General features: G+C 40.2%; 6 protein-coding genes across 11 annotated transcripts; 2 read left to right on the forward strand and 4 right to left on the reverse strand.

Annotated features, from left to right (window-relative positions):
- Positions 1-32,259: 32,259 nt before the first annotated feature.
- On the reverse strand, positions 32,260-112,580 carry ap3b1a (adaptor related protein complex 3 subunit beta 1a). Of its 3 annotated transcripts, XR_007039351.1 has the most exons (29): positions 112,257-112,580; positions 99,866-99,941; positions 99,700-99,774; positions 93,650-93,745; positions 92,922-93,082; positions 91,364-91,430; positions 85,567-85,749; positions 84,381-84,536; positions 82,214-82,311; positions 82,027-82,081; positions 81,878-81,949; positions 81,352-81,414; positions 81,128-81,260; positions 80,944-81,053; positions 80,671-80,847; positions 79,717-79,903; positions 79,439-79,480; positions 78,869-78,999; positions 76,939-77,071; positions 75,991-76,168; positions 73,777-73,927; positions 70,949-70,997; positions 70,144-70,244; positions 60,648-60,876; positions 57,299-57,383; positions 55,951-56,048; positions 55,243-55,244; positions 44,877-45,015; positions 33,447-33,584 (listed from the first exon to the last, which is right to left on the reverse strand). XR_007039351.1 is itself a non-coding variant. In XM_047373001.1 (28 exons), exons 1-28 carry the CDS (start codon positions 112,385-112,387, stop codon positions 33,431-33,433), a joined length of 3,330 nt encoding a protein of 1,109 aa, XP_047228957.1. In that variant the 5' UTR covers positions 112,388-112,578; the 3' UTR covers positions 32,260-33,430. The 3 variants fall into 3 exon arrangements, 2 of the variants coding, with proteins under 2 accessions (XP_047228957.1, XP_047228959.1); XM_047373001.1 differs by lacking the exon at positions 55,243-55,244 and having other exon boundaries at positions 32,260-33,584; positions 112,257-112,578; XM_047373003.1 differs by lacking the exons at positions 55,243-55,244; positions 79,439-79,480 and having other exon boundaries at positions 32,260-33,584; positions 112,257-112,577.
- A 1,835-nt stretch (positions 112,581-114,415) lies between these two features.
- LOC124873089 (secretory carrier-associated membrane protein 1-like) lies at positions 114,416-128,373 on the forward strand. 3 transcript variants are annotated; one of them, XM_047373599.1, is made up of 9 exons: positions 114,416-114,714; positions 117,995-118,072; positions 119,558-119,665; positions 120,235-120,346; positions 120,633-120,761; positions 124,239-124,398; positions 124,491-124,592; positions 126,775-126,892; positions 126,982-128,373. In XM_047373599.1, the coding sequence occupies exons 1-9, from the start codon at positions 114,676-114,678 to the stop codon at positions 127,129-127,131; spliced, it is 996 nt and encodes a 331-aa protein (XP_047229555.1). In that variant the 5' UTR covers positions 114,416-114,675; the 3' UTR covers positions 127,132-128,373. The 3 variants fall into 3 exon arrangements, with proteins under 3 accessions (XP_047229555.1, XP_047229554.1, XP_047229556.1); XM_047373598.1 differs by having other exon boundaries at positions 114,417-114,729; XM_047373600.1 differs by lacking the exon at positions 114,416-114,714 and adding an exon at positions 117,320-117,454.
- Positions 128,374-133,944: 5,571 nt separating this feature from the next.
- lhfpl2a (LHFPL tetraspan subfamily member 2a) lies at positions 133,945-204,222 on the reverse strand. Of its 2 annotated transcripts, XM_047373687.1 has the most exons (4): positions 203,978-204,222; positions 176,455-176,542; positions 147,083-147,885; positions 133,945-135,088 (listed from the first exon to the last, which is right to left on the reverse strand). In XM_047373687.1, exons 3-4 carry the CDS (start codon positions 147,501-147,503, stop codon positions 134,832-134,834), a joined length of 678 nt encoding a protein of 225 aa, XP_047229643.1. In that variant the 5' UTR covers positions 147,504-147,885; positions 176,455-176,542; positions 203,978-204,222; the 3' UTR covers positions 133,945-134,831. The 2 variants fall into 2 exon arrangements, with proteins under 2 accessions (XP_047229643.1, XP_047229644.1); XM_047373688.1 differs by lacking the exon at positions 176,455-176,542.
- Positions 204,223-212,388: 8,166 nt separating this feature from the next.
- Positions 212,389-245,437, reverse strand: arsb (arylsulfatase B). Its single transcript, XM_047371674.1, has 8 exons — positions 244,944-245,437; positions 243,835-244,021; positions 240,918-241,108; positions 240,600-240,807; positions 234,461-234,704; positions 231,092-231,162; positions 216,903-217,034; positions 212,389-213,634 (listed from the first exon to the last, which is right to left on the reverse strand). The coding sequence occupies exons 1-8, from the start codon at positions 245,214-245,216 to the stop codon at positions 213,369-213,371; spliced, it is 1,572 nt and encodes a 523-aa protein (XP_047227630.1). The 5' UTR covers positions 245,217-245,437; the 3' UTR covers positions 212,389-213,368.
- Positions 245,438-245,967: 530 nt separating this feature from the next.
- Positions 245,968-270,345, reverse strand: dmgdh (dimethylglycine dehydrogenase). The gene is made up of 16 exons (XM_047371711.1): positions 270,114-270,345; positions 269,755-269,923; positions 266,299-266,397; positions 266,054-266,218; positions 261,957-262,161; positions 255,139-255,387; positions 254,817-255,015; positions 253,200-253,369; positions 252,970-253,123; positions 252,100-252,265; positions 251,848-251,978; positions 249,939-250,156; positions 248,928-249,085; positions 247,649-247,708; positions 247,425-247,559; positions 245,968-247,350 (listed from the first exon to the last, which is right to left on the reverse strand). The coding sequence occupies exons 1-16, from the start codon at positions 270,233-270,235 to the stop codon at positions 247,144-247,146; spliced, it is 2,607 nt and encodes an 868-aa protein (XP_047227667.1). The 5' UTR covers positions 270,236-270,345; the 3' UTR covers positions 245,968-247,143.
- Positions 270,346-276,333: 5,988 nt separating this feature from the next.
- Positions 276,334-286,116, forward strand: bhmt (betaine-homocysteine methyltransferase). Its single transcript, XM_047373607.1, has 8 exons — positions 276,334-276,494; positions 276,632-276,764; positions 276,838-276,950; positions 278,824-279,015; positions 280,608-280,755; positions 285,008-285,190; positions 285,284-285,512; positions 285,615-286,116. The coding sequence occupies exons 1-8, from the start codon at positions 276,471-276,473 to the stop codon at positions 285,793-285,795; spliced, it is 1,203 nt and encodes a 400-aa protein (XP_047229563.1). The 5' UTR covers positions 276,334-276,470; the 3' UTR covers positions 285,796-286,116.
- Positions 286,117-287,563: the final 1,447 nt, after the last annotated feature.

Genomic DNA, 287,563 nt, shown 5'->3' on the forward strand with positions numbered 1-287,563 from the left:
ATTATTATATTGTAAAAATGTTAATTATTGGAAACCTGAGGTGTCACAATCTAACCAACTAATTAACTCAAAAAATTAACTCAAAGCCCTCTTTTCATATGGCAGTAAAGTTACATTTGCAAGGCAAGGTTCCAGAGTTGGAGGAAGTCCAGTATGATATTTCCACAGTCCATGTCATCTGGTGTGTTGATCCACTGTGTTTCCTAAAGTCAAAAATCAACGAAGCCATCTACCAGGACATTTTAGAGTACTTCATGATTCCTTCTGCTGACAAGTTTTATGGAGATGCTGATTGTATTTTCCAGCAGAACTTGGCACCAGCCCACACTGGCAAATGCACCAGAAGTTGGTTTAATAACCCTGGTGTTAGTGTGCTTGATTGGCCAATAAACTGGCCTGACCTGAACACAACAGAGAATCTATGGGCCCTCTATCAAAGCAAGTTGGGCTTCCATTAGACCTCAGCAGTGCCACAGGCTGATCGCCTCCATGCCACGCCACACTGATGCAGTAATTTAAGCAAAAGGAGGCCAAACCAAGTATTCAGTGCAAAGATACATACTTTACAGACATTTGTGTTTAAAATTTCCTTTTTTTATTGATCTTATGTAATATTCAAATTTTCTGGGTTTCATTATCTGTCAGCCATAATCATTAAAATAAAAATAAATAAAGGCTTGAAATATTTCACTCTGTGTAATGAATCTTTTGGTATATGAGTTTCACTTTATAAAATGAGTGACAGAAGAATATTGAACTTACGAAAATTGATGAAATTCACATTTTTTACCTGTAATGTCAGTTAGTGAATATGTGTAAGAAGCCCAGCCGATTGCACAGGGACATTGACTTTACAGCAATCCTTCATCCTAAGACAGCACATGGTGATACTGAAAAACGTATTTGTTACTGTATGTAAAAGTATTGCTGCAGTAGAATAAAAACTGTCCATATCACGTTTCATTGACATCAGTTATTTTAAGCATATTTTTCCTTTGTACTGTCATTTCACCAGATTAATTAGTTGTATTATTTTTCTGATGCCCTGAGGTGCCAACAGCAGCTTATGGCTGAAAGTATTAAGAATTAAAATTTGCACATTTACTTGTGAAAGTTGTATCAGAAGTAGCTTCTCATGAAAACAGCTAGAGTTCACATGTAACTGAAATACTCATGTTGTATATATACCTTGTCCCTTTTAAATGAATTACACTCAGTTCTGTATTCCTGTGGTGGACATTGTTTGCAGGCAGAAGAGGGACGCCGATCTTGGCTGATTAAAGAACAGCGCTCATTCTTGTCTAGTTCAGCTTTGAAAGTGTGTCTAATCGACTGAGAGGGCGCAAATGAGCGACTTACCAGGAGCGCTGATTCTATTTGTAGGGCTAAATGAACATTTGGGGCTTTTTAAATGGCTGAAAATGGCAGTGGTAAAACTGAACCATGAGCTGCCTTCACACGAAAACATCCCAAATAGGAGCAAAAATATGCAAGAAAAACAGGATAGAGGACACATGGGGGCATGTGCGGCTGCGAGCGCCTCCTTCATCGTCACTTTCGCTCCAACTCCCGCCCCTCTCCCCTCCTCCTCACTGATGTATATTTCGTTGTCCGATGGCTTAATTTTGATTTATAGTCCGCCCATAAATTAGAAAAATATGCGTTAGAATTCCAGAAAAAAGAGGGGGCCCGTGATGTCAGGGGACTGGCTGATATTTGGGATGTCAGAAATACATATTGGATTAGCGCGCTTTGTTCCCCCAGCAAAAGCAGGTGTTTAATCACGGCTGATGGCCCGAGCGAAATGCGTTGGGACAGGCCGGGCGCCGCAGAACCAGCAGCCGCTGCAGCTCCCGTCGCGATAAATCACTCCGCATCCTCTTTCCTTCCTTCCTCCCTTCCTTTGCCTCATGCAGCCTGTACTCCTCCTCCTCTCATTTTCCCGTGCGAGCGCGCGCACACTCCCAGGTATGTTTACCTCGTCACGTGACGGCCACGCGCTTTTCTTCACCCCTGCCCCGCAGGGTTAAATCTGCTGATCAGCAGAGTAATTGAAGCAACAGTCCTTAATGTGAGCCTGATGCGACGATAGTAAACCAATTACTGACTGATATTAATTTAATTCTTTGGACTAATCATGATTTGCGCAGCTTTAGATAATGTGCTTAAAAATGTTCTTCTCTCTCTCCAACCCTGCAGGTAAGATCCGCTGTCATTTCCGCACATTAGCACGGATGAGCAGCTGTGAACAAACCTGACTGCAGGCCTTTTTGGGTTTATTTAATCCCTAAATGACACAAATTAATATCATCCATCATTTATAACAAAATGCGCAATTACGGTCCTTTGCAAAAGTAACAATACCCCAACCCCCTCAATTCAAGATAATGGGATTTTATGAGACCAATACCAAACAGTGCATAATTGCAATTTGAAAGGAAAATGATATTTTTATTCTTGTTAAATAAACATTTGTTTTATACCATCTACAAAGTTCAGAGCACAAACTGCATTCAGAAGTAATCTATTCAACTGTTTGTAATTTAATATCACTTTGAATACAATAGTTTCGTGTAGGCCTCAGAGTCGAGAAAGGGGACATAAGTGAACCAACATCTTAAAAACAAATGCTAAAGAAAAGCCATAAGAAGAAATGTAGCAGCCTAGGAGATATAGTGAGGATGTAGAAGACAGTGCTTTGGTTGGATGAGACTAGAACTGAACTTTTTGACCCATGCATAATGCTTCATGTGGAAGAAAATTACCGCAGCAGGTTTTGCATGCATGTGGTGGTGGTACTATCATCATGTGTCAACGCTTTTCTTCAGCAGGAATGGAGAACCTGGTTAGAGTTGATCAGAAGATGGATGGAGACAAAAAAAAAAACAGGGCAATCCTGAAGGAAAGTCTTAGAACCTGCAAAAGATCTTAGACTGGGGTGGAGGTTGAAGCTTATAGGACAACAATCTTAAACATACCTTCCAAATAAGATTCTGTAAGAATTAAGAATAGATGTTCACATAAACTCTCAGTCTAATTTGGAACTATTTTGCAAACAAGAATGGGTCAAAATTTGAGCTTGTAGAGGCATATGGTAAAACTCTTGCAGCTGCAATTGCAGCAAGCTCTACAATGTATTGATGGGGTCTGAAAACATGTGCACGCTACACTTTCCAGATTTTTACTTGGAAACAAATAACAAACACCATTTTTTTCCACTTCACAATTAAATGCTACCTGGTGCTGAACTGTCACATGAAACCTCAATAAAAAAAACATCCAAGGTTGTGTTGGTAATGTAAAAAAATGTGGAAAGGGTTAAGGGCGACTGACAGGCAGTTCTTACATGAAGGACTTCTAGGCCGAGGCCCCCTTCCTACACAAATGTAAACACACAACCTTTCTTTCCCCTTGCGGCACCCCTCGGGCTGTGCCACCCTGGGAAAAAAGCCATAACTTTCCTCTAATGGTTGCACCTTTCATGACTCCAACTCCTTCCACCCGTCACATCATTATGAACACCCTCATAGGGATGATCGCGGCCAGTAAAGCTGGAGGATCAGCGGGAAATGGAGGAGGGCTGCTTGGAGCTCTGAAGGCTGAGTTTCCGCGCATTGGTGGTGGTGGTGTGTGTGTGTGTGGGGGGGGGGGGGGGGTAAGTTTAGGAGAGCAAACATTCCCAAGGTCACCCGGTGAACTGGAACCATGGGCGGAGAGACGCATGGAGAAAATAGTGCGTTTTGACATGAGCGCACCGTTTGATTAAAAGCCAAAGTAATGGGTTTAAACACACGCAGCGAGAATGCCTTCAGACTGTGCGTTTTGGCTCTCCGCCCTCCTCCACCTGCAAATTACTTAACGGTGCAGTGATGGAAATAAGGTTGTAATGTTTGGTAATGGGAAAAAAAGCCTATAAGGGCTGTTCTTCTCTTTTTCTGCTCTTCTTGTTTTCTGACATACACAAAATAAATTACCCAAGCTAATAACCATGGCGCATGAGTTGTTTTTGGGTTGTTTTTTTTTTTTAGTTCCTCGGGTGAATTGGACTTTCTTCTTCTCTGAGCATTTTCCATTCACAGTAATGGTGAAAATGATGAGGCATCAGTCTTGTAATGTAACATTAGCGGCTAAAGCTCGTGGGATAATAAAAAACGCTCACGTGGTCTGGAAATTAATGAAGAATTTGAAGAAAATGCAGTGCTTTTTGTTAAAAGAAAAAGGCACCTGCAGAATGAAGGAACCTGCAAAGCAGAACAAAGACCGTTGCAATGAAATCCACTGGAAGATGATTTAATGGGAGGTGCGTGGGGAAAACAAGCTCGAGCATATTAGTTTCCAGAGAAAGAAGTGCTAATCTGGCTTTATTGGAAATGAAAACTCAACAATTAAGAGCAGATATCCACCAAAGGCAACGAGTCTTTCTCTCTGTCTGACTGGCTGCTGCGTGTCTTGCAGCACCTCCTCAATAAGTCTCTTAATTCCTCTCTAATTCCGCATGTCAGGGCCCCGTGTCCCCGCCGTCCCGCCCACTGGCCCCTCTGTCGCCCCGTTTTCAGCACTCCCCAGCATTAGTCAGCTCAATGACACACGGCAAATTGCATTTAATAAATTAGCTTAATGGATCCGACGATCGGTTAGCGGGTACAGTGTTTCCTCTGGTTAAGCAAAACATTTATATCCTGCCTCTCTCTCTCTCTCTCTCTCTCTCTCTCTCTCTCTCTCTCACAGTGCCTTGCAAAAGTTTTCACACCCCGTGAACATTCCCACATTTCTCTCATGGTACAATCACAGACTTCCATGTATTTTATTTGGGATTTTACACACATTTATTTTCCATAGGAAAATGTGAAAAAGCATTTATATTCATCCCCCTTTACACCCATGAATATAATCCAATGTGATCAATTGCAATAACCTAATTAGTAGAGTCCACCTGTGTGAAATTTAATCTCATTAATAATCCAGCTGTTCTGTGAAGGCCTCAGAGTTTTGTTAGAGGACGCTGAATAGCTCACAGAACTGTGTTTGATTCTTGACATGAACAGCCAGGAGGTCCCTGGTAGTTCTGGAGGAGCTGCAGAGATCTATCCAAGTTGGGAAAGTCTGTGACAGGACAGCTAGTGATGGGCCAGACAATACTGAGGCTTGGGAGATGTGCCAAAGTGAAGTGCTTGGGAATATCTAACTGGAGCTCAATACGTTTAGTAAAAGTTATGTCAATGATTACATACCACACCCTCTAGATTATGTGACGCATAGATGTGTTGACATGATTCAAAGTCAAATTATTTTTATAAAACCTCAACACAGGCATCAGCGCATTGTGCAGAACACACCTCCAAGGAAAACTATCAGTCACACACTCCACAAATCTGGCCTTTATTTAAGATTAGCAAGAAGTAAGCCATTATTGAAAGAAAGCCATAAAATAAATCCTGTTTGTGCACCCGGCAAATCTGGCCTTCATTAAATAAAGTTGTTGTTTAAGAATGCCTTAGCGTGTTTTGCCGCTAGCAGCGTAGTGTGGGGCACAGCAAGCATGTGGAAGAAGGTCCTTTGGTTAGATGAGACCAATATTAACATTTTTGGCCGACATGCATAACACTCTCTGAGATGAAAAAACTAACACTGCATATCGCCTTGAACACATCAGCCTGGTGAAATATGGTGGTGGTAGCTCCAGGGAAGCTGGTCAGAGTTCATAAGAAGCTAGATGGAGCTGAATACAGGTCAATACCTGAAACAGTTAGAGGCTGCAAAAGACTTAAGACTATCTTCCAGCAGGACGACAGCTCCAAACATACAGCCAGAGCTATGAATGGAATGGTTTAGATCAAAACACATTCATGAGGTAGAACGGTCCAGTCAAAGTTCAAACCTAAGTCTAAATGAGAATCTTCATTTAAAAATTGATGTTCACAGATGCTCTGGATTTTGGTCACTTTTGCAAAGATTTACCATAAATTGAATTGCTAGATGTGCAAAGCTGGTGGATAACATGCAGAATTTTCTTTTCCCATCACAATCATTTGCTACTTTGTGTTGGTCTGTCACATAAAGACCAAATAAGTCACTGGGAAGTGTGTGGTTGTTCAAGGGGTATGAATACTTTTGCAAGGCACAGTATGTAGTTAAAAGAAGGGCAAGTGGAGTCCTTGAGTGGACCGGTTCCACAGACCCGTGTCCTTTCACCTCTCTGCTGATGTTCATACCTAGGGAATAAAAAGGAGAATCTAAAAACCTTTTCAGACCATAAATCACTATCATCAGCATCAATGCCAGCATCATCCTCCACTCTAGAAGCCACGCTGGCTGCACGCGGTTAAATGTCACTACATCCCTTTATGGCCCCTGCATGTTTGGTTGCGCAAAACAATCTCATCTGACATTATTGATGTTACAGATGTTATAGTAATCAAATTATCAGCCTGTGAAGGGCCCCTGTGTCACAGCGCTGTGTGATGAATTATAGTAAAGGTCACTGGCTGCTGGTGCTGCCGCTACTGGAGCTCAGGTGAACGCTCTAAAAGGATGCTGCTTCCTCTCAACTGCAAAAAAAAAAGATTTCTTTGCTCGGGTTGGGTGTGGGCTATGCTCCATCTCCGGGGAGGGAGTTGGAGCTGAGGGTCCTCACACCTGTCACACATAACGTAGAAGAAGCTGCTAATTTCGACAGCTAACACAAAGCCATTGTTGAAAGTAATTCATAAGAAGTCCCATTTAATACTAATACTAATTCAATACTCATAGGAAGCACAGGAAACATGTGGAAGGAGGTGTTCTGGTCAGAAGAGAGCAAAATGTTACATTTTTGGCTTAATGGCAGTTAAGCAGAAAATTAACACTGTAGATCACCCTGAATACACCTTTTTCAGATAGCAAAACATGGTGGTGGCAGTATCAGGTTGTGGGCATGCTTTTCTTCAGCAGAGACAAGACAGCTGGTTGGGGTTAATAAGGAGATGGATGGAACTAAAAGCAGGGGGATCCTGGAAGAAAACTTGTTAGAGGCTGCAAAAGAGTTGAAACATGGGCAAACGTTCACCTTCCAGCAGGACAACGGCCCTAAATATACAGCGAGAGCTACTTTGGAATGGTTTAGATCAAAGTTAGGTCTGGTAAAAGTCCAGACCTAACTTCAATTGAGAATCTGTGGGTAAATGTGGATTAATGATGTTCACAAAAGCTCTCCATCCCAGTTTGCTGAGTTTAGAAAATTTTGCAAAGATGAATGGGTAGATGAATGCAACAATGTTACAATTTTGTGTATATTAAATGTTATCGAATAAACATACAAAAATGTACCAAAAGGAACAAAATAAAACAAATATATTTGGTTTATTTTGTTTTCCTGCTTTGGTAAATTTTTTCTAAAGATTTTCTTGAAAAATTTAGAGTTGTACCTTATGTGCAAAATATAATAAAAAGTTTCAAACAAAGCTACTATATTGTATTATTATATTTAGTCAGTCAACATGTGTCTATTATTATTTCAGACATGCAATGGTTTATATGCCCTGCAGGGTTTACCTTTCAATTACCATTCAGGCAGGTTTATATGACTTATCTATAATAATTCTCTTGAGATACGTGTGACATTTGAATTTAATCTAAACTATGGAGACAAATAACAGTAACATACCAACAATAAAATACTGTAATTCAAAAAAACAAGCTGTTAGCAGAAATCTGCTCTAATATATTTCTGATTGGCATTTAGACTGTATTCACAGCACTAATCTATGTTTCATCTTTGATAAATAAAGGGTAAGATAAGTTAGATGATCCTTATAGAGGCGGTAACCCGCTTGTTTAGGAGGGAAGCTCTGCTGTCACTTCAGGCCACATTGATCCAGGCACAATTAGATGTCAAAGCTCCGCTGCTCTCTGGTTGATGATAGCCTTGGGCAGAGCACGGCGGAGAGGGCCCTAATCAGGAGAGTAAACTCCGCTATATTTCAATTTGGGAGGGCGCTCTTCCGCTCCGGGGGGCCGTGGCACCGGTGATAAATAAAACGCCTATTTACTCCCCATTTCGCCTGCACCACAGACATCCAAACTGCGCTGCGCCACCGGCCCCGTAATCATCGCCGCGCATTTTGGACGCCGTACATAAATCACCCAATTGGAAACGCCATGATTAGATGGTGCCAAATTCAAACAAATGCAGCGTGTAACCTTGTCAGCTCCTGAAATCATCTCCAATGAGAAATGAAACAAAATGGAACAATTGACTCAAATCCAAACAGCGGATCGTGTGTGAAGTTGGAGCGCAAGCGAAGCGCAGGAGAGAAAAAAAGCTCAAGATAACAAGATTACAACCTCCTCTGGTGTAATCCCTCTGTGTTATGACACATCTGTTATTAAGAAATGTGACAAAGGTGGCTGCCCGAGTGGACTGGGCCTTAAACCCCTTTCAAATGTTAACCAGCATGTTCCTGAAGCCGCTCAGAGTGCTAATTGGCTGATTGAGTCCATTTATGTAATCCATGAGTTCCCCCGGTACCCTCAAACCCTCCACACCGCCAGTGGATTTGGGTGAAGTGCTGCACACGGTCTCTATTCAAATACTTCCATATGACAACTGCTCACAGAGCACTCCAATTAAAGGCCAGTCACTTTCCATTTAGACCGCGTCAATGGATGTGCGCCGTGTGCGTGGCGCAAACAAAAGGATCCTTCCAAAGCATTTAACTCCCCAAAAGTGACCGCATGGGGGCCGAGCGGGGTCCCGCCCCCTCAAAGGCCCTCTCAAGGGGATTAGATGCTGGATTGGGGAGGAGAGTTGGGGTTACAGCGCTCGCTGTTTTTTTCTCTTTGCGCTAAAGAGCACCGTGAAAATGAGATGCGCATTTAAATTTGGGAGCAGTGTCCACCGCCTGTGTCCACGCGCTGCCAGGGAAGGCGCCCGCCCCACCGGCCGGCCTGCCTGCCTGCCTGCCTGCCTGCCTGCCTGCCCGGGGTTAATTAAAAGGCCTTCGGAGCTGCAGAAGCAGGAGAGAAGAGGCCAGACTCGATCCCCCCTTTACATCTGTGATTTTAAATTCATCCGGTGGAAGAGGGGAGGATTTTAAATGGTAAATTAGCATTCAGATGAGAGGTGGCTGCAGATTACACATTCTTCAGTGCAGGCATAGACACCGATGATAAACAGCCTTCAAGTAGCAGGAGGTTCATCCAGCCAGAGGAGCCCACTCCAGCTCAATCCAAACCAACCTAGTATTTCCCCCACTAAGTGGATCACTTAAAAAACTATTTCTGAAAACATACTGACCATGTTTCTGATGTTAGAAAATGATATAACCATTGCATCATCAGGGTGGGATTGGGGGACAAAGAATGATCCTACTATAGGCGATCTGTGTGTAATTAATCTATATAATTTGTTTTACTTAGTGAATTAAGTTACTGAAAAAAGATGTTTTCAATAATATTCTAATTTATTGAATATGACTGTATATAAAAACATCATAACATGTATCATATGCACATAACATTCTCTTCCCATTAGATCCAGTTGCTAAATGTATATTAAATTAATGATAGTTTAACTAGAAACTGAAACTCCCACAAAAGATTGCCGTTTCCGGATGCTCCAGTAACAATTCCCATCTAAAATATACTTTTTTTCCAAAAAGAAAACAGCAACTGATAAGACATTTTAGGACAAGATGTTTTATTGTCATGCTTGTCAGGCCATGGAGAGATTTAGAAAAATAACAAACTGAAGAGTCAAAGGTTTTATAGTTTTATTGTAGCCTCACCAAAACCATTAACTGGAAAATGAATGACATTAGAACAGCATGAAAACAAGTCTGATATTTTTTAACCTGTTTAAATTATTATTACCCAGTTTTGTTCGGGGGAGGGGTATTTTTCTAAAATTTTACAATTTGCGGCATGTCAGTAATGAAGCAGAAGCTCAATATTTCTGTTAATGTCATTTAATTGTTTACAGATTAGAAAACCAGTGGGATTTGCTCATTACTGTGTCAAGTACCCAGGTTTACCATTAGAAGCATCATAAACTGATAATGATGTTGTCATCGTTTTTCTAGCTGCTTTGACCCACATGCAGAAATATACTCAGGAAAACAGGAAAGGTTTTAAGAAGTTTATTAAGAAATATTTTGTTTGCTGGAGAAACAGGAACTTGCCGCTGTATGGAGAAGGGATCAATGGTAAGTGACGGGTAATATTCTGGGTTGTTGATCTTGATATATTTTTGCTTACAGAGGGTGATTAGGAGAGCCGCCAGGGGGGAGGAGAAGTGAGATGATAGAAAACTCCAGGAGTATGTCGGGTAAGTGAAAGGTCCAGGTAATTCTGTTTTACTTTCACTTGAGGGGAATGTGGCACCAGATGGATGATCTTGGAGGGGAGCACGGAGGAGGTGAGCCAGGTTCGTTCACAGGAAGCCCGAGGAGACTTGAAACCCGAATGCAGCCAACTGAGAAGATAATCCATGAAGTTCTCTTGCGGAGAAAGAATCTGGATCTTCTGCATACGCAAACTGGATAAGAAGCTCGGAACTGGAGGTAACCTGGGAAGGAGGACACGAGAAGGTAAGTACTCAGAAAATAATCACAAGGAGACTTGTCTTGGCCAGCTAGAGTTACCACTGCAAGTTAACACTCAGGCGCCGGAGTGTTGGCAACGTTGGGTACTTAAGCTCCTCTCCTGATGAGGCTGATGGAGAACATCTCTGGACTCAGCTCCTACCGTGCGTCTGGTGCCATCTAGAAGTTGGATGGGGTTAGTAGCAGGTAAAACAGGTGGACAGAAAGAAACTCCCAGAACTCCGACAGTATTTCCCCTCAACGGCCGCCGCCTGGCGGCCCAGAAGGGGAGAGGTAGTTGGAGATGAGAGACGGGTCGAAGATAAAAGACCGGGGCACCCAGGTGCGGTGCTCAGGACCATAGCCTTCCCAGTCGACGAGATACTGCCAACCGCGACCCTGCCAACTGGAATCCACAATACGTCGGACCGCATAGACTGGGTGCCCCAATCCATCCCGGGTGAGCGGACGGGGTTCGGCCGAAGGCCAAGAAGGTCTTGTGATGATGGGTTTGATCGGGGAGACGTGGAACGTTTAATGAATGCGAAGACTCGAAGGAAGCTTCAGGTGGACAGCTGAAGGACTGATAACTGTCTCAATCTCATACGGGCCAATGAACCTGGGGGCGAGTTTATTGGACATTGATTTTAGAGGGCTGTCACGTGACAAGAGCCAAACCTTCTGACCAGGCTGGTACTGTGGAGCTGGAACCCTTTTCCTGTCTGCATACCTTTTGTTCTGCTCAGCAGTGCGTTGAAAGGCTTGTGCGGTGGCTGTCCTGATGTGTTTGCATCTACGGATGTGATGACATACAGAAGTGACTGAGATCTCTTTCTTGTCAGCAGAAAACAATGGTGGTTGGTAGCCCAGAGAAGCTTCGAAAGAAGAAACCTATGGCAGCAGAAGTGTGAGAATTATGAGTGTACTCGAACCATGGCAGGAATTGGATCCAGTCTGTGGGGTTGGTTGATGTTAAACAACAGAGGATGGATTCCAGCTATTGATTCATTTGACCATTAGACTGAGGGTGATGTCCTGAGGTCAGAGATACTTTAGCTCATAATGCTAAGCAGAATTGTTTCCAAACCTTAGCTGTGAAATAAGGTCCGCGGTCGGAGAGAATCTTCAGAGGTATACCATCGAGTCTGAAAACATGCTTTACCAGAAGTTGAGCTGTCTGAAGGGCAGAGGGTAGTTTTATGAGGGGAATGAGATGACAGGTCTTAGAGAAACGGTCGATTAATAGTGCGTATGGTGGTCATACCTCTTGAAGTGGGAAGGCCGGTGACGAAGTCGAGGGCTATATATGACCAGGGCCACTTAGGAACACAAAGGGGTTGCAATAGTCCTGCGGGTGGTTGGTTAGAGGATTTATTTCTAGCACAGATAGTACAGGCTTGTACATACTCTTTGACACCCCTATGAAGGGACGGCCACCAAAACCTTCTGGAGATGAGGGCGATGGTTCGACTAGAGCCAGGATGGGCCGAGAACTTGGATAAATGGAAACAGTGGATCAGGCGGGACCGGATAGTTGATGGGACGTAAGTCTGACTTGGGGGTCCAGTTCCAGGATCTGGTTCATTTCTGAGGGCCTGGGATACCAAAATTTTCACATCCCACGTGAGGGCTCCAACAGCACAACTTTGCGGTAGGATGGGAGCAGGCTCCTTGTCAGAGTCGTCCAGGGAGAACTGTCGAGAGAGGGCATCAGGTTTGATATTCTTGGAACCAGGTCTGTATGAGATCGAGAGGTTAAGACGTGAAACAAAAAGGGACCAACAAGACTGGCGAGGGTTAATGCGTTTGGCTGCTTGAAGGTAGGCTAGGTTTTTATGATCTGTCCATACCACTACTGGGTGTTCAGCACCCTCCAGCCAATGACACAACTCCTCCAGGGCAAGTTTTATTGCCAGGAGTTCTCGGTCTTCCACATCATAATTTCTCTCGGCTGGATTGAATCTGCGGGAGAAAAAGGCGCAAGGGTGAAGCTTGTCATCAGAATCAGAAACTTGGGATAGCACAGCCACTGCTCCAATATCAGATGTATCAGCTTCTAGTGTGAATTGTTTTGACAGATTTGGATGAATGAGAATGGGGGCTTGAGAAAAACTGTCCTTGAGCTTATGAAAAGCAGCATCTGCCTGTGGAGTCCACTCAAAAGGGTGTTTTGTGGAAGTCAGAGTGGTTAATGGGGCTGCAGTTTGACTGTAGTTTCTGATGAATCTTCTATAAAAATTGCCAAACCCCAAAAACCGTTTACGTATTTAAGTGAGTCAGGAGTGGGCCATTTGAGTACAGCCTTAATCTTGTCTGGATCTGAACGAACCTGCCCACCCTCTAGGATGAATCCGAGGAAGGTAACAGAGGTCTTGTGAAATTCACACTTTTCAGCTTTTACATATAGAAGGTTCTCTAGGAGGCATTGAAGGCACCAGGTGGATGATCTTGGAGGGGAGCACGGAGGTGGTGAGCCAGGTTCGTTCACAGGAAGCCTGAGGAGACTTGAAACCCGAATGCAGCCAACTGAGAAAATAATCCATGAAGTTCTCTTGCGGAGAGAGACTCTGGATCTTCTGCATACACAGACTGAATAAGAAGCTCGGAACTGGAGATAACCTGGGAAGGAGGACACGAGAAGGTAAGTACTCAGAAAATAATCACAAGGAGACTTGTCTTGGCCAGCTAGAGTTACCACTGCAAGTTAACACTCAGGCGCCGGAGTGTTGGCAACGTTGGGTACTTAAGCTCCTCTCCTGATGAGGCTGATGGAGAACATCTCTGGGCTCAGCTCCTACCGTGCGTCTGGTGCCATCTAGAGGTTGGATGGGGTTAGTAGCAGGTGAACAGAAAGAAACTCCCAGAACTCCGACAGATGTATTTCCCTGCATCTGAAAAAAACAACATGCTGACTAACAAAAGTGGGAGAATACTGTGTGTGCTACTAATTTCATTGAATGCAAAATGAGAGAAGCACAAAAGAAAAATGGCATAGCTCCACAGCTAGACTGTTTCATGAATTAGGTAGCCATGTTAGATTTTGGCTGGTTAGAAACCTTTGATTTTGCTAGTCAGAATAGAAGTTGAGGAGCAATCTAGCTGCTTTTACTACTGGAAGAATGGAATTGTCAACATCTGAGATTTAAAGGAATGCACCACCATCTTCTCAAAACCTGCTTTCTCATAATAAACGGCCTGTTTTTAGAGCACAGGAGTTGCCCTCTGCCATTAGGTATAAAGCAGGACTGAGGAACTGAGGAATATCCAAATTTTGCTTATTTTTAAGAAGGGAAAATTACCCATATCTAATAGTTTAAATGGGTGTCAAAGCAAAGTGAAAAGGCCAAGTCAAAGAAAAGTTTTCCCTCATAAAGTGTAATCCAGTTGCCACTAAGCATGTGGTGCTACCCGGTAAAGTAACTCTAATAGTGCATTCAGACCGAACGCGATTCCAGCAAATGTTTCACCTCATTCATGCTGTCGCTTGCCTGACATTTTGTCCCTGGGTTCACCAGATTCTCCAGAGATGGAACCAGTTTAGAAAGTACCACCACCTACTCCAGCAGCTGCGTTTGGATGACTGTCGCTTTCAGCGGTACTTCCGCCTATCCAGGACCCAGGTTGAGGACCTGCTGTCCAGCCTTGGGGGACGAATCAGCCTCCAGGACACCAACTACAGGCGCTGCATCCCTGCTGCAGAACACCTGCCCATCTGTCTTCAGTGAGTAAGTAAATCTGAACTCAATAGAAAAACAGCAAAATTGGACAGTCCACATCTTCTAAATATAATAAGCATTTTTGTGCCTAAACATATGGACGAGAACCAGCGAAATACACTAGGCAAGAGCTGATATGACAACAGAAGCATGGTAGCCATAAGTATTAAATAATTATGTAGTTTAAAGAACCGCTGATAGGCAACTTTGAAATCAGGCTTGCTGACACATGCATCAATACTTATGAATAAAATATAATTTCCTACATGAACATAGATGTACCTTGAGCAACTGCTGTGAGTTTCATACTTGTATGACAACTTTTGTGCTGGAAAGAGGGCTATGGACGGGACGCGAATTGACAGTAAAGTTCAGATTCTTCAACTCCAGTGAAATTTGCTTCGCGTCCATCACGGGTTTTGCTTCGCTCTATTAGCCCCTCTACATAGGGATAACATGTAAATCACTCGCTCCAGTCGTGTCATTCGCGTTCAGTCTGTATGCACCATAAGCTATTATTATGAGCCCTGGATATAAATCCTTTAAGCGCTGTGAGTGAGTGCTTTAAGCTTGACACCCCAAATCTTATTTTGAAGTAAGAAAGAAAGAGGTTTTTGTGTTTTCTTGTAGTGTTGATAGAGTTGACTAACAAAGATGTCTTTTCAGGTTCACTTACAAAACCATTAAAGAAGTCACGTCCACTGGGCGGAATTTGGGTAAAAATAGAAACGGTGACAGAGGAAACCGCACCCGGCTAACTGTTAGCTGATAACAAAGCATCTGTTTCAGAGCCCTCTTCATTCATTCACAGCAAATTTTAATAATTTTAGCCTTAGTTATAATCTGTTTTGCCTTTTAGTCATCTGTAGCCAGTTCAGTTTTGGAATATGAAGTCCAAGAGTCCAAGCTGCAGCAGCCTACATGAGGAAAATCTCCACCGGAAATGCATGATCTCCACCTTGTGCCTTCATTCACTTCCACTTCCTTCCCGGTCTTGGCTATTATTCCAGTTGAATCCAACTTTCAACTAAAGTTAGACCTGACTGATTTAATTTCCCACCAACATTTTTGTCATCTTTTCATTTGATGACAAAAAATGTCAAACATAGTTCTTGATTGACATAAGTTTTATGTAGTTTGGGTTTGGTTTTAGTCTGGAAAAATGGTCGTTGATGAAATCTAGGATGAAACGTTTTTTTGTCAACAAAACTAACACTACACCACAGGTTCCTAACAGTGCAAAACTAAAGGACTGTTTTACAGAGTTATATCATACTGATCAAACCTGAACTTTTTAGTTCTAACCCAAACAACATGAGAGGACATTTAAACCTTTATGGGTAATAGAACCACCCTATGATTGTATCATATAGATTGGAAAAACTTGAATTTGGATTGTTGTGCTCTGATTACAAATTCTCTTGGGATTTGTGCAACCTTTACTCTCTTTCTGAAAACATTGCAAATATCTCGCCTTATCCCACTCTCATGAACCTAACATCGTGTACTATCTTGTCTCTGAACTGGATGAATTATTACACCCCCCAGAGAACCCTTCAATAATTTCGTATTTATTGAATCATACATTTTTCATTCCATAAAACAATAAAACTGGTGAAAACATATTGCCTCAAAACCAGGTTGAAAATTCTGAACCACAAATGTTTTATAGTCTGCCGTATAAAAGATTTAGGAAACATTTACCCAGACTACATCTTTGCAGTTATAATTAACAGAAACATTACAGATGTACCAAGGGCTCTGAGGGCAAATGAACCTGTGCAATAAAAAAAGGCGCGCAACAAGAGAAACATGAGAACAAACAAATGTGAGTAGGCAAATCACGACAAAAAGGCAAACTCAATTTTCCACACACAGCTAAATTCCATAAACGAACAATACACTCATTGAAAACAAGACAAACAGGCACGCTGAGGCACTTCTTCCCTGATTTCCAGCCTCCACCTCGGCTTTTATCATCATTGAGAGGCTGATGCAGATGCAAAGTGTTTGCAGGCGCAGAAGCCGGCCAGGCACTCAGCTCCCGGTGCTTTATTGTGCGCTCGCTGTGGCATACAGGTCTTCATTAGGAGCATCCAGAGGCTTGGCGAGGGGCTTTTGTGTGCCTGTATCCCCGGAGTTTATGTGTCTTTTGCACCACTAATATGCCACTATGTCAGATGGAGTCTGTTTTAGTGCGGGCCTTTATGGCGGCAAATTGGTGGCGAATAGGACAGCGGAGCACTTTAACAACACTCACCTTCTCTTCACCCCTTTTAACTTATTAACTTATATTAACTCGTTTGAACCTGTCAACAGGGCTGTGTGTGGATCACAAATAAATCACAGCGGCTGAGCGTGGAAAAGTGTGCAAAATGTGTTTACCTCCGTGTGAAGCCACACGCTTGAGCTTTTTACCTCGCAGTCACTATTAATGAAGCCAATCTTCATTTTGACTGTGTGATCACTTTTTAATGCACTTGAGTGGTTTTTAAAGTGCAATCAAATGCTAATTAAAGGCCAGGGCTGACCATGAATGCTCTTTCTCTGTGTTTTCATTTTTTGTGCATGCTTTCACTTCAGACTGAACACAAGCATGAGTCAATTGTTAAATGCACCTGCAAGGAGGCCTCCTGAACTGTGCTATACATAAAAAGGAGCCCAAAAAATAAAAGCAGGCTTTTAAAGAATTTGTTCTGAATTGGTTTTGTTTGCCCTTTCAGAGGCTGCATGAATACCCCCCACCCCCCCACTACCAACCACCGAGAGCCAAAAATTAAGATTAAAATGGTTTATTAATAGTAATACTACCATCTAAAGATGTGACATGACTATCTTCAAAGGATTTTTTAGTTCAACAATTCTTACAAAAAAAAACAATAACTTCCTGATTATTTCGGACCAATGTAAATGTTTGTCATGTTAAACAACATCAACATCTACGAATTTGATCTAGATTTCTCATATCTGACCAACACAAAGAAGGATATAATTGTGAAGTGGAAGAAACATAACACGTTTTCTTATTTACTGAAAATAAGTATTGAAAGTGTGGTGTTGCCATCAGCTCTGACCAGCTTCCCTGTTCCTGCTGAAGAAAAGCTTCCCCACAGCATGATGCTGCTACCACTATATTGAGATAATGTGTTCATGCCAATAAAGGGAATTAAATACACATGCACATCACACTTTTCAGATTTCTATTTGAAATCTTTGTTTCATTTTGCAGTTATGCATTACTTTTTGTTGTTCTGTCACATTATAAACATTAAACGTTGAGGCTTCAAGGTGTCAAAATGTGAAAAAAGTTCAGTGGGTATGAATACTTTTGCCGGGCACTGCACCCAACAGAAATTCTGAAATATGGACATTTGACAACGGGTGCACACAGTAACCTGTCAGGAGTTGCTTTCTCCTCACCTCCTCTGGACTGCAGACCGATAAATGTGTGTCTCCAAAAAACGAAAAGTGAAAAATCAAATCAGCAGAGTTGAATGTGTCTGTAGCCCTAATGAGCCGTTTATTGAATATTTCAACATGGAGACATGTAGTCATTAGTCTCCACGCTCCAAATAAGCTTCTAAAAGAAACTTGGGTGTGACTAAAAGAGAGAGAAAAAAATCTAATTATGATAAAGGAAGCACGGGAATAGCTGCAAAGCATAATCACTACAATTACTGTTCCCAGGAGTCTGCTGGAGTTCCATTGTGATTGTTTTTTGGAGGTAAAAGATTGTATCTTTGAAAATGTGACACGTCTCCCAATCAGCGCGCATGTCTGTGGTTCTATGACTGTTTAGCACATTACTGGAATATTTCTTTTATATTGCTAAAGGAGAAGCTGCAATATGAGCTTGTAAAAAGATCTGCTGCAGAATGTAGCATCGGTTTATGAGTAAATGTCTTTACTAGTCAGTCCTAAAAACAAATCAAACTGCTTATGCACTGCGCTGCACTGACTGTACGTCCACATCTATTTAATGAAAGTCTGTTTTAGTACACCAGTACATTTCCTCTGACTATAAATGTTCATGATGCTGTACAGTCTGAGAAAACTATGTAAAGTTCATTTCTGTTCTCTGCATATCCTTGATGTGTTTATTATTCTCGCCCTGTTTCAGAGTTTCAGGACAAAACAGAAACTTATTTCATTGGATAGTTTTTCCCTCCGAATCTGGGAGTTGCATCTTGGAATTGTGTCCCGTCTAATGTAACTGTGCTCTAGTTGTCATTAGTGTGGTGTTCCATTAGGACACCACACTAATGACAGACGTTCCTCACCGACCTAAGTCCTAAAATCTAATATGGCTGCAGGATATAGCAAACATAGTGACATCAGCAATAAGAAACTGTTTTTTTTACACTTCTGACTGTTTATGTTTATTTATTTATATACATTGTATTATAAAGCATACTGTATATTTGTGATCGTATTTGTTAATTATTTGAATGCAGATAAAGTGAGAACATTCACCTCCACCAACATCATCACCACCCAATTGAACTTATAATATATTTTATTGTATCTTTTGGAAAAACACCATCCATTCTGGAACCTGGTCGTCTGGCTCTGGACCAGACTGATCTGATACATTGACATCCAGTTTCTCATAGAACCTTCTGCTGTGTCAACATGACCCTTGTCTCTGATCGCTAAAATACTAACAATCTTTTCAGTTTTTTTGAGTCAAAAATATCTCAGCCACATTATTTCTGACTACATCCTGCATAGCCCAGTCAAATATTTATTCATGAACATGTTCCTTTGATATTTGAAGGCAGAAAACCAACTTTAACATTAAAGCCCGCAGCATCACAACCTCCTGAACAATTGTTGCTGTTATCGCCACTGATGTTTCTTGTACTAAACACGGTATGGCAGTTTATTTTCTCCTCAGCTCTTAAACAAACTTGCTGAAAACCTGAGAAAACATTTGTTTGACTAAGGAATTGTTTAAAAAACATTTGTTTGTTTCATATATGAAAAAAGGATGTTTTCTTTTTTTTCTGAGCGCTACTCTGTCCAGCAGAATAGCGCTCAGAAATGTTGTCTGAGTACCAAGAAATTTCCCAACAGATTTACTTTCACAAGCAGAGCATCACAGCTAATGTGTCATGATGTGGTTTGAGGGCGGACCAAAGTGCAGACAAGAGCTGGGCAGCAGCATGTTGTAAAAGGTTTTAGCTTTATTTCCAGAGGTTTTCAAAAGAAACCAAACAAGGCACTGCAGATACAAACAAAGTCCTGATCCAAAAACTTACAAGAGGTTCTGCAGGCACATGAAAAAAAAACTCAGCACAAATACGTGGGTTGAGAACAGGGTATGACAAACACAAGGAACCAGCAACAAACAATGACACAAAACCAACTAAAATACTGAGGGATAACAAAGGGCAGGTAATCAGAGAAAACAGGGAACAGGTGTGACAAGGAGGCAGAAGGAACAGGTGAAACAAATACAAAGGCTGAGGATGGGCAAAATAACTAATAAATAATAAACAGAAACACAGACCAAGCAAACCTATAGACAAAGATAAATAATCAAATGGGGAATAAGAAAACTAGAATAATCATGACTAAAGTAAACAGAGAAACTAGAGGGAACAACAATAACAACCTGAGAACAAACAAAGAACCCATAAAGAAAACCTGAATACAAAAGTAAACAAACCTAACCACACTGACTGAAATAACTGGAAAGGAAACAGAAAATAAACTAGTAAACAAGAAGAGTGCAAAGGAACAAATAATAAAACACCATTAAACATAAAGATACTAAAGAGAAATAAAACTAGAGAATCCAGGGAAGACCAAGAACTATAAAAATTACAATAATAACAATAATACTCAACCATACAAAGTAATAAGAAAAAAAAAGAAATAAAATAACTTAAGAAGAAAACACTAGGAGGCGGAAGTGGGAGAAAAGAAAACATGATACAAAAACCAAAATAGAAACATCTAAACAAAATAAATCGCAAGAAACCATAAAACAAAGTCCAAAATGTCACTCCGTGACATAATGCTTTAAAGCTCTACTTGATATTTATAAAATAAACTTTTTTATAAACTTCGTTGGGAATATTTCAATTGTTATGGGCACGGAGACTGAAATGAAAAGGAAAAAAGAAGCTCGAAAAAGAGAGAGATGGGGGAAAAAGGGGAAAAAATGAGGAAAGAGTGAAGGAGAGAAAGAAGGATAAAGAGAATACAAGATTACTCTGCTTGCTTATATACCTGCAGCTGTTTTTTTTTTTTAACAAAATAGTACACAGTACTTATGAATGTAAAATGTACTTAGTGAGAGGTGCAGCCCAATATAGAACATCTGTGTATCTGTCAACACCTGAAGATTAACACCTGTGAGTATGGGTGTGGACGCGCTTTGGTATACAAGGTTTCTCCACAAAAATATGCAATAGCGAGTGTGAGGACCCACAGGCCTGCCCCATGGTCCCTGGACGGACACTGAGGAGATCCGTGCCACAGACATCTAAAGGCCCCAAAGCACAGGAGAGGGAGCAGTCCAAGACCCAACCTGTCACAAAAAAAAAAAAACAGGCACACACAGTCACAATCACCCACTCCCATCCACATGCATACACATAAAATTACTCGCACCCAGCATAAGACAAACAACAATGGACGTCATACACTCACGCACATGCATACTCTATACTCCCAGGTCCAAGCGCCGGTACCCCCTAGGGGCAACCAGCCCCCGGACCCAGGAGGTGGTCCCCTTCCCTCCTGGGGCAGAGACAGGCAGACAGCGTCGGCACTGCCCAGACCCGGGCAAATGAATTGTTTAAAAAACATTTGTTTGTTTCATATATGAAAAAAGGATGTTTTCACAACATAATAGGTGAGGTTCTGGCAGCTGAAACTGCCTTTAACAGTCTGAAACTTGGTGTCTCCATAGGGAAACCTACTGGTGCTTTGCCTCTCATCTGTTTGGGCAAAAAAAAAAAAACCTCTTATTGCATCAAATTCTGCTCCTGAGTTTTTCCCATGGTGCCTTGCCTTTTGTGTTTTGCTTTGTGCTGCTTTGGCAATCTAACCGTTAGGAGTTTTTTGAGTTTTGAGTCCTGCAAGCATACTGAAACATTTAAAAAGTTTTATTCAGCTAAAGATAATTTTTTCAAAGACTTCTGAAAGCAAATACGATTTTAGTCCTAAACACCGCCACCAAAACCAACCAAAGTGTACCAATTGACATCCCCATTGCCACCAACCCCCCATACCCACCAACATGAACATAACTAAACTCACCACCATTCTTCATATGCACCAATACCACACAAAACAGTCAACAATTCTGTTTTTTTGTTTGTTAATATAATTACATACTCATCACATTGACTTTAATTGAGTATGAGGACTATGAACATCTTTACTATGAAGGTGACCCAATGGTGACAAAAACCCAACAAGGGACCCACGCCACCCTTCATATCTGTGAATCCAATATGGCTGCCGCTTGCACAAAAATGCAAATATTTTGCATTTTCATTTAAGATAAGAATCAACTCATGAAACGCATGGAAGATGAAACGTGTTATTGAGGAGGAGCGGACTTGGTGGAGGGTGACGCTCTTACATTGGCTCATGGAGATGGTGGTACTGCTGAGAATTAGGGGATGATGAAGATGGTGTTGGGATGAATATTAAAGGGAATTGTAATGTTGACAATGACTGCCACAGTTGCTCCAACTGGGAGGTGAACTATTTGCTTTATGTACCATGGCATACAATTATTGTTGACAGATCAGAGCAGTTCGAGTGTAACACCAGTTAACCAAGAAATCAAAACCACGCTGCCACTGACAGAGGAAGCCATTAAATCTAAAAGATGCAGTCTCACAGGTGTCGTGACATATACATAATTTAAAGAAAACACCAGAATGTTGTCTGCAAACAATTATTGTTGCTCTGCAGCTGATTCAGCTGCAGCACCACATATAGAGAGAGGATTTTCTTAGTCGGCTGACAGCTGTGGTCATACACATTGCAGATGGAAAACAAACATATAAAACATATTATATGAGGTAATTCCATCCGGCTTTCTTATAAAACTAATTTAATTGTGGGTTCTTTGCCTCATGCATTGATGACATTATTTTCAAGGCTCCACCTATCTTTTTTCTGCTCGTTAATAGATTTTTGTACCAGCTATTCCCAGAAAACAGATGCTCTCTTTTCTTTGTAGTAAAAACAACTTGAAACAAGTGAATACTTTCTGGGGGGTTTCTTTTGTTTTTGTTCAGAAGTGGCAAATATATATGTGCCTCTCTTTTTCTTTGCTTCTCTGGATGATGACTTTATTTTAAGATTTGAGGATGTTTCCATAAAATGGATGTAAGTCAGTGCAGTGTCCTCTGAAGTGATGATGGAAACACGACTGTGTGTGAGAAAGATCCATTTCCCCAGGGCTGGCACCTGCTGTAATGGGCTCTGGGGTGGAAATGAGAGAACATGGAGCTGCCTCTCCTCCTCGTTCACGGCTCCCTCAACCTGGCTGTGCAGTGACAGCTTGATTTCGATGCCTCTGACGGGGAGCGCACAGACATGATGGGCCTGTTCTGCTGGTCTTATCACTGCTTCTGGTGTAAAAAGAGAACGCAGAGATGGGGAAAGCACCCGCGGGACTGAACCAGTGAAAACAGAAGACTACCTGAGGAACTGTCTGTCTGACCTTACCAGTAAGATTCATTTCTCATTAGCTGGGTCGTCTTGGATCATTCCCTTGCAGACCTGACAGGAAGTCACAGGTATACAGATAAAAATGACAAATAATTATAGGCAAATGGATCAATGCTTTAAATAATTATTTTTGTTACTGCATAAAAATAATACTTCAGTTTGTTCTGAGAACATTTTGCAGGATGTAGCCTAGTTACAGGTTAAATTAGCTGAAACCATCACAGGTGCTCCCTGATTAGAAGGTGTTAAATGAATAAGGATTTTTTTGATTATGAACATTTATTTATTTGTGTATTTATTTATTCCAATCAATACATTAACTCATAACTTAAAAAAAACCATAGAACACACAGAACAAAAACAAGAGTATATTTAATAAATAGCAAAAAATACTAAACGCTAATAATAATAATAATAATAATGCACATGCAAATGTTAACAAAGATAAGAAATCCATCAGGTTATCAATCCTTATTAAATTCAAGTACATCACAAGTTGAGTGTCTCTTCAAGATAATGTAACCTTCATTTCTTATCTGGTATCCTTCTGCAGATCTCTGGGGTGCGTGAAGAGGTGAGCCACAGTTGTACTTCTTACAAACATCTTTATTATTATCTGAATGCCAGGACAGCAAATACTGCCGTGTGAGAAACTTAGGATATTCTGTTATTTTTGCATATTTGGACATGTTAATATTTTGATAACTATTCTAACAAATAAAGGAAAAAAATCTATTGATATAAATGAACAATGCAAACTGACGAAAAGACCACAAAATCATAACATTTTCAGCAAAATGCAATTTCTGGTGAGGAACACATTAGAACACCCCCACATTTATTCCCACTTAAAATGGCTAAACTCTGCATTTTGAGGGAGGTTTGCCCTGTTTAAACCCCAGACATTTAGTTTGGTGCACTCAGCTTTAGAGAAAATAATCTACAAGTGAAGGACATTTATAACAACTGCAAACATGTCCCAGGTCTGGCCATACAGGCAAATTTATCCTGAAGGCAGACCACATGTTAAAAAAGTCTCCAAAACCCTAAAATATCACCACAGGACCTAAGGCAGGCTCTAGCTACTGTTGATGTGAAAGTGCATGCCTGTACAATCAGAAAGAGACTGCGCAAGTTTGAGTCTCATGGCACATGTGCAAAACTAAACCTTTGCCCTCTAAAAGTTCCAGGATAACCAGACAAAGGTTAGCCAAAGACCAGGACTTCTGGGATGTTCTTTGGACAGACAAGTCTAAAACTGAATTAGAACAGAGAATAGGTTTGGCATAAACCAATTACATCTTTTCAGAAAAAAACAACCTAATCCTGACTTTGAAACATAGAGAAGGAAGATTCATTGTTCGGAGATGCTTTCCTCAACAGGAGCTGGTCACCATTGTAGAATCCACCCAGGAACTCCACCATGTATTGCTTAAGGTAAATGTGAGATCATATGAACATAAATTACACCTTAACTAGATGTGGACCCTTGAACATGAAAATGACCCAAAATATGCTGGTGAATCCACCAAGGACCGGCGACAGGTTTGTCCTGTAACCGGTACTAATGGTGGTCAGAGGGCTCGGTGGTGCCGATTGAATGCCAGCCTCACTTCTGTCAGTCCATCCCAGGGCAGCTGTGGCTACAATGTAGCTTACCACTGGCATTCAGTGTGTGAATATGCATGTGAATGGGTATTTGGGGACTTGATAAAGTGCTGCACAAGTGCAGGCCATTTACAATTTACCAATTAAGACAAGGAAAGTATTTATTGTCCTAGTTTTTCATCTGATAAGAAAAAGTAAAGCATTTGGCTAATTCTTTTTCTTGGCCAGCAAGAACTGATATAATTTGTGCTGTGAGACTGGAATTAAATCAGCTGCATCTACTATATCACAAACCTGTGTTATTAAAGACAGTTGCTCATTATGCTGCTATTTGAGGTATTTATAAAATGGAAATGATATTAAACTGCATTGACAAATGACTAATCGGTACTAATTAATCAGGCCTTGCCAACAAACATAGATAAAATGATCTTTTGTTAATCTAAACGTTTCCTCCACCGCCTGCTTTTTGCTTCATCCAATGAATTGATTCAAATTATGTGAATGAAGGACATTGTAGAGATTTCATGAAATCAGTTGTTTTTGCGATGCCGCAAATGAAATTTCAGTTTAGGTTTTGTACGGCATTTTGACAGTACTTTGGTCTACCGAGCAAGTGAAGGAGTGCGCTGTCTTTCTAAAGCTGTCTAGTTTCAAAAGGAATGTACAATTGTCTTTTCTGACTAAAATTCTGGAGAAACTAGTGGCTGGGCAGCTGACTACTTTTTTGGAAAACACCAACATCCTCAATAGGTTTCACTCTGGTTTCTTTATGATGCACTCCACTGAGCCTTGCCTTGTTAAATGTCTCTAATAATATATTGATGGCTGCAGACTCTGGTCAGTGCAGTTTATTGGCTTTATGGGATCTGTCATCAGCTTTTGACGCAGTCAACCATAAAATTCTGTTACATAGACTGCAGAATGAGAGAGGAATTTCTGAAAAGGTTCCTAAGTGATTTTCTTTTTTCTGACTAACAGAACCTTTTCAATGTTTGGAAATAAAATAATGTCCAAAGCCATGGCCTTGTTGCATGGTGCTCCTCAGGGTTCAGTCCTGGGCCCAATTTTGTTCCTTTTATACATCAGCCCCCTTGGTAAGAATATCAATAGCTTTAAAAAGGTGTCTTACAATTTGTACGCTGATGATATCCAACTGTACTGTTCCTTCAATGACTTGGAAAGACACGTTAGCTGACTTATTACATTGTGTTTCCTGTATTAAGGACTGGCTAGCTAAAAACTGCCTTCGGTTAAATTCTACTGAGACTGAAACCCTGATCATTGCTCCTGAACAGAAAGTTCCTTGGATCGAACAACACCGCGGTTTTCTGGGCTCCTCTTCCCGGCCCAGCATCAGAAACCTTGGTGTCCAATTTGACGGATCAATGTCATTGGACAGACATTCAAGATTTCTGGTAAAAAGTTGCATTTATCACATGAGAAATATTTCTTAAATGAGTGCAATGATATCCAAATCTGACCTGGAGATGATTATTCATGTTTTTATTTCTTCTCATTTATATAATCGTAATTCTCTCTTTATTTGTTTTAGCATCTGCTTTAGCATTGTTAACTTTGAAATAAATGCTTTGTATCTTTTTACTTTTTTACTAAATAAAACTGAATTGAAATTGAATTTACTTATACTTGCAAGACTGAAAGGTTGCAGCCAAGAAAATGTTTTTGATTCTTACTCCCAGACTGGTATGTACACTCTGTGATGATTCTTTTACCTCTCACATTACACTATGCAGATGCTTCCCTTACCGCAGCATGCTGGACGCTGGAAACTTGAAGTGAAACTCACAACATGCCTATTAAATGATTTAGCTAATACTTATCTGATCACTTGTTGGAAGTCATTAAGCATTAAAATTGCCTTCTGGAATGGTCAATTATCCTTAAATGAGAAAACATACTAACAAAACAAGAAGGTGAAGTTCCAGCAATAGCAACTCACCCAGCCCTGAGGCAACAGAACAATGTGAATAAGCCACCTTTGATCCCAATATACATTCAGAACAAGGGTGCACCAAAAGTGACACATACCTCAAAGAATTAACAGGACATTGATGTTCCAGACAGGAAGCGGAGAGAGCTTTCATTTCACCTTCATTTCCTCACCTTAAGACATATGTAACAGTGGGGTTTTTTTTCCCAGTAAGACAACATACATGGCACGATAGCGCACAGCACAAGAGCAGCTTGACAATTTTCAAATAAAAAGATACAGTAGCAATTGCTCCTTGTGTAACCTTTTAACAACATATTAATATAAAAATAGCTTTTTCTAAACCTACTGCTTTCCTGTGAATAATCTGGGAAGATTTTTATTACTTTCTACAGCCATTAAAGCATTCTTCTTTTCTTAAAGTAACATGTTAGGAGTGTAGATATGTCTGAAAGTCTTCACTCTAATCGAGTAAAGTGGTACCATGTTGGGGCGAGGGGGTTGGCGTGTGTGTGTGCATAATGGGAACAGCTGGCTGAGGGAATGAGTACAGAGGGAGAGGTGATGGATGCGAGTGGAGCTCCTGTGACAGATGAGCTAACAGGTGTTCACCACGGCCCTCAGAGAGACGCTATTTATGAGCCAGAAAAGACAGCCAGACGCAATGCACACCACGCCACCGGCCTCTTCAATGCCCAAACACATCACAGACATCTGCACAACTTCACTCAACAAGGAGCAACGTGGCAGGCGTCCTCCTCACTCTGCAAAAAGGAAACGAAAACCTTCATATTTCTTTTATCGTGGAATACTTAACATCAAACTAATGTATAGAGCCTGAATACGCTTAACATAACTCAGCATCTTCATATCATAGCTGAGAAAGAATCATTCCACCACTTTATTTTGCTGCTACACCCTGCAGACAAACACTTAAGATTTACGTTACTTTCATTTAAAGAGTTCTGCATCTGGTTTGTTGCAGCAAAGGGAGTACAGGAAATGCCAACGCTGCAGAATCAGACAATCAGACACAACATTAAAACCACTGACAGGTAAATAACCTTCCAGTTCTTCATCCTTCCGTTTATGTGAGTGTTACTCAGATGGAGTTGGTCATCAGTGTTTAGCTGTCCAGACAGAGTTGGCACTGGTGGTACATTAAATGTTTACAGTATGTCTTATTAAAAGGACAGTAAAAGTTTATTGTTCAGTGATGTTTGGGTATGCTGTTCAGAAGTATTTAAAGTAAAAAAAAGAAAAAAGAAACGTATCTTTTTTTTAAATTATTTTTAAGGGAGATTTACAGTATTGTAAATCAATTTTTTATCTGCTCCACCAGGCGCGTAGTTAGACCTGGGCGGAAGCCCCGGATGTTTTCTGAACAGCCCCGGACTTCTTGATAGAAGAAATTTAGAAGTATTAAAAAGATGCAGCCACAAAATGGTATTGGACTTCACATCTTGTTTTAAAAACAATCAGATTATGAGTTAAAAGGAGAAGACATAAGATGGTTATTTGCGCATTGGTGACACCGCGAATGCGCAACTACGCGCACAGCCAGAGACGGACTCCATTCTGGAGAAGTCCAGAACAGCAGTTTACTCCAGGTCGACCTGCCTCCTTCATTGCCTGAAAAGTTACACTGAGCGCCTCGAACAGGACTCATTTCAGAGCAACCGCGGAGCCAACCGAAGAGTGGGAGCCTGGTGGGTGTCTGTGCAGGAACAGGTGGAAGCAGAGCGGTATAACCCAGGAGAAGATAGCGGTAAAACCTGAATGCTGACTCGGAATGGGCTAATTGTAAGTTACAGATAATCACTGATTCACCCAGCATGACATGAGGTCGAGGTTCACTCTAATGAACATCTTCAAGGTCATGATGAGGGACTTTCACCTGAGCTACAGGTGAAGTTAAATGATCTGGCTGTGATAGAAAACAGTAGCAACCTTCTCTGTGAGCTTCTAGCTGGATTCGCACCATAATGTGAAAATATCTGGTCCTTTACTTCAGTCAAAATAAAAGCATTTAATCCTAACATAGCTGAACACTTTAAAAGGTCCTTCAGATCAACACATTACATCTCATGGCTGCAGCCAGTCTTATAGTCTAGTTCTACATGTAGACAGAAAAAAGTGTTGCTCAATAAACCAGGAAAATATCTCCTGGTTCCAGTAAGACGTCATAGAAACTGCAAAAGTAAACCTCCGTCTTCTCTTTCATATCTTCTGTGCTGATTCTAAACATACAGCTCTGGGTTTAAAGATGCAGTATAATTAAGAAATAAATCATAGCAATTAATCATAGGTGGACCATTGATTAGTTAACTATTGTATTTTTCTGAATTACACATGAAATATTATATTTATATTATAAACTAAACTAATTGAACAAGGATACAGTTTTACTGAAGGTGAGACATACATACCATATGTATAGAGTTATAAATAACTGTAATATTAGTACTGATAAGGTCCAGGATGAGGCTCTATGCTATATTTTAAACACCACAACTTAACACCCTTTACTCTCAAAGTGTTTAATAGTAAGAACTGCACTAATGTCTCACATGCTCAGTGCAGAACAAAAGACTGTGTTGTAAAATGTTTCTTTTTATTATTTTTGGCTGGTCAAATTTCTTCAGTAGTGGAATGAAGGGCTGAAAAGATGGCGATAAAAGAGAACAGGTTCATAAAATAACAATTTTAATAAAATGTTTAGAAAGCTCTCGGCATAATAAAATAAATGTGTTTTAGGATTTTACCATTTGACTAAGATTTAGGAAAATCAACTTGATACCACTTTCCTTTTTTGAAATAAAAGAATAAAGACAATAGAGCCTCAGGAGTGAAACACTTTGATGAGAATGTAACGTTTAAAAAAGGTAATTTATGTAGTTGACAAAAGAAGCACATTTATCTGGCCCAAAGTAAACATCTCTGAGTTTAAGAAAAACTTTTGTCACCAAAAATTCAGATTACGTTCTTTTCTAAATACCTCAAAATGTGTCATTATTTGCTTCAGCAAAATGTGTTTTATCAGGCCTAAACTCTGTTTCTCCTTGTCCTTCATTCAGCTTCTAACAAAAATAAAAAGTGAAATTATTGCAAACCTTTTTTGTTTGATTCACAATAATTTACATTCAGTCTAAAACCAGCAGAGACAGAGAACTGGTACAATATGTCCTATATTATTTTAATTTTAAATGACCTATAAATTGTCATTTAAATCTAAATATTTTGGATTTGGGCTAAAGCCCCCAATGTTTTGAGACCCTAAAAACGCCCCTGTGCTCCACCCTTGATGTGGTGTTGTTTGTGCGAATGCTCGGACCACGTCCTATGGCTCCTGGGGATGTGTCGGACTGGTTGTGGAATGCGGGTGCTAAACTGGATTCTGGTATGAATCTCTCCCTCACCAGGTGGCATGGTAATGTGCCTTCCCTCCCTTAGTCCTTCCGAGCTCTGTCTTCCGAGGCGGGTTAGTGGGGCCTCCCCTGCTTGGTGCTGTGTAGTCTTGTTGCCAGGGGCTTGTGTGGGTCCCGGGCTCAGCCTGCGTGGCGGGAGGTGACGGCAGTGCTGAGTTGGGGGGGGAGTTGGGGGGGTTCGTGTTCGTTGCCCTATGTCTCTCCCTGTGCCTCTTCAGCCTGGGGGATCTGTTTCACTGGCAACCTATTTCTGTGTGGGGTGTGCGGCTGCTCGGGGGTGGTGCATATCGTTTGTCTGCCTGGGGCCGCTGTGGCTTTCCGATGACGTGTCCACCTGCCCCTTTGCTGCTCTTAAGTGCTGAGTGTTACCGGATTTCTACCGTTCTCACCATTTTCACAACTTTGCACCTCCAAGTGACAAATTCGCTCACATACATACATACTTACGTGCATATGGTCAATCACCCTCCTACCCACCGACTAGAGATTCAAATGTTTAAAGATCATGCAGAAACAAAATAAACTGAAGTAACATTAAAATCCTATGTTGTGTTTAGCTGTGCATAAGTGTTTCAACAGATACATTTTGCACTTTCAGGCATCTGGAAATTGTACTGAAGAATGAACCAAACTCGTGGAGGTCTACATTTCTTTTCCTATTATCTCAGCTGGTTTCATTTGATTTTCCTATGATGTCACAAAAGGAAACTGGGTGTTTAACTGTTGACTGTGATTTAAACTACCAGAAGCTTACAAAGCTATATCATCTGGGTGTTCCCAAATTGTTTGAAGGCATAGTAATCTTTGAGTGTGTAAACGTCTGGATTTGAAGACAAGGTCTCTGAAAAAAAAATCCTTTCTCTTTGACATTTACCAAATAGTAGCTGACCTAAAAATGAACAGACTTAATCTGATTTAATGTCAGGTGGTGAGAAAAAAGGTTGTCTTTTGTTATGTACAAGTGCATCACAAAAAATAGAATACTGTGCAAAAAGCTTAATATTTTTGTCACTCATTTGAGAAAGTGCAACTCATATTTTATACAGAGTGAAACATTTCAAGCCTTTATTTCTTGGCCTTTTGATCCTGGCTTACAGAGGATAAAAACCCAAAATTGTGTTCAGGTTGTGCCTCCTTTTGCATGAATTACTGCATCAATGCATGGAGGAGATCAGCATGTGGTGTAATAGAAGCCCAAGTTGCTTTGATAGCGGCCTTCAGGTCATCTTCCTCTTGACAATACTCCATAGGTTCTCTATGGTGTTCAGGTCAGGCTGGTTTGCTGGCCCATCAAGAACAGGAACACCATGGTCATTGAACCAGTTTTTGGTATCTTTGGAGTGTGGACAGGTGCCAAGTCCTGGAGGAAAGTAAAATCAGAATCTCTACAAAGCTTGTCAGCAGATTGAACTGACAAAGTATAGAACTTTTTCACAATATTCTAATTTTTTGGCAAGTCTGTAAACATCTAGTTTTTTTTTTATATTAAAAAGCATCTACTTTTAAGTGTAGAAACATGTCTCCTGTAAGTCTGCAAGGACCAAGCAGGTATGGAAAAGGTCAGGACAGATGGCTCGAAAAGTCCTGAAATAACTTTTTATTGCAGAACCACTTTGGCTAAACACAAGTGTTGCATGCATTGTTAGTCAGGAGGGGTCACTGGCCTGACCACAACAGACAGGTTTTGTTTATTTATTTATTAAAGGAAAGTTAACCATGTTAACTTGTGTTGTCTCAAATTCAATTCAATTTTAATGGAAAAACAGAATAAAGACCTTAACATACGGTAGGTCTGTGCAATAAATACGTTTTTGAAACATGTACAACACTGCACTGCTTTGGATCAGGTAAAGTAATTCAAGTTCTTCTGACAGGGCAAAAATGGACTTTAAAAAGGCAAATACCTGACTCCAATTGCCATTAGAGATGTAAATGCTTGGGTATCCATATAATGTCCTTTTGGAATAGAAATATTTCAGTCATAACTTATTCCTGTCAGTGAACTGAAAATGCTGACTGAATTTTCGCTTCATTGATAACTTCATTTTGAAAGCTTATTTCAGTCAACTCCCGGTGTACAGAAAAATGGAAGTTGGGCAAAAAGGAAGAAATGTGAAGAAATATATTCACCAAAATCACGATGTGTTGAAATCACCAAACATGCCTTCTAGGAGTATTCACATTAATAATTTTATTTTACCAGCACCGAAACACCTGCAAATAACTGCAGGGGCTTCAGTCTAAGTGAAAAACATTTTTGGTCACAGGACAAAAAGAGAAAAAAAACTGTCTATTGACAAAGTCACATTTTATTGATCAGAAAAAGCATACAGACAAAAAGACTTCAGAGCCTAATTGATCATTGGTTTTCTACGTAACATTATTACCGACTGAAGGCACTTTGGCCATCAATCAATGAGATCTGTCTACGGGTTGGAATGTAAAGCTACTTTATAGTTTCCTGATGGAAAAGTCAGCTTCTCCCCGTCCTTGGCAAGTAAAAAGGGGATTACAGTGACGATGGCCTGTTTCAGTGTGGCAATTTCAAAACAGGTATATTTAGTCAAATTGATAGGAATAATTTTATATAAGCTTCGAAGTTATGGAATGACAGGAGTGGCATTAGAGGAAAAATAAATTTGTAAAAAATAGGATTAATTATAATAAAAAAATAATAAAATTAAACAAGGATGAGAAAATATACATAAACACGAGAAGACAAAAAAAATATGAAATACAGAATTTAATGAATATGGAAACTCTCCTGTGTTTATCATTCAAATTAAATGTTCCAACTTCTGAGAATTAATGGGCAAAGCTTATTTATGTTTGAATAAATAAGCTTTTGTTCCTTTTTTTTTAACATTTGGTCGATTCGCTTTTACTTGTGTTACATCTAATAATGTGTGTTCGGTTGTCAAATGCTAATTCTTTTCATCTGAAAAATTGTAGGGATAAAAAAAAAAAAAAAGCAAAACGAAAACAACAAAAAAGAAAACAATATTTAAATTTTTAATTAATTGAAAAACTAAAGTTTTTCAATTAATTAATTTACAAATTTATTTGTTTTGTGGCAATTCTATCATTCCATACGTTTCAGATAAACAGCATTTTAGTGAATGGAGTGTTGTCAGTGTTTTGTTTTGGCAATGAGATAAGTGTCATATCTGAAAAGGTGGTATCTGTGATGCCATGTAGGTGAGGGGATGGACAATACTGCCAAGACTTTCACATATTTATTCGGATGCTTCAGGACAATCCTTGCTAAAGACACCAACCTTTTAAATAGGAAATACTGAACAGGGGTTCTTCATTGCTTCCAATCCATTCTGAGTTACGTCTCCCGGATATTGACTAAAAGTGCCATGCACTTATTAACAGATCCAGAACTGCCCCAAAATATGGGAATAAAATATATGAAGTCTTCAGATACGAGTTTTTCCCCATTTTTAGGAATTTGATCTACGCCTGGGAGAGGGCTTGTTTGAGATCTCTGAGCAACATGGACGCCATGACGCTTTTCTCTGTGTTGATGGTGAGGAGGGCAGTGGAGGACTCTCTTAACTCCAGTGTAACCAGGACCAGAGCTCTGCTGCTGATGGTGCGCCCTGCAAACCTGCAAGATGACAGAAGCACTTCAAGACTGATGGCTAAAATCATGGACAACATCTGGTCAGAATCATTTCACAGCTATCTCCATGTACCTTTTAAAGATATTTTTTCAGCACTAATGGCCTTTATTTATTTATTTATTTTTTGACAGTAGGCAGACAGGAAAGGGGGTAGAGAGAGGGGGAGACATTCGGCAAATGTCGCTGGGTCCGGGACTTGAACCCGGGACAGCTGCTTCGAGGACTGTAGCCTCTGCATATGGTCGCACGCTTAGCCCCTACACCACCAGCACTCTCCACGTACCTTTTAAACCAATTTCTGGCCATTTTTTAAAAATGTATTTGTGAACAAAATCTTCTTCGTTTTGGCTACAGTACAACGTCTAACAAAAGGATTCATACCCTTTTGACTTTTTCACATTTCGTCATGTTACAGACAAACTTTAATGTATTTTGTTTGGAATTTATGTGATAGACCAACACAAAGTTTAAATGGCAAAAAAAAAACTACAAAGTTTTGGTGAGCATTTGCATTCAGCCTCATTTACTCTGACACCCCTACATAAAATCCAGTGCAACCAACTGCCTTCAGAAGTCAAGTAAATAGAGTCCACCAGTGTATAATTTAATCTCAGTACAAATATAAGAACTAGAGGGCTGTTAGAGAATGTTACTGAACAAACAGCATCATGAAGACCGAGGTACACAGCAGAAAGGTCAGTGTAAAAGATGTGGAGAAGATTAATGTAGGATTGGATTTTAAAACGTCTCAAGCTGTGGATATCTCACAGAGGCCTGTTCAGCCAATTATCCAAAACTAGAGAGGGTATTGCACAACTACAAACCTACCAGAACTTGACTGTTCACATAAACTAAAAGGCTTGGCAAATAGATCAGACAAGCAGCCAAATTGCCCGTGATAACTCTGAAGGAGCTGCAGAGAGTCATAGCTTACCTGGGACAACCTGTTGGTGGGACAACTAATAGGTATGCATGAGACAAATCTGGTCTTTACCATAGAGCTGCAAGAAGGAGGTCATTATTAAAAGAAACCTACATGCACATTGCTAAGCCAGGGGAAAAACTAACATTGCACATGACTCTGAACACACCATCCCCACAGTAAAACATGGTGGTGGCAGCATCATGCAGTGGAGATGCTTTTTTTAAGCAGGGACAGGGAAACTGGTCAGAGTAGATTGGAAAAAGGATAAGCCAAAAACACGGAGGTCCCTGGAGAAAACCTGCTAGAGGCTGCCAATAGAAACTAGGGTGGAGGTTAACCTTCCAGCAGCTACAGTGAACATTAGTTTAGCTGAAAGCACCGTCTTATGTTTGAATGGCTAACTCAAAGTCTCGACACAAATCCAACGGAAAAATCTGTTCAGAAAATTGATGCTTACAAACACAGGTAATATATTTGTCATGCATTGTAAATAACCCTCAATAAGGAAGGAAACTGCAAACAGTAAAAAGTCTCACTGGAGGGGCAAACCAAATCAGGTTCGAGTAAAACCACAGGTTGTGCAGGAAGAGATCAGTTTGTAACAAAATGTTTAAGTCAATTCATCACTTCTAATAAATGCCCCTTTTATTAGATTTTTTTCAAAACAGGTTCTGCACAGTTCCTTTCAGGAACTGACTCTGAGCCATCAGTGCTGGGACACACCCTTTATGCCCATCAAACAGTACTCAGCCTCTTTTTATGAACTGTGGGAGTCTATGACTGTCTGGGAGCTGTGGGACCATCATGGGGGTTGCCCCCCACCCTATCCCACCAGTTCCCTCTGGGCCATGCGGAGAATTCAGTCCTCCGTTTCCTTGGATACCTTCCCTGCAGACTGGGGGCAAATCTAGGTGCACATGGTCCCCATTGAGACAGCTAACAAGAGGGAGACAGAGGCTATGACCCACCGTGACCCTCTTTGAGCATGACAGTGTCAAACTGGGACCCCCCTCTCCAGCTCTGCTCTGGTCCCTCACGTGACGCATTCCCAGCCATCTGCCTCCATTTAACACTACATCCCCGCAACAAAGACCCCCTGCGGCAGCCCGCTTAGGCCTGACAAACAGCCCACAAAGGGACCTACTTAGGCCTGACTAAAGCCTGTAAAGAGCCCCCACAGGACGGCCTGTGGACAGGCGCCATCACTGAGGGCCCACGGTGCCATGCTGCGCAGCGACAGGGTCTAACGCATCCCTCAATTAGCCCGCACACATTAAAGACGGGGAGCGGAGGGGGGGCTTCGGAGAGACGACACGCACGCACAATGAAACCGTGCTGGCTCACACAAACCAGAGCGTCTGGGTGTGTCCCTAGGGAGCTGCTAAATTACCATCAACAGACAAGAGGGAGTTTATCAGGAAGCTCTCAGTGAGGAAAGAGAGAGTCCTCCTTGGACTTAATTAAAATATTAGCCACTTCAGCAGGAACCGACTCATTCAAGAAGAAGATGGATTTCACCCAAAAATCTCAACCACTTTGTTCTGCTTTAATTTCTTTAAATAATTCACTGATTGTAAATCAGTTCTAATTACTCAACAGGCATCCATGCTGTGATCTTGGCCTTTTCTAACCCCTAACATAATAAACATAAAGGATATATTTCTTTCTTTTTTATGTGACAAATAAACGTACATAGTTGCTTTGTTCCCTAAGCCCCTCTGTTCCCCCACCCCTCTGTCAGTAGCCTGGGGTGTCCATGTGGTCCCTATGGCTTTGCTAATGGATTTAGGATATAAATCTATCATTTATTCAGCCAGTTAACACCACCTTGAGGCTGCTTTCATTTCGTCTCGGGAGATGCTGATGTGTGCTCCTGTTCACGTGTGCTAACAAGAGCTGCCGAAAGCACAAGATCGTGTTTGATTTCTGAGCCCATTTTCATTGAATGCTTTGGAGTTGTGTGCACGTTCGGGTGCACACACAGGAATAAAAAAAAAAAAACGCATCACAACTGGATGTAGCACAACATCAGTGCATCTTCATGGACCAGGAGGGAGCGATTAAGGTCGAGCGTGCCCTTAAACGGGTCATTGGTATTCTGCTCCCTCCGTATAGCGGGCTAAACGCTGGATTAATTGTGGCGTGTGGAAAAGAAAAGCAAAGCATAACCCCTGGACTTAAAGCAGGTGGATTGACATCGATTGCCGGGGCTGCGGCTAAGCATCACTCTCCAATTATCTGTGATTCTCTCCGCAATGAGGAGACCCTGGGAGTGCCATCTGCCTCTCCTCCACCCTGCCACTGCAAACACAAACTGGGCTTCACCTTTACACAGGGTTCCTACAGATTCTTTACATCGAAACTTCATATTTCGAGGTTTTTCTAATTAGACATAGTTTTTAGAACCATATTGGATCCACCAGATATCAAAATCAGCCACTTTTCTTTTGATTGTCTCTGATTGGTGATTGGGAGGTCAAACACTGTAGAAACAGATTTTCTCTACTGTTCAATAAATGCATCAAAACTAAGAACTGCCATCATTTCTTGGAGTACAAACGCATCACCTTACAATATAACTCTGATGCAGCACTTGTACAATGTTGTGGGCAAACGATTTGATGAATAAAAGCTTATAATTATGTAATTCCTTAATTTTCTGTTGTAATCTAAACTAATACCAAGGAATCTGCAGCACCTTTTCTCTTTTCTGTGTTAAAGCCTGAGTCGATTCAAATGACAAACCAGTAAATCAGTAAAATCAACCAGTAAAAGCCTGAGTGGTGCCCCTCTCTTTACATCGTTCTAGATACTGAAAATACTTGTAGAGTGGTCAGGTTTTATTACCTTCATGGTCCACTGATCATGAAATGATGCTGAAGTTGGCTTCTGATTTAACAGTCTAGTTGAAGGCTGTTTTATGGCTTCTTTTTTTAATATCTGAACTAACTTAGCTCAGTTGCATTTTAAAATCCATGATGCCTAAATGTTTAATATCATGGTGAATTCTTTAACAGTGTTTTATCTTTTGCACCTTTTGCACCTTTAGCTGTTTCTATAAAGAACAGGCTGGTATGAGGCTACTAATTATAATAACTTTGAGGAAAAATACCATGGATTCATAATTTACACTATTTTTGTTAAGTAGTCATTTATGAATTGATTTACTTTTATTTAAACAGAAAAGCAATTATTCATAATACTGCTACAATAATAAAACACAAATCATTACAGTTATGTTGGTGAATCCTTTAGTGACCATATTACCAAACAGCCAATTTTGTCTTTCTTGCAAGTGAGAAAAAAATGTAAGTCATATTTTAGCTTGCTGACCGGCAGTGCACAGCAACCGATGATAAATGAGTTAGTTGTGAATAATGTTGCAAGAATATTTTGATTTAATTTGCCTCAATGTGAACTGAATCAGTTTTAAGAGCAGAAATGTGAAGATTATTAAAGAAATACAAATCAACTAAAGGTTATTTAAGATCTAATATGGAAACTCTGAACATACTGAAGACTTTTTAAGGCCAAAAATTGAGATTATGTATTTTAAGAATTTTTACAGACCATTTTAAGAGCCATTGATCCAGTTTAAAATCCGTATTTAAATAGTCTAAAAAGTTAAAGAAATGTGAAATAACATTTTCAATTTGTGCATTTTTCTGTGTTCCCATCCAGAAACTCAAAAATCCAACCCACAGAAGATTCAGCTCAGCAACAAAGAACTGAACTAAACACCCAAACATGTCAGACGCCCTGCAACTGAGCGAGTCAGTGGAGATGATGACTAAACCGCAGCTTTTTGTCCCAATCAGACGCATACAGAAGCTGAAGTCAGTTGCACAGCGCCACAGCTGTGTGGCTGCTCACCGCTGGTTCTTGGCCAGCGCTGGAGCAGACCAGACCTGGCCAGATCAAAGCTGAACACAAGCAAGCCGAGCCCAACCAGGCAGGTGGCCAAAGCTATTAGCTCCAATTCGAACCAGGAACCCTCCACACTTCTTGGCCATACGGCGGGGACGGCCGGGCGAAGGCGAAGGGGACGACGAACAGACAACAGAGGCAAAATTAAAAGAAACAGAGCGAGACGAAAAAAAGGTGAGAAAAACATGAAGCTCAGGGTCCGAAGACTTTCACCTAACAGAGAGAGCCAGCTGTTTAATAAGGCAGGGTATAAAGGACTGCAAATTTAAGACTGAACAGAAACAAAAACACAACAAAGAGGGAAAAAAATCTGTTTAGAGAAACATAATCTAATTGCAATCCAGAGTAAAGACAAAGCACAGTTTATAAATCAAAGGGTTCAGTTTTGGATTTTTCTTTTATTTTGGGGAAAATTAGGCTCTAACCAGTGAGATTGGCAATGCATGCAAAATTCGATCAAATTTGCTTTCAAACGGACTGAAAAATAGAGCACATTTATTCTATTCCGGCTGTTTAGACATAAACAAGAACAGTGTTTTCTACATTTGCTTTCCTGCTTGATTTATTGCCATCCCCCTTTCCAGCAATCAATTTCTCTGTTTCAGTGGCAATCCCCCCCTCTCCACACCCCACCCCACCCGCACGGCTTTCACGCCTGTATGGGAAAAGCAGTGCTGCACCCTGCTGATGAATTGGGGCAGTGCAGGGACGCGACGGAGAAGGAGGCAGCGGCGGCGGGTTGTTGCTTTCTTAAACAAAACCAGAGCTCAATTCCAAGACTCATCGACACCATAGAGTGTCAGGGGCTGCATACACTCATGCTATCTTTTATTTTCATTGTGAATCCAAACTGTTAACCCTCTTTGTGCAGATTTTAGGGGGATCTCCTCTGGATTTGAGGGGGGCTTTCGTTGGAAATGAGGCATCCTTGATGGAGGTCACTTTACACGTCACATTTAATGCTGAGTGACCTCTACATTAAGCTCTCAGTGGGTGTATCCGATCTGAATGATTAATCTAATGCCTGTGGGTGAGTGCCATTTAAAGCAGGAACTGCAGCAATCTATGGGTAATTGTGCCACTTATGTGCAAACTGGACTAATGTTTTGTGTATCAAGCAATGCAAGACCCGATCAGAGTCGAAAGATCACGAACGTCCGTTGCTCTTTTTAGTTTCTCCCAGCAGTTTGGGGAGTCGGACCTATTCTCCGTTTTCAGAACAGTAAAATATTCTAAATCATCACAAAAGCTAATCAGTAACACAAATAAAAGGGTGCTATTAAAGCTCTTGTTCACGAAACATAAAGACACAGAAGCAGTCTGAGAAATGCAAAAATAAAAACATCATGGTTCTCCACTGTCATGTATACTTTAGTTTTGTTTGAGGGGCTCATCCCCAAAGCTCATCATGACCATTACAACCAATAAATAGTAGTTTCTAATTCAGAGCATTACTGGAAAGAATTACTGATATTTCCTTTTCAAAAAGCTTGCCAACCAGCTTATAGCTTCAAAACTGTGCTGTCTTAATAAAAGTCATGGTTTCATTTCTACATCATGACCGTCTGTTTTTCACAACCTGAAATATTTCAAAAACACCCTTATTTATCTCTTTACTGCAAGCATGAACAAGTGTAGTGGCATTCTTCAGTCAGCCAGCTGAAAAGCAGTCCACAGCAAGAGGCAAAAGAGGGGCATTACTACACCACCCTTTGCTCCATACAGTTAGAGAAAACTTTGGTCTCTCCAACATTTTATACTAGAATCTCATTAAAAGGATTTTAAACCATAAGAAAAGTTTACTGGAAAAATGTTGCCTTTGTAGAGCAGCCATTCTTTTAAAACCTTGGTGACTCTTGGTTCCAGTGGCTAACCCATGCCTTGATAGATGCATACCTGAGCAGAACTGGATGATATTTTGATATTAGAACTAGAGATAAACCAATCAATCAGCCAGCGATCGGCTAATTTTCTCCAGATCAGATCTGATCGGTGGTCAATTACTTAAAAAAAAAATCCAATTTTTCTTCTTTGCTATAACTGCAGAAGAACTGAGAGTAGCCACAATTTCTGTCCTCTAAACCATCCACCAACATCATGTACTTTAATGCAATATTTTTTTTTTTCTTCAGTAAAGATTAGGACAAATTTCCTGATGTGTAAATTTGGATAATCTTGTAATTCCTTCATTTTCTGAGTGATTCAAAACTCCTACCTGGACCAAATAGCCTGCATTGTATTTTTCCCTCTTATGTGTTAGTATCCTTTTAATTGGAATTGATCAAAATTGGAATTTTCAAAGAAAACATAGAATCGAAATAGGCCAGAAAAAAGTTTGGTCTATACATTTCTAATTAGAAGTAGATACAGGTCCTTCTCAAAATATTAGCATATTGTGATAAAGTTCATTATTTTCCATAATGTCATGATGAAAATTTAACATTCATATATTTTAGATTCATTGCACACTAACTGAAATATTTCAGGTCTTTTATTGTCTTAATACGGATGATTTTGGCATACAGCTCATGAAAACCCAAAATTCCTATCTCACAAAATTAGCATATCATTAAAAGGGTCTCTAAACGAGCTATGAACCTCATCATCTGAATCAACGAGTTAACTCTAAACACCTGCAAAAGATTCCTGAGGCCTTTAAAACTCCCAGCCTGGTTCATCACTCAAAACCCCAATCATGGGTAAGACTGCCGACCTGACTGCTGTCCAGAAGGCCACTATTGACACCCTCAAGCAAGAGGGTAAGACACAGAAAGAAATTTCTGAACGAATAGGCTGTTCCCAGAGTGCTGTATCAAGGCACCTCAGTAGGAAGTCTGTGGGAAGGAAAAAGTGTGGCAGAAAACGCTGCACAACGAGAAGAGGTGACCGGACCCTGAGGAAGATTGTGGAGAAGGGCCGATTCCAGACCTTGGGGGACCTGCGGAAGCAGTGGACTGAGTCTGGAGTAGAAACATCCAGAGCCACCGTGCACAGGCATGTGCAGGAAATGGGCTACAGAGAAGCAGCACTGGACTGTTGCTCAGTGGTCCAAAGTACTTTTTTCGGATGAAAGCAAATTCTGCATGTCATTCGGAAATCAAGGTGCCAGAGTCTGGAGGAAGACTGGGGAGAAGGAAATGCCAAAATGCCAGAAGTCCAGTGTCAAGTACCCACAGTCAGTGATGGTCTGGGGTGCCGTGTCAGCTGCTGGTGTTGATCCACTGTGTTTTATCAAGGGCAGGGTCAATGCAGCTAGCTATCAGGAGATTTTGGAGCACTTCATGCTTCCATCTGCTGAAAAGCTTTATGGAGATGAAGATTTCATTTTTCAGCACGACCTGGCACCAGCTCACAGTGCCAAAACCACTGGTAAATGGTTTACTGACCATGGTATCACTGTGCTCAATTGGCCTGCCAACTCTCCTGACCTGAACCCCATAGAGAATCTGTGGGATATTGTGAAGAGAACGTTGAGAGACTCAAGACCCAACACTCTGGATGAGCTAAAGGCCGCTATCGAAGCATCCTGGGCCTCCATAAGACCTCAGGAGTGCCACAGGCTGATTGCCTCCATGCCACGCCGCATTGAAGCAGTCATTTCTGCAAAAGGATTCCCGACCAAGTATTGAGTGCATAACTGTACATGATTATTTGAAGGTTGACGTTTTTTGTATTAAAAACACTTTTCTTTTATTGGTCGGATGAAATATGCTAATTTTGTGAGATAGGAATTTTTGGTTTTCATGAGCTGTATGCCAAAATCATCCGTATTAAGACAATAAAAGACCTGAAATATTTCAGTTAGTGTGCAATGAATCTAAAATATATGAATGTTAAATTTTCATCATGATATTATGGAAAATAATTAACTTTATCACAATATGCTAATATTTTGAGAAGGACCTGTACACCCTATAAACCCAGTGCTGTAGGAGGTCTAACAAAGCATATTCCTTTTTGACAGCCAATTGTCTGTGTGCAAAATAAAATAAGAAGGTGAGATTTAGAGGACTACAGGACTGACATATGAAAGAAGAACAGATCCAATCATCCTCCTCTGCAGACACTTCCCAAACACAAGCCTCTGAACCCGGGTGGTTAACTTTATTGGGGATTCTGTCAGCGAGGAACTCCATCATCTCTAACAAATGGAGCTCCAAAGACAGTGTGGAAAAGCTGCTGATCATAAGGACAGCATGGAAGGGTGTCTTCATTACAGTGGGACTTTGTCTTCCTCTTCAGCCGTCACGGAGGCAGAAAAGAGATTGATAGCACAGAGTTGCCTGATCTATTGGTTATTCTGAATGAAGTATGGGCATATTGGTTGCAGGCCTCTCCCACTGGCTATCATTGATTTCCACTCAGTCTTTCAGCTCCCTGTGCCCTTGTGCAAATGTCTCCTCCTTATTTTTTCCACTCCCAACTTCCTTGCTGTCCCTTATTCATCCAGCGTCTCAGATGTTTTGCCGCTATTCTAAATCTATAAAGAAATCATCCCAACTGCAACATCATTTCAAGACGAAGGGACAGGGACACAGCCAGACAGAGTGAGAGAGAAAGGGACAAGGAGGAAGAGGAGGAGGAGGGGAGGGATGGAGTGAAAGACAAAGAGGAAGTGAAAGACAGACAGAAGTGCAAAGGGTGAGACAGATGGGGGTGCAGGGAAGAATTGAAAGCGGGACAGAGCAGGAAACAGAGGGAGAGCGGGAGGTGTAATTATCTATCAGGTGTTCGGGTGTGCGTGACAGAGGAGGAAGCTCATTAGCACACTCTGTGTACACCAGTTACACAGCCAGGCTTCTCAGGGCATTCCCCTGGCATGTGTGTGTGTGTGAGGACACTCAGGCACCTTCACCCTGACAGAAACACAGTTTGGGGCAGAGGCACCCTGAAATATCAGACAGACAACAGAATTGTGTCAAAGTTGGGATTTTCTTCAAAACTTTTAGACAAAAGATGTCAAGTTTTTTTTATTACGGTTGTATGTGATGGATCAACATAAAATACTGCATATCTATGAAGGAAAATGTCCTTCAAAAATCTGAAAAATGTGGGATCTATTTTTATTTGGGCCTCTTTACTCTGGTACCCCTAAATTAAATGTAATGCAACCAATTGTCTTTAGAAGTCACCTAAATAGAAAACAGAGCCAGGTTATAAAACAGCATCTACAGCTCTGAACATCTCCCAACTGCAAACCTGCCCTGACATGGGCGTCCACCACGGGTAAACAGACCCAAGGGAACTCTGTAGGAGATGCAGAGATCCAAGGCTCAGGTGGGAATTTATCAAGTATACCACAAATCTGGCCTTCATGGAAGAGGGACAAGAAGACCACTCCACACTGCTCTCCATCCAAGTTTTTTTTATTTTTTTGCAGAGTAGGGGTAAAAACTACTGTTGTGGTAACAACATTTTTGAGGGGGGGGCATTTTGTTTTATGCAGTTGAAAATCTCGACACTTTCCAGTACTTGTTTGAGTAAGACCTACAAAGTACAGTTAGAAACACAAGGAGATTTGAAGGTTGGCTGGCGGTTGGGGGTCTCCTAATATTTGTGTCCTTATGTTTTTATCGCTGAATATTCTTCTTTCTATTAAGATCAGGTGCACTTACAGAAGTCCTGAAAATATCCTTTCAATAGATTTTATTCAGACAACCCAAATCCCGACACAACCACCTTTCCCTTAGATCTTTACTCAACCAGATTTAACTCAATCATCTCACTGAATGGAAACGCTGTCCTCCGGTTCTTTCCTGATGTTCAGAAGGAAACCTACAGTTTCACACCTTTTTGATAATTTCCCACATATATATCCAAGATGAAGGCAGTTTACCGGTACATGTCAAACGGCAGCCTTCACCACATTTAAACACATTTTAGAAACATTTCTATTAAGGCTGCATTAGTACTGTCAGTAGTTTTCAGATGTGTCTTCAGGCATTCAAAAATAAATCTTTAGGGCCAACATTTTTTTCTATAAATAATTCAGTTCCAAAAAAATTCAAAACCTTTAGAATAGATTTATTTGCACATTTTTGCAAACCACATTTCAATTTCCTGACATTAGCACATTAAATCCTTTTTTCGATTTGTCCAGGTTGTCTGTTTCTATGTTGGATACAGGTTTCCTGCTCTAGGAATTCAGGAAAATTAATTTTACAACAACATGATTTACAGAATACTGAGGAGAATTTAGAAAGTCTTTCCACATTTACACCTGTTATGCCAAATTTAGGAAATAACGTGACAATTAAAATGAGGGATTACAGAGTAGTACCTGAGAAATAAAAGCTGTGTAATTATAACCTGTTGCACAACAGTTATTAAGGTGAAATAAATGAACATATAATGCTGTGTATATAATGATGCTTAAACAGCAGTAGAAACAAGTGAATATAAATAAAACATTGGTGTGTTTTACCTTTGAAGGTTGTTTTGGTCTGATGAAACCACTCCTACGTTAGCCACAGACAGGACCTGCTTGCTGATGTTCTGCTTGGAGGTGTTAGCAGTTGCCATGGTGATGGTTGCTGAAGTCTCATTCATACCCATGAGCTTTTCTGAAAAACATGCAAGAATATTTGTAAAAATCAAGAACCAAACCATAGAAAACTGTGAAGCAACTTCATTTTCATCTGTTTTATCTGTGAAAGATGACAAAGATCTATCAACAAGAGTAGAGATGCACCGAGAAACTAGGCTGGTGACCCGAATCAGCAAATATTCAGTTTCATCGGCCCTGACCACCTGGTCAAAAAAAACCCCCAAAAAAACTACTATCTTTTTCAAATCATTGAATGCTGCATACAAGAGATTAACAGATCGTATTAACAACACCACTCTTCAGTATGGATGTTATTACTGAAGTACGAAGACTTTAAATGAGCCTTTTTTCAGAATCAAAGAGATGTTCAAACAAATTCGGGGGAAGCACAACAGCTAAAAGAAGCCAATTAGGATATAACTGTATTTTCTACGACATGCTGAGACATGTCTGTGGTTCATTTAAGCTGTGAGAGAGCGAGATTTTCTGCAGATAACAGGAAGGCCTAACAGTACTGTAGAGCTGCTCTGTTTTATTCTTTTGAGCTCTTAACCTCTGTTAGGGATCATGCTGGATTTGGAAATGTTGGCAATATTTTGGAAATCACAGAAAAGAATACAGGTCCTTCTCAAAATATTAGCATATTGTGATAAAGTTCATTATTTTCCATAATGTCATGATGAAAATTTAACATTCATATATTTTAGATTCATTTCACACTAACTGAAATATTTCAGGTCTTTTATTGTCTTAATACGGATGATTTTGGCATACAGCTCATGAAAACCCAAAATTCCTATCTCACAAAATTAGCATATCATTAAAAGGGTCTCTAAACGAGCTATGAACCTAATCATCTGAATCAACGAGTTAACTCTAAACACCTGCAAAAGATTCCTGAGGCCTTTAAAACGCCCAGCCTGGTTCATCACTCAAAACCCCAATCATGGGTAAGACTGCCGACCTGACTGCTGTCCAGAAGGCCACTATTGACACCCTCAAGCAAGAGGGTAAGACACAGAAAGAAATTTCTGAACGAATAGGCTGTTCCCAGAGTGCTGTATCAAGGCACCTCAGTAGGAAGTCTGTGGGAAGGAAAAAGTGTGGCAGAAAACGCTGCACAACGAGAAGAGGTGACTGGACCCTGAGGAAGATTGTGGAGAAGGGCCGATTCCAGACCTTGGGGGACCTGCGGAAGCAGTGGACTGAGTCTGGAGTAGAAACATCCAGAGCCACCGTGCACAGGCGTGTGCAGGAAATGGGCTACAGGTGCCGCATTCCCCAGGTCAAGCCACTTTTGAACCAGAAACAGCGGCAGAAGCGCCTGACCTGGGCTACAGAGAAGCAGCACTGGACTGTTGCTCAGTGGTCCAAAGTACTTTTTTCGGATGAAAGCAAATTCTGCATGTCATTCGGAAATCAAGGTGCCAGAGTCTGGAGGAAGACTGGGGAGAAGGAAATGCCAAAATGCCAGAAGTCCAGTGTCAAGTACCTACAGTCAGTGATGGTCTGGGGTGCCGTGTCAGCTGCTGGTGTTGGTCCACTGTGTTTTATCAAGGGCAGGGTCAATGCAGCTAGCTATCAGGAGATTTTGGAGCACTTCATGCTTCCATCTGCTGAAAAGCTTTATGGAGATGAAGATTTCATTTTTCAGCACAACCTGGCACCTGCTCACAGTACCAAAACCACTGGTAAATGGTTTACTGACCATGGTATCACTGTGCTCAATTGGCCTGCCAACTCTCCTGACCTGAACCCCATAGAGAATCTGTGGGATATTGTGAAGAGAACGTTGAGAGACTCAAGACCCAACACTCTGGATGAGCTAAAGGCCGCTATCGAAGCATCCTGGGCCTCCATAAGACCTCAGCAGTGCCACAGGCTGATTGCCTCCATGCCACGCCGCATTGAAGCAGTCATTTCTGCAAAAGGATTCCCGACCAAGTATTGAGTGCATAACTGTACATGATTATTTGAAGGTTGACGTTTTTTGTATTAAAAACACTTTTCTTTTATTGGTCGGATGAAATATGCTAATTTTGTGAGATAGAAATTTTGAGTTTTCATGAGCTGTATGCCAAAATCATCCGTATTAAGACAATAAAAGACCTGAAATATTTCAGTTAGTGTGCAATGAATCTAAAATATATGAATGCTAAATTTTCATCATTACATTATGGAAAATAATGAACTTTATCACAATATGCTAATATTTTGAGAAGGACCTGTAGAGTATAGAGAAAAGTACATTCTCTAGAATATTCAGTTGAAGACTGTGGTTTTAGTAAAGCTAGCCATGCTAACGACAGCAATTGGTGACATAAGCTCCTAAAGACAGTTTAAAATGTGAAGAAAATCTTTTTTTGTAATGGTTTTTAAAATAACAGTCAAACCCTGTTTTACATAGGGCTGATAGTGGAAAAAAATACTGAGCCTGACATTTTTTCCATGACTAGACGATGGACATGAGGTGGGGGTGGGTGTGGCTATGTATTCAACACACTTTAAACACATAACATATCATATTATATGAAAATAACCCTTTGAACCTTTAAATCCTTTAAACCATGGGCGGTTTATGGTCTTGTGGGCTCCTGGGGCCAGATGTAGAAGAAGCCTTTCATGTATAACCCTGGTCATTCATACATTTTCATGAAAGAGGGACGAGAATATGCTTCCCCAGGAGAACATTCTTAAAAATAGACCCTTAAATGACAGATTCTGATGAATTTTGAAGATGTAAATGGACAACATTCAGACTCAATGTGAGCCTATACATTAGATTCTCTGGGCAGAGCCCGAGGCTTCAGGGCCCTCTGAGCTCCTAGTGCCATGGTTCAGCAGTCCATCCGTGCTTTTAACTAGTCACTTCACTGCCTACCTATAGTGTTTTCACAACAACAGCTACTAAAGCTGTAAAATCAGCAGACGTAATTCACTTCTTTGACAAGAGTGGCTAAAATGACAGTAACAGAAACATGAAATCAATCATGAATATGTACCATGAACATTAATGACACTTATAATGGTCATTTGGTTTTTGTATTGTGGGGATCCCAAACAGTGTGAGCTCTTAACTTTTTTTGGAATCCTGGTCATACAATCGGACCACTACATTAAAGTCTATTCACACCATCTGTGGCTTCCTCGACGATGAGTGAAAACATGCCACTCTTTAGCTTTTCAGACAGAGTTATCTTTAAAACTCTGGTGAGGTACCATGTGTGATTTATTTTATATGTTCTGGCTGAGCTGTGGTCCAGGGGCCTCATGTGTGAAAGACTACGCAGCTTTCATACTAAAGGTTTGCGGTAGGGAGAAATTCTCAAACATGCGGCGCACAAAAAAATTCAGATGTGCGAAACGGCGTGGAGACATGTCACCACACACGTAGCCTTCATACATCCCAATTTGCGGTGGATTGGACGTAGCTGCGTGTTGCACTTGGACCGCCCGGTCCCTGCCCCTAAATACAAATGCAAAGTAGTATAAATAGCCAGAAGTCACCCTTCACATGTCAAAATAACCATGGCAATGCTGCTGTGACAGTCAAAGAACCAGTTCCTGTCGGAGGAAAAACAAGAGACTGTGTCTACACACCATGAGGGATGTTTGTAGTGAATTACAGCAAACCAACAACTTCTTGAATGATCAGCGACTCAAACCTGACTTGAAAGAAAAAGGTTGTCGGCTTGAAACCGTTAAATTCTACAATGTCTGCATTAAATCCACACAGCCATCTAGCTGCTGCACTAGGCTCAATTACAACTCAAGCTGATCATTATAATGACGTGAATATTCCTGTCACCACACACACTGTGAAGTACTTTAAATTTGTAAAACTATTCAGGACTTCACATAAAAAAATAGAAAATCACCTATAAGCCACCCATGGCGCACGGAGTCTGCTTGAGGTTTGTTTCCAACCCTTATAATTATTAAAGGACTCATGAGCTGAGGAGGCCAACGTGCCACTGCATTAGTGAGACATTAGCACATCATAAATAGGTTGTACATATATTGAATGAAAATGCTTTCTATTCATAAATTCATATTCATTTACAGATGGGACCCTTATAGCTATATGAATGCAGTCCATAGCTCTGATTACATTCAGAAATTGGCTCCTCGCTGCAAATGAGAGCCGCAGTTTAGGAGAACTTTCTATATCAGAGCAACATACGGATGAGGCTGTCCCATATAGCTGGCATGGCCCGGCTCAGGGATGACTGTTAAATACCCGAGCTATCAGTCAGCTCCCTCTGAAAAGCTCCCGTTGAAAGGACTGCAGCTAAGTGAGAACAGGAACCACAGACGCAAGACTCCTCCTGGTTTCCCACTGTAACACTGAGGCCAGCTCTGTGCCCTGGGCAATCTAAACCGGGTGATAAACGGTGCATCATCATGTGCCAGCAGGTCAGTATGATCTCTGAATAAAATGCTCCCTCCAAGTTCTTCCATCCTCCAGCTGGGCCAAAGCCATCATCCCACAGTTACGCACAACTTTATGCAGCTGTTTATGTACATGTGTGATTGTCTACAACTTGTCCACCTTAGGAAGCATCAAACCTGACTTAGGGAATTAGGAATTAATCTGCTGATCCAACACAGTTTTCTTTTTCTGTGAGAATGAAAGTCCCCCTTAGATGATTTGCATGTGTTTATTGCTCCTCAGCACATAGATCAATGCGCAATTACACGCATAGGTCAAATGTATGGGTGGATTTACGCACACTTTCACACAACGTTCATTTTTGTACATGCCTAGTTGTGCGTAAAACATTGCGCCGCAAGATTTTTGTGCGCAAGTACGCTTCGTACATGAGGCCCCAAATAATTATCCCATTGGATCATTTTATACATGAATAAACATATATAACACATTCTTGGAAATACAATACAAACATTAGTATTTAGTTTATATTTTTATTTTCCAGTTATTCTTTTTATTGTTTCACACAGGTTACTTTAATGTGATAGTGCGCCATAGCTTCTTGTAATACTGCTCCTAATAGCTCTGAATCAGCTAAAACTGACATCTGGAGGTCAAACCTTTACAAAAACCAGAGACCGGCTACAGAATTCTGATTGGTCCATCTCTACAAATGAGCATGATAACTCCATGCTGAAATCCTCCATAACCTTTAGCATGTGAATATTCTCTACCTTGCATAAAAGGATTAAAGTAAACAATATATTGCAAACAAAAAGGAGAGTTTATCAGTACTGAGTAATGGGAAAGAATTTAAATGACAGAATTGAGACAAATGGGAACATTTTGGGAAGAAAAATAAGTGATCCCAACATCAAACATAATAAAAACCTGAAAGAATTAATTGACTTCACTCTAATGGTACACATTAAAGTACATTTGTTTGAGAGAAAATAGCCAGGATGAACAGGCTGTTACTTTGCCTTAAATCTCTCCTTTCTCTTGTCTAAGTGCAGCCGTATCCAGTTGAGCTCAGGCAATCATGAATAAGGTTAATTGATGCAGAAGCAGTGTTTAAGAAGCACTCAGAAGCACACTGATGGGTGGGAGGTGTTCCTCTCAGCTCTCAATGGGCACCACCACATCCAGAGGATATGGACTCATTTGAAGATTTTACACAGGGTATTTTGTTACTGTTACTAAAACATGTGTTTGTCCTGTCTGTATAAAACATTTTAACTGGTCCGGTTAAAGGTTTTATCCAGCATGACATTCCACGAGTGGGACTGCATCAGAGTGCAATTTAAAAAGAACAACAATTACAAACTTTACAAGATTATCATTTTTTATATTTTACACATTATTATCACATTTACTTACTATATTGCTTAATTAATATTTGTTTATCTACCTTATCCTCAGCAGGAAATTACATAATCTGACTAGAAATGCCCAACTAAAATTTGAAGTACCAGATTAGGTCCTGATCAAAGCATTTGATCAGAATCCAGCTCATATGGCAGTCAGCTCCAGATGACTGCCGTTTTATGTGATCTACACCACAATACAAAGACTCTAATGGCTTATATGTAGGAAAACTGGTCTAAAATATCTGCTGGTTGAAAATAAGGCTAAAAAAACCATGATTGATGTCTGCAATTGATGTCTGCAGTCTCAACATTTGGCAAGATAGTGACATTTGTTTGAAAGGGTGTAAGAGTCTGAAAGCATTAAACAGTTGCCTGAATTTTTACCCTGCAATCACTGGCTTAGTCTCAACTGAACAATGTCTCCGAATGTGGTTTCTAAGTCAAATTGGGGGGCTGCAAATTCAAAGTTAATATCAGCGCTGCAGTATGTACTGTAACACAAGTGGGGGCTCCTCTAAGTTCCTGAGCTGAAGACAACCACAGTAATTGAAAAATCTTTGTAAATTGTTTGAAAATGAGCTTTGACTTACAGGAGTTCATTCAGGCTCCTAATGTGTCGTAAACCAGAGTGGTGTTGTAAAGATGACTTGCTGGGCATTGCTGAACAATTTGATATTCCTGTGAAGAAACATGTTGCTAAACATGAAATTAAGAATGTTGTTTTGCAGAAACTAGTTGAGATGAAAGTCTTGGGGGACTCGAGTAGAACTGATCTAGATGTGTGTGATTATGTTTCTTCTGTTGAAGCAGGGATTTCCCCTTTGAAAGAGGAAGACGTTGCTGCCATGGCAACTCCCCCAAAAGAGTTGGCAGAGCCTCAAGTGCCTCCTGGGACTTTACCTCATTTCGATCCGGTGTCACCAGACCTCAGTGGGACCAGTGGTAATGTCAGGTTTAAGGTTCGGCTAGAAGCCCATGAAAGGGAAATGGTGCGTAAAGCTGAGTTTGATCTCAAACTTGAGATTCGAAAGCTGGAAATTGAAGCTGAGAAGGAGATCAAATTAAAACAGCTAGAAGTGGAAGCTATGATTCTTTCGCAAAACAAGTCATTACCAGTTTCAGCTGTTCCTTCTGAATCTGTGGCGATCTTGCCAGGTAAAAGAAAGTTTGATGTCAGCAAAAATATTGCTTAGGTGCCACCATTTAGAGAGTCAGAAGTTGATTCCTACTTCAATGCCTTTGAAAGGCTTGAAACAGCACTAGAATGGCCAAAGGAGATGTGGGCTCTGCTACTGCAATGCAAGCTAATGGGTAAAGCACAAGAGGTTGTATCATCTCTGTCTACAGAGGATGGCATGGATTATGATGTACTGAAAAAGTCCATATTGCGTGCTTACGAGCTTGTGCCGGAGGCCTACAGGCAAAAGGTTAGGAATCATAAGAGGTCTAGTGGTCAAACTTCTGTTGAGTTTGCACGAGAGAAAGGAGTTTTATTTGATAAATGGTGTGCAGCTAAGGAAGTCAAGGGAAACTTTGAATCCCTTCGCCAGTTAATCTTACTGGAAGATTTCATGAATACATTGTCTGATATTGGTAGTTTTCTTGAATGAGCAAAAGGTGGATTCATTGTCAAAAGCAGTAATTTTGGCTGATGAGTTTATGTTGACACATAAAAATGTGTTTATATCTACATCTCGTTCAGATAAGGTTTTAACCACCCATCCACAGAAACCTGAACCTGGTCAGTCAAAGGCTAGGACTAAGCAGCCACTTCCTTCACGTGAGGTACGGGAGTGCTTTTACTGCCATAAAAAATGTCATGTCATTGCTGACTGCCTTTCGTTGAAGAATAAAACTTCGTTGACCCAAACAAAGGGGATGGGTTTGCTTAAAGATGCATCACATCCCAGTTCCCAGATGTCTGAGAATGAAATAAATCCCTGTTTAAGCTCTTTTTTACTCAGGGTTTTGTTTCTTTAATCGGTGATCCAAAAGATAACCAACCAGTCACCAAACTGAGGGACACAGGTGGTTCCCAATCTATTATCCGAGAGGGTATTTTGCCTTTATCTGTCATGTCATCTCAGTCAAGTGTTGTCGTCCAAGGTATTGGAATGTCTTTTGTTTCTGCACCTTTGCATAATATTCATATTAACTCAAAAATTGTGAGTGGTTTTTGCAGAGTTGCTGATCTTCCCACTTTGCCCATAAGTGGGATTGACCTCATTTTGGGGAGGACTTGGCTGGTGGAAAGGTGTTGACTGTGCCTGAGGTTTTGGATACTCCTGATACAAGCCTGGAATTTGAACAACCAATGTCTCCTGACATTGTCCCTGCTTGTGGGCCCAATCACCGAAATACGGTCCTGATTTGTCTGACTCTTTTCTTGCTACAGAAACATCTCCTGAAACTGTCAGTTCTGGGAATAATTGTAACAACAAATCTGAAAATGTGTTCTCTCTTCCAAATCTGGACATAGCAGATTTACCAGCTTCTAGAGAGGAGTTTATTGCTGCGCAGAAACAAGATCTGACCCTAGTAAAATGCTGTTCTTCTCTCCTTACCCAGGAGGAAGCACAAGGAAAGAAGGTGGCATATGTGGTGGATAAGGGTCTCCTGTTGCGTCGCTGGGCTGGTGGTGACTTGGAAGACTGGAACATTGTATCAGGTGGTTGTGCCAACAGTGTACCGCATGCAGGTGCAAACTTTAGCACATGACCATCCACTGTCAGGGGATTTGGGCATAAATAAAACCTACAACAGAATTCTCAAACACTATTTTGGGCCTGGACTCAAGTCAGATGTTTCGCATTTTTGTCGTACCTGTCATGTTTGCCAAGTTGCGGGCAAGCCAAATCAAGCCATTCCTCCAGCTCCTTTATCCCCAATTCCAGTAATGGATGAACCATTTGGGAGGGTAATAGTTGACTGCGCAGGTCCCTTACCAAGGTCTAAGAGTGGAAACCAGTTCATCTTAATCATAATGTGTGCTTCCACCAGGTTTCCTGAGGGCGTGGCCCCGATGAGGATCACTGCTCTGGTTATAACAAAAGCACTGGTGAAGTTCTTTTCAGTGTTTGGTCTTCCCAAGGTTGTCCAAACTGACCAAGGCATCAATTTTAAATCTAGGGCCTTTGCACAAATGTTGAAGGAGTTGGGTGTAGAGCATGTTACATCAAGCTCTTATCATCGTGAAAGTCAGGGTGCACTTGAAAGATTTCACCATACCTTACAATCAATGCTACGTAAATCCTGTATGGATACGGGGAGGGACTAGGATGAAGGTCTCCCATTTATGTTATTTGCTGTACACAGTGATGCCTTTTGGGTTATGTAATACCCCTACTACATTTAAAAGGCTTGTAAATAAAGTACTGGAAGGTGTGCCGAATTGCCGAGAATACCTAGATGATATTGTTATATACTCTGGTGATTGGACTGACCATCTTGCTACCTTGCTTGAAGTTTTCTAACGCCTTGCAGCTGCCTCACTGACTCTCAATCTTTCAAAGTGTGAGTTTGAAAAAGGTACCATTCTCTATCTTGGTGGAGGACAGGTGTGTTCTGTGGATGCAAATGTCAAGGTTATTTTTGACTTTCCAGTTCCTTCTAACAGAAGAGAGCTCCGTCGGTTCCTTGGGATGGCAGAGTTCTACCGTCGCTTTTGTAAGAACTTCTCAACAGTAGCCGCAACTTTAACTGCTTTGAACAGACCTTCTACACCTTTTATTTGGTCTGATGAATGCCTACATACATTTAAGAACCTTAAAGGATTGCTTTCTTGTTCTCCTGTTCTTTCTGCCCCAAATTTCAACCTGCCATTTAAACTGGAGATAGATGCCTGTGCAATTGGGGTAGGAGCTGTCCTTCTACAGGAGGGTGAGGATGGCCTAGACCATCCTGTGCGTTACTTGTAAAGGAAGTTTAATTTTCATCAAAGTAGGTACTCTATGATTGAGAAGGAAACACTTGCATTGCTCTTGGCATTGCAGCACTTTGAGGTTTATCTGGGTTTAAGTGTGGAACCCATAACCATCTTCACAGACCATAATCCACTTGCGTTTTTTTCCAGGATATATAATCAAAATCAGAGACTTATGCGGTGGGCTTTAATCATTCAGGAGTACAACCTCAAGATCTGCCATAAAAAGGGATCGGAGAACATTTTGGCTGATGCTTTGTGTCATGTGCATTTTGACCCTTTGTTTTGGTTAGGGGCGTTCCAAACATTTTGTTTGGACTTGTAAGGGTAGGGGTCTTACATGTCTGTCAGACTGTCTCTTAATGCCTGTAGCACAGACAATAAGAGTGTTCTGCTACATGCCCTACGTCACTGCTCTCTAGACTCACTCCTCATTTAATGAAAGCATTCAGGGCAGCAGGTCCATCAGTTCCTTAGATCTTGTACATGGAAAACTGATCCAATAGCATGTCCACATACTTCTGCCTGACATGAGGAGCATAAAAGCCCCCGTTGGATAACATGAGGGTTCCTAGACTGGGCTGCACAGCACACACTTCAGCTGGCTGTAAGCCAGGGTTGCTCTAACAGCACAGCATCACACACAAGCCTACACAGAGACAATGGTTGTAACTAATCTACACATATAGTGTGTGATTTATAACACACCTGCACAAGATTTCCCGAATATACTGTCATAGCAACATCAATGTGTGCAATATTAATTATATTAATATGTTTGGAGTGCAATAGTTGCTGGCTAATATATTCCAAGTGTTATGAACTATTTTACATGCTAATGTAATATATAGCTAGTTGGACGAAGTTTAATGCTCACACTGGATACAAGTAACTTTACCCAAAATGCTAAAGGTCACAGAGTGATGGAAGCAAAGATGAGAATGAGTGGAAAGAGGAACACAGTCATTAATTACGCCTGATATCATCCATGCAATATTTCCCAATGTTATCAACATTGCCAGATTTTCTCACACCGTGCCTTTCTGCAGCAGTAAAAACCAGATACTAAAACTGAAGGTAAAGGTCAAGAGCAAAAAGTCTTTATTCAGTTAAAACAACAGTGGATCAGGATTATATACAGTGACGGAGATCTTCCAGTCTGTTTCACTGGTTGACACATTCCTTTCCATTATCAAAAAGAAAAATATGATGAATATATGTACTCACTTTGCTCGTTGCAGAAGTCTGATTCTTTCATGGTACTGGGCATCAACAGCTCTCCTACAGCAGGCTGAATGGACACACTGAACTGGTCCTCCTTGGTGCTGAGGAAGGATAAACAGAATTACAGAGGTTACCTTAAGACACTCTCAGACATGGAACACTTTCCTCATTGGACTTTGGATTGTTTTTGTCAACATGATGTTTTGACCAAAATCTTTGATGTTTCCCTGTTTTAGCTTTTGTCTAAAAAGTTGTATATTTTACCAGGGCTTAATTTCTACAGCACCATTAAATGAACCCAAACCGCCGGAGTGGTTGCACCCAATCACAGCTTTCTATTATCGCTAAACTAAAGGGCTATTTCGCTGTTTTTAAAGAATATGGACAGCATATCTAGCTCAAAACCCAAAACAAACCTATAAAAATTGAAGGGAATAACTTTATACTAAACGGAAATTCTTTAAAACACAGATCACAGTAGATGAAACCTTTATTCTACTTGTGCAAACAAACAAGAACAACTTTCAATACATTTTTTGGCGTGCGAACCACACTTAGAAGTGTGAAAACTTAAATGTGGGCCTGTCAAATGTGGAATATTCTATAATAATTATAGATTATTTCAAATGGCGCTTGTGATTTAGGAAAAAAAAAGAAAATTGACCCATTTTTCCAAAACCTTTTGTGAAACCTTATTTTGGGCTCATGAAAAGTACAGGTTAAAGGTGAAAAATTATTGCTTTATGTTAAAATATGAACTATAAAGCTGCATATGGTTTTAATGTTTAATGTTTTTAAGATTATATTAAAACCTTATTTATAAAAAAGGCTTTATCCATTTAAGAGGACAGTCAATTTAAAAAAATGCCTTTTAGTTTAAGTTGATGTTAAACTGAGTGAACCAACAGATTTGTAACGTATTGTGTGTTTTGTGCGGTTGAGTGTCCATCTGCTGTTTTTGTGTATGAAATGATTCAACTCTGACTGCCTAGAAAACCAACGCTCTGTGAAAAGCATTTTGGAGCAAATTGATCCCCCCCTCAGCTCAATCAGATTTTCTGATAAGGTTATTGATTAGCTGAGCAGTGGTGCCAATGGCATTCAGCAGGCTGATTTGGGCTGGCGCTGATTAGTAGGGGAATAATTGTTATCCCAGAGAACCGGGATCAATTGTGGCTGACGTCTCACCTGGGAATGAAGACAGAGTGAGGGTGAAAAAAAAAAAAAAATTAAGAACAGGCAAGAGAGACAACATGACACAAAGCGAGACACGATGCCGACCAGAAGTAGGAATCAAATCGAATCCAACAGTCACACGGCTGATTTTTATGAGGGTTTCCTGTTGTCTTACCATAACTGGAAGTTGGCTGCTTGTGTTGAGTCACTGAAGTCGATACCCATGGACACGGTCACTGAGGCCTCTGACTCCAACCGCTCTGAGAATGGAAATGAGGGGAGGAAACAGGAGAGGAGGGAAGAGAGAGTGAGTTCCAAGGGCACAGTGTGCAGCATGGGGAAGGATGAAGTAAAGGGAGAGTGGATGTGGTGGCGGAGCGGAGACGGAGCGGGCTGCCACAGCAGCAGAGTGGAACAGACAAGCATCTACACAGCATGTGTTTTCTACATCGCAAAGCAAGGCCACCATGTGTGAGAAATCTATCTTTCAATCTCTTTCCCAACAAATTCAGCCTCTGAAGAAAAACAAAAAAAAACACCAAAGAGAAGCATCCTTCCAAAACAACAGAGCCGTCAAGGACTAAATCAGCATCAAGAGAGCGGAGCTGGCAAGGAATTTAAAAATGCTTAGGCGAGAATGAGGACGGCTTAAAGTTACACCTGGAGTTTGGAGCGACTTTACCTAATTTGTGTGATCGCTGTGACCGAATCGTCAGGTAAAGTTTTAACCAGCAGCTGAACATGACCTAGTCAAAAAGCAACCACCCTCCTGGAGCCATCATCTGAAGTAACTCATTTTAAAAAAAAAAAAAAGGGTTTCTGTACCTAATGCACTACAGAACAATAACCCAATAACCACAAATAGCGGTATCGTATCCTTTAATCTAACATATATAGGGACAGGCAGCAGAAAAGAGCAAAATCACGTACTATTACTATACTTTAGCAAACAAACATAAAACAGCTCTACATAAAGCTTTGTCTATATTCATCCCCTGCAGTTTATCCAAACTAAATCCAGCCACTCGCTCACAGTAGCCATACTCAATCGATCCAAATTACCCACCGTTTGGCTGCATGAGTTCCTTCAATGCCCAATCAATCCCCTGCAAAGGGCGGTTTTAACATGCTTCATCACACACCACTCCTGTCTCACTGTGCACTCAGGCACACGTGCAGAAAAAGGTACAGTTTTTAGACTGAAAACTGGATTTTATTTTCCTGATCAATATCAATGAAAATAATTTGGCATTGGCTTTAGGCTGAGGGAATGGGACAGAACTGTTTGCATAGGTGGGGGGTAATCAGGCTTTGATAACTTGATGAGCATTAAAGATCTGTCTGGAAAAAAAAACATCATGAGAAAATAAAAATCTCCATGAGCCGCTAGCGTGGACCAGGGGCGACCTCTAAAAGTAAAACAATACTTTAAATGTGGCTACAAATCTGAAACTAATAAATGTTTTAGCAAAATATGCAAGGAAAAAAAATACAGATTAGAAAGACTCATCGCACAGTGATATATTTCAGCCATTTACTTCTGTTAATATTGATGATTACGGCTGACGTAAAATGAAAGCCCAAAATTAAGTTTCTGACAAAACTATATTTATCCAAGACCATAAAAACAACTTTAACCCAAAATTTATTCAAACATATATCCTTGCACTTTAGTTTATCCAGTCAGTAGTTGGTTAAACATCAATTACTGCATCAACACCGTGTTGTTTGCAGGTGATTGGGCCACGGTCCTGCTGAGGGGCTCAGGAAGCCCAGGTTGCTTTGATAGCGGCCCTCAGCTCGTCTGGAATGTTGGCTCTGGTCTTCCTGTCCACAATACTACATTAATTCTCTGTGGGTTCTGGGTGAAACCAGTTTGCTGGCCAGTAGCACCTTGGTCAATAAAGCGGGTACAGGTCCTTCAGGGAGTGAGTCGACGACAAGTTGCCGGGCAACCGTCAAGTCATCAGTTTACCGCATGAATGAGTAGCTTATAATGTCACATTTCTGTATTATAAATCCATTTCTATCCTATTTTTTTATTGCTTAATGTAATGTTTTAATTTTCTGAAAACTTCATTGTGGATTGTCACTGTAAGCCAAGATCATTAAAATGACAAGAAATAACGATTTTGTGAAATATTTAACATTTCTGTTTTTGACCTAAATTACTGAATTAATTCAAGTTGTATTTTTTTTTTAATATCTTTCAGAAAGTTACCTATAAGAACGAAAGGGAATCGAAAATGTCACATTTTACTACACAATAAAACTAAGAACAGTAAACTGTTTAAACAGTGAAAAAAACAAATGTGAAATTCTCACAGAGAACAACTATAAATCAAAATTATTTAAAAACCTGTAAAATAAAATGTTAATGTTAAAGAGTAATGAGAGATTTGTTTTGTCAGTTATAGATCATCAACAAAAGGCATTAAATTGATCAGTGTTCATTCAGACAGCTAATTCTTATTATGTTTTAGTCAGTCTTTTGACTAAAATGTCATTTAGTTTTCACCATTATTTCTGGTAATTCTTTATTTTGTTTTAGCTACATTTTACTTTATTGTCAACTAAATTGACTGAAAATGTAGTTGAGTAAAATCTGAAGTTTTGGAGGAAGGCTTATTTCTTCACAGAGGTCAAATACTGATCCCTGGATGGAACTGAATTAAACATACATTTAGCTAAGACAAGCATGTCTGTTATTTCAACCAACTGAAGAAAATTTTGCTTTTTTGTTGAAATTAAAAAGGGGGATAGAGGGATAAAAGTAGGGAAAACACTGCATAGGATGTGCATAGTATGCAAAGATTAAGTGTCATCGGTTGTTTTTCACCACTCTCACATTTCCCAACAACTAAAAATGAGTCCAACTGGATTTGATCTCCGTGGTCTTGCTTTTATTCGTTGACGAAAATGACTGTGTTGGACATTATAGCTTGCCATATTTATAGAGGGTGCGTCACGTTGTACATGCTGTGAAGAAAATTTACAGAAGAGGGAAAATTTGACATAAAACATGAAATCCTTCAGCGAATTTAATGTCAAAATAGCTTTAAATAATCGTCAACGTTGCAGCTGTGTGTGTATGAATGTTCCGCACACACACAGATGGACTTTCCCCAGCCCAATAAGGGTGACAGGTAATTAATGGTCTGTTTCTGAGATCTTAAACTTAGAAACGACAATATTAAGAATAAGAATAAAGACATAAAGGCTAAATTTGGCTCAGCTTCAAATTGTAAAGAATTCTCCGAATGTAGGTGCCATTATCAGCTTCCTACAAAATCCTCACTGACTCTAAATGGAGTCATTCTGAGCAGGAATAAGGATTAGAAACCCAATGGGTACCTCTTTGGTTCGCTTGCAAACTAAACGTATATGTTTTGTTCTTTTAAAGTGAAGTAGATCTATTTTATGTGTCTTTAACAAACGTGTACAAAGTATCTAGTAAGAGAATAGCTTTCAGTGTTGTTGCTACATATTAGGTAACAGATGTTTTCTCTGTGTGAGGAACTCACCAACAGTGTTGAAGCAGTGGATATTCAGGCTCGCTGGGCTCCGATCTCCTATATGGATCTCTTCCAGGCTGTGATCTGAGCCGTTCGTCAGTATGACCTGAACTGCAACCATACTGGGCTGGTACAAACATGTTTGCCGGGGGAAATGGTACTTGGCTGACAGCCCTTTTCCTGTCATATGGTGGAGTAGCTCATAGGTTTTCACAGGGCCAAATGACGAAGTAGTGACCTGGAAAGACACAGGAAGAAATCAGAATTTCCGTTTGGTCCGTGTAGTTTTTCAGCTAATGGACCAATGGATCAATTCTTCTAGATAAAAGTAAGGATAAAATAATTTTTCAACTTTTTCACATTTTGTCAACATTTCAAGGAGATTTTAGGCGATAGACCAACAAAAGGTTGTGCTCAGAAAAGAAAAAGGACACATAATTTTCACATTTCTTCTAACAATTAAGGATCTGAAAAGTAGTGGCGCAGTATTATTCAGCAGGCCTTTACTCCGATACTCCTAAATAACATCCAGCCTTCAGGAGTCACCTGATCAGTAAAAAGAGCCCAGCTGTGTGTAACTTGATCTCAGCATAAACGCAGCTGTTCTGTGAAGACCTCAAAAGTTTGTTAGAGACCACTGGTGAATAAACAGCATCATTCAGACCAAGGAACACAGCACACAGGTCCGAAAGAAGATTTTGGAGACGTTTAGCACAACTATGCATTTTATCACCAAGTATGGCATGACTTTAAACCTACATGACATGACTGCACTTAAACTGACAGGCCAGACAGGGTGAGCATTAATCACAGAAGAAGCAAAGAAGAGCTGCAGAGATCCACAGCTCAGGTGGGAGAATCTGGAAAAGAGTTGAGACTGAGCCTGAGGTTTACCGTCCAGGAGGACAATGAGCATAAACATACAGAGGGATGGTTTGAATGATATCCAAAGTCCCGACCTAAATCCAGCTGTGAATTCACAGCAAGACCTGAAAATTGATGGTCACAGACACTCTCCATCCAATCTAGTTGAGCTGGAGCTTTTCTCAAATTGAGAACTTGCAAAAGATTCAGCCTCTAGAGATATACTCCAACAATGACACAAGACTACCATAAAATATTGACTCAGGGAGCAAATACAAATGCACACAACGCCTTAAAGTTTTATTTGTATTTTCTTCCACTTCACAATACTGCATGACCTTGTGAAAAAGTTCATGGGGGTATGAACACTTTTGCAAGGCTGTACAGCAGCTTTCTGCGGGAACACAATATTGTGCATATGCATCCAACCTGAAGGCCAGATTATTACAAGAATGTCCGTTCTTCACATCCTGGATGTTCACACAATTGAACGTATCTAATGAGCAGCTAGCAGGCCCCTCTTTTTAGTGAGGTGGGAGCCGTCCCAACTCTCTCTTCGTTAACTCTGAGGTGAAGAAGAGTGCATTTATGAAACGTCCTCAATCAGCTGAGTTAGATGAAAATGGGCTGGATGCTCAGGCAAAGCAGGCTGAATAAAAACATCTCTAATGAATAGAAACTACAAGGGCCTGCATAGCCAAACCTGCCTCTGGCTGCCTGCTTAAAAAGGAGCTTTTATGCTTTCAGAGGCAGGAAATTGTATTACCCCTGAGAGACACTGAAAAGACAGGAGGTGGAGGCGGCGTTTAAGTTACTATCCTTAAAATTAACATCCTGTTACGCAGATGAACACTTTTCACTCTTGATGGTGTTGAGATGTTCTCCTGATGCTGGCAACTGTTTGCTCTCATTAGAGAGACAAGATGTCTCAGCCCACACAAGGCAACACAATACACTGTTCACACGGTTTTATTTTTTTAAACGCAGAAAATTGTCACATAATGTCCATAAACATCGGCAGTGTCTGTGCTGTCAGTAGGCAAAACAAGGTAATGATAACCACATCAAAAGTATGAGTTTTTTTCTTTAGGCTGCAAGAAAAGTCAGAGATCATTTCTTTCCTGACTGCCAGCAGTAATTAGTATAGAAATAAGCTAGAAGGTTGATACAGCCTGTTAAGACGGATAATAATTATCACCTGAAAGCACTCAATCCAAACCTTGTAACAATAAACAGGAGTTCAAGGAATAAAAATATCTATGTAATTGTTGTATTGTGCTCAAATAATAATTTGGGGCTTTATTCATTCATTTATTCTTTTATCAGAGTGGATTAATAAAACAAAATACAACTTCTAGGATTCTTAGGGGAAAAAAAAAAGAAGTTTAGTGAAGTTCGAATTGGGGATTTTCTCTTATTCACACTGCGAAAATAATATATGCTCTAATAAAATATTTGCATAATTGTTGCAGAACATATGCCTAAATGCACCCAAATATTTTAATAAGTGGTGCTGAAGGTTTTAAAATGTCTTAATCTTACAAGATAAACCCAATTCACTTCTTATTAGGTCTAAGGTTTACAAGCAAAATGACAAGATTTACACATCTTGGGATAGACGCCTAAACAACTGCAGATTCCAAGTTCATCCGATCAAACAACCATATTTAAGTACAAGTTATTCCGATGTGTCAAAACTCTGTTAACGATCTGCACGAACAACTAAACAGTCTCCCTCAGATGAAAGGAAATTAGTTAAGATGTTCAGAAAGAGCCCAGGAATCACCAGTCGGCCATAAACTGGAAACCACTAGAACACCAGTGTCCCTGCCCACGGTGAAGTGAGTTTTATATTGCCGTGGTCACAGCTTCGGCAGAGGAAGAAGTCCCTCTTCCAAGATCAACACCTTCAAGCTAAACTTTGCAGGGAACCAAATTAATGAGCTAGATTCCATGTGGAGAAAAGTTTTATGGTCAGACAGGACAAAGATTGAGTGGTCCCACCTTGATGACAAGACGTATGCTAGGAGGAAATGAGGTGAAAACATCATGTATGGTGGTGGTAGCACCATGCTGTGGGCTGTTTTGCTGCTACTAGTAGTGGTGCGCTGAGCAGAGTGGAGGGAAATGTAAAAAAAAAAAAAAAAAAAAAGCATCAATACCTCCAAATTCCTAAACTTCACCTCAAATCAACAGTACCAGATGGTTGAAACACTGATACAATTAGGAGCTCCACCAGTAGCTCCATCAGGTTAAGGCAGAGTAACAATTCAACTTCTGGAATGACCTTCTCATAGCCAGGGTTTGAGCTGCATGCTTAATAGCAGCTCCAAACCAAGAAAAGGAAAAAAAAAAAATAAATATAAAACACCAAGTCTGCCAGTAGCAGAGGTCAAAAATCCAGCCAGACTGGTGGTGATCCAAAGGTCAACTTAGGCCCTGTCCACACAGAGACAAAAACCCCATCATGTCAAAAACAATAAAAAAAAAAAAAGTTTAGCAGCACCACTTAAAATGTATGCATGCTGACCCAGTTGGTGGTGCTGTGACACTGCCACAGAAACACACCAAAAACAGTGGACAAAAACGGCGACTCGCGCAGACAACTCATGTGAGGTGAAAACAGCAACATGGTGACAAAGAGGCACATGCGGGATGGAGCTACAATGTCTTTGGGGATGGAGCTACGATGTCATCGTTTCAAATACGTTTAGCACAAACGGAAATACAAAACTGGCATTTTGAAACTTTTCCACCCCGGGAACCGGTTTAAAAAATGATCCATCTTCCCAAACTGACGGATCCTTGTGGACGCAACCCCTGAACAACAAACTATCTTTGTGGATACATCTAAGCCAGTCTTTGGTTGGACGGGGCCCTAGTATAACTATGTAAAAACAAACCAAGATCGGGTCCCAAACCACAAAAGGATGTAAAGCCAGACCCCACCTTTAAAAAAGGCCCAGGCTGCTCCGGTTGGTGAAAAATGATGGACAGTGAGCCAATTGATCTTTCTGTGACTACAACATTGTGAAGTGAACGAGAAAAAGAAACAACAGGTAGTAGATATATACTATACTGCCAAAAGTACTGGATCACACCACCAAATCAATGAATTCTGGTGTTCCAATCACTTCCATGGCTGCAGTGTATAAGGTTTGGTGTGGAGAAACCCGACTGGCCTGCACAGAGTCCTGACCTCAACCTTCTTGAACATATTTGGGATGAATCAGTTAATTTGTCACTATATTGAAGGGTATATGAAACTGCCAACTGCTCTACAACTACATCAGTGACACCATCTAAGAACAGCTATCAAAAAGAAATAAAAATCACAATTGAGATACAAAAATATAAACAAGACACGGTCCCTGTAACTCTTGACAGGAACAAGGTGTCTCCTGCGACCGTACCATCCTACCGTCTGTAACAGAGGTCACAAAAACATTTGCCGCAGCGCTGTGAAGCCGCGGCGTCCTCACAAGCACCCGTCACGCCACCGCCAGCCAGCAAATTTATCGGACCACTTTTGGATGTGTCGGAGCAGTCGGTGTCGATAAAGCCTGCCGTAATGTTTGCCACGCCATCACAACAGAGATTTACCTCCCCTGACAGAGACATCCTGCCTCAAGGTCCTTTCTGTTGACTCGCCGTGAGCAGGCGACAGGGACAGGACAGGGCTTCAAACTGCATATTATCACCAATTTGACATGGTGGACAGTTAAAGGCTGACACAAGTGCCCACACAAGCCTCGTTCCATCCACTGTTGTTCTATGCTGCACAGAGCAATCCCATAACACCTCAAGTGTAAATAAGAGAGACGGAGGGATGCAACCTTGACTTCTCTGTCAGTCTCCCTTTCTTTCCTTCATTTTGGGTCGGGCTGAGAGTCTCAGCCCCGGACAGGAAGGAGGGAGGTGACAATAAGCGAGGAAGTTGATTGAGAGGCTCTATTATGCATCAACTTAAAGGAAGCTCCGGTGATGGATGACACAGACACACCAGTCACCTTCAGAGCCCGGACGCACCGTTCCCTGCATCCTCTCTAGCAAATGACCTGAAAATCCCGCTGACGTATTCAAAAGGTGCTAAAAAGGATCCAGGCAGCCTTGTGCCGAACACATAGGACTGCCGATTGAAAAGAAAGAGCTGGGAAGTGCACAGCGATGCATGGGTACATATTGAAAATCCATTTTTGTTTTGCAGATATTGTACGCCTCGGATAGGAGCGACAGGATTTCATTACCTTCTCCAAGAGTTGGGAGGTTTAAGGTAAGGGACGTGTGTTTGACTTTAGGCCCTAACTGGTCCCTTCAGTCTGAAGATGACAAATAATTGAGGCGTCACAAAGACCTTGACTGTAAATTGAATTAAATAAATGTTAGTACAGCCACCTAAAACTACTTTAATTTGACAAGGAGCCTCTCCAGAACATACATACAGAGGTTAGTTAATTCATGTCAATTTTGCAGGAAATTAGATATTCTCAAATGATTAATTTTGAAATTTTTCATTAAGGAACATTAGCAATAATAGAGTATTGTTATTCAGAGGCAGGAGTGTCCTTCATCTAGTTTCACAAGTACTGCACACACTTTTTATTCATCTATTTACTGAACCCAAGCACAGCTTGACATACTACTTTAATTCATAGTTAACTTTTGTCATCTTTTTGACAAATTCTGATGAATAATCCCACCAACAAGAATTGCTCTGAAAATAAATGGTAATTTATCATCCTAAAAAAACCCAAAACATAACAAGACTGTTAACTAAAACATTTTTATTTACCTAACAATGGAAATATTTGTCATTTATATGGGGTACCATTGAAATGAACATCTTTCTCCCAGATGTGGGGACATTTAAATATTTGTAGTTCTTTGACAGTGTTATTGTATTAACTTTTTTAAATTTGATCTTGTTTCAACCACAAGAGGCCATGCATTTTATTGGGATTTTCAATTATAGACAGACAAAAAGTAATAATTGGTCCTTAAGTGGAAAGAGAATTTTTTTTTATCAGAAAAGCCGCGAGCGACATGATCGCGAAGCAGCAAACGGCTTGCCATAATCACAAATGTTGCTTCCATGTCATGATTGCCCGTGTTTTTTATTCAGGAACATATTTCCTCAACAGCCAAAACTTGTCCAGTATACTAGCATTTTCTCTGCCTGCTGACCAGCAGTGTGCAGCAACAGGTAACAGATGAATGATGCTGTGTTGCTAAATGCTCCATACAACCAAAAAGGAACTCTTATCACTCAAGCTGTTTCTCTGCCTTCCCATTAAAATGATGTTAAATGGTGGGAAATGTATAAAGGAACATTTTAGGTTTTTAGCAACCATAACTTTTAAAAAACCTCTATGTACCTTGATAGACATGCCGACTTCCTGATTGAGTCCAAAAACACAGATTTAATTTAGGCAGCGTGAAACTGGTTATATCTAGATATTTAAAGTTTGAATATAACACTTTTCTTAAAAACATTTGAATACGCAGATTATCTTTTTACCTTATATAATGACAAGTTCATCCATTATCATAAGGAAAAACATTCAGAAGTGAAGGAGCTTAATTATTAAAAGACAAATGGAGTCATAATTATATCTATAGTTTATACATTTCAAAAAGACAAGTCAATGAGTTCTGAATGGCAACAAAAACACCAATTATCAGCATTACGAGTTAAACTCTGTCTTAGAAAAAGATAAACACAAGAGAAGCAAACAGAGCAAAGAGAAAAGATAAAAATCCATCTGGAAATGTATACAGCGTGACCAAATCGTATAAATAAGCAGATAAAAGGCCAAAGAGCTGCGTTAAAGCCCATCCATTCTCCAGAGCAACCAGCTGGTTCCCAGGCTGAAACACTGACTGACCATTTCCTCGTGGACATTTCTTCCTATTTAAGAAGCAATCTCTGCAGTTTGAGTGGCAGCGAGAGGTTTGGAGGGCAGGAGCTGCTATATTCGTGGCGCGGGAGGTCCTTCTGCTGATTCATAATTAGACGTGAACCTAGAGCTCCCGCTTACGGGGAGGTCACAGGGTTGAGGAGAGAGACGAGGGAGGAGGAGGGGGCGAGCCAGCGTCCGCCTGATGGACACCAAATGAACAAATTATGATGGCCCCCTCTGGGCGTGATGGGGTCAAACGCCCCGTGCCCCGCCGCTGACAGTTCAATTTCCCCCTAACGCAGCCCCATTCGCTGACTGCTAATTATGAATGAAAAGTTATCAGCCTCAGCCACCCCGCCGCACACACGGACAGCGGTCGGAAGAGGTTCGGGGTGGCGTGGGGAGGGTGGGGGATTTAAGAGGCAATTGTGAGAGATCCTGATGTCAAAATGTTATTAGAGAGAGCGGGAGCATGCAGAAACTGGGGAGAGGAGCAGGAGACAGAAGAGGAGGTGGGTCAAAGACAGTGACCAGGGTTAATCTAAATGCCTTTGATAACCATGCAGTAATTCTCTAAAAGGGCCCGAGCGCTCAGCTGAGACAGACTCGCTGCCTCTGTGGACAGATTGCTGAGAAATACAAATGACACTGAGGCCAGTTGGTGTGAGTGTGTGGGTAAGAATGTGCATATGCACGCAGAGGGGTGTGTGCGTGAATAAAGGTGAGGTTATTTACCCTTGTCTATGAATCCGCAGCCCATCATGTATTTATGCATAGAATTGACTCTAAATCAGATGTTGATGTGCAAAAAGTTCCCTGTTCTAATCTGCATTTCTATTCTCCATTACTCCCTGGCCTTCACCTGAGGAGGGGAGATTGACTAACAAGACTCCGGCTGCAACAATGTTGGCTTGGGAGCAGCTGTCAATCATACTGACAGACAGTCTGGCAGGCAGGCCACATGCAGAATATGTGCTACCTTTCCAAAAACCTAGGTGTATCAGCTGAGCAGAGACAGTGTGAAGGCCATTCAGAACGATAGAAAACCCTGAAATATAGCAACCGCTGTGACAAAAGAGTTTAAAAAACAGTGTTACAGGCCTTTGTTGTAATTAACAGAACGCTTTTTGGGACTGCTAGTCCAGCGCACAAATCAGTCTCAGTCCAGACCGTTTGTGGTCCCTAACGCAGCAGTTTGTCCCTCCCCAGATAAAAAATTTTAAAATCCTGTAAATACTCATTTCTGTAGAATAACTCCTCTAATACCAAAAAAGGCCTAACCAACATGGACTTTGCACTTTTAAAACTGTTGCACTCGTTTAAACAGACTCAGTTAGGTTTTTTTTGGCCCCCAAAGCTGAAACTAAAGTCCCTCCAATGCAATCTGATCACAGTTGGACGGTACAACGTCTACCTAGACTAAAGCTGTTTGTTTTGGTCAGATGAGACTATGTTTGAGGTTTCCAGCAACGTATATTCCAGGTGGATCTGGGGTGAAACAAAGGATAAATGTAAAAAAAAAAAATCTTTAAGTACTGTGGAGGATCTGTAATCCTGTGGGATTGTTTCTCATACAATGTCTCTGGGAACCTTGTTAGAGTGTGTAGCAACAGCTTAAACAAAAATCTGGAGGACACTGAAAATGGGTCATCACTGGGTCTTTCAGCACCAAAATGATTTTAAAAAATGGCCAAATCAGGGCGAAGGACGTGGTGTAGCGGCAGAGCACGTGACCCATATATAGAGGCTTCAGTCCTCGACGCAGCTGTCCCGGGTTTGAATCCTAGCCCTGGCGACCTGTGCTGGATGTCTTAAGAGTTCTCTTATTGACAAGAGGGGGTCCTACATTGTATCATGAGTATTTTAAAGTTTTTTACACATCTTTGCAGGTGCTGTCACAAATGTGGTCGCCACTGAACCTTATATTATACTCATTAAACCCAGATTTGTTGTCTGCAGAGAAGAAACTAGTCAAGAAAGTTGAACACATCAAACACCTTTAACAATGTCATCATTCTAGTAGAAAAAAAGCTCAACTGTTCCTCTATCTGTAAAGCTAATAAACTAACAGGTTTGCAAGCCTGCACATAATATTCTTACATAAGTCACCATTATTACAGTAGTATTATATCTTTATGACTCATCGCAATTTAAAAATTCTCAAACTGTGATGTTTCCAAACATCTAACATTGTTGTAGCAAAATAGACACAGCAGCACCTGAAAGGGTGGCTTGGACATTCCCCTCCCAGGAGGAGACGAGATACAAAATACACAGATGCGAAGAGCTGCTCACATACTGTGGAGAGAAAGGAGCCGTCACACGAGGAAAGGTCAACCATCAGATATACACAACAGGAGACACAAGGGACGCAACATCTGACAGAGAGAGATGGAGTGTGACAGAGAGGAGGAGAGAGAAAATCAGAGCGATTGGACTTATAGATGAGACGCAGAAATAGAGTTCAAGGGTGTGAAAGAACAAAAAGACAGCGATGGTGAAAAAGACAGAATATTAGAGGTACAGGAAACGGGGAGAGCTGTTGCACCGTCCTGGCTGGCTATAAATATAACAAGGCAGAAAAGGTCAATAGTTGGCGTCTGGAGCAGAAATGTTCCACAAGGGAGAGAGGCTCATTTCGCCATCGGTTATGATGCTGTGGTGTACTGTCAGTGTCGGGAAGAAAGGAACTATCGAGTACCGGCGCGGTCAAACATAAATTTATAATAGCGTGCACTAACCTGCATGGTGGACGAGACGGAGAGTGAGAGGCCTTCAAGGTCGGACAGTAAGCTTGAAGAGAAGACCGAGGACTTGGGTGCACTTGGGGGTGCAGGAGAAACTAAACGACACAAAAGAAAAACTGATTCAAACCATACTGAAGCTGTAGGTGAAGAACGATTCAGTTAATGAGACTGGGAAATAGCTGTAAATTGGTTGTTTTTTTGGTTTTTTTTGGGTATAAGATACACTCCAAAGTCAAAAAAACTAAACACTGAATACGGACAAAAATTAATCGCCCTTAAAAATGGATTAGGACCACTCTACAGCTCCCACAACCTTCATGATCAGATAAAACCTGTCTGGATTGCATCAAATTATGGAAACCTCCTTTAGTATGAAGGCATTTAGGATGCTGCTACGCTCTTCATTCCAACAAAAAAGGTTTCCCCCTCTTTTGTCTAGTCCCAAAGGTGCTCTAATGTGCCCTCATCACTAAAGCCTTTGCTCCCCATCCTGGCAACTCTTTTGGATCATTAGGATGCAGCTATATGCTGGAAGATCACTCCACACTTCATTTAGTCTGCCAGCAACCAGCACAGCCAACTGTGGGTGCAATTTGGAGGTGTGCAACCTTCTCCCTCAGGGCCATGCTCTACAGGGTGGCTCAGCCCATACCAGCTGTGGTGTGGTATTTATTAGTAAAGAGGTATGGATTGTTTGTTGCAGCTGTGTGGCGAGAGCTGACTTGGTGTCAAATTTCAAAATCTGAATAGTTTACAGCTGGTTGCTGTAGGGAACAAGGTTCAGAAATGATGAACTTACAGTCATCTAGATCCAGTAAAGAGACTTCCTTCTTGGACCTCACCTCCACCTAGAAAGCAAACACAGCTAATTCAGAATGAATGTAAAAAACTGAAAAGATGAACTGCAGCATTGTGGGAAATCCCGTTCAGAGAAATAAATGTACCAATTAAAATGACGAGTCCCTGAACATTTTGTACATTCTTCCTAAAATCAGTTTGCATTTCTTTATAACTTTTTGGGAGTTTTCTGTGATCAGTCTTGTAAGACAGAGCTGGGCTTGTCAGAAGCAGAGTAGAGAAAAACACACATGCTTCAAGCTCGCACCTAAAAAACCTGCAATAAAATCAGATTTAAACAGACGAGTACATTTTAGCACCCTTTCTCCATACCCCCCTAACCAAGCTGAGTTTATCACATCACATAAAGAACCATAAAATCCCACTCTGCCAACTCCAGGCTAAACAAACAACGGGACAAAGGAGGAATTGAGAAACGGGTGTAAGAAACATACCATAAAGTCCCAGGCCGTATCTTATCAGATTTTCTCTAATCGATGCTTGGTGGGGGTAATAGAGACGGAAACCCTGTTACTGGAAAGCGGTCTGAAAGAACCGTGCAGAAAGAGGCTGAGGGAAAGATGCATAATTCATAGGCCATAACCAAATGACAAAGTGAATGAAATGAGAATTTCATAGCGTAGAACAGCAAAGGGTGAGAGAAAGATAATGTGATGAGCATAACATGTAAGAAAAAGATTGTGAGAGCTGGAAAAAGGGAGCAAATAAAGGGATGGAAGAGAAAAACAAAATAAAGGAGATGCCATGAGTCAAATTATATCCCAGAGAGTAAATGAGGGTTTTGGAGCTTTCAACAAAAACAGCTGGGAGAATATCGTGTTAATACTCAGTAGGAGCTGAAAAGAAGAAGCCTGTTCTCCTGTTTACAATTTCAACCCCATTACAGCCTATCAACTGTGCTGTATCTTGTAACACACGGATGAACATTACAACATGAAAGTGCATGTTTCACGGCAGCTTTTTATCAACAGCTCTCAGCCACAGCATCAATCAACCAAAATCGACACAGTCATTACAAAACAACATTCTGTGAATCCTAGTTCCTCATATATGTTTAGTTTTTTCTTTAAATACAAACACTTCTATAAACATCTGAAAACGCTTGCAACCAAAGCACATGTTTTAGTGCTTACTGTCTCACCAAACCAAAAAAACTCTAAAGATGAACCTAACTGGATCGATTCCATGGCTCTGGAGCAATAAAACATGCAGACGAAGTGGAAGAGTGAGCCCAGTACACAGAGAGCCCCATAAAACTTTCTGTATTTGGCATCAAATATCCTCCCTTGCCAGTGAAACAACTGCAAACCTACCAACAAATTGCTGTCCACTTAAACCGACACGCCACGCAAGGACAGCGTCAAAGAAGGAGCCAAAAGACCCGTCTTAACTTTGGGGGAACTGCAGAGATCCACCGCTCAGGTGGAAGAAATCTGTCAACAGGAAAACTTCTAGACAAGAACTCCTCAAATCTGGCCTTAATGGAGGAGCAGAAAGAGATGAGCTGTAAAAAGCCTTGTTTGTAGTTTGCACCAAGCCACATGATGGAAGCGGCAAACAAATGGAGTGATGTGCTGTCGGCAGATGAGACCAACCTTTTTGCATACATGTAAAACTATGTGTTGCAGAAAACTGACACTGCACATCACCCTATACAACCCTACAGTGAGACACGGTGGTGGCAGCATCATGCTGTGGGCAAGTCGGGCGCACAGCACTGTATACTCATGTGTGCCACGTTTAATTTTTAGGATAGAAACAGTGTTTTAGCCTTAGCATTCTGGCATTTCTAAAGACAGCTATTAAACAGAAAGAACAAAATCCATATTTACTTGTCCTGTGCATTAAACGTACAGGTAGGTAGCAAAGAGAAATGTTTTGTCAGTATTATGATTTGCAATATACAGCTGCATCATAATGTTTTAAGAGATCCTGATAAAGAAACTGCCAAAACAAAGAAACTAAAGGCGTTTTTACATCTATATTTCATTTTACTTTGGTCTAAATCAGTTGAGTTTTTTACCTTGTAACTTTTTCAGGTGGTTCGGTTTCTTTTCACACAGACAAAACTCCAAGCGCACCAAAACCTGTCACTACAAACCTCGTGAGAACTTTCAGTCTGTTTATGAACAGATGTGTCCGGGTCGGGAGAACCACACGTAAATACAGGAAGCAGATGCTGTGTTCCGAGCTACTAGAACACATGGAGAATGTATTCATATCATAAGTGTGTCGCTGGGTACTATTTCAGGCAAAATTATCTGAGAAGTATGTTGAATGATTTTGACAAGACGTCTTAAATGCTGCATAAGGTTTTATTCTTTATGAAAAGCGTAGGCGTTGTTTATTAGTTTATTTACTTTATTGCATCCCACAATGCAACGGATTCCTGGCCAAGGGGAGGTGCATGGCTGAGCTTGGACCACATTCACACGTAAACAAACCGCTCTAGAGTACATTTGAAACCGTACCGAGGCCACCTCCTCAAAACGGTCTCGGTATGGTTTGTTTTGGTCCGCACCTTTGTGCGATTGCTGTGTTGTCATCTACACAAACAAACTGCACCAGGGAAGGAAATGAATCAAAGTTTGTTTTAATTGTAATAAACACCTCGGGTGTGAAAACACTAACACTTAGGAAGGTTGGATTTGCACTGTACCTCAAAGTTGGTTTCAACCTGCTACATCTATGTTCTAACAGGCACATCTGCTTCTCAGTTAAACAAGTTGCCTGTACCAAGCTGCTAATGAAGCTAAAGGATGACATCACCTTTGGTTCAGTCTTTACAACGGTCTTCTTCTGCAAAGCTGGAGAGTCAGAGTCGGAGTCCTCCTCAGAATCCGACTCGGAGTCGGAGGAGCTTTCAGCAGATGAGCTGCTAGTTTTGCTCACAGGTCCATTTCCATTTTCATCTGAGGCACTAAAACACACAGAGGAAAAAAAAAATGCCTCAAACATACAAGGATGTTTAACCAAAACCACAACCTCATTATATGGACATATTTTCCATGTAGTTTATAAGTTAACTTGTGATTCGTATGAAACACTTTCAGCTGATACACAAACAACATTGGGGAAAAAAAGCACTAAGGAGTGAAAGCAAAACAAACTTTAAAGAGTCTGAAAGCTGTCAGTGGACCCGATCAAAAACGACAAAGATCAATCTGTTTGTTTGCAAAGTTAATTCAATGCTGCGTTTGCTCAAGAAAGATTTTTTCCATCTTTCTCCTCTCTCTTTCACTTGCTCTGTCCCTCTTCAATTTGTTCCAATAATGGGTGTTTACTCCGCCTGCCTGGGATTTTCAGCCGTTAAATTAATGAGGGGAATTGTGACGGTAACTGGCTTTTTAACTTGGCCGATGATGAAAAGCCAGTATTAATTTGGCCTACAGATTTCATTTGCTGTGAACAGGAAAAAGTGATATAAATCACTGTGGGACTGATTAGGCCCTGCCTGAAATGACTGGGCCATAATGAGGGCATTATGCTGTGTTTGTTGTGGAAGCACTGGGGTGAGCTGCTCTAATTACAGACTGTACGCGTGTGTGTGTGTGTTTTTGTGTGTTTGAGCGCTGGGGTGAGCTGCTCTAATTATACTCTCTAATGGAGAGAACAGGGTCAGCCGGCGGTAAAATCAGGTACGTTCTGTGAGTTTGTGTGTCCGTGAGTAAATGAAGTGCGCTGCATAAGAAACTAAATTTGCCAGGGTGCAAGAGAGAGTGCGTGAGCATATTCGGTAGTAATGACTCAAATCTCATTTATTGGTAACACCAGGCTGCTAAATGACCAATCAAAAGTCATTATCCATTAGCCATGTAAATGTGGGTTACGCTACAGGAGGAAAATTCTCCTTGATTAGCTTGTTAATGGAACTCACACCAGCGATCCTCCTGCAGACTGGCCAACCTGGGCGAGGGAGGGAGAGTTTGTGTGGTAAAGAAAAGAAACAGGATATGTACATACAGTCCAATAACTCACATGGCCACAGATCTGGCATTAAGCCGCATGGATTTAGATTTAATTCTGCATCCGAACAGTTTATTCAGCAAACTGTGGTGGTCAGAATAAGTTTCCAGGGTGGAAATTACTGTTGCCTTAATGAAAGGAAAAAAACACCTCTAACCCCCATGAATACAATTCTTCATAAGATCACAGATTTGCTTGAGTTATTCTTTCTGTAAAGCGAAACAGCCCTGGCACATGTAAATAAGCCAAACAGGTATGGGGATTCTGTTCTGCGGAGAGATAAACCAAAACTGGAACTCTTAGGGCCAGCATTAAGTCTGAAGGAGGAAGAATTAGGCAAACACTCAAAAGATCCATACCTACAACAAAGCACGGCAGTGGCTTTTTTAATATGTCCCCCATAAACATCATTTGCACTGGTCATTTTTGATTCTGATTGCCATGAGAGGTGCTTTCAATGAGACTTTTATTTTGGCTTGGGAGCCCCTGAGATGGAGTCTGTTTCAATGTCGCTAAAATCTAACATCATACGGTTTCTACAGCTTAAACTTCCAGAAACGGACAAGATTTGTCTCTGTCTGAATAGAGCTTAGAGTAAGGTAGCACTGTCCAACCCCCACCTGTTGCTGAGGACTGCCATTCCTCTGGCAGAAAGAAGGCTACTCCACTTTTCTCACAAAAATTTGGCTCTATAGAAATATAAATGAGTACCACCCATAACTCTGTAATTAAGGTAACATTGTTTAAAAAAACCATAGTCAGCGAGCAGTTTTGAGTAAAAGCCATCATATCATGTCATATATGTTTGTTTTAAATCTTTGTGATAAACTGCACTGCTATGGCATTTTTACCAAGGTCATCAAGCTCTGAGTATCATACTGGTCAATGTCTAACAGATTCTAGCTTAAAAACCACACCAATTAGACTAGTCAAATCTGAAGAGCATTGTGCTATACTAATGACTGATCCTATAAAAATACATTCAGGACCCAACAGACTGCAGGGATTTCACCACACCTGTCAGCAGCAGTCTGCTTGCTTCTCCTCACGTTGGCCTTCTTAATTTGTTTCTTCTTTTTTTGTTCTGGTTCAGACTCACTGGAGCTCACTTCGGATCCACTCGAACTCTTTCCAGAATCGCTCGAGGTCTTCTCCGACTCTTCACTGCTTTCTTCTTCACTCTCACTGCCCGACTCTGCAGAATAGCATAGTTACTATTGCATGAAAATATATTCATCTTCACCAAAAGCTTAGTTTGTGCATGCCATTTGACCTTATTACTTTCAGTTTATTCATCTGAAATCTGCAAAACAATAGCCCCTTTGCCATGGGATCTACTTTGACGGGCTCCACTCCACTGAGCCTGTTTTGTGACCGTTTCCATTACTGGCTTTTCCGGCCTGGTGCTGGCTTTTTTGAACTGCTGTTCACCGATTGCCCATAGGTGTGGTCTGCTGTATGAGTCACTGAGCAGAAAAACAACCCCTGTTTTCCAGACTCACTACACTATAGGCAAGCCGTGGAATGCTTACAAGCAACCAGCAAGTCTAACCCTTATAACAGCGATGAGGTGCAGGCTTTTCTGTGCCTCATAGGAGACGCCAATACTCAGCGACAGCTCGATGGTGGCTCAGAAAATGATGACACGCGTTTAGAAGCACAGCACCCGATATTGACGGCTAGAGGCGGGGCTTCATGCCACATCTCCAGCCATCAGTGAGTCAATGGAAACACAACAGGTTTTGTGGGGAGTAGAGAGAGGTCGCGGGGAGTGGAGCCGTGCGGCGCTGGAACCATGAATGGAAAAGAGGCATGTTTCTGTCCCTTCTGTTCCTACCACAAATTCATCAAATATTCTAACATAGTGACATAAAATTAGGTGGAGAGGCAATAAAAATGTTTTCATCCAAATCTAAAAAAGGAAAAAAAAACTTCTCTATCCATCTAATGCACTGACACACAAACCTTCACTACTGCTGCTGCTGTCTTCACTGCCACTAACAGATCCTTCCTCTTCTTTCTCTTCATCGTCTGAGTAGAACTTGTCGGCAGATTTGGGTTTCTTGGCTTTCCCAACAGATGGTGCCCACTCTTGTACCTAAGGGGTTACAACACATCCAATTATGATGCTGAGAGAGATGAGAGATAATGAACGATCACAGCAATTAGCAGATGTTTTTGTTATAGGCCACATTTTAAAATATCAAAGCTTTATTTAAACATTCAACACAGTTGTCTTGTTTTCCCTGGGGACCTTGAAACAAATTCAAAAGCAAACAGTTGAATTTATTACCAATAGATGCAATAGTTCCACTTTATTTTACTTTGAGACGTGAGGAATTTAAAAGAGGAGGGTATTATTTATCCCCAGAAATGCTCTCCTGGCTTTCAGTAATGGGTTTAAAATGTTGTAAACCCTTCATTTTCTCTTGGACTATCTATTAAACAGGTGACAGAGACAGGACACGTCTTCAAACTAAATATCCTCACCATTTTGACATGGTGGACAGTTAAAGACTGACACTAGTGCCCAGACAAGCCCCTTCCATCCACCGATATCCTGTGATACACAGAGCAACCCCATAACAGCTCCAACAAGTGTAAGGATGAAGAGGGATTTTACTTCTCTGTCGGTCTCCCTGTTGTCCTCCTTGGGGTCTGTCTCAGTCTCCATTCCAGACAGGAAAGAATGAGGGGGCAATAAGAAAGAAAGTTGATTGAGAGGCTCTATTACGCACCAAGTTAAAGGAAGTGTTGAAAGTTCACTCCACACGAATCGCCAGTCAGGCGGCAACCAACACAACCAAGTGTAGGTGCAATTTGGACGTGTGCGCTCCATCCCCTGAAGTTGAGGTTTTATTTAGCTGTGGTATGGGCTTCAGCGCCTTCAAATCCAACATATTCTAAGCTTCCTGAGCTACAGTACAAGAAATTGATGAATACTGTAAAGTATGGCTAAAAAAAGTCAATAGAAGAAGCAATTTTTAGAAGCTTAATGTTCAGTCATCCAAAAGCAGTTATGATGTGTCTTTAGGATCATTGTCGCGTTGGAACATCACATTGTGTACAGGTTTCAACCATCTGACCCAAGCTGTGAGCTTTAAATGAAAGAAAATTGGTTAGAATAATCAAGAACACACCCAAAACGACCAAGACTGAAGCCTATTATAAACTGGAAGCTGATGGAACACCAGTGTCACTGTCCACTGTCAGGGAAGGTGATATGACTATCTTAGATCTGGAAGTCTCATAACAAATGCCAACTTCAGTGTTTCTCCACTTCAAATGCAAAATAAATAATCATAAAAAAGACATCAAATCTCCATTTGCTTTACATAAGGAACATTATTTTACTTATTTTGTGCCCTCTTTGTGCTATTTATGTTATTAAGACCCACTGGAAAAACTGGAACTGTATCAATCCTATAAATGATTGAAAAAGAGAAACTTAGTCAGTTCTTTTACCTTCTGCCTTTTCTGTTATCTTAAATATATTTTTCTAAATAATCAGAATATTTATCATTTTTAAGGGCAATTAGGATAACAGAAATTTGAATGAAACGGTAAAGAATGCAGAAATATTCTCAAGAACATAGTTGACAAATTAAATTATTGTTATTATTATCTATTGCTGATGAGAAACAAAGATGTTATAAATGTTTAATGGCAAGCTCTACTCTGTTTCCTGTTTTACCCCAGAATTGTCTGTAGGTGACACATGACACTAAATATTAATGTGTGGGCTTTTGCTTTATACATTACTGAACTGGATATGATTCATTGTAAACTACATAATTGGCAGGAATTTTGTAAAAACAAGACTTCTATTCACAGAAGTGCATAACTAAAAGGGAATAACTTAAATATGTCAGAAACCATTAATGGGAAGCTTTACCGGTTCAATCACCTCCACGTTCCGCACAAACGGATCCGGTGCAACTGCTGGCCAGTCCGAGAGCTCCTGGTACCCAGTAGCTTTAATGTTAAGACTATGTGAGAGGGTTCCCAGTTGGAAACGGTCTCTGTCTGAAGGGGCAAACAAAAGTAAAAGCAAATCAAAAATATGTGACACAAGGTCGCAAGAAGCTCCGTCCTTAATGAGGAAGTCAGTGATTCGGTGTAGTTTGCATCAGATCGATCACTTTTATCATATATCACCACTATCACCCGTATCTCTCCTCTGTGACCAACAGGATAATGAGTGCTTTTGTCTTTAGAGGATGCTATAAAAACAGTGCTCTGCTGTCTAAAAGAAGAAAAGAAAACTTCGCTTGTGAATATTAAGAATGACAGGAGTGGATAAGGCCATCCATAAACATCCAGTGGGTGCAAACTGCCTGTGAATTTTAATGTTACAGGAGGCTGTTTCATCCCTTTTGTCAAGGAGGAAGAGAGAAAATTAGGGGATTTTTTTTTTTTACCTCTCAGTGTCTGAAAAAAGGTTAGAGTCGGCTCAATAATTTACCCATCTCATTAGTCCAAGGTAAAGGGGTCTGACCTAAGTGCCCTTCAAAAGGAGACACACACACACCAGAATAATAAAAGCACAGCCTGAAGTCGCTGGAAATAGAGCCACTCAATCTGAAGTAACGCTTCCCCTAATTCGTATTCAGAGATTCTCTTCTGATTTAAAAAACAGACACGAGAAAGTAATGGATTTAATCTCAACTATAAAAGTTATTTAGCTGACCTAATACCTTTCAAAAAAAAAGGCTTAGAGGTTGAAATAAACAGATGAAGTACCTTTGAAAGCAGACTCAAGGACTGGAGCTGGTTTGGGGGCCAGTAAGATGCGCCGGGCGTACTTGTTGAGGGCGCCGCTCTTCTCGTTGGGCACAATCAGTTGTCTGACGAAGCGTGTTCGGTCTCTGATGTCATAGTTCTGGTCATATTTGCCGAGGTTCAGAATGTACTGGGTCAACAGCTTGGTCTGGGAATGAACGGACAGGTAGGACTAGTGCTGTACGATGTTTCAAGTTCGTTTCAAAAATCCAGCATATTATGCTTATTTTTCAAAGCCTTTGTCTTCCTAGACTTCAAACCCACTTAAAACAGATTCTTCAACATTTATTGCTATCTGTAACTTGTGCTGAAATACAAAGTTCTAGGATTTTCACCTCAGTTCATTAATGTGGCTGCAAGCGATGGAAAAGATGGAAATGGGGAAAACAAAACACGACTGTTAACTTTAGGTGACTGTTGAGAACCTTACAATTCTTCAACTGTATGTTTGGCAAAAATACGTAAACAGATGCCCAGTACAAAACAGCTTAACAACATGATTTTTAGTAGAGATGCAACAACAACAAAAAAAAGAAAAGAAAAAAGAAAATCGCTGGTGATCAGCCCTGAGCTGATTGTCAGAAACCCAAAATTATTTATATTTTCCCAAATCAGTGAACACCCCATTCCCAAAGTACCAGCTAACAGGTCATGCCGACAACATGACCTGTTGGCTGGTAGCTTAACTTACCTCTGACATTCTCTCATTGTTAACCTAGCTGCAACTTTACAAAGACACTTCCTGCCTATAAAAATACAAGCACTCCCTGTTCATTCATAAATTTAACATTCTCTCTCATTCAGTGAGTGTAATTATAAGCTACAGCAACAGATAAACTTAGATTTTTCAAATGGCTCGAATTAATGATGAGTTGATTCCTCTAAGTCATGTCAACACAGAATGAAAACCTGCACCTGCTTCGAGTTGGTCAGGTACAGCTTTGCCGCCAGGTTGACAATCTGCAGCTTTACTATATCCTCTTCAGAAGTGAAAGTCTTTGCCATCTTTCGGAGTACATCTGGTGCTATCTTAGGCACCCTCTCGCAGTACTCTCCCATCAGCCACAGGATGCTGGCCCGGGCCATGGGAACCTGCAAATGTAGTGAATGATCAAAGAAAAATGGCTGTCTTTACCTAAAATGCTCCTGTGTCAATCAAAGTACAACAGTAACAAGGATGAAGCATACAGTGATGTTGTCAAAGAGCTTGGCCATGTGCTTGATGATGTCACTGTGCTGAGTGGGCTGAGTCTGCAGCAACTTCTTGATGACCACCACGCTCTCAGCCACAACCGTCTCTGTTGAAACAAACCAAGCAATGACATCGCCGCTCTGGAACTGAAGATGTGTGCACTCCTCTACAATTTCTTACCATCTCTGTTGGAAAGCAGCAACACCAGGCCGTTGAGGCAGGTGTCCGTAACCTCTGAGATGTTGGTGGCACACCTGCCGATGGCCTGGATGGTTGCAGCGGCAAACGCCTTATCCTGGCTCTTCACGTAGGTCTGTAGTACGATTACAAGAAGAACAGTGAGGGGAAAGAGGTAGAGAAAACCTTAGTTGTTGCAAACAATAAACACAGGCTGAACAACAAACCTGAAATTCCCTTAGGATGGTGGAAATGTTAGCTTCGTTGGCGAGATTAGTCAGGATCTCCAACTGTGAAGTGAGAAGAGAAACTGATTTACGGAGCAGGTTTATCGGAACATGGAATAAAGAAACAAAACAGGATTCATCTTTTCTCCAAGCCGGTGTAAATATGCAACAGCATTGTGGGTACTGCTAGAAATCGATACATTTCCCTTCATGACTGAACAAATCACAAATTATGTACAGCATATTTAAAAAAAACATGAAGTTTTGGCCTTGAATTAATTAGCAGGCAACGCTAATACAAACTGTAGCAAAAATTTAGCTACAGAATTATTTAAAAAAAATAACTATTATCTTACTGATTTATCTTACTGATTTTGAAAACGTCATCATTAGAATTTTTATTTACCTGAAAACTATGCAACTAAATTGTCAAGCAACACAGCTTCAAACGCCACACCTAACCTGTGCTGATTATCTAGGCTCATGCTAAGACCATGTCGTTTGCAATAATGCAGAAATCGGTTACCTTCAGTGTTTTTATGTGCGTGGCATCTGTGGACCGGACATAGAAGCTCTTCATGTATGGCTCAAACATCCCCTGTCAGGAGATAAATAAAAAAAAAATGATCCTGGAAAAGCGATTAAAGGGTCATTAAGTTTGGCGAGCAGACTCACCTTCCTCTGAATGGACATGGTGGCGATGTTCTGTAGCACAACGTACTGAACCTCTCTGCACAAGAACGAGAAGAAAAACAGCCTTCAGGTGTGGACACAGGGGGCACTGCAGAGTCAACTTTACGTCTGAAGTATTTATTATTCACAGGCAAACTATAAAGAGTAATAAGGTGTGTTTTTTAATTACCTGTGGCTTCTCAAGAGTCGAACTAGTGATTTGGTGACGATGCTTACTTCATGTTTAGGGGCTAGATGCCAGTAAAGCTGAGCAACAGCCATCACAACCTGAACACAACAGCGACAAAAAAACAGTAAATCATCAAACAAATTTAGCTTTTTAAGGATTCTTCCTTTAACTGAACACACTGGTAAAAAAAACAAAACTAAAAAAAAAAAAAACTTTCATTTTGTACAGCTCTACAAAAGCACTCAGGACACTCATTTGATAGAAGGTAATTTTTCAGGGGAGCTTTAAATAGCGGGAAGATGTGTGTCCATCGTAGGGAGGCAGCATGGAGGGCCCGAGGCATCTATGAAGATGGAGGATGTCACTGTGCTGTCGCGAGTAAAGACACAGCATGTCACATTTTAATCAACACTTTCATTTGGGAGCATTTTTCCTCCTGATGCTCCACCGAGAAAGAGACCTTGAGACTCCTGCTTGATGGAAATCTGTAATCAGTTTTTTTTGTTTAAGGTGCACTACAGCAGCTTTGTGCAACTAAGAAACATGTAAAAAATGTAGTTTGTGTGCCTTTCTACTAATAATGATAAGTTGCTATCAACACAACATGGATGTAGGCTTTAATAAATGGAGGAATTTTAGTTCAACTAAAATTATCCAAACAATTCAGTTTGGAGTAAAAAAAAATCCTGCATATAGAGGCAGAGGCAGTGAAAGGATCAGCCATAGCATGCCCATATTAGAGAGTGATATGCTGAACCTCCTTGGACATTATTCAGTCTTTAAGACCTACTACCTTTATAATTATGGGACTTGTTTGAGGAGACGTTTCAGCGCACTGATGAGATGTGCTGAAACTAGGTCACAACTGGGGATGGGCAAAGCGACCTATAATTTAGTCATCTAAACTCGTTTTAGTTTAAGTCATCTAAATTTACTAGAGACTAAGTTGATTCCATTATGAAGTCAGATAGGGGTGCATTTTTTAGGGCCCCTCGGATCATTAAGGTAAACATTTATCGTATGATGGAGCGAAGCTTACGTTATATTTTGGTATACACACAAACATATGGATGTCGTTTTATGATAAAAGAAATTCAATAAATTCATTAACTTCCTGCTGTTCAAGTCTCGTTGTGCTATTTAAAACAAAAACAAAAATCCACCTTTCATTACAACTAAAGTTAGATCCAACTGGGTTTAATCTCCAGCCAACATTTGAATCTGTTAATAAAAATTAATTTCATCAGTTATCATCCTGCAAAGGGGTTTTTTGTTTTAGTCTTGTCTAGTTTTAGTCCAGAAAAACAGATCATTGATGAAAACCATGAGGAAACGTTTTTGTTTATAAAATGAACACTGGATGATAATTATATGGTTTGTCACATACCAGGGAAAAAATACAGCCGTGATAAGAGCTAGGCATCCAGTGATAAGGACATGTTTGCAAACCCTAAAAACTTGTAGCTCGACTGGGATTGTTACTTTTGAATTTTGAACTATTCTTCCACTGTTGGTTCTAATAAAAATGCTTTGGATAAAATTTGATTGTCTGAAATTACTGTGTTCAGTTTTTCTGTGTGCAGATGCCCTATTTAATACAGCCTGCACAGTAAATTTGTTTATTTAATGAGAGGTAGGTTGTATTTTTAGAGCAATTCATAGTCAAAAAGACTGACAATATTCTTTATTGCTACTTTTTTCCATCATCACCACAAATACCATAAAATATGATATAGTTTACAATCATATCCCCAGTTACTACAGAACAATAATGTTTGAGAGTCAGAGATGTTTTGTGGACAGCCCCTAGTGACTATTTGTGGTACTGCATATTAAGGCATTCCATATTGGCTTTACTTGGAATAGAACGTCAATGCAGTCAAGGTTTACATCCTGTCTACAGGTCCATGAAAGCAGTTTTAAAAGATAAAGTAAAAATAGATGAAAAAGAAAACGAGTCATTTCTAAAATGATTATTTTAGATGATAAAATGAAAGCACGGCTCCATTACCGTTGTTCATTAGCAGCATAAACTGGTTCCCGTTTCCTCTCTTGTGAAATTGATGGTTGATGATAGTGTGATGGACATGGAAAATCACTGCTTGCACGCTCCTATAGGTGAAGTTCTTTTAGATTTTTTGCTAACAGGAGCCATGTGTTAACTCACAGCAGTGTTCCTGCTCTGCAGAAGAGGCTTGGTGTTTCTCAGAAGAAGCCTGTGATCTGGATCCATGATGTAAGGCTTTGCTTCTTTCTCGCCTTGCTTCTCCTCGGAGTCAGAGTCGTAAAACGCTTTCTCGTTGTTCTCATCAAAAACGGCGTCCTGAAACGCAAACATTAAAATATATATATATATATATATATATATATATATATATATATATATATATATATATATATATATATATATATATATATACATACAAGGTTCTAATGTAAATTTTATACGACGTTTTTGGAAAATCAATGTCTCAGATAGTTAAAAGTATTCGTACCTGTTTTACATTGTGTGGTGTTGCAACCACAAACTTCATTGGATTTTGTTGGGATTGTACGTGATAAGCCAACACACAGGGTGACAAAATTGTGAAAGGCAAGGAAACGTCCTGCATGGTTTCACAAATAAAAATCTGAAAACTGTGTCTAAACTTCACAGAACCACCTTTCGCTGCATTTAAAGCTACCAAGTCATTTGGAGTAAGTCGACCAGCTCTGCACATACAGAGGCTGAATTTTTGCCCACCTCCAGCCAGATTGGATAAAGCGCACCTTAACAGCAACTTCAAAGTCTTACCACAGATTTTCTACTGGATTTAGTTCTGGACTTTGATTAACCCATTCTAACACATTGATTTGCTTGTATCTAAACCTGCTGGGTGGTAAACCTGTGCCGCAATCTCACATTTTGCAGCTTCTCACAGGTCTAACTGGCTTCCCTGTCGCTGCTAAAGAAAAGCATCCCCACTACATGATGCTGCCACCACCATGTTTCATCATGAGGACGGTTTGCTCAGAGTTACATGCAAGATGAGCTTTTCACCAAATATGATGTTTCGCATGTTTTGCATAACATTACTTAGAACCAGAAAAAGATTTTTAAATGTTATGTGCTTTAAAGAACTCAAACATGAAAGTTTAATAAAAATAAATCTCTTAAAACTGAACAACAAGTATGATCTGTACTTTCTGTCACACATGGAAATAGTGGGAGCTTTAATCTGTGGCTTTTGCTTTAAACAACTGTTAACAGTATTGGGGGATTTAAAAAGATGAGGTCTCTATACCGTGTCCTAATGTTCTGTTTACAGCTAAAATCCTTAAAAAGGAAATCTAAACTTGTGAAGGCGCCTCACCTCCTTCCAGGGGCTGGTGAACTGCGTCCTGGCGTAGCGCGTCAGCATGTTGATGATGACCACTTGGCCCCACTCCTCCACGTCCACCAGCAGGTTACACAGCTTCCTGTAGTTCTTGTGGATCAGATCAATGCGATCCGGGCACACCTCCTCAAATGCCATTACAACACTGCCGGCCACCAGCTGTAGGAAAGGTTTCACGGTTTAAATGACAGAAAACAAACGGATGAGTTTCCTTTTTGTTGCCATTTAAATGTACCTTTTTTTACTGTTAAATCCGTTAATTGAGGCTACGGACATTTCAAGCGGTTTTCTCCTCAGTTAAATTGAGCAAATTCTTCATTTCTTAAACAAGCAGTAATATAGGGACTCTAGAGAAATAAAGCACTGTTAGAAGATATGACATTTGTTGCAACTTGTACTACAATCGCAATTTCAGTCAACATAATGGCAATTTACAGCTCTGATTACAATCAACTCTTTTAGCCCTTAAGGTAGTTAGATGATAATTAAACAGCAACAGTAAAAGTAAAAACGCTTCATTAAAGAGAGAGTAGGCAAAGGACGAAGCAGTGGCTGAGATGGCTCATTTTAAACTGTCTGTTCTCCCAAACACATCAGCTCCGAACTGCCTGTTGCTTCCTGATCATCAGAAAGACCAAGAGATGGACAGCGTGAAATATTAATCGGTAAACAGCAACATATTTGGAGGATTTGATAGAGCGAAAAGGATCAGAATCAATTTCTTCCACTAAAAGTTTGCGGTCAGCGGTTTTGACATTCCCACTGAAACAGATACTCTATGCTATGATTGTGAAATTAACCCGTCCGATTTATTATATCATCAGCACAAAACTCTAGATTTCTAAATTTTCATCTAAAGAATGAGGTTTTATTTAATAAGTTTCTCTTGGCTGCTGTTTTGACATTAAAAATAACTGAGTTCTTTCAAAGATTGGAGGTCTGTAGCTATTGACTGTAAATAACCGCCGACCTCTGCACACAACGAGCCTCAGCATCTGTCATCGCACTAACAGTCGACTGTGGAATATTTAGTGGCAGGGAAATTTCACAACTGGGCTCAATGCACAGGTGGCGTCCTATTCTGGTACCATACTTGAATCCACTGGAATCGACTGAGCTCCTGAGAGCAACCCATTCTTTTGTAAGTGTTTGCAGAACCAGCCTTCATGCCCAGGAGCTGGATTTTACCCTGTGTGTTAGGTAATAATCACTTCTTGATTAATATAACCATAACTGACATATAACAACTAATATGCATTCCATGTTTTAAAATAAAGAGAAACAAACACAGGCTTGTCTCTACACAAAAAAAAAAAAAAAAAAATGCCAGCTGTTGGTCTTTGTTCAACACAATGCAGTGTCTGCAACTACATTTCTGGCCACACTTAAATAAAAGTTGGGTGCTTAGAAAAACAAAACCAAAAACAAACGTACATTTTTTAACATTTCATTACCTAAGGTCGGCCAAGTTGGGACAGCTGGGTTCCCTAATCAATAGAAGATGACCAGACATTAAATGCTCATAAAGACAATAGTTAGTTATTTATATTCTGCAGCCTTGCTGGTGGAAATGTGTTTTGGGAAGTCAGCGTACTACATCTGACTCTACACTACCACTAAAACAGGATTAGGCGTGATGCAGTTACTGGTAACAATGCATACTCAGGTTTTTAAAATTTATGGTTTCAAAACCTCTAAAAACATCCTACAGTTTCAAGCCCTATTAATGAGATGTCAGAGAAAGTGCCAGAGTTTTCCTCAGGTTGTTTAGAGCATAGAATAACGCAGGGCTGCCCCTTCCCCACCTGTTGCTGCACTGTTTTTAGCAACGTTTCTACTTTATCTTAGGTACAAGACAGACTAAGCTGTTTGGAAATATTTATTGCCAAACAAAACAAGGATAATCATGAGATTGAAACTAAAGAAGTACCATCCCTCATTTTCATTAAGCAGCCTAAAACTAGTCTGATTAATTAACCAGCTAAAATCAGTTTGTTAAATCTGTTAAATCACAACAGATTCTGCGCCATGAGCGCTGGACTACAACTACCTAACCAAGTAGCTCATTCTGAATTTTACATTAGTGTTGAAATCTAAATAACAAATATTTCCAATAACAGTATTAGAGCTTTCCTGTCAATATGTGATCATATTTTTCCAGCAGTGGAAACATTAGTGTTTATGTTTTAAATAAATAAGTTGTGTAAATACTGTTAACTTGGGATATGTTTTCCTCAGAGTTGTCATGTGGTGAAAATCCCCTGACAGTGCACGCCTAAACAGGACAAAGACATCCAGATTTTAACTGCTGTAGTTTTGTGTTTTGGGGTCTAGCATTTTACTGTGGAACTTCCTCTCTATGTCTGTAGCTGTCCAGCTCTGTTTCCGACAAAGACGTAGGCTCTGTTACAAGGCATTGTGCATTTTTTTTTACCAACTTCCCCGATTAGATATGGCTCCAAAGTAAACTACATGCACCATCTACAAATCTGACACCCCAATCTATTGAGTTCATACACCGCCTCCCCCCTCCTCCTCGACCATATTATCTACCCTGCGTGACAAGCCGGTAATGGAAAAATCACACTAAGCAAATGGTTCTTCTAATAACAATAAATTTCCTATAAAATTATGAAGGGCCCAAACCGTTTCCTTGCATCTATTTTGCTATGAATTCTAATTAAGGTACCAGGGAGGCAGAGAGTGCTGGGTCATCACGTCAGAGACAACGTGCGCCTTTTTGATTGATGGCCCGGCGTGGGGTCGGCCTATCCTCCCGTCAGCGGCTCCTCTCCTTCTCTCTTCCTCCTCCCTCCGTTTTCTCTTAAATTAATGGGCATCTCACCTAGACCCTAATCATAGTACCCATCCCCACCCCCTGCTCTTCCTTTCTGTTCTCATTTCAATTTTGCAGAAGGTGCAGGGGGAGGGACGGATGGGAGAGATCGATCATTTATCTTGTAATGGCTGGATAATAGATCCATCACGGTAAAACAGCTGCACAAACTCCTATGTTGTCTCAGGCCTTCCCATTTTCTCTTTAAACCGTCCTGCCTACAAGCAGCTCGCCATGTGCCACAGGCATTTAACTAAACGGTAGCAAAAGTATGTGTCAGGACCAGACAAGGCCACATGCTGAGCAAAGACCAAGTGTTTCAGCACCATTAAAACACCGGTTTGGTAGTATTCATCCACTTATCTGCTGGTCATTTGTGTTATTATGCAATATTTTAATACCACTGACATTTTAAAAGGTTCATTTAAAAGCCACCACAGACACAAAAAAAAACAGAAAAATTAGCTGAAAAATTACCTTCTCTGACTTGTGAGCAGCAGTCGAATGTGAAAAAACTACTTTTTTTCTATTCATTAAAAGCATCACAGAGAATATTCCGACATTTTTTCAAATCTGTAAATATGTTCTCTGATGCATACATAGGAATCTTGTAATTCCTGAATTTTCTGTTGGATTCAAAACAAGAAACCTTCCAGCACTTTTCCTTCTTTCTTAATTTTTTACAACGGTTACATATAAGAAAATAAAAACAAATATTATATCTGTTCTAGTCCTTAGAAATAACATTTGAAACCGGCCAGAATAAAAATCGAGAGGTCAGACTTTAAAGAAAGTGAAAATCGGTTTCAGCCAGTAAGATGATCGGTGCAGCTTTATAAACAAACAAACGTCAGTAAAATGTAGTAAAAGGTGCTTTACTCTGTGTATTCTAAAGTTGTTCCTTTTCTCAGTGCTTTGTCACAACATTTAAAGTTAATTGAAACATAAAAGTGAAAACAATAATAAAAAGAGGAGCCCCTCTCATGTAAAAGAGCCCCATTACTATGTTATGACATGAGTGAAAAAAGTTAAAGCTAATTTTCTATTTACAAATAAAAATAAAAAAAATCTGAAAAGTCACAATCGATCCAAGTTGATGCTACAAAACAAAAAGGTATACCTTGCAACAGTGCTAAATTTGGTTCTATAAGTTTTAGCTGAGTCAACAGTTAAAAATGGCGCCTCCTGGCTATATACTGGTTCTTCTGGCTTTTTGGGGTAATTTGATTGGATAAAACCCAACTGTGAAACAGAGAGAATTCATCCTGTCATCTATGTTTTCTGCATATTCTGCTCATTTTTAAATTATTTTATCTTTTCTGACCACATGAAACTAAATATTGTAGCAGAAAGTTCCATAAACTTTAAAGTCTGACTGGGATTAATGAAGTTGTTTGAAGCAATTGAGATAATTAGGGATGCCCAGAGAAATCAACTATTGACTGAAATCAGGCGATTTTCGGCTTGATTGACGAGTGACTGGCCGAGTGAAAACTCAAAAATCTGATCTTTTCCCAATCAGTGAATTCACCATATTTTACATCATTCATGTGTTACTCCAGGAAGAAGAGTTAGATCATTTTAGTATCATTGAGATGTTCAAAATGAAGTCAGAGGAAGCACAGAGACGTAAAAAGCTACATGTTGAGACTTGGCTGTGATTCAATCGAACTGCAAGAGAGCAACAGTGACGAGGACTTTCAGCAGATAACACGAAGGCTGACCAGTCAGATGTTTTGTGTTATCCTTTTGAGTTTCAGGCCCTGCCCATCATGGAACCTGCTTGATTTGGGAATATTGGCAGCCTTACCAGCCAAGGTAAGGATAGCTGAAATAAGATGCTTAAGACAGTTTAAAATGAAACCTATGTAATAAGGCCAAAATAAATATGTTGAATTCTGATATATATCTTTTTATATTATAGTTCTTAAGAGGGAAAATTCTGAATCGGCTAAAAATTGGTAGCGGGTGGGCAACGTTTCACAAAAAAACGATATCGGTCACAAAACTATATGATCGGTGCCCCTCTTGTATGTAGCTTTTTAAACCAAACTACACAATTACATCATAAAACATTTGCAATGTGCTGACCTGTAAACCTTTATTTTACATGCTTAGCTTTTTGTCATCACAGTTGTAAGTGTAAGACATCCTCACATAGCGCCCCTCTTAGCATGATAAAAATGCATTACTTTACAGTCATTAAGCATGCACTGTGTTTAGGTTTTTCACCATTCATCACCGACTGATAAGCTTGTGAGTCTGTGTGATGATGCTGCCCTTTCCCTCTGTCCCCTGCTTCACAATGTGGGCTCCAGCACAGAGAAGTCATCTGTCTTCGTTAGCGTCTCGGGCTAAATATGCTACGCATCTGGTACCGGGCTTTCCACCACCCCCCCGGCCTAAGCTGCTTTGTTTTGTTTGTATAATGGTAGTTGGACTCTATGAATACGTAATCCCAACAAACTGTGCACAAACTGCGTGTATAAACACTTACCGCAGTGTACTCTCTAGCCAGTATCTACATATTTGAAATTGCCATTTAGAGACCTTTAGTATTCACTGTGACCTCCTCAAACCGAATGTGCTGCCTGCTGACTTCCAATGGACATGCCGTACTGTTTCTGCATTTGGCCTGAAGACAGAAACTCAGAATCCAGCTCATTTAAGGTCCATTTTAGGAGAAACAAAAAAAAAAAAAAGAGGAGCTGGCCTTAGAGAAAATTAAGCTGACACCAGCATCAGTGAGAAAATTCCTTCCAAATGGACACTTAACAAGGAGCATCTGAAGATATGTGGGTTTAAGTGGGTGTTAACAAACCATGGCATTGCTGAATGAGCTGTGGGCTGGAGAGCTAAAAGAACTGCTTGACTCCAGCGCCCTCCAGTGGTCTGAATTTATCATCATGAGTAGTGAACTGCTCAGTGAGCCCTCACCGTGCTTTTGTCTTTCAATAGTTTCACAATCACTTCAATCAGCTGCTCCTTCTGTTCTGGATCCAAGCTGAAAAGAAATGACAAAGGATTTTAAAAAGGGCAGATTGTAAACTGTTGATTTGTGATTATTTACACGACAGAACACAAATTCACTCACTATCCTGTGTGCTGAGAAAATAGTGTCTTGTTACTGTAGTTGTACCACCAGAACGTTTTGTATGGTTACAACCACATGCTATAGTGTATTTTATTGGGATTTTCATCCCAAACTAGAAGCAAAATGATATGTGGTTTTCTACAAGTCTTTTTAGAGTGAGGTTTTTTACCAGCGCTGCACATTTACAGAATAAAATGGTAGCCTCTGAACACTGAACAGGGCGACGGCGGCTGCAGTGAGTTGCCGGTTCGAACCCCTGCTCTGTCTGTCTCAGTCGTTGTGTCCTTGTGCGTACAGAACCAATACAGCGCTATTTAAAACCTAAACTCCTGCAGAATGTTTATGTGAGGAGCCAAGTGTGCAATGCAACATTCTGTAGAACAACTTTAAAAAGGGACGCCAGAACAAAACAGAGGAGTCCCAGCCATCACGAAACTCGTGAAGGTTTCCCATGCAGCTACAGTGGAGAAAGAAAGGTGGACTGAACCAGAACCTTATGTCAGTGTTTTCAACAAGAATAATCCAAGAATCCAATGGCTCGCTCTCCACTTAACTGAACTCCTCATCTGAAAGAACTTCAAGCTGCCTGGAAACATCACTGGTACTGGAGAAAAATCATGTCCAAACGGCTACCTGTAACATCCAATCAACCCAGACTCCTTGCATCACATGAGATGCATGTCAGAAAGATTTCTGTTAATGAGGGGATTTTCCCCAACAGCTGCACATGCTGCATTCAGGTACAGCTGGGACACTAGAAGTTCAAAATATCAAAACAACTCAAGAGTGATTTAAACCTCAGTTATTCTTAAATACGGACACCGTCTTATTTAACAATTTCTAAACATTAACACAGATCTCTTTCAAGTGATTATATAGTTGTATAATCCATCCAGGCATTGGCTATGCCTGCTTATACTACTTTTATCCTACTATTCATTGAAAAAAAAAAAAACAACCAAATCTCCAGTCAATTCTTTCCACATTTTTAGGTTTTAGAGATTAATAAAATCAAATTAATTTCTGAACTTTCTCATTATTTTTTTTTTATGAAACCTACAAAAATATACCAAAACACAAACGAACCATGCCTAATAGTTACAAAGACTTTTCATAAAAACTTTCGGGTGGGTAATCAGTCGAGGCTACCCAGCTGTGTCCGGATTCGGTCCAAAAACTCAAACTTGCTAGTTTGACTGTGATTGATTTCAGGTTAGGTCGGTTCCCCTCACACATTTCCAGACTCTGGTCTTCACCTCCTCCTAACAGATTTTTGTGCCGACTTAACCTGTCAACTCTAAAGGGGGTAAAATTGGACAAGAAGTTGTGCCGTGTGTCCCCAGGTAAATGGATGTAGAGCTAGGATCCACCAATGAGTGCCGTTTGTGCATTAAACACTACCTGTAGAGTTTTTGGATAGCATGTGCCGAGGTCTTCCTGACATAAGGGGAAAGGTCCGAAGCTGCCTCCTTGATGGCCAGCATCATTATGGGGACGATGATTGGAACACGAATACTGGACAGGACCCTTAAGGCACTCGCTCGGATAAACTGGTTTGGATCCTGCCACATAAATAAAGAAAAAACATGAAAAATATTTCCCTGTCAATAATGATTACAGTATCTGAACTATAGTGATATTTGAGTCAAGAGGGAAAATAACTACATATAGCCTAATATCCCGGTTCTCAAACTGTGGTACAAGAAATACTGGTGCTAATTGAGCTCCCTATAATACTACTCAAGGGAAATTTTGCTATCAGCTGTTTATAAGAAAACAGAAGCAAATAGAAGCAATATAAAGCTTTCTGCACTGTGTTGATTACAAACATGAATAACATGTAGTTTCCTAACAGCTTAAACACCAAACCACTGCTCAGGGAGCCTTTCTGTTTGCTTTCCAACCTGGGACTTTTTTTTATTTCAAACATGCAGTGGGAATGAGAAATGGGTCCTAAACAGATGCTCGACTGTAGTACCATTTGGAAATGTCTTGACAGCATAGTGGAACTTGAAAAACTTTGTTTTTATTTAAAAGTTTGAGAACAACTTGCCAAATAAACTGCAGTTTTTATATGGTTTCAGAAAAGCAACTGTACAGGAAAATACGTCAGAATGAACAATTGTTACCTTCAGGGCCCGTTGAAAGGTGCTTATTGACAGCAAAGCCAAGTCTTGCTGTTCCTCTGCATACCTCACCAGGTACACATACACAAGCTTCTTCAGCTGCCAAAGGAAAAAAAGAGAAGAATAAATTTGGTAAATCGAATGTGCTTTAAAAGTCAAAGAAAGAACGTGTTGGTTTCAAAGCCACTGAAAAGGCAAGGGACTGGAGCTACCACGGGAAAAATATGAATGACACGTGACACCAAATGGAGAGCTTTCCTTTAGTTTGTTTTTATTTTTAAATTGGGAAGTTTAGTTTTTTGAAGGGTTGGGAAAAATGTTGCTATGAAAAGTTTCCTGTCTTCTGAGCCACATACGTAGCCCAGGGTTTGAATTAGCCCCCACCCCCTACTGACCTCCACACCTCTTTGTTTCTTACAGAAAGCCTGAGGTAATATTGGGCTTGCGTTTCTGACTAGTTCAACAATCAAAGGAAATCCAATATTTTTACCACTTGTGAGCACACAAACAGGTTGCACTGACAACAACACCAGAATCTTAAAGCCTGAGGAAGCACAAAAGCTGCAAGAGCCTACATGAGATGAGACAGACTGATGGATTGTTGTAATGTGGGCATTGCTCCACTGAATTAAGCTTCCTCCAAAGGCTGGCCAGGCTTAGCTTTAGAGATCAGGTGAGGAGCTTTGGCAACTTGAGGAGGTACAGAGAGAGCCACTGCTCCTTCCTTCAAAAGCACTCAGTTGAAGAGATTCGGGTATCTGATCAGGATGCCTCCTTTCCTCTGGAGGTTTTCTGACCACGTCCAAATTGAAGGAGACCCCAAGACATAAGCACAAGACCATCGATGGATGGAATGAATGGATGAATCCATTTTGACAGCCTGCATGAGGGAAGAGACACTGAGCTTGGCCAGATACAGGGCGAAATTCCCCCAACTTATTTCATGCATATAGCTCATGTGACTGCTGTGAGTTCTAAGTCATGCTGCTTTGGTTCTGCCATCCCAGCTGCTTGTTCTGAAAGCACACACATCTCGTGATCTCGGCTGACTGACTTGAATGAAGTGAATAACTTGTAAAAGGGGGAATTACAATTTGTGGTTTTTTTTGCAAAAATAACCTGGGACTAGAGACTGATGTTTACAGTTAGTAATGTTTACTGTACTCATTTTGCTAATGGCCGATATAAAATGGTAAAAGCAGCCAATATTATGAACCCCATAATCATTTTTTCTTTCTAACGGTGTAATCACCTCTGACCTCTGTATAAATAATTAATGACCGCTCACAGCAGGAGAGTTAGAAAAAAAATCTTTGAATGTATAATTATATTTCTCAAAGAGAAACTGGAATCTGCTAAAATCAGTGTCTGCAAGTCAGAACTTTACATAAAATGATTAAGACAGAGATGAAAAAAGGAAAAAAACGGTGTTGTGACAAATGATGACTTGCTTCAGGAGCTATTTATCATTTCATTTGTAAGCTGCTTTCAGCTTGAGGTCACAAGAAAGGTTACATTTTAGGTACAATCACTGAGAGCTTCAGTCAGTAATCAGCACTATGGTTTCTAATCCAGCACATATTGACCAGCAGCAGAGCACCACAGTTTTCAATCATCATTCTGGTCATTACTGCAGGAATTAATGGCATTACTCACTATAAAAAGGAGACACAACCCATCTGCCCTAAAGGATCTGCTCTCTTTGACCACAAATCACACAACTGAGTTAATCATGAGCTGCTGGAAAGCAGATTTAGAGAATTACAAGTTAAACTTGCCCAGCATTGAACACACACTTGTTTTACAGAAATAACTTGTGGCTTTTGAAAATGTAGACAAATAAGCAAACATACAGCTACATTCTTGAGCAAAGCTTGTGGGAATTAATGAGCAGAAACGATTAAAGAAAATAAAAGCATTTATATGAAATCAAGCAGCAGCTATCAATAAACTGCACTTGTGCTCTTTGGCTATTGCAATAATTAGTGTGTGCCAATTGCCACTCACAGAGAAGAGAGGGACGTGAGTGAAAATGAGGAGGCCATTTTTAGAGGCGTACACACTAGAAAGAGCCAGAGAAAGACGAGAGAGAAAAGATGAAGTAAGAAGACCTCACGCAACCTTAGCAGCTGGTGCATACGAGGCAGGAGAGAGAAGATGTGACTGTAGACCGCCTCTTTCCAATTATATCCAGCGGCCTGTTGCCGCTCCCTGCCGCCCAGCTGCTTCGGCTGCATGCCTCGTACGCAGTGCCCAGCCTCTGGCCCCCTGCTCACATGCTGCCCCTCACGCTACATGATTATTCTGCTGCTGCTAATCAATATTCACAGGCTCCGGGCATGGACCCCCTTCTCGAACAGCTGCTTAGAGTTTGGTCATTTGCTGAAACGGGCTTTGCAAGAGACTATCAAGGTCAATGAATAAAAATGCACCACAAACTTTCGAATCTTAAGTGTATAACAAATTAAAACTAAGCATTAGTTTTCTTCCACTTTAAAAGTTATGCACTACTTTGTGCTGGTCTGTCACATAAAATCCTAGTAAAATACATTAAACTGTGTGGTCAGGGAATGTGAACGCTCTTACAAGGTACTGCACACCCTTACTGGTGATGATGTTCCTCTGTCCATGTTGTTTACTTCCTGAACAAAATAAGCCATTAAAATCTGTTTACCGCTTTTTTACAGAAGCCCAATATACACTAATGAAGCTAAATTTGGATGCATTTGAAAAAGAATTGCACCTTCAGGGTAGAGTTTTTGATATGAAAGCCAAATTTAATTAGCTCATCCACTCCAAGGATAATAATAAAACAACACAGTGTCAGAGTCTGGGGCATGAAAATGAAGCCATGTTTTTTTTTCCTGACAAGCTAATCGTTTCAGGATCATTTTACATGATCATAAACACCCACTATGCTCATTTAATATTTTTACCCTACACAGCCCACATAATGAGATCACTTAAGTCAGACCTAAATGCAGTTATTCACTCCTCAGCAAAAATTAATTAACAATTGTACAGACAGAAACATAATAAACATTTTAAATATACTATTGAAAAGCAGACAGGTAAAACTAGGCCTAACCGACGGCCTATCAATATTTGTCATATCAAGATTTGTCATTACCACAGTATTGCACAGAGTGGCACGATTAGTAAAAGCAAAGCGGCTTTGATAAAATACGGTCACTGTTGCAAATATATTGCAGTGGTTACAGCTGCATTTCCAAACTTCTGACTCTTCCAATGAGCACCATTAGAGCCATAATCTGGAATTGAAGAGAAAAATGTTTTTCCACAAAGGATTTAATACATTTATACGTGTTCAATATTCCCTGTGTCAATATACATTTTTTTTAATCCGGGGAAAGTTAACTGCTTTATTTATGGACTAACTTCCTTTGACTTCTTGTATGTGATTATTACTTGGGTTTTATGTCAATGGTCCCATTAGAAATACTTAAACTGAGAAAAACATTGACATGTTCATTACTTATTCAATTGCCACCTCTTGAGTTACCCCAACACTGCCTCTGATTGGTCGATTTACCCATCGTGACAAATCCTACCCTGGAAACAGGCACTGTTAAAAGAAAGCTGATAAACGGGTAGGGATGGCTACCGAATTCGGTACTTCTATAGGTAACGACCAAATTCCGTCGGTACGACCGAGTACCCATTCAGGTAAAGTCAAACGGTACCATGTTTTGGTACCTAAACACATCATTGTGACACTGAGAGAGTGGAAGAGTGGACGATATTCCATGCCGGACACGAACACAGCATTGCACGCACAAGAGCGTAATGACGTCGGTAGCCACTGGTACCGTCAACAAAGCAAGGCTGATAGAAAGTGCTTGAAAGTATGGCTCTACTTTTCAAAATGCGATGCAGATTACACTTGCTGCAATATTTGTGACGTGAAGTGCAAGACCAGCAGCAGGAATACTTCTAATCTCAGGAAGCACCTGGTTAAGCACAAGCTTTGAAGTCCTGCATTCGGCAACGTTGGCACGCCAGCCTCCGTTAGCGACTCATCGTCTGCAGCCAGCGACATGGGAGAAGAAACAACTGAGATGTTATGATACAAACAGCTGGATGTTGTTTTGATATATTCATTAAAGTTTATATATTGAGAAATAAATATGTTAAATTGAACAATTTTGAGATTTTAATATTAAACAAATTAACCGGAAAAGGGTGGCTTGTCCTCTTCAGGTTGGAGGGGAGTTCCTGCCTCAAGTGGAGGAGTTTAAGTATCTCGGGGTCTTGTTCACGATTGAGGGAAGAATGGAGCGGGAGATCGACAGACGGATCGGTGCGGCTGCCACAGTAATGGGGTCGCTGTGCCGGTCCGTTGTGGTGAAGAGAGAGCTGAGCCAAAAAGCAAAGCTCTCGATTTACCAGTCGGTCTACGTTCCTACCCTCACCTATGGCCATGAACTTTGGGTCATGACCGAAAGAATGAGATCCCGGATACAAGCGGCTGAAATGAGCGTCCTCCGTAGGGTGGCCGGGCACTCCCTTAGAGATAGGGTGAGGAGCTCGGCCATCCGGGAGGGGCTCGGAGTAGAGCCGCTGCTCCTCCACATCGAGAGGAGCCAGTTGAGGTGGCTCGGGCATCTATACCGGATGCCTCCTGGACGCCTTCCTCAGGAGGTGTTCCAGGCACGTCCCACCGGGAGGAGGCCCAGGGGACGGCCCAGGACACGCTGGAGGGACTATGTCTCTCAGCTGGCCTGGGAACGCCTTGGGCTCCCCCTGGAGGAACTGGAGGAGGTGTCTGGGGAGAGGGACGTCTGGCCATCTCTGCTGAGTCTGCTGCCCCCGCGACCTGGTCCCGGATAAAGCGGAAGACGACGAGACGAGAGACGAGACAAATTAACATTTATTACCACATTAACACACAAAAGTACAGAAGATTGGTACCGTTGAGTAGCAATACCGATTCCCAGGTACCGGACATCGGTACTGTATCGGTTCAAACGTGTAAGGTACCCATCACTATACACGCGAGAGAACCTTAGAATCCATCAAGAAGCCTTGCCTGACAGAGTCAAAAAAATCCCTTTGTTTACATACATGCTACGCTGCATTTATCTTTTTTTTTTTTTTTTTTTACACAGCTGTCCAAGACTCCAGTTTCCCTGCATCCACCTTGATTTGAGCTCAGCGTCAAAATTTATTATCAATATCCAATATTAATATTGCTGTTATAGCTGAAAACCAATATTTAATTTGCTGCTTTGCTTCAGTGAAACACCCCACAATCCAACGCTGCATCACTATCACATAACCAAACAAATACAACATGGCTAACCCCCTCTCTTCCTCCTTGCAAAACAACTTACATAAACAGCAACAAGATGGAAATAAACGTTGGTATTGACATCAGCCTAGTTTAACTTCTCGGGCTGGCACCTATATGTTAAAAAATTACTAAGACTGGCTGATACCGATGTTGATGCAGAGATATTATGCATCACTAAGTAAAATCCTCTTTGCATCCGACCCATTAGTGTACCCAAAGTGAGAAACCTCAAAACATCCCAAGGCCTGGGCCAGAACCAACAACCCTCCAGTCTGAGTGATCTTACAAAGAAAAAAAAACAGCTTTTTGTAGAATTAGATTAGAAACCCCAAACTTTAGACTCCTGAGAAAGTAATAAACTCCTCTCTAAACTTCAGTTCCATTAATATTTGGAACATTCAAATTCCTAATGAGACTGACTGGTTTGTAACCATAAAGTGATTAAACATAGTTTAATCATGCAAAACTTATATGTCTTTGTTTAATTTTGACTGCTACAATTCTGCTACTGCTTTGTGTGAAACCTGAAAATTAACTAACTGTACATTAAAAGCAAATAAAAAAATAAATACCGATTGCATTCATAAAAGCTTCTGCATTTAGCCATCCTCATGATTCAATTTTTGCTTTACATAAGAAAATTGGTTCCAGGATCACGCCAAGTGAAGCCATGTGCTGTGTCATGCAAAAAATGAAATGAATCAGAGCTGCAGAGATCTGCCTCTTAATGGTGTCATACCTCAATGTTCTTGCTTGCAACATTCTTCACCACAGCAGGAAACAAGTCAGAAGCATTTTTCCCTTTAGAAATAAGCTGAAAGAAAACACAAACAAAAAAAGTAGTTGTGGTAGTACTTTTCTTGAACATAAAACCCCACAGCAAGGTCAGTAAATAATAAACTCACTTGAACAATCCTCTTCATGGCCTCCAGCTTGAGAGACTCCTTGTTGCTTTCCAGCATCTCTTTCAGGTCTTCATTTCTGAGAACAGAAGATATTTCTGGTCTTAACTGTGGTCAACATTACAGGTAGAACATTGTTATCTGCCAGATGCCATTTAACTTATCAGCTTCAACGTTCCATCTGGGTTAAAGGTGCTGTGAAATCTCCATGTTTCGGACAGCTGTGTCCATTTCACCCACTACAGCCACACATCTAAAAAGGTTACACTGCACAATGACGGCTCAGTCTGGCAAACACCAACGACAACGTTGTCCTCACGACAAGTCGAGTTAAACCAGCTCATTGCTAACATGATGACGATCATTCTTTAGGTAGCGCTGACCCACGGTGGCCCCCAGAAACAACACAGCCCAGTGTTTGTTCCATGCAGAGGTTGAGTTAGATAGATAGAAAACTGCAGAACATTGTGACCAGTCAACTGTTTCACCAAATACCTAGACGATTCCCATGGTTATGTTTCAATGAGACAAATTAATACGACTCAGCAGATGCTTAATTTCACCTTAATACATCACACCTTAAATGTAAAATGTGGCAGGACATTTAACCATTTCTAGTTTATATTGTGTCTTGGTTAATTTCATCAGTGATTTTCTTTACTTTTTACAAGAATCTTGCTCATAAATCATAGAAAAATAATCAATTTCTAAAATGTAATGATACATTTTAGCGTGAGCATCGCACCTGAGTAGATGGAGGAGCGGTGTTCAACACAGTTTTTGTGAGTTTGCTGACAAGTTCAACAAATGCATTGCTGTAAATAGAGATGGATGGCATGCGCCTTTGTTGTAGTGTTTGCGAAGACAAGAGAATTCAACAGTCTCTGTAGCCATACATCTACCAGCCTACACAGCCAAAGCCTTACAAATGCAGGTATGGCTCTAAAACTACGACTTGCATATTATCATGAAGGCCAGTTCACCCAACCAGCCACATTAAGCTGTGCAATTACACAAATGCTCCTAAAAAGTGAACAAGAACTGTGTTGAATTGATCCTCTCATTCATGGGGTTTGCACCATCAATTAGACTTTATCATTATTATCAAAGAATGACTAATCTTGGCATGTAAATCTTGGCATACCAAAACTAATATGATAATGCATATCATAAACAACTAATTGACATTTAAAGATTCAAAGATTTGCTACCGATATGAATTTTATAAATAAATCTATAAAAGAAAATGTGTGTTTTGTTTATTATTTGTATATTGCAACAATGCTTCTTGGCCATAAATCTTCTTGGCCGTCAAAAACCCTGTTTATTTCTCTTTAAATGCTGCCACATTTGTGAGGAATAGGCATTTGTGGGTGGAGTATGTAGGTGGCACCTATGGAAAACTTGCCAAATCCTCTCTGCCAATACCTAACAGTTTCTGTGTTGCTGTTGTTTACCGGACTAGATGATTGAAGTTTGAAGAAGAAACACGTACGGAAGTTAAACAATGTACAGGTCCTTCTCAAAATATTAGCATATTGTGATAAAGTTCATTATTTTCCTTAATGTCATGATAAAAATTTAACATTCATATATTTTAGATTCATTGTACACTAACTGAAATATTTCAGGTCTTTTATTGTCTTAATACGGATGATTTTGGCATACAGCTCATGAAAACCCAAAATTCCTATCTCACAAAATTAGCATATCATCAAAAGGGTCTCTAAACGAGCTATGAACCTAATCATCTGAATCAACGAGTTAACTCTAAACACCTGCAAAAGATTCCTGAGGCCTTTAAAACTCCCAGCCTGGTTCATCACTCAAAACCCCAATCATGGGTAAGACTGCTGACCTGACTGCTGTCCAGAAGGCCACTATTGACACCCTCAAGCAAGAGGGTAAGACACAGAAATAAATTTCTGAACGAATAGGCTGTTCCCAGAGTGCTGTATCAAGGCACCTCAGTGGGAAGTCTGTGGGAAGGAAAAAGTGTGGCAGAAAACGCTGCACAACGAGAAGAGGTGACCGGACCCTGAGGAAGATTGTGGAGAAGGGCCGATTCCAGACCTTGGGGGACCTGCGGAAGCAGTGGACTGAGTCTGGAGTAGAAACATCCAGAGCCACCGTGCACAGGTGTGTGCAGGGAATGGGCTACAGGTGCCGCATTCCCCAGGTCAAGCCACTTTTGAACCAGAAACAGCGGCAGAAGCGCCTGACCTGGGCTACAGAGAAGCAGCACTGGACTGTTGCTCAGTGGTCCAAAGTACTTTTTTCGGATGAAAGCAAATTCTGCATGTCATTCGGAAATCAAGGTGCCAGAGTCTGGAGGAAGACTGGGGAGAAGGAAATGCCAAAATGCCAGAAGTCCAGTGTCAAGTACCCACAGTCAGTGATGGTCTGGGGTGCCGTGTCAGCTGCTGGTGTTGGTCCACTGTGTTTTATTAAGGGCAGGTTCAATGCAGCTAGCTATCAGGAGATTTTGGAGCACTTCATGCTTCCATCTGCTGAAAAGCTTTATGGAGATGAAGATTTCATTTTTCAGCACGACCTGGCACCTGCTCACAGTGCCAAAACCACTGGTAAATGGTTTACTGACCATGGTATCACTGTGCTCAATTGGCCTGCCAACTCTCCTGACCTGAACCCCATAGAGAATCTGTGGGATATTGTGAAGAGAACGTTGAGAGACTCAAGACCCAACACTCTGGATGAGCTAAAGGCTGCTATCGAAGCATCCTGGGCCTCCATAAGACCTCAGCAGTGCCACAGGCTGATTGCCTCCATGCCACGCCGCATTGAAGCAGTCATTTCTGCCAAAGGATTCCCGACCAAGTATTGAGTGCATAACTGTACATGATTATTTGAAGGTTGACGTTTTTTGTATTAAAAACACTTTTCTTTTATTGGTCGGATGAAATATGCTAATTTTGTGAGATAGGAATTTTGGGTTTTCATGAGCTGTATGCCAAAATCATCCTTATTAAGACAATAAAAGACCTGAAATATTTCAATTAGTGTGCAAAGAATCTAAAATATATGAATGTTAAATTTTCATCATGACATTATGGAAAATAATGAACTTTATCACAATATGCTAATATTTTGAGAAGGACCTGTATTTATTTAACAAACAGAGGCCTCAGTAGTACGTGGGACAAACGTGCATAGGCACAGCAGCCTGGCACATCCTCCTCATGTTGGTCACTGGCTTGGTCAGACACTGATATGGGATGACATATCATTCCTCAACCAGAATTTGGTGCAAGTCAGCCAGTGTGGTTGTGTTGGTTATTTTAGCACGAGGAGAACAGCCACGCTGATCCAACAAGTGTTCAATATGGCTAAGGTCAGGACTAGAGACAGGCGAATCCATCCTTTCCACTCTCTGATAAATTCTGTTTTGTGGAGGCCAGCATTGACATCTTGGAAGATAGACTTCAGTTCCTAAGACTGGAGATACAGGATTATCACTGGTTGCTGAATTTCATCTCAGTGTCTCTCTGCCATGATATTGGCTCCAATGAAGACGGGCCTTGTTCTTTCAGGTGTAGAAAGTTTTTCTACATTCTTCTCAACACCACAACTTTCATTTTCATGCATAGATTAAATCCTAAATAATCTACAGTACAGCCTGTGATTACAATGCGAGCACAACGGTTGTGTAAAAATATTTTGAGGAGAGAGGTAACAATATTAAAGCAAATATTAAACCAAAGTCTTTTATATGCAGAATTGACATGATAATAGGGTTAATGATCCAAGTTCCTACCTTTGTTTGGAAAACAGACCAAATGTGGCCACATAGTTAATATACTTCACCAAAATATTCTAAAACAAGATTAAACTTGCCTATAAATTTCAGCAATTCATTTGGTTTCCCCAAAAAAAGGGCCATAATATTTGTCATAAAGCAGTCCTTTGCAATTGTTCACCTTGTTGCTGCTGAGCCCATTGTGATTTCACATGTTGTACAATATTGTACTTATTGTTCTATTTTCCACCCATATCAACTGTAAAAAGTACATCAAGCCTAAACTTTAAGAATTGACATATTATCATGAACTCCTGTCCATCTAGGCAGCGCTTTCTCCTTCTCTTTCTCATTGATTGAAAAGGAAATGCCAGATTTTTCCAGAATCAAATGTCCAGATTGTTCTGTTAGTGTTTCAAATATTATGGGCATTTGGCCATAAAACACTTACATTGAAAATACTGATTTTCGGGTATGTACACCAACTTAGATTACCACTTTTTCACAATCTACACCACTTACACTTTCCAAAGTACAAATAAATTCAGGATCAAAACACAGCTTTAAAGAACCTAATTTCTGACAATTCTGTTCCCTAAAAAACATAAAAGATGGTTTTAACAGTGTTTAAAGACTATGTGGGAACTCTGTATATAAAAGTCCTCCTAAGTTATTGCTTTGTAAGCAAAGAATAGTTAGTTTTAAGCATCCTGAGACTACACTCAAACTAGCTGAGTGAAAAGTATATCACTTTGTTTAATATTTCAGAATACACATTTTTAGTTTCATAAAATATACTTCTTCATTATCTTAGATACCAGTCTTAAAGGTAATTTGTATTTAGTGCCGTCTTGCATTTTGGCAATACTAAAAAGGACTTTGTATCTACAAAACATCAGGAGGTAAAACTTTTGGGTTTTGTATATTAACACGGTGATTTGAGCATTTCTGTTACATTGCTGGTTTAAATCTCCTACATATAATCTCCAATGTGTTAACCAAAGTTCTTCTGACTATTTTAGCTGGCCCACTCTGTGAAAAAACAACCTGAAAGGCATCCTTTCTCAGATAGCATGTGTGGAATGGAACTTGGAGCTACGGGTGGTCTTACTGCTGTACCCGGCTTTGTGCGCCTCCTTGGGTTTACTGCTGGTTTGTGTGAGGGCTTGCTCCTCCTGAGTGAGCTCAAGCTTTAGAGTGAGCTGTAAGCTCTCAGCAGACACCAGCACTGTCCTCATGGCTCCCGCCGCGTCTGAACGGAAGGACGAGAAACCGCCGTTCATCCTGTCTTTCCTCCACAGCAGTCCTCTCACCGACTCCACAGCCTCTGCTGGCTGTAAATCCACAAACTGAACAGCAATCGAGAGCTGTGCCAGTTACGTTCCTTCAGGCTGTGTGTCTTGTTTGTTCTTCAGGATTAATTTAAAGTTGTCCTCTTCTCACAGCAGCCAAAGCCAGGAACTCAGGGAAAAACATCATGGGCTCCACAGACTTTGTCATTCAAGTCACAAGATGCCCAGGCAACTCATTAATGGCAAGTCATCCTTGTGCCTGAGGATAGTGTTGTTCACTCACATACAACAGTCTCTCCTCCTGCTGGACAGATGTCATTCAACTTTTTCTCCTCCCTGCCAACACATGTAGCTGCTTCCTATATAAGGCAGCCTACCTCACCTGCCTCCTGGCTTTGTATGTGACTCAACAGCACTTCCCTCTAGGGGAAAAGGAGGGCCTTATCTACACTGGTGGGTAAACACCGAGCCACTTTTCCTCACCACCACTGCACAATCATCCACTTTAGACTGACACCACTGAGCCCGCATACCCTGCCAAGTTTGGCAGACAAGGCCGACAGGACAGGCCTTTAATCAAAGATAACCGCACCAGAATGAATGTCAGGAAATAGCCTTGAAGACGCTGAGTACAACAGAATGATTTTTGCAAAGACAAAAATCTGCACGCAACATATTCCTTGTGACAAAATTAAACGTGGCCCATTTTTAAAGCCTGATGGTTTTTTGTGGGGGTATGAATTAGCAGAATGCAGAAGAGGAAGCATATAAGCAGCTACATTTATGGAGCAAAGCTGTTTTTCTGCTAATGTACGATACTATGATCTTATGATCACCACTGAGTATTATTGTCCAAGAAGGCCACATGCATCCAGTCTAATACTTATGAACTCTTTCTGCAGCTATGTGCAAATTAATATGTTCATAAATCATTTATCAACCAGGAAGAGAACAGCTGATTTAAATTTATTCTAGAGAAGAAGAAATGTGCTGTGGGATGTTAGCGTGTTGCAGCTGCCACAAAGAAAAAGTATTAAAATCAAAAAAATACATTTTTCACCATTCTTCCATTTGTGAGGTCAGACACTGATGTTGGACAAGATGGGCTGTCTCGACTTCTGAAAGGTATCGTGTCGGGTTGAGGTCAAGAGTCTGTGCAGACCAGTTAAGTTCCTTCAAACTCACTCATCCATGTCTTTATGGACCTTGGTTTGTGCAATGGTGCACAATCATTTTGGAACAGCGATGGGCCATTGCCAAACTGTTGTTACAGAGTCAGGAGCATTGACTTGTCCAAAATGTCATTGTATGCTGAAGCATTAATAGATCCTCTTGTTGAAACTCTCCTCTGCACCAACATCGACACAGTGCAGACAGGCAAGTGTTGCTCTCCTGGTAACCACCAAACCCAGACTGGTTCCCTGGATTGCCAGAGAGAGAAGCATAATTTGTCAGAGAACATGTCTCCACAGCTCTAGAGTCCAGAGGCAGTGTGCTTTACACTACTGCACCTGACCCTTGCATCAACCCTGGTGATGTTAGACTTGGATCCAAATGTAATGAAAACCCATTCCGTCAATCTCTATGACGCACAATTCTTGAACTAATCTGAAGGCCACATGAAGTTTGGAGGTCAGTGTAAAATTGGCGACCTCTGCACACTCTGTGCCTCAGCATCCAATGACTCCGCTTTGTAAATTTAGGAATGTACTGCTGTCATTTATAAGCACTTTCACTTTGTTATAATACCATCAACAGCTGACTGGAATATTTAGTAGCATGAAATTACAGCAGTAAAGTAATTACACAGGTGGCATCCTATCATGGTACCACGCTGGGATTCACCGAGCTCCTTGGAGTGACCCATTCTTTCACAAATTATTGTAGAAGCAGTCTGCAACAGACGACTACTCTGCTCCTCATATAAAGTAAGTAATGCCCGCTGAGGCAGGAACACTAAAAGAAAATATTACAATTGCTGTTAATTACAGCTCCTAAAGAGAAATCTGAACCAAGGCTACACAAAAACCAGAGATCAGAAATTTGGCCAAAACGTCTGATTAGTACGTTTCAAATTGAAGCAATAACATCTTAGAGATCAGGACATCTTCGTGTCCTGGTACAAAATTTGCATTCTATTTCAATGGTTTCAGATTTTATCACGTCTTCAGGACTATTAACCACCTTTCATGCTCAACCTGTTCTTCTGACCACATTTCTTTCAGACAAAATAAATGTTAATTTTTCAGTTGGTCAGGATTCAACATGTGTTAAAAAGCCTAACAGATAAATGCCTTCCATAAACTAAATTGGCTAATTAGCATCAGCTGCAACCAAACAGGGTGACTGTAAGAATAAATGCCTCTGTTTGGCAGTAAACTTTATTATAAAGACACTCGCTGTCTTGAGTGGCTAGATTCACATGTGCCTCAGTTATAAATAATACATCAGACTATCTAAGATCATATTTTATTGCTTGGAAAATAAGTCAATGTTCAGTTCTCATGATCCAACATGGAACGACCCAAAGAATTATCCAAATAACAGCAAAACTCAACAAGGTTCAGTTAATCCAAGTAACCCACACTGCAAAATGCTATTTTATGGACCCGGGATTAAAGCTGAATATCCTTGTGGAAAGTGAAGAGATCTGGTCATATTCTAAAACAAAATGAATCATGCACAATGAAGCAATGTTTCAGACCAAAATGAAATAAAACATACTTCTCGAAGTTTCCTTCACGCTGATCCTCATCTAGCCATGTCTGTTGGAGTATATAAAATGTGTTTGCTGTGTATCCTACATAAAGAAATTAAGTGCATTTTGTAAAACATCAAATCCTGTCACATCTATGAAGTGTGAATGTCGTTTATTAGGCAACTCCATTTTGTGTAATGCGTCTATATTGGGTTGAAGGACCCTTTGTGGGATTCAAACCTAGGACCTTCTTGCTGCAAGGCAACAGTGTTAAGTGCTTCTAAATAAAAATAAAGTTATTCATGGAAATGTTGGAAAATTTTCAAGAATGAAATAAATACGTTATTGGGGGTTAGCATTAACCCTGTAGTCTGGGAATTTGCTAACCTCCAATCTAACACTATCTATCTCAAAAGTCACACATTTTGTGATGACTTTGTGGTGAATTTCCAACATTCCCCCATAAAAGTTAATGAAACGGCATCAATCTAAGAGCCACATCAGAACAAGCTTTGCTTTGAGGTTAGACATCCCTAACATTAACAGGCATTGGCATTACACATTATGAATTCTGTCAGACAGAGATATTACTAATATCCTTGCACTGCAGATCTCCCAACATCTGAGCTGGCCTACCCTGAGCTCAGATTCAAGGGTTATTTTAACACAGAAAGATCTTTGCTTGATAAAATAAATACCACATAGCTGGAGTTTGAAGGTTACGGATATCACAGAGAATGGGGAAACAAAGACATTAAAGTGTAGCCTCTACTAAATGTACACCAGATTTGTTGATATTGGTAAACGACAAAAAATAAAACTAACTAAGAGAACAGTTCATTTTTACACAGGTTGGATAACCCAAACCCTAATGTGTGTGGCTTTTCTCGGTGAACATTAAGTCACACCAACGAAAGTGATCAAATACTGACTTTAAAAAAGACATGGATGCAGAAGTTGATTAAACTTGGGATCTGCTGCCCTCTGGTGGTAGCTTTGTGGCCTGAGGCCTAAAGATAAAAAGCTACAAAGTTCTGCTAGCTATTGCGGACGTTTTGCAAAAATAAATTGAAAAATAAACACTAACATACTATAGTGTAAGAAGTTATGGCATTCTTACTCCAACAATCACAGCTGTAAACTTTTAATATGTTGGACATCTGCAAGACTACATCAGAAATGTTCATGTATCGGTAAGGTAAGTTTATTTATATAGCGCTTTTCAGCAACGAGACACTCAAAGCGCTGTACATACAATTACAATACAATCACAAAGCAAATAAACACAGATACAGACACAGAAAAACAAATGAGGTAATTTAAAAAAGTAAAATAAAATAAAATAAAGAGAATAGAATGATGGACTAGAAAATGAAAGTAAAATTGGACTGAAAACGCAACTAATCATGCCTAAATGGCACAGTCAAAGGCCACTCTAAACAAATAAGTTTTAATCTTGATTTAAAGCAACTTAGGGTTTTGGCGCTTTTACAGTTTTCTGGGAGTTTATTCCAGATTAGTGGAGCATAAGAACTAAAAGCTGCTTCTCCATGTTTGGTTCTGGTTCTGGGTATGCAGAGTAGATTTGAGCCAGAAGACCTGAGAGGTCTGGGTGATTGATACACTGACAACAAGTCTGTAATATATTTTGGTGCTAAGCCATTCAGTGATTTATAGACTAACAGAAGTATTTTAAACTTTATTCTCTGAGCTACAGGGAGCCATTGTAGGGACTTTAGAACCGGGGTGATGTACTCCACTTTCTTAGTTCTAGTGGCAGCAGCATTCTGGATCAACTGCAGCTTTCTGATCGACTTTTTAGGCAGGCCCGTGAAGACACCGTTGCAGTAATCAATTCTACTAAAGATGAACGCATGAATTAGTTTTTCAAGGTCCTGCTGAGACATTAGTCCTTTAATCCTGGAGATGTTCTTTAGGTGATAGAAGGCCGACCTAGTTACTGCCTTTATGTGCCTCTGAAGGTTCAGGTCTGAGTCCATTACTACACCCAGGTTTCAAGCCTAATTGGTGGTTTCTAGCTGTATTAACTGAAACTGTGTGCTAACTTTTAAATGCTCTTCCTTTGGTCCAAAGATTATTACTTCAGTTTTGTTTTGATTCAGCTGAAGAAAATGTAGGCCCATCCATGCATTGATTTCTTCTAAGCATTTACCCAGCGCTTGAATGGGTTCATAGTCACCTGGTGACATCGTAACGTATAGCTGTGTGTCGTCTGCATAGTTATGATAACTTACGTTGTTTATTAAAATCTGAGTTAGGGGGAGCTTGTAGATATTGAATAGGAGGTGCCCTAAGATGGGCCCTTGGGGAACACCACATGTGATTTCTGTGGTCTTTGATGTAAAACATGCCAGGGGGGTCTGCCGGTAGGTTTATTCTCAGTGTTCTGATTGCTGGCTGAGTTGTTGAGCTGGCTGTCACTGTTTGGGATCACAGGCAGAGTTGAATCATCGTTGTACCCCATATTCACCTCCACATTCACTTCTAGTCCATGGATTTTCATCTCTAAAACAGCCAATTTCTGTAAAAGTTTGTCGAAGTCCTCTGTGGTGAAGGGAGGCATTTTGTGTTGATTAGCTGGCGTCAACTTGTTCTGCTTTCGAGTTCGATTATAAAAACATCAAAGTCCTTTAACAAAATAAAAAAAATAATAATAATAATAATCCTTGGGAGTCGCTGGTAATAAGTTGTTTTAGTCCAATATTTCCGTAATTTTGGCTAAGAGATAAAAAGTTAGGAGTAAAAGAATGCAAGAAGGGAGCTTAGGAGAAAAGCGTCTGAGCAGGCAGAGAGGCGGAAGTAAAGATCCGCCTCTCGGTAAAAAGGAGTGTTTTCTACAGCTCGCACTCTGAATGTGTATGTAAACACATATATATGCACTGGAGACCTTTTAAGCATGGCGGAAAGACTGTAACGATACAAGGTAATCAAGCCAGCGTTTGCTTTTTAGGGGGTTATATTGACTTATATAAATCCAAAACAATCAATGGAAAAAAATCTTATATATTGAAGTTTTTGGTTTTTTTTACTCTTTTCCAAGCTTGGTCAAAGAAATTGTTTCTCAGCCTAACAGATACACTGTCTTGAACACGATGTGAAGTATGTATCTTTAGTTTGGTTCTGACAGCTCGACAAGTGATCTTTCTGGCCCACCAAATAAAAGCTGAGGCCTGTTTAAAAGAGATGCACAAATCGACCAGACAGTGATCCGGATCACAGTTTTCCCTTGATCTGGTTTGATCAGTGAACAGCAGGTCAGAGGCTGAAAAATTGGCTTTTTTTTATCCCATCAAAGCTAAAAACACCTACCGTTAGTCTGCAAACGCCTCACCCAAAGGCATGTACTGGATGCAGTGCACAAAAAGTCACAGGTATATGTTGCTTTGTTGCATAAGTATACATAACCTTGAATTTCTGCTGGATTTGAAACTCTTTCCTCTATTAAAGAACCTGCAGCACATTTTTTTCCTTTAATGTGTTATATGCAGAAAAAATTCAAGAGTAGATCAGAGTTCCTAGAAATCCAGTATTCGGCATTGGCTAGGAAAAGTTCTACTAACTTCTACAGGTGGTTCATGGTGTTTATTTTAAAACAATCTTTTAGTCTCAACTTGTGTTAATAAAAATTCTGTTTTTTAATGACTGACTTTGAAAAATTAAAAGCATAACCAAGGAACAATGCATGAGAAAATAACACACCGATGTGTCAAACATCAGTCTGTAGAAGGTTATACATACAGCCCATAAACAAGAGGCAAAAAATGACTTGAAGTCAGTTAAAAAGAAAAACAAAACAACAATAACAAAGTAAATTTGATGTAGAGATGCACCAATCATGTTTTTTTCTGGCTAATCCAAAATCTTCAAGCTTTCTTTAAGGTCTGACCTGCCAATTCCATTTCTTCAAGGCCTCAAACACATAAATCAAATATGCAACATAAAAAGCTAAAAATACAACATCATCCCCACATATGCATTAAAGCATGTCCCTAACATTGTGCTGATTTCTTTTAGACTCAAAGAGGGGTCATCAACGTATTGCTGATTGATATAATCATAAACTGAAAATGGTGGGACTTCTCAGTTCCAATGCACTAATTGAAGGACAGCGAAGTGGATCTGATTTTTCAGTATCTGATCTGCCACTCCTCGATCAGAGCCAAAGAAAACTGGCCACTTCCGATCTCTGGCTGATTATTAATAACTGTTGTGGCAAACACAACAACACACAAATGGATCATTAGAATATGCAAAAGAAGCAAAAATAGACGGGAACTGACGACTGATCACATACAGTCACAACTGACCAAGTACCAAAATGGCTGCAGAAAGTATTAGATAACCAAAGTCCCCATAAGAAATTAAAAACAAAACTACGAAACACATGAGCTCCAACACACAAATATGTCGGCTGTTATTTTGTTGGTGTCAGTAACATTAAAGGGGTGTAGGTGAAGATCACGACAGGTCAAAGGTCAGCAACACGGGCAGCTAGCAGTCTTTCAGCTTCAGAGCCTGCTTTGTTGATGCTGGCCGCTTACGCTGGAAACAGCTGCATGAACCTCAGCAGAGACTAACTCAAAACCTCAGAACTATCTGGAAGTGGACCGAGTGGAGTTAGCTTACTTTTTAAAGTCGGCGCTGAAAAGTCCAAAGGCAACCCCGGTGCCGGAGGAGGTCGGGGTGGTCTCCTGCCCCGCTTCCACCGCAGCCTCCGCTCCTCCTTGCTGGTCGTTGTACAAGGCTCCCGTCGACATGACTTCGCTTCTAAGCAGCTGTCCAGGAGGAGAATTACTCCGCGTCTGCTTCGGCCTTTTAAAATGCTCGTTACCTTGTCAGAAACCTCAACGTAGTGTTGCTTTTAAAGTTCCTGCAGAGCTAAACTTCTTCCAGATTTTTCACAACTTTTTACACGCAGAAGCGGAAGTGTGAGTTGGACAAGTTGGCGTCACATGACTGGGCTTCAGCTGTAGGTCGATCATAGATGTGCAACAACCAGAAACTGATGCTGGTGAAACAACGGACTACATAAGAAACTTGTCCTATAGAGTTCTACATCAAACAAATAAGAAATTCAGTTACATTTAAAACAATGAAATAAGAGACATGGAGTGAAATAAATCAAATCCAATTCAATTTCACAAAGTTGAAAATTTGAGAAAAATAAAATGCTTAGTCAAAGCATGACGCTGAAATAAAGCATTACACAAATTCAGTTTCCGTTTAATCATTTTGAACTTGTAAAATATGCAAAATTCAATCTTAATAAAAATATCACAAATGAAAGATTGGTGTGATTAAAACGTGAAGCAGTGGAAGAAAGATTAATTAAAAAACACAGTTTACTACTGGATGAAGTTTGGTTAGTAAACTCAGATTAAAGAAAAAAATGAATTATTTACATGCCAAAATAAGTAAATGATACACATGATTCACATTTTTGACAGGGGTGAAATGATACATATTAACATTTTCTTGTCATTTCATGTGTATTGAAAACATACAATGAATTTAAATTATTTCCATTGTGAAGCGGATTTAATATAAGTAGAGCAACTGCTAGAATACAAGTTACTGGCAGCGTGACTACACACACACACACACACAACAAAAATCAAAGAAAACGTAGTTTTTCTGTCTGCCCCATTTAAACCTCGTACGTGTCTAATGCGTCTAGTTCTACGCTTGAAACGCCACGAGCTCATCTGTTGCCAAGGGAGCAACAAAGGGAAGAAAGTGAGCAAAAATGTCGTAGGGTCCTGTTCTATTAAGTGCCTTTCATGCTTTCTTTGCCGAAACAATTTCAGCTGTAACTGGTTGGATAAAACTCTTCCATCTGATTTGCAGCATTTGTTACCATATGTTTCAGTTCATGTAGCATTTGTTAGCCCCACCCATTGGCTTTGCTGGGTAAGGCTCACTGATCAAAATAAATCAATGAAAAATAAAGTCATGGTGTGGCAGCAAGTGACCGCGAATAATGAACAGCAGTGGTAATAAAGCAATTAAATTAAGTTCTTAAAATATAATACACGTATTTTTTGGAAAACGATATATTTCATATTTTTTCTTCATTTCTTTTTAATTTAAATTAATTACTGACACATTTGAGTAATTATTATTTATTGAATTGTGGTATCTGTGGTTGCCTTTGCGCTTCTTTGTCAACATTAAGTTAAGAAACGTCAGAAATTCAAGAGGCACCAAATAATAAAAATATTTCTAAATACATTCCAAGATATATTCTTCTTTTTTATTCTACTTGGAAGTAGCTAAGATGCAAGAATTGCATCATATTATGAAAATTCCAGAAGTTAATACGTTTTTGATCGTTTATGTTTTCCTCCCGTGCGCTTAAACGTTTCTTCACTTCCGCCTGACGTGTCCTCGTGTCACGCCTGATCCAGTGGCCAACCCCATTACGTCTCTTCAACTGGGTTGGCCCGATGCTCAGACGTAACCGTGTGTCCGCCATATTGCTGGAGGCAAGGCTGTGATGTGAACTAATACAAATAAAGGGACTTTTTTTTTTTAAACACATTTTAACAGAGATTTACGTTAATGCCCCACCTTATTTATTCACACACACACTTATGTTCGTAGGTACGACGGATAATCTGGGCCAGGCTAAGAGAATTTTTTTAATTTTTTTTATTACAACAATAAAGTCAGAATTTGTATGAGAACTCTTAGAACAAAGCGCAGCTCTCCATGATTTGGTTTGGACACCTAAACGGTTCGAACAATTCCATGCTGAACACATAAGAGCCATTTTGGCTCTCCGGCTTGACTCCACAAAAATGGCGGCGACGTCGGAACGCCGTTCAGCGTTCGATAGGGCGTCTACGTATTGATGTCTGTGGGATCCTCCTGGATACTGCCTCTGGAGACAGTCAACACTTTGCTTCTCTACCTGTCCGCCGTTGCGTCGGCAGCCTCCTTGGAGTCCCGGCTTTTAGGTTTTTAACTCTAAATCATAGCGTAACCAGTGACACATTAGACGAAGTGAACGGAGCCGACCTGAAGCTGTCCCTTCAGCAGAACAATGTCGGATTTCGACAGCAACCCATTCGCGGACCAGGACGTAAGCCCGTTTCAGGTAACGGCAGCTAGCTAAGTTAGCTGCTGTAGTTTTAGCCGCCTTAGTCATGAAACATTTATAGCAGTTTGGCGACACGTAGACAGACTGGTTTGGTACTGGTTGGGTTCTGTTAAGATACCGCAATAAAACTACTCGTATTTGAAGTTTATTGAGCTCGGTTAAGTTCTTACTTTGTGTTGGCTCCTAAAGAATACAGAAATATAAAGCAGGTGTTAGCTCTGACTCAGACTACAGCAGGCATAAGCGCACTTACTTTTTTACCTTGACTTTATGAATTGTACATTTATACGCTGTTGTATATGTTGGTTTATAAGCTTGACGACACTTGATTGATAAACAGGAACTTAAAACAGATCAGAGCTCCGGGTTCATCTTGTGGTACACCTTTCTCTGTCATCTGATAGACAACCTTCTGTCTAATGGGGACATGCGCTCTTTGGCCTCTAAGCTCCTACTTTCTTATAAGTCATATCTAATGTTGTAAACATGCACACAAAGGCAGCAATTATTGGGTATATTTTTAGTGGCCCTTCAAATTCAAGAGTCAGTTTTAAGCACAAAAAGGCCCCACAGACATTCTGTTCAGTTACGTAAATATTTTTTGTAATGTGTAATGCATTTTTAGTAAACCTGAACTGATCAGAATTCTGTGGCCGATTTCCAAAGCTTTGACTTGCTGATACAGATTTTGACAGGTTCCGACCCCTCTTTAAGAACTTGAGTATTATTAGAGAAGAAGAGCATTCATAATATTTCCTTCCAGCCTTTTTGTCGTGAGGAGATATTAATTACTTACATTAGAAGCAAGGGAGATGTAACATTATGAGAAAGCAGTTGCTGTATAACGGGGTTTTAATATTTTTGCGCAGCTAACATTACTAAAATGGCACTCTTTTTATGTACTCCCTCAATCATTTAGATCCTTACTTTAACTCAGACCTTTCCAAAAGGGTGCCAACATTTCCAAACCCAGCCTATTTCATAACAGACAAGTTGAAAGCTCAAAAGTATAAAACAGAGCAGCTTTGCTGTAATCCATTCAGCCTTCCTGTTATCCACTTTAGGTCTCGCTCTCTCTGTAGCCTGAATGAACTGCAGTCTCATCATGAGGCAGAGAACACAACCTAACTTTAAATAGCCTCTTACATGTCTGTGTTTCCTCTAAATTCATATTTAAACGCCTCACAGATATTGAGAATGGCTAACCTTGAGTCTCCCTCAGTAAAATCATCCACAAGGAAGAGCGTTGTTGGGAGCATGGCCTGGTAGAGCTTACGTCTAGTTAGAGCAGCACAGTATATCAAAATGCATTGCTCGTCGCCGTATCAGTGTGTGAAATATTGTATTCAGACAAAAAATCTAACAACAATCTAGAACATGATCTGATTGCTTCTATTTTAAACAAAAGCAGCAATTATTCCTACTGCCACATAAATACAATGCGCAATATGAGCAATAGTCATCATTACAGCTATAAGAATGTTATAACATTAGTTATTTTGATTTTCATACACAGACCTGGGAATTTAGAGAATAAACGCTGCTAGATCTAGCAAAGCTTATTGTGCAGAATATTGTCTCATTTTGTTCTTTATGGAGTAACTATGAGAGTATAAACAAGCTGGGTAATTACTTGATTTAGCTTTTAGCTACTAAATAAACAGGCTGCTTCTAGCTTGACAACTAAAGCGACGTCACATTGACAGAAGTGATGAGCGGCTCTCGTTTAGTTTTCCCTCCATATTTGTCCAAATTCGTCTTTGTTGTAAGCGAGGGGAAAGTATAGTCCAGCTGACCTTTATGCTCCTGCCTGGGACAAATGCATCACTATCATTATTTTACTAAGACACAATGAAACTAACTTTACAATTTTAACGATTTTCTCATTTGTATAGCTTAAATTAGCAGTCTGAAATAAATCGGTGTGCAACATGTGTACTGATGACAGCCTACAGACCCAGGAGGAGTAAATCATTCATGGCCCTCATTTCCACACTGACCTGACTGGTGATGCTGGACTCTCCTGCCTCATTTTGGTCATCTGCTGGCTCACACCACTTTGCCCCAGGAAGTGATAGGTTTTCTGTTCCCTTCTTGAAGCTATCATCAATACTTTATAGAATCATATGGCAGTGCTATTGGCGACATATGGGATAAATATGCCCTCTGGTCCTTAACTGCTTTGTCCTATTTCTCAGAAAGTTGACTAGTTACAGAAATTAGACCCTCGCTTCAGTTTTACAGCTGCAGATATCCCATCCAGACTCTCTGCAGATTGATCAGATGCAAAATATGGTAGAAACTTGCAAATCCCATTGTGACATGTGTACACCTGTTTCTGCATTTTTATTGTCTAGTTGTGTCAGCCTCATAGCAACATTTACATGATAATGCAACAGGCAAAGTATGCTGTGTGATTTTTTTGATCTTCCAAATAAAATAAAAAAACTCAGTTGATTTGCATTGTGTGCAGTGAGCCGGGCGGTATTAAATTTTAAGCACGGCGTACACTGAAAAATTAATGACCCCGGTCCGGTGACGACTTATTTGCATGTGTGTGGCAGCGGGAGAGCTGCTCCTAAACATTTAAGAGTCAGCGAGAGGGACTGAGAGGACATCACCAAGACAGGATCAGGGTAGCACTTCAGGAATAACGCAGATTGGATGTTTATCTGGAGCGGTCGTTTGAATGAAACTAGTGCGAGGCTGACGGCAGCTGATGGTAAGATTCTGTAATGAGATACATCTTTAACTGCTGCCTGCAGGAAAATAGATTTTTATGCAAGGCCGGATATAAATATCTGTTTTTATTTCACCCAGATTTTTCAGCAAAGCTGTCATTTCTCAGCCCTTGTGAATTATATTAGTTTTGCAGTTGAGGAATTAGCTGTTTTCTTGCCAGAAGCACGTGTTAGATGGCGATTAAGAACACAGCATGTCTTTTTATTTCTGTCTGAAGCTGGCGAAAGGACTTGCCCTCCTTCTCGAACTCAGAGGAGTTGACTATTTTTAGCAGTTGCCTTGTGAAAATTATTACAATTATCTTTTCTTTGTCAGTATTGAATTATAAGCTTGTTATCTTTGAATAAAGAGAGCTTTCATGCTAGTGATGCAGACATTTTACTCTCACGTGAACCATTATAACTCGTATTTTCTTGAACACAAATCTAAAAAAGTTAATGCACTGATTTTTTTTTTTTTTTTTTTTTTTAGTGAGCTCAATGAAAGTATAGCCACATGAACCCAGTTGTCTTTGTTTCAGGATCCATCGGTGACACAAGCAAGACAGACCGCCACTGCAGGGTTAGAAGAGTACAACCCCTTCACAGATGCCAAACCAGTGAGTCCTTGCACACTTTATCCAGGAGCAGCAAGGTCAAACATCAGCTATATTTGCATGTACTGATAAATAGATGTTTTTATCTGAATTGGTCTGTATATTTCTGAGGTTCCCTTGTTCCATGTAAAAACCAGTGAAAATTAACTTGTTGGGACACCACAAACAGGAGTAAAAGCTCTGTTATTTCACGGGGGAAAAAGCAGGAAACAAAAATAAATTCAACAATTCATAGATTATTTTTCACTTTTCTAATAACGTTCACTATAATTCTCAAAACATGCAATACTGGAGAAAACTGACTGTGATGTACTAGTGACTGGAGTAGCATCAGTGGGGTCACACTGTGGGGAGAGGAACGAGGGCACATCTGGTTCCTATCTCCAGCAGCGATTGGGCAAGAGTCGAGGTACACCCTGGACAGGTCGCCAGTCTATCACAGGGCAACATAGAAAGTCACAGGACAAACATCAGTGCACACACTTATACCTAAGGACAATGTAGAGAGACCAATTAACTTAACAGTCATGTTTTTGGACTGTGGGAGGAAGCCAGAGTACCAGGACAGAACCGGGAGAATATGCAAACTCATTGCAGACCCCAGGCCAGGAGTCGAACCCAGGACCTTCTTGCTGCAAGGCATCAGTGCTACCAACTGTGCCACCATGCAGCCATTTATAAACCGAAAAAGAACAGTTTAGAATGTACATTTTTGCAGAAAGGTTACCTGCATTAGGTCCCACACCAGACTTTATATTTTAATGTTAAAACATATGCATTAACCTGGAAAAATGCTGAACGCAAGCATAAAAAACAAAACTGTAATATCAAAGATATTTATATAAATATATTGTTTAAATGATTTACGTATTATAATGCATTATATTAGCCGTGAAATATTAATTCAGAATGAGTCATTTTAGCGGGTTCCTAAAGGAAATGCTGACTTTTAAAAGTGCTCACCAAGTGTTTTTGAAGAAAAGACCAGATTACCACATTCTTACCAGTGTTTGAATAGTAAAAATGTAAAAAAAAAAATCAGAGCAGCTTTACACCACATTTTAAAACTGGGGATGCAAACGGGTTCAGGTTTCTCCTCCCCTAAATCTTTATGCTTTTGTTGCTACAACTGGCGTCCTCTACTCCAGAGTATTGCCTTTTTATGTTACCTTTTCAAAATGCTCAATTCTTCTTTTTTCTTTAGGTGTTGCTTTTTTTTGCTGAATGCATTGCAGGATGTTTGGGTATATACAGTAACTTTACACTTGTTTTATAAATTATGTTCAGCAAAACAAGTATTTTCTGGTTGGTTTTTAATGTTCATAGTCGGTAATTAACAGATCAGCATGTTCACCATTTGAACAAACATTAACTCCCTCACCGTCTGTGATGTAGGAGTTTGTGTTGTGTCACTTCCCAGTCTGATAGTGACAGTAGTGAACATGTAATCTGACTGAAAAAAACATTAAGTGGTTGGTTCCTTTGCAGAACCCTGCAGGTATGGCCTCCAAGACAGTGGGGCCCGCGGTCAGCACACAGCCGGCCATCATGAAGCCTGCAGAGGATCCTCCAGCCTACTCGCAGCTTCAGGCACAGGTACAACCGAAATTAAGCTGCATGTTTTGTTTTTTTCTGCAGAGGACTAGAAGTCATTATAAGAATACCTTTAAGTCCGATCCCACTTAGACATGACGACATCTTCTCCCAGGATATCCTCACACTTGACTGAATCCATCTTGCTCTCAATGCGGAGCAGGTTTCCAGTTCAGAGGAGGCAAAACAGCCCCAGAGCATTACTGAGCCACTCCTGTGCATTTCAGAGAACAGAATCCCCCAAACCTATTTGGCTTATTAATACAGTTGCGAGCAAATTAATGCTGATTTTTCTTGTGCTTTTGGGTCAGTAGTGGTGGATGTCTGTTGGTTCAGACATGGAGCTCTTCAGCGTTTAGTATCGAGCTTTCTGTGGAAACGGACCCTTGGCATGGCATTGATATGTTTGTAAAGAGAGAATCGAGGAAATATTTTTGTTATAATCTGCAGGAGTTGTAGAACATAGCAGCCCTCAGATGATAACAGCAGAAAAACAGGGTTTATTCAACAAGTAAAAACAGAACAAGCAAAACATCTGCAGCATGTTGACGGTTTCTTTATTGTGCTCGCAGGAGCCACCACGAGCAGCCGCTGAGCTGCTGAGGAGGCAAGAGGAGCTGGAAAGGAAGGCTGCAGAGCTGGACCGACGGGAGAGAGAGATGCAGTCACTCAGCGCTTCAGGAGGTCAGACGTAGGGGTCAAAACAACTGTACTAAAATATCTTCACCAATCATTTATGTTACACTTATTACCTCTGCCAAAGAGGTTAGAAACAACAAGGTGATACTCAGGGAGCTGTTAGCTGAAAACTTGGCATAAATTAAATGATCACCTTGACAATTATGCTATTCTCATGTCCTGTATCAGGTGTTTGCCTAATAGTTTTTACCTGTTTCTTAAAGACCTGACATTTTAACCATTTCTTTTTTTTTATTTTAATTTCTAAGTACCTGAATGTTGCTTGTTCCAGGCAGGAAAAACAACTGGCCCCCTCTCCCAGAGAAGTTCCCCGTGGGGCCGTGTTTCTACCATGACATCACTGTGGACATTCCTGTAGACTTTCAGAAGACGGTCAAAATCATGTACTACCTCTGGATGTGTGAGTTACCTCTCAGCCTCATCTTTTCAGATTTACAGTACCTTGCATTTATAGCTTTTTCCCACACATTCCAAGCACAAGCTTCAGGGTATTTTATACGAATGGAATGTGATACGCCAATAACAGGTAGTGCATAGTTGTGAAAACATGTGGATGAAGGTGGTCTGGTGAAATGGGACCAAAATTGAACTTTCTGGCCAACGTGCAAAACTAACACTGCACATCACCCTGGTGGCAGCATTGTGATGTGGTCAAGAGCTGACTGGAATATGGATGGAGCTAAATACAGGACATTCATAGAAGATAACCTTTCAGAGGGTGGTTCAGTAGCACAACGACCTTGAACACATGGCGAGAGCTGCGATGGAACGTTTATATTACAGCGTATTTGTTTGTTAGAATGGCCTAGTCAAAGTGTAGACCTAAGACTAATCAAGGATTTTTAACAAAACTTAAAAAGATCAATGTTATCGTTAACGAAAACTAACAAATGAACAAAAATTAGCAGTAAAAAAACATTTTCTTTAACTGAAATAAAAGTAAAAACGAGACTTTGCAAAAAAACCAAAAACTAACTGAAACTTTAATGAGTGTTCACAAAACTAACTCAAATAAACTGAATTTATAGAGATAATGTGCTTAGTTTTTGTTTGTGTGTCTCATGCATAAGTCTAGTCTTGGGTTGTTGTTTTTTTTTTGGTTTTTTTTTCTTGCTCTGCCGCATTACGCCAGCAGATGGCGGGTACGTCAGTCAAATTATCTGAGCTGTCCGTCCACACCTAGCGTCATGTCACCAAAATTTGGGATAAAGTACCAGAGTCCAAATTGGGATTACTTTGAATATATACGTCTGGTCATTGAATATATTAGATAAAACCAAGTGTCTTTTAGTGTAGGGTGACCAGACGTCCCCAATTTAGACGACCTGTCCCCGGCTAAAGCTGTCCCTGGAAATGTCCCCAATGTTAGCATTTTGTGAATGAGAAATGTTGTGTGTAGACTTACTACGGAAGCCGGGGGTAGACAGCGCAAGTGAGCATGTTGCGCGCAACATCAGCTGTTATGGTAGGCGGTCGCGCTGCTGTTAACGTTACAAAGTACAAGAAGAAGAGCTGAGTGCACCGCCTTGGACTGGGCTGATCCTGGCCGTGATGAAGGTTTGTTTTGCGATACGAAACGTTACTAGTGTGGTCAACATAAAAAAAAAATGGCTTGGATGTGTTTTGTTTTAGTAAAAGTGAGGACACATATGCAAACAAAACAAGTTTTTATGAACGAACAGAACACCAAATAGGAAGACAAGAGCACAACTCCCTGAATTGGGAAATTGGAGCTACAGTGTCTACAAGGATTCATCCAATGTAAGATGTTTTAGAATTGATTGGTGACGTTTAGTTTATATTTGCTGAGTTAGTTATTAGTTGTTTTGCTAATTTATTATAGTGATTTGTGAACTCAGGCTGAAGGGTGTTTTCAACTCAGTTTGGACATATGAAAGTTACTGAAAGGAGTCAGAAACAGGGAAAGTGAATGAGGCAAGAACTGCATGAACTGAGAATGATGAGAAGGGAGAGAGAATCACCTGGTTAAATGTGTATTTCTTCTGTTGTACGAGCCTGTAGCTCCAAGTAAAAATAGTTGGGGTTTTTTCTTTTTGCTAAATATGGCAATTTTGGTATTTCATCAACTGAGGAAAATAGTTACATAATAAAAGAAAAGTTAATATTTAAAGGATTATCCTAGTTTCCTACTATATAAAAATATCCAACTACTAAAGGGTATCTGAAACAAAAATCCTATTGTATTTGTAAAGTTGTAATTTTTCAGTATGTTGTACACTAATGTTTTTGGAGAGGATTGTGATTATATTTTGTCTTTTTTAGAATAGTGAACGTCTGATAGGAGAGGAGAGGAGGAAAATAGAAAGACTGATAGAAAGAAGAGTAAAGCTAAGAGCAGGGAAAGAGCAGATGAGTGTTAGAAAAAGGAGGAGAGTAAAGAAGACAGATATTACTATTGCTATTTATTTGTTTTATTACTCTTAGGAAATGCTAACAATGTGGATAGACTTTCCTGTTACACTTGATTTTTAGAGTTTAATTATGAATATGTATTTTAAGATAAATGAAACTGTTACTACACCAATGTTTTCATTATATCTTGATAACATTTATTTCTTTTACTCTTTGAGTTGGAAATGTCCCTGGATTTGATCTTAGAAAAAAAGACTAAAACTATAACTGAAACTAATAAAAACTAAACTGAAGTGTTTAAAATAAAATAAAAACTAAACTAAACTAAACTAGCTAACAAATGCTAAAAACTAATTAAAACTAAAAATAGAATTGAAAATGTGAAGTCAAAAGTAAATAAAAATATAAACTAATGAAAATTGTAATACTGTTAAAACCTTGTCACAGGCACTCTCCAAGCAATCTTACTGCGCTTGAACAATTTTGTAAAGAACATGCAAATTTTATTGCAGTAAACGATGGTTCTACAAAGCACTGGCTCAGACGGGTCCAATATTTGTCATTTTTACCATCACCCCACAATGATAAGTCACTTTGTCAGTCAATCGCAAACAGTCCAAGTAAAATACATGGAAGGTTGTGCTTGTAAAATGACAACATGATTTGAATGTCCAGGGGGTGTGAATACTTTTGCAAGGCACTGTATTGTCATGAATCCATGTTTATCCAAAAAGCAGTACATTTCACACAAATAAAAGAAATAGGGGTTATTCAAATTTAAGAGACAAACGGTTTATTTAGTGGAAAATAATTCGTAGTTGTTTATTCCAACCAACCACCATCAGCCCTGAATAAAAGCTGCTATCTTTCCCCCCCTGGACACTTCAAGAGCTCTTTCCTTGTGGGGGTCTCACAGTTTGAATGTTGGTGTAAGTCGGGAGATGAAGGACTTCATGTGTAATTCAGTAGCCACATGACGAACACGTGTGGTGTGACCATGTGGTCTAATGAAAGGACTGGGTCAGATGATTGCCTAAAGGTTGCTGTAGATCCAGCCCTTCAAGGGAACAGCTCAGATTAGTGTTCCATAAAATGCGTGTTTAAGCCATCAAACTGGTTTTTTTGGAGTTTGTTTTTACAGTGCAAAAGGTTCCTGAGGCACAGGAGCACAGATATCCATCTGAGTCTGTTAACCAGCAGCCTTGTGCTATATTCCACACTGTGATAGGAAATCCCAGAGTCAGCCAAACTCTGCTGCAGTGAATGAACAGGACTTTTACCAGGACTCGTGGAATGAATGCTGATCAAAAATTGCGTGTACCGATTCTTTTCCCCGACCTGCTTGGTGCTGCATGTTGAAATATTAAACATCTGTTTCCTTCACTTCCTTTGAGGGCTTGCAGGACACTGCGGCTGCGACCACAATTATAGAACCTACTTTCCAGACACACAAATGCAGTCGCCTGTTCCTTTAACCTCTTCACTGCTCCTCTCCTGCTTTCAGTTCATGCTGGAACGCTGCTGGCTAACCTGGTTGGCTGCCTGGCCTGGTTCTGTGTAGACACGGCACGCGGGGTGGACTTTGGCTTGTCCATCCTGTGGCTTTTGCTCTTCACGCCGTGTGCTTTTGTCTGTTGGTACCAACCACTTTACGCAGCGTTCAGGTGAAAGTCACAAACTCACACGTCCAAGACAAACACTAGGCGACGCTTCTTCTGTCTCACTCTATTTTTGTCTTTATCTGTTCTTTCTGCAGGACCGACAGCTCATTCAGGTTTTTTGTCTTCTTCTTTGTGTACATCTGTCAGTTTGGAGTCTACGTTCTCCAGTGCATCGGGATTACTGGTTGGGGCGCCAGGTGAGACAATAAGTAAACATTTAGGGTTTTCAGCAGAGTGGATTTAACTCATATAGTGGCTTTATGCCTAAATGTTTCTGTATTCAGAATTATCCTTCATATATACACCAAAGCTATGCAAAAAAAGAGGTATTGAACAATAATATTGCTTCTTCAAAAAACAAAATGCAAGAAAAGAATGAGAAGTTTATACCATTTCAGGAGGAATGTTGCTTTTGTATGTGTTTCCCAGTATATTGTCAAAGTAAGTTTCCACTTATATATTTGTGTAGGCATGCTTCTATCGAGCATTTTAGGAATCGAGCATTTTAGGAATTTAGTCTTTAGATCAATGACAAGTTTTATTAGTTCTTTGAGTATTTGGATATACACCCACTGGCCACTTTATTAGGTACACCTGTCCAACTACTCGTTAACACAAATTTATAATCAGCCAATCACATGGCAGCAACTCAATGCATGTAGATATGGTCAAGACGATCTGCTGCAGTTCAAACCGAGCATCAGAATGGGGAAGAAAGGTGATTTAAGTGACTTTGAACGTGGCGTGGTTGTTGGTGCCAGACGGGCTGGTCTGAGTATTTCAGAAACTGCTGATCTGCTGGGATTTTCACGCACTACCATCTCTAGGGTTTACAGAGAATGGTCCGAAAAAGAGAAAATATCCAGTGAGTGGCAGTTCTGTGGGCCTTGTTGATGCCAGAGTTCAGAGGAGAATGGCCAGACTGGTTCGAGTTGATAGAAAGGCAACAGTAACTCAAATAACCGCTCGTTACAACCAAGGCCTGCAGAAGAGCATCTCTGAACGCACAACACGTCAAACCTTGAGGCAGATGGGCTACAGCAGCAGAAGACCACACTGGGTGCCACTCCTGTCAGCTAAGAACAGGAAACTGAGGCTACAATTGGCACAGGCTCACCAAAATTGGACAATAGAAGATTGGAAAAACGTTGCCTGGTCTGATGAGTCTATTTCTGCTGTGACATTCAGATGGTAGGGTCAGGATTTGGCGTCAACAACATGAAAGCATGGATCCATCCTGCCTTCTATCAACGGTTCAGGCTGGTGGTGGTGGTGTAATGGTGTGGGGGATATTTTCTTGGCACACTTTGGGCCCCTTAGTACCAATTGAGCATCGTGTCAACGCCACAGCCTACCTGAGTATTGTTGCTGACCATGTCCATCCCTTTATGACCACAATGTACCCATCTTCTGATGGTTACTTCCAGCAGGATAACACGCCATGTCATAAAGCACGAATCATCTCAGACTGGTTTCTTGAACATGACAATGAGTTCACTGGACTCAAATGGCCTCCACAGTCACCAGATCTCAATCCAATAGAGCACCTTTGGAATGTGGTGGAACGGGAGATTCACAACATGGATGGGCAGCCGACAAATCTGCAGCATCTGTGTGATGCTATCATGTCAATATGGACCAAACTCTCTGAGGAATGTTTCCAGTACCTTGTTGAATCTATGCCACAAAGGATTAAGGCAGTTCTGAAGGCAAAAGCGGGTCCAACCCGGTACTAGCGAGGTGTACCTAATAAAGTGAGTGTACATCTACAGTACTTGCTACAGCTACAAACACTACTTACTTACATAGTTTGCTAAATATCCTTCATATACAGCCACCTTTTAGTTCTCTTGCATAAAACTGCACTAGAAATCAAACTGATGAATTTTAATAGTAAATGTTACTTTGGGTTGGTTTAGCTAAATCTATAAACCGGCTGTGGTGATCCAGCTGACCAGCTCCAGTTCAATAAGTAAATTGGATCTCCATCATAATCCTTTTGTACTTTATTTAGGACAATATTGCCTTGACCGACACACACACACACACATGTGACCTGTTCCTGCCAGACCTTAAATTTGTACCCATTTGCAAGTGAGGTCTTTCAGTAGATTGTTTCTGTATTTTAATCTGCATTTCAACCACATATGTCTCTTTTTTCCATTCACAGTTCAAGCAATGTAAATGTGTTTTATTGAGATGAAAACAAAGTTTTGTACACAGTTTGAAAGTGTATGAATATTTTTTCAAGGCACTGTAGTGAACAGAGTATTTGGTGCAATAAATGGTATTTTGGTTTCAGAGCTCGGATGAGTTGCGAGCAGTGAAACCTGTGGGGTTCTTTGACAGCATTTTATTTATGCTTTTCTTCCATCTTAGCGGTTGGATCTCAGCTCTGACTGGCCTGAACAAAAGCGTCCCAGTGGGCATCTTGATGATCCTCATTGCAGCTCTCTTTACCGCTCTGGCTGTCCTGTCCCTCATCATGTTCAAGAAGGTAAACCCTCAACCGATCCATCCAACTTGTCGAAGGAACATCTGCCGCAGTGCCATTTAACCCTCTTGTTCTCTTCTCCCATGACTCAGGTCCATGCGCTGTACCGTACCACCGGCGCCAGCTTCGAGAAGGCCCAGCAGGAGTTTGCCACAGGCGTCATGTCCAACAAGACGGTTCGAACAGCTGCTGCTAACGCCGCCACCACAGCTGCACAAGGAGCATTCAAAGAGCAAGTCTAATCAACATGAAGAACTTCATCCTCCAGGCCCCTGGCTGAGCCCCCGACAGCTGTCAGACAGAACTAAGGAGGTTTATGAGAGGTCGATCCAACACACAACAATGATCCATGTTCTGAGCCTCAGTGAGAAACAGTCACCTGGATTATCCCTGGGACCTGGCTGTGTTGTGCACTCTGGTACCTCTTCGCCTTCACTGCGCTCTAACTGTTCAACCAGCGCGCTCAGCTTCCTCTGTGTGGGTTCGTGTATATGTGTGCATGTGTGTGGCCAAGTGGATAAATGATTGTGTGCCTTTTTGAATGTTTGCTGTTCCTCGAGGACAGATTGTTATGCAGCTGAGCCGACTCTCTGAGATCTAAGGGTGAATTCCCTCCATTAACCGCTTTGGCGTTCTTTGATCTCTCATCCAGATCACTTGTTCTTATATTACTAACTTTGTTATTGGGTAAAAGAAAGCAACAGTTTTTCAACAGTAAACAACTTTGGAAAAAGTTACTTTATTTATTCTTTTCTGCTGACGCATTCTGCATGTTTTATCCATTGTGGAATCCAAACAGCATTTAAATTTGGAAGTACAGTACAGACTGAGATGAAGAAATCAGTAATCAAACATTTTGAGGGCATTTTATGTTCTAAAAAATACCTTTAAATATCTATTTTTCTACAGATAATGAGCTCCAAAGTGCTTTTCATTGCCTGATTGTGTCCTAATGCACAGTCTATTTTATGTAGTGTAAAAAGCCTGATGGGCCTTTGAAGAAAGATGTGTAAAAAGTCTTGATTCAGTGTCAGCTTCTCTTGTTTTACTGTCTGATTTCACCCCCACTTTTGATCATATTTTTAAGTTTCAAAGCAATGTCGATTCATTCCTGAAAAAAATGGTACCTATGGATTTTTTTGCTGTCGTTTTGTTGATTTTGATCATTAATGTGGTAAAACTGGGAGAAGAGTTACACTGTAATGCAGTGTGTTCACATGTGATTTACTGTAGATGCACAGTGGCTTTAAGTTATGCCTTACAGTCAGCGTGGTTTGGTGTATACACTAAAACTTAATTTATAGCCATTTCTGACAACTCCAAGGAGTGGAAGGATTGTATATTTTGTATGCTTTCGGGTGGTTTGGTGACATTTTTTAGATGCACACTGGTTTTACCAAAAGTCACGTGTTGTGTAGTTTGACTAGATTGAGAGTGAGTTTTGTATATTTATTGTTCTAATGAATAAAATTCTTCATTATGTGTTTCACTGCTTCTTTTTGCATCCATGTGGCCTTAATGTAGTCTGTCTCTTTAAAAGGCAAATATATCCAAGTGGACTTGCAATGTCAGCTAATTGCCAGAGGGGGTCACCAGTGTTCCACCAAAGTCAGACTTGAATCATTGGTTTAAGAGATTTTAGGAATAGTTACTTGCAGACAATGCAGTTACCCAGCTGAACATTTTACCATCGTGTCTGTGAAAGATTTTCATGTTACAACAAACTTCCATGTATTTCATTGGGTTTTTATGATAAACCAACACAAAGTAGTGTATAGTTATGAAATGAAAGGAAAACGATGCATAGTTTTAAAAACCATTTTTCAGAAAAGAAAGAGATAAATGTGTTGTGCATAGGTATTCAGCCCCTTTATTCTGATACCCCTAAACAAACTCTGATGCAACCATTTGCCCTCAGAAATGACCAGTTAGTAAACAGAGCCCATCGTGTGATTGGTCAACATAAATCCAGTTATTACGTAAAGGCTGTTGAGGTTTGTTAGAGCACATTAGTGAACAGCATCATGAAGACCAAGGAACACAGCCGACAGGTCAGGGAGAAAGTTAGGGAATATTAAACATTATTTCAAGCTTTGAACTTTGGAGAAAATGGAAAGAATTTAAACCTACAAAGATGTCGTTATCCACCTAACTGTAAGGCAGAGAGAGCATTAATCAGAGAAGCAACCAGAATACAATGGTTACCCTGGAGCAGCTGCAGAGATTCAAAGCTCAGCTGTGAGAATCTGTTGACAGGACCACCATTAGTCATGCAGTCCACAAATCTGCCCTTTATAGAAGTGTAGAAAGAAGGAAGCCATAATAAGTCCTGTTTCCACTTTACCATAAAGCATTTAAGTGACAAAGCAAACACAAAAGATGTTCTGAGCAGATTGGACCACTGTTGAACTTCTTAGCCTTCATGTAAAATGGAGTTTAGGCGAACGTTCTGAATGAAAGACTCACCTTCACCACCCGCTCCTTCCAATGATTCTTCTGTGCATCTCCTGGCCTGCCAGTCAGCATCCTGTCCGTCTGATTCTCCATCCAATCACCTTCCAACGCCTTGCTTATAAAGGACCTTCAGCGGTGTTCATCCTCGCTTGTCAGCTGAGCTCATCCCTCCTCCACCCCACCTCCACCATCTTCCTTCTCATCTCCTCCTGGCTTCCTCGCTCCCTGGCCACCAATCCACCACCAGTGTCGGATCAGAGGGAAGACATCTCTAAATCTAAACCTTACAAATGTTCATCTTAGCTCATATTATTCACAACATTCATGTCTTCCTCCCAGGTCCGAGCGTCAAAGAAATAACCATGTAATTTCACATCATTAAAACTTTCTAATTGCCGTCCCTTTTCTTTGTGAATTTTTTCAGATTGAAATGCTAATTGCTTTTTTCCTAGACCTACGCTCCTGATGGTTAAATATGGTGATGGCAGTATTATGCTATGGGGATGCTTTTCTTCAGCATGTCAGGGAGGCTGGTCAGAGTTGATGGGATAATGAGGGGAGCTAAATATAGTAGCAATCCAGAGATAAAAACCTATAAGAGACTCTAAAAGACTCGAGGGTTGGGTGGAGGTTCAGGAAGACAACCTTAAACATACAGGCAAGCCATGTGTGAAGGGTCTAGGTCGAAGCATATTGATGTGCTAGAATGGCCCAGTCAAAGTCCATACCTAAATCCAATTAAGAAGCTGGAGCAAGACAAAAAAAATATGTTCAGTTATGTGATTTTCTCATATTTACATACACACTAATGTGGTTAGAGCATATATGACACCATTTATAATCACATATGTTAATATGAATGCACTATCATAAAAATAAACATCCGTGAAGAAAACAGGGATTTATATACTGTTGTCCATAAAGATGGAATAAAATCTGTTTACCTCTTCTCGTGCAATGAATGTGACAATGTGACTTATTCTTGATAGTGTACATCCCCAAATCTTTATTGATCAGTCTCCTCCAAACATCACTGTAAAAATTTAATTCAATGTGCAAAACTATTCACACCCCCAAAAACCAATACTTTGTAGAGCCAGCTTTTGTTGCAATTACAGCTGCAGGTCTCTTTTATAAGTCTCTATGAGCTTGCCACACCTTTGCCCATTCCTTAAAACTGTTCTAGCTTCTTCACATTGGATATGCAATTCTCTTGTGAATAGCAATCTTCAAATTTAACGGCAGGTTTTCAATTGGATTGAGGTCTGGACTTTGACTAAGCTATTCCAATACATTTAAATATTTCCCCTCAAAACACTCGAGCGGAACCTCCGTCCCAGTCTCATATCACAGGCAGACTGACACAAGTTTTGCTCAAGAATATCTCTGTATTTAGCAACATACATCTTTTCCTTGACTCGGACTAGTTTCCCAGTCCCTGCTGCTGAAAAACATCATTAAAACATTAACACTAAGTAATAGCTTTTTCTGGCCTCTCTTCCATGAAAGCCAACTCTACGGAGTGTACAGCTTTTGTGGTTCTATGGACAGACACTCCAGTCTCTGCTTTGGAACTCTGCAGCTCCTTCAGGGTTACCTTTGGTCTCTGTGCTGCCTCTCTGATTAATGTCCTCCTTGCCTTGCCTTGTGAGTTTTGGTGGGTGGCCCTGTCTTGGCAGGTTTGTTGTGGTACCATGTGCTTTCCATTTGAAGATGGTGGATTTCAAGGTGCTCAAGGGGAACATCAAAGATTTAGATATATTTTTTATTACCCCAGCCTGACTTGTGTTTCAACAACTTTGTCCCTGACTTGTTTGGAGAGCTCCTCGGTCTTCATGGTGTTTCGTATTGGTGTTGCAGCCTCTGGGGCCTTTCAAAAAAGATTTATTTATACTGACAGATCATGTGACACTTAGATTCTGGCTCTTTTCATTCTTGTTCTCTGAAATTGCAAATTAACCTAAAGCCTCTGGCAGCTAATTTGGCCTGACTTTCTGCAGTCATGTGTCCAACCTGGAAGTTATCAGATGCCGTGTTCGGTTTGAACTGAGCTGAGTAAAGAAAGGGGGCCACAGGGTTGAGCCAACAGCTTCACTGCAGGCCACGTGGACAGAGGAACATCTGGGCAAAGATGCACCAGCAAAAAATATCATCAGGCTTGTTAACAACAGGCACTGCAAAAACAAGGGAACATATTAAAGGTAACAAGCACCAATGAGCATCTGACAAAGCACAACACAGACATCACCAAAATGGTTAATGGGACACCAGGGGAGGCCAAATGTATTGATGGTGAGGAGCAATGAAGAACATATCCAATGGGCATCAAGAACTGGACTGAAAGGTAACAAACAACTCTGCATACAATCATAACACAACAGCATGACACACACCGGAGATAACATAACCTAGATGATCACCTGAATTGAATAATTATGGACTGCAAACATTTCAATACACTGATCACAATTCACTGGACAATTAAAGTGACATTGACCCTGACAACTACTTCTTCAACTCCATCAATAACAGCTGCTACTGTTACATCGAAAATCAGTATGGGTTCAGAGCTAACTGATCAAGAGCACTTCCACTAATAGTTTCAGTAGAAGAACTAACTAAATCAATTGACCAAAAGCAGTACACAGTTGGAATAAACTTGAACGTTACAGCATCAGGGGCAATGTGTTGAACTGGGTGAAAAGATATCTTTGTGACAAGAAGCGTGGTTACTGTTCTTCATGTTTGGACATTATTTGTGGTATCCCGCAAGGGTCAGTATTGGGTCCTAAGTTTTGTTTTGTACATTAATGATTTACCTAAGGTTTCTGAACCATTGAATTGCGTGTTTGTTGATGATACAAACATTTTTGCACAGGTGATAACTTGCAATTTTTAGTACATAGGATTAATAAAGAGCTATTTTTTTTTTATCATTCTTTTTGGGTATGGCACAACTAAACCCAAATTACAAGTTCATTTTAAAAGGTGAATGAAATACATTTTCTGGGAGTAATTATTAATGAACAAATATGCTGGAAATATCACATTAGACATGTATAAGCCAAAGTGTCAACGAGGATGGCAATACTGGATAAAGAGAAACTGGTTCTGGATAACAAATCACTTCACATTAATTACTGTTCAATTGCTCTTCCATATTTAAATAACTGTGCATGGGGCAATAAATATTAAAGTATAATGCAACCATTAGTCACTCCGCAAAAGAAGGCAATGAGGATTATTCATGGGACTGGATATAGGGACCACACCACACACACACATAGCTTTTAGCATTTGGTAATCATTAAACAGAGCTTCTTATGGCATACTTCCTCCTTTCCGCTCTAACATTAATACCAGATTTGTGGACTTGACATCTAATACTTGTGATTGGTGTAGAATTTTTATCACTTAGGACATGAAAATTGTGCCTAAATAGAAGGGAGCTGGATGCTTCATCTCTCACCCAAGAGGCTTTTCAGAACTGAAAAAGCCTTATGTGCAAGAGGTATTGTGTGGTCTTCTGTTTTAGCAGTTAAAACAAATTGTAATTCACCCACCTGAGCAGAGGATCTCAGTAGGTCCTCCAGACTAACCATTAGCCTTCTGGCTGCTTATCTGATTAATGTTTTCCATACACAGGCTGTTACTTTAGACCAGCACCCACATCTTGGTAGATTTGCTGTTGAGCCATACTCTTTCCATTTCTGAATGATGGAGATGAGACATCGAAAGCCTGGGAAACTGTTTTATATCCTTATCGTGGGTTAAACTTCTGCATATCTTTATCGCTGACGTGTTTGCTGTGTTCCTTGGTCCTCATGATTAAGTTTACTAACTAATACTTGGTTACTTCTGAATGGTCAGACATTAATGCCAGTGGCCCACCGGACTCACTTTGTAGGGCTCTGACAGTACTCACCCTGTGCCTCCTTGCAGAGGCAGTCCAACTCCATTATGCTCTGTAAGGTCTAGGTATTACCTCATGCTACCAGTGGTGAAGGCTGGTCAAATGCAAAATTACTGAAAATTATCTGGAAAAAAAAACGAGGAGGGAAAAAAAAATGTCTGCAGCCTCCATCTGCAAAACTATTCTTGTTTTTGTGGTCATCTCATTGTTGGCCCTTTAGTGCACCTGTTGTGGATTTCATTAACACCAAAACAGCTGACACTGATTAACAACCCTTCTACTACTGAACTCACCAGGTTAATATTCCTTATGTTTAAATTATTTTATACTATGATTAAAAAGTGTTCCTTCAAGTTTTTTGAGCAGTGTACATTGAAGTTTGTGGTTGTAACATGAAAAAAATATGAGTTCAGAAGGTATAAATACTAGATAGATAATCTTCATTGACACATATTTGAGTGCAGAGTACAATATTATGTTCTGAAATGAAATGGTCTTTAGTATTAGTATGACACATACACACAGTTCAGTTCTGCATCAGTGGAAAAATTGATCACCCGCTGGCTGAAAAAAAAGGGAGACGTCCCCACCTCGAAAAGCCAAACTGAGGTCTCAGCGCTGAGCTGGCTGCTCTGCTTGCTGCATCTCCTCCCTTACACAACCAGATAAACACTGAGCAGAGACCTCATTAGTTTTCCCTTCTCTTTATTAATTTGGCAGAAACAAATCAGAACAGATACGAGACTATCCTTGATTTGGCACACAGACACAACCACACACATACACACACATTCCCTGAAACCAGACAGTACTAACAACAGCAATACTTCATTTACTAGTGTCCTCATTAGTTTAGTCCGAGCCTTTGTGCAGGGATTCCAGGCTGTCTGATTCATAGGGACCAGACCCTTCACGGAGCGTCGTTTGACTGTTCTCCTGCAATCCAAGTGAATCCTTCCCACCAATACATTTCAGCGGTCTACAGACACATTAATCGTTCAAACAGTACATTCTGAAAGCACCAAAGGACATCCACTCTGAGCTAAAGGCTGCTTATTCTGACTGAGTAGTGGTTCCCTTGATGAGTTAATACTCACATGTGGCACACAGTTAACAAGATCCATATTTGCTGGTCAGGATCTGGTGACAAAACCACCAGAATAACATCTTTTTTTCACGACTGGCAAGAGTGATGTCATCGGGGCAGCCAGGATCAAGCTGACCATCATTCTGCAATCATAACTATGTACAAAATACATATAATCACATTTATTTACAGAACATGTGGTGACAGGCAGAGCCGCTCAGGGCACCCACATGACTATCGTGAATACAATAACAAACACAGCACCTCCTGGTGTCATAGAGACAAAGACGGCACAGAGGAAAAAAAAACTTGGCACTTGTAGATTTCTCCCACATCAACACAAGACAGAGACAAAATAAGAGTCGGTTTTAGTGGTAAACAATGCCGCAGCTTCTCCTCCGCAGGCCGCCCTCATGAGAAACAACGTGGGAGCAGGGCATGATCTTTATCTGGCCTGCCTCTGCACCTCGTCAGATGTGATCAGAGCCTCACAGGAGGCAGATCAGGCTTTTGCCCTCCTCGATCTCCTCCTGGACCTTGTCGCTGGATGTGGCGATCTCGGCCTGAGCTGAGAACACGGCACAGATGAATGTAAGCACTGTGCCCCCCATGGCCGTGTAGAAGGCCCAGCCCATGGAGCAGAGCCCGGCCCGATATGGGGCGGCGTCTGGGCCACAGTACAGCTGGACTTTGTCGGAACCCCAGCCAGCAGGGTACAACATCAGACCCAGAATCAGGAACAGACCTGTGAGAAGACAAACAGATCTGTGGTTAACTTGAGGTTTGTAATTAAATACAGCTCACACAGCAGCCCCTAGGGAGCGCTGTGGTTATTGCACAAGACAAATATAACACATTATGTCAAATTTAACTTCTGTCAGCTTTATTTATGGGCTTCAGTTTTACACAGCAAAGATAAAAATTCAAGCATAATTTACGTCTCAGATTTCCTGATCTGAGGTTTAGAAGTTTGGCAATAAAGTTGTGAACCCTAGAAGCAGCATTACATTTTAACTGTACACAGGTTATTTTAGACCTGCTGGTCATTTTCATGGCAGGTTTTGAAGCCAGCTTCGAGTTCAGGTATATATTCCTGTGAGTTGCAATAATAGAAAACAATGTATCCAGGTGAGAGTTTGCATCAAAGAAGATGCATGGGTCAAGTATTTGTTGCTAAAGTGTGTACAAACACAAAAAAAAAATTGGGTTTTTCACAATTAATGTGTTCATACATGTGGCCTTGTTATATTTACTTGCTTTTATGTCTGTTTGGTGATCTAGTTTACTAATATACCAGAGGTATCTGCAATGCGAAAATACGCAAAGAAAAAAAAAATCTTTCCAAAATATAGTTATTAGCTAGTTTTCAGGTTCTGCAAGGCTTGTAAAAATGTTAAAAATATGCTTAAAGGCTAAAGAAAGGCTGACAATATTCTTTTTCCTTTATTTTTATTTTTTTTTACGTGTATTACCTTTGCCTTGTGTCAGCCATTGGAAATTACTTCAGCTTTTAGCTGTTCTTCTACATTAGCTTCTAGTTATATTTCCATGTGTTATTAGCGATGCATTAAATCCTAATATTCAGGGGATTACAAAGTGCCTTTGATCTGCAAGACTGCAGACAAACGTTTGTGAAAACCAAAACATTTCCTGAAGAAGTCCCATCGTCACAGCTAAAAAAGTTACAATAGGCAGGAATGATTTCCTGATTTCTCGCCAAAAATGCCAGTGAATATAATTACAGGACAAGACTCTCGGGTATGACAGGAAAAAGCAACCCACTCTTGAATCTTCACATACAATTCTGTAGAAAGAAAGAGAAGAACAACAGGAAAAGGTAGTCGACCCTACCGCCCGGTGTCCTGCGTCTCAGTGGAAGCATGGTGCCACTTCCTGTTTTAACGTTACAACCTTTTTTAGGCACTTTGCTGCTAAACAGACTTTGCTTCAGCACCGCGACATGTTACAGACATGAGTACAGAATATGAATTTAATTTAAAGTCACAAGGTTTCCACGTTTCCTCTGATGGGTCAGTTGGCCGAACAAGTAGCATGCCACCAATCAAAGCTCAGGGGGAGACACTTATAGTAATGCAATTACTGACACGGAATAAGTCGTACAGGAAATGAGGATTTCAGCTGTGATATTTTCACCCCCTCCTTCTATACCAAGTCTTATTTTGCTTCTTTAAAATAAGGAGGTAAATCTCTCTCTCTCTCTCCTCATCTTTCTTCTTCTCTTCCCACTTCCTTTGTTTCTCCTCTCTCTGCAAGCACCCAATATCACATTAAACAAGGAAATGAAAACTAGGTCATAAATTCTTTCCACATGTTGCTGCACTGCCCCAACGTTCAGGCCAGGCCTGGTGATGGATTGAAGGCATGGTTTTAATTCCCACCCCTCCCCACACACAGACATATGCAGTCATTCCCAGCCCCCACCACCTCCTCCACCTTAAAACTGTTTTCTCTCTACCCTAATATCCCGCTGAGCTCCTCCCTCATCCAGTCTCAAAAAACCCCTTGCAATGGCTGTTGTCTGCGATACTTCCAGACTGTCAATTCTCTGCCATTAGTCTGTCTTTCCTCCTCCTCTCCAAACCCTCAATGCCCATTTTCTTATGTTCAGGGAATAAACAGTAAGCAGGTTCTCCAGTGGGAGAAGGAGAAGTTTAAAACAGCAAAAATTAGAAAAACTGGCAACAACAGGGATATGTAGAAGGGGATGTTATGAGATTCTATAGTTTTACACAAGTGTGCAGAAGATTAGACATCCATACATCCACTATACCAAATACAAGACTACTCGATTTAGGTTTTTTCATCCCTGGTGCAAATGTATTTGCATATTTCCAGTTTTTACAACTTCAAAATAACTCACACACAAACTAGAAAACAAAAGTGTTTATATTATGAAGTGGTATTCATTTTCTTTGATGTATTTGGGCATTCAAACTTAGTAGAGTACTTAATTTCTATATTTTAATTGTTATAGTAACCCCTAATACCGGTTAAGCTTTATTCTACACATACCAAGGATAGTGTTGGAAGCATCTTTCCACCATGTTGTGGTCAGATTTATGCCATAAATTGTAAAGGGATTAAGGGGTTAATATTTAGTACTTTCATGGGGCCTTTATGTAAATGTTGCTGGGATAATACTCCAGTATGGATTTCTAAGTATCGAAAACATTTGATTCCCAGCTACACTAAGCTAGCAGTTTTTGGTCATGTTCCAACATTCCATTGCATAAGCATTGCAACTCTGAAATTGCTAATCAAATCTCACAACAGTCACGCACTAGCACTATTACTCAATCTGACACTACACTACACTATTCAGATGTTCTGTTTGTGCTGATGAACATTCACTCAATGCTGCATCTCAAATTCTTGGAACGGCTCCACCTCCTAGCAGGAATGACCTACTTTCTGATTAGCTCAGATAATAACTATTTGACCACTATTGGGCACTAACTGACTGTGTCTAGAGCAATGAATTTTCATTAAGTGATCAAGTATGGAAAAAAATAATCAAACAAGACAGTGATGTAGTGGCAAAACAAAACTGGGACAGCACTTTTATTTTGACTCCTTTAGGCAAAAATCACAGCTTCGTAACTGAAATCTGCATGTTTATATTCAGTTATTTAACATTAGGATGGCTTTATGCGTTAAGGAAATCACCTAAAACAACATGTTTTGGGTGGCCAAGTTTTTCTCCTTTAATACTCATGAGCCATTATGGTTTCAACTAAGCTTTCTCACAGATTAATTGAATATTACCTTTCTTATCTGGGACTGTGAGCACAGTTTAATCATTACTGTAAAACAGGCACATCTGTGGTGTAAACACAGATATGCAGGAAATGCTATTTAAGGTCAGACGGTACTTTTTTCCTATTAGTCCAAGGTGACGTGTCTGCTTTTCTTCTTTGCATTAAGTGGGATTTCTTCTGTCAGTGATAATAACTCAATAACAGAAAAGATTCCTGTTAGAAGGTGTTTCATTCCCTTCGCTTCCAGTCTGGAGCTTAATCATGTTCCGCAGTTAAACCTGTAATAGGGTCTATGACTCTGGCTGGAGGAACAGCAGCAAACACACAGGAATCAGAGACAGTTTTACAGCTGAGTTTGTTTGCCGTCTTGTCTCTAATCCTTTTCCTGCCCCAGTTTGACGCAAGTGAGGGAGGCAGGCATTTCAGTAAATTTAGAAATAAATTCACTTATAGGTAGTCTAACTGCTGTATAACAAGCCTATTGGGGCCCTTAAAATGTGCACTGAGTAGATGCATAGTCTAGCCGACTGACCCACAGCAGAAGTCTGCTCAAGTCATTTTGTTACTCCCAAGTCTTAAAACCACCCAAGCTTAAACCTTTGCTTTTAACAGTATGTGAGACGCGACGGCAATCAGGAAACGTGTCACAGGGGTCCGGGTGACATCAGGGGAATCTGGAGATGAGGTTAATGACGCGACCATCTCTGGCAGCTGCATAGCAATCTTCTCATCTGAGGTCAATCACTTTCCCAAACATCTGCCGTCTGGTTCCAGTTTTCTCATTACTGCGGCAACGGTACAGTTTCTGGAAATAATCATTAGCAAAAAAACTCAGTGTGGTGGTCCCTTTAGTAGATATCAGGTGGAGTGATATCACCCGTCAGCCTTGTGGAAACCTGACGGTTAAGATTAAGACTGTGAAACGCACTAATTATTGATTGATACTGGAGGAAGAACAAATCAAAAGAAACATTTCCAGTGACACGACAGGTGGAAGGCCAGGTTCAGTTTGTCCCTCTTAGTGAAATGAGGTAACCGGAAAAATGATCAGAGTTCGGCTGCAGGGATACAAAGGAAACTCGGCCACCACATTCTGATGTTTGAAGCTCCTCTCGCCTTGTTTCCACATCCTCATCCTGTCTACAATGAGAAGGAGCAGCATGTTGTCTTACTTTCTTTAACAAATCTGTGGAGGAAGGGTTTCTCTCTACGACATGCGTTCTGTGGATGTGGTTAGTCCATGAAATGGTTTTACTTTTGAACGTGCAGATTTTCAAAAAAGACCTTCACCTAAAAATGCACTACCAATATGTAGCTTAGCAACAGAAATCTCTCAAAGCAGAAGCTGCAAATCTTTTCACTCTTTCACACTTCTTTCGTCTTAGTCATCAATATGGGCTGTAAATATTTTCTAATCTCATCCACCAGCGAAGATTGTTTTAGTCTTCACTGAATGCTTAGTTCAAAACCTGAAGAGACAGTAAGGTAAACAGACCCAGTTATTTTTGTAGACATCAACAAGTTAAGAGTTTATATCATGGACATGAAAGGCAAAAATTGTAAATCCCAATAACTTCAAAAACGTAAAAAAAACCCCCATAAAAACAGTGAATTTTAAAAACAAGAACTGGGCAAACAGGTTTGATGTTATTGTTGATGCTCTCTAGTCCACACATGGTAAAAATTATAAGAACAGGTTCCAACACCCACACTAATACACTCACCGGCCACTTTATTAGGTACACCTTGCTAGTACCGGGTTCGACCCCCTTTTGCCTTCAGAACTGCCTTAATCCTTCGTGGCATAGATTCAACAAGGTACTGGAAACATTCCTCAGAGACTTCGGTCCATATTGACATGATAGCATCACACAGATGCTGCAGATATGTTGGCTGTACATCCATGATGCGAATCTCCCGTTCCACCACATCCCAAAGGTGCTCTATTGGATTGAGATCTGGTGACTGTGGAGGCCATTTGAGTCCAGTGAACTCATTGTCATGTTCAAGAAACCAGTCTGAGATGATTCGTGCTTTATGACATGGCGCGTTATCCTGCTGGAAGTAACCATCAGAATATGGGTACACTGTGGTCATAAAGGGATGGACATGGTCAGCAACAATACTCAGGTAGGCTGTGGCGTTGACACGATGCTCAATTGGTACTAAGGGGCCCGAGTGTGCCAAGAAAATATCCCCAACACCATTACACCAACACCACCAGCCTGAACTGTTGATACAAGGCAGGATGGATCCACGCTTTCATGTTGTTGACGCCAAATTCTGAACCTACCATCCGAATGTCTCAGCAGAAATCGAGACTCATCAGACCAGGCAACGTTTTTCCAATCTTCTATTGTCCAATTTTGGTGAACCTGTGCGAATTGTAGCCTCAGCTTTCTGTTCTTAGCTGACAGGAGTGACACCTGGTGCCACTCTTGGTGGTGGTCTTCTGCTGCTGTAGCCCATCCGCCTCCAGGTTCGACGTGTTGTGCTTTCAGAGATGCTCATTATTTAATACACCTTGTTCTATGCGCCAGCCCCACAGCATGATGCTACCCTCACCATGCTTGGCAGTTGGTACAGCGTTCTTTGATTTGAAAGCCTCACTTTGTCACCTTTAAACACACCCCAAATAGTTCGATCTTTGTCACGTATTTGCATAAACGTTTCAGCAGAAGGCAATTGGCTTCTTCATGTGGGCAGCTGCAAATTTCAGTCAAGATTAAAGGTGTTGGCTTTTGGAGTAGGGGCTTATTTTATGTTTGACACTTGGCCCCTGGCAATGAAAAAATGTATTCCTTGTGGATAGTGGTGCTTGTTTTCCAACAGTTCCCAGTTCATGGCAAGCTTGAGTCTTGGGGATTCCTGGGGTATTTCTGTACATCCTAAATAATTTCCTTTTATCTAAAGGGGGACAGTTTAGGTCACATGAGGATAGAATTAGGTGCTTCAACCGGGCAGTACACCACCAAACCGACGAATCAGGCTCCTTGATTGGCCTTTCCAAAACACCTACCTAAACCTTATCAAACATTTGTGGACTATTCTTAAAAGCCAAGTCCAGCAAACCAATTTAAATGAACTCTAGCAATTCAGCCAAGAAAAGATGCCAAATGTCCAGCCAGAATTATCTCAGTGTGTTGATGGTGGCACAAAGAATGAGTCAAAGTGCAACATCCTAAATCAACATTTAACCAAATATGCATGGGGGTATATGAATGTTTTTGAGCCTGCATTTTTATTTTTGAACCTTTGTTGATTAGAGAAAATCTATAAAAGATTCAAACCTGTCCACCGAGTCTTGTCTTTAAAATCTATTGATTTATTTATTGCCAATCATTATTGTCGTTCATTTCATCATTCCATACAAAAAAAGAATAGTTCAAATGCATCATAAAAAGTTGAAAATGTATTGTACATAAATGAGGGAGTGTGTATAAACCTTTTAACGGAATTATAGACCTAATCTGAAAAACTAAACACACCTGTGTGAGGATGAAACAAAGTAAAAGGCTTAAATGCAACAGTTACACAAAGTTGCTTGCAAACAAGTGGCTTCCTTTCAAAACAGGCAACATTTAGTCAGTAACATAGTTAACATATCATATCATAGAGGACATTGTCCTACTAACATACAGGGGTTGGACAATGAAACTGAAACACCTGGTTTTAGACCACAATCATTTATTAGTATGGTGTAGGGCCTCCTTTTGCGGCCAATACAGCGTCAATTCATCTTGTGAATGACATATACAAGTCCTGCACAGTGGTCAGAGGGATTTTAAGCCATTCTTCTTGCAGGATAGTGGCCAGGTCACTACGTGATACTGGTGGAGGAAAACGTTTCCTGACTCGCTCCTCCAAAACATCCCAAAGTGGCTCAATAATATTTAGATCTGGTGACTGTGCAGGCCATGGGAGATGTTCAACTTCACTTTCATGTTCATCAAACCAATCTTTCACCAGTCTTGCTGTGTGTATTGGTGCATTGTCATCCTGATACACGGCACCGCCTTCAGGATACAATGTTTGAACCATTGGATGCACATGGTCCTCAAGAATGGTTCGGTAGTCCTTGACAGTGACGCGCCCATCTTGCACAAATATTGGGCCAAGGGAATGCCATGATATGGCAGCCCAAACCATCACTGATCCACCCCCATGCTTCACTCTGGGCATGCAACAGTCTGGGTGGTACGCTTCTTTGGGGCTTCTCCACACCGTAACTCTCTCGGATGTGGGGAAAACAGTAAAGGTGGTCTCATCAGGGAACAATACATGTTTCACATTGTCCACAGCCCAAAATTTGCGCTCCTTGCACCATTGAAACCGATGTTTGGCATTGGCATGAGTGACCAAAGGTTTGGCTATAGCAGCCCGGCCGTGTATATTGACCCTGTGGAGCTCCCGACGGACAGTTCTGGTGGAAACAGGAGAGTTCAGGTGCACATTTAATTCTGCCGTGATTTGGGCAGCCGTGGTTTTGTTTTTTGGATACAATCCGGGTTAGCACCCGAACATCCCTTTCAGACAGTTTCCTCTTGCGTCCACAGTTAATCCAGTTGGATGTGGTTCGTCCTTCTTGGTGGTATGCTGACATTACCCTGGATACCGTGGCTCTTGATACATCACAAAGACTTGCTGTCTTGGTGACAGATGCGCCAGCAAGACGTGCACCAACAATTTGTCCTCTTTTGAACTCTGGTATGTCACCCATAATGTTGTGTGCATTTCAATATTTTGAGCAAAACTGTGCTCTTACCCTGCTAATTGAATCTTCACACTCTGCTCTTACTGGTGCAATGTGCAATCAATGAAGACTGGCTACCAGGCTGGTCCAATTTAGCCATGAAACCTCCCACACTAAAATGACAGGTGTTTCGGTTTCATTGTCCAACCCCTGTAGATTAAATCCTGCAAATAACTGTCATTTGAGTCAGAGGTGTTTATTGGACAAAATGGTTCTTGCATCTTTTCCTTTTATTTAGCTTTCTCTACAATGACATGAGATTTCAAAAATGCAGATACCTTGAAAACCAAATATACCATACCTTGCTAAAGTACTAATACTTTATTGACCACATTTTGTCACTTTACAACCACAAACTCCAATGTAATTTTGGGGGGATTTCATGTGATAGACCAACACAAAGTAGTGTAGAATTGTGAAGTGAAAGGAAAGTATAATTTTCACCATTTTTCCGTTAAATTAGGTACTATACGCTTCAGAAGTCACCAAGTTGGTAAACAGAAATCCACACCTCAGGTGTGGATTTCACGCCTCTTTTTAGAGTGGAAAGTAAAACTGGTCAAAGCCGATGGAAAAATGGATGGAACTAAATACAGGGCAGGGCAGGAAACCTGGTAGAGGCTGCAAAAAACTTGAGACTGAGGCTTAGGTGGAGCTTCCAACAGAACAACCATCCTGAATGTCAAGCCGGTTTAGGTCAAAGCATAATTCATCTGTTAGAATAGCCCAGTCAAAGTCCAGTCCCAATTCCAATTGAGAATTTTAGGCAAGACTGCATGTGTGGGAAAAGCCGGTGACACACATGCAGAAATTGAAAGAAAACATCTATATATTGAAGGAACTGGGCAGTAACTGACATGATATTAGGATTAAAGATGTGAAAAAAGACAATTGTGACACAAAATAAGCATATTTCAATGTTAAATTTTAAAGTCCAAAGTCACCTGGAAATGACGTCAAAGGGGAAGTCGCCAGTCGTTCATTGTGTGAGCGTCAATGATAAACAGTTCAGGTAGAAGCCAAGTTACGTTAAAAACAGCGCTAATATTGTGAAACTGTGCACAGTTGGTGGTGGCAGCAATACTACGACAGCAGCTTTTAGTCTGCACTACTTTCCTGAAGAAGAAGATCAGAGCTGCCTGGACCAGAGCTGGAAAACTGAGGAGGGACAGGTGGGCTGGTCCCACCAAGCACAGCCAGTTGTTATCAGATGACTTCTCTGCAAACTGCTTCTAACAAGAAACCTCTGAGTTCACAAAAGAAATTATGTCAGAGGTCGGGAAATTTTACAGATGAAGGAGAATGTTGAAGCAGAGCCATGCTGTTCAGAGCATCTGATGGGAAAAGATTGCCAAAGAAACGTTGTTGCTGCTTTTGCTAAACGGATCAGGGCTCAGCAGGTGAGAACACTTCCTTGTTGCAAAAGTACATTTAGATATCAACAGTTATTGTTAATAATTTTAAAAAATCTTATTTTTATTAATAATAATAATCAGATATTATTGTTATTATTATAAGCCCTGAGGAGCTCCATATGCAGATCGCGCAATTAAAGCCAGTGATAAATGTGGTAGCAAGTCCAGTTTAAACTGCTTCATTTTTGTCTTATGCATCTAAATATATTCAATGTGTTTTGTTGTACAATAGATGAGTTCACTGAGTGAAGAGAAGCTATATTTTTTGCTCAATTTGGTGCATTTAATGTTTAATTGCTCAGTTGATAATACCTTAGTTAACCCAGTAACTGATCCAATGTTAACAACTGCTAATGTATACACGTGTATGTTTAAATATATGTGTATTTATTAATATAGCGAGATCTGGTCTGTCTTTAGTGAATTATTTCGAAAATCCGGACGTTGTGCTCATTCTGTTTCCTGTTGTTGCGGTATAATTCATGCGGACTGACTTCGGCCGTGCTCTGGCTTCCGGCAAAAATGGCCGTCCACAGAGCGCAGCACTTGTGCTCTGCCATCTGATGAACACTGACTGTCTCTCCTCCTGACTCTGTTGCGTCTCTCTCTGATAGTGACTAAAATATATCTAAAGAAACATCAGATTCGTCACTGCTGTCTGTGTTGCTGGCCATTGTAGCAGCAGTCAGGTTTAGGGTTCTCCTTTGACGTCATGAAAGAGCGCAACAAAATCGCAAAGGAGTAGGATCGAAATACCTTTTGAGTGACATTTATGATCATATATTTTAAAAACTGTTCATTTAAGTGGCATAGATGTACTCTTTAAAATATGTTTTAAATGTTTCTTTTCCATAAATGTAATTGGATTTATCAAGAAAATTCGATATCTGCATCTGCACTGTAATATAAGTTGTGAAAAACTATGTATAAATACTATTTTAAGCTGACTTTTAAAACAGCTATATGTCTTCAACCATTTGAATGAGCTTCAGCGGCTTCTGAGGGTTAGGTTTACAGCAGTTTAGAATGTCCTTCATCACCCGCCCAGCTTTTCTGTTTGGCCCTGCATCATATAAACAACAGCGGGGGAGGATGGCCATAATCACTGGGGAGGTTGGGGGCGACAGACTGTGAACAGAGAGAACGTTCCTTAAGCATGACCTCAAGGTCCTCCCCACCATAATTCACCCCATTTCGTCAAAGTGGCCCAAAATCTGCCCTCAGACTCAGGATGTACACCCCTCGCATATAAACACAGATACGCATGCGTACGCCTTTACTGAAAGGGCTCCAGCTGACTGGGTAAATATTTGGGCCGCAGTTGCTCCAGTTGACGACAGAACGGCTACCTCGTCTTTTCATCTTCTGCTGGGGACAAAGCTCTCCAAAGGCTCCAGTGGAATAAAACACATAATTCCAGAAGTGGGAGTTGTGGTACCAGTAATGAAGCGTTTTCAGCTTTGTGAAGAGCTTCTCATTTACCTTGATGAATACCGGAGGCCACAGGAATGAACAGAAACAATACAGCTCGGATGAACTGAGGTAGCTCTATTTATATCTGAGCACAAATGGGTGCAAGTCAAACCAAACACAAATCAACATAAATGCATCTTCAATCATGCGTTCTTGGTCAATCAGATTATGGAGAGTAGTGCTAATAGTGTTCAGTGGCTAACTGGGTGGGGGTTGTACTGACCATGTAGTTGGAAATACAGTCATACTGCATATGGCTTTGAAAAAGTCTTCACACCCCTTTCAGTTGTTTACATTTTGTCATATTACAACCTCAAACTTCAGTGTCCATGTGCATAATTGTGAAGTGGAAGAAACTGACACATGTTTTTCAACATTTTTCATAAATTTAATTTAAAAAATGAGCGCGCATTTGTATTTAGCCCCTCTATTCTGTCACCTCTAAAGAAAATCAATCAGATAAGTCCATCTCAGTGTAATTTAATCTCAAGTCTGTTCTGCTAAGGGCTTAAGGGTTTGTTAGAGAATGTTAATAAACAATCGGCATCATTAAGACCAAGAAATACAGCAGACAGGTCCGAAGCTGATTAGTGGAAAGAAATTGATGTGAAAATGAATATGGCACAACTGAAAACGCACCAAGACATAGTCTTGCTTCTAACCAGTAGGAATGAGCAATTTGATACAAGATTTAATCATCATCAGATTATTTGCTATTTATTGTGATGACAATAAGAGGTACCATAACGAGGACTAACATTTGGTAGTGCAACTGTACTGCTAAACAGTACACAAGAGATGCATGCAGTCATGCACATTTTATTTTCATGACAACAATAAACAATTCATGCAAGAAGGGAATTAATCAGAGAAGTAACCAAGGGACCTATGGTAACTCTGGAGGAGCTGCAGGGATCCAATGCTCAGGTGGGAGAATCTGTTGACAGCATAACTATTCTGCACTTCCTTAAAAGCTTGCGAACAGAAAACATTGTGAAATATGGTGTTGGTGATTTTCATGGGGTGAAGTTCATGGGAAGATGGATGGAGCTAAATTCAGGGCAATCCAGAAAGAAAGACCATAAAGGCTGCAAAGGACGTGAGACTGGGCCAGAGAGTGAAAGGTATGATTGGATTGGGTTACTAAATATAAATGCACGACACATTAGTTGGAAAAAAACATTAAAACCTTGTATTATTTTCCTTCTACTACATAATTATGCACTTCTTTGTGTTGGTTTTAGTCATAATTTGACATTTCAAAAATACTTTGAAGTTAAAAAGTTAATAATTGCTCAGCAGGAAAGAGTTCATCTCACCTGCAATCCCTTGCAGAAGTCCACACACATTGAAGATGCTCTTCTTCATGATGCTTTGGAAGCACATGGTGAAGATGGAGATAAACGCCACAGCACACAGCAGCAGGATCCCCGCAGCCAGAAAGATGGATGTTGCTTGCCAGAACCCGCTAGCAATCTCCCCGAAGTGAACTGCATACGGTCCGCACAGTATCCCCCGCTGCATGTGTGGTAGCTTTATGCAGCGGCCGTAGATTCCCAGAGTTGGTCTGTAGGCCTCGCCGGCTGCGGTGGCCCCATGGGGGCCAAAGACGGCGTCAGGTGTGCGGGGATAACCCACCAGCCAGTCAGTGCTCATGAAGGCGATGAGTTCGCCAAAGGCAGCCACAATACTCAACAGGGTCCATAGCATGGAGCGGCAGGTGACAATGACATGGCACATGCTGACGGCAGTTTTGTGCGTCTCTGCTCAGATATCAACAAGGCTGAGTGGTGAGAAATGTGTGTGGTCTACTTGCCTTTTAAATACCACAAGCTGAGATTACGAACCTTCTCAAGTGGAGACAGGGGAACAAGTTAAACCCTTCACAGGAAAGACAAAAGGTCCACGTTAATGATTCACAGTCCGCCGCTTCCCTCTTTTCCCCTGCAGTTATTTCACTTTTCTTATCTTCGCTTCAGTACAACTGTCGTTCCTCCTCCTCGGGCTCACCCTTGTTCTGTCAGCGTGGTCTTCAGACTCTTCTGCTGACTGGTTTTTGGTGTCTACATTGTATTGAAGTCGTTTTTCTTGAGCCAGCCCGCTGGCGTCACTTCAGACACACCTAAGAGATAAAAACACCGGAACACAAGAACAGGGTGAGTTCTTAAATTGCATGTATAAAATGTAATTGCATGTACGTATACAAGAAGATCAAGGATGATCGGCAATTTCTGCCGCCCTTGGTCTGCCTTCCCTTCCATGAATGGAAAAGACGTGTAGAGGATGAGAAAAAGTGTGCGGGAGGAGCAAAGAGAGGAGGAAGGGAGGCTTCTGCTGTAGATCTTAAGGGGGGCGGGGGGCTTAATGAGTTGTAGAAAGATGAGTTCTTTTGAAGAAGGCCTCTTCTCTTTTCACTTTGTTTATGTTAAAGGATTTGTGATCAGGCCACTCAGGCTGCTTCCTACTCCCTGTGGATCATCGACTGAGGTTGTAAAGAGGGAAAAAAATAGAAAAGTAAATTAATGTGTGTCAGCCTTTGTTTTTGTGTGTGCATGCTGTAGAGAAGGAGATGGGGAAGTTAAACTAGACGTGGAAAAATCGGAACGACAAGCGGATACAGACTGAGAGAAAAACAAGCTTGGGGCCTCTCATCTGGCAGCCCACACAGCTGACCTGAGGTCAGCCAATGAATGATAGGATAACGGCTGTCCGGCTGTCACATGACTGCTGATAACCTCAGTACATTAACTGCTGAATCAGGGGCAGTAGAGTCAGGATGTGAAATTTTTATTGAATTTATTTAACCTTCATTTAACAGGAAGTATGTTGAGATTAAAGAAGTTATCTCCTTTTCAAGGCAGACTTGCTCAAGAAGCTTCACTGTTCCAAGGCAATATATAACATCAACAACCAAATACTCTCACCAAACACTTTTTTAGTTATGCCATGCTAGGACAGGGCTACATGCCCTTTTGCGTTCAGAACTGCCTAAATTCCTGGCAGCTCAGATCCAACAAAGTATTGGAAATGCCTCTCAAAAAATTTTGATTCATATTGGCATGATTGCAACACCCAGTTGATGCAGATCTGTAGGTTGCTCATCCATAATGCAAATCTCCCGTTCCAAAGGAGCTTGATTGGATTGATATCACGTGACTTTGGAGTCCATTGGAGCACAGTGTATTGCCAGTCTGAGATGATTTAAGCTTGGTGACATAGTGCAGCTCTATACCCTCTACAGGGGCTCGAGGGTTCATGGGAGTTTGCCCAACCGGTTCACATGTGTTTTGTGGACCTGGAGAAGGCATTCGACTGTGTCCCTCGTGATGCCCTGTGGGGGGTGCTCCAGGAGTATGGAATCGGGGGCCCTTTACTAGGGGCCATCCGGTCCCTGTACGAGCGGAGCAGGAGTTTGGTCCGCATTGCCGGCACTAAGTCGGACCTGTTCCCAGTGCATGTTGGACTCCGGCAGGGCTGCCCTTTGTCACCGGTCCTGTTCATAACTTTTATGGACAGGATTTCTAGACGCAGCAAAGGGCCGGAGGGGGTCGGGTTTGGGGACCAGTGGATTTCGTCTCTTCTTTTTGCAGATGACGTGGTCCTGCTGGCCCCCTTTAGCCAAGACCTACAGCATGCGCTGTGGCGGTTCGCAGCCGAGTGTGAAGCGGCTGGGATGAGGATCAGCTCCTCCAAGTCCGAGGCCATGGTACTCGACCGGAAAAGGGTGGCTTGTCCTCTTCAGGTTGGAGGGGAGTTCCTGCCTCAAGTGGAGGAGTTTAAGTATCTCGGGGTCTTGTTCACGAGTGAGGGAAGAATGGAGCGGGAGATCGACAGACGGATCGGTGCGGCTGCCACAGTAATGGGGGCGCTGTGCCGGTCCGTTGTGGTGAAGAAAGAGCTGAGCCGAAAAGCAAAGCTCTCAATTTACTGGTTGGTCTACGTTCCTACCCTCACTTATGGCCATGAACTTTGGGTCATGACCGAAAGAACAAGATCCCGGATTCAAGCGGCTGAAATGAGCTTCCTCCGTAGGGTGGCCGGGCACTCCCTTAGAGATAGGGTGAGGAGCTCGGCCATCCGGGAGGGGCTCGGAGTAGAGCCGCTGCTCCTCCACATCGAGAGGAGCCAGTTGAGGTGGCTCGGGCATCTATACCGGATGCCTCCTGGACGCCTTCCTTGGGAGGTGTTCCAGGCACGTCCCACCGGGAGGAGGCCCAGGGGATGGCCCAGGACACGCTGGAGGGACTATGTCTCTCGGCTGGCCTGGGAACGCCTTGGGCTCCCCCTGGAGGAACTGGAGGAGGTGTCTGGAGAGAGGGACGTCTGGGCGTCTCTGTTGAGTCTGCTGCCCCCGCGACCCGGTCCCGGATAAAGCGGAAGACGACGAACGAACGAACGAACATAGTGCATTATCTCACTGGATGTAGCTTTTAGGAAATAGGTACACTGTGGTCAAGAAGGGATGGACATGGTCAGCAACAATACTCAGGCAGGCTGTGGCATTAAATAAAACCTACCTAGTGTAATGGGCCCAAAGTGCACCAAGAAAATTCCCTTACACCATTTCACATAACTAATTACATGTGTTAACAAACAAATGAACAGGTATACCTTATAAAGTGGCTGTTGAGCATATCTAGTAAATTAAAACAAGTCAGAGTCAAGATACTGCAGCTACAATGTCCAATTTAAGAATAGCAGTTTCACTCTAGTATATTTAAATGCTTTAAGCTCCCCCAGACAGACAAATGCATAAAGCTTAAGTGTTCTCTCAAGATTAGTATGTGTTGAGAAGTTGAGAAAAAATCTAGATATGAGAGGCCAACTCAAGGATCGTAAGCCATAGCAGATGTTTGAGAGTGGACTGAAAAAGATGCATTTACCCAGTATAGCTTTGTACATAAAATATTCTGCCACTGTTAAGCCCACAAAGGCAAAGAAACTAGATCATAAAGCATATAGTTATGCGTCCTATACAACAGATTGACGAAGAGTGACACATAGAATCTAAAATTCTTCTACGTAGGAAAAACAATCATATACATGATGTGCAGATCACTATAAAATTTAAAAAATGTGGTCAAAACACATTTGTATTTGACGGATAAATAACCACAGGTTAAAATTCTCCTCCAGGGTACAAATACCATTATCTGAAATATTGGGAGTGTTTTAAAAAAAAGGAAAATTAGGTTTTATTCATATTAGGGACCAACTTTAATCAATGCCTCGCAGGGATGCCTGTAATGGTCAGCTCAATACAGTATGGTATCATCTGCATAAGCGTTTACCTTCATTCTAAACATATTGTGTCCCATATTATTTGGGGTAGTTTCCATTTAAAACAGTGCTATTATAGATGCATTACCTCTCATTCTTCCATCTTGTCCCTTTAGGGGTTGCTCTTATCTCTTGTCTCTCCACCATGAGCTCCTCTTCTGATTATGTTCACCTCTAATTCTAACCATTTTGGTCACTAACATCTTCAGCTTTGCCATTTCTATTTCCGGCTCCTTTATTTTGTTAGTGCCCCTGTCTCTAAACCATACATCATAGCAAGACATACTACATGTCTCTATCAGCTTCACCCTGCCTGCATTTTCCTGGGCCTTAAGTGGTTGACCCAAGGTACTTAAAATCAGCCACATTTAAAACCTCTGCAGCTGCCTTCAGGTTTGGGAAGTTCTTGATTTTCTGGTAAACACTACTTCACACCTCTTAATACCAAACAAATTACAAAAAGCTGTCATCTTTGGCAACAATTTTATAAAACAAGAATTCTTGACAAAGCAACAACTCCACATTCAACTCTAAAAAGTATAATTTGTTGTTCCAACTGTAAGATATGCTTTTCCTTGGAGTTACTTTCCTAAAATCAGTAATTTGAACAAAATCTTATAGAACCATGAGATTTGGAGTTTAACTTGATCTAACTAGATCAAGTTAAACTACTAATAAATCAAGTAGTTTAAGTTGATCTATTAGACTGTAAAATATCTATTTTTAGTCATTGAAAGACCTTCCTCATTCATGGGGTCTTTATTCAAACCCCACGAAGAATTCTCAAAAGGCTCCTGGAGACAAAACAAACCAACTTCCAGTAAGTTAACAAAAGTATGAGATTTTATCTATGAGAGGCATTAACAAATGTAAGCTGAGCGCACATTAAAAGACCAGCAGGGATGCCAGAGAAGATAAAAAGGTGCTTATAGAAGCTTTTGTGCTGATGTTATAAATACAGCTCTGGGCCAAATCTCAAAACTGTTTCTTCTATTTGACTCTACTTTTTTTATTCCTGCCTCGGTTTCCCTGCTGCCTCTTGGGAGTCTGTTAGTCATTCTCCAACCAGAGTTTGGCAGGGCAGCAGAGGGAGCAGGGGACCTCTGTTGACACGTGTGCCGGCCGCACTGAGAGGTTTCCATCCCTCAGTCCCTGGTGAGCCCTCCCAACAAGGGATGGGAGGAATGCTGGTCCCCTTGTGGTCACATCTCAAGTGTGTGCGTGTCTCTGATCAACGTCATCCTGTGGAGATATCAACACCAGTGTTCTTTTTTCCAGTAGACAAAGTGACCCAGATCTGTGGTCTTATGCAGGGTGATGTGCGTGTGTATGACTGTGTGTGTCTTTGCACAAACTATCACTGTGTATGTTTGGATTGTGTAAAACAGATGAGCTCATAAGAACAGGCGCAGACAGCGGACTCCATGGAGTTAGACTAAAGTTAACTTCATGAATCACAAGTGTTCTCGTTACCTCACCATGAACAGATCCGGGAACAAAGGCAGAACGTTTTCGAAGACTTTACTTTACCTCTTAAACTCATACAGGTGATGTCCTAGGAGTGTTTTGATAAGACTGAAGTCTGACGATCGGATATGAAACAAACGTCCAAAGATTCAGCGTCAAACATTTGCCGGCCCGCTGCAAAGACTAATTCCTCACTGACAGGAATATAGTTGAAAAACACACTGGAGCTGAAAGAATCTGAACCAGCTGGGGGAATACGGAGTGTGCATGACCTGGACACTTAACCTTTAACCTTGTGTTTGAATCACGTGCCAGCTAGATGCACCATACCGACTTTTGGTTCTCAACTTCTCTGAGGTTTGACTTGAAAGTGGATTTGAAGACATAAAGCTAGTCTTGTTCTATTAATGGGCCAGGTATTTGCGACAACATGTGTCCAGATGTCTGCCAAGAGTTCCCAGACAGACAGATCTGAGCATTACCATGAAGTCAAGTTTCCCAAGATAGAGAGGTCCATCCAAGCGGGGCTCGAGGTGGATTTATGATGTCCCCTAATACTCTCTGAGTAACCCGGGGGGCGACAGAGGATTATTTGAGGTTCAGTTTGCATCCAAAGAGGAGTTTAAACCCCTCAGACTGCAGCAACTACCCCACTGACCTCAGACTCTAATCCCTATGACCGCCAGTACTTAAAAGACTCAACATCTGACACATGTGCCCCCCAAAGCTTGAAGGCAACTGCTTGCAGGAAACCTGAGATGAATGCAGAAACAGAACAGAATCAGGAGTTTCCAAGCATGACAAAACTGTAGTGTGCTGTTGTTAATTAGTGAATTTTAGGGATCAGTAGAACTATAAGGTTGCAAAGAGATTCTTTAACGAGATGTTGAACTATAAAAGTACTTTAAGGAGACGACATTACACAGGTAGCAAGTGGTGTGCTACGCTGATGACACATATTGATGGAGGGTGGCAGAAGATCAAAAATGTGTCTTGATCGGGGACATGTGGGTGTGGACAATCTGTCTCACAAAAAAAACACTAATAATAATTTTAAAAAAAAGATCAACAACACTGGTTGATTTCGTTTGGGGATTAACAAAGTAACATGACATTTAATTTACTTAGCCACTTTTACTTTGAACTAATGTCAGCAGACTCATGAACTGTAGCCAGCTTGACTAATCAGATAATCAGATTACAAATATTGAGCAGGAGCTGTCATCTCCACCCTTAAGAAGAGACCAAATCTCCATCAGATTTCACAACTATGGATTTCTGTACTATTGTCATCAAAGACAATAAAAGGTTTTAATAGCTTTTAAAGAATATAAAGATGACATATCAGAGTCACTTTTTGCAAAAAGCTTTACTTTTACTCTACAGCCAAGCCAAGGCCCAGATAGAGGATCTGGGTCTTGAAATAAAACATGTTAAATGTCCAAAATGTTTTATTTGTGGATTTCTGTCAACAGATTTAAGCAACATCTATGGAGCTGATGAGGATCAGTCAGTGCTACTGGTGAAATGCTGCTTTTTTATTAAGGTTTGATTGCTTAAATTTGGTGATTAGTACTACTGAGCGATCTAACAATTTTTTAGATATTCTGTCATAAATCTGTTTGCTTGAATATTAGTTTATTATACTTTACCCAATGGACCTCAAAGGTCATGATAGTCCATTCCACAGCCTAAATGAAAATTTACTAACTTTTCAAGGAAGCACCAAAGACGTCTGAGCTTGATGATTTCACTTGAACGTTAAAATATTTCATTAGAAACTGGGAATAAAATACTTTGCCAATATACTTTGCTTTTTACCCATGGATACGACCAAGACGGATCTTAGCAGAATGCTGATTAGTTGCTAAATCAATTACGACTAGGGATCAAACGAGACGTTGTGGTAGGCGATCTCTCATTATGAAAATGTGACTACATTTGTTTCAGAAAGCACTGTCCAGCTGCAGTCAATGTGATTTAATCTGGTAAAAATAGCAGTAAAGGTTCCTTTACCTGTTTTAAAATGTTTTTGTGGCAACATTTTCTAGAAAAAAAAAGGAAAAGGTGACAGGTGACAGAGGAGACTATACACGAGATTGAGTTTATGAGAACAATATAAGAGTTTAGCAATGGTTGGGGAAACACTAGTAGTTTTCTTTTCACAAATCACAGTTTTTAAATCATTAGTCTAACATATTCCAGTCCTGATTTTTATGCACATCTAATTCTAAAGGTGTCCTAATACAAAAACAAAACCTTTAAAAGGTTGCTCAGTCTTTTATTCCGAGATGCTATTTGTGAGGACAGAAACGGCAGGAGTAAACCAGCTGTCAGTGCTTATAAATCACTCATATCATCTGTCACTCTGTCAACATTGTTCTTCCATTGAGAACCCAAAATGCAGCCAGTCAAAACATTTAAAAATGATAGAAGTTTCTCTAAGTGCTAAATTAACGCGACGAGTACACTTTCTTAGTTGACTCTCTTAATGGAACAGGAAGCCTCAAGAACTACTTACCTGCTTACTTCAAAATAAGAGTCTCAAAAAACGATTACACAGGGTGTAAAATTTTCAGCACCTACTTTCATATCAGGGGCTTATAATGATTTGCTTAGCCTTGCTTCACCAGATGAAGTCTCAGACTGACAGCAACTGTATAGCATTCACAAGACAGACTTCAGTTTGCTAAAAAAAATAAATTGTGGAACCTGCAAGGTCTTTAAGGCTTTCTCAAGACTTTTACTTTGGATTTAATTTAGAAAGATTTAAATATGTATTTTGAACCCATCTTACTTTTCTCAAAAATGTTGTTAAAATCTTATATTTTTCTTGTGAGCCCAATGTCATCAATTGTTTCAGATGTATCATTACACCACTAATTTCCACTTCTGTCTTGGTTTCTCTTCACCTGTTCAAGTAAATGATATACAGGTCCTTCTCATAATATTAGCATATTGTGATAAAGTTCATTATTTTCCATAATGTAATGATGAAAATTTAACATTCATATATTTTAGATTCATTGCACACTAACTGAAATATTTCAGGTCTTTTATTGTCTTAATACGGATGATTTTGGCATACAGCTCATGAAAACCCAAAATTCCTATCTCACAAAATTAGCATATCATTAAAAGGGTCTCTAAACGAGCTATGAACCTAATCATCTGAATCAACGAGTTAACTCTAAACACCTGCAAAAGATTCCTGAGGCCTTTAAAACTAACAGCCTGGTTCATCACTCAAAACCCCAATCATGGGTAAGACTGCCGACCTGACTGCTGTCCAGAAGGCCACTATTGACACCCTCAAGCAAGAGGGTAAGACACAGAAAGACATTTCTGAACGAATAGGCTGTTCCCAGAGTGCTGTATCAAGGCACCTCAGTGGGAAGTCTGTGGGAAGGAAAAAGTGTGGCAGAAAACGCTGCACAACGAGAAGAGGTGACCGGACCCTGAGGAAGATTGTGGAGAAGGCCCGATTCCAGACCTTGGGGGACCTGCGGAAGCAGTGGACTGAGTCTGGAGTAGAAACATCCAGAGCCACCGTGCACAGGAAATGGGCTACAGGTGCCGCATTCCCCAGGTCAAGCCACTTTTGAACCAGAAACAGCGGCAGAAGCGCCTGACCTGGGCTACAGAGAAGCAGCACTGGACTGTTGCTCAGTGGACCAAAGTACTTTTTTCGGATGAAAGCAAATTCTGCATGTCATTCGGAAATCAAGGTGCCAGAGTCTGGAGGAAGACTGGGGAGAAGGAAATGTCAAAATGCCAGAAGTCCAGTGTCAAGTACCCACAGTCAGTGATGGTCTGGGGTGCCGTGTCAGCTGTTGGTGTTGGTCCACTGTGTTTTATCAAGGGCAACACAGACCCAACACTCTGGATGAGCTAAAGGCCGCTATCGAAGCATCCTGGGCCTCCATAAGACCTCAGCAGTGCCACAGGCTGATTGCCTCCATGCCACGCCGCATTGAAGCAGTCATTTCCGCCAAAGGATTTCCGACCAAGTATTGAGTGCATAACTGTACATGATTATTTGAAGGTTGACGTTTTTTGTATTAAAAACACTTTTCTTTTATTGGTCGGATGAAATATGCTAATTTTGTGAGATAGGAATTTTGGGTTTTCATGAGCTGTATGCCAAAATCATCCGTATTAAGACAATAAAAGACCTGAAATATTTCAGTTAGTGTGCAATGAATCTAAAATATATGAATGTTAAATTTTCATCACTACATTATGGAAAATAATTAACTTTATCACAATATGCTAATATTTTGAGAAGGACCTGTATACTCTGAATGCCTTAGAGAAAGGCCTATAGTTTAAAACATTACAAGTGATTACCATAGTTATTAAGATTGAGCCCTTATGGAACACGTCCTTATTAATTACACAGCTATAAAGCCTACAGCTCTGGATCATTTCACTCCAAACTTTTGAAAGCTTAGGAGAACAACCCTTGTTCAGGGCGTCCACACACCTAATCTCTTCCCACTGCAACAAAACAGCAGGAAGCACCTTTCCACAGTGCCACCGACAGGAAGCAATCCGCATAACTATGGACTTGTCAGGACTGGAGTCACGCGTCACCATGGTGAGTGTTTGTTTAGAGCTGGTGGAAGAGTTAGAGTGAGCTTATCTATCTGGGGAGGGAGCTCAAACATCTACACCAAGAAATACATCCAGTGCTGCTGGGTTCACATCACCACAATGACTGGATCTGAGCGCCTCCAGCCCCCTTTACATCGATTCCTTTGTACCAAGCAGGAAAGCAACTATATAAAACAAAGGGGGTGTTAATCTGCAAAGATGTGTTTGAATGAGAGGCCCCTGCAGCCACTGGGAGGGAATGCAGGAAAATACTGGTCACTGAGGGAATCAGACCAGTAGTAGCTTCTAGTGAAATCATGTAAAGAAAAATCTACTAATAGTCTCATAATTCAGGAATAAAACCAGTAACAAAGAACGGTGTCATTTTCTTAATGACATCACAGGTCAGCTTTTCCACACTGAAAAAGCAAGTCTGTCCCAACACTCCTGCACATCTGCTCAACATCCCAGAGACACAACAAAGAGGCTGCAGTTCAAATTAAAGGCATAAACTTATTATTAATTATATTACATCAGCCATGCAGTTTCAACAACTGCCTCCCAGAAAATGTTCTTAGTTGAATGAACAAGAGCTTAACACCAGAAAATGAAAAAAAAAAAAAAGGTAACAATCCAACCTGTCTCCATTGGTCTATAGGCAATCCCGTTCTCCTTGAGATGTGGCTCCTCTGCAATGACTCTCCTCCTCTGCACACACTCTTTAAACCTTCCCCTCCTGCTCTGACTTCAGGACCCTCCCCACATCCCTCCTCCAGGACATCTAAGCCTCTCCTGACTGGCCGAGCCCACAGCGGAGCTATGCGACTTCAGAGGGTCCACATGGTGGCCATATTTCAGCGCCGAATCTGGGTTAAAAAAACAAGTGGCGGAGCAGCAGAAGGGCTCTCTTTCCTTTTCCCTTTCAGCCTCAGTTTCTCTCACCTTCTCTCTCATCACTCAGTTTTTTTTTCCATCTCTTCACATTTTCATCAACCAAAGTGAACCTCTTACTATCAGTTCCACTGACAAGGGAATTTACACTTTCTCAAACATAAAGAGTACCCCACAAACCATAGTTGTGGATAGGAACTGCATTGATTTTAACTGCATTTGATATTAAAATATGTAATACAATCCTTTCAATATAGACTAAATACATACTTAACTTGTACATTATTTTTATCCATATAAGCCTTAATTAGATGTAATACAGCATTCTTTACATCTAAAAAAATATTTTTCAATATATATTGCTGGAGTTTGCATGTTCTCCCTGTGCTCTCCTGGTTCTCTCCTGGTACTCCGGTTTCCTCCCACAGTCCAAAAACATGATTGTTAGGTAAATTGGTTTCACTAAATTGCCCTTAGGTGTGAATGAGTGTGTGCTTGGTTGTTTTTCCTGTATGTCTCTGTGTTGCCCTGCGACAGATTGCCGACCTGTCCAGGGTGTACCCCGCCTCTCGCCCGTAGACTGCTGGAGATAGGCACCAGCTCCCACGTGACCCATTATGGATTAAGCGGTATAGAAGATGAATGAATTAATTTATATTGCTTAAAACTAAGTTTATTACAAAATAAAAGCAAAAACATATATTAAATTGTCCTTATTTTTTATTTTGTGACAGCAATAAATATCTGTAGAGAAAAAAATAAGACTTTTAATACTTGAAACAATTTCTGTTGATATTTATCTTTCCCAATGCTAAAGAAGAAAGATCAGTTTTGTCACACAGAAAAGCTACACATTATTAAGGCACATTTGTTTGCACTGGTTTTACCAACCATGTTAAACCACATTTATGGTTTAAAAGCATCCAATTTGTACAGGTAACACAATGACAATTGGCATTTGGGACACATTAAAAAGCACGGCTCTGTAAAGAAAAAGATGTCCTTGGAAAAACTTTAACCCATAGATTCATCAATCAGTCGGCCAGAGACTGGAATCAATTGAGTTTTCCTCAATTGGCTCTAATCATTGATCAGCAAGTCTAATACCGAAAAACTTGAATTTCCTTTCGCTAAACCAATGAATGCATCATACGTACTTTAAGTACTCCTATGGTTTTTTGTCTATAAAACATGAACTGGCAACATGTACCTTGATGGCCTTTCTTGGGTTAAGTAAGATTCATAAGTGGGGATAGTTTTGGAGATCCTTAATTTTCTGTTGGATTTAAAACTACTAACCCTAAACCCCTATCTCAGAGAGCCTGCAGCTTTTCTTTCTTTCATGCGTTACAAACCGGAAATGGTGAAAACAAAAATGATCAGAATCGGCTTCTTAAACTTCAAAGCAATACAGTTAAGCCCAAAAGTATTAAAACCCACAGCAGGAGTCTGATAGAAAACCTATGGAGGGAGCAAAAGGTTAGGGTTATGGCAAAGAGGCTTTCCAACCTCAAAGACCTGATGCTCATCACCAAAGATATAAAAAAAATACCTGTGTAAAACTGGAAAAAAGCTGGTCAGCAATTATACGGGGTTTTCTATATAGGTTTTATTGCTTTAATGCCAATAAAGATTTCCCCATTGATTATTGAGAAGGGTAGAAATAATTTTGCACATGCCATTTTTTATAAAATAAAATTATAAACATTTTTTCAAATTGTTTTTATTATCTTTTGTTGGACCACTTGTTGCTGAATACTGGACTACTTGCACAGACACCAGGTCTCCTGGTGCTTTCAGTCATTTTGTATCCAGGACATGGCGGCTGATATGACACGCCCCAAGTCTGATGTCACAGGGCGCTATATATGGAGGCCTCCATGTTGAAAACCCCGCCTTCAGCTGGAAATCTTGACACGGTTACCACGCAACTGAAGCATCCTCTGGAGAAGAAGAGATCCCACGTGGAGTCTTCATTTATTCTCTCTCGTTGGCCAACGAACAATTCATAACTGAGGTTTCTGGACTAGGAAGGCCAGAAATTTCACTTTGCCGATTGAAGACGTGAGTTTAACACGTAACTAAAAACACGGAGTTCGAGGAAACGAACCGCCACCGTGTGTCATCCCTAGTCGACGGGACTGACCGCTCTCTTGGAGTGTAACTGCGGACGTGCAACAACGCTTCAAACCCCCCCCCCCGTGCGACAACGCTTCAAATCCACCCACCCTTTTCCCTCTCACTCGCTGCCCCAGAAGGAGCTTCACCAAGTGGCCTGGGCAGGGTCAGAGGTTGTAGAGCGATCAGAATCGCTAGTTAGGATCTCATGTGTTCTGAATGATATGTGCATGTAACCTTGCTTATTGAAACTTTGATGTGTTATTTTGATATCTGGAGCCGCCGGGTTCCTAGCTTTGTGCGTGTTTTACTATCTGGGAGTCAACGCGGGTGCGTTGTAAGACTGGACTGTTAAAATAACCTCATGTTAAAATTCTCCATTTTCCTTTATCTTCAACCTCACTGCTTGCTAGCTTGCCGCCAAAAGTTTTATAACTCTGTGTGTGCTCAGGAGTTGGGGGAAGTTTTATGATCAGGACATCACTGAGTTACAGTTGGAGTTGCGCCCCCGCCCACTCTCCACTCACCACCACACCTCTTTGTCATATTCTCAATTTTGCCATAAATGCTGGATGATTCAACACCCACTGCTGTTTGCTTTATTTTTGCTTAGTTAGATGTGTTACCCTTGTTATGTAGAATTTTGCAGGTTGAGTAGGTGAAGATTAATAAATATTCACATAGATAAAGAGAGTGTTTTGTGTTCATTGTGTGCAAAAAGTGATTTGTCAGTCAAGATAAGGTTAAAGTTCCACACGTTTCGGCAGAAACAGTCGATTAAACAGTGACATCTCCGGCAATAGTTATTAATTATTACGGAGTATTTAACGATTGTAATTGTCAAAGGCGTTGAGCCGCAATTACAACACCAGAAACATCTCTGGTCTCAATTCATAAATGAGGATTTTGGTTAAGAAATTGATTTTGTCAAAATATGATTTGTAATTATAATTATTGATCAAGATTAATCAATCAATAATCATAACCCCCAACACTTTTGAGAGATTATGATTTTATTTCCTATCAGAAACAACATTCTAGTTTAGATAAAAATGAACTCAAATGTGTTAGGCAGCTGAAAACTGAGTGCAAGAAATGATTGCTTTCAGAAGGTTTGAAAAGAATGACACCTAACTTCTGACAATTTTGCCTAATATACTGCCTATACTGCAATAATTTCAGTGCCAGGTATTGGTATAAATATGTTTCAGAGGGTTGTATGTAAATTTTCCATTAGAGCTTTAGTTGCATAAACTACTTGAGGTTTATGACTCAAGTCACTTTGAAAAACAATAAGAACTTTGAAGGAAGTGTACATGTTGTGTAACTGTATGCAAACTTTAACTGAACTTGGATAATAAAAGTACAGTGTTACAAAGCTTAACTTATCGGAAAAAGAAATAGCTGGGACAATAGTCTGTCCTTATTTGATTTTTGGAAAGATTTCTGTCTGTACATTTCACATAGAGTCACAAAGCTTGTCTGGTTGAAGTCACTGTTAACCGAACCCTGAACCACAACAAACACAGATCCCCTTACATCCTTCTTCAGCCCTGTGTAAACATATGACTGCCTGATTTGTTAATTGACTGGTTTAGCAGATGGTTCCATGCCTGACTAATGCTTCGCCTTTCTCCAGCTGGTGGGAGAAAAGTGTCCCAGGACTGCTTACGGCAGCATTCGGCCAATACTGCTGTCAGCTACAGCGTTTGACTCACAAATGAGTTCCATATGAAGATGGAAAAAGGAGGCCGAGTCAAACAGGAAGAGAAACTGAAAAGTTGATCAGTCACTGAAACACACAATGGAAAGCTTGTGATGGAGGATTGTCTTATCAGCCTGGAATAAAGTTGGGCTGCTGCTGTTCAAAAGCCTTTAAATGAGATAGTCTGTAAACTAAAACTAGTAAAAGTTCTCCTGTGACCCGTTTCTATTAAACCCTGGTACCTCATTCTCATGCTGTGGTTATATTGGATGTGTGAGAAGAGGTTAATGGGCCATTTAAAAGCCACACACTTTGACTAAAATGTCTAACATATCAGAAAAATGCTGTTCCTCAAAAACAAAACACTGGCTGTTCACTAAGTCCACTCAATAAATCCTGCAGATGGCTGCCAACTTTCCATTTTGCACTAAATGCAGTTTACAATGAAGGAGATTTACCTCTGCTTTCGTCTTGACAAACAGTGGCTTCTTGCACTAAAAACATTGATTTATTTGTTGAGGCAACAAAACCCTACTATAGCTAGCATGATAATCACGCTATCGATACAATTTCTCTGGTGAAATGGTACGGTTTTAATGCTTTCACCAGAATCTTTCTGAAACATTTGCTAAATATATTCTTGATGCTTACAGTGGCTACAAGCGTGATGGTAAATGTTCACCTAAAGGTAAGGATATTTAAATAATATAAAACTTAGACTGTAACCATCTCTTTTACAAAGAACTCCTTATACGGTTTTTAAAAACCCATTTTGTGACAAAGGAACGAAATTGTAAAGGGGTGTTGTAATTATAAATATGAATATATTATTTAATACTTTAATATTTATTAAATACTCATTCATACATCTAAGGGCAATTTAGAGTGACCAATTAACCTAACAGGCATGTCTTTGGACTGTGGGAGGAACATGCAAACTCCATGCAGAAAGACCCACAGTCGGGAATCGAAACCAGGACCTTCTTGCTGTAAGGCAACAGTGCTACCAACTGCGCCACTGTGCAGCCCTATGACTGTGTTGCCCTGCGATGGACTGGCAACCTGTCCAGGGTGTACCCCGCCTCTTGCCCATAGATTGCGACCCACTATGGAATAAGCAGTAGAAAATGACTGACTGACTGACTATTAAATAATATTTCGGTCTGTTAAGGGTTGTCCTGTGAATACCAGCCTAATAAGGCGGTGGCATTAGGACAAAATTGAATTGGATGAACCAAGCTCTGACATTATTGAACAGCAAAACTGCACACACATGGAATGAATTCACACAATTTCTTAAAATACAAGAATTTATTAACAAAAATAAGTCAACTCAAAGTCAAACATATTTCAATCAACAAATTCTTTACTATGCTAAAACAATCCAACTAAACTACCAAGCAGAATTAAAGAATAAGGAATGGGTTATGTACAATATAAACAAGTTGATCAAAGATGGTTGAAAACCATGACCAAAAGAGTGATGCAACATTACCATGCAATGTTATTTATGTTTGAGAACCATTGGCCATTCCAACACCTGGATATTTTTATTATTTGTGAACCATTCCATTGTAGATTTGGCTTTATGTTTTGGATCATTGTCTTGTTGGAAGATAAATCTCTGTCCCAGTCTCAGGTCTCTTGCAGACTCCAACAGGTTTTCTTCCAGAATGGTCCTGTATTTGGCCCCATCCATCTTCCCATCAATTTTGACCATCTTCCCTGTCCCTACTGACGAAAAGCAGACCCAAACCATGATGCTGCCACCATCATGTTTGACAGTGGGGATGGTGTGTTCAGGGTGATGAGCTGTGTTGCTTTTACACCAAACATGTCATTTTGCATTGTGACCAAACAGTTTGGTTTTGGTTTCATCTGACCAGAGCACCTTCTTCCACATGTTTGGTGTGTCTCCCAGGTGGCTTGTGGCAAACTTTAAACGAGACTTTTTATGGATATCTTTGAGAAATTACTTTCTTCTTCCCACTCTTCCATAAAGGCCAGATTTGTGCAGTGTACGACTGATTGTTGTCCTATGGACAGACTCTCCCACCTCAGCTGTAGATCTCTGCAGTTCATCCAGAGTGATCATGGGCCTCTTGACTGCATCTCTGATCAGTCTTCTCCTTGTTCGAAATGAAAGTTTAGAGGGACGGCCGGGTCTTGGTAGATTTGCAGTGGTCTGATTCCATTCTCCTTCCATTTCAATATGATTGCTTGCACAGTGCTCCTTGGGATGTTTAAAGCTTGGGAAATCTTTTTGTATCCAAATCCGGCTTCAACCTTCTCCACAATACCAGACCTGCCTGGTGTGTTCCTTGGTCTTCATGATGCTGTCTGCGCTTTGAACAGAACCCTGAGATTATCACAGAGCAGGTGCATTTAAACGGAGACTTGATTACACACAGGTGGATTCTACTTATCATCATCAGTCATTTGGGACAACATTGGATCATTCAGAGATCCTCACTGAACTTCTGGAGTGAGTTTGCTGCACTGAAAGTAAAGGGGCCGAATAATATTGCACGCCCCACTTTTCAGTTTTTTATTTGTTAAAAAGGTTTGACACATCCAATAAATTTCATTCCACTTCACGATTGTGTCCCACTTGTTGTTGATTCTTCACAAAAATGAGAATTTTATATCTTTATGTTTGAAGCCTGAAATGTGGCAAGAGGTTGAAAAGTTCAAGGGGGCAGAGTACTTTTGCAAGGCACTGTATCTTGAAGAATCTGGAAGTGAAGTTAATTTAGTCTTGGAACTAACTAAGACAATAATTGGTATACCTTTCAACAACCATTCACAATGCAAGATCATATAAAATATTATTTTAATAAAATAATATTTTAAGAATGATTTGCTGAGTAAAACCAACCTTCTGGATGACCAATTCTCAACAGTGTTTAATTAGCTGCCTTTAGTTAGTAAAATAATATTTAAAGAAATATTATTTTGAATAAGAACCAAATCTTTCTGGAGAAATGGGCTTAATTATGTTACTTAGTTTTCAAGTTTGGTCAAATAATATTTAGGAAAATATTATTTTACTGGATTGAAAACTAACAACCTTTTTGGGTAAATGATCTTTAGTAGGCAAGCATGTGTTCTTAGCTGTTAGCAGTTAAAGCTAACAAAAGAAGCTTATAGCTTATCATCAGAATCACACATATACCTTTAAAATACCACTAATAAAAGGGTTAAAATGCATAAGAATGGATGGCGCATTATGGCTGATCTTCTGTGTTTAAAATTACCCTTTAAATAAAGATTGTCTTAACTTTTAAAAAACAAACACATAACACACAAACTGAGCACATGTGCTGAACAGATAATCTGCTAGCACTAAGATAGATGAGTTTCAACACAAACAAACCAAACTTCCTAAAACAAAAATTTTTTTTGATTATTCCATTCTAAACTACTTCTCTCTGCCCAAACCTAACCTCTTAGGTGAACCGTGCTGAGGAAAAGTTGTCCGGGCGACAAGTTTGAAGCAAACATCCACAGTGAACAAAGGGTTAGCTGCAGCTAACCTCCGTAGCTGTGGGGAGGGGCGGCTTGCTCTGTTGGCCGGCCAAACTGCACGTTACTGCTGTAACCACGGTGATGCGGTCCCGTTGTCCTTCCTTCAGACTGGGAAAACTGCTCCACTCGGCATTGCAGAGACAGGGTTTCTGCTGGGAACTCTCTGGATCACAGTTTGCTTCTGTAGACCTCAGAGAGAAAAGTCAAGCCATGCTTGTACCTTAATTACCCCCGTTCATGACTTAATACCGGATACACAAACAGCAATTCATTCCTACTTAACTTTGTGCATATGATGGATGATCGTATGACACTCTTGGATCCAGTTTGAAGAGTTTATGTCTGTTTGCCAGCAAAGAGACATTAGCGCGCTGTGTCCCTCTGTCCAGTTCCCCTGGGGGACCCGCGTAGAAGAGACAGGATGTAGCACAAGCGGTGTTTTTATTTGGACAGTGACATCACAGGAAGTCCGCTGTTACCCCTTTTTCCTGGCTGTGCTGGAAGTAGGTTAATGCGATTTATTTTTAAAGTTCCAGAAAAGCTCATACTGGCCATTCATGTTGTCCCCATGGCTGTGGTTCCAACAGGGGTCTTAATGCTTAAAAAAAAGCATCAAAAGAGTCCAAAATGCATTTGAAAAATGTTGCTGTTCAGCGTGGAATAATCCACTTCAGGTTTGATGGACCCAAACCACTAAAATGCCCTTTAGTTTGTCTCTATTTCGGAATAGGATACTAGAATCAGATCCCAACTTTATATCTGTTAGCATGCCACAGTGTAACGGCCATATTTTCTTTCACTGGGGGGTCGCCGTCTTCCATTGAGCAAACATGCAAATATGTCCAAGCAAACCAATTAAAGGCTCAAATGACAAAACTTATTAATCAAATCATTATTATTTTCTCCAGCATCTCCAACATCTGGGCTGAAAGTGGTTCAGGTGGTTTGTCCTGTAACCGGTGGGTTGCCAGTTCAAAACCCTACTTCGTCCCTCTAAGTCAATGTGTCCTGGTGCAAGTCACTTCACCTTCAATGTTCTCATGTGTTTCATTTCCAGTTGTGCGTTTTATTGCTAAGCATGAACTTTGAGTTGTTCTGTCTTGCCTTCATTCGGGGCTGCTTATCGGTAAACTGATAAGTGCCTTGCTGTTTACAGCCGTTAACAGAAAATACTTTATTCTATGAACCTTTGCCCTTGTGACTTAGAATATTAAACATCAGTGTTAAAATTGGTTTAATTTAAATCCTACCATGTTTGCAGTCTGTTTATATTCTCCGTGCCATTACAACCTTGCTGTTAGCAGGCCTGGTTCTAGTATACGATGTAGGTGCTTTGAACTTGCACATACTATCCATGCCAAGACTTGACCACAAATCATATAACAAACAGAGAGAGAAGCCATCTGCAAACCTGAGGCGAGAGTGAAGAGGACCTGAGAAGTTTCTTCCAGGAGTAATGGGAGCTCTTACTCTCACATCAAAGACTGAGGATCTGACAGGAAGAAAGATTCACATGTACAACACATGCCAAGTTAACGCGTCTTTTGCACCATTTCAACCAAGTGGCCTGAAGTGTTCTTTGGAGCTGCTGGTCCTTCATCTTTTCCTGTCACACTTTGGTCAGTAGAGTCAGCTAGATCTAAAGAAAGAAGATGACTGTGAAGCAAAGCAGGGCAACAACAGCTAACAAATAACAGGTTGGACTACGAAATCAAACTGACAGGTTAGCCAAAAAGTCTATAAAGATAATTTATTGAGTGAGCAAAACATGAAACCCTTTTCTTTGGTGCTCTGTTCTACATAAGGCATGGCATGTAAGGGATAATAATTTATTAATGACATTTATTGATTGACCGAACACCCTTAATTGGAATAAAGAGTCGTGTCCTATAATGATAAAATTACCACTGTAGTGGTGTCTTTGCCAAGTCATATATACATATTAAATTAATGTATCAAAAGAAATAAAATAAGCAAAAAGTAGAGTGGTTTTGCATAGTTTCTACCTCTGCAGCTAAAATAGCTGCCCCCCTGCTAGCCATTTTCCTCCCACTTTGTGTTGGTCTGCCATATAAAATCTCAATAAAAACATTGAAGATTGATGTTGTAACAAACTGCAAAAAATGTAACTGTGTGAAGACATCTTCATGGCACTACATTCATGCACAATGTAATAGTGAAACATTATTGCTATGGTAATGTTAATGTAAATGTCATTGCAAACCTGAGGTTTTTTCATACTTAAGCCAAAGTTTGTTAAAGGAAGAAAGCAAGGAAGAAAGAAAGAAAACAAGGAACAAAGAAAGCAAGAAAGAAAGAAAGAATATTTCAGGAGGAACAAACATTTAAATCAGTGTAACCAAATGCTTTGTTTTGGCTTGTGTCTCAATGATATTCCCAGACATTCCTCAGATATCTCAATGAGGTTTTTATCGCCACGTGTTTTCAATTGGAGGTGCGCCTGCCTGTGTTGCATCATTTCTCAGCCCAGCCACCCTGAGGACACCAAGCAAAGATAGCAGGGCTGTGGAAAGAGATGGACCAGCAAGAAGGATGTATGAAAAGAGATGAATAAATACAATGGTAGACTCTGAGAGTTTCTGGAGTTTCCACTTGAGGAAATCAGATGACGTTGTTATTAAAATTCTTAAAACAGCAAAGCAAATAAGACTGAGAGAGAGTCCAACACCCTGCAGTGGCTTAATGTAAACGGAATATCGGCCCCAGAAAAGCACGAGATCTGTGCCGTCAAACAGCAGATATGCAGTGACAAACTGAATCCTCACTCCTGCCTCAATCCTGCCTGTCTGCAGAATCATAAATGTCTGAGTTGAGTTTGAATCCCACAGAGGGAGCTGCTGCAACCATCTGGCCACTTCAACAGCGCATTCGCAGCCACATGGAGACAGATGTTTGACATACACATGCAGAAGAAAAAAAACTGGACCATATGTCATGGTCAGATCTTTTTTATTCATTTATTGATTCAATCTAAACGAAATCTAGCCTCCCACAAACAAGTTCTCGTACCTCTGGTGAAAGGGCATAAGCCAACTGATCAGAGTCCTTTTAGGTACATCTATTTGTATTTTGTTGATTTTTTCCTCAATAATCATCTGTATTTAATCAAATTCTCCTTCAAAGGTGTTCGGTTGTATTTGTATGGCTGCAGGTAAACATTGGAGTCGTATGTGAGAACACTGCATGAATAGCAGGAAATTCTGGCAACAACGAAACACATGGAAGCTTTTTGCCAGGAGGACGAAGGCAAAGTGGAAACGAACTGAAATCTATCTATGTTGAAGTTGATCGGCTCAACTCTTGTGCCTCTTGTGATGTCATCGACCCAAACAGAAACAAAGCATCGACACAAAGCAGAAATAGCATTAGTGTTTTTTTTCTTCAGTGAGATTTTAATTTAAAAACTTTTATTTTGTTAAAACTTATAGTTCAGTACTGGGCTGTGTTTTAGTTGTCTGTATAGATTTGTTAGCAAAAAGGAAAACACACCAATGGAAGGTTTAAGCCAAATCTTCTTGAACTGAACAGTAAAAACCTGATTTGAACAAATTTAGAGCAACTGCTGGCTCTGAATATTTCTCATTTCTTGTTAAAAAAATTATAAAACCATGGTATGGATTTATTATTGGCGAACATATAATTCTTTCTTCCATTGAACACCTCTACACATTCTCAATGTCTTAGTGATAGATTTAAGGTTGAGTGATTAATGTAAAATTTCCTTTGAGATTAGTTGAGATATGCGGCTTTGAAAAAGTGTCTTCCCTCTTAATAATGTTTTTGTTACACTTAAATGTGTCAGAACCTCAAACAAATTTTAATATCAGCTAAGAAAAACTGAGCAAAAACAAAATGCTGTTTAGTTTTAAAATTATAAAAATTGTTTTAGGGGAGAAAACTTCTCCAAGCCAAACTTGGCCCATGAAAAAAAAGTAGCATACAATATAGTATGCTTGTCCTTTTCAGGTTGGAGAGGAGTTCCTGTCTCAAGTGGAGGAGTTCAAGTATCTCGGGGTCTTGTTCACGAATGAGGGAAGAATAGAGCGGGAAATCGACAGACGGATCGGTCCGGCTACTGCAGTAACGGGGACACTGTGCCGGTCCGTTGTGGTGAAGAGAGAGATGAGCCGAAAAGCGAAGCTCTCGATTTACCGGTCGGTGTACGTTCCTCCCCTCACCTATGGCCATGAACTTTGGGTCATGACCGAAAGAACGAGATCCCGAATACAAGCGGCTGAAATGAGCTTCCTCCGTAGGGTGGCCGGGCACTCCCTTAGAGATAGGGTGAGGAGCTTGGCCATCCAGGAGGGACCTGGAGTAGAGCCGCTGCTCCTCCACATCAAGAGGAGCCAGTTGAGATGGCTCAGGAATCTATACCGGATGCCTCCTGGACGCCTTCTTCGTGTCTCTCGGCTGGCCTGGGAACGCCTTGGGCACCCCCCGGAGGAGGTGTCTGGGGAGAGGGACGTCTAGGTGTCTATGCTGAGTCTGCTGCCCCCGCGACCCGGTCTCGGATAAAGCGGAAGACGACGAGTACAAGTACAATATAGCATAATACAAATTTATTTTTAAAGCACTTACTGCATATATTTTTCACATAGGACCTCACTCCATCATATTTAAGCTATACACTCTTGTCACTAGAACTGACAGTTCAACATGTCTTTGTGTAGGAGTGTTATCTGTGTGGCATATTTGTTAATTTATTAACTGTCAGGGGAGCATGGCTGGATCATAAACACGCGGATGTGTCCAAGGTGAGAAAATCCCAGTGCTCAGCACCAAGGGAAGAAAGGCAGAAGCGTGGGAAAGAAACCCGAAAGAATAATAGAGCGCATGCTTGAGTGTTGAACAGACCTACAGTATAGCTTTTCAGGCTTTAGGGAGTACACCTGCCAGAGGTGTGGGGCGAACCCGTCAAACACGGAGGTGCCAATGAGAAATAGCACCTCTGACTGTGAGGGAAATTCGGAGGAGCTGTAGTGAAAATAACACTATAGGAAGAAAAAGAAAACAATCTTATGTATCCCACGAGCCTTGTTTTACAGTACATACTTACGTGGTACATAATAAAAACTGCACATGAGCACACATGGATCTAAGTGGAAGAAACGCATGTTTCTCTTTGATCTTTATGGTACACGGTTACTGTTTCCCTTGAAAACATCTGTTGATGCAATTTGACCGACTGTATGTCAGAGTGGTTGAGAGCTGACAAGAAGCAGGAGTAATTCTGCTCAGAGGGATGGTGGGGTGGGGTGTGGAGGGGGGAATCCTTCAAATGTGCCTCTGAGAGAGGAAGGTCAACAATGTCTCATCTCCTCATACTGACCAAAACACCCGTAGTCCACTGAGCCAGTGCAGGAAGGAGGTATAAAACAAAGACCGTCTGACATATTTTCCCCTGGCCTCAAAGTAGGTGGTCAGCCAGGCCGCAACAGTCAGAAAGGACTCAGTGACTTCTTGCCCGGAGATCTCCCCACTCTGAAACCATTTGTATTGTATCATTGAGCAGCTACATATCAGCTTGTGATGTCTGAGCTGAGGGTTAAAGACGCTGAGGAGCAGCAGCAAAACAGAGATCCATCACAGAGCTGGACAAGAGCGAGATTACAACGGAGCAAAGAGCAAGACTGGAATAACCATAATTAAAAAAAGTCAAAATAGAAAAAAAAAAAAAGAAAAGTCCTTAAGATGCCTACAAACACGTCTTCATGCTGTTCTTATTAGGCTAAAATGTTTCTTTAGGTAACACTTCATCAATAAATCACATCTATATTAGCATCTCAGTTTGAACCTGTAAGCATGTTGATTTTAGCATTTAGCTTGCTTCATATTGTTGAAAAACTACAGAAGACATTCGACCAAGTCTTGCTAGGCAACTGAAGCTCTGGCCGGCCTACCAACAACCAGTTAAGAAGGACTGTAGGCTAACATTTTAAACTGTGTCACCATACTTCAAGCTTGCTCAGTGACATTTCAACTTTTGCTATAGACACTTCTTCTGTTGCTGGATAATACTAAAGCAAATGCTAAAAGTTGCAAAACTGGAGCAAAAATCTGAAGCGTATAGCCTGAATTACAAAATGGTTACGTTGTATTATGTTGTAATGTATTTTTAAGATGCAAGTTTATGATGATGATGAAGACGAGACACTCAAAGGAGACTCTCTATTTCTCTCTCGTTGTGGCAACTCCTAAGTAAGGAAAGTAGCGACTGGCTGTCCTAAAAGTTGCTGGGAGTCGCTAAACGATATCGCCTTCCCATTTGCCTAATTGAGATTCACGAAGCAAATGCAATGATTCCTTTTAGTGCAGATATTTATTTTAAAGATATTTTTTCGGCACTAGTGCCCTTTATTTTTTCCATTTTTGACAGTAGGTAGACAGGAAAGAGGGGTAGAGAGAGGGGGAGACATTCCGCAAATGTCGCCGGGTCCGGGACTCGAACCCGGGACAGCCGCCATTCGAGGATTGTAGCCTCTGTATATGGTCGCGCACTTAACCCCTACACCATCAGCGCCGCGCCGTGATATTTATTTTAGACAAATAAAATTCTAGAAAGTAGGAGCTTTGCAAACACTTTAATTCCTCTGCAGTCTGTGTACAGACAGAGGCATGAACATCTCCTCCTCTAGCAGGTAAGGGCTGTGTACTGAATCTAAAAGTCATCAATATTGCAATATTACTGTATGGATAATTTATAAGTGTTAGCTCTTTTAAGGAGCATGCATTCAGGCTTTCTATACCTGTAATATATTTGGTGACAGTTGTTGTTAAATGCATCATAAATGTTTTAGAAGGTAAAGAGGTGGTGAGGTGGTAAAGTCATTAAGCTACAACTAAGTTGTTTCAATGTCAAAACAGTCAGAAACAAGTTTTTTATAAAATCATGTGATAAAATATAATTTATTTAAATTTTCTACAGTAGCTGGGTAAAGTACTCAGTATCTGGGGTCAATATTTGCTATGAACCCAAAGCAGAAAGAAAGTAACACAGTTTGGTTTATTTTGTTTACTGTAACCCAAATATGTCATGTATGTTTTCCTAATATCGTGCTGCCCTAATTCCTTATTTTGATTTTATAAAGTAAGCTATCTTAGTGCCTATCCATGCCATAGAAATATTCATTATTATGTACCATCTTCATTCGCATCATAGTAAATTTACATGCTAGCACTATCGTGAAGATCCAATTACTAAAGCGCTGCACTAAGAAGATGTAAAAATGTATGCGTCATAGTGAGATTACCATTTTGGCAGAAGATTTATACACTTTCAAAGAAATATATATTGAAAATGTGATCTCTTCTTGCATTATCCAAACAAGTGAAAGCCCAGTGTTCGCTTTTATGTTCTTTTAATTTGTCAATATACCACTATCTGAAAAAGCCCTTGAAGAAATTCTTCACACTTCTTTCCTCTGACAGCTGATTAACTGAGGAGCCCTGAGGCCTACAAACACTCCCCCTATGTCAAGGAGTCAAAGTATTTGAGGCCTTCAAGGCTAACACTGTTTCCATTATTCTTAACTATGACTGGCCCCACCTTTGCCTTGCTTACTGCCCTCGGGGGGCCACAAACAAGAAAAAAGTTCCTCCACTTGAAATCCTATTTTGTGGCCCTGATTTGAAAAAAAAAGTCACTCTGTTAAACTGAATGTGCTCAGGATTTGGCCCTATAGGTGTTGTTTTCGCTTTGTTTTCTGCTTTGGGAGACTGAAGTTTAATCCTAATTTCTCTGTGGCTCTGACCTTCCTGCTCCCAGTGGAGCTTTCCCACAATAGCACAAAACAGCCTAAACTCCCCCGCAAACCAAGACCTAGGAGCATGCTTCACCCAAACGCTCCTGGGGGGCAGGGCTGATGCTGCTGTGGGCACTCTGAGCTCAACTGGATCCTCTGTTCCAAATCAAAAAGTAAGCACTGCTAAGAAGCACTGGCAACACCCTCTCTCTCTCGGTTGAGTTTTGGATAATAAACGTATCGAAAGTGATATCATCCACGCTCTCTGCAAAGAAACACCAGAATAAGAAGTTAGGAGACAAGCTATGAGGACAAATAAGGAGAGGGGAAAAAAGGCAGAGGGAAAACAAAGACAAGATCTGAATGTGTGAAATGAAGAAGTGTGTTGCTATCGTTAGGCTGGTTTCGGGGGAGTAAAATGAGACGTGTAGATACACATACTAGCAGACAAAGACATGAGTGCTGAAGTGTAGAAGAAGTCAAGCTCTTTTTCTAAAAACCTAACAGAATCTTGTTCATGTCAGATTATACCACAGCAATATCTTGCAGACACGAGAGGAAAATCTGGTCTGATACTCTTACTGTCTATTTGAAGAATAAATTAACTAAGGCATTACCTGGTTGACAACTAGTGACAGAAATGAGCCAGTTTGAAAAGATCTGACCAAGATTAAGGTGCAGCCTGAACATTAAATGTTTGATATCAGTAAAAACAAGGACGAGATGACAGGAAGTGAGCTGCTGACATGAACTTTCCCTATTCTAATGGCGCAGCAACAAACTAGTCGTTTGTTTATCGTGATAGCTGGGGCTTTCCAGTTCAATGGCCTTTACAGGTGGCCATGCTCAGTATATCCAGCTCCATTGTTTTTTTCTATATTTCAAGACCCCCCTTCCCCCGTCCCACTTCCTCATCACCAGACAAATACACACGATTGATTTTAAGCTTTGGTGAGGCAGAGGAGTGTATAAATCCCAGCTAATTAGTTTTGCAGGGCAGTATAAAATATTAGGTTCTGTAAAGAATTAGGAATAAGCAAAAAACAGAATTTGTGTCTGAAAACAAAATGCAGAGGACAAATATCTAAATTCGGAGTAAGGTTTGTGTGTTTAGAGATAATCTCATACTGAAACTGAAACAAACTGTGTCCAAGTTTCACCAATCCAGTGGCTGATCTGAGGTAAAATTGAAGAATATTTTTAATTATTCCATCCACATTTTGCAAAGCTCCAGATTCCCTGATAGCAAAACAGACCCACAACAGGGTGCTACCACCACCAAGCTCAACAGCTGGTACAGTGTTGAGTTTCAAAGCTCCGTCGTTACTTTTCTAATCATAATTATTGCCATTGTGACCAAAAAGCTCAATCTTTGTCTTGTCTAAGCACAAAACGTTCTCCAGAAGGTATTTGGCTCCACGCGGGCAGCTGCAAATTCCAGTTGAACTTGAATGTGTTGATTTTGCTGTTGAAGAGCCTTCACTGTGGACAGTGACACTGGTGTTCCAGCAATTTCCAGTATATGGCTGGAAACTGCCTAGCCAGTTCACTTTCATCGAAGCCTGACAATTTAGGTGGGTGCTTAAAAGTTGATGTTCCAACCTGATCCCAAACACACTTCAAAAATGGTTTAAGCAGTCAATATTAGACTTCTCGAATGACCTTTTCCTAGCCCCATTCCCAACCTTATAGAACATTGGTGCCCTGTGCTTAAAATCTGGAGTCTGTGTTACAAAAACCAACCATTTTAAATGTCTTTCACCAATTAAGCTAAGAAGAATAATCAAAGATTCAACCAGAATTATGCCAGTAGCTTGCTGATGGTAACAAAAAGGGTTTGTCTGAGATGCAACACAAGATTTTAAGTGTCTTTCAAATCTTCAGAAAGATTATTTTAAAAACATTTGTCAGAATGTCCATAGTACAATTCTAATGTATTTGGTAACAATTTGAGTTTAGAGTGACAGACTTGAAAAGGTTTTCAGGCAGAGGGATGTTAGGTAACATATGGTAGAACCGTTGAGGACATGGGAACAGATGGTATTTCCACTTCGAAGAAGTGTCAGAAACGCCAATAATATCATCACAAGAATAGCAGGAAACTGTGTTTGCATTTATATTGTCTTTCTCCAAAGGAAAAGGTTTATTTTGGACTCACAGGTCAGGTGGATACAGTGCCGGACTCACTCATTATCAGCCCTTGTAAATCTGTAGAAAATCTTAAAAGTTTATCTTTTGTTGTACTAGTATAATCCAATATTGAATCATGAGTACATTTATTTAATGGGGGAAACATAACTTTAGGTCTTAATTTCACTGAAATTGTGTACTTTGCTTAGATGAGACTAAGATTAAGCTTTTCACCAACAAACACTTGTGGTAGTTTTGATGAGAAGCAAAGGATGTTTATATGGAAAAGCACCTCATGCCTAATGTAAACTACGTTGGAGGATCTGTGATGCTGTATACCAGTTTCTATTCCAAAAGCCTTGAGAACCTTGTTAGAGAAAAGAAGGAAGTCAGAAAGCACAACTCCAAAGTAGGAAAAAGGGGATGAATGAATGAGTGTGTGGTTCTGAAGGAGCTCAAAAAAATCCAGATAACCAGCACTCCAAGAAATTCTTAAAATTTAACATGGGGAGAACCATGTTAGAGACCATGGTATCATGAACTCTATGATACACCAACAGAGTTTCGATAAAACTAAAAACTTTATTCTGAAAACTGAAAATGGATCATCAATGAGTTTTCAACAGGATAATGATCCAAAACATGTAGTTAAATCAATAGAAAAACAGTTAACCGACAACATAATCAGCCTTCTTCCATGGCTATCTCAGTCCTTGAATTGAGATCTATTGAATTGAATTGGGACCTAATTTTAATTTCAGTCATTTGATTCAGCTGCATTGGATCAGGGATAAATCTAAAAGTTGCAGGACACCAACCCCCAAGGACCTGGAGCTTCAGACCCCTGATCTACAGGAATTGTGCAAAGATGAATGGTCAAAGATCCCTCTCTCTGCATGCCCCGACCTTATGAAATGTTCCAGGAAAAGTCGAAGTGCTGTCCTACTGGTAAAGAGGGGTCCTACGAAGTGTTAAATGTAAGGGTGCCAAAAAGTGTGGAAATAATGATTTTGTTCAAAACAGTTACTTCTTAACATTTTCCCTACTAAAAAATATTCTTACAGTAAAGGTTTGAATTTTCTAAAATGTTCAGTCTGAGATTATGCTTTTTGCAATAAAAGATTTGTTGTTTTTTTAAGATTTTGTGTATTGTGGCAAGCACTGCATATCATGTAAATGATATTTAAGGGCAAATATGCAAAACACCAACCTCTTGTGTGGAATCCGATAGTTAAAGCAGGCAAGTCTCCTCAGGAAAAGCCAGATGATGTTAAACTTATCTCTTGTTGTTGCACAACCTGAAGAAAAACAGCAGAAATGAAAGAGCGCTGAGTCCAAACGACAAAACCAAGCCGTCTCCACAGGCAACAGTTTAGTCATCACTGGCTCCCCAGCAGTAACAAGCATCCTTTTCTCATTGCTCATTGGTATTTTCCATCTAAACATGTCACAGGGAAGAAAATGCACCTGGAGAAACTTAATCTGTTTCACATGTTCATAAAAACGAAAGCAAAAGCTGATGCCTGCGACGCTTGTTAGGACAAAGTTGCATAATGTTGAGTACAACATAATAATTTGCATTAGATCTGTAAGAAAGCAAGGTGTTAATTACTGGCTGATGGGTAGCTGTAGCTTGATGGAACACAAGCCTAAAATTTACTAGCTTCACTGCTGTAGTTATATCTCTTATATTTCCAACTGAATGTGACATTGTTTTTATTCTAACGTTAACTTTTAAAACCAGACTAGTTGGAACCGAACCGAGACTGATTTATATGGATCACGTTGAACAGAAGCAGGATTTTGGTCACATTTAATTTGCAAATTGCTGAGACAGGCCCTTTGCAACAGTTTATATCGATATCCATCAATATTGTTAAGCCAATAAACCACTAATTGAATAGAATTTGAAAGGTCTGCCCTGTAGGCATAATGAACCTACAGAAAGTTATAGCTTTATCTTTCCCTTGTACTCTATAAGTAGCTTTTAGCTTTATGCTTCACAAGATTCCTGTTTGGATTCATATCATTTCCAGCCACAGCAGACAGCTGTTTCTCTATTGGTGCATGAAAACCCCACCTGTTTGGTAACATGTCACATACCAAGCTAGCATCTTGTTATGGATCATTCAACAGTTTAAAACAAAAGCTGGGCTAACATCTTAATACTATATCACCATACTTCAAGTTAGTTCTGAGAAGCTTAATGTTCACTGTTAAGTTTTTGTTGCAAAGGCTTTTTATTTTCTTAATATCAGAAGCTAATTCTAAAAGTTGCAAAACTAGAGCAAAAATCTGAAATGTCTGTCAGCCTCTTACACAAAATAGTGCCCACAAGATGGAAGGACAAACATTTATTCCCAAATGGTATATGATTTTCATACAGATGGAAATTCTGAAAAACAGCTACTGTTTTGCAACAGGCCAGATGCGAAATATTCAGCAGCTTAAGACATGAGCTGGTCAGGAAACCAAATAAAAACCAAAAGTAGACAGCATATTGCTTTTATATGCATTATGTGTCTAGAACCTTGACTGTCATTGAGTTGTTTCTGAGGAACCGGCAGCCCCACCCACACCCAGTAAAGATGAACTAGGCTAACATCTTTATACATAGGCTACTTCAAGCTAGCTCTGGGAAATTGAATGTTCATTGGTTATGTTTTGCTATTAAGAGTTTTTGTTGCTGGAATACTCAAGTAACAGAAACAAGAAATCAGAACATTATGTTCATGCTAGGTTAACGAGCAGTTGAGGCAATTTTGAGGTCACCAAAAACTGTGCATATTTGCACAAATTCCAAAAAGAAGGAATGGTTTTAGCGTTTTCATAAATTTCAAACACGAATATTATGAAAAATCAGTAGGTCTACCTGCTTTCTACAGACCCACTGTAACACATCGACTGTTTTGCAACATGTTAGATGCTAGATTGAGGAGGACCTGGCAGCTTAAAACATAGGCTGACAAGGAAACTAAACTAAAACCACAACTAGACAGGGATATTAAAGTTATATGCACTCTAATAACTTGTAAGGCTGTTGTGTATCAGGTGGATGTTTATAGCCTGTCATTGCCTTGTCAAACACAAAACAAATACAATACAATTTCTAAGATACAAAACTCAAACAAGAGGTGGTTCACCAATACAAATTTCCAGGAACCCCAAAAATACCAAGCAGAAAATCTTTTTATCTCTTAATCATCTTAACAATTGATGAGCATAAAATGAAATTGATCACAAGTTTCGAGCTTATAAACATGTTTCTGTTGTCACCAGAGGATTCAAGCTACTTTGCCTGCTTCATACAAATGGCACACAAATGGCAAGCTGCAGATAATTAACTAATGGCTGACTGGTTTCCTCCATTTTGCATGACTTTTGGAAGTCTTCTAATATGTCAACTGAGCACAGCACTCAGCTCAGTTAACCCTCAGATTAGAGTGTCACTTACTGAAAATGGCTGAGAAATGCTAACACCGGCTCAAAGGACGTAATTAACTAAAAATAGCCCAAGGGTTACGTCTCAGTATCAACACTTGAATGAATGCTTAATCAATCACTGGTTCCTACAGTGGCCTCAAGGACAGACAGGTTTACTGGATTGCATAGTGGTAAAACACCTACATTGTTGAAGCTCAACAGAGAGAAATATCCTCTTCTACCAAGGCATTTAGGATCCCTCATTAATCTCTCTTTGGCTTCTGCTTACATCATCTGCAAAAAACTGTGCACGCGAACCCACCATAACTCAGCTGCAGCAAGACATGGGGAAACAACTTATTCCCCAGAGGTATACAAATGCTTGGTGAGAGCCAAAGCAACAGCTGCAAAATGGTCAAGACAACAAAGCTGATAGGAAGTACTTTGTAAATTATTCATGAACAGGCTGTAGAGGTTAAAGAGGAGTTTTTGGCTGGTATTGTATACATTTAGAGATTTTCTACAGAATATACACATACAAGTAATGGCAATGATATGAAACTTGCATCTTCATTTCTTTCTGTAATTTGGACCTGGCATTACATCCATTAACCCATCTATTAGACGCTCTACAATTTTTTGACACAAACCAACCAACTTTAAGTTAACATATGATAAAAACTTGAAACATTTCTAAATATAAGTCTGGGTATGTCCATTAAAAAGTAGCAAGTAATTAATTTGTATTGTAATATAATATTAAATGTGATATTAACACACAATATTTCTTCACAAAGTGGAGGCTGTTTCACAAACCACCATCAAGTTGTTTTCGGCATTTGGTTTTGTCTGGTGAAATAAATGTAAGCTGTTACAATGAGTTAATCTGAGTGACTTAAGCTTAACATCTTGTATCTATGTTTGAGACTCTTATTGTGATATAAAAAAGGAAGTAGTGTTTGAGTTGTGTTGACAGAGTCGACAAAAAAATACAACAGTTGCAGAAGCAGAGAAGACTACTCTAACACATTAAATTATTACCTCTGCCAAGGAGGTTATGTTTGTCTTCATTTGGCTGTGTGTTTGCTTGCAAAATATCTGAAAAAGCTATGAGTGAATTTGGATGAAATTTTCAGACAATGTACATATAAGGACAAGAAATAGACAATTAGATGTTGGTGGTGATGTGGAGCGCCATCTGGATCCAGGATTATTTTTGAGGGATTCTTTATCATTGCCAGACCATGGTGCGACAACTTGGAATTCCTACATGATTTATCACCCTGTCAGCAGCTGACATGCAGTGGCCAGAAGCTGACATGTGTCAGAGACCTTATTGCCTCGGCGGAGGTCTGCCCTCTATGAGTGCTTTTCTAGTTTAACTGGTAGCATTTTGTATATTGAGAAGAAAAATGAGTTGACAGTCAAGGTAAAAATAATTTGTGACACTGTAAGAATATTCCAACTAGCTAACAATTAGCCGCTAATGAGCTAGATGTATCTTTATGACCATATTTCACAATAATTCCTGCTATTCAAGGGTCAAACACTAGCAGGAAAAAAGTGGTGTAATTGTTCCTTTTAGGTCAGCTCTAAGCTGCGTGCAGCTTATTGCTCTATTTGCCGGACTCTGTCTCCAAGTATCCCAAATTCTGTGCATCCTCACTCAGTCAGCTGCCTGCCTTCCCAGAAGTGGGTCATTCGACCAAGCAATGTTATTTAGCCCACTAAAGCCCCTTTTCTACTAGTGCCTACTTGGCATGGTTCGGTAGGGCCCCCTCGCTCTTTAGGCTTACGTGGAACCGTTATGGTTCCAACTGTTCCGAGTCATGCGGAAAACGTGACGTCAAAAGACTGTCCATCACTAATTGAGTAAGGGGGACATCACTAGTCACAGCATACATATAACTAACTAACAACTTCAACTGTTAAATAGTTGTACGCTGGGCTTATTGTGTAAATGACCACTATAGCAAGCTAGCTTTAGGTAGTGTTATCCTTCCTTCACACATCCTTTACCTTGTACCGCTCCATGCCTGCCCTCTCTCTCCTGTACTTATGCAGAGTGCTTCATCCTGCTTCCCTCAGCGTTCTCTGGTTCTCTTCTTTCATTCTGAGTCTTAAAAAAGCAATAGACCAACCAGCACGTCCTCCATTGTTGTTGTGTTTGTTTCACATACAAATAAAGTCACTTTAGTTTATCAGACTGTGGGGCCGCCTTGCTATTGACAATCCCACCCACACTGAGAACCAAACTGTGTCGAGTAGAAAGGACCCGAGACAAAAAGCGCTGAGTAGGTACTGATGGAAAAGGGGCAAAAGTAGATTAGGGTGGGACATTAATCTCTATTTGCAGAATTACAGAAAAAAAAAATTGTACTCTGATTTTAACAAAACCAAAGAAAATAGTTGCTGTTTTTTTATCAATTTTTCTTCAAGCTCAGCAAAGATGCTGAATTTCAGAGCTTCTAGAATATCAGCTCAAAAGTGAAATAGACACTCATGTAGTAGTACTCAACAGAAATGTCAGCAAGACATTCATTCCAGGTCAAACCTCATGTCATTGTTCCAAGGCTATTCTCAACTCTGTAATGATGGAAATAAATGTGTTTTCATCAGATGCATGCTATTTGGTCTGCCTGTAATACTGCATTGACATGTTTACTTTAATCTTAAAACTGAAGAAATAGAAAGGTTATCTTCCAGCCACCAACTGTCTGGTGCTGTAATTAACAAATTTAAATAAATCAAAACTTTTCCAACCAACTATAAGATCAATCGCTTGAACAGTGGACAGACAAATAGGATTTTATAACAAAAACTTGGAATATGCCTTGAATGATACATTACTCACGCAACAGCTTCCATAGGATAACTGTGACCTTAACTACACTAATAAACCACATGCTAGCGGGGGCTCTGAATCTGTAATCATGCAATCGTAAAACCAACACTGATACCACACTTGCTGCGATTTGGTTCATTAGTAGGCCATTTTCTATAACAAATAAAAAAGCTAAGAGAAAGCACATGTTGCTGATCGGATCCAATAATGGACACTGCTGCAACATCTGAATAAAGAATCAGACAATGGCAGACTATTTCCTCTCACCCTGTGCTCTGAGCATACATTTGACCTCAAGGGAACCTCAGCAGTGTAAATCTTTGTTGGTCATATTCCAAATTGCCACAGCTGAGAGGATTTTCCACCAAGTGTTACAATCCAACTACTATTTTTGCCCTCTAAAGTAATGCCAGAAAATCCCCCAATGTGCATATAACTCAGTAAACCCTCCCAGTAGAAGCTGTGTTGGATACAAGGCTGTGGAGTTCAGCTGCTGAGCCCCTCCACAGCTGGAGGTTGGCTCTAATGTGGGAACTGAAGGTATGTTCTCTGCAGCCAGGCTCACCACAAAAGGGTCTTTCTTACAGTATTTAAGGGCTTTGGGAACAGGGGATGGAAGGGGTGCATGTAGGTTGCCTTCTTGCAGCAAAGTAGTTTTAGGGAGCACTTTTTATAACAGTTATTACATTTATAATGTTTGAAAAATTAGCAAACATCATTAGATTTGTCAATAGTTATAAGCTGTAGAATGATGATGTGCTGCATTATTTCTCTACTGAAAGCAATGGCTCATTCGTTATTATTTCAGGAACTACAATAAGTAGAAGTGTAAACCAAAACTGAGTGAACAATCAGTAATTCATTCCTTATTAAAAGAAAATTATTACTTGATCTTTGCAGCGTATATTTTACTGTAAATGTTTGCTGCAACTCTCACCATCCAAGGTTTAATGGCGTGTTTGAGTTACAAGTCAGGGGGAAGTAAGAGTAAGCTATTAACACTGTATCTATGTTTGAGCCTCTTATTTTCAAGTAGGAAGAAAGTGAACATAGTCAGTTGCAGGATTAAGCCATTATTCTGATTTGAGTTCTAAATAAAATGCAGTGTTTTACTTTCTATTTACTCTAAAGTCAGATGACATGTCTGTATAACATCCTGTGTGAAGAAATGTATTAAGGTCATTTTAGGACTCATGACCATGAATGTTCTCCGTTTGTCTTCAGAACTTCCTGATAACTCATTATGGGTCTCCAAAATGTTCTCTTATACTTTAAACATGACCATATTCGGCTACCAGGCTGGGACTGTTGAATCTCTGTGTTTTTCTTGTCTCATTTACTGTTTTGCCCTGACAGTTTATTTTTGACTTGTATAGGAGCCCGCCGCTTCTGCACCTAAGTTGAGAGTGATTAGTTATGGCTTTTGAATTATGAATACAAATTATTATTTATATGTTTTATTCTTTTTGTAAAAAACCAAAAACAACCAGAAACAGAGTATTCTTAGTTTTGCCAAGAATACTGCTAAAATTTCATCTTGTCTCTTCATGCGAGCTGGATGTGTTTATACACCCTAATTATTGCATGGCGCATAGAGTAATGCAGCACTGCCCCTACCCAACCTGTTGCTGTGCACTGGTGATCAGCTGGCTGAACGAGGGCTCCTTTGTTTTTCTCATATTTACAAAATAACGACCAGTGCAGGTCATTAGAAGAATTTCTGAAGGCATAAACACAGACAAGGTCAAGGTGTGTAACTAAAGGAGCTCTTCTCATCACTGTTATAAGCATAACACTGTTTTAAAACCAAAGTACACAACCCGCGAACTGGCTGTCAAGTGGTTTTGAATACTTATGTTAATCCAGTAAAACCGTGGTATTTTTTACTCAAGGTTATCATACCATGAGCATAATCCAGGCACATGCCTAGTCATGATGCCAAAAAAAAGCAAGTTTTTGCTGGCAGAAGCTTTATATTTACAGTCAAGGCGGTCAGGTTTTTCCATCTAAACTAGGTTCCCAAACGTTTAACTATTCTTTTTAAATCTTTCCATAAACAAACATAAAGGAGCCAAATGTGGACACTGTTTAATTGAAGTCATGGGTTATACTTTATCTAGCAGGTTGGAAAGAAAACACAACAAGCTGTTCTTTATTTGTTGATTCCATCCTCTGTTCGCTCTTTGGGTCGGTGGGCTGTAATGAGAGGCATGTGAGTCTGAGCATGGAGCATTCTCGTTAAAATACCCATCTCGCATGCCCCATCCCTCAGGCCAGCATACACAACAAACGCAGGTGTCAGGAAGCAGCCAGATCCCAGCCATATTTCTTCTTCCAGCACTGACGACTATATGGGGAAGCAATTAAGAGAAATTGCTAAATGAGCTGGTGAGTGGATGTTTTAAAGATTCCTGAAGATCAGGTGCTCACTCTGGTTTGTGTGTGAATAGTTAAAGTTGGACTTGTAGTTGTTCTCCAAGGAAGACATCTGTTTCTAGTTTACAAAAACACAAAATACATTGTCTGTTTAAATTGTGTTACATAAGAGCTCCATCATACGACAGGGACTGAATAGAAATTACAGAGGTCTACACAAAACACAAACAAACTGACCAACAGAGGCCTAATTATTCTCAGTGTGTGCTTTAGTGGGCTATATTCTTGTAACCATAAAGCTGATGCTGCATCAGCATCAGAGAAATGCTCCACATGGGTTCAAACTTGGGTACAAGACAACCAATATGCTTCAACACTACTATTCAGTTCAAAATAGCAGTCCGCTGAAAAGGAGACCTCGCTTAGTTGTGTTGTAAAAGGCCCTGGAACGTCCAAACAGCAAAGGTAAAACATAAAAAGGATATATAAAAATCAGTAACTGTCGAGGGTAATAAGTATTCCTGTTGCTGCTCTACTGAGCAGCTGGGTTACATTATTTTAGGAGCCAGCTCTAAAAAAAAAAAAAAAACGGGGGCTTTGAAATCTGTGGCAGTAGCTCTTCAAAAGGGAAAAAGGAAAAACTGTGAAGTTTCTGGTGCTACAGGCAGCTTCCGCTTTGGGTCTGGGGGCAAGGTTCTGTCCAGTGACGGCGACAGTGAGACAGAAACAATGCTGTTTCATGTTCACACCAAGTCTTGAAAGGATAGCTTGCATTCAGCAGACTGTTTGCTGAACCCTTTTACCCAACTGTGTAAGCTGACCAGAGGAAGCTCAGTGGGAGGACGGTATCAGATCTATCAGCTAAGTCCTTTATCATTCCTGAAACAGCGGCAAATTGATCTCAGTTTACAATCTCTATAGCTTACATAAACACGCATACAAATTTCCTCAACATTGCTGAACGATAGAAGTGATGCATGGAAGATAAACCTCTGGTTAAAGAAGGGGAGCTACATGACCAACTGCTGAAGAGTTAGCACAGCTGACTGAGTGTGGATGCAATACAGTGTGCTTGAAGACAGAGACAAGCTAAGATCTGGCCTGAATAAAATCAACTACAACCCCACATTTGTACACCTACAACTACGAAACTGCTGTGTTTTTGTTTTTGACCGGCCCCATAGGAACAACACTGAATACACCTGGATGTACCAGCCGACTGACAGCTGACATCTTTTCCTTCAAATTAAAAAGCAGCAAGTCGGCCGCAAAATCAGTATACTGATGGTGTGATGAAACACAAAGAGTGCCAAAAGTACATAATACAATGTAAATTACTCTACTAAGCCCCTTTCACACTCAAATGTAGCCTTTGTTGTCAGTCCATAGGGCACACACTTGTGCTAATATACTGCAGGACCCAGTAAATCATGACCAGGTTGTCAAGTGACACTACACCCAAAAGCGTAAAAACTGTCTATAATATGTAGCTCCTATAGCTTCATATCACTTGCTGTAGAAGTTTTAGCAAAGGTTTTCCATGCCTGTCTGATTTGATGAGATCCTCCTAACAATATATATAAATATATATAGTCAGTCAGTCATTTTCTACCGCTTATTCCGTAGAGGGTCACGGGGAAGCAGCAGTCTATGGGCGAGAGGCAGGGTACACCCTGGACAGGTCACCAGTCCATCGCAGGGCACCACACAAACAACCATACACACACTCATTCATACACCTAAGGGCAATTTAGAGTGACCAATTAACCTAACAAGCATGTCTTTGGACTGTGGGAGGAAGCCAGAGTACCCGGTGAGAACCCGCGCATTCACGGGGAGAACATGCAAACTCCATGCAGAAAGACCCCCAGCCGGGAATCGAACCCAGAACCTTCTTGCTGCAAGGCAACAGTGCAAGGCTACCAACTGCGCCACCGTGCAGTCGATAGATAGATAGAGAGACAGAGAGAGAGAGAGAGACAGAGATAGATAGATAGATAGATAGATAGATAGATAGATAGATAGATAGATAGATAGATAGATAGATAGATAGATAGATAGATAGATAGATAGATAGATAGATAGATAGATAGATAGATAGATAGATAGATAGATAGATAGATAGATAGATAGATAGATAGATAGATAGATAGATAGATAGATAGATAGATAGATAGATAGATAGATAGATAGATAGATAGATAGATAGATAGATAGATAGATAGATAGATAGATAGATAGATAGATAAAGACAGTGTGTCTATATATATAGACACACACCTTCTGGTCTGGCAAACACCTAGGGATTCCCTAGAGTGAGCTAAACAAAATCACTGGGGAGAGGAATGTCTGTGTTTTCCTTCTGGACCTGTTTCCCCCATGACCCAGACTCGGATTAGTGGAAGACAATGAATGGATGGAATGTGGTTTGTCAATTGCCTACTGGAAAGGGAGGAAGAAAAGGACCTCTCCTGCCACTGTCGTTTTTTTTTGTGCTTGTCATCTGAGTCACGCCTGTCTTTTTCTGTTGTGTCTTCTGAGAGTGAGTTTTATTGTTGCTTTCAGCACACTGGAAACAGGTAATATCTCAGAGTATACGATACACTGTGACAACAATTTTAAATGACAATAATTAGATTCAAAGCAATAACACCAATAAACTCCAAGTGATGATATTTGCGAAAATCACAAAACTAGAATGACGCTGTAGCCATTCTAGACCAAAGGTAGAGATAGATTTATGGCCAAAAATATTATGCAAAATTGGCATATTGTTATTTTTTAAATCCTTATCACAATAGAAACTAGGAGGGTACTGATATATCTAGCTCACAAGATGAAATTCTACATGATACTGGGTTTACCAGGATAAGATTTTTGCTGTATTTTGGGGAAAACTGATTATTCTTTTTTCATGTTTGCAAAAACATAAATAAAAGGTGTCATAAATCCCAAAATGCATTTCAATTAATCTATGTTCATTGAATTATCCAATTTGGTTAGTCTAAGTATTTAGATTTTGAACTAGATGTGATCAAATACAGTCTAGACAAAATAGCCCTTTACTTTAACACACAAAGCAATGAACTGCTAACTTTAGCAGCGTCAGCATTTAAAGGTTGGCCAGTAACGTTATTGTCACAGTGCTTACAAATTTATTTACATCTTGTCTGTCTCTCTGTTCCGTTTTCTAGTGAGTATTCAAAGTCTTCATGCTTTATTCTTTATTTGTTGTTTCTGTCATCGCAACAATCAACTCAAAAACAATTTCCTTTCTTACTTCTAATTAGACATCTACAACAGATACAACAGGGTTTCAAGCTTAAAGCACACTTAATAATAATATTCTGAATATAAACAGCAAGTGAAAACTTACTTTGCAAGACAAGGTCATGCGCTAACAGCAACTAAATAACTCAAACTTCTCTTTGACAAAAAAAATTATTTTATTCTCGTCAGATTTCCTGCATTGAGATCTCATTACTTCCCTAATAAAAACACCAATAAAATACCATGATGAAATTTTAGGTCCATATCACCCATCCTTACTGCTATCAGAACGGTCACAAAAATCTAGGCTCCATCCAGTCCTTTGCAGGGGACCTCAGGGACCCTAGTGGTCTGGTACAGATGACAATGTCCTCACATAAAACTGTCGAATTAGAATGAAAATAAATATATTACTCCCGATTTGATTGTAGAAGCTACTTAACTTCGTAAAAAAACAATCACCTGGAGATGGAAACCTTTGTTTTTTGTACAATAACACCATCAGTGTTGGGCTGAATCTTCTCAAATAGCCCCTAATTTCCCCTTCCACAAAACACATAGTTCACCATAGTTCCAGCTGAGGTGTTACAACACTGGGACTGTAAAGTGAAAAGACGGGGTGTGTTTTAGTCCCTGAGGCGCACAGTGATTACACACTTTGCACTAATGCAACAATTAACCAGACCATCCAATTTCCATGTATGTTTGCGAGGGTGTCTGTACTCGCACCTATGCAAGCCTGCATGAATGTAAGTGTGTCGTGCCTTTAAACTACAGGCAGACGCAGCACACAGAGAAGACATCACCTCAAAGTACACAGATTAGTCTTTTAACTCAATGGGAGACACGACAGACAACTGTGGCCGCATCATTCATCGAGGCTGATGTGTGTTTATTACTGGGGCAGAATTTGTTACCTAAATGGACTGTATGTGTGTATGATACCTTTGTTCAGACATGGTGAAGTCATCACTGGGGTCAGTCTCTTTCTACAGGTGTGATAAGTGCCCCCTCACTATGAACCTTAAGGGAAATTCTCCAGATTGGATGTGAGCAATATTTCTCCCAGACATGATGACAGACGTAACAGGCACAAGAGTTCATGCACGCACAGTCACACACAAAACTATCCCTCACCCATGCATGCCTGCAAGTGTTTTGCCGCCAGGCTCGTGTTCACCAGACTGTGTTATGTCTGGAAGACAAAGCCTCATCATCTTGTCAGCTTCGCAACTGAACCTTTCCTCCTTGGTGGCAGGCCATCAACCACCTGGAATCTGACTGCTCAGCAAGCACAAAAACGGTTTTAACGTGGCTAACCAACCTGAGAAAAGGTTAAGTGTTTACACTATCGGGTTGAGCACATCCCTATCCTGGCGTAGCAAGAATGAAAACAATGTTGACTGCAGTTAAGATGCTGAAAAAACAGTAAAGTGTGTTTAACAGGCATAACTCAACACGTGTATATTTAGCAATCACTTATTCTTCAGACAATGTATTTCAACCACCAGTTATTAACAAATATTCTGAATGTTATTAAAATTCTATATTTCCCTCATTGGAAATATAAATATCCATTTATGTAAAAAAAATCCAATGTGGCAAATGGGTTGCTGTTTACAGACAACTTTCTAAATGAAAAACTCAGGAAGTGCTTTTATTCTGAAGAACAGGAAATGCATTTGTAACAAAGTAGTTGAATCTTTAGGCTTTAGAATGCAAAATGAAGTCAAGTGTAAAGTATTTTTTTTACAACTTAAGTGTGACTTGATTGTAAGTCCAATACTCAACATCTAACCCTTGAGTGGAAGTCAGTCCCTGAGTCTTTAGGATGCAAGTACAAGTCAAGTCTGAAGTCTTCTTTTTGTTTTTCCAACTAAAGTGCACTTTCAGTCCAAGTTTGAAACTCAAGTTTTAAATCTCGAGTCTGAGTCAAATCATGATTCTTCAGATCGTAAGGTGAATTCAAGTCTAAAGTCTTTTTTGCAACTTAAGTCTAATTGTAAGACTTAAGTTTCAAACATTTAGTCCAGAATCAGAAAAGCTTTATTGCCAAGTACATTTTTGGACATACAAGGAATTTGTTTTGGCGTAGTCGATGCAATAAAATACAAATTAAACAATATAAACATATCTACAATATAATATAAATATATGTGCACAGTTTTAAGTGAGTGAGAGTAAATATAGAGCAGTATAGGATGCCAGAGCGGTACAACAGTACAGATGATCAGTGTGCAAGTATGGCAGTGCAAGTAAAGCAGGAGTCCAAGCTGAGCGTTAACGTAACGCATAGAGTTGCGAGTTACAAGTGTCCTGTCAGCAAAAAAAGGGGGGGTGTGGGGGAAAGGGAGAGTGTCAGTGTGGTTTCCGGGCTTTGTTAACCAGGCTGGTGGCAGATGGAAAAAAACTGTTCTTGTGGCGTGAGGTTTTGGTCCGGATGGACCGCAGCCTCCTGCCAGAGGGGAGAGTCTCAAAGAGTCTGTGACCAGGGTGGGAGGGATCAGCCAGAATCTTCCCTGCCCGCTTCAGGGTCCTGGAGGTGTACAGTTCCTGGAGCGACAGTAGACTGCAGCCAATCACCTTCTCAGCAGACTGAATGACACGCTGCAGCCTGCCCTTATCCTTGGCTGTAGCAGCGGCGTACCAGATGGTGATGGAGGAGGTGAGGATGGACTCAATGATGGCTGTGTAGAAGTGCACCATCATAGTCTTTGGCAGGTTGAATTTCTTCAGCTGCCGCAGGAAGAACATCCTCTGCTGGGCTTTCTTGATGAGGGAGCTGATGTTTGGCTCCCACTTGAGATCCTGGGAGATGATGGTTCCCAGGAAGCGGAAAGATTCCACAGTGTCAATTGTGGAGTCACAGAGGGTGATGGGGGCAGGTGGGCTGGGTTCTGCCTGAAGTCCACAACCATCTCCACTGTCTTTAGAGCGTTGAGCTCAAGGTTGTTCTGGCTGCACCAGTCCAACAGATGGTCCACCTCCCATCTGTACGCGGACTCGTCACCATCAGAGATGAGTCCGATCAGGGTGGTGTCGTCCGCAAACTTCAGAAGCTTGACAGACTGGTGACTGGAGGTGCAGCTGTTGGTGTACAGGGAGAAGAGCAGAGGAGAGAGAACACAGCCTTGGGGGGAACCGGTGCTGATGGTCAGGGAGTCAGAGACGTGCTTCCCCAGCCTCACGCGCTGCTTCCTGTCAGACAGGAAGTCAGTGATCCACCTGCAGGTGGAGTCGGGCACACTCAGCTGGGAGAGCTTCTCCTGGAGCAGAGCAGGGACGATGGTGTTGAAGGCAGAGCTGAAATTCACAAACAGGATCCTGGCATAGGTTCCTGTGGAGTCCAGGTGCCGGAGGATGAAGTGAAGGGCTAAGTTGACTGCATCATCTACAGACCTGTTGGGTCTGTAGGCAAACTGCAGGGGGTCCAGGAGGGGGTCGGTGATGTCTTTTAGGTGTGAGAGCACAAGGCGCTCAAAGGACTTCATCACCACAGAGGTCAGGGCAACGGGTCTGAAGTCATTAAGCCCTGTGGTCCTTGGCTTCTTGGGAACAGGGATGATGGTGGAGGACTTGAAGCAGGCTGGCACATGACATGTCTCCAGTGAGGTGTTAAAAATGTCTGTGAATACTGGAGACAGCTGATCAGCGCAGTGCTTCAGGCTGACTGGTTAGACAGAATCCGGTCCAGCAGCTTTCCGGGGGTTCTGTCTCCTGAAGAGTTTGTTGACGTCCCTCTCCTGGATGGAAAGAGCCGTCCCCGGCGTGGGTAGGGGGCTAGTGGGGGGGAACTTCAGGGTGGGGGTTGGAGGTGCCAAGGCCCCTCTTGAGGTTGGGGAGGTGGGGGTGGTGGATTGTGGCTGCAGGTGTTGGGGGGTGTCATGGTTGCAGAACTGTCCCTTTGTCTTTCAAAGCGGCAGTAGAACTCGTTCAGGTCGTTGGTGAGGCGTCGGTCGTTGATGGAGTGGGGGGCTTTCGGCTTGTTGTTGGTGATCTGCCTGAGCCCTTTCCACACAGATGCAGAGTCGTTGGCTGAGAACTGGTTTTGGAGCTTCTCAGAGTACAGTCGTTTGGCCTCTTTCACTGCCTTGCCAAACTTGTACTTCGCCTCTCTGTATATGTCTTTGTCCCCACTCCTGAAGGCCTCTTCCTTATCCAGTCTTAACCTTCTGAATTTGGCTGTGAACCAGGGTTTGTCGTTGTTGTAACTCACCCTGGTGCATGATGGTACACAGCTGTCCTCACAGAAGCTGATGTAGGAAGTCACAGCCTCTGTGTACTCGTCCAGACTGTTGGTAGTAGTCCAAGTTGAGTTCTGAGTCTTGTGTCTCCAAGTCAAGTCTAAAGTTTCTGATTTTGCAACTTAAGTGGGGCTTCAATCTTAGATTTGTGTCCTAAACTTCCAAAGCTTGAGACAAGTCTCAGATCTTTAAAGTGAGAGCCCAGGTCAAGTCTTATGTCTTTGCAGCTTAACTGCCAGTCAAGTACATGTTTCAGACTCTAGTACCCATCTCTACCCTGCATTTTATGGATCTTATGGAGTTTAAGAAATGTTGTATGCAGAGCACTAAAACTGAAACATCTAAACAATAAAATCTGTTTTAAGCAGAGCCACCTACAGGTCAAGTGACAGGAGAAAAAACAACTATGATAATTTTTCTTTTATCTTTACTAATTATGAGCACATAATAAAATATAATCCGGTGTCCGTTACTTACTTATATTTGATAAAATATTATTCCGTTTGAACAATGTTTCCAAAACCTTTTTGGTCCAATTAGGAAAACCATCAGTTTAGCGTGGTTACAACAATGAACAAATAAAAGGTTAAAGTGTGTTCCTAAACCCGTTTTAGAGAGAATTATCTTTCCAATGTGCAATGAAGGGGAAGCCAACAGATGGACAGATGAATAAAAGGAGGTCAGAGGCAGCTATTAAAGAGATGCTACCCCTCAGAGTGAGTGATCTCTGGGGCAGATAGCCGTGTTGTTAGAGGGCAGTCAGGACCCCAGTGAGAGACGTGCTCTCCTGGGAGTAGACGCAGATGTCTGACCAATAGTGCACATTTTACTGAAACGCAAGCCTTAACATTTTCTCTCATTGTGTCATGTTTCCTTCTCTTTGCCTTCGATATCATCTTCCTGAAACATACATCTAGGTTCTTTATGATTCACTTGTGCTGCTTTTAACTTTTTCAACACAGCAAACAATCTTTTCAGCCTTCAGATGGCAAATTCCACTTAGCTGTGGAGGACCACCCAAAATGATAACAGCAAACAAAGAAAAGTCTCATTGCCCGAATTCTTCCTGTTTACTCCAAAGCAAGTAGGCATGTTCTTCATGGCCTCAGAAGTCTAGGCAGAGGTAAATTAAAGAAATCATCAGCACCTGAGCTGGACTTTAGAAAGGACTTGCAGGGTTAGTAGCCCAGGGCCTGACTTTTGGGGGATCCCAAAGATTTAGATTTGTTTTTATGAAACAATGATTTACAAACATTGTACCTAATGTAAAACTCACAAACCCAAATCAAGTGACACGTTTTAACATTGTTCTTTTTCTATGAATTTAAACAATACTCGACTATTTGAAAATTAGGAATTCATGCTGCATCTTTTCAGGAATAACATGGAGCCATCTTCTAGAGGACGTTTTAAACTGACTATGTGTCAATTCTTACCCGCTGATATTTAGGCTTCCCTATCAATCCAATGCCATTTGCAAGAGCATAAACAAGAAGTTCTTTAGGTAGGGGATCAAAACTGACTTCAGCCCACTGGCCCACATCCTTCTCCATCTGGCCCTGATCAGCACATGGCAACGGTTGCATATTATTGCTGAAAAAGCGACAAGATCCAATTTTCTAAGGAAAATAGGTTCGGATGTAGGCAGTTATGAGAAAGGGTAATGTGGGCTCTGACTCTGATCTGAACCTCAGACTGTCTGCGTCCGTTTAACCGGAGCCATGTCACCGCTAATCACACCTGAGATTGAATCAAGCAGGATGCATCTGATGTCCAGCCTGCAGCTGGGAAACTAGCTTGTCCTAATTTCAGGTAGGCCCATTTATATCAGCTCAGAGTAATGGCTAGAACTTTAAATCAGGTTGGTGAGGCTTCTCTGTCTCACAGAGAAGATAAGTGATTTATACAAAAACTTTCCTCTGGCTTTTTATAACACGCATCATTTTTGTCTAAGTTAGATTGCCTATTTTTATTGCCTATCTTTATAACCTTTCCAACCACACTCAGATTGTATAGAGAAAAATGCTTTCACAAATGGAAGAAAAAGTTCTCATTTTAAAAACATATGGAATCAAGAACTACATTAAGGCTGCAATGTTATTTGTGATAGAACATTGAATGTGATCAACTTGCCAATGTTTTAATAGTAACAGCACAATAACTTGCATTGTTTTTCTAATATTGGCAAACTTTAGCCAATATATGCTGGTTTACTTATGGTTTAATGTAGAAACAAATCTAGGTTGTAGAATTAGAAATCTAAACCTTAGTTACAATGGCAAAAATAGCAACACGACTAAAACCTAGTAATAGCAATGGCCAAGGAATATCTCTGATTGTATTATTCAAATATAACTAATCAGGTTCAATACAGAGAACCAAAACCAACAGGGATACTATTGTGTGAAATTGCAATAAAGTGTATTTTACTAATAGAAACAACAAATTATGGTAATCAGTTGTGTTTTTTATAAAACTATTTGGTCAAAATTATCATTTTGGCTTGTGCAGCCCCAGAAAGACATAGTACCAGAATCAGAATCAGCTTTAATTCCCAAGTTTGAACAGATAAACAAGGAATTTAGTAAGATAAACTATTAAACTAGTCAATTTTGTCAATTATAGCTATCAGATTAGTTGTTGCTGGCTAGAAATGACAGTCCTGTTCTTTCAACCATTTGTGTAACGCAAAAAGAGACACGCTTCTAAGAGTAATAGGTAGTTACTCATTTACTAAAAGTGTACTCAGCATATTAACAAGGATTAGGCTGAACAAGTGTCCTGTTTCATAGTACGAGTCACGTCTATTAAACCTAGAGCTGCCAAGCCAAAAAATTGGAAGAGAGCATGTCAGTGACCTTTGGCTACCAGTTGTGAAAATGAATGGTGAAGGTTTGCCTCTCCAAAATAAACATATTGTTTCCACGGTGCAACCAAGTGAAGGAGTCAATGAAAGTAAATAAACCTGTAGTTAGACAATGTATTGCCTTTGACTAGGTGGACAGTATCTAAGCTGCATTGGAGTTAGCTGTACAAATTAGCAAAAATAAAATTAAGGTTGACCAGGCAACATTATTTGAGAAATCCTCATAACAAAATAAGCAGATGGACTACAATGATCCAAAGTTTAGAAATGATTTCAAGAAAAAAATACCCAGCTGTTGCTCTTTTTTTCCCCCTCTATCCCACTACACTGCAGAATGGAAAACATTTTAATCTGGAATGTTTTTTTGGATGAAACATAATTTGGTGGTGACTTGTTTGTATGTCTTTGAACTTATTGTTGGTCTGGAGAGACGCTAAGGCAAGTAAGTGATGACCATTGTTAAAGCTGTCTAATGGGAACATGTTTTTGTGAACCACATGGGTTTATGGGAAGAACATCTCTGCGACCATTATGGAATTTTAATTTGAGGATTATAACAGCGATGTAGCACGTTATTTTGAACCAAGGTCCAATTCTTTAAGGCTGTTTTATGAAGACATTCTTAAAAACAATACCAACCAGAGGAGGTTCACAACAGACTGAATCACAATCGTCATTGCAATGAGTTGAATACCACAATAGCTAAGAAGAGGTTTTATTTAATATTTGCTATGACATAACATTTCATTTGTCATACATTTAAACTCTGCAAGCCAATGATATGTTTGCAGAGTTCTTTGGATTTTCCTTGTCCTTTATGCCTCTTAGTCTCATTGACCAAGATGCGAAACCTCAAAGAGCTGTGACCATTGTCATGATAGAAAAAAAAAGAAGGTAGTGAAGAAAATGTGGTTTAATTGCAATCAGTATCATCATAACCACATTCAACAGTAATATCACAATTTAATGTTTTCCTAATATTGTATTCCATTCGGCATTGTGCTCAAAATCTCAACCTCCTGGCATTGGTCAACACAGGGAGACAGCATGCTGTAACTACACAACACATATTATTTATCTTCTTATTTATCAAACAGATGCCCTTAATATCACCAGCTGTATTTAAAGCTGTTTTAAGCGAGTGTTTGTGAACGATCGACCAGCTGATGTCTGATCAGAGCCGCACCAGCAGCATTAGACAACAAAGAAGTTGTTAACACTACCTGACTATAATATATGACCAATGCTTTTCAAGAAATTGTGTTTATAGATTCGGTAGAAAACATTGACTGCAAGCATGGACTTATTTACACTCCATGTGTCGTTAGCTCTGGTGAGGTTGGACCCGAGTACAGACAGGAGAGAGGAAAACTCATGCTGAAGGTGAACAATTTGTTAAAGAGAATTACAAAGATGAGGAACAGGGATGAGAGGAAAGAGAAAGCATCTGACAGGAGCAATACACAACTAAGCAACGGTGAACAGGAGAGGCAGAGGAAGAAAGACAAACTAGCATGGCAGGTAACAGAAGGATCTGACATGGAGGTAAGGAAAATGACTGGCTTATAACTGCTAGGGAGGTAATTAGTGACACTGAAACCAGGTGCTAAGGAAAAATAACTAATAAACACAGAAAGGATTACACGGGGATCTAAACAGGACATAAAAGGATCTAATAAACTGACAGTTTAAGACTAACACTAAATACAATCACCAAATAAATGGCAAACATATCATAGGTAAAACCAAAAGTCTCTGACAAAGAGTGAACCATTTTTCTGAATCCAAATTCCAAATGACTAATCAAACAGAAAGACCTCTAAATCACAACACACTGACTGGCAATATCAAATAAACAGTGAGCTCATGGGCTACACGGTGGTGCAGTTGGTAGCACTGTTGCCCAGCCGGTGCTCTTTCTGCATGGAGTGTGCATGTTCTCCCCGTGCATGCGTGGGTTCTCACCAGGTACTCCGGCTTCCTCCCACAGTCCAAAGACATGCCTGTTAGGATAATTGGTCTCTCTAAGTTGTCCTTAGGTGTATGAATGAGTGTGTGCATGGTTGTTTGTGTGTTGCCCTGCGATGGAGGGGCGATCTGTCCAGGGTGTACCCGCCCATAGACTGCTGGAGATAGGCACCAGCTTTCCCACGACCCACTATGGAATAAGCGGTAGAAAATGACTGACTGACAGTGAGCTCATGTTATCCCAATGCTACACTGACTTTTAATAATGCTGAAGCTAAACAATTTTAGCATTCTTTCTTGAATTAGGTGCAAAAAAAAAAAAAATAACTGGAGTTTTAAAAATGTTCACAACATTTACATTGTTCATCTCAATGAGCCCACCTCCAGCTTCGGACTTAGGGGGTTGATTCTTTTGGCTCAGTTGAGGCGTTGCTGAGCTAGCACTAGTTTATCAGTGCCAGAGTCAGTGCTCGTGGCACTGGAAACACAAAGGACCTTTGCTAAGCACACACTAGGACCAGTTAAGCACTTGAACCAGTTTGGTGGAAAAATCTCCATAGTGGTTTACAAAATGCTGAGTTATTGGTTTAACATTTGGAATGTTCTTAATGGGAAATGTTTTGTCAAGGTTGCCAAAACTATCCTCAAAGGAGAATCTGTTGTAACTGAATCTCTTTCAAATAAGTCAGAATTTATTCCTTTCACCAAAATTTGGCAGCTATTTACTACCTGACAAAGTGCGTATAAATGTAATTGTTTAGGTTAGATTTTCATCATCTCATTGTAGTTCTTGTTATGGACCTCTGTGAACTGCAAACCAAGTGTAAAATGAAAGCGAATCATGACTCTCATCCGTCACACAAACACATTATCCAACTCAGTGCTATCTTGTTCCCACAGCTTACAGCCTTTTCCATGACCTAAGCCAAAGTGAACATATGATACTGCCTTATCACACATCACAAACACAGACTGCCCATTGTGGCAAGTCAAACCCTTCCATCATTAGCATACAGCTGTGGGGCTGAGTCCCTCAGTGACTCCAGGTCCAGCTTAATCAATATTCAAACATGTCTGATGCTACATTTGCCAGTAAAGACAAAGGATGGGGGACGAAAAGGAGAACCGGAGACATAAACTCAAATGAACACCCAAACATAATGAGTCTGCAGTTGCTCAGGGACCAGACAGAAAGCTGGGGGCCATGCAGCTGCAAAACCAACCGCCTGTCTGCCGTCCATTCCCCTGAGACTGACCCCCAGCTCACCACAAATGAACAAAACCCACTGCAGATTCTTTCTCCTCATTTCCCCCCTCCGACAGAAGGGTCCAAAGCCCCTCCTTTCCTTTCTTTCCCTTCACAAGTCATTAATTTCTTTGCATGGCTTTCTCTTCAGACAAGTTTAGGGTGAGGCTTTGTTATTGGAATGACCCCACCATGCTGATTTCCCTGTAAACAGAGCTCTGCTTTGCTGCTGGAGGCAGATGTACCCCCACAGGAGACTCATCTCCAAGAACCACAGGGAGTCCGGAGGACATGGAAAGTCCAAGGGGAAAAAATAAACCAGAGGAGAACAGAATAGCAGGGGAGGGGAGAGAGAAGGGTGATTAGCTCCATTGCTGCCTAATCTAATCAGTGCGCATGACTGGCTTATAGTGCAGCATTTAAGTGAAGGGACACATGTAGAGAGCAATAAAGTTCTGTCAAGTTTCAGGGGGCTGCAGAGGGTACGCATAGTTGGATGCAATGCAAGAAAAGAAACAAGAGGGCATAAGAGGTCATTAAATAAAAGGCTAAGTCAGATTCATTTCATTTTAGCAAATCCCCCAAAAATATACCAATTGTGTCATGTTAATTTTGTACTCCACTCCAATTTTATTTTCAGCCGGTGACATAAAGTAAAATATTTTAATATTAATTTTTACCTCCTGGCAGTTTTCCAAAAAACATAATTTCTACATAATTACTTAGCATGCCACCATTCTACATTAAAAGAGTGCTCCGTTTGTACACAGAAATCATAATTTGTGAGTAGTATACTGGTAAAATCAACTTAAACATCTACTGGTGTTGTAATTCCAACTTGGCAAGTCAGAGGTTCCTCACCAATCCTGACCTCAAAATCCAATATGGCCACCAGTTGTATAAAAGGTCAAGATAACTACAGTTCATAGTTGTTCATTTCAATGACAATTTGTATTTCATTAGGAAAGCCAGACACATAGTACTTTACAATCTAAGGTGGTGCCACTATGGATGTAATAATACAGACATGACCACGCTAGATATTGGTTTCACACAAACTGGTACAATTATAGGCATTTTTGGGGCGGGGGGGGGGACGACTGAAAATAGTAAAGGTTTGAAAAATCAAAAGATGTGTTTCAAGGAATATGTAAACATTGTGCAAGGTTCCAGTTCAACTTTGACTAGCGAGTATATTTTGGTTTTTATGCTTGTTTTATCCTAAGGTGGTACAAATGGGAAAAAAAAGCAATGGAAATCCTACACTTTTGTTTTATCATAAATAGTAAAGGTTTTATTGTTCTCAGATTCTGTTTGAAATAATATCTGTTCAGTGTGTAGAATTATCAAGATCAGGTTTAAACAAAGGAATTTAGATTTTGACCTTGAAATTATCAAATCTAGGTATAAAATCAAATCTAATCAGACTAAAAAACAAAGTTGTGAACCAGCCCTTTAACATAACGCCGATAGGAGGCTCTGAAAGCAGATTCCGGCTGTCATCGTTGGCTAATGTTTAGCCAGAGATGGATTTCTCATAATGCCTAACAATCCTACATATCTTTTCTGTCACTGCCAATTTAAACATGGTGGACGCTCCTTTAATGGTTTTGAAGTGTTTTTAATGTTGCAGAGTGTTTTGAGCCTGCCTGACAAGAAGTCTTTAGTCACCTCTGTCCACAAAACAGGGTAGCTCAAAAAGTACTTCCTTTCTTGCTTCAAAATAAGAGTCTCAAGCATTGATAAAAAAGGATGTCAAGTTTATAGCCCTCACACTCATATCCGGGTATCTGAGTATTCAACTTACAACTACTTTCCCAAATTAAGTCACATGTCTACAACAACTGGGATGCACTTTATAAAACAGACTTCCTTTTGACAAAAAATACTGTGGCATTTTAGTGTTGGAAGATCTCATTTTAGCCCTTCAGTTGCTTGAGTGTTTGAGAAAACAAACTGTCAAGGAAACAATTATCGTTTGCTTGTATTGCTAACAGCAATTAACCACTGCGCACAACACATAGCATATACAACTGCTATTCCAATTCCTCACAGAAACACACTTATATTGTGTGTGACAGCATTCTCAAATAAAAGCTCCGTCGTCTGTGGTAGGTGGAAAGCACCCAAACACAATAGCTTCTACACCCGTGTGAGGCTTTTGGGTTTGGTTACATCCATCGTACCTTCTGCTGCTAGCTTGTGCGTCAGTTGTTTAATGTGATGCTCTCATTTTAGAAGATAGTTTTCAAACTATGTCAGATCATTTGCCAAAGCTGCTTCTAAGTTTTGTTGTTCAAAAACTGTGACAGTCCAGAAAGGCAAACACCAAAAACAATGCGTCTCAGATGTTTTCCCCCCACTAAATTGTGCAGAGTGTGAGATGTGTGACAAACCTTTTCAGCTTGGGTCAAACATCCACTCTATGAAGCAATCTATTAAAATGACACTCTGTCACACTGCTGCTTTAAACTTATTCTGAAATATTGTCCTTAGACCCTTTGAGGGGAAACATTTGACGTAATGTGACCGACTCCGGATAGCCTGAATTGTCTTCCTCACATTACATCACTTTTACAGCCAAATAAACAATCTTAAGGGTAACATAAAAACTGTGTTGTGTAAGTTCCATGAGAGAACTCTATATTCTCATACTAATTGTTTTATTGACACATTAAGCTCTTCCAAAAAGTGAGCTAATGACCAGGAGGACTGTTAAAAGTAAAATCCGATATGAAAAGAGAAAAATCTAACTTTAAGCAGTACGGTTTCAGTAGTTTAAAGAAGTATGATGCAAATAAATGAGCCTTGTTATCAGGGACATTTACACTGAAAGATATCCACCGTGGGGCCTAACTGCAAAAAGCTGTATTCCAGATGTTTGCCTCCAGTCGACTGGAGTCATTTGGTTTAACCTTTCCAGCATGGGAGCAGACATTCAATTAGTGGATTTCACACTTTGGTCATGGAGACACTGTGGTCCTGGCTTTGGTCTCAATCAGCCACTAGTTCTGTCCCAGATCTGATTTCCATCTGTAGACCCACTAAAATTAGTCCTTCTGCATAAATAAGTGTGCAGGTATTAAGAAGTAAAAAAAAAGTGCTCAAATCATCTACTAAAAATAATCTCCAGCCCTGGAATCATATACTGACCAGCCCCATAAAGTGTAACCAAGGTCCGGGACTCATGACAAAAGCTCTGCCATTAAAGCTCAAAGCCGCACAAAAAAGCAGATGATGTGGTCTGTATAAATGAGATTGCAGTTAAATTGGTTTTTTATTTTATGTTTTTGTAACGTGCACTCAAAGCAATGCCAACTGCTTCATCTACACCAAGCAAATGAGGTTGGTAATCCTTTTTCCATGATTTGAAACAGTCAGTTAAGGAGAGGAAAGAGGAGGGGATAAAAAGGACTTCTCCAAAGCATCTGCTTCCAGGCAGCAGCCTGGAAGCGGGAGAGAAAAAAATGCATGTATTTATGTTTTTCTTGTGGCTTAAGTGGAGGAGAACAGCACTCAGCAGGGTTGCTGGGAAAAAAGGTTTGGGATTTTTAATGGGCCGAACACTCAGCCTTGAGGAACCATGCTCCCTAATGCATGATCTCAAACATCTGCCAGCTGCTGAACGTGCTATCTTTGACCTAGACTGCTTTGCTTTAAAAAATAAAAATGTCTAAAATTAGAAACACAAGACCACACAGTCATTGCTGTAGCACTACAATATCACAGCTGTAAAAATGGCAACAAAATATAAAATCATTTAACACATTCAAAACAAAAACTGACATTAGTTGTAGAGCAGATGCAGCAAATACTTCTAAGAATAATCCAAGAGGAAACTGCAATTTTAAGCGTCATCCAATACTCCCCACCCTCAACAGCCCTTTCTCTTTCACACACAAACACTGGTTTACAGCCGGTAATGATGGAACTCAACACTAAAACGAGACAAAACTCTGGGTCACACCTTGTCAAGACTGCTGACAGACTCTCCTGAAGCCACAACAGAAGAGCAACCATTAACCATTAACATGCCTTCTAACACATGCAGGTGTTTGAGGATGCCTTTCCTGGGACAAAAAGGACTCTTGCTTGTTTTAGAGCTCAAACAATAGCTAATACATTGATTAAATCATTAGCAGATTTTCTATTGCCCCCTTAGGGATTTCTGCAGTTTTTCCTTTTTTGTTATAATGTCAAAACCTCAAACTGATGCTAACATTTGATGCAGATGACCAGAGAAAATACAAAAAGCAATTTTGAAATGATATATATATTTTTTTTCCATCAAGACAAAACAAAAGTATGAACCCACATGCCCCCTAAACCTAATAACTATTTGCCACTTGGAGACCTAATTGGATTTATGTCCAGCCCTTGAAATGACCACTCCACTCTCTTTTTGTGCTATTTAGATGTGGTCTTGCTGGTGTAATTTGGATCATTTTCCTCCTGCATAACCGAAGTTTGCTTCAGTTCAAGTTTAAAACTAACGGACTGATATTTTCCTTCAGGATGTTCTTGTAGAGAGCAGAATTCATGGTTCCATCAACTACAGTTGCGAAGTTTCTGAAGCAACAAAATATCTCCAGACAATCACACAACCTCCACCATGTTTGACTTTTGGTATGATGTTCGTTTCTGAGACGCTTTGTTAGTTTCCTGTCAGATGTAATCTGCAACTTTCAAAAAGTTGCACTTTTCATCAGTCCACAGAGAAGGCCAATTCTCCCAAAAGTCTTGGAGATCATCATTATTGTTTTGGGAAATTTGAGACGGTCCTTTGTGTTCTTTTCAGCAGTAGTTTTTATTTCGGAACTCTTCAGGGGATGCCATTTTTGCCCAGTCTGTTTGTTGATAAATCATGAATACTGGCAATAAGCTCAAGACGGTATGTAGCCGAAACGCATCCTTTCATTTCTGCCCATCTTAAAGTTAAAGAATTTCTTGGAGTGCTGGTTATCTGGATTTTTTTGAAATCATGAACACTGACCTTAACTGAGAAAAGGTCAGTGTTCATGAGGTCTGAATTCTTGATTCTACAGGTCTGGCAGTTTTCAGGCCTGGGTGTGGCAAGTTACATTGAACTCAGCTTGACCAAAGGTTTTCCCTTTTTAAGTTTAAGTTTCTACTGATTAAATTATTAGTAGAAAAATGCATTTTGAATATGCTCCGGTTATCTTTATCTGATATTAAAATTAATTGATTGTCTGAAACATTTATGTGTGACAAAAAAGCAAAAACGGACAAACATAGCCCGATTATTAGATTATTAAAACTGGAATCAATTTAACTGATTTAAATTGAATGTAAACTAACCTAGATTATATGTAATACACTATCAGTTAAACATTTTAGAACAGCTTTCTAATTTAATGGTATTCTTTATGTTTATGACTATTTACATTGTATGTAGATTCTCACTGAAGGCATCAGAACTGTGAATGAACACATGGAATTATGTAGCAAACAAAAAAATTGTAAAAGAACTTTATGTCTGTTTCATATTTTAGATTCCTTAAAGTAGCGCCCTTTGCTGTGATGACTAAAATATTAACCTTTGGTCGTATTTCAATGAACCTCTGGGAAGTTCTTTCAAGACTCTGGACAACTATTTCTGGTGACCACCTCCTGAAACTAATGGAGAGAATGCCAGAAGAGCAAAGCAGTAATCAATGCAAAGGGTGGCTGTTTTGAAGAATCTAAAATACAAAAATGTTTAGAGCTATTTCACACTTTTTGTTTACTATATAAATCCATGTGTGTTCATTCATAGCTTTGGTGAGAATCTACAATGTAAATAGTCATAAAAATAAAGAGATCAATTAAGTGAGAAAGTGTATCTAAAACGTTTGACTATCTGTTTACAAAGTGAACTGAATTGACATTTGTTGGAATTTGGCTTTTACTGAAATGGACTGACCTTAAAAGGTCAACATATTTGTACGTTTTAAAATTTAACATCTATGTTTTGCTGTTGTTTTAAGACCACATTCAGGTTTTGATCATCTGTATCTGTTTTCCTTTTTTTTTTAAATTTATTTCAATGGCAGCACATTTTTGAATCGGGAACGAGTCCCAAAGCTCGCTTATTTGTGGTAAATGTAAAGATTTCCACCTAGTATTATTGAAGTGTATGTGATCCAGTTTTATTTCCAGTGGTTTTGATTGTAACGTTTCTGTTAAATCCTGTAGCATTTTTGTGGATCTGTAAGTTTTATATAAAAAAAAAAACTGTCTGGACTCTCATTCTAACTGCATTGTTAGGCGCAGCATCAGTTTGCTCGGCTTTCCTGCCACGCGTTTCCCTTCAAATCTCTGAGAGAAAACCACGCAGCCATCAGAGTGGAGACATTTGTTTGAAATAACATCTACAGCGGAGAGTTCTTCCGATTTAGACTTACAAGGAAAAAAGGGAACGATCTATATTGTTGCCACAGAAGGGAAGCTGAAGAAGAAGTTGGGAAACATTTCCCTGCAAACGCGCATACTTACGTGGAACTGCTGGCTGCGTGGAATGAAACGCCCTCAAAACCCTCTGAAGGTTCAAAGTTCTTCTCTACTTTCTCTCTCTCTCTGAGGGTTAAAAGTCTCAGCGTTTGACGATCGGACTCGGTTATGTCGTGACTTTTCTCGTCGTCAGACTGGCTTCATCCTCCTCCACGTTTTGTCCGGGGCCACAGAAGAATGAATGGCTCCGTGCGCCTCCTCAGTCTGTCCAGCCGGACTCTGCTGCTGCTGCAGACTGGGATGGGAGTAACTGACTGGCTGACCCGTTAGAGCCCTCCCCCCATCCACGAGAACCTGGCTCTCTGCAGCTCACCCTGAACTCAGCCCGAACTCTCCTCAATAAAGGAGCCATTTAATGTCACTGCAAGCCACTGTTCTTACTGGATCATCAGAAAGTCTTTGTGTTCTTTCAGATTAACAGGATTAATTTTTCTCACCTCCAAAATTGGAGGAAATAAATAAATAAATAAAAAGTGTTACCTTGAAGATTTTGTCACCTGAACACCTCAAACGTCTATGTATTCTGTTGGAATTTTGGGTGATACACAACACTAATATGTGTCAGAAAAGTAACACTATACATCCGCCAAACATCTCGCTGTGAAACACGGAGGTGACAGCAACATGCTGAGGAGTGGCTTTTGTTCCAGAGCATCATTGAAAATTAGAACGTAAGGGATGTACTTACCTTTTAAATCTTGTGACAGATTCTCAATTGGATTTATTCATCTTCGCAACTACTCTGACCAGCTTCCCAGTCCCTGCTGAAGAAAAGCCACCCCACAACATGAGGCTGCCACCAACATGTTTCATTGTAGATAGTAGAGGTTCTAGACCAAATGTACCAGGGTGGCCAGGGTGGGGTCAGTGTTTTTTCATGGGGGGCACAGGACAAAAGAAAGAAACAAAAAAAAAAAAAAAATAGGGCAATATCTCATTGTTTTATATATTAAGTGAGCCAAAGAGCCACTTGCGGCTCTGAAGCTGCAGGTTGTAATTCATTGTTAAAGTAAACTGTAATTGTAAAAAATAATTTGGGCCAAAAGACCAATCAGTTACGGTTTCTGTGCCAGCGCATATCATCATAAGAAATTAATGTAGTATTATGTCTACAGTGCAGGGGCCATAACAGCGGCCAGGACCAGTTCCACAGGGGCACTGGCCCCTGTTGGCCCCCCTCTAGAACAAACCATGAAGGTAGGGATGGTGTGTCAGGCCGGGGTGCCATGTTATTTTTTTTTACACACAGTGTTTTGCGACACACTGCAAACAGGACTTCTTATGGCTTTCTTTCAACAATAACGTTCTTCTGGTCTCTTTTCAATAAAGAGATTTGTGTAGTGCACAACTTTATGTTTATCTTGTCATCACATTGTCTCACCTGAGCTGTGGATCTTTGCAGAGCCTGCATGGGCCATTTGGGTGCTTCTCTGATTAATTTCCTTGGCTGACCAGTCAGTTTAGGTGGATGGCCATGTCTCAATAGGTTTTTAGTTGTGCAAAGAAGAATGGGTGTCTAGATGTGCTAATGCTGTAGAAACATGCCCCTTGTGGATCTCTTCAAAAACATTCTTTATTTATATCTAATTAACTCCTTGTTAACTGAGTTGTTCTTTTTGCACTGAGCTTCAATCAGGTACAACAGTTAATATCCGTAATTTCTTTAAATGCAGAAATATTTAATAATATGATGTGAAACAGAGGCCAATTCATTTAAACCAGTTGCCACGAAGCTGAGTGGGGACTCATTTTTATCTTGTCGCCACACCAAGTGAGAAGGATTGTACATTAATTTTTAAGAAAAACTCCAAATCTCAGTGTTGGAGAACATCATGGGTCAGCAAGTCTCCACAATAACAGTTCGATAGTATCTATGTACATGCTGCCAGTAGTTTGGGATGGATGCCACTAAAAAGCCTTTTTTCTCCTATCATCACAAACGTAAAGGTGTCTAATTTGCTCAACCTTTCTTTGACTTTAACTGAAATTGTGCGTTTTGGTCAATGAGACTAAGATTGAGGTTTTCACCAACAAACACATCAGGTAGGTTTGATCTTTAACAAATGATGAATAAGTAGAAAGGCACCTCATGCCCACTATTAAGTATAGTGGAGGATCTGTGATGCTATGGGCTTGTTTCTCTTCCAAAGGCTTTTGGAATCTTGTTGGAGTGCATGGCATCATAAACATTTGAAATTACAGCCAAAGAGTGAGCAAAAGAGAAAGTGGGACTATATAGTCCAAAGTGGGATGGTGAAAGACCCTTCTCTCTGTAGGCACCAACCTTCTGAAGAGTTAGAGGAGAAGAATAGGTGCTGTCCTTTTGGCAAGGTGAAGGCTGCTGTGAAGATATATTTTTTAACATATTTTGTAAGCAAACTGGTTTAGTGTAGTTTCTCTAAAAGTAAGAGAAGAGCAACAGAATTCACACAACTGTTTACATTTGTACGCTTTCTTTAATATTTGTAAATTTAACAAAGAAAAAAACAGTCAGATTCTTACATGTGTTTTGGGTAGATAAAAATCAGCCTAGACTTCAGCTTCACAACTTCAACTTTCAGTTGTAATTTTATTGAACAGAATGAAAGTAATTCATTATTATTTTTACCTTCCATGTTGCCTTTTTAACACTAAAAACAGAAAAAGTGACTCGCATAACTGTGTCCATATTCAAAATACGGCTTATTTTTCTGAAATTATAAAAACTCACTATGCATTTTCCAAACAGCTCCCCAATATGGGTTATCAGCAATACATCACTAGATTTAGTTAGTGAAATGAGAAAGCTTCATACCACACGCTCTCTAAATCTGGTTCTTTACCTTTATTGGGAAGGTAACAGCTGAACAAAAAGCCAGCAGCATTTACTGCAGATTTTTTGCATACTGAAGGTCCCTTTGACTAAGGTCCAACTTGTCTGCCAAACCTAGTTTTGTTTCCATAAGTGTTTACTACTCCACCATCTTCCATCCTCTATTTTTGCCTAATTCAATAGAATTATGTGGCGCCTGTTTGGAATATAGGAGGCTGGCTCACTGGAATACGAATGGTGTGAAACAAAAACTTTTGTGTTTTTTCATCTACCGTTTACGCAGCACTGAAGGAGCGTGAATAGACTATTTTCAGACTGTTGTGACTAAGAGGGGAGCAACTGGTGCCAGGCCTTCAGTGTCCTCTTATTCCTGCTTCTTGGTCAGAGAGATTTGAATGGAGTGCAAACACAAGGGAAGTCTCATGACTTGATCAGGAAGTTTCTGCCTAAACAAATGCTGTTATTGTCAGTAACAACAGCCTTGGTGTTATCTCTCCAGTTCTTGGGATCATGGTTACTCTGATTGACCTTCACTTTGACAGTCAGGCTGAAACAACAATAGTCTCCAGTGGAAGTACTTTGGTTCTATCCAATGACAAAGCAGTGCAATAAATGTGGTTAACAATACTGCCTTGTCTGAGATCTGAGTGGACTTTGAATCTCTTCTCTGCTGTAATTTAGCCAAAATGTCATGAGATTGCCACCAGATTTGCTTTAATAACACCAATTAAACTTAAGGAAAAGATAACCTTAATTTATTTATCTCATAATAGCAATGGTTTACCTAGAAGAAGATGTACTTACTGCAAAGCATACAAACCTAAGTGGACATCCTGGTAATTGAAAACTTTTATGTTTTAGGACATGTAAGTAATTTAGACTATACCAGGTCTGAAAATACACCAGATACAGTCTGAACAATCATCCCCACTGTTAAACATGGTGGTAGCATAATTATGGTGTGGGAATACTTTTCTTCAGCTAAGATAGGGAAGGTGGTCCGAGTTAACGAGAAGATAGATGGAGCTAAATACAGGGTAGTTCCTGAAGAAAACCTGTTAGAGGCTTCAAAAGACTTGGGACTGGGGAGGAGATTCACCTTCAAGCAGGACAGTGAACCTAAACATACAGCCACGGGCTATGAAGGAACAGTCTAGAAAAAAACATAGTCATGTGTTAAAGTGGCCTAGTCAAAGTCAAGACCTCAATCAAACTGAGAATTCATAACAAGATTTCAACTTTACAAGTGTACACTAGTTGGGCTACTACATTAAATCCCACTGAAACACATTGACGTCTGTGGTTATACTGTACAAAATATGAAAAGGTTCAATGGGTATGAATACTTTTGCAAGGCACTGTAAATCAAGAATTAGATTTTTTTGCCACCTTTTCTTTACAGCGTTTCTTTAGTTTACTGACACTAAGTCTACTCATTCACATCTTTCCTAAAGTCCTGGCACCACATTTCAATCAGGCTGAGGTCTTTACTTTGACTGGGCTGGTGCAGGACCTTCATTTTTTCATGACAATATAGAAAAAGAAAAACAAAACAAAGTCCCTTTATTCTTTTTAGATATTTTTGCGGCACAAGTGGCCTTTATTTTTATTTTTTTGACAGTAGGCAGACAGGAAAGACGGGTAGACATTTGGCAAATGTCGTCAGGTCTGGGACTCGAACCCGGGACAGCCGCTTCGAGGACTATAGCCTCCATATATAGTTGCGCGCTTAACCCCTACACCATCAGCGCCGCACCCAACAAAGTCCCTTTTTTCTGGGTGAGTATGCACACAGCCAAAGCACGGCATATAGCTAGAAACACTTCAAATCAACATGCAAGCATGGAGGTGGAGGGGTAATTATTTGGGCTCATTAAGGTGCCATGGTCCCATGAACTGCTGCAAAGAAACTTCTAAAGTCAAGAAGAAGATGTTCCATTCAGACTTTTGCCACTAAATGGGGTTCTGTAAGCTGTTATATTACAAGGACACATCCCACACTGATGACCTCTTCATTGTAAACAGTTTCCTGCAGAACAAGATGATGAATGCCATTCAACTCCAGGGACATTTAAGGTAGGTAAGAGGGACCCAAGTGTCATGTCAAACCATTCAACACCATTTACATCAGCGCAGTCTGCGTGATAGACGACGTGCAAGGGTACCTGACCACAGCACCAGGCACAGGCATCATTATCTTGCATGGACCAGGGAGCATTTAAGCTAGACGAGGGACCAGTGGGCCTCATTGCTGTTCTCTGATGAAAGTAGATTCACTTTAAACAGAAATGATGACCTCAAACAACGTTGGAGACATCAAGGAGAGTGGTAGGCATCAGCCACTGAGCCTTTGGTGGTGGTGGTGTTACAGTGTGGGCAAGTTTGTCAAGTCAACACAGAACAGCCCTACACTTTGTGGATGGTACAGTGACAAGCCCCTACTACCTTAATAACATCTTTTATTATGTCATTGTGCCCCGGCTTAAACAACACAGGCCTAATTTCATCTTAATGGACAACAATGCTCCAGCTCATCGAGGTCTCATCATTAGGGAATGAATACTGGAGACTGGGGTACCTTGAATGGAGTGGCCTGCACTTTCTCCAGACTTGAATCCCATAGAAAACCTATGGGATCAGCTGAGCCGCTGTCTAGAGGCTCGTAACTCTGTACCCCAGAAAACTCAATGGCCTGAGGGTCGCCCTTCAAGAAAAGTTGGATGCCATTCCTCAGCAGACAATAAGTCGACTTGTGAACAGAATGAGACATGGTTGTCAAGCTGTAATTGATGCTCAAAGGCACATGACACATTATTGAGACACTGGTATTTGTTGTTGTGGTATACCCAACACTGTTGTCTTTTGTTTCAATAAATTGTTTGAGATGAAGAAATCAACATTGCATGCCCTACTTTTCTATATTAACACTATAGTGTGAACGTTTTACATTTTTCCATAAATTTTCCCCCAAAGCCAAATATCCCAAAGTTTTTGTTGGTTGTAGATGTCTTGTCAACCAAACATTTATGTTTCCGTTTAAAGGCCTTATTTAAAATGTACCAGTTGAACAGTAGTTACCTTTTGTCAATAAGCATTCACTGTGACTGCAAACCTTTAAAAAATAAAGCTACTTTAGACATAAGCTTTTTTAAGCTTCTTTGTCTGCCTGCTGCTACATGACAATTGTATTTATTCATTAGAACAACAATCCAAAGCACCAGTCTAAAACCGCCTCCTTCACTTTTCATCATGTACCACTCTGTGGCAGTTCCTTAACTTTCTCAGCTTTCTCTGTGGTAGTCTCCAATCTCTGAAAGAGCTGTCAAAGATTTACATTTTTATGAGGTGTGATGAGCAGTCGGATCTCCTTCTTTCATGCTCGAGATTCAACACATTCTTGACTTCGCTGCTGAGTCTGATTCTAATCTGTTTTCACAGTCAGGCAGTGCAGACAGACACCATCTTTTTTGGAATTCCAGTCCCTCTTCATCATGGACCAAGACCTTCACTCCCTTCTTGTGGACATACCAGAAGAGGTTTCAAGGAAGGCAGTCATTTGTGCATCTTTCATCTACAGTTCTTAAAATATAACTGTCTGTACACTGTAATATCTTTTATTTTCATAAAGTCCTATATCATACAAACATAACCTGAGTAGATGTGAAAAGCAGTTTCAATGATGATGGCACTTCTTAAGTGAAGTTAAAAAGCTACCCAAACCAACATTTCCCTGAATGGTTAAAAAAAGTTAAATTTTTTGGCAGTGGTCCACTCAAAGTCCAGATGTGAATGTATCTGAGATGCTTTGGCATGGCTATTAACAGACCTGTTTAATCTTGAAAACCATCCAGTGTTGTTGAATTAAAACAATTCTGCAAGGATGAGTGGGCAAAAATACATCCACAGTCATGTAATAAAAGTCATCGGTAGTATATTCAAACATTTACTGGGAATTGTTTCAGTAGCTTTTTCTATTAAACAAAAGTATTCCTTGAAACCAGGGCTGCACTGTGGTGCAGTTTGTAGCACTGTTCCTTTGCAGCAAGAAGGTCTTGGCTTTGAATTCTAGCCTTTGGTCTTCCAGTGCATACGTAGGTTCTCTCCGGGTACTTCGACTTTGTCCCACAGTCTAATGACATGACTGTTAATTGGTCACTCAGAAATTTCCCACACGTCTCAGTATGAGTGTATGCGTGCATGGATGTGTGTCTCTGCGTTGCCCTGTGATGGACAAGCAATCTGCCCAAGGTGTACCTTGTGTCTTTCCCAAAGACCTCTGGAGATAGAGAGACACAGCTTTGGGTTGACTTTAGAGGCAGCGAAACACAGTGGTAACTCAGCAAGAGCACCTCAGCCTGAGAGTGTCACCGGGCTGAGTCATAGGGCAGGTCTAAGTGTGAAAAACACACCAAAACCTCTTGGAAAAGTAACAGTTGAGCTATGACATAGTTAGCAGCTCATAATAACACAGGCGGAAATGGTGTAACTCAGCAAGGAGGGGCAGCTCACCACAGATTTACCATTAGAAGTGCAAAAGTGGTCTGTAGAGGAGTTGAGAAACTGGCAGGGTCTGGTTTTACATGAATGCTAACATCTAATTAAATGAAATATTTCCCCATCCTGAAATTCAAAGTTTTGAATGTAGAGTAAACTAACAGAGGAGATGGCTGACAAATTTATAACCTCAAATACATACTGGGGACTTTCTCAGAAACATAAAATAATCATGCGGTGCTCTCATATTCAGTACGGAGGACCTGCTCTTAGTTTCATTACAGCCACTTCAGCACAAATAAGCCTTCCTGATAGTGAAGCTACACAGTTTAAAGAAATACAAAGCATTAATTCTTAAAAAGCATTCAATATACAAAACTGTTTAAAGATTAAGCAAACAAATGGCATGAAACATGTGCCACAGGCAGACCATATGGTCTGGCTGTTACTAAATAAATAATTCAGCGAAGTGTGACCTAAAATCTCAGAAGTCATATTAGGTTTAATGCTCATTCTGGCCTTAAGCTACTAAAAGATTTGTAATTTACTGTTTTCCAGAGTTTCTGAGTTCAATGTGTCAGCATGTCAATACTCAAGAAGACTTGGAAAGCCGAAGAACGCCATGGAATCTAGCTAAATCTAGCTTGATTTGTTCAAGTTAAAATGATTAGCACTGTAGTAACTATTTCTATGACTACAAATTTACAAATATAGATTAATTTAGAAAAACAAAACTATGCTCAAGTCAGTTTAGAAAAGGTATTTAGTTACATTTGGAAAAAAGAAACACTGAATACTTGCTGTATGTGCTGTATGTTGTTTTTGATGTGACCTGTTTTCTTCTCTCTCACTTTCAGCTGTGAGATGTTTTAAGAGTTTCTTGAATGTACAGTCTTTCTTAAGTCACCCCACAACATCACCAAAGGATAAAAATCTGGGTTTTGACTAGGCCCAAGTCTTTCTACTTCCCACCAATTCTAACCCAGTGCTTGAATCCAGTTCTAAGGATACGTTCTTCAAACATTTGAAAACATACCAGAAAATAATTTAATGACAAGGGAATAAAATGTATACAAACTAAGAAACAAACTAAGACAAAACGTTGACTTTATTCAATCACAGAGAGTATAAACTCGCAATATAATGATCTGGCCTGCCAAATTCATTTTATTTGTTCATATACATTCAAAGAGGGTGGACCATAAGGAACCCATAACAATGACCTATTCAAACAGCTCTGCTGTTTTGCTCCATGAAAAGAGTGTAAAAACACCATCTTCTGACCCTTCTGTGTCTGAAAAAAATAATTTCAAATAAACAGATGAATAAATCCCAATTTTGAGTAGTTTGGTTAATTATATAATGGAAACGTGTCAGAAGACAACTGCTGTCCTGAAGCTATGAAATACCAATATGAAAAATTGGATATCTTGCCGTGAGGAAGTGAACCAGAACATTACCACGGTGGAGGTATAAACGTTTGGAAGTCTGTGTTTATATAATAACATTATATTTAAAGTATTGCATATTCAAAACATATGGGGGTTATATATAATAATGACATATTATTTAAAGTCATTTAGGTCAGCGCTCCTAAAGGTCTTTTCCTAAAGCAGTTGTTGATGATTTGTTTTTGGCATCACCAGAGTACATTGTTTTTTTTCCCCTTTAAGAAAAGCTACTTCATTTATTCTGGATTACAAATTATTCAAAAGGGCTGCTTTAAATACTTTAGAGCCAACCACAGTTTAGTTAACTACTAGTTTGTGCACTGCTGCTTCAATGTGCTTTCTTTCTGTCTGGATTTTCTCAAAAGGAGATAAAAGAAGTGCAAATTCTACAGACACCGGATACGGTCCTCCCAAAAACGCACCAGAAGAAGAAAGTATTGGAGGAATTAAGAGATCAATTTGAAAAAGGTGACTTTTAGATAGATCTATCATGTTTTACAGACATCATAATTTGAAAGAATTTGTTCATAAAAAACATTATTTACAAGTTCCCTACTGTTAGAAATCAAAGTAAACTAAGTGCAAATAGGAACCTTCATTATGCCTCTGTTGTCTCCATCTAAGCCCACGGCCCCCAGGCTCCAGTGGGGCCCGGGTCACATCTGGGGTCATCATCAGGGTAGTTTATGGGCAGTGCAGTTTTCTGGTGCTGTTGGAGTCTAGTAAGGAGATAGTCAACCACTTCGGGGAACAGAGCTGACACTTCATTTCTCTCCTCGGGATCCTTTTCTACATCAAACAGCATGATGGGTTTCATTGGGTCCACCTTCGAGAGCCCGGACTCAGAGCTGTTGTGGCCGGGTCGGGGGAACCAAACTTCACAGCCTAGAAAAGTAAGGTCAAAGTCATACTAGTAGCAGTGGTGAGGAGAATATACTGTATATGGGTGACACTAAATTAATATAAACTATAGGCAAAATGCTTTTAATAAGCTTCAGTATCTACATATTTTTCTTCCTCATAACATTTGAAAAGGAAAATTAACTTCTTAAAGCTTTAGATTTGTTTTGCCATCTTTACTGGGACCATGTGGACACGCATAGCCTGGTGCTCATATTATATCCAGGTTAGTGGGATTCAGGTGTCCAGCCCAGGCCTTGAACCATTCACTAGAGTTTCATCCTCCTGTAAAATATGTAGCAATAATGCACCTACAAGCTGGTTTGGAAACATGAAGTGCCATTTGATTTTTTTCTTACAGAAATTGAATTTTAGTATGAGTAAAAAATTGTTAAAAAGTAATTTTTGGTTAAATGGCCATGGACTGCATCTTCACAGGACTTTAGTTGCAGAAAGGACTTCTTTACCTCATTGCTCATTTGCACCTTGCCAATGTATATTGCACTTTTTTCTATTTAGGTATTTGTATTTATTTTATGTACAGTACAGACCAAAAGTTTGGACACACCTTCTCATTCTATGACTATGAATATTGTAGCTTCACACTAAAGGCATCAAAACTATGAATTAACACATGTGGAATTATATACTGAACAAAAAAGTGTGAAACAACTGAAAATATGTCTTATATTCTAGGTTCTTCAAAGTAGCCACCTTTTGCTGTGATTACTGCTCCGCACACTCTTGGCATTCTGTTGATTAGCTTCAAGAGGTAGTCACCTGAAATGGTTTTCCAACAGTCTTGAAGGAGTTCCCAGAGATGCTTAGCACTTGTTGGCCCTTTTGCCTTCACGCTGCAGACCAGCTCACCCCAAACCATCTCGATTGGGTTCAGGTCCGGTGACGGTGGAGGCCAGGTCATCTGGCGCAGCACCCCATCACTCTCCTTCTTGGTCAAATAGCCCTTACACAGCCTGGAGGTGTGTTTGGGGTCATTGTACTGTTGAAAAATAAATGATGGTCCAACTAAACGCAAACCGGATGGAATAGCGTGCCGCTGCAAAATGCTGTGATAGCCATGCTGGTTCAGTATGCCTTCAATTTTGAATAAATCCCCAACAGTGTCACCAGCAAAGCACCCCCACACCATCACACCTCCTCCTCCATGCTTCACGGTGGGAACCAGGCATGTAGAGTCCATCCGTTCATCTCTTCTGCGCCGCACAAAGACACGGTGGTTGGAACCAAAGATCTCAAACTTGGACTCATCAGACCAAAGCACAGATTTCCACTGGTGTAATGTCCATTCCTTGTGTTCTTTAGCCCAAACAAGTCTCTTCTGCTTGTTGCCTGTCCTCGACAGTGGTTTCCTAGCAGCTATTTTACCATGAAGGCCTAATTCACACAGTCTCCTCTTAACAGTTGTTCTAGAGATGTGTCTGCTGCTAGAACTCTGTGTGGCATTGACCTGTTCTCTAATCTGAGCTGCTGTTAACCTGTGATTTCTGAGGCTGGTGACTCGGATGAACTTATCATCCGCAGCAGAGGTGACTCTTGGTCTTCCTTTCCTGGGGCGGTCCTCATGTGAGCCAGTTTCTTTATAGCGCTTGATGGTTTTTGCGACTGCACTTGGGGACACTTTCAAAGTTTTCCCAATTGTTCGGACTGACTGACCTTCATTTCTTAAAGTAATGATGGTCACTCGTTTTTCGTTACTTAGCTGCTTTTTTCTCGCCATAATACAAATTCTAACAGTCTATTCAGTAGGACTATCAGCTGTGTACTGTATCCACCTTCTGCACAACACAACTGATGGTCCCAACCCCATTTATAAGGCTTGAAATCCCACTTATTAAACCTGACAAGGCACACCTGTGAAGTGAAAACCATTTCAGGTGACTACCTCTTGAAGCTCATCAACAGAATGCCAAGAGTGTGCGGAGCAGTAATCAAAGCAAAAGGTGGCTACTTTGAAGAACTTAGAATATAAGACATATTTTCAGTTGTTTCACACTTTTTTGTTCAGTATATAATTCCACATGTGTTAATTCATAGTTTTGATGCCTTCAGTGTGAAGCTACAATATTCATTTTAATGATAGGACAATCTCCTTATCAGCAGCTCAGAGGCATCCAGGAGGTCTTACAGGCTTACAACAAATTGTTCTCACAGAATATGTCAGAAACCAGAAGGGGAAATACACAACATAAAAAACACACAGCCTTTTGCCCCACTGTCTGAAATGAAATCAGACTTAAAGGCAAAACATAGTTGCGCGTACTTGACTCCGCTTTCCGACCGCGTATGCATTGTCAAACAATAAACTGCTCGGTGGGAAAAAGTCTCCACATCGAACTGTTTTATATGTGACTTATATGTGACCAGCAGGCCGCGAGTACACGCAGCATCACTACCACTCTCTGCCCCTTCTTCGTCCCTAGTGTGCTTTAAATGCCTTCAACAGCACCTTCTTTTCTTTTTCCAAAGCTACACTGAAAATTAGCTTTGCCGCCCCGTCCGACGACATTATGGCAGAATGTGTGGGAAATGTAGGAATTCATCACCAGAAATATAGGAAATTGGTACGCACGACTTTGAACCCATGGACAGTACGCCCGACTATGTTCTGCCATGTAGTATTTCCCATTCTAGGTCAGTTAGGATTACCAAAACTATTTCTATTTGTTAAACATCAGAACAATGAGAAAGAGAGATTTGTTAAAAGCACAAGGAAAAAAGGACATCAAGAAGAAAGAAAGATCGAAAGGGAGAAGGAAACAAGGAAGGCTGGGAGGAAAGACAACTTTTAATGGGATTGGGGAATAAAGTAAAAAAAAACTAACATTTCACAATTCTACGTCATCCATACTGGAAAATATTTAATTAAGTTACACACTTTTCCAGGCTGTGTATGAACCCTGCAAGTCACTATGAAACCTCATACTAGTTTAAAACGTGCATTAGCCATGTGTTAAACTAGCTTACTAGGCTACTGCCATGTGTTAAACTAGTATGAGGATGTCCTTACAAATGTGAGCACTTCCTCACATTTGCATGGTGGCAATGAAAATAAGCATCTGAAGCTATATTTATATGTTGTTGTAGGAATACTTCAACAAGTATAATGGCTGTATTTTCTACCAGAGATTAGCAGAGGTAAAAGGTAAATGTCAGTATAAATACACTGCATGTGGTCGACTTACTGCTTTCACTTAGACTAAACATGTCATTGCAGCTAACAAACAATACTGACCTGGGTATCCAGTCAGCAGCTTCCAGTTTGACGATCGAATGGCTGCATGAATGGACACATTGAAGCTAGAGTTGGCCCACCGGTCTTCAGCGACCTGCGGAGCCAAAGTTAACTGACTCTGGCTGCCAGGACCTGCAGACAGAAGACAACGAAGCTGATTCCAGGTCGTCCACCTTCAATAACATTAGAAAATGCTGATCCAGGGGATATTAGACCACCAGCGGACACAAAGCCCCTTCTGTGGGTGTCTGTGTAAACTAGACGAGAAGGTGGACTGGCACCAAATCTTAGTGCATACCTGAACATCACAGTCGGTATCAAATGAAGGTGTCAAAATAAACAGACCAAAAGGGAAGAGTGCTTTGGTGACGAAAAATCAGGAGTGAAACTGTGGAAACCGAGTAGTTAAAATAAACAAAACTTATTGAAATCCCTCTTGTCTAAAAGGATACATATGTCCTTTTCTCCACAAGCTGATAACATTTCCTGAGGTCTTGATGAAATGTCTGTGAAAGAGCTTTGTCAAAATACAACAGGAATATAGTACAATAATACAACTGCCTTCTCAGCCCTTCTACAGCAGAGTGAGACACTAGGCAATATTTTTCAGTCTTTTTGAGTTCATGTCTGTCATCAGATCTGCTCAATTTACCAAAAATAAAGTCCAGCTTCCTAAGAGGATTTTCCTCACATTTGCATCCTTTGGCTTAACTAACGTGTTTGCAGAGAGGTTACAAGTGAGCAAAAAAAAAGGATGTACAGAAGTATCAGCCAGGAGAGGGTTACAAAACATTCATGCAGCATTAGATAGGCATATATATTGGGACACGACGTAAAATCTCAAAAACTGGATTCTTTTTTAATTGATGAAAAGACAAGATGGAAACCGGTCACAGAGGCTGCAAACTTGAAAGACCTTAAAACGTTTCTTAAAGTGGAACTAAACCCGATGTAAACGCCTAACCCCACCTCCAGACAAAATTTGAAAAGAAAATGCCACCAAAGTGGGCTGTGCCAAGACACAATGACAGGTGGCGCCAAGTGTGGGGATGGGGGATGTGGTCGGGAGGACCAGAGAAAATGGCAGCTAGTGTAATTTAACATATTGAATCATGGGGAGTGAGCAAAGCGACTCTGGTAGTTTTGCCAGGGATATTTTGAGGTGGAGAATTTTTCACCCCCCTCGTCACTGGAGGTTAAGGGAGGCTTTGTGGAGCCCAGCGGGCCTGAGCCTCATCAGTTCGAGCTGCTGGCTCAAGGAGCTGACTCAGTGATGCCCAAAGCCAGCGCTGCCGAGGCAGAGGAGGACAGCATGGGTCCAGGTTCTGAGTGGTAAAGTGATGTTAGCAGCTTAATCATCTAACATGGGGTAACATTCAAAGCAGTGAGAGACTTTCAAAAAGTTTACATTTAGATGTAGATTTATAGTACCTCAAGTAAAGCATATGAGCAAAGGTATAAAGCATAAAATGCTATGATCAGTGCTTGCAATTCCAACTCCTGACTTGCTACAGGGGCATGTTTTATACCTAATGGGGCTGTGACGTAGACATATACCAAGCTGTACATCTTGAACCAATAGGAAAATTCAACTGCAGTAGCCACTGTTAAACCCAAAGAGGACAGCACAAAGACGGTTTTAGGACAAATATTGCAGAATTAAACAAGTTTACGTGAAAATGTAAAATCTTGCACAGTAACAAAGATAGCACCTTTAAGGTCCAATAGATAAATTTATTTTTCAGCTAAATGTGTCACATTAAAAGGCAGAAACAGTTTTGTTACATCACATAATTCTTACAATGGGTGGAAAGACAAAAGTAATCAACTGTATATCATGAGTTGGTGAATTCAAACCCCGAAATATAAACTGTAAAGACAAAAAACCCCAATAAGCAAAATGCACTGCCTTTGGGAAGATAATTTTTTTTATGCATGATTTTCCTCAAACACGCTGAACTCGACCAGAGGCTTTTAACAAATATGGAGGTGATGTGGTTGACTCAGCACCGGTTTTCCGTTCCTGCCAAGCACAATGAGTAATTTGCCATGAGCGCAGTTCTGCAAATACGCACACATGAGAAATTACAACAACAGTCACCAGTTGGCACACTTTCACCAGTTTCATAAAGCAAGAGTAAATAATTTATCCTTGTATTGACGATGTCCAGAATTTTCTGGAACCTCCTGCTGTGAGCCTTTTCAGCCCCAATGGAAAATGTCTCCCAGAAGGGAACACACATGTCTGTGATTTCCAAAAGAACAAGGAAACCTGGCTTTGGGAGCATTCCCAGGTTCATGCCGTTGCTGACCCTAACAATGTGCTCCTGATTAGACAGATTTGCAAGTGATCTCAGCCTCCCAGCGCTGTCAAAAACAAGTTCTTCCTCGCATTCTTTAGCGTATGGACAACGCTGCACCCACACAAAGCCTGCGTTCCAGCTGGAGCTCGTTCAGCAGAGCACACACCGCAGCAGCAATATGACTTGAGAGTCAAAACATTTCTGATCTCAGCGTTTCTGAACCGCATGATAAAAGCTACAACATTCAGTTCTTTACTCTTCATTGCGCAAGTGATATGTGGGCATCTTAATAGCTCTTGCATGCATTCAGCTGGTTTGCTCAACGAGGAGAGGTCTGCGAGCTAAACAGATTTGCAGGGCTCACACTGTTGCACAATGGAGTGGAGTGGGAGCATTTGTATGTGCAGTGCCTTACAAAAGTATTCATATCCATTCACTTTCTCCACATTTTGTCACATTGCAATCACAAATGTCAATGTATTTTATCAGGATTTTTGTGATAGATCAACACAAACAAGCCCATAGATTTAAAATGTTCCAATTAAAGAAAAGTCCAAAAATTGTGGCATTTAGCCCCTTTCAATCTAAAGCCCCATATTAAAAACCAGTGCAAATGTATGCCTTCAACTTTCACCTAATTAGTTAACATTTTGCAATTTATCTACAGTATAAATACGACTGTTCTGTGAAGGCCTCAGAGGTTTGTTAGAGAACAAACAGCATCATGAAGACCAAGGAACACATCAGACAGGTCAGGAGTAAAGGTGGTTGAGAAGTTTAAAGCAGAGTTAGGTTTTAAAGCAATATCCTGAGTTTTGAACGTCTCACTGGGCGATCTTCAATCTGAAAATGCCGGGCAAGGAGAGCATTACGAAGAAAGGTAGACAAGAGGTGTTTAGTAACTTTGGAGTAGCTGCAGAGATCCACTGTTTGAATGGTCCAGTCAAAGTTCAGACCAAATTCCAACTGACAAATTGTAACAAAGCTTGAACACTGATGATCGGACAGAGTTTGAGCTATTTTGCAAAGAACGGATCAAAACTTTAGCTACTAGATGTGAAAAACTGGTAGAACCCAAATATAATCCAAAAAACCTGCGACTATAACTGCAGCGAGACATGGTTCTAGAAAGTATTGACTCAGGGGGTCTGAGTAAAAATGCACACCATACTACTGAGTTTTTTGTTTCTAAAAGTATTTAAAGCCCATGTATCATTTCCTTCCACTTCACAACGATGCACTGCTTTGTGTTGGTCCATCACATAACATTCCAATAAAACACTTTGAAGGTTGTGCTTGTAATAGGTCAAAACATGGAAAATTTCAATACGTTTTTGCAAAGCTCTGCAAGCAGGTGGGAACATAAATCATTTGAGCTTTACAAACATCAGTGTTTCATTTGTTTCCTGGTGCTCAAGCTCTTGCTAATTTAAGGAATTTGGGCCTCCAACACCAACATACGCGCTCTTTTTCCACATGTTCCCTTGTTACATTCATTCCATGGATGAGCTCAGGAAGAGATCGACTTCACGGAGGATATACTCATATGGATCCATGGCAGCTTGGTCTGCAAATGGTGTCAGAGAGGAGGAGCGAGTAGAGCCAGAGAGAGCAGAGAAACGGCTAGAGGGAAAAGCTAAAGAGTTTTGTAGGGAAGGTTTGGGAATGCTACAAGTCTTGGACCAAGTCCAAGACTTCTCTCACCCTCTGTGCCTCTCTCAATAATCAACAGGTTCGGGGACCTCTCTGTGACGCATTTAGTCGACATCCCTCTGCTCACACTGTGAGAGCAACGGCAAGAGGAATTTATAAAGCCGACTTGAATGGAGGAAAGTATGTTGGAAAAAAAAAATCTTTTCATGAATTAAACTAAGAAACCTCAAAAGAATGACAAGAGACTGGGAGAAAAGGATAAGGAGAGTGGAGTGCGAGGACTCAAAGAGAAGTAGCCTCAATAGGAGGGCAGAAAGAGGAGAGGAATCTCAAAATTAGGAACGCTAAGAAAGGGAGGCTTATTGTCAGTTTGGTGGCTGCCAATAAAGATTTCAACATAAAACATAATGGCGTGAGCTTGTAAAGCTGCAGTGTTGTCCTTCTCCTATCTCAGTGATTTACATAGTAATGGCCACCAGTAAACTTTGAGGAGAACCTGAGCACCATGGGATTTGGCTCCATAAACAGTCCTGTCTCAAAAACACAGTAAATCAGCAGCTGGACTTTCAACATTTGTGTTGATTTAAACTCTGCCTATTACATATTATATTTTACAGATAAAGATCTGAAAAGAGTCAGATGCATTTGTATTCAACCCAATTTTCTCCTATACCTCTACATAAAATGCAGTGCAACCAACTGACTTCAGGATGACCTCAGCATAAATCCAGCTTTTCAGTGAAGGCCTCAGAGGACTGTCCAAGCACTGCTCAATCCATCATCTAATAATAGAAAAAGTAATGCACAAAGATACCAAAACATGGCCATCTGACTAAACTGACAGGTTGAGTAAGGACAGCATTGATCAGAAGCTGCAGAGATCCACAGCTCAGATGAGAGAATCTGCTGACATCACAACCACGAGTCGTGCATTTCAGAAACTTAATCTATCTGGACGAGTGGCAAGAATAAAGCAGTTGTATAAAGAGCCATAACAAGGAGAAATTCTGGTCAGTCGAGACCAAAACAGAATTTTTGGTTCACACACTATGTGTGGCAAAAAACTACCAATGCATATTACTTTGAACATACCATCCCCACAGTAGTGGCAGAATCATACTGTGGGGCTTTTCTTCAGTAGAGACAGGGAAGCTGGTCAGAGTTAAAAGCAAGATGGATGATCCAGAAAGGGGAAAAAAAGAACTAGAGCCACAGCAATAAGTGAAAGGTTTAGACCATTAAAGTGTTAAAAATTGTCCAGTCAAAGACTAGACCTGTATCCAATCAAGCATCTGTGGAAAGACAACAATTGTTCTTCACAGATGCTTTAATGACTGAGCTTGAACTGCAAAGAAGAATGGACAAGATCGCCTGTCTGTGGATGTCTAAAAAGACGTAGACATGTAAATGAAAGGTCATTCTAGCAAGTCAGGGCTAAATAAAAATACAGGCAACACTTTTCAGATTTTTATTTGAACAAAAGTTTAGAAAAATATGCACTACCTTGTGTTTCTTTATCTTGCAAAATTACAATACACTGAAGTTTGTGGTTTTTGCATTGAAGAATGTAAAAAAGTTCAGACATGAATACTTTTTCAGGGCACTACAACTTTAATCACCTGTAAAGCCAAACAAAAAACTGGAATTGCAACCTTCAAAAGCACGCTCCAAATAGGCCAAAGCAAATGACCTTCCTAATCCCTTCTTTTCCACGAGCAGCTCGAAAACAGCCCTGTATCAAAACAGCTCAGCAACATATATTGGTGTGGGTGTGTTGTTAAAATTACAGTCCACAACGCAGAGTTGAGGTCACAGGAAGAGAGTCACCACATATTAAAAAACATTGTATTCAAGTAGTAAAACTGTCACAAAGGCTGTTACACTGATTGTGAGTTAAGGGGAAAAACTATGGGATCCTTATCAAGTAAAGCACAAAACATAAGCATGTATTTAACTTGGTGATATCCATCTACTTCCTGTACCCGTGGGAGTCTGTCCCAACAGTCAACATGTGAGAGGTTGACTGCTGGGAGGTACACCCTGGATGAGTCTAAGTGTGATGCAGCTTAGCTAAATTTTGACCTCATTCAGTCTTGCCTGCATGCAACATTCATTATAGATAAATGAGGAAAGCATCTGTAATGAAGCAACTGATGCAACAAGCAAGTGTCCTCAGTTTTAACTAGCTGTTAGCTTTTCTTAGGGTTCCGACATTCCAGAATTTTCTAGACTCAAATTTCCACAGTTCTCAGTTCTTTATGTGCATTTCAAAATATAACATTTAAAGTTTACTAAGGGTGTACCGATTGCAGTTTTCTGGTCGATAACCGATTACCGATTCTGAAAAAGCCTGATCTGCCAATTCTGATTTTGGCGGAGACCAATATTTTTAAAATAATTAACACCCTTAGGTGTTATGGGGTCACGATATACCTTCAATGTTCCAATTTTATTTGACTGAAAAATATTGAACAATAGCCATGAAATTATTTAAACTTGTTTTATCTGCACGAGGTAGTGCTCTAAAATATAAATGGAAAGTTTAAAGCATTGCAGTTCCTTCAGTCTTCCATTTTTCACATTTTAAAAAGAAACAAAACATGCACAATAGGTTAGACAAGTAGATAGGATCGGTAGATAAGATCGGTTTAACATGTAAGTATCGGCCGATCACCGAACCCGCACAATTAAGGAAATCGGGGCTGATCGATCAGTGCCCCCTAAAGTTTACCATGAATTCATGGCAGATATGTCTCTCACAGTAGGCAGGTTTTAAATAAAGAACCTGGAAAATCCAGAAACAGGAAGCAAGGATACAAGAAAGGCATAAAAGGAGGGAAATAAGCAAGGAAGGAAGAAAAACAGGGAGGATTGAACATGAGGGAAAAGGTAGGACATAAGGAAGACAGAAAAAGGGACACAAGGAAGGAAGAAAGACACAAAGTTCTTTTTAAATTCTTCTGAAGTTATTTGTTGTATTACCAGACCACGCTCTGGAAAACAACAGGTTATATTAATCACTAAAAGCCCAAAAATGAATGACATTCATGTCCTGTCTGTAGAACTACAACCAAGATAGAAAGATATTTAGCTAAATAAAATATTTCAATTGATAGAGCCTAGAATAAACATTCAAATTATATCAAGACCATGTATCTAGGTGACATTGAATCTTAGGGAGACTAAAAAAGCTAATGCGTCAAATGAGTAACATTTTAGTGTATAGGTTTAAGGAAAATACAGGTCCTTGGGTTTATAAGAAAATCCCACAAAGGATCAAGCCTTCTTTTGGTCTGATCTGAATGTCAATGTTCTCCCATAACAACATACCTATCATAATGCTTCTGTTACAAATAAAGAGCTAAAAACTACAGCATTTTTGACAGATGAATGAGAAACTAGTTCCGTTTCGTGGGATCAAAAGGTTCACATCTGTTCCTCTGCTGACCCATTACAGCCCTGCTCTGGCACATCTGAGAGGAATTTCAGTACAAAAATAAAAAAATGTGTTCCTTCTGTTCTGTTAGTCTTGAATGTCCATCATTAAGGTGCAGTCTTCACCTCAAAGTCAGAAATAGCTGCCACAGACCAAAGAGTCCCATTAGGCTCTCAGAGATGGAGGTGGTGGTTGGGTTCACAAATTATTAAGTGGTTAAGGCAGGAGTCCACTCCTCTGTGTTTCCAATGTCTCCTCAGTCACATGACCCTTTTCCAGGAATCCTCCCTACAATCAGAGGTTAAACAACGCACGCTAACCCAGCTCTAAAAACCCAGCAAACATTTAGACACCGCTGACTGATAACAATGACTAATCACAACTTCAGCTTCATCAAAAGTCAGATTGCTACATTTTAATAAGAACATGTTCCTTTAATTGTCTAGAAGAGGTGTTAATAAAGCATCAAAATGATGAATGTATCCATTTCAAACATGAACCTTTTTCTCAAAAACAAGAACAAAACATCCTTTAATAGTGAACCAGCTACAGTGCTTTGCAGAACTACTTATTTTTTCACAGTTTCACATTAAAATCACAAACTTCAGTGTATTTTACTGGGACATTATGTGGCAGACGGAGGACAAGGATACATGGCTTTCAAGCATTTTTTTTCAAATAAAAATCTGAACAGGAGGGAATGCATTTTTATTCTTTCTCTCCGAGTCAATACTGAGCTTTGGAGCTCCTCCAGAGTAGGGCCTCTTGGCTTCTTCTCCGAGTACTTCCTCTTTCCATTTCCAGGCTATGGACTGAACAGTGCTTTGTGATATGTTCAAAGCTTGGAATACTGGACCTGCTTTAAGCTTCTCATCAACTTTATCCCTGACTTGTCTGCTGTGTTTCTTCACAGAACAGCTGTAGTTATACAGGTCCTTCTCAAAATATTAGTATATTGTGATAAAGTTCATTATTTTCCATAATGTCATGATGAAAATGTAACATTCATATATTTTAGATTCATTGCACACTAACTGAAATATTTCAGGTCTTTTATTGTCTTAATACGGATGATTTTGGCATACAGCTCATGAAAACCCAAAATTCCTATCTCACAAAATTAGCATATCATTAAAAGGGTCTCTAAACGAGCTATGAACCTAATCATCTGAATCGACGAGTTAACTCTAAACACCTGCAAAAGATTCCTGAGGCCTTTAAAACTCCCAGCCTGGTTCATCACTCAAAACCCCAATCATGGGTAAGACTGCCGACCTGACTGCTGTCCAGAAGGCCACTATTGACACCCTCAAGCAAGAGGGTAAGACACAGAAAGACATTTTTGAACGAATAGGTTGTTCCCAGAGTGCTGTATCAAGGCACCTCAGTGGGAAGTCTGTGGGAAGGAAAAAGTGTGGCAGAAAACGGTGCACAACGAGAAGAGGTGACCGGACCCTGAGGAAGATTGTGGAGAAGGGCCGATTCCAGACCTTGGGGGACCTGCGGAAGCAGTGGACTGAGTCTGGAGTAGAAACATCCAGAGCCACCGTGCACAGGCGTGTGCAGGTGTGCAGGGCTACAGGTGCCGCATTCCCCAGGTCAAGCCACTTTTGAACCAGAAACAGCGGCAGAAGCGCCTGACCTGGGCTACAGAGAAGCAGCACTGGACTGTTGCTCAGTGGTCCAAAGTACTTTTTTCGGATGAAAGCAAATTCTGCATGTCATTCGGAAATCAAGGTGCCAGAGTCTGGAGGAAGACTGGGGAGAAGGAAATGCCAAAATGCCAGAAGTCCAGTGTCAAGTACCCACAGTCAGTGATGGTCTGGGGTGCTGTGTCAGCTGCTGGTGTTGGTCCACTGTGTTTTATCAAGGGCAGGGTCAATGCAGCTAGCTATCAGGAGATTTTGGAGCACTACATGCTTCCATCTGCAGAAAAGCTTTATTGAGATGAAGATTTCATTTTTCAGCACGTCCTGGCACCTACTCACAGTGCCAAAACCACTGGTAAATGGTTTACTGACCATGGTATCACTGTGCTCAATTGGCCTGCCAACTCTCCTGACCTGAACCCCATAGAGAATCTGTGGGATATTGTGAAGAGAACGTTGAGAGACTCAAGACCCAACACTCTGGATGAGCTAAAGGCCGCTATCGAAGCATCCTGGGCCTCCATAAGACCTCAGCAGTGCCACAGGGTGATTGCCTCCATGCCACGCCGCATTGAAGCAGTCATTTCTGCAAAAGGATTCCCGACCAAGTATTGAGTGCATAACCGTACATGATTATTTGAAGGTTGACGTTTTTTGTATTAAAAACACTTTTCTTTTATTGGTTGGATGAAATATGCTAATTTTGTGAGATAGGAATTTTGGGTTTTCATGAGCTGTATGCCAAAATCATCCTTATTAAGACACTAAAAGACCTAAAATATTTCAGTTAGTGTGCAATGAATCTAAAATATATGAATGTTAAATTTTCATCATGACATTATGGAAAATAATGAACTTTATCACAATATGCTAATATTTTGAGAAGGACCTGTATATTATGGTAAAATCAAATCAGGCTATTTTTACACAGCACCTTTTAGCAAAAAAAAAAAAAAAAGATCTCAAAGTACTTTACATAAGACTCAAAAACCATAGCATATATACATCTGTTGTCATATATAAACTTAAAGCATGTTTTAATCAGCACACTTCATGGCTTGTATTATGACTTTATTTTTGTTACACTGAGATTTCTCGACAGATGTCACTGAGTAATCTGCGCGCACGGATTGCAAAACGGAGCGCACAGCTCATCAAACCATGCAGACGGATTGCAGAAACCGAGAGCAGAATTTAGTAATTCGTACACACAGATTGCTAATCTGAGTGATCAGTTTGGTGAAGCGTGAGCACGGATTTCCACCAGCATTGTTTTTTTTCACCCGCTGACACCTGCCGGGCTCCATACATATATGATAGAAATTAAGATGAAAATAAAAAACAACTGATAAGAGTGTGTTAAAACAATATAAGAAATCAGTTAAAAGCTCTTTCCAAAAGAGGGTCTCAGTGTTCAAGAGATGCCTGGTAGCTGAAGGCTCAGCCCCCTGTTCCACATTTAAGGACTCGGGGAACCATAAGCAAGCCAGCTGTCTGGCAGCGAAGTACTCTTTTTTGGACAGTAAGGTATGATAATGTCTTTAAGAATTTCAAAAGCTTTAAACTGGCTTTAAACCCAGTAGAGGTAGGACAAGGGTTAGGGTAATGTGTTCTGTCCTGTTTATTCTAATTAAAACCCAGCAGCAGCATTTTGGATCAGCTGAAGACCTCTCAGACTAATTTTGGAGCAGACTACTAAAAGCGAGTTACAGCAGTCAAGGCTAGATGTTAAAAACGCATGGACAAGTTTCTCTGCGTCATTCTGAGAAAAAATATTTCAGATTTTAACGATGTTTCGGAGATGACAGAAAGTGGCTCTAGAAACTTGTTTTGTATTTAAACTAAAGTCAAATCTTTTACATTTTTATTTTATTTTGCGGCACTAGTGGCCTTTATTTTGTAAGCTGACTGACAGAAAATGGGGTGGCAACACCGGGCGAATACATGAAGCAAAGGTCAATGAGCTGGGACTCGAATCTGTGACCCATGCACCACTGCTGGGCCCACTAACAGACAAATCCTAATCAAAAACTACTCCAAGGTTTTTTACAGTGGTACTGGATGTTAATGTCCTCCAGAAAAATTTCTTGCATAGCCAAATTTTTCCAAAAAAATGCGTAGGACCAAAAACAATCATTTCTGTTTTATCAGGATTTAGTAAAAGAAAATTAGATGACATCCAGGCTTTTATGGTGTGGATAAATGCTTGTAATTTGGTTAGTTGGTTGAACTCATTTGGTTTCATAGATAAATATAACTGGGTATCATCAGCATAGCAATAAAAATTTATCTCACATGGCCTGTTTATTTTACCAAGCAGAACCATATACAAGTTGTATATATACGGAACTCTATGCACATATTAGGTAATTTCTGAAGAAATTTGGGTATATATATATATATTTTAAATACACTAAAGCTTTTCTGTTATAATGTGACAAAATACATTCCACAAATACACTGATCCCCCACTAATGTAAAGAAAAGTGCTTGCAGCAAACATATTTTTGTACAATTGAATAGACTTAGTCTAATATTCTGCCACAATGCGGTATTCACCAGACCACTTTGCCTTTAGATCTGCTGTGTGAATCCAGAATTAAACAATGTTCCTTTGATATTTCTGCCCATGCTGGGAGGAAAGAGAACAGCAGATTAACACCAGCAGTAGAGGAGAAACATGCATCCCACACAGCGTGAACATAGGTGGAGAAGGAGGCAACACGAGGTTTCCATCTTCTCGGGCTTTATCAAGTTGTTGGCCATTGCCTGGAAATGAATCACGACTTGGACAGTTTAAATGGGCCTGTGAAGGTATTCTCCCACAGTTCAGGGACGTTCGTGTTAGGTTAATTAGAGGCTGTAAATTTCAGCTCCCCACTGAATCCAAAAATCCGACAAAAAATATTCCAGCTACATGATTTGCAGTACAACAGGAATATATCACTTCGCATCATGATTAACTGTCATATTTACTGTGATACGGATCACTGCAGGGTTCTTTTTACATAAGCAAGAGAACATATTAGCTGTTTTTCATTGTTTCATAATTTGTTTGACCTAAATTATTATGCAGTCAATTTCCAGAAAACTGTACAATTTAATAAACTAAAGAAAAAGCTAACCTTAATTTCTTTATTTCAAAAGTTTATTCTAAAGTAAACCCGTCAACATCATGACAGAACATACCTGCCCTGAAACTGCTGCGCATCAAACACCATCTTTAAACTAGAACCTAACCTTAATCCTTGATTTTCCTCATATAGAAACAAACAACAAAAACAACAACAGAGATATTAATCCCACATACTTATGTAAATGTCTAATTTTGTAATGCCGGCAATAAGTTATCGGGTTTAGCTAACATTACCATTTAGACATTTCCATTTTAGTGTTTGCCAACTCATATAAGACAAGGTCCAATTTTAGGGTGTCTCAAAATAACAAATCAAGTTCTGAATATCATTTAAATGAGATCTAAATCTTCCAAAGGTGAATAGTTTTAGAAATGTTTTGCTAATGAGACTTTGATAGTTTTTAAAGTGGATGAAGACTCCACACCTTTGGCTAGAGTTTGGCAAAATTGGAAAAGATCATGAAAACGCCCTTCACCAAATAGGTTTGTTGCTGGATCTACTAGCATGTAGCTGCTAATACAAAACTAATTCTATTATGAGGTCAAAGATAACATATAAGGCTTCTGCTACACTATGAATACTTTTTTTAAAACATAGATTTTTTTGCTTTGTTATTAAAAATATGTCTACAAAATCTGTTGAAGCTTGATAAAAAAAAAAAAAGCAAACACAAAACACTAAGATCTATGACTCGCCAGTAGGAGGCGATAAGGTCAACAAAAACATCATCAAAACTCAAACCACGAAGATCTTAAGAGGGACTAAAGTAGTGCTAGGCTGAAAGTTTCTCCATAACAACTGTAGCTAGTGGTTTCCATGACAACGGTTACCCTCTTTCCCATTAAAGTTTAATGTTAAAAAGCAACAAAAGTGTAGAGAAAAAAAATGTTTAGAAAAAGTGTTAAAGGTTCTATTATCGTTGTGGCTTCTACCACAGAACGTGAGATTGGGAAGTGGAAAAACTGACCCCCTTATATCATTGCTTTTAATAATCCCTGGATATTCAGTCTACAAGTGTTTTCAAATATCTCCCCTTTAGAAAACCTTTTCTAAGTTCTGCCAAAATATGTGACAGGTGGACAGGGTTTTTAGATATCCCCAAAGACCTCGTCATGACCCTACTTAAAATGAGCTTCATACGAGGAGTTTTGTACATGTAGATGTCGGTGTTTTGCCTTTTGTGTCTTTTTTTTTTCAACTTAAAGCACCATCCAGACTTAGGGGCACCCCTAACAAAAATGTACAAAAAGAAAAGCATGTTTTAAAATTAATACATTTATTCAGTGGAAGAATATTCAGATCCTATAAAATCCTATAGCTTTATTCTAACAGTTTAATTTTTCAAATTCATACTTTACTTTTTTTAAGTTGATCACAGTATGTAGGAGCTTTTAAGATATAATCCATGAATCTGTTTCGTGGGACTACAAGATCTCTCTCAGCCACTCTTCAAAATGGGAAACATGAAAAGATGCCATTCAGGTAAAGGAAGATGTGTTGTTCCTCATAACTCAAGACATGGCACCAAGAAAAAAGCTCTTAGCCCACCATATCTAAAGTCAATGCAATAATTAGAAAGGTTAAAACAACTGGAAATGTGGCAAACATGGTTAAGTATGGTGGAGGATGCATGATGCCGTGGGCCTGTTGCTCTTCCTCAGACCTAAACCTTATAGAAAGCTTGTGGAGTAAGCTGGAGAGAAGAGAGCATGAGGGACGACTTGAAACTCTTGGTATTGCAGAGAAATTGGAGATTGGAGAAGAGGAACAATCAAAGATCCCTCTCTTTAGGAGGAAGACCAAGTAATGTCCTATTGACCGAAGGGGGTTGTACAAAATATTAACAGTAGGAGTTTTCTCCTAGGAATTCTTGGGGCAGTAGAGAACATGCTAACATGACCTCATAGAAAGTTCACCCAAAATCATTAACTTTGTCATTCTTCTCAAAGATACAGATTATTATTTTTATTTTATTCATTGATAATTAATCCAGATAGAAGAAGCAACTTACATGGAGCGAGGTCATAGTACAAAGGGTCAATGTTGTGCAGAAGCTCCTGTCTGGCCGAGGCAAAGCCTTTGCTGCAAGATAAAAGTTACTGTTACTGTAAAACATGTTAAACACATGGACTCACAACACACACACACAGACAGGCATGGTGATGTCTGACTCATGCACTGAAAAACCCCACTGGGATCTGTAAATGTGAACCAGCTGGCTGCTGCTTGCCAGGCTCTTAACACACTCCACCGCCGAGAAGACGCACCACTCACGCTGACCACACGCTCTGATAACATAACTAAAATAACTCTCTTCTGCTGTCTGCTGCTTGGTTTCTATTCTGCCGGGCTGCTGCCGTTTGTTAAAAGGCCGGTCACTGAGAAGCCAGTGTGGCTGTAACGCGGCACATTAAAAGAGCAGTTTGCCCGGTGCTGTGGTGGAGCTCCAACAAGTGCCGTTCAGCTGATCTCTGCTGGTCCTCTGTGTCGAGCGGAGGTTATGAGTGATAGTTTGTTGTGCAGGCTGCTCACTCCCTTTACCCAGTTTTAGTTAACAAATACAGGTCCTTCTCAAAATATTAGCATATTGTGATAAAGTTCATTATTTTCCATAATGTCATGATGAAAATTTAACATTCATATATTTTAGATTCATTGCACACTAACTGAAATATTTCAGGTCTTTTATTGTCTTAATACGGATGATTGTGGCATACAGCTCATGAAAACCCAAAATTCCTATCTCACAAAATTAGCATATTTCATCCGACCAATAAAAGAAAAGTGTTTTTAATACAAAAAACGTCAACCTTCAAATAATCATGTACAGTTATGCACTCAATACTTGGTCGGGAATCCTTTGGCAGAAATGACTGCTTCAATACGGCGTGGCATGGAGGCAATCAGCCTGTGGCACTGCTGAGGTCTTATGGAGGCCCAGGATGCTTCGATAGCGGCCTTTAGCTCATCCAGAGTGTTGGGTCTTGAGTCTCTCAACGTTCTCTTCACAATATCCCACAGATTCTCTATGGGGTTCAGGTCAGGAGAGTTGGCAGGCCAATTGAGCACAGTGATACCATGGTCAGTAAACCATTTACCAGTGGTTTTGGCACTGTGAGCAGGTGCCAGGTCGTGCTGAAAAATGAAATCTTCATCTCCATAAAGCTTTTCAGCAGATGGAAGCATGAAGTGCTCCAAAATCTCCTGATAGCTAGCTGCATTGACCCTGCCCTTGATAAAACACAGTGGACCAACACCAGCAGCTGACACGGCACCCCAGACCATCACTGACTGTGGGTACTTGGCACTGGATTTCTGGCATTTTGGCATTTCCTTCTCCCCAGTCTTCCTCCAGACTCTGGCACCTTGATTTCCGAATGACATGCAGAATTTGCTTTCATCCGAAAAAAGTACTTTGGACCACTGAGCAACAGTCCAGTGCTGCTTCTCTGTAGCCCAGGTCAGGCGCTTCTGCCGCTGTTTCTGGTTCAAAAGTGGCTTGACCTGGGGAATGCGGCACACGCCTGTGCACCGTGGCTCTGAATGTTTCTACTCCAGACTCAGTCCACTGGTTCCGCAGGTCCCCCAAGGTCTGGAATCGGCCCTTCTCCACAATCTTCCTCAGGGTCCGGTCACCTCTTCTCGTTGTGCAGCGTTTTCTGCCACACTTTTTCCTTCCCACAGACTTCCCACTGAGGTGCCTTGATACAGCACTCTGGGAACAGCCTATTGGTTCAGAAATGTCTTTCTGTGTCTTACCCTCTTGCTTGAGGGTGTCAATAGTGGCCTTCTGGACAGCAGTCAGGTCGGCAGTCTTACCCATGATTGGGGTTTTGAGAGATGAACCAGGCTGGGAGTCTTAAAGGCCTCAGGAATCTTTTGCAGGTGTTTAGAGTTAACTCGTTGATTCAGATGATTAGGTTCATAGCTCGTTTAGAGACCCTTTTAATGATATGCTAATTTTGTGAGATAGGAATTTTGGGTTTTCATGAGCTGTATGCCAAAATCATCCGTATTAAGACAATAAAAGACCTGAAATATTTCAGTTAGTGTGCAATGAATCTAAAATATATGAATGTTAAATTTTCATCATGTCATTATGGAAAATAATGAACTTTATCACAATATGCTAATATTTTGAGAAGGACCTGTACATTCTATCAGAAGAACCTGAAGGACAGTGTTCAAGCTGAAGCTCAAGCGCTCTTGGGTTATGCAGCAGGAAAATGATCCAAAGCACACAAGCAAGCCCATCTCTAAAGAACCAAAAATAAAAAAAGGACAAAAGTTTTGGAGGGGCCTAGTCAAAGTCTGAACTTATTGTTGCCAAAATTCCTCCACAGTGATGCAGAAAACTAATTGCCAGTTATAACAAATACTTGATGCAATTACTTATCACATAGGGTCAGGTTGGTTTGGACAGCTTTTTTATTTGGAAAAAAATGAAATCATTTGAAAACTGCTTTTTGTATTTACTCCTACTACTACTTATAAAATCTTCGAGCAGGGGTCTGCATCCTGCAGCTCTGGGGTCACACATGGCTTTTAGGCCATCCCCAGTGGCTCCTAACGTTCTTGGTCAGCAATAATAATAGAAAGCTGAGTTGTGCTGTGAGATATGAAAGACAAATCAAAATTTTCATTGAATATCAGCAAAAAAGCTTTTTAATCAACCAAACAGAAAAGTGTTGATGAGACAAGGAACATTTGTTTTGCTGCTCAGCTTAATTTTCAATTAACCAATTAATAAATTGTTTTTTTTTTTTAAAGGTGGTGTAGGTCCTGTGGCTCTAAACAAATTCTTTATTTTGAAGAGTGAGGGCAAAAATGGCTCCTTGCATTTAAAAGGTTGCTGGTGCTGGATTTAGAGGTCAAAACAGGAGAAATCTGGAAGAGGGCAAATACTTTTTTCACACTATTCTAGTGTGTCGGTCAAAGGGGACTTGCGGACAGTTTACCAAACTTACATGGAAAGCACATCCGTGGTCTGTTGCATGTGACCCCTCCACACTAATTGCTTCTTCGCATACTTCCACAAACACAAAAGGTCAGCTACAAACATAATTCAATCAATTAACTTTGTTGACATGGCAGCCGCATCAAAAGATCTGCTCTGAAACCCATTGGCTGATCTAATGGCACAACATGAAAAAAAAAAAAAACATGAATGGAAGGAGCAGAGATTTGTATGAGAATGACTGATGGGATTTCCTCCATTTTCTGCTCCCATTGCCACAGTAACAAAGGGCTTATTGAAGCAAAAGGGGCTCCCATAAGAAAAAGGTGCTGGTCCAGGAACGCAGGCAGACGGAGCTGCAGTAAGTGTGCACGGAGTGAGGCACCGGGACATCGCATTCTGCAGAAACACTGCACAGCTCACCTGATTGTCTTCCACATGTTGAACCCATCCAGCGGCTTTGTGCCGTTGGTGCTCCCGCCTGCCAGGCTAACGAGAGTGGGCAGCCAGTCGGAGATGTGGATGAGCTCACGGCTGATGGTTCCAGGTTTTTCCAGTAGCGGGCTGGAGACAAATCCCACTCCCCGTACCCCTCCTTCCCACAGCGACAGCTTCCTCCCACGCAGTGGCCAGTTGCTGCCACCCCACACTGTCTGACCTCCGTTGTCTGACAGAGAAAACAAAAAGTACGTCTGGTTAAAAGACAAGTAGCTACAAGCTTCAAAGTCAGTACAGTGCTTTGCAGAAGTATTCATACCTCTTTAAGTTTTCAAGTTATGTTAAAACAAAACATGGATGTTATTTATTAGGATTTTATGCGATAGATTAATGCAGAGTGGCACATAACTGTCAAATTGAAGGAAAATCACACTTAGATTTTTACAATATAAATCTAAAAGGTGTTGTGTGCGGTTGTATTCAACCCTCCTGAGTCAATACTTTGGAGAACCACCTTTTTCCTATAACTCCAAATCTTTAGAGATGGTTTGGGCAACCATCTTTGGACATCAGCAGACAAACATTTTTTCCCAGTTAGGATGAAAGCATCTGTGAACTTCTTCTTTCACTTCTTACCATAGTTTCTCAATTATATGTAGGTCTGGACTTTGACTAAGCCATTCCAATAAATGAATATCCTTAGATCTAAAGCTCAGGCTGCATATTAATGGCCGTTGTCTTACTGGAAGACAAACCTCCACCCCTGTCTCAGGTCTATTGCGACTAACAGGTTCTCTTCCAGGATTGCCCTCTATTTAGCAACGTCCATCTTTACCACCCCCACATTATGATGCTGCAGCCGCCATATTTTACCATGGAAATTGTTGGAAAATATTCATGCTATGCTTATAGGATCGGTATGGCTATGCTTAAGTATGTTTAATAATGTGTGAAATAAAATGTATTGTGTAATTTAGAGGAGGTCTGCTAACAGGCTCCTGTGTGTGTTTGACTTATATAACTTCTGCCCAGTGATAAGATATTTTTATATTTCTACATATGTAAATAAAGGTCAAAAGTAGAAAAAAAGGAAGTGTCAAAAAGTCAGCTGAATGGGTGTCAGACAGCTCCAGATATGAAATCAGACAGTTGATTAAAATGTATGTTTTTTATTTGTCATGTACACGCCTTGATTTTGAATAAAAACTACTGTTCTTGGGGAAGTAATCAGAAGTTTCGGAAGTTTCAGAAGGATTCGGACGATCTTCTCCCTGTACAGGCATCTAAAGACTGCAGTCTCCGTGTTTCTTTTATTACTTTGTTTTTTATTAATAACAGTATAGGAGGTCTTAGCTTTACCAAACAAACGAGCATGCAGGAGTTTAGGAATAACTCCAACAAAATGATGAGTTCGTTTTCGCATTTCGTTAAAAAAAAAAAAAAGGTTCTGACCAGATCACCTTCTTCCACATCTCCCCTACTCTGTAAACACAACTCCTATACCTGTCTTTGAACAACAGCTTTTTCTAGACCAGTTCAGAGTGTGGGACCTGTTGACAGATTTTCCAACCTGAGCGGAGGATAATTCACTTTTAGGAAAACTAATTAATGATACCCACATGTAGGTGTTCAGAATGAATCTTCCAGCAGGAACCAACTCTATTTTTGGTGACTACAGCTGATGTGGTGAGTATGGTTATCCTTAAAAACCCCTTTCAGTTAGCCTAATAACCTGCTTAGTCATATCAACATTTAAGATTACCAGTAATCTTAACACGACTCATCCTGAGGTGAGCGTGATTAAATCCAACATTTTGTCTGTGCTGAAGGAAAAGTCAGAGAATCATTCAAATCCACAGAATTTATCCTCTGAAAGACATGAATGTCACAATTAGATTTCTAAGCAATCTATCTTATAGTTGTTGAGATATTTCAGCCTGGATCAAAAACAGTGGTTAATGGACCATTGTGAGTCCATTAACAGGCCCACAATGGCTTCCACAGAGCTGCTGAAAAAGCAGCAGTCTAAAACATTAAAGCAACACAGCCATGCTCACCAATTTCTAACACACACAGGCAAATGTCTCCTGTATGACATCCAAGCATTACACAAGTTCATGCACAGGCGATTATAGTGACTGTCATCATCCCATTAGGTGGGTCCAGTGTAAACACACTTCACCAATCACATCCAGTCAGGGATCCCCTTTCAGCAGCAGAGTGCCATGAAGGTCCAGGAATTAGTCTGTGTCAAACTATTCTGGAAAACTCTCTCTCTCGTCCCCTTAATGCCTTTTCAAGCTGCTTTGGCACTCTGCGGACCCGTTCAGTCTTTTTCCCTAGATCCCCACCTCTTTGGCCGCAGCTTTCTCATTCATTTGCTAACAGTAACGGACGTTTTACAGTCCACCTCACTGCATAGGGAGCAAGTTCAGGGCTCATTTACTTCCTGTTAGTCATGACACGTAAGAGCCAAGCACAACAGCCCAACCAGGGATTAATAAAACTTTCACTGCAGGTGTGTTTCATTAAATTTAAACGGTTGCATCACAGCTTGTTCAGAAACTGCATCATTTTTGTGAGCTTTTGAAGTGTTTCCGATCAGCAGTCAGACACTGCTGCTGGCATGTGTCAGAGAGCCAACCATGTGTGGAAGAACAATGAAACAGACCACCTACTGCATTCAGCCTCACGTTAAAAAATGCTCACTTTTCACTTTCACAGCATTGTTCCAGTTTTCTAATTAGCCTTTAAAACATGAATGCCACTAAAAATAACCCTCAAAGTAGTTACCTACTTCAGATGCTAATCATTAGATGTTCCACATGTGGAAACTACAAGCAACCACATGTTTAGATGACCAGATGATGTTCTCTCATAAGTTCCTTTCAGATGGAGAGCTGTCAACAGGCAAGAGACTTCGGCCCCAAGAAATCCAGCAACACGTTGCTCTCTAGTGGTCCGCTGGAATATTACAACAGACAACGACAAGTTCAGATCAGAACATGTCCCAGCGTTCGGTTGCTTTTTGGGACTTTTTTGGAAAGACGAACAATATTTTTTTTTTGCCTCTAGATGTGCAATGCTGGTAAAGATATACCTTAACAGATCTGCAGGTGTACTTGTAGTAAAAGGTGGTTCTAAAAATGCTCAGGGGGGCCAAAATACAAATGTGTTCTTTACACTTCTAAATTATGCACTACTCTGTGTTGGTATATTGCTTAAAATCCCAATAAAAAAATTTGCAAAATAGAATCGATTATTATACAAGTTTGTGGATCTAACGTGACAAAACGTGGAGTATGTATGGGTACCTTCCCAAGGCAGGATGGTTACAGACTTAAATGACTGGCATTTAAGAATACAATCAGCTTGATAGTTAACCTAAAATCACCAAAGTCTTTTTCCCTGTAAAGACGTATTCCTATAAATCTTTGGTGACTTTAACAGCAATTTGTTGCCTTATATTATATTCTGGATGTCACATAAAAAATCTGACTGAATACCAGCTTTTTTTTGCCATCTGCCAGACCTGGACTCGGTTTATGTTACACGAGTCCAGAAGAAGGCCAGATGCATTACCAAAGATCCCACCCAGCCGGGCTATGAGCTGTTTGTTCCACTTCCATTGGGACGGCGGGTCAGCTGCATTAAATCAAAAACAAACAGACTTAAAAACATTTTCTCTCCCAGGGCTGTGAGGGCAATCAACCCCCTTTTAGATACTCAACAGTTCATTTCATGACCAATGTCAGTTTATAGGCTGCCCTAGCACAAGCTGCACTTTATGTAAATAGGTCATGCTACATCCCTATGTACATATTTCATGCTTTGCTTTAGAGAGGTTTTCAGCTGCTAGAAGTGCTCCAATTCTCCTCCTGACTTGCCTTATAAGTTTTAGTTTTTGTGTTTCTTTTATCTATGTGCATTCTGAGCCGAGTCTCTCAACGAGAAATTTCATTATGGGTCCATAATGACAAAAAGATTTTTGATTTATTTGTTATAGAGAAATTTTATATTCATTACACTTATTTATTGTTTACTCAAAAAAAATCCCCCAAAACACATTGAAGTTTCTAGTCGTAAGTTTGAGGGGTTAGAACGTTTTGTACAGCATCAAGTGCTTGAACGCTGCTGGTCACCAGTCTGATGGTGTAAAATAAGGTGAGTTTTTTCTTCCATAAACGTGCCTTTGTTGAACCGGTGAGTAATTAACAAAGATGTTCACAAGTAATTGTTTCCAAGCCTTAGTCAAGCCTCAAGTCTCTAACTATTAAAATAAATATTTTCTCATCAAACCAACACGTAGTTCACTTCTAACTCTCCATTGCTGTATGTTAAGATTTCAAACCTGTACGGTTTGTCCTTGCCGCTAATTTACCAGATGAAAAGTTATTATTTATCTTTCAATCTTCTAACATTTATTAACATTTATATTTAATCTTTAGCATTTAATTCACCATCCACAAACCCACTAAAGTCTGATTTAAATCATTTTGAAAACTGATCAAATGTTACTTTTTACCCTATTAGAAATATAAACATGGATTTATGCTCCAAGAAAGAGATGAAAACCCATTAATGTTGAATTTCTGAATGAATCAAACAAAGTGCTTCTTAGGCTTTGTATTGATTTAATTAACACCTGTTTATCTTGTTCTTCACATTCTCCACTCCTTCATTATATATTGCACTAAATATGGTGTGGAGGGTTTTCTTCTCCTCACTCTAGGATGGAGAACTTTGGGAAACCATTTTCTATTTCCTATTTAAAACCTTTGTTCTAAATAGTAAAGATGTTAAGGCTTAAGATATAAATTAGAACATAATGAATTACACAAAGTGTACTAAGTCAATAAATAAGTATTAAAACTTCTGAATATACAAAAACAAGAAGTGCCTTTATTTTAACATATTCAGCCGGAAGTATCCTTGTAATGCAGCTTGCTTTGCAGAGAGAAAATGTCGGAGGTTAACTTTATTTTGTTCTCAAATTATCCAAAGCCATTTAATACAGTGTTCAGTTGGAGAAACATTCATTATTAAGAAGTTACAGTTAGTAGGAGCAGATTGTTATGAGCCATTAACATCCCATAATAATCCACCAACGTTATTCAATCAATCAAGCGCATTCAAAGAAAAAAATGCGCCGCAGCTGCAGTCTGTAGCTCACATATTAGCTTCCTTACACTCATTACATGAGACTGTTACTAAGACTCGAGTCTCAGACCAGGAGTCCAAGTCAAGTCTCTAGTCCTTAGGGCACAAGTCTAACTTGGAGTCGGAAGTCTTTTTATTTTTAGGACTGAAGCGAAACTTGAGTCGGAGTCTCAAACCCGAGTCGCCATCTCTGGTAATTGGAAATGGTTCCCTGAAGGTGAATCCAGAACTACGAGGAGGAATTAAAGTCTGGAAGGTCAGACGACGAGATGAAAGCAGACACTCATCTGAAGGTTTCCCCATCAGAGAAGCCCAAACTCATACTTGATGAATTAGTAAAATGATGCAGTTTTCCTGTCATGTATCATCTGTTTACCATTATTCACCTGCAAACTGTGTGAAACCACCTTAAAGCGGAACCACCTACTAAATTAGTTTCAAACGAGCCTTGGTTTTAACATTTAACCCATTAAATTCATTACATTAACATTTTGTACATTTGTACATCTCTTCAGATCTTCACCCAGTCATCTTTCCAAATAGATCAAACTCAGACATATTGAATGAAGAGCGCCTGCAAACACCAGCTTTCAAGTCTTGCACTGGTTTCTCAGTTGGATTTAGATTTGGACCATATTGGCTTGATCTAAAGCACTGTAGCTCTGGCTGCATGGCTAGCATCGTAGTCCTGCTGGATGTTGACTTCTGCAGCCTCCAACATGTTTTGGTCTAGCAAGACCATCTTCCCATCAATTCTGACCAATTCTGATCGCCACTGCATGATGCTGCCAACAACATGGGTGAGTTTATAAAAATATTTAAAGTATGAAATAAATCTTGTACCGTGGAAAGAAGAAAACCCTGGATCTACCCATGTATAATGAGAACTGATTGAACAGAATGAGGTAGTGACGGTGACAGGAGACGTTTGGTTCATACAGTGCATGGGTGTATGGACCAGTACCTGTGGAGAACACAAGCACCGTGTTGTCCCAAAGTCCTTCCTGCTGCAAAGCCAGGCTGATGTTGCCCACAGCCTCATCCATGGCCGACACCATGCCGGCGTACAGCCTGCGATGAGGGTCTTCAATGAAACTGTAGGGGGTCAAGTAGCGCTCTGGTACCTGCAAGGGTGAGTGCACCGCCTGCAGCGCCACATAGAGGAAGAGTGGCTGAGACAACAGAAAAAAAAAGAAAACAAAGACATTTATTTTTAAGATAAACAGACTAAAACAACAGAAAAAAACTAAAAGAAAAATGAATTAGTGTGTTTTTGTGTCACCTCACTGGAGTTGTGTTTTTTGATGATGCTGACGGCTCTCTGACTGAACAGCTCAGTGGAATAGTCTCCTTTGTATGCGGTGGCCACCTCCTCCCCATCCCTGAGGTCCAGCGCACAGCGGGTCAGGTTCAGAGGAGTGATGTTGTAACAGCGCTCGTGAGTGAAGTAGTCCTCACTTCCTGTCAGGTAACCTGTGGCACAATTACAAGTTCAAAGCCAAAACGTTGTAGCTTTGTTTCCACCAAAATCACTTCAATACTATTATTCTTTTAATCAATATAATGCAGTATCATCCTATTATGTCACATATGCTTACAATATCGGAGTAATTTAAGGGATTTTGGCATGTTAAATATATAAAAACATAATCAAATGTACATAGTTTACTGTTGTTTTATGTGAACAGTTTCTAAATCTCTTGAAACAGAGTCCAGAAGAACTGATATACAGGTCCTTCTCAAAATATTAGCATATTGTGATAAAGTTCATTATTTTCCATAATGTCATGATGAAAATTGAACATTCATATATTTTAGATTCATTGCACACTAACTGAAATATTTCAGGTCTTTTATTGTCTTAATACGGATGATTTTGGCATACAGCTCATGAAAACCCAAAATTCCTATCTCACAAAATTAGCATATCATTAAAAGGGTCTCTAAACGAGCTATGAACCTAATCATCTGAATCAACGAGTTAACTCTAAACACCTGCAAAAGATTCCTGAGGCCTTTAAAACTCCCAGCCTGGTTCATCACTCAAAACCCCAATCATGGGTAAGACTGCCGACCTGACTGCTGTCCAGAAGGCCACTATTGACACCCTCAAGCAAGAGGGTAAGACACAGAAAGACATTTCTGAACGAATAGGCTGTTCCCAGAGTGCTGTATCAAGGCACCTCAGTGGGAAGTCTGTGGGAAGGAAAAAGTGTGGCAGAAAACGCTGCACAACGAGAAGAGGTGACCGGACCCTGAGGAAGATTGTGGAGAAGGGCCGATTCCAGACCTTGGGGGACCTGCGGAACCAGTGGACTGAGTCTGGAGTAGAAACATCCAGAGCCACCGTGCACAGGCGTGTGCAGGAAATGGGCTACAGGTGCCGCATTCCCCAGACCTGGGCTACAGAGAAGCAGCACTGGACTGTTGCTCAGTGGTCCAAAGTACTTTTTTCGGATGAAAGCAAATTCTGCATGTCATTCGGAAATCAAGGTGCCAGAGTCTGGAGGAAGACTGGGGAGAAGGAAATGCCAAAATGCCAGAAGTCCAGTGTCAAGTACCCACAGTCTGTGATGGTCTGGGGTGCCGTGTCAGCTGCTGGTGTTGGTCCACTGTGTTTTATCAAGGGCAGGGTCAATGCAGCTAGCTATCAGGAGATTTTGGAGCACTTCATGCTTCCATCTGCTGAAAAGCTTTATGGAGATGAAGATTTCATTTTTCAGCACGACCTGGCACCTGCTCACAGTGCCAAAACCACTGGTAAATGGTTTACTGACCATGGTATCACTGTGCTCAATTGGCCTGCCAGCTCTCCTGACCTGAACCACATAGAGAATCTGTGGGATATTGTGAAGAGAACGTTGAGAGACTCAAGACCCAACACTCTGGATGAGCTAAAGGCCGCTATCGAAGCATCCTGGGCCTCCATAAGACCTCAGCAGTGCCACAGGCTGATTGCCTCCATGCCACGCCGCATTGAAGCAGTCATTTCTGCCAAAGGATTCCCGACCAAGTATTGAGTGCATAACTGTACATGATTATTTGAAGGTTGACGTTTTTTTGTATTAAAAACACTTTTCTTTTATTGGTCGGATGAAATATGCTAATTTTGTGAGATAGGAATTTTGGGTTTTCATGAGCTGTATGCCAAAATCATCCATATTAAGACAATAAAAGACCTGAAATATTTCAGTTAGTGTGCAATGAATCTAAAATATATGAATGTTAAATTTTCATCATGACATTATGGAAAATAATGAACTTTATCACAATATGCTAATTTTTTTAGAAGGACCTGTACTATACTGCTGTAAAGACAAAGCAGAAGAACATTACTGATCTGAAAGTGATCAGGCAATGGCTTGTGAACGAATCATACCAAATGGCATAAAAAGGAGGAAAACAACAGCAAACTGATCAGTGTGCTTTGTCCAGATAACTGTTTTATAATGCTATAGACTACGAATATAAATGCCGTTTGTTGCGAGATTGTGATTTTTACCTCCAGACAACCAATAGATAGCAACACCCTCGAGGACTGGAGTTGGCACCCCTGTTTTAAAGGGCTTCATATTTTAGCTAAACATAAATTTCTCTGAAGTTTGACATCTAAGAAAAAGTTACAATTGGCCTCTCCAGATATAAGTAATTTTAAAAACAATAAAATTTGTTGTTTTAACATGCATTTTGCTTTTTGTGACCTTTGTACAACACATCTGCAGATGTCTTTAGATCAGTGGTGTCCAAAGTCAGTCCTGCATGTTTTGGATCCTTCCCTGTTTCAGCACACCTGAATCAAATGAACGGTTTTCTACTGGGCCTCTGCAGAAGTCTGATTGTCTATCAGTATTTTAACTTTTCCATCCAAAGAAAGGCTTTAGGGCCAAACTATACTAACTGTAAGCAGACAGAGTCTGAACAACATGATAGACCTCACTGTTCTTGAAATAGGGCTTTGACAGCAACATTACTGTAGTGCAAAATTAAAGCCTTATCAGAAAACAGGGGCGTTTAAATCCCTTATGGCATTTTTTCTTTCCTTTTATGCTTTTTTTTTATATTTTTTAATTTCTTACATGGAAACTGAAATAATTATTGTGAACTACAAGTCTGAGCATAAAGGAAAAGTTGATACATGTACAATATATGTACTTTATTTTATATAATCCCATGTAGGATATTTGTTCAACAATACAAACCTAAGTATGTGTCGAAGCCTCGGCGCGTGGGCAGGCAGTCCTTCCTGTACATGCCCAGGTGCCACTTGCCCACCATGTGTGTGTTGTAGCCCTCCTCCTTCAGTAGCTGAGGCAGCAGTTTCTCATCTAGAGGGACACAGTAGGGCTGGCATGGCCAGATGATCTGGTGCTGCATGCCCGTGTGGATCTGAGGGGTTGAAGATAGTCAGACAAAAATAAATGGTCCTCAAAGTGAAATAAAATAAAAGCTACTTGTAAAAGCAGCAGAGAGGGAACCTGCAGCCCTTGTGGTAGCGATGAAGCAAAATAGGTTGCAAAACAAATGTCAACATGGCTTCCTTTTCCTAAACTACTTCTGTTACTCTCACATCTCTGCTTCGGTCATTTTTTTCTCAGATGATAATAATGCAAGTACAGGCAACAAAATAAAAACTAAATTATAAAGATTAAAGGTTGGAACATCTTTTTTAGTTCCAGTGAGTAATTTCTGTGTAATTCTAATAAAATATGCTAAAGGTGCTTAGGCTGCTGCCCCTGTGACCTGACCCCGGATAAGCGGAAGACAATGGATGGATGGGTAAAGGTATTTTAAAGAATAACCAGTAAAAAAAGATCGATTTTTAGCAGGAATGCACCAATTGATCAGCCGGCTGACCGATCTGCCACAATTTCCTTTACTTACATACATGTAAAACTGATCTTATCCACCGATCTTTTCTACCTCCGCAAAGGTCTGAAAATCACCTTTTGCTCTGCTGTGAGAGAGGGCTGACCACCAGGTCACGTCTGCAGGTGTGGTTCACAACTGTTGACAACATAAGATTAAAATACTGAAGGTGTGTTGTGCTGACAGTGTCAGTTATGAGAAAAAAAAACGGTATCGGGCAAAATCGGAATCGGCAGGTCAGGCTTTTCAAAGATCGTAATCGGCCAAAAAACTGCAATCGGTGCATCCCTAATTTTTAGTGTATAAAGTTTAGCATATCTGAGCTTCCCACTGCAAGATGTAAACAGACAAATAAACGAGTAAACGGTTAACTTTTGAGTGCAAAGCTGTCCTTGCAAGCAGGACCTGGATGACAGCAGAGCCACAGGTTGGTGGGTCTCACCTGGTACCTCCCAGTCATGAGCTGGTTCCTGGAGGGGGTACACACCGGCTGGACATAGTAGTTCTCCAGGCGGACCCCTTTAGCCGACAGTTTGTCCAAGTTTGGCGTCCTGATCTCCGAGCTGTGATAGCCCACATCATACCAGCCGAAGTCATCGGCCAGGATGAAGACGATGTGAGGCGGCTGGGCTGCTGAAACCACCGCGATTAAGACAGAGATGAGCCCCGCAGCGATGATAAAGAAAGCCGCCTGACTTTTACCGTCCCCCGTCATTTTAGCTCAGCAGAGCAGCTTTGAGCTGCAACACAGCGTAAACAAGGAAGTCCCTGCGGCTGCTTTCAGCGACGGAAACAAGCTGAGGTTAATACGAGACAGTCCAGTGTATTAATACAAAAACAGGAAATCATTCAATCTCAATAGGTCTGTAAAACTACAGGATGCGCAGGTCTAGTTCACTCATTTCCCTGTTCCGCAAATTAAAAACACTGCCTCGGCTGCTTCAACCAATCAGAAGGCCGGAAAAAATAGCGTCATACTAGTATGGAAGCCTAATAAGTAGCAACGATCAAAATAAAATAAAATAAAATGCATCACTGTATAATACATTTTAATGTGAAGTGTTTTGTTATTCTGGCAAGTATGGGAATACAACTATTTTTCCATACTATGTGATGTATACTACATGGTCTAGTATCTGATGACCCGATCTGTGGTTTTACCACTTGGTGACTGAGTTGGTGTCATTCCCATTCATTCCACTTGTTATGTTACCACTAACAGCTGACAGTGGACTATTTAGCAGGGAGGACATTTCAGGACTGGACTCATTGCACATATGACATCCTATCATGGTACCATGTCTGAATTCACTGAGCTCCTGAGAGTGACTCAATCTTCCATAAATGTTTTTAAAAGCAGTCTGCATGGTGTTTATAAACCTGTAGAAGTGATTGGAGAAAATTATTGAAATATTATTTCAGTATCTCAGTTTACTATGTGAATAGAGGTACTAGATTATCCAGGCTGATGTTTTCAAGCCTTTATTTCTGTTAATTATGATGATTTTCAACTTACAGTTAATGAAAAGACAACATATAAAGTTAGACCAATGAAAACATTTTTAATACAGAAGTGCTGGCTTCATGAATCATATGTTTAATACCTGCTTGAGGGTTGAGGGTTTTCAAAAGGTACTTTTAATCTGTCACTCAAACCTCATTGGAACACACATTCTAATTTATTGAATGACTGTATGTTGTCATGCTTTGTTTAGTCTTTTTAAGGAAGTAATAACCATAACATTCTTTAATTTGTTTTGCTTTTTTAACAAAGACTGACTTGTTTATGACCCTATGGACAATTTGCAGTTCTGGGACCATTTAATCACAGAGTGTATAGCATTACTAATGTATCTTTTAAACTCTTCATTTTCTCTATAGTTGACGCATTGTGCAAATATTTCACAGGTAACCAGTTAGCCAACTATTATTTCCTTATACTAAATGTGCATCAGAGTGTGTTTCGCTTGACCCTTACATCCATTACTTCCTAGCTGTATACGGCATGGTGAGCTTACATGCAGACTTGGAAGGGTAGACAACCAAGCACCTTGTATACAGCAATGTTAGCCCCACCCACTGACTTTAATGGCTCAGTCCGACAGATGATAAGCTGTGAGACAAGATCATTAAATTATTTCATAAAAATATATGTATGCCATTAACATGTGGCACTTTTGAGCCTGATAAATTATACTTTATCATTTGAAATAATATTTTAAAATGTCATCAGTTTCATATAACGCAGTGTATTATATAATTAATAAACATATAAAGTATACACAGTATTGTTTGTAGTTTAAAGACTACTGAACTGGAACGGAGCCTAATAATGTATAATGTACACTATTTTAATTTCATTAGTTACACAAAAGGGATTTAAAAAATACCAAAACCTTTTTACATGTTTGGAATCAGCTTTTCTTTTAGTTATTTGACGCTTCCACACTTTGTTCCATTTATCACACAGGAACATCTGACCTGTAAACACTGATCTTCCTTTCATGGAATCAGAAAAACGGTAATTACTCCCCCCACACTATGCACAATGAGAGAGTGTGGTTGTGTAAGAATACAACACAATGGAAGACTTCACATGTCATTCAAACAATATGTTTCCAGTCTCAGACTGGTGCTTATGCTTAAGCCTTTGCTTTCTTAGCGAGCCGCGTCCGTGTGGGCTCGGTGAGGATGAGGGGCTCCTGGATGACCGTGGCGGGGTACTTCCTGCCCAGCAGCTCCACCTCCACCTGCTGGCCCACAGAGCTCAGCTCCAGGGGCAGGTAACCGAACGCCAGGCTCTGCTGGCTGCTGTAGCTGTAGGCTCCAGACGTAGTGTTCCCAACCACCTGAGGAGAAGTCCGGTTTAGTGGAACTCAAACAAGAGAAATAATGAGGCTTTCATGCCTTTATTGTTACCGACCTTGCCGTTGTGCCAAATGGTCTCGTTGCCTTCTGGGTCAACGTCATCCGTTCTAATAGAAAGATAGGACAGCTTCCTCTTCAGGCCTTTGCCTTTGATCTCCTGAAGCGATGCTTTACCAATAAAGTCAGCTGGCTGCTCAGAGACATACGCAAAGATTGTGTGTCACAAATACGTGATAAATATTGAAATATGAACACCTCTTCTATAAAAAACACAGTTACCTTGTTCAGTTTAATGAAATAGTCCAGCCCCGCCTCCAGAGGATTAGTGTCACAGTTCATCTGAAATAATAGATTGTTGTTCTCATTAAAAAACAGGTGAACATGTGCAATATACAGTGTCTTGCAAAGGTATTCACCCCTGAACCTTTCACATTGACTTGCATTAAAAGCAATGTAGGGGAAACCTTTAAAAATTCAGAATAAGAAACTCAAAAACAAGCAAAAACCTTAATACAAACTGCTATCTGTGCTTGAAAACTAACACTGCTAATAACCCTGAGCATTGTTTAGTGGTTTTAGATTAAAAGGGGCTGGTTGTAAATCCACGCCATCATTTTCAGATTTCTATTCGTGAAATGTATTATTTTCCTTTCCTTGCACTTCACAATTATGCACTACTTTGTGTTTGTCTATCACATAATATCCCAATAAACTACACTGAAGTTGGTGGTTCTAACGTAAAAATATGTGAAAATGCAAAGTGTTTTAATTCCACTGCTAAATTAGTTCTTAGAATGCTTTAAGTTCTTTCTTTCCTAAATGTCAATACATTGGCATTGTTCTTAATAAGAGGTTGGAAATTAAAACAATATAACACACAGTCTGTAACTCCATTTGCAGACTCTGCTGTCTTCATGCAAGACATTTAAAAGTAATCTGACAGAAATTAAAGACATTTTCTTTTAACAAGAATTGTTCTCTATTTTAGAAACACTTTCCTGTTAATAGTTCTTCGCTGTGACTTTTTTTCCTTTTTGAGCGGTTCACTGATGTGACATGGCACACATCCACCTTTAATCATCCAACCAGATGTGACTCAGATCTGCTCTGAATGTTTTCTGTGTGGAGGAGTCTTAATTTATCTGATATAAAGTTGTCCCTATTTGTTTCTGCTCTAAGGGCCTTGAATTAACAGTATGATACAGCACATGTTGCATGTAAAATGCTTAGGTACAAGGTCTGGAGAGAGAAAAAAGAAAAGGTTTGTAAGAACTTTGGAAATCCTGGAGAATTATTGTTCCAGAATACTTCAAAAGATTACAAGGTCTGGGTCCTGGGTCTGGGAATCAGAGTATGGAGAAATAAGCAGTTGTTTCTGAACACAGACTTTAGCAGTAAATTGTAAATGTATAGAACAATTGTCTCTATTGGGAATGTGATAGAATTTAAAAAATGTGCAGGGATCATGGAATATTCATTTATAAACACAAGTGGAAAATAAGTTTCTTCCAGTGTGTGTTTGGCAACATTCATCTGAATATTGTTTAGATTTGCGTACCTCAGCTCCCCAACCCCTGAAGCCCTTTTCCAGTCTGAGAGAGGCCATGGCATAGGTGCCGAAATTGTCGATGCCTTCATCTTTTCCTGCTTCCATCATGGCCTGGTACACAGCTGCCATGTTCTTCTGCTCAATGTACAGCTCCCAGCCCAGCTCACCTACCCACATGTAAACACAGTTAAAACATATCAGGGTTCCTACACAGTTCTTAGACTTCTCTGGATCCAAACTAGCAGACATCTCAGTCCACGTTTGGTCCATTTTAAAAAATAAATTCAAAGGTTCTGTGTGAATGTGATTTTTTGTTTATCGAAATCAGGCTTTAAACACAAAATCTGATAAAAGAAAAAAAGGAGAAAATGGAAGCAAAGAGGGAAGGGAAGGAATGAAGGAAAAAACAAAAATGAAAATAGGAAGCAATGGGATATAGGAGGAGGGATGGAAAAAGAAAGACAAATAAAAGGAAGGAAGAAGAGAATGAATGAAACAATGAAAAAAGGAAGGTAGGGAATAAGAAAGGGTAATTCAAAATGGAGGAAAAAAGAAATGGAAGAAAAAGATTAAAGAAAAATGCAGTAAAGAAGGAAAAGAGCAAAACAGAAGGGAAGGAAAGAGGGAAGAAGAGCAGGAAGAAAGGAAGGTAGAAGGGGAAGGTGCAAGCAATAAGGCAAAATAAAAGAAAAAAAGGCAAGAATGAAAGAGGGAAGTAGAATAGTAACAAGGAAGGAATGCACTGAATGATATTTAATGAATGACTGAATGAATATAATTTCTTCAAACAATTTATTATTTTAATGAATTTACATGAGTGTGATATTGAGGGACATCTACGCCAACTTACCTGTTACCAACTGCATCTGCTACTGTTGCTACTGTGTTTACAAATATTTGCCAATTTACCATTCCTCTTAAATGAATTTTAAGTTTTAATACTGACTAATGTTTTTCTTCACAGCTCATCGCCTGACTAATGTACACCATTGGACAAATAAGATGAAGTGTGTCCTTTACCAGTGTAGGAGATCCTGATGGCCCTGACAGGGATCCCAGCCAGCTGGATGTTCTTGCAGTGGAGAAATTTGAACCCGGCATCACTCATATCTTCATCTGTCAGCTTCTGGAGAACCTTCCGGGAATTTGGTCCAGCAATTCCCAGCACTCCTATCTTGTCTGTCACATTATTGATGTCCACATCATATCTGCCCTCGGCAGCTTCTGTTTCAATCCATCTGAGTCAAATTCAAACCCAAAACATGAAACAAATGTTCCACAATTGTCATAATATTTCTGTTCTTTTCTTTTGTTGCATATTTAATCATTTTTTGGCACAAATATGGATCTCTCACACAAGGCAAACATGAGCCCTGCACCTCACTGTGCAGCTTGTAACCAGTGGAGGTCGCTGCAAAGCCACTAACGTTTCGCTGGATCTCGACAGCGTGTGTTGAAGAAAAGTCATGGGGAGGAATGTGCTGCCTTCCAACTGGAGCAAAAAGAGGAGTGCATTATTGACAGCTGCTGGGAGGTTTTGGATTTCAGTGGTTTAAAAGAGACTGAGAGAGTTATCCAGCCAAACTTGGGCTTCAACTCTGGCTTGGGTGTGTCGGACCCAGAACTGAAGAGAGTTCTTCACTGTCAATTCTTGGAACACCAAGTAGGTTTCTCGTGCATCGGGCGACAATTTTGCCCCATTCTGTTCCAAGGTGTCAGAGTGACCTGGAGTTTTCCCAGGCTGCATGGATAATAAAGTGCTGTCCCTCCTGTTGAGGTGCACTGCCGGTCAGCTGGCTTTAAAAAGTCTACTACGCTTTTGACTTTCTTATTAATAACAAATTCTACTGATTTAAATTACTTAAGAAATGCACAAGCATTGTATACTATTACGGTCCCCTTGCCCCACCTGTTGCTGCGCACTGGCAATCAGCAGGCTACGAAGGGCCATTACACTGTTTACTTGCTTACAGCAAAGGCAAATTTGAATGTTTGGAAATAAACAAGGACGAATGTGGCTAAGGGTTCAGTCGCATTCCTCTTTCTCCATTCTACTGTCTGGAAACAAGAATTAAAAAAAGCAACATGGAGCATCATCGCACCACCCTTCCCCCACATGTTGCTGGAAAAAAGGTTACAACCCTTTCACATGCTTACAACAAAAACTAATTTGACTGTTTGGGAATGAAGAAAGGATGCAGTAGTCCTTCCCCCACCTGTTGCTGTGTCCCACCAGTCAACTGGTTGAAAAACAGGAGACTAGACTTTTCCTTTTCTCTTGCTTACGGCAAAAACAAGTTTGACTGTTCAGAAATTAAGAAGGAAGGACACAAAGAAGAAAGAAACCTAACAGGGAAGTATATTCTGCATTACTAATTTTATATCAAAATAACTACAAATGTATGGTGTAGATAACATTATTATAACTGTAATAATTAATGTTGTACTAATTTTGCAGCATGATCTAATTAGATAATTTTATAAATTGTTTTACGTTTTTGTTTTAAGACAATGATGCTGTGAAACCGTTGTATTTTTATATGATACTGGAAAAATCACATTCCGACCCATAAAGGAAATGAAGGTTGGAAATCAAGCTTAGGCATGAAGCACAAATTAATTTCCACTAATCTGCACGGCAATAATGCATCAAAACAATAGTAAAAAAAAAAAAGGGAAAAACATGATGATTGAATTGTTCAAACTGTGAGGTATTACGAGGAAATATAATGCGTTCTCAATACTCTGAAAAATTCTGCATTTCTTCACTGAGAGAGAGAATCATTGGAGGAAAGAAACTTGGTCTGGAAAAAAGTCAATTAAGCCAATACCTGGGCACAATGCTCCATCAGTCAAAGCCACCAAAGATACGTTGCAACAGCTTCTGCTATCCTGACCAGCTGGACTGACACCGTCTGATGTTTCTCACCTGAGGTCGTGGAGCTCAGACCCCGAGCCTGTGATGAGCAGGAACTCTCCTGGTGTCATCTGGGTGATGGTGACCTCAGCAAAGACTCTGCCAGCAGGCGTCAGCATGTGGCTGATGTTGGTCTGGCCAACCTGAAAGTACATTTTGAAATGACACAGACTTAGAAGAAGAGGTGGTTGGCCACAACTATTTGTCTACCAGTGGAATCACCACGTAGGTGACCTTTTTCAACGGTTTATGCATGTGCTTTACCTTTGGCATGTTATTGGCAAACAGGTGATCAAGCAGCTTGAGTGAGTCCTTCCCTTTTACTATAAACTTTCCAAAAGGCGTGAGGTCGATCACACCCACCTTCTCCATCACCAGTCTGCATTCTCCCCCTACAGAACTGAACCAGTTGGTACGTCTGAAACTCGGCCTGAGGGTTGGACAAAAGTTTCAAGTCAGCTACATTAGGGTTAGGAGTTAGGGTAGATTGTTGGGTTAGGGTTAGGGTAGGGTCAAGTAGATTTATGCTCAAAGGTTGGTTGTTTTTATTGCAATTGGGTTCATTATGCCGGTTAAAAAAGCGAGTAAAAGGGAAGTGCAATGCGTCGTAACATTCCTTAGCTTTAGGTATACATTTTCTAGAGATGAACTGGATTTGCCGCACTGCAGGGCTAAATGGTTCTTTCACATGCCCATTGTCAAATCACTAACTGTGGACATCTTACAAAGCTTGATTCTTACAAGTGCAGTTGCATTTATCCCGGCTGTCCGATATTTTCAGTGTGGGACCTAAAAAAGGCTGCTCTACAAAATATTGGTTCAGGAGGCTATATACAGATGTATGCCACACTTTAAATATATACCTGTTTTGTTTTGTGTGCTTTTTTCTTGTATCTTTTACTTCATACCTTCCCCACTACTCAAAGAAACCACAAAATTTCTACTGTTTGGTAAAAGAAGGGAGTTAGTAAATCAAAGAAAGAGTGTACAGCAACCATATCATCATGCTTTTCCCTGAAATACATAAGTATAAAGATGTTTGTTGTTGGGAATGGTAAAAAGGTTCATAACGCAATAGTAGAATACATTCTATTCAGATTAAAGGAGAATTGCAGGCTTCAAAAAATATCATACTTGTATCCCGTGTCATCTCCAGGTTTGTAGAACCAGTGGGGTTGTTCCCAGCCGGCATGAAAGCCCATTGAGCACTTGTCCTTCAGCAGCTTGTAAACACCACTTGTCCTGGAAGTTGGCCGACCAGCAAAACGCTCTTCCTTGGGATAACCGACTGGAAAAAACAAAATTATGATCTTAGTGACAGCTATATGTGAAAGCCGGTTACTTAAGAAGGGCTGGATACTTACCCACATTGTTGAAGCCATACGATTCTCTTGCTTTGGCACATATGAAAGGTACATCTGTCCATTTGCCATATCGGCTGGGATCACATTCAAGCAGGTCGTAAGGAGGCTCTCTATTAATAATCCAGTCGCTCAGGAACTTACCGATGCCACCAGCATGGATAACTCCATACCTGGACAAACACAGTTCAATGTTCACCATACTTTATTGTCCACATTTCAGAACCTAAGGCCTTCAGGAAATGTCGTTCCAATCAGAAGTTTACATACACTCATCACAGCCGGAATGTCTTATCAATTAGGAGCGCTTAATGATTTCTTTAAATCATTGTTTTTCACATATGAAATAACTATAAGAATTTGTCTAACAGCATTGGATTGACCTTTTTTTTATTTACACAAGTCATTAAAGTATTTTGGAGTCATTTCTGAACAGCTATAAAGAGTTTTACGCAAGTACGATTTATTCTAATGTGTCACCACTTTGTCAAGGTCTGAAAGAAGACCCAAACCCACCATAATATGACTGAAACTTAGGATGTTCAGAATCAACCAAGGAACCCCCAAGGTTCAAATGTAAAAACTGCTGGAAGAGCGGAGTCACTGTTGATTGTGAAGAGAATTTTACTCTTGAACTGAGAGGGCGCCAATGTGGGTCAGTGTTTGTATCCAATATTAATGTTACTGTTATAGCCATGCCTATATTATTTATATATATATTTCCCTAGTCGTTCAACATTGACCACATTGTTCCTCTGCCTCAGTTAAAACCCACAATCCTGCACTGCATCGCTATCACTGTCACATGCCCAAACCAATACGACATGGCCAACACCTTCCCCTCCTGAATCACACACAAACGGCAGCAAGATGGAAATAAACATTGTTTTTTTTTAATATCAGCCCAGTTTTACTTATTGGACCGGTAACGATTTGTTAAAAAATTACTAACAATGGCCAAAACCGATGTTAATGCATATATATCATGCATCACTAATGTAGATTAAGCTATATTGCCACAATGGCAAAATGTATGCTTTAATGAATCATGGTGAGGCCTTTAAACCCATGACCACTGAACCAACTGTCAGGCATGGTAGCAGCGGCGTCATGCCTATTTTACTGCTATTAGTACTGGTGAGTCTCACAAAGCAGATGGAACAATGAGGGAGGACTGACCAAACCTCAAATCAGCAGCTGTCCAGTCGAAACTTGAACACAGTTGTTCCAACAGGAAAATAAGCCCAATCACTAATCAACACTGGTTATGGAATTAGAATAGAGCCTTCCCAAAACCCACAGCTCAACATTATTAAAAAGTTTTAACAAACTTTAAATGAACATCCTCGTTAAGAAACCCACATACTTAAGTTAACTCTCGAAATTCTGCCCGGAAGAGAGGTCAAATATCCCCCCAGGGTTATGCCAAAACCCTTTTAATAGCTGCAAAAGCATGTTGTGAAGATGCAGGTGACAATAAACCAAAGATTAGAGGCGTATGTATAAAGCTGATCCTGTATATATTTTTCAAATTTAATATAACTGCGACTTGTGTTGTTTTCATATAGCTGCCTCCAATTTTGCACCTCGCAGTTCTAAGAGCTCTGATTCAACGCGCACCCAAAGCCAATGGCAGTCCAGTAGTTGCGAATGCCCTGATGTGGTCCGACCATGGGCAGCAGGTCAGGGGTGTATGTGATCGGTCCAGACACGACATTGATGATGTCGGCTTTCTTCAGCACAGGGACCATCTCCATGGCCATCTCAATATGCTCCATTATTCTGTCGAGGTCCGACTCAAACAGCTCCTTCCCAAAACCTACAACAATAAGAAGAGCAGAAATAAAAAAAAATAAACCCACTACACAAAACTTAAAGTTATCAAGAAATTCAAAAAAAGGTTTTGGCTAAATAAGATATGGATAATCCATGGCATACAGACCTGGTGGTACTCCATCTCTAACCCAGGAGTCCTGAAGCACCATCTTCTCCATCTTCTCATATGGACCAAACAGCAGTCCATCCCTCTCCTGACGCATATAGTAGGAGCCCTCCAGGTCCCTGATAACAGCCAGCTCCTTCTTCAGAGCCTTCACCTCTGGTACTGTTGCTGTCACTACATACTGGTGATGCACAGGGATAGTGGGGTGTTCGAAACCAATCATTTTGCCCACTTCACGGGCCCAAAACCCTTAAAATATAAAAAGAGTGAGAGAAATAGTATCCAGGGAATTCAGCCTAAAAGATGCAAGCAATTCTTTTCTTAAATAAAAGCACATATAACACTCTCCACATTCTTGGGCACCCTAGTAAGGCAGTGTAAAAAGCCCAAAAAAAAAATTAACTGTTACATGAGTTTAATAATAGGAAAGATAAACCCACACTGAGAAACATTCCTTTTTTTCCCCCAAATCACTGGGATCATATTTTTTAATTTACAATTTTATTCATTTAAATTGATCATAAATTCAATAAACGTTTAATTACTAATCTTACTGTAGAGCTCTTACTTCTCTAGGTCCTATGGTAGAAATATTATACAAAGACCAAAAATAGGTAAGACAAGAGAACATGCCACTCAGGTAAATCAGATCTGTGTTGATCTTCTGTGTTGATCTGCAACAAGAAAAAGCTACTAGACTATATATGTACAGTCTTTCTTTTCAAAAAAGAAAAAAAATTAACCAGTAGAAAATGTATGATGACCATAATGAAATATTAGAGAGAAAACAACAACTTCCCTTAACCTGGTCAGATCTATAGTCGAAGCAATAAGTACAAAGTTTAAAACAATTGGAACCATAACATAGAAAAGGCTGGATGTTGTTCTTGGCACCACAGTGAGATGAATGGTAAGAGAGGTAGAAAATAAACCCCTTGAAGTACTACTTTTTAGAACAGATAATATATTAAGTGTTTTATTTGCACAACAAAATTTTAAAGAATATTTGTTTCAAGGCTTTTAGACATCTTTTCCATTGGTGCCAGCATATGAAGCTGGTCTATTTGTCAAAAAAATCCAAATCTTAATAACAGAAAAAAAGTTATAAATTGTAAATTACCCCGGTATGAAGATTTCATACAGAATGAAAGCTCCTGATCAAAAAGTTGTTTTTTTGCAAATGTATAAAAGCTATTTGTTGATGGATTGCTGTTTGTTGAACTCATCCACAGCAGGATTTTAACAAATAATACATAGAACATTGTCCACATTGTTTTTGTTTCATCATTTAATTAAAAAAGTGAAACCTATGAAGATTTGTCAAAAATAATTAGATGTTTTACTCGTTTATTTCTGTTAATTTTGATGATTAGGGCATAAGCCTAAAATATAAAGTTAATATTTTCTAGCTGACGTGCAGATGTCTGATGACATAGTTAATCATATCCCAAAATACAGATTAATACACGTCTTCTGGCCAGCCAGGTAAACAACATAGACAGGACAGAAATATGCACATTTAATAAATAGCTAAATTTAGGTCACAAAACTACCACCCCCATAATATCTAATTTACAAACACTGCACCAACCACTTAGAAGGAGAAAAACTAAAGCATGCAGGAGCTAAACATAGTAGATGACTCCTCACTGATTACAGCTGAAGTACAGTATGACTTGGCTTAAACATTTACTGGTACAAAACAAACAAACTGGGTTTGGAGTTTGTTAATGGGACACTTGAATGCAGCCCCGGTCAAGTTGCCAGACCAGGAGGTGCAGCTGAAGCCAGTTGAAGCGCTGTTAATTTAAGTTTATCTCTGCAGACATCCTCAACATCAGCATGTTTCAATTACAAAAACGAATTCAAATCTGCTCAGCAAGTCTTTTTTTTAGCTAATTCTGGGTGAAATGTTCTCAACATGTGCTGTTCTCAACAGAAAAGGAGGCTGTTTACCAAAAGCTTGGACACAGGGCTAATTCACAGCATGAATCAATTCAGTCAGCACTTAAAGTAACACTCGAAACAAGTCTTGCTTTGTCTAATGTTAAATTCAATCTGAAAAGACTCACAAAGAACAGGGATGGCAATTAGAAAAGTTTTAATGATGTGAAATTACATGGTTATTTCTTTGGCGCTCAGATCTGGGAGGAAGACATGAATGCTGAGAATGACATGAGCTAAGATGAACATTTGTAAGGTTTAGATTTAGAGATGTCTTCCCCCTGATCCGACAGTGGTGGTGGATTGGTGGCCAGGGAGTGAGGAAGCCAGGAGGAGATGGGAAGGAAGACGGTGGAGTAGGGGTGGAGGAGGAATGAGCTCAGCTGACAAGAGTCTTTCATTCTGAATTTTCGTCTAAACTCCATCTGTCCTTCTATTTATGAGTTTAAACTTGTAGTAATCAGGCCAATATGTTTAAAATGTCACAGGACATTAGGCATTATTAGTATTTATGATATTTATAGGCCTTTTCTAGCCAACCCTGCTGTATGAAAGGACAGAAGATGCTCAGTTTAACAAATTATCCACATGCTCTCATTCAGACAGCTGAAATTCCTTAACATAATTTGTGGTGAGTTCTGGTACGAAACTTTGTGGAACTAAGCTAGCAAAACATCTACATGACAATTAATGATTAGTTAAAAAAGTTAAAAACTACTCAATATATTTATTTATCCAACATAAATGTTTTGGTCTGTGATAGGCCCTTAGTCTACAAACTCCAAACAGTAACTTGTTTCAACTTATTTCGATCTTGCTGCAGTTTGTATATGTCATTTGTATATTGTAGGTCTTGAGAAATTACATTTGTGTACCGAAACCTATAATCCCTGGTCAAAGCATGGCTTGGGGCTGTTTGTATTAATGCTTCCATGGGGCGCTCTGGAGGAATTAGGGCAACGCCAACATCTTTTTGGGGCTGGATTAAGATCGATCATATTGAATTGGTGCAAATCAGATGATATATCTATGTATGAGAGCTGAACGTTTGGCTATGGAGTAACATTGGATTTTACCACGCCGCCACAACCACACCCTCTGGCCAAAAGTTTTCGTTCTCAACATCAAGTTACACCAACTTGTCTTCTGTCATTGAGCGCAATTCTAGTAATTGAGCAATTGCAGTTAAACTGACATAATCATAAACATAATAGTTATTCCCCCGTCATGTGTAACATTAACATGAGGACTGCTGTAGACCCATCTCTGCTATTATGTTTGCATGGTTCTATATGAGGGCAGGACCTGTAACCATAACTCAGGGACCTGTGAGGGAAATCTGGAGATAGAGATTTGTTGTGCAAGCTCAAGGGAATTGCTGCTTGCTGTTTTCATCACGACTCTATCCACAATGCATTAAAAAACGCTGAGGTCCCTTCTGTTTCTGGAGAGATTTTCTGCATTTTAGATGGATGTTTGGAAAAGAAATGCTAAGCTGGCCGATTTCCCACAAGAAGGGCTTCTATACTCCTGCTGCCCAGAAAGCAGTGGCGTCTGTTTTCAGTCTATGGAAATCCATGGTGAGTGGAGAAACAAAGAGAACTAAAATCAGAATAAGTTACAATATGTATTTCCAAAAACCAACACTGAACCACACAAAGAACAGCACGTAAACAATGTTTGACCAAAAATATGAATGAAATCAGCTAAACTAAGAAAAGAAATATCATGCATATAAAAATTCAGCAGCAAAAACCACAAAAAAATTCTGTCAGGAGGTGTGAATGTGCTGCTCCTTGAACATTGGCTGGAAAGTGATCTGCTGTCCTCTTTGGATTGGCTGTGAAGGTAAACTGAGCAGTAGTGCCAGACCATGCTACACTTCAACAAACCCTCAGAGGTTGCATGCTATTGTTGCAGAGGTATAATTTTCAATGTGCTGCAGATTTTTAACCCATCTGTTGCTGTAGGAAAAAAAAGATGACCAATCAAAAAGATCCATGACCTAAATTCAGCTCAGTTACACAACACCTTCCTCGGCGAAGAGAAGCCTGGGGGTGGGATGTGTGTGTGTGGCGGGGTATGTGCCTACTGCAGTAAATTCCTGAACCAGACCCAACAAAACAAGTAGCAGGAATGAAAGGAAATTTTGCAAACAAGATCCCCCCAGAACTGGTCTGGCCCAGTTCAAACTAAAGTTGTCTTCTATGAACTCTGCAAGCTGTGATCTGAGTGGGCAAAGTTCTCCTGCAGTGAGGCGTTTGCAGATAAGATTATTACATCTACTATGTAAGCACTGTTGCAGAAATGCTGGATCTGTTTTTCAAATGCATTTTGTGGTAATTGTGGTGTTTAAAAATACCATAACTGGAACTTCGCTTTCTTTGTAAGCTTTTTTCTTCTTTTTCTCTTCTCTTAGTTTAATCTCAGTTATAATTACCAAAATGACATTTATCTGCTTGATACCAGAATAATGGGACAGATATTTTACTAGAAATTGTTTCACAACTTTCTTATAAATTTGGGAAAGCAACGATGATGATGTCATGGCCTCTATAAGGTTAATTCACAATATTTGAGTTAATTGAAGAATTGAGTAAATTTGAATATTGAATAAAGACCATGGGTTCCCAAAGGTGAATGAATATGTGTATCAACTGAACAACGAAGGCATAAGACCTTCTGAAGATGCTGGCTGAAAGTGGTAAAAGGGTGTCATTATCAGCAATGAAAAAAGGCCACTCAGAAAGCAAGAAGCCATGACTCCTAATGCAAAATAAAGCTAAGCAGTTTGCTAATGCAGTCAGAGACAAAGACTTCAATATCTGGAGACATTTCCTGGGATTTGATTAAATGAAAAGTGTTTTACCTTATTGACCATTAGGTACATCAGGAGGAAAGAGTCGGAGGGTTGCAAGCCTTAGAACACCATCCCAACTATGAGTTAGTTATGACAGCTTCATTGTGAAGTTGGGCTGTGCTGCAGGAGACTGGTCCATTTCACAAAGCACAGCACCCCTTGAACCTTTTCCCATTTTGTCACATAAGATGTTAGTGACAGACCAACCCAAAATTGGTACATAATTGTGACGTGGAAGAAAGAAAATGCTACATTGTATTCAAAATTAGTTAAGGGGTATGCCTCAACCAGGGCTGCAGGATATCAGGAAAACATCAGGTATAGCATAATATAGATGAAAGCTGGAATGACAGCTTTCACCTATGATAAATAAATTACAATAAATAAATAAGTAAGTTCCTCAAGGCTCCAACCTTTTTTCATTGCAAACATAGACCTCAGATAGTGACCAGTCAAAGCAGTTACTGAAATGTTTCCAGCAACACCGTTTTATTGACAAGTTTGGCAATACAGTTTTATATTAGTTTTATCCAAACATCTTAAGGTGTTCTGTTTCTCTGCATTGAACAAATATCACAAAATTCATTCTATGTATGTAGAGCACGAATGCATTGTACCCATTTAATTAGCTAATATGTATTGCAACCCAAGCAGTTCTTTGCAATACTGATGTCATGTGCACTGATATTGTGATGAAGATACATTTGTGATATATTGTGCAGCTCTAGCCTCGACCAGAAATCTTTGCCCATTCTTCTTTGTAAAATAGCTTGAGCTGTATGAGATTGGAAGGAGAGGATCTGTAAATGTGGATTTTCAAGTCTTGCCAAAAGTTCTCCTTTAGGTGTAGGTTTACACCATAATAGGACAAGAAAATGCTTTGACCGAAACTCTTTCATTGTGGCCCTGGCTGTACATTCAGCTCCCTTAGTCGCTCTGAAGAAAAGCATCCCCACAGCATGCTGCAGCCACTACCTTGCTACACTGTGGAGTTGGAGAGTTCACGGTGACGTGACAAACTGCAAACTGGAGTTCTTCTGGTTTTAATTCAGTGATGGCTCTCTTCTCACTACTATTCCATAAAGGCCAGACTTGTGGAGCGCACAGCCCATAGTTGTCCTGTCAACAGATTCTCCTGCCTGAGTTGTGGATCTCTGCAGGTCTTCGAGAGTTACCATGGGCCTCTTGGCTGCTTCTCTGATTAATGCTCTCCTGCCTGACCTTTGAGTTTAGTTGGACGACCATGTCTTTGTAGATTTGAAGTTGGGCCATACTCTTTCCATTTTCAGGTGATTAATTAAACACAGAGCTCTGTGTGTAAAAGGTTGGAATATTGTTTTAAAGGCTAACCCTGTTTTAAATGTCTGCTGTGTTCCTTGGTCTCCATGATGCTGTTTGTTCACTAATGTTCTCAAACAAACCTGTGAGGCCTTCAGAGAACAGGTTTATTTATACTGAGATTACATTAGACACAACTGGATCCTATGTTCTAATTATGTAACTTCTAAAGGAAACAGGTTGCACTGGATTTTATTTAGGCATAGGAGAGTAAACCAGGCTAAACACAGATGCAAGCCAACCTTTCAGATCTATAATTTTTCTTCCACTTCACAATTATGCACAACTTTGTGTTGGTCTGTATAACAAAATCCCAATAAAACATATTGAACCTTGTGTGTGAAATGTGTTTTTATTCTAAAAAATAAAAAAAATAACCTTGGTGCATAATTGGGTAATGAGCAGGTAAGCCATGAGTTGCAGAGGATGCTGTCTTTACACTTTTTGCGGTGAAACCTGTTTGGATGTAAAATATGTGTTTTGTTTGTTTATTTTTTTAGTTTTGTTGTTGTTTATAAGTCTATTCTAATTTTGAAAGTTCCAATAGCAGTATTGGAAGGCACTGTTCATGCATTTTCTTTTATCTTTGCTTGTTAATTTGTGCTACAATTGTTAATAAAGATCCAAAAAACAAACAAAAAATATATATCATTATCAATATCAGAAAAAAACAAACCTGCTGTGTTCACAATGCAATTTGCACGGATGGTCCCATGAGGAGTCTGGACATCCCACTTCCCATCTGATGTTGGTTTGAGCCCAGTGACTGGAGCTGGATTGTAAATCTGGGCCCCGTACATACGAGCTCCAGCAGCCAGAGCCATGGTAAGAGAGTACGGGTCAATGTGGCCATCTCCAGGAGTATAAAGACCTGCCAACACCTAAAAGCATACAGTAACCTTAAATGTGAACCTATATTAGAAAATGTTTGTATGATTTTTTTTTCACAGAATGGCAACCATGTAAAATCCCCTTTTTACCAATAGGCAGAGGTGAAAGTGACCCGGTCCGGTCCGGTACTGCATACCACTAAAAGATTCTGCACCGGTACACAGTACCGGGAAGAGGGAAGAACGGCTGTCTGCTATGAAGCCGTCATCCAGAACCAGTTATGGCTGCAAAAATCCACGAGCACACAAAGAAGATCAGCTCCGCTACCAATAGTCAGTCTAAAACACGACTCAATCTGCTTATAAATATAGTTATTTTCTCCTCATTCCAAATAGTTTCTGAACTGTTCTGCTATGCTGGAGCCTCAATGCTCTTGCTTTGCTTCTCTGCTCGAGGCTTTTATGAACAGCCAGCCTTTAAAATGAGCACCGCTACGTTTAATGTCTGTCTGCTCGCTGCTAAAGAGCACAGTTAAAAGCAAAGGGAGAGTAACTATTTGTGGTTCATTTTGCTGAATTACAACAACACAGTACAGCTCGAAAACACCGCTTATGACCAGAGATTTCACATACACTACACGAGAGCGCATGCGCGCTTACTTCCAAAGCAGAACGGTTGCCAAGGAGATTGGTGCGTTCGAAAAGATGGAAACTGAAGATGAAGTTATGCATCAGAAAATGGTTTATCATTGTTTTATACATGGCAGTTCTTTAACAATTGAAATATATATATAGATATTCTACATTGTCAAGTGATTCTAATTTCTGACTTATACAAACAGCATATTTACATTTTAATTATTTTGAGTTTGGACTTTGCTGGGAGAGAGAGGTCTTGAGGGGGCCACAGATGAGAGTAACAATTAACACAAACACACACACACACAAACACACATTATATATATATATATATATATATATATATATATATATATATATATATATATGCCCCCAGTGCCTCCCCAACCTCCAGCTCCGCCCCTAAGTACCTGCAAGAATTTAAAACTACTTTCACCCCTGCCAATAGGACAACTCCTCCCTAACAAAAATGGAGCATACAGAAAGAGGGATATTTGACCATTCCTCGCTGCAAAGCCTTGGATCCACTCTTCTGCTCAGCCCACATGTTTTCTATAGGATTTAGGTCCGAGGACTAAGAAGTCAACAGACTAAGGTTCATTGTGTATCGGGTAAACCATTTCTACATTTATTTGGCTGTATGATTTGGATCATTAACCTGCTCAGAGACCCAATGATTACCCATGTTAAGTTTTCTTTCAGAGGCCACCTGACTTTTATGTTAAATGTTTTGGTACTTCAAAAGGGTCAGGGTGCCAAGCAATCTGACTAGGTTCCAAGGACCACAGCATCACGCATCCGCCGACGTACCTAGCAATGGGGATGAGGCCCATTTCATAATGTCAAATGTTGTTTTAGGCCAATAGAAGACCTGGACAGATCTGACCAAATCACACAGTTTTAGTTAAAGTCTCAGTAGAAATGAACAAAATCCACAAGATAAACTTGGGTCATCTCCCAGCCTAAATGGCAAGGAGCTAGGAAAAATGGGCCCTTTAAGTCACATCACATTTAAATCCCAGGGAAATGATAAGGCACAAACTGTTAAAGATGTTCTTAGACATTCAGATCAACTTAAAAATGTAAGTGTGAACTTAAAAATATGCTAAGTTACATTTGTTTTAAAAGGACGCTAATAAGAATTATTTCCTACTGAAATTAAAAGTTGGATAATCACTGTAAGATAATGATCCTGCAATAAAAGACAACTTTCTGTGAAGGCTTTTCACACAACTGTACCAGGGGAGCCAATAACTGTAGAGGCTGCTGTATGTTAAGACAGATACATTTCATTTTTTTTCATAGAAGTGGTGGTGCCGCAGGACTAAAGCGTGCAAACCATGTACGGAGGCTTAGTTCTTGTTGCAGGCTGTTGTGGGTTCGAGACCCGGCCCACTGATGTTTACTGCATGTCCTCCCCCCGTTCTCCACCCTATTTCCTGTCAGCTCGCTTTTAGAAAAATAGAAGCCACTAGTGTCTAAACAAATAAAAGAAAAAGAAATGTTTAAACTGGTGTTTGTCACAATTAAAACAAAACTTATGAAAAAAAACAAGTAATATGTTCGAAGTGTTTCTTGTACAGTCACCAGAAGTTATTCGCAACCCTTTACTTCTTCCACGTATTGTTAGATTTAATCTGAAACCAGTTTGAGTATAGTTTAAAACAAAAAATAAAACAAACACTACCCCCAAATAACAAGAAAGAATGTTTTCTAAAGAAAATTGAGACTTTATAAAAACATAAATGTTATCAGACTCAATATTGATCACAGATGATTTCCACTGACTATCTTTGAGATGCTTCTAACCAAATTATTTGTGAGTAATCTGGTTAGAAGGGTCCTGATCAGAGAGGTAATCCAAGAACCTAATAGTCGGTAAGACACAACTCCAGTGTACCTCTGCTTGTTGAGGTAGCAGAACCATTCAGAAGGCCAACCACTGCTACTGGACTCCACCAATCAGGCCTTTAGCGCACAAGGCAGCCCTCTCTAATGTTGCCAAAAAGCACCTTAGAATCTCTAAGGAGCAGGAGAAGCTAAATTCTTTGGTCTGATAAAACCAAAATAGAAGCTTTTAAGCCTGAACTCCAAGTGTTAAGTCTAAAGAAAAACAGGCACAACTCATCATCTAGCTAACATAATTTTTTATGTGGAGCATAGTGGTGGCAGCATCGTGCTGTGGAGATCTCTTTCTGCAGAACTGATTGAAAGATCACCATAGAGTGTAAGATGACAGCAGCCATATAGTGTGAGATTGTTACAGAAAACTTGCTCCAGATTGCTCTGGCCTCAGAGGAAAAAATTACAGTTCATCTTCTAAAATGAAAACGACAAGATGCACACAGACAAGATAATAAAGCAGTTACTTCAGCAGCAGTTCGTGAAAGTCCTCGAAGGGTCTAACCAGGACCAAGGCTTAAATCAACTTGAACGTCTCAGGAAAGATCTAAATATCGCTGTCATCTGACCGTGCCCATACAACCAGCCTGAGCTTTAGAAGATTTGGAGCAAAGAATAGTAAAAGACACACCCAGACACACTTGCGGATGTTATTGCAGCCAAAGATGCTTAAACAAAATCTATGAAACCACGTGTCTGAAAAGGTTTGTACCTACTTAAGTTGAAATGTTTACATTTGTTTTTTTATATATATTTTGATATTTTGTGGCACTAGTGGCATTTATTTATTCAAAATAGAAAGACAGGAAGTGGGGTGGAAAGAGGGGGAAGACGTCCAGCTGAGGTCTACGGATCGGGGCTCAAACCCAGGATGGCAGCATCAAGGACTGAGGGTTGTGCTCTCTGCCACTACGCCACACACTGTGGCTGATGATCATACTCTTTTCATAAATTTACAGAAATGTCTGGAAAACATTTATATTTTGTCATTTTTCATCATTTTGTGTAGATGTTTTAAAGACTAGGCTATATTTAAATTGTTAATACGTCTGTAACTTAGAAGCAAACCTTTGAAAAGGGAATATTTTCTGGTCGCACTGTGAATTGAATAAAAAAGATAAGGTCAAGTACACACGTCCTGGTTGTTTCTTCAAATTTAATCAATTTGTGTGACAGGACTTCTGTTCTTCTACTCTAAGGAAATAAATTGAATATATGATGCTAAGCATAAAGTTTAAAGCAAAAGCACTGATGGTCAAAATGATAGTTCGCAGAGTCACTGCACTGAAAAAAATGGACACTGACCAAGAGAAAATCTCCAAAACCTGCATGCCACGGTGGTAGTTGATAATTCCTGCAAACACCTTATCATATTAGTGATGCATCACTGTCTCATACCAACCTTGTCAATGTTTAGCAGGGGGAAAAGGTCTTGAACTTTCTCTGGTCCAATGAGGTACTGCGGCGTCACGTGCCAGTGCGTACGAGTCATCTGGTACTTCATTTCATCCACACGAGCTGCCGTAGAAGCAATTCGGATGCTGCCGGGCTGGTGAAAGCCCACAGCCTGCACAGAGAGATGGTATAAAAGACACGCAAACACATCGTTTAAAAATGAAAGATTAAAAAAAAGCTGAGGCGTGTTACCTGTCCAGTTTCTGCCTCGAGGCTCTCATATAGTTTGATGCTGTCAAAGTGGACTTTCTTCAGGTTGATGCCTGGATGGTAATAGGTTGTCAGACCCGCCTGAAATACAAACACAAAAACCATCAAGATTTATAGGAAAATGCAACCCTGTATAGAAAATGTCTATAACTAAATTATTCAGCTTACTGATCAATTTAATATAGGTTTTAGGCCCATGGTTCTCAAAATGCTGTGCAAACATCAACAGTGGTACTTTAGCTGTCCTTGGAGGTACATTACATTGTGTAATTTGACAATATAAATCTGAGCAAGACAAGATCATTTGTGGGGTTCGTCAGGGCTCTAGTCTTGGACCACATTTATTCAATATCTAAGTTGCTGTTGGGTGCTTAGTGTGCGTGCATGATTATCTGTCCTGTGTCTCTGTTTACCCAGTAATGGACTGGCACTGTACTAGGTGTGCCCCACCTCTCACCCTCTCACCAGTGGACATAGGCACGAGTCCGCCTGTGAACCTTTGAGAAGTAAGAGGCTAAAGAAAAAGGATGTATGCATCTCTATGCTCCACATAGCTCAGACTATGGTCTACTACAACACCTGTTACCATATGTATGGTGATCACACAAATCTCCTCCAGGTAATGCAGAAAAGACAGAAGTCATTGCTTTATGTCTCAAAAGTACAAGATTAGAGATTCTCAACCAGACTTAACACTGTCATTGACGCTGTCATTATGTCAGACCTAAAATTGAATGTCTACATAAAGTCTATCACAAAATCCATCTTAATTACATAGTCAGAATAAAGGGTTTTCGGAAAGAACGGGACACAGAAAAGTACAACATGCTTTTATATTTAGTAGGTTATATTATTGTAAAGATGTGTCAGCTGTTGCTCATTCAAAATGCTGCTGCCAAAGTCCTGAGCAACACCAGGTAAATGGATCACATTACATCTGTTGATAAATTCAATTTGATTTAATTCAGTTCCAATTCATCTCAAGGCACTTAACAAAGTCAATTAATTCGAATCATACAGATTTCAAGTCAGGTACATACATTGCAATTAATCCTAATTAGCGAACAGTGCAGACAGATTCAGTTTATTATTCAAATTGGTTAAAAAGTTTTTCTATCTAAGGAAACCCAGGAGATTGCATCCAGTCAGTGACTTGAAGCATTCACTCCTCCTGGATGAGCATGTAGAGACAGTGGACAGTCGCTTGCATTTACTTTTTAGCAATCCCTCATACTGAGCATGCTTGTGCATCACTGCATTATTTACACTCTCAACTGATTTATAATGAAATACTCTGAATATACAAGGTATTCTGATTTTAATCTAAGAATATCACATATCTAAGAGGTCAACTCTATTAATGCAAAAGCCACAAAACATGTGTTTAACTGGACAAACAACTGTCACCTAATAATAATAGACCAGAATCAAAAATCCCTATTAGGTGGGTAACTGAAGTAAGTTTTGAATCCAGCACGTCACAGATGTGTCCAGCTACAGTCAGCCGCTCCTCGAGGAGTAACACAAACTCTTAAAGTGGCTTTGCTTCACCATCCTCTCAAGGCTTCGGCTATCCCCATTTTTGTGCAACTTTTTGGTACGGCGCATTTGCCTTCCACTTAGCTTTCCAATAATATCCTTGAGTACAGCAGAACAGCTGCCTTCTTTGGGAATGATGTGGCCTACCCTCCTGTTGGAGGTAGTCAATTACTGTCTGTTGGACAACTGTCTGGTCAGCAGTCTTTCCAATGATTGTGTAGGCCATTACATAACATTTTTTCATGAAGGAGAATTCCAATTGGTCTAATATTGTAATAGTCCAAATTTCTGAGAATCAGAATTGGGCTTTTAATTAGCCAAAATCAATAATCATCAAAATTAACTAAAATAAACACTGCAAATGTATCACTCAATGTGTCATATACCTGTATAGCATAGAAGTTTCACATTTAAAATTAATAACAAAAATAAATATGTTTTTCCATGATATTCGAATTTTTGGATATATGTCTGTCCACCAAGTTACAAAGAGGAAAGCTTGTAAATGAATATGGGTGCAGTGGTAGATCTTAAGTGGGTCAGGAGCTCAAATGCCCTGAAAATGTATAGCATGGCAGCTGTTTGGTGGGAATGTTGTAACTGCAGAATCACATCAAGAGCAACTGCTGACGCTCACTTTAGCAGGCTGTCGAGGAAGAACGACCAACATCTTCAGTTTTCCAGCAGCCTTAAATAAAAGATAAGCAATGCACTGAGGGAATAATTTACCAATATAAACCTATTTGCCTGAATTACTACATTTATAATAATCAAGTTATTTTGTGCCTAATTAAGGAGCTGATGCCATAATTGTAACCTTTGAAACATTAAGATGCGAGTTCCCAGATTTGTTTTCATTTCATTTAGAATTATTTTGAAAGTAAAGGTAATGATATAGCTGCAAAACAACACTGATATGGTTCTTTGCTACATAAATGTTAAAAAATATAAGAGGTGATGCAGAGCCGGCTAAAGGCATAACAGAATGAAATACCTGATTTGGGCACCAAACCAACAAGGGGCCCCCAAGAGCAGCAGAATTGTCACAAAAGTCACGTTTACAAATGTGAATTTTTTTGTACATTACAATCACTACGAAAATGCAAAAACAACATTTGTTATGCATATTTTCAATATTGTCAGTGAATTAGCATTGTCAGACTGTAAAGACATTCTGCTGAATAAAATATTTTGGTGTGGAATAGGTTTTAACCTTTTAACCATTATCATGGCTGTTTTTACTCCACTTTTCTATGTGATACAATCCCCCTAAACTGCTGAAAAAAAGAATAAACTTCTTAAAACTACATCAGCATCAGAAAAAAATTGTATTGTCTTTTGAAATTAGCAGTATTAATTCTTTAAAGGTCTAGATAGAAGTCTTATCATTTTTCAAGGCAAGTGCTAACTTCTGGATGTCTAAAGCCAAAACAACATTTTCTTTAGAAATATAAAATTTTTGATTTTTTTAAACACTTTTGCTCACTTTATCCCAAGTCCTATCAAAAATGTATATCGGTTCAAGTGAATGTCATTCAAGCAACACACATTTGGTTATTGTGTGGCTAATCGTTTCCTTCAGGTAGTAAACTGTTCTAATTATTATGTTAGACCCATAACATGCATCAAGATTTGAACATATATGATATAAGAGGAAATATTGGTTGTGCTGTGGTGCCTGATGGTAGTTGGGGAGGCCCCATAAAACCTTGGGGGGTCCAAGGTTTTATGGGGCCTCCCCAACTACCATAAAACCTTGGACCCCATAAAACCTTGGACAGGCCTTGTTTTGACAATATATGCAACTCATATGATAATTACAAGCCATCTGAGCTGTCACATTCCTGAATTTGGTGGTTATACTAAGGATGAATAATTTGGGACTAAGAGTAGACATACAGCGTGCCAGGTGGAGCCAGCCGTCAGCTCAGACTTCTCCAGCAGTACCACATTCTTCATGCCACCTTTGGCCAGGTGATACGCCAGACTGACCCCCACGCATCCTCCTCCAATGATGACAGTGTCAGCAGTGTCCTTCCAGCGCTTTCTCAAAACTGAAGAGGCATCACTGCAAAGTGCAGGGAGAGTGTTGGTGAATGGACACAGCAGCATGCATGGATTGCGTGGACTGGTCAGTTGTGCAACGCTGCAAAGTTTTTATATGCAATCTACACTTTCATTACTATGAAATAAGCAAAGTACTTCAGGTTTGATTTAAGGTTTAGGCCAAATAATCCAGAAACACGGATCCGTCTCACCCTTCTTCTGCATGTTTACTTGGGGTGCAGCTGATGGTCCTCAGGGGGAGCCGTGAAATCCCTCCACATGCGGTGAAGTCTTTGCGCAGCTGAATGCTAATGAGGTTTAATATTCGAGACATAGCTGCGCTGACAGAATGACAGAAAACTAACGAAGCTCCAAGCACAGGCAGCCCCCCCTCTGTTTGGACCCCCGCAATGTCCTGTGTAGTTACAAAAAATCCCACTTTTGCGCTGACAGGCGGTTTGCCCCGCCCACAGGCAGAAAACTTAGATAGGAGGAAGGTTGACCCGGAGTTAACTCTTGGTCCGCCGAAGGGTCCAGATGTAGCTAATAAAAAAAAAAATGGAGAAAATGTGAAGAAAATAAGCACGAAGAACTTTTAATCTTTGGAAGGAGCTGCACCTTTTTAACTTTGTATTTAAAAATAGAATATCCTCTGCGTTGGGATCTGTGCACATTAACTGTCTACCTAATATAGTTTCTACATTGTTTGCACATATGTAGTATAAAGTTTTGGCAAACAAATACGAGGCAGATTGTGAGTTTCCTTTATGCAAATCTTGTGTATTTATTATGGGGGGAGCGGTGGGGCGGGGTCAACCTACTATTGAGCCAATCAGAGGTTGACTTGTTGGTGCGCTTTGGATGAATGTCCTGGTCCATTTGGGAGAGGGACGAGGGCTACAAGCATAAACCTGCACACATTCGTACACCAATATGCAGAATGGTAGGCCACTTAGGGCTAAGTGCCTTGCCCAAGGACACAGCAAGCAGCAAGAGGAGGCTGGAATCAAACTGTCAACTTTCTGTTAGCAAGATGACTACTCTTTATACTCAGCCACAGTTGCCCCAGAAATGCTCTATGTATATGTATATTAAAGGTATATTTTTGGCCGACAACTCATTTAGGATCTTTTATCTATAGCCTGGATACAAAAGTTGGACTATTGCCTGCATTCTATATAACAGCCAGCAGAGGGCGTCTAAAGAGGTCGGGAAATGTATGGAAGTTGATCTGAGAAAGTGGTCACACCCAAATTGAGCGGTCCAACTTGGAAGTCTGAAAAATGAGGTCAACTTGCTAATTGCAGTCCCGCTAACTGCTATTAGCACTATGTGCCATTAACGCTATACTTCATTTTATGCTTTTAAACACTAAAAGAACACAATCCCAAATGGTGCTTGTACAGCACTATGTCTGCCACTGGTTTAATTAGAGTCAAGGGATCGAAGGTGCAATAGAAAAAGTTTACCTGCAACTTCTGCTATGTTTTACAAACGTGGCAGTCATATTGGATATAGAACCTAGGCTGCACGGCAACCTCCGACCTTTTTTGTCAACATTTTAACTTCTTGTTTGATGTCTGACTGGAAACCTAAATTCTGACTTTACAAATAGTACAAATAGGACACACCATTAGCAAAACCCACCAAACCAGTGGGTTTTGCTGAAACCATCTGTCGGTTCCAGTCTGAACTTTCCATACAGAACTATTTATCTGAGAGGTCCTTGAGCTTCTTTGTGAAGTACAGCCTTTAACCCAGCTGGAACAGTTGCAGCAGGTTTGTACTGGATGTGTTTCCTGATAACTGCAACTGAAAAGCTTGATGGAAATCCCTCTCTTAACTGCTTGGTAATGTGTATTCAGTGATAAAGAGACAGGGACTCATAGAGACTCATAGAGACAGGGAGGCCTGTGTGAGAAAGAAGCAAATATTCACAATTTATTAGTCAAAAAAGTTGGTATGAAAGTTAGACTTTTCCAACTTAAGCAGGTGGAAGATGTCGCAACCTGGGTGAGAGACTGCGGACTGAACCTTAAATCTTGCATTTAGACTCCATGGCGTTCTATGACCATATCAGCTTTATTTTGCATTCAGCAGTATGAATTTGAACATATTTATGGGTCCATGTCTCATATTTGTCTCACTTCTAATGAAATGTCTAAATGCCAAAATTACATTGACTAAAATATTAAGAATTAGGTTTAAAATGATAGATAAATCTTCAGATGACAGAATTATCAGCCTGCAGTCTGTTTAGTTTGTATTTACCTACACAAAAACCATTACTGCTATGGGATTTTTGACCATTCAGATTTTTTGCTTTATTTTATATTCTATGTTATTTTATTTACTTCTAGTTGAAATTCTAGAGCACGGAGGTGCCTCCTTCAGTGGGCAAGCTTTGTTTTTTGGTTTCTCCTTAGCTTTCTGTTGACAGGTTGCCTGGACTCAGTGTGTGGAATTGGTCTGGGTTGCTTCACCTCAGGAGGGCATTGCCATGGTAATCTGGACTGATGTGCTTGTTTCTTGTTACCCCTGTCCTCTACTATTTTTTTGTTGTCATGCTAAACCAACGCACAACATTAGACATTAGGCATTTGTGTTCAGCATATTCTGTATGTCAGTGAACAACCGAGAGAAACAATACATTTTGTCAGATACCACACCTTCATACGGTCACGAAAGTATTCACGTATTCAAGTATAAACCTTTTTTATATTTTGCCACATTACAATCACATCGCATTTTTTGGGATTTTATGTGATGGAGCAAGTGAAAGGATGATGAGATACGGTTTTAAAAGTTTCTGACAAATAAAAATCTAAAACATGTGGCATGCATTTGTATGCAGCCCCCTTAAGTCAGTAGTTTGTAGAGCCACCTTTTAATGCAGTTGCAGCTGCAAATCTTAAGGGTTACGTTTGTACTAGCTTTGCACATCTAGAGACTAGCTTTTTTTGCACATTCCTCTTTGACCAATAGCTCAAGCTCAGTCCGATTGCAAGAACATTTCTGTGGTCATCAAATTTCAAGTCCTGCCTCGGGTTCTCAAATTGATTTAGGTCTGGACTTTGACTCGGTAATTCTGAGACATGGAAATTATTTGGTTTCTAAATGTTTTCTAAACCTGTAACTGTTTAACATGTGGCAACATTTTATTGAGTGGCCAAAAATATATAAAACTTTTAAAAAGGGGTCCATAGTGATTGGATAAGGCATTAAACCTTTTCATAGGCCCCTGCTGTCTGTTCTAATTTTAACCACATTTAGAATATTTTTGTTACTAGGATACTCTTATACTGTTTACTCTTTTGTTTTAAGAGGGATGAGCTGTTTTGCATTTTGGGCTTTCCTTATTATATATTACAAAACTAAAACTAGCCTTTTACTAAGAAGATCTGCATGTTTAACATCATGTTCTTAAATAGCCTAAATTACCAACCGTTTAATTTATAAACATGTTTCTTAACTGATTAATGTTTTCTGTTTATTAGTCAGTTTTGTGAAACATAAATGCTAACATATTCCATTTTTGACCGAGAGTTGAGAATATTCTTTACGTATAAAGAAACCATGATCCGTTTTAAGAAATCCTCTTTTTTTTTCAAGTTTAAGGTATATTTTATACAAACAAAAAACATACCCAACGGATTTAGTCAAACACAATATGTTATTTGTATAAACTGATCATCTAAAAAGCACAATTTCCTCTACAACAGTTCATTGCAACTCTGACCTGCAAATAATTGACAAAACAGCAGCAGCAGAGGTGGGGAAAATGTTCCTCAAGTTCCTCAAGGCCTGTTTAAGATGATGCCACTATATCAGTCGGATCTAAGCCCAGATTCTGATCACTTCTAAACATTCAGTTGACATATTTCCAGTTATACAGAGCTGGACTTGCTGGTGTGCTTTGGATCATTGTCCTGCTACCTAACCCAAGTGTGAGCTCAAGGTCACAATCTGATATCGTCCTACAGGATGTTTTGGTATGGAGCAGAATTTATGCTTCAGTTGTTGTAAGTCTTCTTGTAGAATCAGGAATACTGAACATTACTGTATCAAGTGGTGTCTGCAGTGCTTTAGATGTAGTTCTGGGTTCTTTGTTGACCTTAATACAATCTTGGAGTAAATTTGGTAGGTCAGCCTCTCCTGGGAAGGTTCAACACTATTCCATGTTTTCTCCATGTGTGAATAATGACCCTTACTGTAGTGTCGAGTCCCAAAGCCATGCAAAGTTGTCCAGAATGATAGCTTTCAGTGTTTTTTATTTTTATTTTTGCCAGTTCTTAAATTTCTTTAGCTCAGGGCATGATGTGTTGTTTTTTTAAGGTCTTTTGGCCTACTTCATGTTGTCAGATAGGTTATATTTAAGTGATGTAATCGATGTAAAGGTCTGGCAATAATAAGGCCCATAATTGGAGCCTAAAAGCTTAGACTGAGAGTGGTTGAGATGAGTAGAGTTTTGCTGAGTTGTAATAACTATAATAATTACAATAGGCCTTCGCAGCTGCTTTGCTGCTCGGGCCTAATAAACAAGAAGAGCTTCTAGGAGTAACAGGGGGTGAGCAGGACAAGGAACACAGAAGAACATAATAGGAGAATTCAGTGAGGAACGATGCAAAACAAAACTGGGGCAGAGGTTGAAAATGACATGGGAACCCGGTGAGCTTATCAGGGTGGTTGTGGAACAGCTGTGGTAGAATGAAAGCAGGGAAGCTGAGGGGGGGAAACTAATTAACACTGAAGGAGCAGAACTAAGACACAAATAAACTTCTAAACAAGGCCAAAAGACTAACACTGAACGGAGAGAAAATTCCAAATGCACAAAGAACAGAAAACAAGAATGAATTAGGAAACTAAACACAAAGGAATAAACTAATGTGGCAAAATCCTAATGGCAAAAAAATAACTGTATATGGCAAGACCTTAAGAACATAACTAAACAACAAGAAAAACACAAACAAAACCCAAACACCTGAGGATCAGGACAAATGGAGCTTAAATGAATCCGCCTGTCATGGTTCTTATTGCCGACTTAACCCACATGCAGAGACACTCAGAAAACAAGAACAGTTTAGTTGAAGTTTATTGAAACACGATAAGGCACTAAATGGAGAGCTGCGAGCCTAATCCCAGTCACTGCGTGAAACAAAGGGAAAACAGTTAGAAACTGAACCTCAGAATGTGGCCTAAAGGTCAGCGTGTCTCACTGGTGGGGGCGTGGAATCCGCCAGGGAGAGGGCCCGGTTCTACGGCAGCCGCAGATGGAAGCTTCGAGTGAAGAATGCCGGAGGGGTTTGACAGGATCTCCTCTTACCGGAGGGGGGGGGGGCACCAGAGGATCACGGATTACCAGCCAGGTTCAGTCCGGGTCCAGGGAGGAGTCCACACAACAAACAGAGATTTGGGTCTTGATCGGATCAGCCGGAAGTCACACATGGAACGGGCAAACAGGAGGAAGTTAGTGCTTCTAGTTCAGAGAAAAGATATCCAATCTTCTTTCACAAAACTGATGAACCAATGAGCCACACCTGTGAGTCCTCGGCAATCTCCTACTGGCGGCACCTAGTGTTGGTAGAGTGTTAATAGCAGGTAGAGGATGTCTCCAGATCCTGAAGTTTTGCCCATTCACCGTAGCGGTTAGCTTGATTGTTGTGCCTGTTGTGATGTCATGAACCTGAATACACAGAAAGCAGTTTCGATTGGGTTTTTAGTGTGCTTTTTAAAACTTAGTTTTTTGAAAAATCCTGCAGTGGTAATCCATACTTAATTACCAAGCTGGGGTTTTATTATTGGTGAACATTTACTCCACTGGACAGTATCATCATTGAATCATATTGCATTTGATCATCCCCATCTCAAAGTCTAAATTGCTCAGACTGGTCAAATGCAAACTGACTTGTTCTGCGCTGCACATACATTGTTTAATATGCAGTTTGAGATTAATTTAACTTTTATACTATTTGTAAAACCACACAGTTTTCTTTCAGTGTTTGTTTTTGGTATTAGGCCACCTTGCTGTAAGAAAGTAAGGGCTTGCTCAGTTACTTTCTACAGGTTTCCCAGTAGGGAAAACAGTTTGTGTCAGTCAGTAAAATAAGGCCAAAGCCTTAGTAGTCTAAGCATGAGCTAAAGTAGGTGCATGCTGCAGGGTCAGGATTTTCAAGACTGGGTGTATCTTTTTCACTGTGCTTTTCTGGCATGTGGGGTTTCGGTTTGCACCATCATGTCAGAGCCATTACATACTCAAGAAAGAAAGAAACTCTGCCACGTGTTTGCAATATTATACTGAGATCCTTCATCCACAAATATGTGAACAACAGAATAAGAGCCAAAACGAATTTGTTTTTTTCAAACAACAGGGGTGTTTTGCGCAAAGTTGCAGTTATAGGAGGGGAAGGTGTTGGAAAGATGCGCTGTGAGGGCGGAAAGCAGGCGTTCTTGCAGTGACTTAAAGGGCTGCGCTCCCATTTTGGGCTATAAATGCAGCACGAATGCCTTCGCGGATCCCTTTCCCAGACTCGGAGGAGTGGTGTAGCTGAAAAGAGACGTCCGCAGAGACCATGGCACCAGCTGGAGCAAAGAAAGTAAGGGCGCACGGTAATGTGCACAATTTAGTTTTAAATGTTACTCTTTCTCTTGCAGGCGTGTGCATTTTTTTAAAATAACATTGACAAGGGTTTTATTTTGCATTTTAACCGCCACTTTCGCGTGGCGCATGCAGAGCATTTTGGAGCGCCTGGATGCAGGAGAGTTGGTTATCGGAGACGGTGGGTTTGTCTTTGCCCTGGAGAAGAGAGGTTATGTGAAAGCGGGACCGTGGACTCCTGAGGCTGCAGCCGAATACCCTGAAGCAGGTAGGCTAAATGTTTATCTTTGAACATATGAATCTAGTTAAGATTATGCGTTAACAGAACCGTGTTGTTCCAGTGCGGCAGCTGCACAGAGAGTTCCTAAGGGCTGGCTCTAATGTCATGCAGACCTTCACCTTCTATGCGAGCGACGATAAACTGGAGAACAGGGGGAACACGCAGCGCTTCACTGTGAGTTAGAATTCCACTGCCTTGCAAAAGTATTCATACTTCCTGAACTTGTGTAATACTGCATCTACAGCTGCACGTTTTTCGCAGCGCTTTTTCACACGTTTTGCACACATGCACACAGAAATGTTTCTTTGCAAAATAGCGCAGCCTCCGTCAGATTGAGTGGAGAGGGTCTGTTAACTTATGCCACCGATCTTCTGTTGGATTGTTGGTCTGGACTTTGTCTGGGCCATTCCAACATATGGATATCATGATATCATCATTTCACATGATCTACATCCTTTCAGGGTAACTCTGTATGTTTAGGGTTCGCCATCCTGCTGGGTAAACCTCCACCTCAGTCTCAAGTCATTTACAGTTTCCACAGGTTTTCTTCCTGATTTTGGCTTGTATTTAGCTCCATCCATCTTACCCCGAACTCTGACCAACTTCCCTGTCTCTGCTCAAAGAAATCATCGCCACAGCATGATGCTGCCACGCCCATGTATCACAGTGGTAATGGTGGTTTCAGCATGATGTACATGTTTTTTTTTTGCCTCTTATTTAGTTTTGGTCTCATCTGACCCCAGCACCTTCTTCTACATGCTGTGTCCCCTGTGTGACTTACGAGAAAATGCACATGTGACATCTTACGGCTTTCATTCATCAGTAGATTTCTTCTTGCCACTCTTAAAAGCCAGATTCATGGTGTGCCCAACTAACAGTTGTCCTGTCAACAGATTTTCCCACCTGAGCTGTTGATCTCTGTAGCTCCTCCAGAGTTACCACAAGCCTCTTGACTGTTCTCCTTGGTGTTGCTGTGGATGCCTCTATTTTTATGGTAAATGGCCGGCACTTGTATAGACCTTTATCAAATCCGATTGCTCCAAAGCGCTTCACACTACAATCAGTCATCCACCCGTTCACACACTGACACTGGTAAGCTACATTGTAGCCACAGCTGCCCTGGAACAGACTGACAGAAACGGGGCTGCCATACAATTGCCGCTACCGGGCCTTCTGACCATCATCAGCAGGCAAGGCAAGTAAAGTGTCTTGCCCAAGGAGACAACGACTGAGAGGGACGGGGCAGGAGTTTACAGGACACACTCCTGAGGCACAGTCGCAAGTGGTAGGAGTTGTGCAAAAAATTTGAAAACCATGTGTACCAACCGATTAAGTGCTACCTGTCATTACGTAAAATGATTTTGGTAATTTTCAAACATAATAAAATAGTAATAAATTACCAATAATATAGTAAGCTGACTTCCAGCACATTCCAGGAATTTATCTGACAAACAAATGCATTTCATGGTAAAAAAAAAAATATTTATCCATACATAAAATTATGAAAATACATATCTAAGTTAGTTGAAGGAAGCTGCAAGATTTCTTTTCATTATCAAGAACTCTAGTCCTATTAGTTTCATCATCAGCTGTTGTCACTACATTTTTTCAATGCTACTTCAATAGCATAATAACTTGTTACATTATTGGCAAAATTCTATTACATTTTTGGTTCAAAACCTTTATTATATTATTGACAAGTTATTAGGTTATTGAGCATTATTATTATTTTTATTATTATTATACTTGTATGATTTTTAGTATTTAGCGCTTTGGGGTCTCTGGGGACTTGATAAAGTACAATATTACATTATTAGTTGCTACAGAAAGTATCCTTTTCCACGTTGTGTTGGTCTATCACATGGAATCCCAATAAAATATGTTGAAGGTTGTAGTTGTAATGTGATAAAATATGTAACAGTTCTATGGGCTTGAATACTTTTGCAAGACATTGTAATTTGAGCTTCTCCAAGGTCTCAAAAGATGAAGGTAGCTCTTAAATTAAAAGGAAAAGTAAAGCATTTATTTTTCTCCTCGTGAACTTCAGGGGCAACAAATAAACGAGGCAGCTTGTGATCTGGCCAGGGAGGTGGCCAACGAGGGGGATGCTCTGGTGGCAGGAGGAGTCTCCCAGACGCCTTCATACCTAAGCTGTAAGAGTGAGGAGGATGTCAAGGCCATCTTCAAGAAGCAGATCGATGTCTTTGTCAAGAAAAACGTGGACTTCTTGATTGCAGAGGTATGTAACAAACCCGTGATATAGCTGATGTTGATAAGAAATGAAAAGATGAAATACAGGTATTTCATCTGTAAAGTGAAGCTAAAAAGCCTTCAATCACAAAAGCCTACAAAGGCCTTCTTTCAAGGGCTGGATGCAATCATACAAGTCTCATTAATACCTAGTAGTCTATACTTTCACTGCCTTCCAATGTTAAGCAAATGGTAGCCATCAAAACCAAACCACACGTAAGCAAAACAGCCTTCCTTCAGAATTTGAGAGTAAATGCTATTCCACTTTCTGTTTTCTGGTTCTTTAAAGCAGCATTTCTCTGTGATGAGCCACTTACACTAAGACCTGATGCATTGGAGCACACTTGACTTGCAAGCAGTCTTTGCAAGGCAAGTTTTTGACACGAACAAGAAAATCCTATCATTTGCTTGCATAAAGATGACAAGAAACCTTCTTAAACATTCAACTACCTGAGAGCGATGGACAGAGAAATTTTTCAGACAGCTACAGAATTCCTCCATATCGCTCTGCTCTTACAGATCATGTTTTGGTACCTTTTCCACCAAGGTATGAGCTACCTAACATTCCGGTAGTGGATAAACATTTCTATATGGCTTTGGAAATAGTTTTAGTATTATGACCTCATTGTGGATTTGTTTTTTCATAACTTTTTTTTGATAGTTTATGCATGAAGACAATGCATGAACATTTGGAGCTTTGATTGGGGTGCGGGTGATGAGGGAGGCCTATTTAAATTAACTATTCCTCAAAAGGGAAAAGGCAAGAGAACATGCCTTTCAAGTAAAGCATGTGTGGGTATTGGAAGAAGAAAGAAAGAAAGTAGCTGTTTGGTTGAAAATGTCCCCTTATATATATGGTTGAGCAATGATATTAATGAATAAAACAATCTTAAATGTGTCAAACAAGACTAGATTAGGGCCCAAATTTATCGTCACAGTAGGAGTATGGCAATGGAGGTTAAAATAATAATCTCCTAAGGTCCTTGATGGGACCATAAAAACCATTAAACTCTATTTACATGCCAACTGGTTGTTTAGGAAAGTTGCAAGAAAAAAGCTTTTTCTGTACTAATTTCCTACACGCAAATATGTCGACTTTGGCAAACACTAGTGGGACTTCAACTGATATTATGAGCTTTTTAAATGAGACTTCGATTTAGCTTTTCACAAACAAACACTTAAGGTGGATTTGACATTAAAACAAAATATGAATACACGAAAAAGCACCCAGATATGCCCACTGTTAAGTACGGTAGAGGATCTATGATGCTGTGGGCCAGTTTTTCCAGCTAAAGACCCCTTGGAAAACTTGTAAGAGTGTGACATCATGAACTCTTTGACATACCAGGACATATTAAATAAAGATATTGTGCAGATTAGCATTTCTTGAACAACAAATTATTCTAAGGCTTTTGTTCACATCTTTACCAGGGGTGCCTATAATTGTGGGGTCTGCTGTAACTTGTCACATCCTAAGTGAAAAGTTACTGGTTGTCCTAAAGATGTATTCCAAAAATCTAAAAGGACAACCTGATAGGAGCCTTAAACATCAGTAGAACTAATACTAATACTTTTGTTCAGTACTTCGAGCATGTGGAGGAGGCCAAGTGGGCGGTCCAGGTTCTGAAGACCACTGGAAAGCCCGTGGCTGCAACTCTGTGCATTGGACCTGAGGGAGACCTGAATGGAGTCAGTCCTGGGGAATGTGCCGTCAGGCTCGTTAAAGCAGGTACAGCGATTTTTCAGACCCCGATGCTGTTCCAACCATGACCACATTATGTGAGCACTGTGATTTAATGTGACCATGTCTTGTGTTACACACAGAATTCACCAGTGTAGCTTTAGGTCTTCATATTACAAGGTTCTGTTGATGAAATTTCTGAGTTTAGTTTCTAGGCCACAGATAGCAGTATATGGACAGGAATGAGGGTATTGAGGCTTTAAAGCTGCCAATGTTTCTTCTCTCAGAGGTCATTGGAGACAGATTTAGTTTAGTGCCACAAAATTAGAGTTGTGCAGGAATGAAGAATGGAGTCTTCACAAACAGTACAAAAGACTAGCCAACCCAATCATCCTTGACACATGTTAATGCCATATTTTCCCTGATAATTACTATGATCTTAAGACCCCAGACTAGAGGGACCTTCCACCCTGAGCTTCTTGTCTGATAATGTGAAATCAGGGCAGTTTTGTACTCATTTCCAGTTAAACTAGGTGACATTTTAAAGTTATTTGGAACCAGTTGTTGCTTATACTTTAATGCAGATTTGTTTATTAATCTTTTTAATTTATTAATCATTTTAATTGAAGTGCTTTGATCTTTTGAACGTCTTGTCATGCTTCAACTGCAAACTTGGATATATTTCATTGTGATTTTAGCGAATGAGCAAACACAAAGTAGTGCTTAGTTGTGAAATATAAGAAGAAGAACTCATAATTTTCTTAGTTTTTTTAATTAAAGTCTGAAAAGTGGGGCCTAAATTTGCGTTAAGCCCTCTTTAATCTAATACCCCAAAATGAGAACTCAGTACAAACACTTGCCTCCAGACAGAAGTGAAAAGGTTGTAGAGAATTTTAAAGCAGGGTTAGGTAATAAAACAATGTACCACATTTTTAAAATGTCACAGAGTCCTGATCAGTTCATCTATTAAAAAGACAATCACACAGTAAAAACCAGAGCCCAAACCAGAGGAGACCCCTATACACTGAGGCACAGGACCAGATTTAGTTAGATGGATTTATCTGTTAGAGCTGCACACTCCTGGAATAAATCTCCAGTAAATGTCTGGGACTATGACCACTACTCAACCATTAGAAAAACAACAAAAACAATGGTTAAAAAAATCAGCAACAGTATGTACCAATACATAAATATCTAATTTCTTTCTCCCCTGGACCTAGACTCACCTTGTATTTATCGTACAGGGTGTGTTTGCTATGTGTTCACTTTTTATATCAAACTATTTTGAGGATTTTATGTATAGCTTAAAACATGTTGAGGTGACTGTAAATTTTTAAGTTTTTAGTATCTGATTTAGGACTGCAGATGAAAATGAACTATTATGCTAACTTTGGCATATTTCCGTAGAGGCATGCTGATGTGTTGACTAACTGCACTTGATTAAATAAAAAAATGAAAATAAGTAGGCAAGTGTCATGAAAGATTGCACAACTGGAAATCCAAAAAGACATCAACCTAAACTGCCAAGTTAGGAAAGGAGTGAAAGAATCAGGGAAGCACCAAAGTGACCCATAGTAGGAGCTGCTGAAATCCAAAATCTCAGGTGGAAGAATTGGTTGACAGGACAGGTATTAGTCGTCAACCTTACAAATCTGACTGGCAAGAAGAAAAGTTGCTGAACACCAAAAGAATAATTTTAGTTTTAAGTTTGCCATGTAGGGCACCTAGAAACCATGTGGAAAAGGTGCTCTGATCAAATGAGACCAAAATGTGACATTCAGGCATTCATGCAAAATACTATTTGAGGCAGAAACCTAACACTGTACATCACTGTGCCCAATGAGATGCATGTTGGTGGCAGCCTCATGCTGTGGTGATGCTATTATTTAGCAGGGACAGGGAATCTTCCCTAAACAGAGCTGATGGCAAGATGGATAGAGGTAAACGTGCAAAGCTGGAAGAAACCTATCCTAAAGGTCTTGCTGCTGTAATAGAAAAGTATTGACTCAGATGGACTGAATACAAATGCACTCCTTCCAGTTCATAATTCCACACTTGGTTGTGTTGGTCCATCACATGAAATCCAAATAAAATACATTGACGTTTGTGGTTTTAATGGGACAAAATGTGAAAAAGTTGAAGGGGTGCATACTTGGAACTCTCTGTCAATTAGCTGCACAGCCAAAAAAGCTTGTTTACATATTAATTATTATGAGTACAAGAATGGACTTGTGCATTTTGACATGTATGTCCAGATGACCACACTTCCCCATACAAAACCCTTACTCAGAACAAGAAAGCTAAATAAAACCACTGACCGAAGTTCTGTTGCGCAGTCCCTAAGGATCCTAAGGGAAAAATAATATTTAACCAAATGCCTGAGGACTTTCACTTGTGTCTTTTTGGTCTGCTACTTGAGAAACCTGTCCCGTCAGGTATAAAGCAGATCATCTACCCACACATGATGATTTCAACATGAACAACATTATGGGTTATGACCTGGCAGTGCTTTATGCTTTCTTTTTAATACAGGCCTGTATGTTTCATCCGCTGAATCCAGCCTTATGTCACAATAATAACTGTCTTATTGTCTAAAAATCAGCACATTTGAAAACAATATTCATCCTATATGAAATGCTAGCTAAACTTCATTAACATGTAACGCTGTAGGGTAGCCTGTAGTTTGTGTTCTATTTCCTATTGTTGTTTTTACCTATTTGTCTGCCTGTATTTTACAGTATGTAACCTCAGATTTAATAGGGGTTATACAAATAAAAATATACTTACTTACTTACTTAATGAAATATTTGCCAATTTCAAAGACTAAAAACTCCATAGGCGTCACTGAACTTCCTTGTGCTCAGTACACAGAGGATTTTCTTTCTGTGATTATCTGTAGGGTGTAGCTACTGTTTGTTTTGCATTGTATAGTAGATTTGTGCTGCCATCTACTGGTGATTTGGATACATTACGGTAGAAATCAACAGTAAATGTTCATTTCTCACAGTCACAATGCTTTTGGACTACAATTAAGCATTTCAGAAAACAAACAAACAAACAAACACCGTACTTTCAGTGACGTCAACAGGAGTGGGATTGGTGGGCGGAATATAATGGCATCCCCTGGCCAGATATACAGTCTTTTAAGCTTAATTCAGTCCGTTGGAACACATATTTATTTATTTACTTATAGGTTGCAACATATATTAATTTATTTTTATTGTTATCAGTGAGTTGTCTGTATATATTCATTTATTTATTTTATGCAAACAGTGAGTTAGGACACCTTATGAAATCCTAGGTGATTTTTCTAAAATGTTTGGACATATCCCTATTTATAATAATTTTTACCAGTACTGAACATTTAATACAAGCAAAAAAAAAAAACTACTATAACTTACGTAAAAACGTTTTAAAACTTTTACCAAAGTGTTTTTATTAAATTAATGGTATTCCTACTTAAAATGGCTACAATTACACACAGGTGTATCACATCAGGTGCATATGATGACAGTATTGTTACTCAGCATTTTGACGGAGTTTTCCGCTGTTTAAAGACATTTAGTTTGATGTTTGCGGGGTGTTAAAGTGTAAACACCATGGTGAAAGAGGTCTCAAAAAGAATTTTAAACCAACTACTCCTAGCATGCCCACGTCTGGCTGTCCAAGTAAAATCACGCTGAAAGCAGACTGCAAGATGCTAAAAGAGGTCTCCAAAAATACATCATCACTGAACCTGCAGCAGGCTCTTGCTACTGTTGATGTAAAAGTACACGTTTGTAGAATCAGAAAGACACTGCACAAGTTTAACTTGTACGGGAGATGTGCAAGGATGAAGCTTGTACTCAGACATAAAGGTCAGACTATAGTTTCCAGATCAGGACTTCTTTAGACAGATGAGTCTAGAGCTGAATTATTTACAAACCAGAACAGAGGACATGCTTGGCATAAACGAAATATAGCATTCCAGGAAAAGAACACAATACCCGCTGTGAAACAAAGTGTCATGATTTGTGGATGCTTTGCTGAACCGGAATATACATCACTATATGAACACTTAAAGAACTGAATGTTTAATGGGGTTTCCTAATTCTTTCACATGACTATACATTGGTTTCTTTATTTTACGTAGCAACTTCATAAAAGTCTTTTATGCCCTTTAGTCTTGGTTTGTCAGCCTAAGATTGTAAATGCCCTCCATCTTGCAACCCATTTGAAAACTTTCTGGAGGCAGTCCTGTTCACCCAAGAACAAACATGGCCTGGAAAGAGAGCAACAGAGTTATTCATTTGTTTTGCAGGGGCACAGATTGTTGGCATTAACTGCCACTTTGACCCAGAGACCTGTGTGAAGACTGTGAAGCTGATGAAGGAGGGAGTGGAGAAGGCTGGTCTGAAGGCCCACTATATGTCCCAGCCGCTGGGCTTCCACACCCCCGACTGCAACCAACAGGGATTCATCGATCTTCCTGAGTTCCCATTCGGTGAGGGCTTAAACGTCAGGTAATTTTTTTTTCTCAGTGCAAATACTGACAATAAACATCAAGGAAAGATTTTTTGCATTTGTTTCCTGACAGCTCTGGAGCCCAGGATCCTGACCAGATGGGACATGCAGAAATATGCCCGGGAAGCATACAACGCCGGCATCCGTTTTATCGGCGGCTGCTGTGGATTCGAGCCTTATCACATCCGTGCTCTGGCTGAGGAGCTGTCACCTGAGCGGGGTTTCCTGCCTGCTGGCTCCGAGAAGCACGGCAACTGGGGTGATGGCTTGGCATTGCATACGAAGCCCTGGGTCAGAGCAAGGTAGATATTTCTCTAAAGTCTTATGCTTTATCCTATTTCCTTTTTGGCCAGAATAATAAAACCATCAAAGTGTAAACTAACATGATCCGCACCTCTGTAAAGGGCCCGTCGCGATTACTGGGAGACACTAAAGCCTGCCTCCGGGCGTCCATTCTGTCCATCCATGTCCAAACCTGATGGATGGGGTGTCACCAAAGGACACGCCGACCTGATGCAACAAAGAGAAGCCACCTCCGAGGAGCAGCTGAAGATTCTCTTTGACAAGGCCAACCAAAATGCCTGAGCCCCACCAACGTCCTGATACCCTGAAATAAAGCCTCTGCTTAAAAGATGAAAAAATGAGTGACATTCCCTCAGGTTTACAAACCATAAAAGATTAGACCGTCTGTTGCCTTTTCAGGACTATTTTTACTTTGTGTGAAAAAAAAAAAAAAGTCTTACAATATCTTTTAAGACTCAACCAGCAGTAGATGTTCATGAGTCAGTTCATAAACCATGTCAAATTACTGTACTACAAGCTTCAAACTCATGTTATAACACTTGAACAGTACCTGATGTTGTGTGAAACTATAAATGAACAAATAAAAGCTACCAATAAACCAGATCTGCATGTGAGGGTTGTGGGTTTTTTTAGAAACAACTGAGAATATGCAACTAATTATGCAACAAATTTGCATTTTATTTATTTATTTTAATCGTGGAGAGAAAAACAAGACAAGCTATTCAACCTAATCTGATTTCTAATCTGTTTAATACATAACATTTGACCTACATGTTTTATTTTTAACAATTTGTCATATTACAACCACAACCATGTGTTTTATTGGAACTGAATGTTTGAAGCCAGTACAAAGTAGGGCATAATTGTGAAGTGGAAGAAAAGTCATTCATGTTGATGAGTTTATATGACCAGGAGGGCTTTCTCCATATGTTTGCTGTAAATCTACATGAGTTGTGACTACTTGTGGATTTCTTCACAACAATGGCGTTGTGCTTGTCTTCCACAAACTCAGATTTGTGGAGTACATAACTAATAGTTGTCCTATCAACAGATTCTTCCACCTGAGCTGCTAATGTCTGCTGCTCCACCAGACTTCCCATGGGCTTTATGACTCCCAATATCTAAAACATGAGTTGTCTAACAAATCTGTGTAACCATCAGAAAACAGCTGAAACAAACTGCACACATGTGGACTCTATTTACCAATTCAGTACAGCAGTTGGTTGTACTGGATTTTATTCAAGGGCATCAGAGAAAAGTAGCCCAAATTCAAATGACACACTTTCTTTTTTTTTTTTTTTTGTCTTTTGCGTTATCAACTTATTAACTTGAAAAATATAATTCATTGTATAAATACCACGTAGCAACCAAATGTTTGATGGAGGATTTGGTTTTTTGTCCACCTGAACAGTTAAGATGAGAGAAAAGAGGAAAAAACACTTTTTGTCATAATTTAACTAGTCACAAAAATAAGAAGGTAATGTGTTTAAGTGTCTTTTTGAGTTGAGATTAAAACTTGATGTGAGGTTTTGTGCCAGTGTAACAGAATACTTTGACATGGTTAGTATGCTCTTTTCCAAAAAGGGAACAACTTGGATGCACTAACTGTGTGCTGACATGTTTTAAACCCTGAGAGTCCTAAGGGAGTTTTTGATTTCCTGTTTAATGGGTTCTGAGTCTGCAAGTAACACGGCATGAAGTGTTTTTTTTTTCTATTGAAAGAGTTACCTTGCTTGAAAACATATTTCTTTCACTTAATATCCAAACACACCTTACCTCATTGAACCAACTTGAGTTTTCACACCCGTTATCAGAGATTTTTTTTTATCTTTGGTCAAGGTATTCAAATGTACATACCTTGAGTAAGAATGTAAAATGGTTAGTCATTTAAAAAACGAAATAGTTATATGACAGTTATGTTTCATCACAGCATATCTACAATTTCTCAAGTTCCAACAGTAAATCTCTTTATAAAGTATTTGCGTTTTGTTTAACAAATCTACATCAACACCGATTTAACCTGAAAGCTTTCTTGAACTGTAAAAATACC

The sequence above is a fragment of the Girardinichthys multiradiatus genome, chromosome 8 (assembly GCF_021462225.1).
Source record: "Girardinichthys multiradiatus isolate DD_20200921_A chromosome 8, DD_fGirMul_XY1, whole genome shotgun sequence".
NCBI lineage: Eukaryota > Metazoa > Chordata > Actinopteri > Cyprinodontiformes > Goodeidae > Girardinichthys > Girardinichthys multiradiatus.

Bases quoted from the DNA above. Each gene is read 5' to 3' on its own strand.
- lhfpl2a (XM_047373688.1), bottom strand. From the start codon at position 147,503: ATGTGCCATGTCATTGTCACCTGCCGCTCCATGCTATGGACCCTGTTG. The intron at 135,089-147,082 runs GTGAGATGAACT...GTCTTCTCACAG, and splicing joins ACTTCTGCAAGGGATTGCAG to GTCTGTTCCTGATTCTGGGT.
- LOC124873089 (XM_047373598.1), top strand. From the start codon at position 114,676: ATGTCGGATTTCGACAGCAACCCATTCGCGGACCAGGACGTAAGCCCG. The intron at 114,730-117,994 runs GTAACGGCAGCT...TCTTTGTTTCAG, and splicing joins AGGACGTAAGCCCGTTTCAG to GATCCATCGGTGACACAAGC. The intron at 118,073-119,557 runs GTGAGTCCTTGC...GTTCCTTTGCAG, and splicing joins CCTTCACAGATGCCAAACCA to AACCCTGCAGGTATGGCCTC.
- arsb (XM_047371674.1), bottom strand. From the start codon at position 245,216: ATGACGGGGGACGGTAAAAGTCAGGCGGCTTTCTTTATCATCGCTGCG. The intron at 244,022-244,943 runs GTGAGACCCACC...TCAACCCCTCAG, and splicing joins TCATGACTGGGAGGTACCAG to ATCCACACGGGCATGCAGCA. The intron at 234,705-240,599 runs GTACTGGTCCAT...TTTCTCTGTCAG, and splicing joins GGTGCTTGTGTTCTCCACAG to ACAACGGAGGTCAGACAGTG.
- bhmt (XM_047373607.1), top strand. From the start codon at position 276,471: ATGGCACCAGCTGGAGCAAAGAAA. The intron at 276,765-276,837 runs GTAGGCTAAATG...GTGTTGTTCCAG, and splicing joins AGCCGAATACCCTGAAGCAG to TGCGGCAGCTGCACAGAGAG. The intron at 285,191-285,283 runs GTGAGGGCTTAA...GTTTCCTGACAG, and splicing joins TCTTCCTGAGTTCCCATTCG to CTCTGGAGCCCAGGATCCTG.
- dmgdh (XM_047371711.1), bottom strand. From the start codon at position 270,235: ATGTCTCGAATATTAAACCTCATTAGCATTCAGCTGCGCAAAGACTTC. The intron at 262,162-266,053 runs GTTGGTATGAGA...GTATGCTTTTAG, and splicing joins CCCTGCTAAACATTGACAAG to GTGTTGGCAGGTCTTTATAC. The intron at 255,016-255,138 runs GTCTGTATGCCA...TTATTGTTGTAG, and splicing joins TAGAGATGGAGTACCACCAG to GTTTTGGGAAGGAGCTGTTT.
- ap3b1a (XM_047373001.1), bottom strand. From the start codon at position 112,387: ATGTCGACGGGAGCCTTGTACAACGACCAGCAAGGAGGAGCGGAGGCT. The intron at 84,537-85,566 runs GTGAGGCGCCTT...TTTGCGTTTCAG, and splicing joins TCACCAGCCCCTGGAAGGAG to GACGCCGTTTTTGATGAGAA. The intron at 73,928-75,990 runs GTGTGGTGAAAT...TGTGTGTTTTAG, and splicing joins AAGCAGACTGCTGCTGACAG to TGCCTCAGATGAAAATGGAA.